Genomic DNA, 280065 nt, shown 5'->3' on the forward strand with positions numbered 1-280065 from the left:
AGATGCAATTCTAGAGAGATGTCTTTTAGCTCTTTATTGATCTGGGAATAGTCCACTGGATCAGCAGCAGAGCATTCTTGCCAAAGGCAGACTAAGAGTCATCTGATATTGTTCTGTTGGATGCACTGTAAGAAGATACTGGATATAGCTTTCAGTTTGAGTGGACTTTTTTGGTTGGTTGGGGTTTTTTTGGTTTGCTTTGGTTTGGTGGTGGTGGGGGGGGGTTGGTTTTTTGTTTGGGTTTTTTTATTACAAGAAACAGAACATCCTGTTTTGGAGCAAATCTCTGCTACTACCTTCTTACTGGCTGTTATCTCCTCACTCCACAGATTCTGGTCTCTACTTGTATCTCCTTTCCACTTTCGTCTCTCCCCTCCTGTGCCTTTTTTTCTTTTTCTCTGGCAGCACGTCAACAAAACCTAAACTGATTGACCTAATAAATCTTATTAATAATGTTCACTCAGTTCCTCAGTTCTAGCATCAACACAGAGTGCTTCAGAAGCAGAACGCGGTGGTTTTGCGTAGTCGTGCCGCTGCTGCATTCGCTCCCTGTGGAAATACGTTTAATTGTAAAGAGAAAGGGGTGTGTCCCGAGTGCAGCTGGGCCCTTTTTTTCCGGCAACAAATCGAAATAATGTATTAATCCATGAATTCAGGTGCAAACAGGGGCAGGGGCACAGTCCGGACTCACCCCGCGGGCAGGGCCGCTCCGCTCCGGTCATCCGCTCCGAGTTTTCCTTCCGCCTCCACAGCGCGCGGCCGGGGCGCGCGGAGCCCCGCGCCACAGCGCCCCCCGGCGGCCAAGGCGGGCTGCGCCGCCCCCGCTCTGGCCGCGCCCCGCCGGGCCGGGCCGGGCCGCTCCGTGCTCTCCGCTCCGCTCCGGCGGGGCCGGCGGGGCCATGGCCACCCTGCGCCGGGATGGCCGGGTCACCGCCCTGCAGCGCCTGGGCTGCGCCGGGCTGGCGGGCGCGCTGAGCCTCAGCCTGACGGCGCCGCTGGAGCTGCTGACGGTGCTGGCGCAGGTGGGCACCTGGCACTGCCGGCGGGGGCTGCGCGACGCCGGGCGCAGCCTGTGCCGCACCGAGGGCGTGCGGGCCCTCTGGAAGGGGAACCTCACGGCCTGCCTGCGCCTCTGCCCCTACAGCGCCCTGCAGCTCGCCGCCTCCCGCCGGTAAGCGACCGGCCCCGCCGGGGCTCCGGGGGCTCCAGGGACCTGCGCTCCCGCGCCGGCCTTCGCGCGGAGGGGAGCGGATGGAAAGTGCCGAGTTTAGTCTAATGTCTCTGTCTCTGCCGGGTGGTTAACTGGGTGTGCGCCCCTTCTCCCCAAACATGCGGACCCTTGCTTATAATTTTATTTTTTAATTTATTCAGCGCGTAGCGATTGTTAGGGCCTGGTGATATGCCAGCAATGGCTTATAAAATCATAGGTATTCTTCAAATGATGAAGGGTCGATAGTCTGTTAAAATTCTTTTGTTCACGTTCCTTTAGAAATGAAGTTACAGTGCAACCTGCAGGTGTGGCTGTCACATCTCTTCTTTGCAACTAATTTGTTTAATTAATTTATACGCTTTCAGGTATTTATGTTGTTTGTGTCAACGAAAATAACAAAATCACAAGTCAAATATTTTACTCTGTCATGCAGGAGTTGTTAAGCAAATTTGATCGGTTTTGACATTGATAGGTGACATTATTTGTTTTAAGATCTTGTTTTTGATAATACACAGATACTAAACTAACGTAAGTACTGGAAGGACTGCAGCAGGATGAATGTGGAGCAGTGCTGATGGTCTGCCGACCGTGCTGTTTCCTAGGATTCCCTTCTGCTGCCAGTATCTCTCGGCCTTTGCAGGGAGTGCCTGATTGTTTGCCCACACCAGCATGTTTTGCCACTCTGGGGGCTGGGCTTCATTTTTCTTTTTTTTTTTATTGCAGTCAGCTGTTCATGGTAGTACGTGACATTTCCGCCCAGCTGGGCAATGGGTTGTTCTGTTCTGGGCAGCAGCAGTGCAGCCTCGCAGGCACTGCCAACCCGCTGGGTTTGTCACTCATCTGCCCCAGCAAGTCACCTGCCCATCACTGCCTGCGCCCTTCAGGAGACCACAAATGCAGTGACTCTAAAAGTGGGCAGCTTTTTTGTGCCATAACAGACACAGTGGTCAAACAAAGAGTGAGGTAATGTGAGTGGGAAGGCACAAACAGTAATTTAAATGTAATTTGAAGTTTACAGAAAAGGCAGTGTGTTGCACCAACATAAACCAGTTGATTTTGAGCAAAATGACTACTTTGTTTGTTCACCTTGAAACAGTGTATTCCCTTTGCAAGGCTAAAGTTTGTGTCTAGTTTGCACAGGATGTTCTGAATTGCAGGTGGAATTAGGCTACCAGGAAATTAAACACAAGTTGCCTGTGCTTAATCCTTTATACACTATTTGAGGATTTTTGAAAGTCTTTTCTACTGGAAGAGTGGTGTGTATAAAGGCAAGAAACACAAAAAGAAATGTTATTGGGCAGCCTGGGTAAACAGTCCCAGGAGGAGCAGGACTGAGCACAGTCAGCACCCTGGGGATGGTGACTCCCTTTGCGTGGACTCTTGTCTTTCCATGGTAGCTTGAAATGTTATCAGGTAGTGCCTAGAGGTCCCCCACCACCTTCCCCATGCATTTATGCACACACAGGAAAATTAGGCTGTGTGGGTTTAGGGACTGTATAAGACACACAGGAAAAATGGTTTATACCCTTTAGCTTCTGCTTGGCTGGGCTTTCTGCCCTGGGCCCTCCCAGGGCTTGAGACAAGTAGATGCAAGGATTTGTCATGCAGTAGAAAATGCACATTCATGTGAAAAAACATCAACTGAGCAAGCAGTGACTTGTAAATATTTGCAAATTATTTTGTTCTGCATGTGGTTACACCATGTGGGTTAAATGTAGATATGCTGTTTAGATGTTTTAGTTAATGCTTCCAAAATAGAATAATACATTTCTTTACCTCCAGCTAAAACTCTCAAGTGTTTTTACTTGCTTCTTGCTGCCTCCAGGACATTTCTCCCTTATGTAGAAGTTTCCTGTCATAGAAAAGTCCTTCAGTACACCACAAATGCATGATTTGTGTGTAGCTTTTGAAACTGCTTCAATTTCAAATTTTCAAATTGCGACTTAAACTCCTGAGAATAATAGTGCTTGGACATAAGTCTTCTCTAGAGAAATGTCCTTGTGGACCTTCCTGTCCCAACATAAGTAAAAGGTTCTGTTGCTCTCAGAAGGCCTATGATGGCATTATCTACGTATTTCCTGTTACGTGATAACCTTAACTGGCAGGTTTAACCAATGTCTTTAACTGATGATCAGATAATTTCTTGCAGATGTGTTTTAACTCATTGTAATTTTCATCCTGTAGATGGAAATATAAAAGATTTTCATCCTGTAGATGGATGCTTCTGTGGTGTTATGTATAATAAGATCTTGGATGAATCACGTTAAAGTTTCAATTCCTGCTGCTGAAGGGGCTTGTGGACAGAAGAACATTTGCATCAAGAATCATCTGCCTTAATTTTTCATGTGTTTTGTTCATAGTGCCATTAATAGTACTTCTTTTATGTGTTTGCTTTAGACTTGTTACCCTTTTCACGGATGAGCTGGGCCATATCTCCCACTGGAGAGCCATCATGGCAGGAAGCCTGGCTGGCATGGTTGCCACCATTGTGACGTACCCCACTGACGTGATTAAAACACGGCTCATTGTGCAGAACCGGCTGGCACCATCTTACGAAGGAATTTTTCATGCTTTTTACAAGATTTATCATCAAGAAGGACTCCGTGCACTCTACTGTGGTGTTTCACCAGCAATATTAGGTAAAACAATAATGGGGTGAAATCACCTCAGGCCTGGTTTTTGTTGCAGCTGTGTAGTGTGTTCATTTGCTCACTTGATTTCAAAAGCCAACAGGAATGTTTTCTTGTAGAAGATGTGGAGATTTGCAAGGCACTGCAATACTGATAACCTTTGCTGCAGCTTTATTACTTCAAATTAGGACCAAGTGTGTAACATTTTATATATGATTAAGCGTTCAGCAAAATACTCTTTTCTTCTTTTATAGATGATCTAGTTGTGCTTGGATGCACAATTTTCACCATTAAACTCTTACAGAACATTTATATACACACACACAGAATGTTTGTAACTCCTGTCAAGGCATCAGGGTGTCTCCTGAACTGTTCAGTGAAACCAGTGTGAGCTGTAGCGTATAGTAGGTGTGAAAAGTAAAGATTAATTATATTCTCTCTTTACTTGAAATTACTTTTTAATTATTTATTTACTCTCCATAGCCTTTAAAAATGCCATTTAACTGAGTCCACTTTTTCACAACATGACGTTACATAAAATGTGTAACAATAACAATAGTAATAAATGTATAATTCCACTATAAAACTGATGAGAGCATGAAACAAGCAGAAGAGGCCAGAAGTATCCCTCATGAGCCTGACTGAAGACATAGCTCTGTTTACCAACAGAGCAGGTGCTAGAGTTGGGTTGGACTGAGAAAGAGCTTGTCACAAGAGAGAACCTGGAGAAACACCTGAGCTGTCATGAGACTATAGCATTTAATAATTCTGACAGTGTGCACATTTTAATATGTAGATGTATGCCCCTGTCGCTGTTGTACCAGGGACGGCGAAAAAAGCGGCAGAACTCCAGTCCAGAAGAAGGGCGATCTTTTATGAATCATTTATGTGTCCTGGTTCGCTTGAATGGCATAAGGTTATTGGTCCTTTGACCATCCACCTCTTAGAATGATTGGTTAAACCCTACAACACCCATTTCAAAATATTTCTCCAGTCAGTAACATAACAAGCTGCATAACAAACTACTGGAGGCAAGATAAAAATATTAGTTTACAAAAACCTCTCACTGTTTACAGCTAGCATGCGTGTGAAAGCAAGACTTTCACATAGATACTGGCAGAAAGCCGGAAAATTTCTCTACATCAAGATTTCAGCATCCACATGCCCCTATCAGCACATCTAGATGCTACAATATTGGTGTTTGGTGGTAAACCTGAGACTAAAGAGTAAAGTTCTTCAAAATCAGGATTGGGTTTGTGGAACATGAGGTGTAAATTGGCAGCAGCTCCTCCTATCTTTCTAGTTATGTGATGAGCAGCTCTCTTCTCTTAGTGTACAGTGTGTTGATATAATCCTGTCTGGTTTGCTTTCTAGGTGCTGTCCCATTTTCTGCAGGCTCATTCTTTGTTTACATCAGTCTGGACAAAATCTGGCAAGAACCCATAGTTCATTTCACTCCTCTTCAGAACTTCATAAATGGCTGTGTAGCAGCTGCTGTGGCACAGACACTTTCTTTCCCCTTTGAGACTGTCAAGAGGAAGATGCAGGTACAGAACGTTCATGTTACCAGTACTTTGTCGTAGGTGCTTGGTGCAAGACCTTGGGACAAGACTAGCCAGGTGATCATGGGTGCCACTTTATTTCTCTTACCAGTAGGCTACAGAGACTTTGGTTTTGTTGGGTTTTTTGCTCGTTTGGGGGTTTTGTTTTGTTTTTAAAGTCTGGAAATTATTGCTACAAATGGGTTGCTATACCTTTTATGTGAGTTCAAGTACTATCATGGGATATGTGTATGCTCTCAGACTCCATCTCTGTAGCTTTATTTCTTTTCTTTTTCATAGCAGTTTCATCAAATTCTCAAAATTCAGAATTGGCATACCTTCAGTGAAATACAGGCTGAAAGTTTGCCAGATGAAGAAGTTCAGTTGGTGGTAGGCAGGATGAATGAGATCCATGTAATTTTCAGAGCCTGTGTGTCTGCCATTTATGCCTCACCACAAAACAAACAAACTCGCTCAGTATTAAGTCTGAAGGATCATAATTGTCCTTGTTCCTATTTCTGACTCCTCTGGTTAACAAGTGACTTACCAGCTGCGGGTGCTGCAGTTCTCCTGGAGCATCAGCAACATGAGAATTACTATATCTTCTGGATACTTTCTCCTAGAATTTTAACAGTAATGATGTAAAAAATACTCAAACCACACAAAACAACCCCTATCCCACAGCTTCCATCTCACTGGCATAATTCACTTGCTGATGTTGACTTTTCATTAGAACTTCATCCGTAGAGAGACAGTGGCTAGCTTTCACCCTATGGTCGTTCTCTGGCAGGGGGATATGAGTGTGGGTTTTCAGCCTAGTTCATGGGAATGCAGATTTATGGGAAGCTTTTGTGATCTTATTAGAAAAACAGTCATTTGTTGTGGCAGCCTTATATAGGTCCTTGCCCCCTTCATCAAGTGGTAGCCTGGTTGGCAAGTCACAAGGTAGCAAAAGGTCAGTGAAACTGTGAATTTCCCTCTCCTGCTCCACGAGTTCCCCTTTTCAGGGCTCAGATGCTGTGTCACAGAAGCCTTCACTGCCCTCTCTCCATCTCGTAGCAGAGAACCTCAGCAAGAGGAATAAGGACTTTTATCAGACCAGCTCATGTAGCTGGTGTGTCCAGAAGTCAAGGTTTAAACTGAGCCCTTTCATCAGGTATCTTAAAAAATATTTCAGACAAGAAAGAGATTCTGAGCATGAAAACTTGATCCTTTTATCCAGCTGTACCAATAGGTCTAAGAAAAGCAAATACTCCTTACAAGCCTTCTTTTACTTTATATCCTTAGGCTCACAACAATACCGTTGCCCTAAAGTAAAGGCATTTACTGTGCTGTTTTCCTTTTAATATTTTATGTTGATGCAACAGTTACTTGAACATTCAGCTTTTGTAATCAGTTCAAAAGTAGGTTTTGGCTCTAACTGGTGCAATATTTTGTGTCAGGCTGTGTTGTGACAGGCATATGAAGAAGTGGGACAGGCCCGTGTTTCATTTTCCTGCCACTAGGCTGTGCTCTTCCACCAAAGGGACGCTTAAGTCATCGGCAGTTCCAGCAATAAGGGAACTGGATTTATTGACTAAATATGTAGGAAGTGGAGAGGCTAAAAATACTTTGCATGACAAAAAAAAGGCTCATCAACAGAGAAGGTTTCTTCCTCATAAGTGCATTGCAACACTGAATAGTGATTTTCTGAGCTTAGAGAAACACCTCCTGTTCAGTGATTTATTCTGAAGACATGGGAGAAGGCAAAGGTATTTAAAAAGAACGAGCTGCTTGGGTGCAAAATCCTGTAATTTTTTGGAAATTACTTAATTCATGGAGGGTTGTCCAGAAAAGAGACCTGTTGAAAATTGCAACCCACGCTGATACCAAGAGCTCACTGGAACTCCTGCAAGGTTATCCAAGAAGTTTGGGTTTTCCAGTTAGCTAGGTATGGCCTAGCTTTGCAGGGATCAGCTCTGTTTTGTGCTTTCTGGTCTGTGCAGTTTGTAGGGTGCTGGTCAAAAGAGAAAAATGCCTAGTACAGTGCCAGGAAAAGTATCATGCAAAGGGATGGATCTAGAAAGGGAGAGAATAAAGAAGGAGGAAAAGAACTTCAAGACATTTCAGAGTTCTGTAGAAAATGGGGGAGCAGATACTTCTGATCACAGTTTTTCTCAGACATCTTATTCAGTGATTCAGCTTTCTGGCTGATAGAAAGAGGGAGGGTACCAAAGCCTTCAGCTACCCCTGGGCCTGGTGTGTGCTCTGCAGTGCACACAGAGAAGTGCTAGGGTTTTTTGAGGCAGTGAATGCTGGGTTTGTGTATGAAGAGGAACCCAGCACACTGTGGAAGTCAGATTCCCTTTCCCTCCCTTTTGTCCCAGTCTGACAGATGGAGGGAGTATGTTGCTAAAGGAGACTTTTCCAATGAAGCTGCTGGTGATGGGGAGCCAGGGAGTTGTAAGACAATCTTAGGAGCTTCAAAAACTGAGAATCTAGGACACAAGGCTGTCTCCATTGATTCTGCAGTGAAGTACAAGCATGGGACCAGGACACCGAGTTCAGATCTTTACCTGATATGCTAGGCAGTCTTAGAAGAGTTAGCTCCATGCATCTCCTCATCTGGACAATGCTTGAATTGTTTGCATAGACTAGGAAATGAATTCTGCTATGGGAGGAAGGATAAGGTGCTATTTTTGATCTCCATTGTAATAATCTTGCTTCATCCTTTCTAACTTTACATATCTGAACTGAATCCTACACTTCTGACGTTGGCTGCTTCTGTCACTGACAACTGTGGGAGTAGGAGCTGACTGTCAGCAAATAATTCTTGAGGAAGAATTGTGTTTTGGTGATGCTTTGTGATGTCAGATTTGCTCTGTAATCATGGCTTCTTCAACCTTTGCTGTTAAGAATTAAGATGCTGTGTTTGCTATATATACCTGAATGTTTTTCTTAAAAGAAATGTTAATTAATATGAGTGAGTCTTACTGAATATTTGAGTCCTCTATGTTGTGCTTATCCTAATTTTATTCCTTTGTCTTCCTTTTTTCACTTTGCTTCTGATTGGCATGTTAGAGAATTCAGAGGTACTGTATGCATGTTTCAGCATGGAATTATGGCTTTTGTTGTGCATCTGTAGAAGGGGATTTGTGAAGGAGAGGGTTATTCAAAGGCATGTTCTATATTAAGTGTTTTCCTGACTTTTATGATGTATCAGTTTCTGAACAAAAACTTACTGATTTTTATATCCTTCTGACTGTTATTCTTGGCTTTCCTTCCTTACCTCACAATATAGTGTTCTTTGTTAAATCCAGGTTCTAAGCCATATTAAATTACTGCCCTTTTTACCTTGCAGACTTGCATACAAGAACACTTTTTTCTTTTTCAATTTTTTTCCCTACCTTTAGCAGGGAAATTTTCCTTTGAATGAGTCTGGGTGTAAAGAAGCATTGGTAATGTTTCTACATTCCTACATCATCTTTTTGCCTATGATAACCTTCATAAGTGCCTATTGGACAGAGCTGTGGCATTTCAGTAAGGGAAGATGAATTTAAAGCTGTTACAGTCTGTACAGAAGATTATTATTAGAATGGCATTCCTCCACGCAAATGGTCAATGCAAACCCAATAGCCAAGTTTGGCACTTCTCTCTGCACTCATGACGTGCAGAGGTAGGCTCAGACACCCCTGAGTGGCACTTCTCAGCCTCCGTCCCAGACTGACCTGTGACTTTGGGAGTTTCTTAAGCAAAATGCACAAAGATGTCCTTAAAGCTTTGTAGATACTCCACAGTTACTCCTCACCTGCTTACGTGAACAAACTTTGCATGGTTTTCAGAAGCTCAGCCCTGTCTCCATATTTTAGTATCTGTGACTAAAACCTGTCTTAAACTTTCCTTCACATGTAAATGCTACTCAAGTATCAAACCTTTGTAATACAGAATAAATCATACTGTTAGCAAAGTGCAGGATTCAGCACATTTTTGATGTTGACTGCACTGCATCCTCAAGCTGTGAGGACATCTCTGTGGGGAAAGCATTGCTCAGTGCTGATCTTTCTGTTTCAAAATGCAGGCTTTGACTTCACTCCTGCAAACAAACAGGTTTACTGGTTTTGGTTAGTGTAGATTGTTGCCATGCATCACCCAAGAAGTGGCCTCTTTACAGTGACAAAATTGAATCAGTTTGGCCTTGGCTGCCTATAAATCTGCAATGTGTTTTGGGGTTTTGTTGGATTTTTTTTGTTCTTTGGAACACAAGATGCTCTACAAATGTGAAATCTGTTGTAAGTTACATAAATGCTATGAGTTAGTAACCTGAAGAAAACTAAGCAGTCATTTCCTTTGTGAAGTACCCTGTTTAAAGTAAAAACCTCTCTTTTAAAAGGAATACTGTTATTTAAGTATTTATTTAAAAACAGTCCCCTTGCTTGGTAAAAGTCAGTCTAGCAAGAACCCAGTGGCTGGGTTATAAAGAGTTTTGAAAAAGAGAATGATAAATGTTCCTTCTCTCTGCTGAGATGAGAAGTTCTCCTGCTTTGCTTAAGCATGAGTGACTTGCAAAGAGTTCTCTGTCATTGAGCACAGTCACTGGGCTGGCGTGCAGCCTCTGGAAGCTCACAAGCTGTAGTGTCACTGCTGGTGGTGAGCTCTGTGTTCTTGTCAGCTGGGAATATGAAAGTAATTGGAGTCATGACCTGATTTAAAATGAAGAAATCCTTTTTGGGTCATGTGGTTCACACGACATCTGCAAAGCATACGTGCTCTGAGACTTTGTGCAGGGAGACCCTTTAATAGTGAACAGCATGGGAGCCTTGAAAGTTACAGAAATTGAGCCATTTGATCGCATAAATTCCATGGTGTGGAGAGCAAATAAGGAGCAGTATTACTATTTCTAATATGATTTCCTAAGTAAGGCTTATATAGTTGCTAGCTGTCTTTCCTTGTCCTTGCTCCCAATAACTTTTGGTCCTGCTGTCCAACTTCAAGTTAACTTGACAAAAGAGTGGAGATTTCAGAGATACTAACTTCCATCAAGTGTTGTGAAAAGAAGTGCACAGATAGGTGAAATATTTTAGAGTCTCATCTCTAAGGGGGAGGCTGCAGTGTGAGTTCTTACTTTTCTTGCTTCTCCCTATGATCTCATGCTTCCCTTCTTCTTGCTGCTGGGATTCAGGCATCAGCCAGGTTCCCATGCCCTGGGTGGTACTTGAATTTGGGACCAGCCTGGGTCCTCTGATTATCAGCAAATAGGTAATAGATGTCAGATTCTGGTTGTGGTAAAATCCCTTCCTACCTTCTCTTTTTAACTATATCTGAATACTTTGAGCTACCTGTGATTTTTATTGTTTCACTAATGTTGTTATAAAGATATTTTATACCACTTTCTGAAGCTGTTGCAGAATACTGCTCTGCTGCTTAGGGAACTATTTGGTCCAGTAAATGGTTGAGACAATGCCTGAAAAAAGCTATGGAGCATAACATAGGCTTTGCCTTCTGTAACAGCCTAGATCAGCTTTTATGAATCTGAACAAATGTTGGAAGAATTTCTCTTAGATCCCCAGACTTCCACAGGAGGAAAGCATGAAGACTGACTGACTGTCAAGTTGAAACACTGAACAGTGTTAATAGGAAAATTAAATAAGAGGAAGAAATTGTAGATCAAGAACTGGAAGCAGGACTGGGCTGCTTTAACAATGAGGTCTGCTTTGTCTCTAAACCTGTTCATCCAAGAATCTGTGGTGTGATAATTATGTAATACTCACCTTGAGGTTGTTCAGCATAGCACTGCAACACAGTGGCCTGCTGAAGAAAAGCAGGAAAATACATTGCACCAGTTTGAAATGCAGGAAGTCTGAGGGATGGCAGAATGCAATTCTCTCCAAATGATCTTCCCAGACACTGAAGTGGCCACCAGGCCCCCAATCTGAGATTTGGTAGTGCCAGCTGATCGTGTCTGCCAGCCTCTTACAGCTGCCTCAGCTCTGTGATCAGTGTGGTGTGAGAGCTCTTTAATCTGCTTTGGGACAGATCAAATGGGTTAACTCAGCCCACCTTTTTAAACTCCGTAAGCTCACCCAGCAGACAGGACCTGATATGGGCTGGGTTTGCTGCTGTTCACACACAGCTGTTAAAGACATAGCTTTCAGCCAGGAGACAATAATGTCTCTGGAGGTACAGCTATTACTGTTACCCCCAACGTGAGTACTTTTGCATCAGTTATACGGGACAGCCTTGTATCCATTTGTCTGTGCTTAGAGTGATGTGCCTATGACATGTGAGGTGACTAATTATGGAAAATACTCCATAAACAGGAGCTAAAACTTGATGGACACTCTCTTCTTTTATAGGTGATTTATTTTGATTTGGTGTAAATCCCTAACTCATCCACATCAGGCAAGTGAAAGGATGACCTGTGAAAAGTCCCAATCCTGTAAAAAATTAGTTTTCTCAGTTCCTAGATAGGCAGCAGGAGATGCAGGAACTAGCATTGCCATCCACTGTGTGAAGTGTGGGACCAAGCTAGACTGCCTAAGGGTTTGCATCATTAAATAAATTAGTGCTAATGTGCATGAAAATGGTGCACCCATTTGTATGGCTTGAGCTGAACCATCATGAGGCGTTTGGAAGCCACCCAGAGCTGCCCATGCAGGAGGGTTGCACTGCCTTGAGGAAAAAGACTTCTATAGTCTGTATTAAAGACTTTTTCACACCGCAGGTGTTAAAGCCGAGGAAGCTTAGGCTCAGCAACAAAGCAGGGATTCTGCAACAAACTGTGAAGCCTCAGGCTACAACAGGCCTGGTGATATGTGTTTAAAGCAAAGAGTCAAGCTTTTGACCAAGCATGAAGCTGTTTTGCTCCTCGGTGCCATTCTTCCCAGAAAGGCATGATTTGGCCCCAGTTCAGGTTACAGAGGAAGGGACAAGGTGTTCTTGGAGTGCAGGACGCTGGAGATCAGCTGTGCTGTGCTGCTCTGAACCGACTGTATCCTGATAGCTCGCCATGGTTTACCTTCCTGTGTTCCTGAATACCTTTGGGTGAATTTTAACCGGGGGTAAGTCAGCATTACCAAACCACTGATAGGGAATGACTGCCGAGTAAGGCTGACCTCGAGGAGGAAGGATTGATTAAGCCCAAGAGAATGATTTTTCCCCCCAAAATATTAATATGTATTTACGTTTAAATTATTTTTCATTGTAGTGGAATGAAACACTCTTTGAAGCATTCAGTCTTCACTTGAGTGAAATTTCTGTTGACTGGAGCGCTATTAACTTGAATGAAAACTGCGATCCTTGTCCTTCAGTTTCCTTTGAACTACAGCTGCACTTGCCTGTTGCATGTGCCCTTATTAACTTAAAGACTTCTTTTTTTAGCTTCCAGATTAAGAGTGTGAACTCTTGAGCTGTCTGTAAATTGTCTTCCTGTACTTTTTTTTTTAAAGCGATCAGAAGTGTAGGACACCTGAATCTGTTGAAAATATGTTAACAACAAGCAGTTTTACTCTATCCGCCATCAGAGTAGCATACCATTGATGACAGCTATTCGCTGCTAGTTATCTTTTATATTCTGTGCTAAGAGTGCTGCATACTCAAAAAACAAATAGTAAATATTTGTACCAACAAGCTTTATGAACAGGGAAGAGGGGGGAAGTACATGAATTAAATTTGTGGATTCACAGTCTCTGATACATGTGAATACAAATAATTGCAAACCAAAATGTCCCAAAAAAAACAAGTGAAAAGTTTGTATCTGCACGGGGGGGGGGGGGGTGGGGGGGGTGGTGTCATTGAAAAGGTCTGTGAGATCAGTTCCCAAAATGGGATTATGTTGTTCTGGCAGTCACCTCATAATGCAGACAATGGGAGAGACGGTGTCTGAAGAGTCTTCAGGTAATATTTAACTATAACTACCTGAGTTTTGTCATGACACTGCACCCTTACTTAAATATCTTGTTTATTTAAAAAAAGTATAAGTGCAGGTAGTTGGGCATTTTTTTGAACATGTTTCTCTTGGGTTTAGAGTGTTGCAGTAGAACAGTGGATGTGTTGCAGTGACACAGTAGACTTGGTGGTCTCTGGATATAAAAATGCTGTGTTTGTGAGAGAGCAGGTGGAGCCAATTCTGCATTTGATGTACTTTAATCACTTAGAGAACCCCTTGTCCATCAGAGGTAAAAAGATAAGCAACTTATCTACTCATAGTCATGCTACTACTACGAGCAACACCTTGGCACTGTTATCAGCACAGGAAGCTGTATCCCCAGCCTCCTGCAGTTTGAGACAGCTGTAACTGGGGGGAAGGAAGTCTTTGAGAGAGTTCGTAACAAACAGGTTTCCATGCAGCCGCCCATACTGTCAAGGGGTGTCAAAAGAAAGGAATTCCAGCTGCTTTGAAGTGCATGAAATTCTCTGTCATAAACCTGACCTTTTTGGAATGAGATTAGCTGTTTGATTGGTATGTCATGGTAGGTTTCTGCAAAAGAGGTAGAGAAACCAGTTTGATCTGTTTTGTTGCTTCCATTTAGGATGGTTGTGAGGATTGCAGTGTGGTGGACATGCTTAGATGGAGAACCACCAAAACCCACAGCTACTGTTTTTCATGGACGATAGTGCCAAATGAAATGCATTTGCAGTATTTTTCTTCTATTAATACATTTTAACTTAATTTAGCGGTGTTCCAAAATACTGAAGTTTTAACTACACACTGATACAGTTTTTAGTTTTCCTCTTGCAGAAGGTGATTCTGAGACTCTGTGGACAATTGTAATTTAAATACTGTGTATAGGGTCCTAGAAGCATACAGCTCCTGTAAAGCAGGAAGGCTGGCAACACATACTTCACAGACTGAAATCTTAGAAACAGCTCTATCTGTGGGGAATGGTACTATATATAATTTCAGTAAATCTCTTAAGAGGTCAGTATCTATGGGCAGATCAGAAATCTAGGGGTTTGACTTACCTGTTCCTTTTTAACTGCCTTCTGGAGGTGTTTACTGTGTTACTGAAACCTATACTGTGCTTGTCACTTCCTTTGGTGTTGCAGGCAAGAGTACTGTAATCAAAACCTTTGATCTGTGCCTTTGAAGTGGATACAGTAATGAAGGGGATTAAGTCAAACTCACGAAGCTAAATTCTCTCAGGCCATGCCCTGCCTACCACAAAGGGACTGAAAAAGGAAGGGAATCACACGTTAATAGCATTCTTTCATTCCTGAAACATTTCAGAAACCTGTCTTTCTTTACTGCTTGGCTGCTTATAACTTCATTTACAAAAAAAACACCTCACAGAACCTGACTGACAGTCCAGAAAGCAGAACAGGGTTTTGAATCCAGTTCTCCTATGAGTGCTATTGCATTTTTAGGGATACTTTCATCATTTTAGTTTTCTTCTAAGCATTGCTGGTGCTAATATCACCATTCTTATGGAACTGGTTTCTGAAGTCTCAGTTGGAACACTCAGCATCTTCTGCAGTACAGACATGAAAGCCTTTGTGCAGAAGGTTTTTACCTGTTACCCGCCATAAGAGGTATTTCACTTGCATTTCAATCAGGCAGAAAAAAAAACCAGAAAAAAATCATGATCTGTGATTTTTTTTCAGACAAAGGAGACTATGCCCTTAGTGTGGTAGGTAATCAGGGGCTTTTTGCCAGCCTTTAAATTTTAACAGTAGATTTGCCAGTAATGCAAGGGAATGCAACAACATTTAAACTATTTGATTAGCAATTTCTCTTATACCTAGAGCATCAGTTTTGATATGTTTGCATTTCCAGCATCTCAGTTGCAAGGTACTTGAAATGCTATAGCTAAGGCTTCTAGAAAATGTCATCACCACTTGTCAGTTTCTGAGAGGCTTGTCATAGGCTTAGCAGCTCTGAGAAGCTACAGGTTAGTCTGGACAAGGAGTGAAAAATCACTACACTGTATGGGGTTTCACATCAATGTGGGGATCATGATACCCATATTCATCAATCAATTAACTGTACAAGCCCAATTTTTATCAAACTTCTAGCTTAAGTTAAGTTTGCAAGTCATCAAGCTGTGTCCTGGGGTTCCCTGACACCGAAGTGTCACTTGCCATGTGTTTGAGAGAAACTCTGGTTTGTCAATGCAAAAAAAATCCATGCCTGCATGTGCACAGATGGATGAGGATGGGATTATTCAAGGTCAGGTTATCCTGTCTGTGCTAATGCAGTAGGAGATTAATGAAGAAAGGATTTAGCTGTTAAAAATGACCAACTACACTTCTTTCATGTGAACAGACACTGTACTGCAGTTGGAAGTTCAGCTGCCACCCAACAGGATTCTCCCCAGCTAACTTCTAACTAGTCCCTGTCAGCTGAACACACTGATATGGGAGCATGGGCACCAACTGCTCACCTGCAGCCCTTGGTGGGCCTGAACAGCCTGGGCTGAAATCCCCATCCTTCCATTTCTGCCGTGCTGCTGCTCCTCAGCCTGTAGCACGGTTCATGCTTCTCACAGCAGTGCAGACAGCTTCAGCAGCCAGAAACAAGTCAGCTGGTTCAATCAGAGTTACAGGAGGGCAGTGTGGCTTTGGGGACCAGCTCCAAGCTTCCCTCTCATAGTGTTCCACTGACAGGGATGTGAAATATCTCTACCTGGACCTGAGCAGTTGGCATGGGGCTGATGGGATTTGTGGCTCTGGTTAAGCAGTTTGCTCTCACAAGGGTGGGATTTATTTCTAGTAGTGACATGGCACAAAAGGAAGTGCTGTGTGAAATTACTGTTCACTTTCTTACCTATCAAAGAGTGAGTTCTTTCCCTTTTTAATTGTATTTTAATGCAAATTAGCGGATACTTTTGGGAAGAATCCAGATCAGTCTGTTGAAACCTGGTGTTGACTGTTCCATATATACCAGAATGGAGAAAATAATTAATTTACTTTGGTTTTCTCTGTTTGTTCTAAGTCCCTCTGGGTGTCTCTTGACAGGCCCAGAGTCCTTGGCTTCCCCACTATGGAGGAGTTGACGTCCATTTTACTGGCATGGCTGACTGCTTCCGGCAAACTGTGAAGAACAAAGGTGTGCTTGGACTTTGGAGTGGACTCACACCCAGTCTGCTCAAGGTGAGGTTTTGCTTTCCTCCCAGTCAAATACTATCCTGAAGGAATCAAGACAGTTTTGGACAGTTGGGGATAGAAAGCTTATGACATACCTTTGTACTTAGTAGCTTACAGATGACAGAATCGGTGACAAAACAGGTTATAAACCAGCTTTGGAACTTGGTTTGGTTGTATTTCCTCAAATGCAAGCTTGGCTTCTAGATATCACCACTTGAAAGTTCATTTCAACATCTTTAAAGAACGGAGTGCTCCTAACACACAAGGTGTGGAATGGATGGGGGATTGCAAACAATCCACTTAGGACAGCTAAACAAGTTCTTCTTCTGACCTGAGCTTCTGTAATTTGACATGTTGCAGTGAGCTGTAAAGAAAAGTGTGCTTGTATAAGCCAGTTGCCCAGAAGTCCAAAGCAATGCTTTCAGCCAGCTATTTAATGCATATGTATCAGCTACTGCAGCCCTTGCTGAGTTGAAAGCATGAAATAAAGCATGGTAGCTTAAACAGAAGGTAATTTAATTTACATAAATACGTTTTATAGTGCTGTGATGAGGATTACCTACATAGAGTACTACAGGTCAGCTAATGAGTGCTAATTGAGTGACAGTGTGATTGTGATGGCCTGCCTTACCTTGGCTGATACAAAGCCAGTGGCGCTGGAGCTGCTGGTTCTGCATGGGGCAAAAGAAGAAAATTGTGTAGTCACTCCAGTGTATGTAGAATAAATTCCACATTTCCTACTGGGATTTGCTGAGATTGCTTAGGATGTGCTTGGGTATTTGACAAGTTCTGGTAATCTATAGGCTAACATAGGCCTTCTTCCTCACAATATTGTTATAATTAGTTATGTAACAACAATAAACTCCTACTGTTAGCATGCTGCAGCTGCCAGCCTAGTTTGAGATGAGACTCTGATTTTACACAAATGAGGACAGGTCTATTAGCAGATCAGATCTGAAGTCCTAGAAGTTCCCTTTTTTTAAAACATCTAAGCTATGGATGCTACTAGTGAGTCTAATTTTTTTTTCTTATATTGCTTTTTTTATCAGATTGTGCCATACTTCGGTGTTATGTTTAGCACCTTTGAATTCTGCAAGAGAGTTTGTCTCTACAGAAACGGTTATATTGAATCTCCTTTAAATTACAAGCTAACACCTGGTGTTGACCAGAGCTTACACCCACAAGAACTGAGAGAATTAAAGCTCCTCCGAAGGGAAAATTTTGAGCCAAGGAAATCAGCACTTGAAAACTGACATCAGAGTGTCCACTGCAGATATACAGGTATCTTTCTTAAGGAACTTTGCAAGAAAGCCATGCTGAGCTACAGGTACTGACATTTCATTGGATTGCATGGTTCTTGTAGTGAGACACCTGTGACAGGAAAGAATAAATCTGTACTGCATTTGCTGAATGGACTTGCAAGCACATAGTGAAGAGCAAAGATGCAACTAGTTTGAAAACTCTATACTACTGGAACTTGAAATGACATTATTTTAGGTGCTTTTTAATACTGAATAGCTGTTTGAGATTAAACCAATTGCAGAGAGGCAAGAGAACAGAGATGAGAGTATAAATTGTCTTTGAAGACATTAAGAAAATGGATTTTTTAAAGCAATCTGAGATACCAAGTCAGCTAAAAATAATAAAACAGAATAAAATACATGCAAGAATTTCTACAGAAATCTCCAGGTTTTTAGTGATACTGTTGGACATGGCATTCTACAGAGTAAGAATTAGTCTTAGTTCAGTCACACTCCTAAATCCACTCCTCAGTTTTTGAGACATACTTGAGAATAATAATTTTGTCTGAATTTCCAGCATAAAATGAAAGTATGCTGCTGCAACTGTGCTTTTGCTAAGACAGAGCTGTAATGTGCAAAATGGATTGTAATACACTGGAATGACAATCTTGCAAACTTAAGTGCGTACTCAGAAATATTCCTCCCTTTCTCGTGCATTGTTACTACATGTATGTGAATTACTTCACACTTTGAAAAATAGTTTTCCTGAAGTTCCGTAACTGGAATATTTCCTGGAAAATGCAGTTCTTAAATGTGTTAGATATTTGAGAGCCACAAACTTTGTCATGATGTTTAGGTACTTTTAAAGCTTTATTTTTTTATTAGACCACTTTTTAGTTCCAGAGCACAGACCTAAGGCTACTATGCTGCTCTGAACTTGCCAACAGAATAGCACTATGCACACCACCTGCGATTGATCCACTTGAACTGCTGTGCTCCAGGGGCTGCAGACAGGTCCTGTAGGTAGGAATCTCTCTGCAAGAGCACCAAGTTACTGCCAGTGCCACTGCAACTGATGGGCTTCTTGGTAGCTGTTGGACAACAAAAGATCATCTCGTGTTACACCTGAGGAACCATGGTGTTGCTCCAGTTCCTTTGTAGAAATTCAGCTATGGAACAGCCCCATCCCAGTCCCTTCTGATAGAAAACCAAAACCCCATGTCCATGGGGGAAAGGTGGCTGTGCCCCTGGCAGCATGGGAATCACAGCAGCTCAGGAAGGTGTGTGCACACTGGCTCCAGCCCAAGCTGCAGCAGCCTGGGCTCAGCACAGCATTTGCTGCTTTACACAGCTCCTCGTCTGTGTTTTTGCACTGTTTATAACCCCTGATGAGTGAAAATAAGTAAGTCTCAGAAACTGCTTGGTTAGTACATGTCACAGCAGGATGAGGCATTGCCAAATCCATGCAGGAACAGTCTGTAACTGTGGACAGAAACTTGCAGAAAGATTTGGGATAACTGTAAGGCCTGCATTGCACCTAGAACTCATTGCTGATGTATCTTACAGCTGAAGTCTTGCATTATCTCTCTTAATGGACTCACTCTGTTCTGCTGCAGTGGTGCTTCATACTGATTTTTTTCTCAGAGAAGAAATGCAAGCATTGATAACAAAAAATTAAGGTGGTAGAGAGCAGATCTGGTGGCTCATGCATCACACTGAGGCTGTAAGTGCTTTTGGTTCTAATCAACCTGCCCAGTGACCGTGTTTCTCTGTGCCTCAGTTTTCCCATGGGCACAGGGCAGGTAATAATACCGAGACTTACTGGACAGGTATGGATATGGAGATGTGAATTGTAAACATGTTGAGGAGGATTAGATTTCTTGCTTTGTCCAAGCATACCTGTATGTTTTTTACTAACACTGTATTTCTAAATAGATTTTAAAGATTGAATGGGTGCATATGAATGTCTGATCAGCTCTTCAAACCTCCTAAGAGTCAAGTGAGTCAAAAAGTTATCTCTAACTTGTTTCTGATGTGCTACTACCACCTTTGTATCATAGTGCACTCCTACGACCTATCAAGCACTAACTCTTTTATCAACCAAGCCTGTCCTTTGTAATGACAAATACGCATGATAAATCCCCCAATAGGCAGCACTAAAATATTTAAGTTGTCACTGAAAGAAAGCGCTTCATCAGTGGATCACTAACATGTGAAATGGTGTATGACCATGAAGAACCAGGCAATAGCATCGCTAAATTCTTGGATAGGTGTAGTTCTACTCGAGTGACATTTGGATGCAGCTGTGTGATTGGGGGGGCGGGTGGTACCTGGTGGGGTGTGTGCCTATCTGAGCATCTCAGCTGAGCTCTGCACTGTGACTACTGAAGGAATCCATACACGAGCTGGAGCTCGGTCACTCCTAGAGCCCTGTGTGTGTAGGGTGACAGTATCTTGAGAGGTGTCTGAGCGAGGGTCTCGGCTACGCGTGAGAGAGACAGGGGCCTGTACATGTCTGTAGATGAGGCAGCCTCAGAGCCCGCCCCGTTCCAGCCTGCGCCGCGGCTGTGCTGTGCCCGGCCGCTCTCGCCATAGCATTGGGATGACGCAGAGGAGCCGAAGGGTCGTGGTCACGGATGGCCCCGTCACCGCCAAGTGGTGTGCCCGGGGCAGGGATAGGCGGTGTGACCGGGCCGGGGCCACATAAATATAAGACTGTCTCGCCCGCCGTGCTGGTGGGGCCCTTCATGCCGGGACGCCCCGTCCCGCGATGCTTTATCCCGGGATCTCCCATTCCGCGGTACCCCGTCCCGGTGTGCTCCGTCCCGGTGTGCTCCGTCCCGGTGTGCTCCGTCCCGGTGTGCTCCGTCCCGGTGTGCTCCGTCCCGGTGTGCTCCGTCCCGGGCTCCCCCGTGCCGCGCTACCCCAGCCCGTCACCGCGGCCATGTGCCCCCCACCGGTTCCAACGGCGGCCCCGTCCCCCTGCGGCGGCCACGCCCCCTGCCGCAGCCAATCGGCGAGCGGGAGGCGCGCCCCGCCCACGCTCGCGCCGCAGCCCCTATATTAACGGCCATTGCGGCGCCCCCCTCAGCGCCGCCTCCCGCCTCCTCCGCCCGGCATCGCCTCCCGCTCGCGCCGCTCCCGCCATGACCGATGCGGCCGTGTCCTTCGCCAAGGATTTCCTTGCTGGCGGGGTGGCGGCCGCCATCTCCAAGACCGCTGTCGCCCCCATCGAGAGGGTCAAGCTGCTGCTGCAGGTGAGCGCCGGGGGCCGGGGCCGTCCCAAGGTCGCCGCAAGGAGAGGGGGGGGCGGCGGCGGTGGGCCGGGGGCGCGCGGGGGAGCGGCGCTGACAGCGGCATCTCGGCCCCTGCAGGTGCAGCACGCCAGCAAGCAGATCTCCGCTGACAGGCAGTACAAGGGCATCATCGACTGCGTGGTGCGCATCCCGCGGGAGCAGGGCGTCCTCTCCTTCTGGCGCGGCAATCTGGCCAATGTGATCCGGTACTTCCCCACCCAGGCCCTCAACTTCGCCTTCAAGGATAAGTACAAGCAGATCTTCCTGGGCGGCGTGGACAAGCGAACGCAGTTCTGGCGGTACTTCGCCGGTAACCTGGCATCCGGGGGTGCCGCCGGCGCGACCTCCCTCTGCTTCGTCTACCCCCTTGACTTTGCCCGAACCCGCCTGGCAGCGGATGTGGGTAAAGCCGGGGCCGACCGGGAGTTCAGTGGGCTCGGTGACTGCCTGGTCAAAATCTTCCGCTCAGATGGCCTTGGGGGCCTGTACCAGGGCTTCAGTGTCTCTGTCCAGGGCATCATCATCTACAGAGCCGCCTACTTTGGCATCTATGACACCGCGAAGGGTAGGTTGACCGAAACAGCACTAGAAGGGACATGCTGGGCTGCGGCAGGCCTGTAGTGCATTTCGATAGTGCTGGTGGCTCACCTGCCATTCTCATCAAAGCCTCTCTCCTGCAGGCATGCTTCCAGACCCAAAGAACACCCACATTGTTGTCAGCTGGATGATTGCTCAGACCGTCACTGCTGTCGCTGGTTTGGTCTCCTACCCTTTTGATACGGTTCGTCGTCGCATGATGATGCAGTCTGGCCGTAAAGGAGGTAAGTTTCTACCTCACTGTATAAGAGTTATTGGGCATCCCTGGATCAATAGCTGGTGGTGGAGCTGAAGTGAAGGCAGAGTGGCTTGGCTTTCATCAGCCTGCGTAGATATCCTCTTCTCTTGTAAGCAGGGGTGTAGGAGGGGCTGCAGAAGCAAGTGACAGGAAGGGACACGAATGAGTTGGCCTGTGCAGCACAACTGTAAGGTGGCATGCACCAGTCAGGTATATGTCTGTAGGTAGGAACAGCAAAACTTGCCCAAGGATGTTGCAAGCCAGTGTCTCTGGGACAAGAAAAGGCAGCCTCCTTAGCAGGCACAGCCTGGCCAACTGTGCAATAACTTTTGGGTTTGGAAGTGTTGGTGTCAAAGCAATGAGTTGCTGCCTTCTGTTTGAACCAGTCCTTCCAGTGTCTCCCAGGGACAATGCAGAAGCAGCAGCAACATCTCTCCTGGGCAGTCTAGTCTTCTGATGTGCTAGTATTGGAGAAAGTCAGCCAAGAAATGGAATGCACTTGAGGTTTTAAAGCTAGCAGATACATGAGGCTGTTTCTGACCTGGATGTTGGGGGTCACAGGCATCCACTTCCTAAAGCTGTCTGTCTCCTGCAGCTGACATAATGTACTCTGGCACTCTTGACTGCTGGCGGAAGATTGCCCGGGATGAGGGCTCCAAGGCCTTTTTCAAAGGTGCATGGTCGAATGTACTCCGAGGAATGGGTGGTGCTTTTGTCTTAGTCCTGTATGATGAAATCAAGAAGTATACATAAGTTGTTTCCTGTTGTGAACTGGCATGTTGTTCTATGTAGTCTATGACCGTTCATGGACTTGTTTGAAAACCATCTAGTTACTAAACAGTGGTGGCTGATGTTTATACAGGTTGGCATGGGGCAGGGGTGACTGCCTGCCCTGTCTTTATCAAATTATTCCCCCTGATGGGACTCATGATGATTTCTATTTCAGTCACTCCTGCTTAAAGACTACAGAGAAATAAAAATCCAAAACCAATTTTCTTCATGTCATGTTTGTTCTTACAGCAGTTGAAGTATGAGGGGGTTGGGGGTCTCAGCAGTTGTAGAGAAAGAGGAAGATGAACCATCTCCATCCTGCAAGCCTCACTACTTGCTAAGTACTGGCAGGTAAATACAGTGCAGGCTGCCACAGAAGCTAGGTAGTGTTTCCTCCCCAGGGGAAGCCAGTAGTGTAGGCTGGAATGGGGACTGAAGGGCTCACCCAGTGGACCTCCCTGAGACTCCACTAACCAGAGATGATGGACTGTGTGCTACAGTCGTGCCTCTAGCCTGTCTGCTCCTTGGAGCTCGGGAAACCTGATTTTGACAATGCCAAGTGCCTAAACTGTGTGTAAAACACAGCACTCCCCATGGCACTGAATGCGTGGGAGGCTGGAGGAATGTCTTAAGGGAGTGTTTGCTGCTCTCTGGAGGAGCAGAGCTTGTCATCATGTTCTCTGCCTTAGAAACTGAGCTACCTACTTGGGCATGTTAAAACGCAGTCAGAGGACCCAAGTGCTGCTGGTCTGTATCTTCCCTGGCTAGCCTTGCCCTCACAGAGGGTGCTGTGCTGTGGGGATGCAGTAGCTGAGCAGAGACAGCTTCTGTACCAGCTATGCTTGCTAGGCAGGGAGCTGCATTCCCAGGCACTTCCCTTACCCCTGGAACTTAAGGTTCAAAATTCCAGGGGAAGGGGAAAATTCCTTCATGCTGCTGGGACAATTTGGGGAAAACTGCAAGATTGAGCAATGTGTGTGGTGTGGCCTTTACCCAGATATCTCTCTAGGTCTGTGAGTCACCCCAATGAAGCTGCCTGGTTTCTGCCTGGGGATCTGGAGTGGTGAGTGGATGCTCTCCTGGTCTTCTGCCCTTCAGATCAGTGAGTCTCCTCACTTCCCCCATGCCTTTGGTCCTTTCTGGCTGCCCGGGCCTCCTCAAAGCAGTTGATTTCAATCACTGAAACCAATCTCAACCACTGCCCAAGGCAACTAAACAAGTCCTTGTGTTGCAAAGGGTGAGAGTTGTTTTTATTGCTGGAATCTAAGCAGGGCAGCCAGGCATGAGAGCGCAGCACCTTCTCTGCTGCAGGTGGTGTTGGCTTGCTGGGGTCTCTGTAAGTGGGCACATGCATTCCTGATGGGAGACAGTCTTGTGCCTCACAGTTGAGCCAACTGTCCTTGCTGATGCTTTTCAACTGCCCCTGGGCTGCTGCAGTATGAGATCCCCCACTGCCTGCTATGGAAATGAAATGGGCTGTAAAGGTGAGATGTGAAGCAATGCCACAAGCAGTGGGCAGTGCTGGGGGCACAGGCAGCAGCCTAGCAGGGGACTGTGCCATGGGGCAGCTTTACCAGGGAGCCCTTTCCTGTTGTGCAAGTGCAAGCTTACTAATTAAGGGCTCTCAGCCTCCTGCTGCTAAGCTCACCTGGATTTCAAGGGCTGCTCTGAAATGCTGCTGATTGCTGAGCATGGGGCATCCCTTTCCTGTCCTTTCCTCCACAGGGAAATGACCAGGCCATTGGCACAAGGTAAGTGCATCATTTCTTCTTGAACACAGTGGTGGGTGACTGAGGCACTGACCTGGGCTGTTAGGCCAGGCTGCAAAGGAGCTGAGCTGGGGAATCCCTAAGTGCTTAGACGTACAAATTGTGCACTGGACTTGGGGTGCAGGGCTGGCACTGAGTGAAATGGGTTTTAGCTACCTGCCCTATCAACTGCCTTGGGGATTCAGGAAACAAGAATGTGTTTCATGGCTCTTTTTAGCTCTGGCAGGTGGGAGATGTGGGGCAGAGCCCACAAGGGTTTTTCCCTGCAGTCCACTCTTGGGTAGCACAGGCTGGTAGGCCTTCTGGGGTTTTAACCTCCTTCTCCTGGCAGCTCCCTGGGAGCAGCTTTATCTGAGGACCAGGCTGGGGGGTTTAGCTGCTGCTGTTGCCTGCCACAGGAGCACACTGCACAGGGATTAAGGGCTTTGTTCTTGTGGCAAAATTGAGGCATGGGAAAGGGACTGGGGCCAGCCAGTGGCAAGGCAGCAAGCTGAGTGCAGTCCCTCCAACACAGCATTGGGCTGTGCTGCCCCAAGGATGGCATGGATGGGGGTGGATTTTCCTTTTAAACATAATTCTCCTGTGGGAAGGGCTGAACATCACACACATCATTATTTCCTCCACAGGAGCTGTGTCCAGCCTGGTGTATCGTCTCCTTTGCTGGTGGGAAGGGATGGGTAAATGCCTGTAGTGCTGCTTTTGTCTCAGCCCCTCGCTCAGCAGCCATAAATCCCAGGCTTAGGAGGTGTTGACACAGCACAGCTGTGCAGGGGATTGTGTGACACATTTGTCAGTGGCTGGGGCAGGTGGCAAGTGGTGCAGGATGGTTGGAATGGCTCAGTGTGCACCAGCCTGCCCCAACTGGGCTGTGCCTGACTCTGTGCTGAGTCTTGCAGTGGAGAGCATCCCATCCCAAGGATGTTAAAGACCAGCAAAGTGCCAGCTCATCCACTCCACTGTCCCCTTCAGCAACCATTGTGTCACTCCAGGCTGTGTCTCTGGGCTCTGGATGGAGCCAGGAGTGCCCCTGCTTCTATGTCCTTGTCACCCTTGGCAGGCATTGCCCCAGTGTCTTTCATGTGCTGCCTGCATGACTGGCAGCATCTGGTGCAGAGGGGCAGGGGAAGAGGCAATACTTTGGGTCATGCAGGGTAAAATCAGTTGTTCTGAGCGGGGATTGATCCTGTGACTGCCCAGCCATGCAAGGTGGCCCCGTCAGCTGCCCAAAGCACATGTGTGGGTTGGGCTGTAGGTACGGAGCTAAGCTCACATGCCTGCAGGGACACAGCCCCAGTTCTGCGCACCCCAGAGCCATACCGAGCTGCCGGGGGGTAGTGTTTTTGGGAACAATGAGCCCTCAGGACCTGCCAAGACCCCACACCAAGACTGGCAGTGTCAGGGAGGTTCTGGGAGGTGTCATCCCACCAGTGGTTTGCTGGTTGTTGCTTTCTGATCCTGCTGGGATTGACAGGAATTACAGCCCTGGCTGCAGGCATGGGATGGAGTTTTTCTGGCTGACAACAAAAGAGATTGGCCACTCGTGCCTTGAAATCTACCCAAAACCCCAGTATGCTGTGGCCATCTCGCTTCTTAAGGACCCCTCAGCAGGAATTACAAGGCTTCCATTCCATCCTTGGAGCCCAGCCCTCCAGCCTTTTAAACAAGCCCATCATTTTATACTTTTAAAATGCCTGGATGTGGCAAAGCCCTGTGGGCTCTTTAGGATAGCACCCGCAAAAGCTGAGACTAGTTTGATTCAGGCTGATCAGTTAGTGCTGCTCCCAAGCTGATCGCTTTGTCATACACACTGTTATTGTGCATCTATCAATGCAACAGTCCAGGGAGTCAGAGTGGGCCATCTGCATGCACATAGGTCAGTAAGTAAAACAGCACAAACATGGAACGCAAGGAGAGATGTAAGGGTTGGCCAGAAACATCCCCTCAGGGGGTAGGCAAGGAGGACTCCATGCTGCTCCCCAGGCACAGCTGTGATTAACAGGGAGGAGGTTGGATTCACTGTTACCACTTCTCTTCAGCGTTTACAAATTGTATGGAGGTTTTGTACAAGTTATGGGTACCCAGGCAGCATCGTTACATCCAGAGCTGTTCTGACATGGTAAATCAGACTAGAGTCTTGTGAAGGTGCCTGGAAACTGGTCTGGACTAAGTCATGAAACATGGTAAGGTAAGTCTGGCCATGTGTGCCATTACTTTTGGAACAGATCCCCTCCTTCACTTTTATTTCACATTTTGTGATACCTCTGTATCTGGACAAGTTCTTACATACAATATGGTGCTCAGTTAAACAAACAAATATATCACTTACCTGTATCTACAGATTTATAAAAACAAATGTTGACTTTTACAGAAACATGAAATTTGATTTTTCTTTGGTCTGAACTCTGCTGCAGATTACCCATTTGCTACCAGGGTATCGGAAACCCTGCAGGATGGCTGGTTTCATCTATTATAAAAGGACATTTCATCAATTGTTTGAACTAGGTGACCCTGCTTCCTGTTCCTACAGTCAGCTAATATATTTCAATTCATTTAGATCTAGAAATGAAAAACCTCATTTGATTTACACTAGCTCCAGTTGAAGTAAGAAATGTATAATAATGTATTAGATCAGATTCTCTGTGGAGTTGTTTCAGCCATGGACTGCATAACTAGAGTGTATCAAAAGCACCTCAGAAGAAATAAAATACTCCCCTTTCTGAATCAAAAGCACCTCAGAAGAAATAAAGTACTCCCCTTTCTGACTGGGTCCATGCACACATCCTGAGCCAAAGTAGGCAGATTTCCAATGACAAGAACAACAAACTGACTGAACATGGACTGGCCTTCCAGAAGTCTGTGCTGTGCTGTCTCAAGGCTCCAGGTGGCAGCTGAGGAAGTTGATGGCAGTTGATAACAGCTACTTTTGACAACTTGTGCTGAGCTGGGCACTCAGCAGATTTTCTTTGTGCCTCACCAACCTGCAAAGATGGTCCTATCCCCACCTGGCAGCCCCTTCACAGCCCGTCCTCAGCTGAAGCCTTTTGTCACTCCCAGCCTTAACCCTGACAATGAATCACACCATCCCCAAGTTAGCTTGTTGTTCTGGTGTCACTTGAAGCAAGACCACACTTCATCCTTGGACAACTGGAGACTCAGCGTCTGCATCCCAGCACCTCTCACATGCTTCAAAACCTATTTTCAGATGTCCAAGTCTTTTACTCTTGCTCGGGAAAAAAAATTCTGAATTTTTATAGAGAGCGACCTGCAGTTACCCCGGGCTTGGATCGCTCTCAGAGGAACCCTGGGGCCCTCGCCTGGCTGGACTGTGCTACCACACTGGGAAAGGGGTTTGCGTACCCACGCATGCCTCCTGCCCTTCCCAAGTATCGCAGACCGCCGAGGGCCTCTGGCCACAGGCTTCTGGAAATAGGCTTCAGATTAGCAGGTGATCAGCAGGGGCCAAGATCAGCACTGTGTGAGTCAACCTGAACACCTGCTTACCAGCCTGGCATTAAATTGTCACAGGATCTGCAGACCCATCTCTGTTAGCTCTGGGCCGAGTTCACTCCCTCTTTTACACCTTGTTTTCCCAAGAAAGGAAGGACAGATCCTTAGGTAAGCACAACTGAGTTTTCCCAGTCAGGATTATAAAGCCAGATGGAAAATCTTTATTGATTATAGGAAGTTTTCCATAGTAATTGTGGGTGATGGAAGGATTTTGTTCATTGGTCACGTTTTATGATATTTGGTAGAGTAAGAACATCCCAGGAAAGGTATTTTGGTTCAAGTCTGTAATATGGTATTTCATCCCAAGTAGAGCAACAAAGACATGGGCTAGAGCGCACTGTTATTACATCACACAAGAGGCATGAAGTACTATTACCCAAACAAGGTACTTTAAAAACTGGTGTGTAATGTCTATTCAAGTCCTTAGTGGTCAATACATTCAAAACAATTTTTCCTTCACATTTCACAACTCCAAATACTGATACTGTTTTGCCCAATGGGCTAGTTCAGATGTACAGTTGTATTCTTTAATGATCACTGGCTGTATCAGTAACTTCCAACCATGTATTTGAACTCATTAGCAGCAGTTTTTATTTACAGTAGTTTAAAATAGGGTTGGATTTTATATTCCGTTGTCTGTCCGCTGTGACAGTTTAATTCTGTACAACTGCAGCCTTGTGATGTTCAGCAGGGGCTGAGACTGCAGTGCTGCTGCCCAGTCTGTGCTGGCTGCCTCTGGCAGGTCAGGGTGAGCAGCAGCAGCACCATGCCCAAGCATTGCATCCCAGTCGTTCCAGACTCTGTTGGAATGGCATGGTTCAGGCTGCTGCACCTTTTGGACACATTTCAAGTAACAAAATGAACAACAGGCATAGAGCTTACTTTTATAAGGATTTCTTTGTTGTATAGTTACTTAGCGTTCTAATATATTCAGGGAAACACATTTGAAAACTACAAAATAAAAAGACAGGTATCTAAAGGCGAACTCAGGAAGGCACCCAGCAAAGATTTTCTTGAAAGTAAATATTCTACGTAGAACAGCCTGCTCATAACACTGGGTCTGTAGAGAACTGCAGTTGGAGCAAAGTCTCCGGTGCCATTGAAGTTAAGACTGGTACCCAGAGTATCACTTAATACAGAGGGATACAGAGAGGTTCTCATCCTCCAAGCTGGCTGCAGCACAGTGCAACTCTTGAACATTGTCTGTTACTTCTGCTTCGTTGACAGAACTGTGATAGCTCTTGGTAGCTTTCTCCTGTCTCCAAATATCCAGCAGATACACAGCATTTCATTTGAACTGGTTATCAATCAGGGTTCCCTTCATCTTGGCTTTCTTGGCTTCCAACTCAGCCTGAATAGGAAAAGTAAGGCAGAATTAAATAATGTCTGGATACTTTTCCCTTCAGTGCACCAATGAGGTTTGCGCTTCTTGTCTGACCAATGCAAACTTTTCAGTTCCAAAACCAGGAGCAAGAGCAGCTCAAGTGCTTTGCTGACTTCCTCCTCCACTGACATACAAAACGAGGACCATCTTTAAAATCATAAAAAGCCCAAGACCAACTGCCCAGGAGACAATTTCATACTTTCTATCCTCAGGTGGAAGCTGCACATTTCCTCCTCCTTCCATCTACTACCCTCCTGTCACAGCAAGTAAGATCAGTTGAGATGTTCTTGCCATTTATTCTTCGAGTGCCCCTTGCAGTAGCAGCTGAGCTGCAGATCCTCCACAAGAGCCTTGCTTTGCCCTTATGTCTCATGGCAATGACCTGCTCTGCCAAGCAGGCATGAGAGCACAGGCTGGCAAAGCCATGGCCTGATTTCTCCTTCCCTTGTTCCTCGTCCAACAGGTCACAGAAAGCCTCCCTGCAGGCACTCTGCTGGCTGCTCTTCAGTTACCTGTCCAGGTAATGGCATGCAAATTTAAGTTCAGGGGGATGAGAAGAACATCTCTATAAAACTTGTAAAGGAAATTTCATCCTCACAAAGCTGCAAGTTGCCTGTGACTGTACCAGGACCTCTCTATACTTGCAGTCTAATCTGCAAGATAGCTTTTGTGTACAAAGCTAACACATCTCAGAGCTTTGTGTTCAACACCAAAGAAAACACTCACCAACTCTTGTAGCCTTTTCTTGCTCATGCCTTTGCGTTCCAGCTGTTTCTCAATCACTTTTGCATTTTGTGCGTACGAGTCTGCAATCTCCCTCTGAAACACACACGTCACTTTGCAACAGCAAACCCCAGAGTAACAACATCTCATCCAAACAGTGAGACCATCACTGGCTCTGACCAGCTGAGATGTGGCTGCCACTAAGGGCATCCAAAACTTACTGCTTCAATCTCCTCCTCCTCTTCATCAATTGTGGAGACTGTGACAGAACTGAACTTGCCCATGTCTTTGGTCCGTTTGGTCATCATCACCTGGGTGAAAAACAAGAATATTTTGTTAAACCTTGGCAACAGTTGTACCAGTAGGGATTGCTTCCTCCTTCCAAAGCTTTTAAGGCTTCTTACACAAGTCATCAAGATTACCTGAACTCTGTGGGTGCCAAAGGGGAAGTATGCTTAGTGATTTCTGGGCTTAGAGGTGTCACTACCAGAAGCAAGCTCACTGACATAACAATAGATGAGCCAGACTTCGAGAACCACTGTGCAGACTACCAACCTGACCTACTTACAACTGAAAACTTTCTGTTAACTGAGCCTAAACATCAGGCACAGTCTGGATTTCCAAGGCTATTTTGCTCTCCTTTAGTGCTAGGACTCCAAGCTGCAGTGACCTCTGTCAAGGAAAACTTAAGGGAGACATAGAAAAGACACCAATTTGAGTTATTGTTCAGAGGTCCTTTTTTCTTTTCTCTCCCCTCTGCCCTCATCATTAAGTTATTTTATACACAACACCTTTAGAAAAGCAAAGATATCCTTCTTCTCTAAAGCCAATTACCTTTTTGGGAGGTTCTTGTTTCTGAGTATATATGTTTGTTTTCCCAAAACCTTGGCCAAATTTGACCACAGCACCATCAACAATGAATGTCACAGGAGCATTTTTCTGTTGGTGTTGATAAAAGAGCAGCAGTCCACACCTGGAAACAGAAATATGCATAGCTGAGAGGAAACCCAGATTCTGGATTCCTATGGTTTCCTTATAAAAAAATGTAAAAGTCACTCAAAAGACTAAAGAACGTCACTTACTTGCCACATTTCTTCCTGAACTGCCGCTCTATGCCTTCGGGTCTGGGGGAGAGAGGCAGCACTTGAGCAAAGCATATGGACACAGCGTCTCCGTGCCTGGCGGCTCCCAGCTGGGCGGGGAGGGCAGCCCCTTCCCCGGGCCTGGGGCTCAGGGGGTGCAGAGCCGGGCTCACCTGCGCAGGAAGACGCTCTCCTCCTCCTCGGCGTTGCAGAACTTGTGGGCGTGCTTGGCCGCGTCCATCACCCGGGCGCGGTCCCGCGGCCGCATCGGCAGCTTCTCCAGCTGGCAATCTGCGGGGAGCGGCGGGGCCGGGCTGGCGGCGGGGCCGGGCGGGCACCGGCGCCGGGAACCCGGAATCCGCACCCTCACTCCGCACCCACACCCCGCCGCCGCCTTCCCGGGCCCTCTGCGCCACCGGGCCGTGGCCTGACCCTCCCCGGGCCGCGGCCTGCCCCTCCCCGGGCCGCGGCCTGCCCCGGCTCACCGAGCACCAGCACCATCTGCCCGCACAGGCAGTAGTAGACGTGCAGCGGCTTCTCCCCATCGTCGTACTCCTCGCGGTCGCGGGTGTCGGAGCACACGACGGAACGCGACACCACCTTGGGCATGGCGGCGGCGAGCTCGGAGCCGCCTGGCCCGGCCCCCGCGCGCCCGGCCCCGCCCGCCGGGGCGGCTCCGCGGGGCGCCGAGGGAACGCGCACAGAGCCGGGCGGGTCCCGGCAGCTCCTGTGCCTCTGAAGGTCGAAGGTCGGACACTGGACAACGCTCTTCCTGACAAACACCCAGAGCTCACATGGTTCTTATTGCACAGGCTGGTACAGCGGGAAAGGTCCGGAACAACAGGTTTGCAGTGCGGCCGTGAAAACAATTTTCTATTACTTTCTTTCAGTAGGTGTTCTCCTGTGTCTTTTCTGAAGCTGCCTTCCCACACAGCTGGATTATATGAAATTACAAGTGAGGATAAACTCAAAAAACAGAGCCCAGCCAGCCTGCTTTACACAATAGCAGAGAGATTCTTACTTCCAAAAGCTGTTAAAGAAACATAGACAATTGCTTATTTTCCCTTGGAAAACACTCTCTGGGGAAGAGGAAAATGCAGCGTAGCAGGTTGTGCTGATTTTGACAGTGATGGAGTTAACTTTCTTCACAGTAGTTGTTTTGAGACCATGGTTTGGATTTGTGCTGGAAAAAGTGCTGATAACTCAGAGATGTTTTTGTTACATGAGCAGGATTTACCCTGAGCCAAGGCCTTCTCTGCTCCTCACCCCACCCCAGCAGCGAGAGGCGGAGGGTGCCCAAGGAGCTGGGAGGGGACACAGCCAGGACAGCTGATCCCAGCTGACCCGAGGGATATCCCCAACCATATGGCCTCATCCTCAGCAATAAAGCTGGGGGAGAAGGAGGAGGGGGAGCATTTGGAGTGATGGTGTTTGTCTTCCCAAGTCACTGTTACGTGTGATGAAGCCCTACCTGCCTTGGGGAAGTGGGGAATGAACTCCTTGTTCCGGTTCGCTTGTGCGCCTGGTCTTTGCTTTCCCTATTGAACTGTTTTGACCCCAACCCGCAGCGCCGCCGCCGCTCCGCCTCCCGTGACGTCGCTGCTTACGTTGCCCCCCGCCCTCCGCCGCCGTTGGTACCGCCCCCTCCAGGCACCGCCCCCCGCCGCGGTGGTAGAGGCTGGGCCGGGGGCTCAGCCACATCCGGCTCCGCCCCCCTCTCCCCGCGCTGTTGGTACATCCCGGGACCGTCCGGCTGCCGGCGCAGGAGTCGGTGCAGCTCAGGCTCTCTCCCTTTCCGCGCCCACCGCAGTGGTAGAGGCTGTGATCGCTCCTGTCCGTCAGTGCTGCCGCCGCCTCAGTCGGAGATCGAACCTTAGCCGCGCCCGGCGCTCCCTCCGGCAGTGTATGCCTGAGCTATAACCCTCAGCCCGCCATGTCCACTCCGGCCCGTAGGCGCCTCATGCGGGACTTCAAGAGGTACCGAGGCCACGGGCCGAGGGTAAAGGGGCGGGAGGGAGGAGGACGAAGGGCCGAGCGCTGCCGGGGAGGAGGGGGCAGCACAACATGGCGGCGGGGCAAGGCGCGCTCCGCTGATTGCGTAGCGCGGGCGGCGCTGCCTGGCGCGGGTTACGCCGTTTGCGCAGGCGGCCGCTGCCGGCCCGGGTTACGCCGCTTGCGCAGCTTCGTCCCGGGTTACGCTGTTTGCGCGGCGCGGCCGCTGCCGGGCTGGGTTACGCCGTTTGCGCAGCGCGGGGGGCGCGGGCCGCGCTCACCGTCCCTGTGCCCTGCAGGCTGCAGGAGGATCCCCCGGCCGGGGTGAGCGGGGCCCCCTCCGAGAACAACATCATGGTGTGGAACGCCGTCATCTTCGGGTGAGTCGGCAGGGAAGGGGGCGGCAGGCCGCGGGGGCCGCTCAGCCGCCGGGGGTTGGAGCCGGGCTGCCAGTGGGGTAACGCTGTGCTTTGCTTTCCCTCCTCCAGGCCCGAGGGGACCCCTTTCGAGGACGGTAAGTGCGGCGTGCGGGGCTGGTGTTTGGCTTTCTCGGGGTAAACTGCTGCGTTTTGATACGGCCTTGGTGTCACTACTGTAGACCCTGCAACAAACAGGTGTGGGACTGGGAATGGTGGGGGGGCGTGGGTGCATGTTCACCTGACCACACACGTGTGCCTGATATATGTAGATATTATTTTTCTAATCCTACTCTCAGAAAGTGTTGTAGATTTAGATTGCTGTGTTGACTTACAGAAACATATAAATTAGCTTGTACAGTCTTGCTTGTAATCGCTATTACATCATTTTAAGGATCTCTGCAAACTTTTCTGTTGAACTCTGGATCACGTTTTATGGGACACTCATGTCTGGGTTAGCATTAAAAACTTGGTATAGAACTGTTGTGTTTTGTTTGAGTTCTGGTTTTTTTTCTGATGCTGGAAGTGTTTTGTGAGCAAGTTCCAACGTGAGTCGCTGAAGTAGGAAATGGGCTGAATATCTGAGGAAGTTCAGAACAGTGGCTTTTTCTTGTAATTTATTTCGCTCTGCTACAATTGGTATCATTCAGGGCTTAAGATTGAAAGGACTTTTTAAGTTTAAAAGATGACTAAATAGGTCCTGGTAACATACCTGTAGTTTCCATCTGGTCTTACTGACTTTGATAGGTTTACTGATGCAGTATGAGTACTTAAGCATCTTGTGAAAACCTGTTAGACATAAAATACTGTCTAACTAAAATCAGTGATATATAATTATATAGCCTACACTGAAAATATCTTAAAAAAATGTATCTTAGATCTCCATTACTCATGACGAAAGCATAGGAAAAATTCCTTAACTCTTCTTTGTTCTTGGCTGACTCCCTTGTCTTTGTTTATCCTTGGAGGTAGCACCTGTGGACATGCCTCTAAATTGCAGATTGTATTTCTCTGTGAAGATTTTGAAGATTTTAAATATTTCAAGCCTAAGAAAACTCTGAAGCCTTACTTCTTTTTAATGTATTTGATTAGTTAAGAAACTTGCTGGAGTAGCTGCTTCTGCAGTCTAATGTTTAGAACTTGGACTTAAAACATTGCATAATAGAACAGGTAGACAAAATGTATTTTGCTGTCTCATCTTGTAATCCTCAAAGAAGGGCTCTCTTAAGTTTTGTGGGGGTTTCTAGAGCTGCTTAGGCTTTGGAGCACTGCTGCTAATAGAGTGATTCACTGTTTGGAGCAGAAAGCTGTCTCCTTGCAGTGTGCTAAAATGCAGGTTGTTGCCATGCTCAGGCTCTTCCAGCTCAGCATGTGGTTAACAGATGCTGTAAGGGCTTTTTTCCATATATTTCCATTTAGTTGCAGAAGGTTGAAGACTGCTTTTGAGAGCCCTGACATATTGATTTCCTGTGTGCTTTCTGAAGCAGCATTATGTCTTTATCTTGGATACTGAGGACGTGTTGCAGTCACAGCAGTTTGAGGTTCAGACAGGTGCTTGAGGCTGCTGCTGCTGTCCTCCTGCTTTGGTTGATGTCATAATGTAATCTCCGGATGTGATGGATTGCTCTTTTCTTAGCAAAATGTGTGTTTTCACACTGTGTGCTCAGGAAAACAGATGTGTCTTGTGTTGCAGGATATCTGCTTCTCTCCTCTCCTCTGGATGTATCTTACCTTGCTAGATAACAAAGCACTAAGTGGTGCCTGGAGATAGGGCTTGTCGGTGCCTCAGCTGTGCTTTTCCATTCAGTGAGTGGAGTAGCACAGTTCAGATAATGGTAGTGCAGTCCAGATGCAGTTTAGCTTTATTTAGGTAAGAGTAAGAGAATTTTATTTTAACACTATGTTAGTTTGGGCTTGCTTTGCAACTGCACAGGCCCTTGTGACTCAAAGGTACGCTGAAACTCTATAATCTTTCCCATGAAGCCTTGCAGGTCAGTGTTCTTTTTCATTTTTAGGCTCTTTCACTCCATGGTGATACTGTAAAATTTCAGATAGCTTAGTTCTTGTGAAAGTAGGCTGTGAAATTTGGGGGGTTTTGTTATTCTAGGGGTATGATAATTCCAACATCATGAGAGCTACTGTTCTTTATCCTCATTCTGGTGAGGCCCTTCTCCAGTTGCAGCTTCTGAGGTGTTGTAGTTTGTCTGGGCTGCAAACCTGAAGTTGAATGCATTTGTTTACTTGCTGTGCAGCATTCTGCAGCTGACATCCCTCCTTCTCCACCCCCAGACTTTGGAGGGTGTTTTCACAACTCAGTGTGCAGGCTGGCTCAGCTTAGGAGCAACCACTAATTTAGATCAGCAGCATAACTTCCATCTTCTGGTTTAAGAGGATTCGATTGCAGGTGTCTGCAGTAGGACCCTGGGGATATTTATCCTGCCCTTCACCATATCTCTAAGAATTTTTATGTGTGTGGCATCTAAAGTGGTAATGCTGGCACAGCCATGGAAATCCAGGTTGTCCCAGTCCTTTAGACCTGTTTCTCTGAAACTGGATGATGATACTGTGGTTAGTGTAGGATTCCTGGCTTGGAGACATTTAAGTAGTTCAGCTATTGTAGTATCCTGCCTTGCTGTGGTTGTGCAGGAGGCTTGAACAGAGAACACAAGGCATTTGTCTTTTGTGCGGTTTGTGCCTTGCTTATGGAATATGGATCCTGTATCCTCGTGTGGGAGCAAAAGAGCTCGTCCCTGCTTTTTGGGCAGTGGAATGGAGGGGTTGCTGTCAGGGTCTGCAGGGAGGGGACCCTGCAGGGACACGGGCTCTGCTCTCTGGGGTTGCTGGGGCTGGTGCACAGGTCATGCAGAAGCCTCTCTTGGCTGTGTCAGGGTCTCAAATCCTGAGGTAGAAGTGATCAACAAGATAAGTAAAGGGCAGAAAAGAGAATGTTCTCCTAAGATTAGTGGTGATCCCAATATCAATAATGACAGTGAATATGATTATTTATGTTTTAAAAATGGCTGTCTAGGGTAAATTTTGAGAAATACCAGTTGAAAGTGCTAAAATTAGTGACAGGAGGGACTGGACACTGAAGACGTCATCCCCATCTGTGTGTTGTGATACCTGTTTGATTTTTGTGGGCTTTCAGTGTGAGTGACCCTTGGACTTCGGTGCATCAAATCTCTGGATTTGCCCTTTAATAAAGCTCAATAGGGAGGGTTTGTGTACTGTGGAGCATTTCAAAGAGCCACTGCCACTCTGGGCCCTGACTTGGAAATCTGAGTAGGTAGATACTCCAGCTGGATATTGCTCCAGATAAGCCCCTTGCTCAGATTTGTGTTAAAAGTAGCACTGTCCTGTCTCTGGTGGGACAATAGCTTCCCTTTCTTTCAGTAGTTTTAAATGGATTCTAAGACCAAACTGCTCCTGTTGCTGTCAAACCTGTGTGATGGTTTGTGCTCGGTTTTCATCCTACTGCTTGCTTAGTCACTCCTTCCTCAGGAGGAGGCTACTGAGAACCAGAAATGGGGCAGGGAGAGCTGAGAATATCTAGAGTCAAATCTCTAAGCATTTGGTTCTAAGGGGCAGATGTTTGCAGCTGGTAGAAGTAGTTACTAACTTCCCAGTCCTGGCTTTCAAGCTGATCTCACACCTGGCTCTGTGCCTCTGGACTAAACTGGAGTAAATTTGAAAACCCCACTGCAGATTTCCACTAATTTGAACAATCCTAACTCTACTGTTCTGGCTCGTTTGTTTCACAGTGAGATAGCATAGCGTTGGCTCTCTGCTCCTACATTGTTAGGCTGCTAATAAAAAAACCAAACATGCATAAACTTATTTTTAGGGTGTTGAGATTTCCCACTGCTGTAGGGAAAGTGCTAAAGCATCTATGCTGTCTCTTCATTTGCAAACTGGAATGTCAAAGCAATGACCTTCGTTTCTTGCAACTCAGTGTTACAGTTTATCTCCTTATAAAGGAAGGAGTCCCTGGGAAATCATGCAGATCCTTGCTGATCTGGAAAAAAAAAAAAGAAAAAACAAAAACCCAAACCAAAAATCTGTTCTCTGGTTTACCAGTTGTTGGCATATGTTTGCCAGCCAAACAAAGGAATAACTTCATTATATTGGTGCTGGAAAACTCCTTCACAGTAGGAAGCAAGGACACTGAACGTGGAGAGGACAGGGGGAACCCGACTCATCAGTGATACATAGGGATGACCTTTCAAAAAAGGTAATATGCCCCACCAGCAGCTTGCTCCAGCTGTTACTGTCAGGCGCAGTCCTGCTACAGGAGAGCGGTATATTTATATGAAGGTGCTTCAGATATTTCTCTCTGGGCATACCCAGGATCATCCTGGGCTGCCTCCAGGGCTGGTTGCTCTCAGTGGTAGCGTGTTTGGGAGGAGCTCGCATGGTCTGCAGGTAGAGTTCCTTAGTTACCGAGCTGAATCAGGAGCAGTCCTTAATCCCCTAAACCCATGTGTGCAGCTTAGTTGACAGACTTCTTATTCTCAGATTGTCATAGCCTGAGGAGAAGGGTTAAAATAACTTGCATTGGTGCAGGCTGTTAAAATGGTTGGATTGAGACTCAGCTACAGTTTTCTGTTTCTGCTTAATCAGCCTTTCTCTAAGGAAGACTAGTTAGTGTAAAGTAAATGGTCAGGTTTATATTTTAAAGTGTCAGATTTGGATGCTGCATTCAATACTACTTTTCTGCAAGACCTGATTACCTTACAGTTGTTGAGAAACATGACCTTTTTTTTTTTTTTTAATTTAGAGGAAATAACTTACAAGGTCCTTGCTATGACAGCATATTCCATAGATAGGACTCACCAAATGACGTTGTGTTACACAGATAGTTCTACACCCACTGCTGTTGTTTGTACAGTGTACTGGGATTAGGCTCTCTGGAAGAAAACCCCAAGGGCAGATTTATTTCCTTACGTAAACCTTTTGACTGGTTCTGGCAATAAAAGTAAGTCACAGGAAAATACTCTTGTACCGGTACTGTCTGGGACTCCAGCGTTAATTATTAGCTCCATGAGAGTAAAGGAATAGCTGTGGGATTGCACAATGTGTGTTCCATATCCAGCATGCCTGTGTGAGCACAATAGTGTGAGTGTGTATCACAGGGGGATGCTACTTACTCATCCCTTGTGTAAATTCATGCTGTATAAAGGTTGCTTATCTCTCTTTCAACTCCAGGAACTTTCAAACTTACAATAGAATTCACAGAAGAATACCCGAATAAGCCACCTACTGTTAGATTTGTCTCTAAAATGTTTCATCCAAATGGTAAGTACTTACACAATGCCTGGGTTTACTTTTGCTGTTTTGTTGGAGGTTTGGTGGGGGGAAGAGAGGGCTGGGGTGTTTTTTATTACAGCTTGCTGTATAAAAAAATCTACCTATAATAAAAGTTTTCACTATCTAATAAGGCAGCAAAATTCCAGTGTGGTTGTGTAGTTTTGGTGAGGATGGATATGTGAGCAGTGCTTAGGCTTGAAAAGAAAGGGGCAATAAAAGGAGCCTCTTACCTTTCAGGTGTTACAGCACAGTACTGATGAGACACTCAACTGCCTGTTAAGCCTTACAGAAGAATATTTTGTACTTAAATAGCAGTGCTTTGGACTTCTGTCTGTATGTATTGTAGACACAGCATAGTGACACTGGTGAATGCAGCTGTCTTCTATCACTTTTCTTCCCCAAAATGCCTGTAAGAATGAAATGTAGTGTTAGGGTCCAGCTATAGCCAGTGACAGTAAGAGTATTTAATGTTATCCCCTTCCTTGGTAACTAAAGGCTGGAGAGGTATTCCTTGCCTCCAAACAAATACTAGCTTTGTGCAGAAATACTAGAAACCTTCCAACATGGCAAGTGTGGGTACAGTGAAGGGAGAGAAGGTTCTCCTGTAGCTGCTCTGAGGAAGGTGACTGGACTCTAGAGACTTCATGGGGAAACCTCAAGTGTGTGTGTTTGTGGGTCTTCTTTGTTTGGTTCACTTCTGGGTAGCTAAAATTTTTTTTCCTTAAAATCTGTTTGTGGTTTTCCATAGTGGTAGTTGCAGTGACACAGAGAAGTTAGTGAGAGAATAAGCAGGGGTTGAGTTTAAATACTTGAGGCTTCAGTTGGTGAGGAGCTTCACTGCTTCCTACCTACAGGCCTGTTCGCAGGATTTCAGCCTGTCAGACACTATGGACTGTTGCAGTGTGTCTGTACATAGGTTTTCAGGATCGGGCAATGTGGGAGAAAAGCCAGGAGCTGTACAAGTTGTGTTTTAAGCTGGTTTTTTTGACCCTTTCCAGTCTATGCAGATGGTAGTATATGTCTGGATATCCTTCAGAATCGCTGGAGCCCCACTTATGATGTCTCCTCCATCTTAACATCCATACAGGTAAAAAAAGAACTCTGCATGAAGAGACAGAATGACATTAGGATGCTTTGACAAAAACAGCTCAGGAAAGTTTTTTCCCCCCTCTCCTAAGAGCCAGTGTAGCAGCTATACCTTGATATTGGCAAAATGGGAATCCTTTCCAGGTGTAAACTGGCCAGGCAGTGACACAGGTGGTCACTGCAGGGCCCACCAGCATGTATTGCTTGGCTGTCACAGAAAGTCACCTGCACTGTGCAGGGGTGATGCTGGTGGCCAAAGCCTCTAAAGCCTTCCAGCTGCAGGAATGCAGTGTGCTGCACCTGGACTAATGTCTCTGCTCTGACTAGTATGGATAGTTTACAGAACAGTTGGAAAACTGTACTTGGCAGTGCCTAAGGATCTTTTTCTTTTTGCACAGTCCCTATTGGATGAGCCAAATCCGAACAGTCCAGCAAACAGCCAGGCAGCTCAGCTATACCAAGAGAATAAGCGGGAATATGAAAAACGGGTTTCTGCAATAGTAGAACAGAGCTGGCGTGACTGTTGACCCAGGATGATGCAAACGAACACTCTGTTGATGAGGAAAATAAAGTGTCCGAGTCATCTTTTTCCTCCTAGCATTTACTTTGCAAGCAAAATAGCTGTTGTGCTGTTGCCACCCTCCCTTGCTGAAGCTTCTCCTTGGACATCAGAACGCACCCACTTTGAAGTCAAACGTTCTGTACTTGGGTTACTTGCAAAAGAGTTACTGATGCTGAGTTCATTTTCTGTGGTCCCTCTCCAGTCTTAGGGCAGTATTGTGCATTTCTGTAGTGTACACTAAGCTTTTAATTGTAATTGTGTTATACACAGTGATGCTTATGTGTAGCTTGATAAAAGGGATGTTTATATACATACACATTTTTTAACTGATATTAACTAAAGTGCTGATGTGTCCAGGCTGGTCACTTACCCCTACTATTGGTTTAGACCCCACTGCATTTGTAAGGACTGGGTGAAGAAATCACCTTTTGTTTCCCTTTTGTATTGGTTTATCAACTCCTTCACTTACGTTAAAAAAAATCAGCTCTTCAATTGATTCCAATTCAAAGATTTAGTAAAACCCTGGAATGCTTGTTACTTCTGCACTTCACATGCAAGATTTATGTACAGATCTACATAAATCACTACAGCTGTGGTACTTGGATCTTTGCTGAGGGTGAGAAACAAGCCCTTTTATTTTTTTAATTACTATTTTAAAGGACATGCCTACAGAAACTGTCAGTAGGTTTCTATAGTCCTGTCACCAAGGCATTACTGGACAAAACCAGGTAGAGTTGTGGTTCTCAGCGAAAGGCCTTCCACATGAAAGAAGAGGTAAAACCTGACCTGTTCTAGCGATGGAATTACTCTCCTTTGGTGTCTTTCTCCTGCCCCTTATCTTTAGCTGAGAAAGATAAGTTGTGTTTCGGAATTAACTTTGTCTTTTGGAAAGTTTGAATTAAGTCCAGGGTAGGCACTCAAGTCTCTGCAGTTTCTGCTCTTCGTAGATGACCGTGTGGTTTGTGTAAGCTACTGCTGCATGCTTGAGTTTGTTCCCTTCAGTTTTATGAAAGTATTTTTTCAATTCTGAAAAACATTTGTAAGTCCAGTCACTTTTTTTGTAAGGCGAGTTTGTACCTTTGGATACAGAACCTTAAGCAGCAGTGTGGGATAGAACCTGCAATTGTGTTGTCCACTGTTCCAGTGTCTTTTGTGTGCACATTGGTCTGTTAGTTGAAAAGTATAACTTTGCACAAGTAACCCATGTAAGAAACTGTACATTTTTCAAAAGTTGTAAATAAAGTGTAACCTTAGTGCTTATTGTATAAATAGGCAAGAAGTGTATAACTGTGCTTCTTTAACTGGGCTGCCAGGAGTTGGGTGTGGGGGTCAAGCTCCAGCACTGTGCACGACTTCTGCTATGGGCAGCATTTGGGAGAGAGGTGTGCCAGGGGTAGTGTAGGATGATAAATTCGACTCTAGAGCCAGGAGGAGGAGAGACAGGGCTGGCTGCACCTGCAGAAGATCAGGGTGTGGACTGGGCTGTGGATAAAAAGGAGCATATGATTCTGAGTTAGTTAGCTACAGCAACTTGGTGAGCTCAGCTGATACAGGAATCACATTTACTTTCCTCCTGTCTTAGCAGGTGGAGAACAGGATTTATGATGAGTGGCAGATAACAAAAGCTGGTTCAATTACAAGTGCATGGGCTCTTTCAAAAAACGTAATACAGATTTGTACCTGCAGTGACAACAGCTTGTACCCTTGAACAGCCTTGTGCCTTACATGGAGCAGCCGTAATGCCTGCTGCAAGCACAACCCTTTCTGAGGGGGCCAACTGCCTCTAAGGCCACAGAGGCCCTTGTAGCAGTCCCACTATTCTTGTGTTTATTTCACTAGTTAAAAAAACCCAAACCAATGGATTGGACTCTTAAGGCAGCCAGAAAGGAGCAGCACTGAGGTGCAAAAGAATCCCACCATCACACCTTGCTCAGGCAAGGCCTTTATCTACTGACTCCATCATAGCCCCTATGGTGTCTCTCCTGAAGGCTGAGGCTCCACAGCCTCCCTGGGGGCAGCGACGCTGCCGTTCTCCGCTCCCGCATAAGGCCCCGGCAGCCAAACCCAGAGCCTCGCACCAGGTCCTGAACAGACACCGTGACAGCAGAGGGGCCGCAGCCCCTGACCCAGGACAGGAAAGGCGGCGTCCTGCAGAGACTGCCCGGGCCAGCTGCCCCTGCTGCGGTACAGTGACTACAGCTAGGCCCCATCTCTCCCAAAAGAGCCATTTTTAATCTCGAATACCAGTGGTGCTCTTACTGCTTTCCTTGGCATCACCAAGCTCTAACACCCTGCTGCATACCCAAGTTAGGAAGGAGGAGCTTCACTTCTTTGCCTAGAAAGTACCAGGCTTCTTCCACTCCTACAGCACCATCTGCTAGAGCCCAGTGTTCTTGAGAGCAGAATTCAGACACAGAAGAAATAATGAACAAAAACCAACCCCAAACAAAACGGAAAAAAACCTACTTCCAGAATTAACTGCCACAATATTTTTTCACAGCAGTAGCAAGTTGTTATTCAGCAGTCCAAGCAGGCAGAAGCTGTGCTGCAGCCAGGCAGAGAGGATGCTTGCTCTCTGCTTCCTGAGTGAGTCTCTCCTGCCAGGGCAGCCTCTCCTCTTCCTCATCACCCTGCAGGGATGAAAATCCCTCTAACTGCTCATCACCGGGACATTCTGAGGTTAAGCATCCTCACCTCAGTGCTGAGAGCATTTAAATACGAAACAGAACAAGATGGGGGAAAAAAGATACAGGAGGGTATAAAGAGATGGAGAGGCAAATGTAAGCAGCAGAAAACTGAAGGTGATGGCTGAGGAACGGCAACAGGAGACCAGACAAAAACACTGCCTTAGGACTGGCTTCATGGTACAGAAGCATCTCAGACCCCACTGCTGACAGAATTATCAGCAGCTCTAGGCATGCCTCACTCCTGGTTCCTCCAAGGTCAATCCCTATGCTTTAAGCTTCCCAAGCATGAAGTGAGTGTTCTCCAAGGCTCACAGAGCACTGTGTCCTGTAATCCTGCCAGTGAAGCAGCGCAGATGGAGCTCAGAGGCTGCTTCCCTCTAAAGGAGGGAAACACTCCGGCCTCCCGGTGGCATAAGCCAGCCCTGGAGAGCTCCCACACTCACACATGGTCAGAGCAAGGCCAGGAGTTTCCTGGGAATCGCCCTCACCAGACACAAGCACCGGTACAGGAATGGAGCGGAGAAATAACCAGGCACAGATTCAGTTTGGTTCAGGATTAAAGAGCTGATATTCCAAGTAAAAAAATAAGTTATATAACAGTCCCCACAAGCTACATGAGCATCTTTGAGCGTGGGCTCTGCATTTACCTCCAGTTTTTATATTTCACACTTCACCATGGTTATTTCCACATGTCAACTGTTCTCCAAGGTAGAAACACGCTGGAATTCTCTCAGTCCCATTCGCTGGCGATGAAGGTGACTTCAGTGATTCTCAGAATGGGAGATGCAAGGTAGAAATCTATGAATAACACTACCACTAAACTGATTAAGGTTTACATACTGTACATACACACACAGCAGAGACAAGACCTCAATATATGTATTTCTCAACAATAATCAAGTTTTCACACTTTTTTTTATACAAAGTGTGACAAAATCTTTTTTTTTTTTTTTCCAGAAATAAAACTTTATTTTTGTAGTCATTAATACCAATTTTACATACAGGTTTATGCCCCCAGACTGCATTTTCTTTGCTTGTTAATTTTTTTAAAGGTTTTTTTTTTCCTTCTTTGCTCAAAAAGAATAAGGGACCTATAATTTTAAATGATGTCAAATTCCTTCTCATTGGACATATGTGATTGCTATTACAAAACTATTAAAATGTGAAGGAACAAGTAATATCAAAGACACATACAGTAACAGCACTACTGCTTTTGCGTTGTGCTAATGCTCTTGAACAGAACTCGGTCGGTCCTAAACACCTAACAACATTTTAGAAATTATATTGCCAAAGTAAAAGACTTTAATGTCATTATTACCCACAAGAAAAATGCAGCATCTCTTTCTTTAGTCGAGTGCCCAGAAAACTCAGTCTCTGGTCAAAGGGGACACCTCACCTCAGTTTGCTTGGGGCATGATAAGCTCATAATGCCCAACCTGGCCTTCCTGCTTCAGCTGATCTAACAGATCTTCCTTGCGCCGCTTCCTGCTCACCACCAAGTATCTGTTGTGTCCTTGCCCATGGGATTTACTTTTAAGACCATATTTTTGAGCAATTTGATGTATCTGCTTCCGCTCGTCCATGGTCAGTTCTCTAGAGAAAGTCAAGTCAATGTGACTGTCTGAGCGTGCATAGTTTCGAATGATCTCTTCAATATCTCTCTTAGCGATTCTGTTCACCCTTTCTACATCAAGCCCCAGTCCTTCCCTTTTGAACTGCTCCTTTACTGAAATAGGCTCCCTAATTCCTTCACCATCTTTCCCTAGGCCACCACCTGTCCAGCCCATCTTTCTTAAAATTTGGTTCCCAATGTTGTCTTCTTTGATTTTCTGTTTGAAAGCCTCTTCTGCTGATCGACCCCGAATCTCATTTCTGGAGATGACATCTTCGACGGTGCCTTTCTTCAGGTTATTAACTACAGTTGGCTGAGTCTTTTTGAGGATTTTCACAGCTTCCTCTGCTGCCTCATGCTTGACAGATTTCTTCACTCCAACTGCTTCTGCAATGAATTCATCTTCAAACATCACCTTGCATTTCCATCGCATGCCTGTCATCCTCTCAAAGACATACTCCACCGTCATCTTGTTGAACTGGGCAGTGTCGTTCAGGGTACACACCGGGTTACTGGAGTTCTCATAGATCACCAGGTCCTTCAGGTCCTTCTTCCTCCCAGAGCCCCGTGACGAGCAGCCCACTTTCTGCACCTGGGTCACTTTGAGGGATGCTATATTTGACTGCATCTTCTGCAGGATTTTCAGTGCCTCCTCAGCTGCTGCATGCTTGCTCGTCTTTTTTGTGCCAAATCCCTCGGCCAGGCAGTGATCTTGGAGATACACCTGACAACGCCACGAGCGGTTGGGCATTAATTCATACTTGTATTCAACAGACATCTTGTTATATGAGGCAGAATTGTTAAGTATTCCTATTGCATCGCTGGCATTCTCTGTGAGGACAAAACTAGTCCAGTGTTTGTTGGTATTCGTGGAACCTTTTATGGATTCAGTACCAGGCTGCATCGGGACACAGTCCCTGTTGGCAACTACAAACTCCTCATGAGGTTTGAGAGCAGGAGGGAAATCTGGGCGACACACACCTGCCTCACAAACCACCAGGTCCTCGTGGTAGGTGTGCTTGAACTTCCGCTGAACAACTCGAACTTCCACAGATTTCTTCAGCAGCTTCACTGCCTGCTCCGCAGCTCGATCCCGGGATCCGTTTTTGCTGCCGGCATAGCCGGTGGCCAGGTAGACGTTCTGACATCGCACCTCACAAGCAAAGCCATCTGTCAGGAGCTTCTTGCTCTTGGGGAGGTCAGCAGGGGCGATCTCTTTCAGAGGAACATAAATATATTCAGGGTTTGTCTTGCATGCCTGAATTGAACGTGTCAAAAGATACGTGAAGTTAATTTTATCTGTCCCAGTGTTTGCATCTGGATTAGTAAGATTTTTCCAGACAGCTGCTGACAGTTTCTCCATAAAGCTCTGCTTCAGCATTATTGCTGACGGAGGGAAAGTCTCTGATGCAGACGGGGCAGTTGAAGGGGAAACAGAAACCTGCAAGGCGCTGCTTGTGGTAGAGTCCACACTATTCACAGCCTTCTTGACTGTGGCTGCTGGGCCTGCAAAGCCAAGCCCAGCTGTGCTGGAGAGCTGGGGATCCACCTCTCGTGCATTCACAAAAGAATTTGTACAGTTTTCAGCTGGCTGTGCCATGCTGTTTGTATTTGCCTCCTGGTTCACCTCCTGCGTTTGGTTATCCAGAGAACCGTCCTTCTTGCCATCCTTCTCAGCGCTGGTGACAAAGTGTATGGGCTCAAAGCGTGGTCGCACTCGGAACCTGGGGACTACCTTTTTGGGTGGCTCAGGAATCTCTTCTGGCTCTGGACCTATGAGATGGAAGAAAATTACAGAATTACCAATATGGGCTATGACAGGGAGACAGTCTTTTCAGAAAGTGATTTTTAAGAGGAGCCTGCAGGCTCTGAACATAGGATTTGCACTCCTTAGTCAAAACCCAAAAGGTTTCCTTCCAAAAGACATTCACAATTCATCCAAGACAACCAGTCAATCTTGTGCAGGTCACTACAGTGGTATTTCCACCTTCACAACTACCACACAAAAATCTCTACATATTTAGTTACATGATGCTGCCTTCCAGCATTGCCCACTGACCTACCTGGTCATTTCTGAAGTTAATCCCTTTAAATCTACTAAAATAAGTAAAACTATGGCCAACAAGACAGAACACCAGAGCAGGACTAGAGACTCAGCTCTGACTCTGCTGCAGGGTTGCAGGATCATGTCAGATAAACTACTATATCTTCAAGTCTTCTCATGTGAGGTGGAACACAGTGATACCGAACCCTCCTTTCCAAAACACACAGGGCTGTTACTGACTTAACAGAAGCACATTTTCTCTCAGTGTAATTGCTTTGGGCTAAAGGGCAGCAAACATGAAGAAATCTGCCTGAGCCTCAAGGGACAGCTGCAGTGACTGGGGGCCCCATTACTGACAGACCTCTTGTTTCTTCACCAGAAGAAATGCAAATGAGACAGACTATCCTGACGTGCACACCTACTGCAGAAAGGGAGAATCAAACAGCTGACAAGCAAATATGTTACATCCAAGAGATGGTTACACAAGACTTCTCCTGTGGAAAATTCAGCACCCACATGCTGCAGTGGTACATATGTGTAATTTCATCGGAGGAGCAGAAGGCCAGCTCAGTGCCAGGAACTGCTGCTTAATCCAGTGCCAACATGTGCGGCCCTGCTGTAGGTCAGGCAGTACAACTGTCTAGACATCAACCACCACAGCACAGGTATCACCACCCAGCTCGCTGCAGGTGAAAACACCACCTGCACACAGTATAAATAGCCCTTCCTTTGTACTGAAATCAGGTGACAAAGCTCTTGCGCATTAAATGCTTTGCCCATCAGTTTTCATGAATTACAGCAAGATTTGCATTTCTTCCTCTGTTTGTATTTTGATGGTTGCACTGCAGCAGCACCTAAAGGCTCTTGCCAGCAGAACAGCTCACTATGCTGTCTGTGCAACAAGTCCTAGAGAACTCTCAGGGCTGTTGCCTGTGACAGACAAATCATGGGACAAGAGCAGTATCTCCTCACTTTTGCAGCTGGCCCATGTAAGCACAGAAAGATTCCTGGCTATCAAAGTAAGGCAAGCAACTTTGGCAGAGCTAGAGATTATATCCAAGCCCAGAGGAGTCCCGTGCTGTCTGACCATTTGTGCCTCACACAGCCACAATGCTGACTGACACAGGGGCCTGCCCGCACCCGGGCACAATTCTCGCCCCTCTCCAGAGGGAGGGCAGGCAGCTCTGAAGGTGCCATGGAGAAGCCAGCAGATGGAGCAATCGAACCGCCATCCCTCTCTGCCTGCTGCATTTCCTCCACTGGAAAAGCTACAGCTGGAACACTGATCCCTGAGACCATGGGACTGGGCTGACATATACAGGACTCTTCCAGGCCCAGCAGGGAGGAAAAAAAACCCAGAACAACACATCATGTCTGCTCCCCATCCCCTCAAAGCTCCAAGCAGGTTGTAACTCAAAGTCAATGAGCTGAACTCCACATCTCTATGTACAAGTACAATCCTTCCCTGGGTCAGAACATCATCCCTCACCACAGCGGACAAAGCCAGATGGGTATTCGATTCCAGACAACATCCCCAGGAGAAACCAATTACCCGATAACTGAAATGAAAAATGGTATTTTCTTAAGCAAAGATAGAACTCTGAGTGAATCGCGCACACGGCGGAGGAGGGGGAACTGCTCTGCAGTCCAACAGAACACACCATGGGCACTTATCCCCAGTCTGCCGTGCCAGCTGTCCTGGAGGCAGCCCCGTGGCACACTGGTGTCCCCACACTCCCAGTGATGTCCATCAGACAGGGAAGGGGTCATTATCTCTAACACGGGCAGATGTACTCACTGTCCGATGGAGAGCGGTATCTCTTTAGCTTCCTGTTGGGGACCAACTCGTATGACCTCGTGTCCCCAGTGTCGATGCCTTCAGCCATCTTGAGAACCTTCTCCATGACCTGCATGCCGTATCTGTGTGGGTTCAACAGCAAAACACCTCAGAGCCGGCCCCACCGGGCAGCACGCATGCACACACAAGCTTTTGTTATGAAAAACAAGAACTAAAGCTACCTGAGACACAGCAGCTTGTGCAAAGGAGATGCTCCGCTGATTCTACTAGAGCAGAGCACAGCACTGACCACTGTCCCCACACCACAGCTGGTCCGGCATGGGCACACGGCCGCACACCAGCTGACCTGGCTCTGCATGAACCCACTTGTGGATAAACCATGCAGCCACCACACCGACAGTGTTCTAAACTGAAATTTAAATATCTGACAAAATACAGTATTTGGCAGAGCTGCCAGGAGCACTAATGAACACTGGGGTGTGAAGGAGGAGCAGCAGCTTCAATGAACCAAACACAGGAGCTCAGACTGGCACTGGAGTCCTGTGCCAGAGCCTGCACTGGAGTCCTGTGCCAGAGCCTGCACGTCACCAACACTGCAACTGCCATGTCAGGTGACAAAGGCACTACTCAGCCTTCATTGACCACTCGTTAAAAAGCCAAACTAAATCCTACCTGGGTGCTGTAACCGAAATGTTTTGAGGTTCCTGAACCATGAGAGAGGTGAGGTGGCTGTGACAAGCTCTGAGCAAACCCTGACCCTGCTGCAGCATCCACAGTTCCACATAGGCAGGACATGCATGGCACAGCCCCATCCCATCCCTCTCGGCCTTACATCTCCCACCAGCTCAGTTCTCCATTGCTCTGGGGATCCGTCACATGATTTCGAGCCATTTGTATGCCGAGGCTGAACAAGGAAACCCAAACCTTTCTATCCAAGGAGAGCCTACAAACACAGCCTGACACCAGCCTCTGACAGTTTCACACCATGGTTCAGAATGGAGGAAGAGCAATGCTGAACCTGTTCCATGGTATGCTCACCTTCCAAAGTCAGAAGGCATCGGAGCACCGCCCACAGACAGGAGTCCACTACTGTCCCAACAGCCAGGGCTGCAGTAATTTGCACCAGCTTCTAAATACTGCTGTTCAAGGGCTCTGGAAATCTACTCAACCTCCACTCAAGAAAGACTCTTCCTGCTCCTGATTTAGAGGGCCAGGCAGAAAGTAGATCCGTATAAATTCCTGGGTGAGAACTGAGCACAGACTACTGCAGTATCTGCTTCACCATTACAGCTCAGCCCTCAGCAGAGGCAGTAAAACCGGGAATGGGAAGAAAACGCCAGGAGGGATCAAAAGGAGGTGAGATAGTGGTGATACTCTGTTGGGGGTTAGGATTTTTCCTCTTGTATCTTTTGCTCATGGAATTTTGTCCCATCTGTTGCTAAGAGACAATAATGACCGGTACTTAAGAGAGACAAAAGAAAGGGCCAAGGTGGAGGAAGTATGCTGCTGGCTACTCTCTTACCTGGCGGGTTTTCTCTTGGGAAGGGCAAAGATACCGTGAGATTTTGGCTGGGCAAGGAGAGGCTGGAGTCAGCTCCTCTCGCTCTCTGCATCGGAGGACGGTCGAGCTGTTGCTTACTGCGGAGAGAATTCACTGCCACTGCAGGAGCCCAGCCCTGTACTGCTTCTCCTGCTGTGGGTGGGCCTTTGCTCGTAAGAGCAGCCATTGAACTGGGACCTTATTCCTCGGGGGAAAAAAAAACCGGGACTCCGACAGCCTCCTTCTTCCCGGAGGGTGCGTTTCCCCGGCTACGGAGAAGCCCGGCTGCCGCTGCCCAGCCCTGCTGTTTTCTGCCGCTACCTCTACCTTTTTCGCTACAGTCTAATCCAGCACTCCGTGTCCACCCAAGCCCTACAGCTCCTGCTAAGGCTGGGGAGTTTTCTGTTACATTTTGTTCGCCACCCCGGGGGTGGTGCCCGCCCCTGCCGTCCCAGCCGCCGCTCCGAGGTTCCTGCTGCAGCCCATTCCGCCATCCAGCCCGCCCGCCATCACCACCTGAGGGTACCGAGCTCGCGGCACAGCGCCCCCTGCAGGCGCGGGGGAACCATCGCAGCCGCCCTGCCCGGCCGGGAGCCGCCAGCGCCCCTGCCGGCTGCGAGCGGAACTGCACCCGAGGGGAAGGTGCCGGCAGCCGAGAGAGGCTGGGACTGGGTTCTGGCTCTGGTTGTTGTTGCTGCCGGTGTTGTTGTTTGTTTGCCTTGTTATACATGTACATACTGGTAAAGAACTGTTACTACTTTTCCCATATCTTTGCCTGAAAGCCCCTTAACTTCAAAATTATAATAATTCGGAGGGAAGGGGGTCATATTTTTCTGTTCCAAGGGAGGTTCCCGCCTTCCTTGGCAGAAGCCTGTCTTTCAAACCAAGACGTACCCTCATTCTCTTGCAAAGGAGAGAGGAGTGGGAATCTGTTCCTCTCTCTGGCTTACAGGGACAAGATGACATTACTTGTGATGGACAATGTCCCTTTCCAGCGGGGTGCAAGAACAGTGTAAAATTTGACACCTGTCGTTCTTCACAAAGGATGGAGACCTTTGGGGCTCGTATTTCTGCTGGGGGCGGGGAGGAGATCAACCAGTCCCAACATGTGTTTGTCTAATCTGGCCAGAGGAACCCAGTGCCTCCAGTACCTAACTGAAGTCTGTCTGCTGTGACTTTAATAGGTTATCCCTTACCCTGATCCCTGTAGCTCTGGAGCATAACACTTTCCTGCACTACTGCCCCCATTCTCAACCACCTTTAACAGATCTGGGCACAGGAGCACCTTCTCTCATCCACACCTAAACTAAACAAAGCCTTTTACTTAACCCCTTCCTCACAGACCATGTTTTCTGGACACTCTCCACATCATCTCCCAGCAGAACACTCAGTCAGATTTCATAGCAAAGCCTCTGATCTGTTCTTCACAGAACCACAGAATAGTCTGAGTTGGAAGGGACCCACAAGGATCATCGAGTCCAAGTCTTGAGTGAATGGCCCATACAGGGATTGAACCCACAACATTGTCATTTATCAGCACTCTGCTCTAACCAGCTGAGCTACACTGACAAACAGATTGTCTTCACCTGGCAAGAAATGAGTGTTAGGAAAACAAAACCCTAACACGAACCCAAACCAAAAACCAGCCAACAAACTTAAGAGAAAACAACAAAAATCTCTCAAACTTTGAAGCTATTCACTTGACAACAACTCTTCCCAAACAGCAAAAGGCAGTTCCAGGGAACACTGCAGGTCCCTTCCTTCCCTAGGCAACTGTAAGTAAAGCTAGAATTGTTTTAACAGCACAGTGTGCTCCTGTGCAGTGCTTCCAGCCAGGCACACCGGCTCTGGGGAAACAGCCTCAGTGATAATAGCTCTAGACTGCATCCGGCCCAAATCTCATCTCTCCTGAGAGCTGCAGGTGAAAGAGTCCATCACAGAAAGTATGTGCACTGACAGGCTTAAACTGCATCAGTTTTTGGGATTTGGAACCTTCCCACACAGTTGTTCACTTCTATTACCAGCACCCTGTAACTGCTTATTGCACCATTCCCAAAATCCCTGGCACAAAGAAGGTCCCCCATCAAGACAGCATACAAACACATTAAGGTGGACCACACAGACTGTATACGAAGAAGACATTCTCAATTTTAACATATTGCTCAAGCTTTGGAATTGGAAACTATTTTAAATCTATGTCAAATTTTGGTGCTTGCAGAGCAGAACAGTTTAGTACCTGACCCCGGAAAAAAAAAAAAAAAAGGAAACAGGCAGATCTGTATTTAAAGATATTAATTTTGCTCTGTAGAGACGACACATAGTATTTCCCCACAAGGCTACGGGATGGAACATGAATAAAAGTCCATCTGTGTGCTGTCAATGCTCACGACTTCCTCTGTCACTGCACAGTTTACAGAATTTGGTCATTAAGCAACTGCTTCTGTCCTTCCGTCCATTTAAAAACAATCACACCATCAAAGGTGTCAGTGGAACGTGGGTAACGTTTCTGCAAATCTCCACGACCTGGCTATGGACAGCATGGCTGGATGAAAGGAAACCCCTTCCATTCTCCCCGCCTATTTCTCTCAGAAAAGCTGAGCGTTCAGAAGACTGTACAGGCTGCTTTGTGCTTAGGTGAACTCTCTCCTCATTTAAATGACACAGCACAGCACCACAAGCTTAACGAGTCCTGGGGGCGGGACATCAGGAACTACTTTCAAAACACACATAAACTTTTCCAGTGGCTTGCTCCCCTCCAACATACAAACACCGGCATATTCGAGCAAACAAAACTGGCCAGGGACAGAAGTTCTCTTGCACCAGCCCCTTTCATCCCAGATCTTCTGCAGCTACTTTCTAAAACGCATCTGGGGCCGAGATTCAGCCACGAAAGGAACCCGCGCCCCTTCTCCGCGCGGGGGCTTCCGTCCCGGTTTCAAACTTCCACCCTGAGTCTTGCCCGCAGCACGGGTCGTCCCACAGAGCCCCCCGACCCCCGCCGTCCTGGGGGGTACCCCCGGCTGACAGCAAGCGCCGGGCCCGGCGAGCCGAGAGACCGCCCGCCGCCCCGCGTGTCCCGCGGGCCTCACCTGCAGCCCATGAAGATGTGGTTGGTCCAGAGCACGGAGAGCGCCAGCAGCTGGTCGATGGCGGCGCCGGGGTACGCGGGGAGGTGGCGGAGAATGAAGCGGCGGCGCAGCGCCCATTGCCGGTCGGTCTCGTTGTACTGCCGCCACTGCTCCAACACCGGCTCGGGCACCGCCTCCGGCTGCGGCTCTGCCGGCGGCGGCATGCTGGGCAAAGACCGCGGGGCCGAACCCCGCCGGGGGCGCGGACCCACCGGGAGCGTACGGCGGGACCAGGCCCCACGTGTAGACCAGGCCGCGGCTCGCTGCGGGCCACCGGAAAGCGCCGGCCCGGCCCGGCCTCAGCCCCTCCCCGTCAGCTGCCCTCCCCCCGGCCCCGTTCCCTGGCGGCCCCGCCCCGCAGGTGCCGTCGTGGTGCCGGTTCCGCTCCCGGTTCCGCTCCCGTCACTCGCGCGGGGCCGAACAGCGCGGCCCGGCCGGCGCCGCGTCACGTGGCCGCGCGTCATGACCGCGCGAGACGCCGCGAGAAACAACCGCCTGGCGGCGGCCGCCACGATCCGGAGCGGGAGGGGCGGGGCCGGACGGGGGCGGGGCCGGAGCGGCCCCCGAGGAAGCCGCGATGCTGATGGTCCTGCTCCCCTCCTGCCCTCCCCGGGGCCCGGGGGTCTATCCGCGGGGTCCGACCCTGTCCCAGGCCTTGCCGAACAGCCGCGGTTGCCGCAAGGGCAGCCCTGCCCGCGGCGATGCGCTGCCCGGCGCCGGGAACCGCCATCCTCAGTTCGGCTTCCCCGTGACCGTCCGGAGCTGTCCGGACCGCCGGGCCCAGCGCCGCCGGCCCCGCGAGCAGCACACACACACCACAGCAGCCGCGCTGGCTTTTCGTATTTTTTATTTAAAATTTACATGAAAGTTAGAAAGGTAACAGGCAGAACAGTGCTGGTTCCTTCATGTTTGCCGTGTAAATACAGAATGCGGTGCCGTTTTCACGCACTCCCATTTGTAAAAAGGAAACGAGACCGGCACGGGACGGTGGCGCGGGGAGCATGCGGGGCGCGGGGAGGGCAGCGCGGAGGGGCGAGCAGTGCCCGGGCGGCTCCAGCACCGCCGAGACACTGCACCCCGCTCACGGCGGGCATGGAATTTATTCTTACACCACCCCCAGCATCGCCTCTCCCTGGCACTGCCAACTTCTCCTAACTTTAAAGAACAAGAGGAGGTGGAGTTAGGAAAAAGAAAGTACCACTTGACTCACGTCCACCAACCAATGGGGCTCTTTTAACAGGGTGGTGAGACACAAGAGGACACTAGTGAGAACACACAGTTCTTACTTTACTTCTTTGATAAAATTAAATATTTCGTGGCTGCCAACAGAGCAAGTTGCACCATATTTGTATTTCCTCTGACTCTGAATTCTGAATGCACGGTTTCCAAAACCAATCAAACAGCATATTGAAAATATTCCTTAGGCTTCACACTTCAGGGAAGCCCATGACATTTAGATTATTAAAGACAACATTAGAAAAAACATATGCCCATAACAACATTTGAAAATGTATTCGCTACATCATTAGTCCCAACATCACATTTCTGTTGCTCCTCAAAATTCCAGGTAATCAGTTCCCCCCGCATCACCCTGTCTTGTCACACAAATTACAAGACACTTCAATTTTAGGTATCATGCAAGTCAGTAAAAGAGCTTCTTTCCAAGACACTAACACTGAAGATTTGTTCCCCCCTCCCCAGACAAAAGACCCTTAAACTCTTCTAGAAGTGGCAGTCTTCTCCCTCAGACACAGTGCAGCTGGCGAAGACAGATTAAAAAAAGCTACAGAGAGAGAAAAGGGGAAAAAAGAAAAAACAGAAGATTAGCAAAAAAGAGAAAGACATTCAAAAAGCAAGAAAAAGAGATGCAACATGGAAACAGCTGACAGAGGAGAGATGGAACCTCCTTGTGGTACCTCAAGTTCTTCATGAAATCGCACAAGTAAAAACCTTTTTTTCTTTAAAGACTTTAAAAAGATTTCACATAACTTTAAATAACATTCTAATAAGGCAAATGGTCAGGAAGAAACGACAGTGACCTGCAGTATGGTAAAAAAAGCCACATTCAATTGTCCTTTCAGCAGATAATCTAGAAATCATTGTCAGATTAATACTGACTGGTTTTGGGAGCAGGGTAGCATTCAAAAGTAGAGGAAGAAGAAAACATTCAAATTATTTTAACTTGCTGAAAAAAAATCCCAAACAAACCACAAAGCAATCAAAGAGTTCTATGGGAAATGAAATTGTATTTATGGTGAAACAGAATACCTGAGAAAATACATTGCAGTCAAGAGTTTAGACTGCCCTCACTGCTGGGAACAGAGGCCAGGCCACGGTTTGATCTGGGGCTGCTGCTATGAGTAGGAGCCAGGCTGACCCTGTGCTGAAACTGCTCCTGAGCCTGTGGCATCACCCAGAGCACTGCTTGGGTAAAACTCCACTAAAAACTGCACTAAACAGCATCATCTATCAGGGCTAGCCCTGAGGTGTGCTTATCTTCCAAAACCCCAGGATCTGGAGGGATTTTGTGGAGGCTGTCTTGCAGCATGCATCTGATCTTTCAGCAGGGGCAGGACGTGTGGATTCACCACATACAGAGCACTGAGCCTGCCCACAGCACAACTGAGGGATCAGGGCCACAACAAGCAAGTCTGAAATGGAAATGAGGATTTACATGCTAGTCTTCAGATAGCATGAATTAGCAAAGGAAAAAATAAAAGCAAATGAAAAAAGACAGATGATGTCATGAAAATGACATCAAATATAATGAGAAAAAAGTGTTTTATCTCTAAACTACGTGATAATCAAACTAAGATGGTATTGTCATTTTAATGTCATCAATAAATATATTTAAACTGTGTTGTTATTTTGCCAGCAAAAATAACTCGCAGAACTTATTTCCATATCCCTTATTTAGCTGGGTGGAATGAGACCAGAAAAATGAGGAATCCATTAATTGTAGGGAAAAAAAAAATATGGCAGGATTTAAAGTGGTAGCATCCATAACCTTGTTATGACTAATTTTACATTGTTTAATAAAAGCAAAAACCACCAGTACATACTAAAGACAGAATCACAACGAGGACATAGGAGAGAGCAAGGGTAACACCCTGGAAAGGTCACAGCTGAAATGCTGTCATGTTTTATTAGACCCTATGATTTAACAAGTAAATGAAGGTCCATTCCAGGCCATTGTATTCAGGGGTAATTACTCAGTACAGAGCCATGGGTTACTGTAAAAGAAGGGCAAAGAAAACAAAAAACAGAAGAAGTAAATGTTAACCAGAATTCACTGTCCGATGAACTCTTTATTTAAAAACAAAACTCAAGTCAGAAATACACAGAAAAGATACTAGCAGGCAAACCACAGCTGCACTTGGCCAGAGTGAACTCCTGGCCCAGTGAGCAAAACGCCCTCCTTTTCAGTGCAAATCTTACAGTAAAAACAAGGCTTTTGCTGAATAGAAAATATGAGAAGAAACCTGTCAACATCTGTACAGTTCTAAAGAGATGCCAGATTAAAAAAATAAAGGTAGTATTTTTTTGCATTAAAACCAGAAATTGTTGGAATCACTGAGAAGGAAGTCAAAGAAACAGCATCATCTTTCTTCAGAAACACTGGTATGTACAGCAAGGTGACCAGTTTTCCCTGAGATTGGATCCAGGATGTGCATCCAGGCCAGCATACTGAGAGGGAGACAAGGCAAGAGATCCTTCATGACCCCTGCAGCATTCAGAGAACACTTAGTTGCAAACCATGGATCCAAATTGGTGATTTCCTCAAGCCTGGGAACTAGAGGTGTGGACTCAGGCCCAAGCCTGTGAGGATGTCAAGTTTTGCAAAAAGTCCTTGAAAGTTATTTGAGTCACACATGGCAGCACAGGGGGTATGAGGGCTTAGGAGCATAAAATTAGCATGGGGAGAGGGCAGCCAGTCTCTGGAGGCAGTACATCCCCACCCCCCATGGCAGCACTGGGCTGAACCCACAGCAGGAGCTAAATGCACCCCCCAGGCAGCTCTCACATAGCATGGAGTGGGGGAAAAGCTGAGCAATGGGAGAGGGGACACTTGCCCTGGAGCACTGGGCATCCTGCTGCTGCCCAAGGGGCAGGAGGAACCTGGTATGAGCACCTCTGGCCAGCAGGGTTCCCCACAAGAACAACCCCAGCAGACAAGAGCTCTGGTTAAACCCTCAGTGGTGAGCGCGGGAGGGGAGCAATGGGAAAGGTGAGCAAACAGGCACAATGGCACAGCCAAGAGTGGGGCATTCGCCTCTGGTGCCAAGGGAAAGGTTCTACAGGAAACCCGAACTGAAAATGAAAGAAAAAGGCAGGTTAATGCTTTTATGGATTAATGACAAAAAACAAAATAAAAATACAAATGTTTCCTAATGTGTGCACACATAAAAAAGAAAACATTGCTAAGTGTTAATAAGGTTTAATCTGACTAAAAAACATGCTTTATGCAGACACACACACACACTCAGCAGTGGGATGAACCAAATTTATTTTCTAAAACAATCCTATCACAGTTTTGCAAGCTACAGGACTCATCAACTGTGACTTGTTTGTATCCTTGCAAAACAGTGAAGCCCTGCAACACTTTATGGATCAATATGGAGAGTGTTTTTCTAAATCCTGGAAAAGTACCACATATACATATTTAATTTAGCAATGACAAATGCCCATTGAAAAAGGCACTGTCTGCAATTGTGTAGTGGGAACAAAGAACTTCATTTGATTCAAAGCCCAGCACACAACAGTGTACAGTTATGAGGACTGCCAAAAGCAATCCAAAACCAACAAAAATCAGTAATGTTCACTCTAACTGCACTTTAGCCGTGCCTTTGTACTCAGCACCAGAATGAACACTGTTATTCTTTAAGCTTATTTTTCTACATTCCGAGCCCGTTAAGCAGAGAATTGTTCTTTTCATTGTTCTACAGTTAACATTGGCAGCAGAGACATTCATTCAACTGGACAGCTCAAGACAACTGCAAGTGCCAGTTTGAGTCAGTGCAAGACCCTTCTGAAGCTCTTCTGTTAAGTGGAAGGTCCCATTTAAATTACATTCAAATGCCTCTCATTGACAGCATGATGTTTACTTGCTTTTCCATTTCCCTTGTGGAGCCAAGAGGGAAAGAATCCTGGAATCAGCTTCTACCAGTTTAAGGACAGACCATAATTAATTTGGACTATCCAGGAGAGAATGTAAGTTTTAGCTTTGTCTGCAGGTAAGGGTGGACTCAAGGATGAGTTTTTAGGGTGTTTTATAGTTTAGTTCCAACAGGTCCCTTCTCTGAGAGGCCTGTGCACCTCAGTCTGGGGCACTGTCATGCTTGCCTTGGATAATGAGTATTGCTGCTCTGTCAAGAAGCAAGACATTCCTGTGGGAGCTTTCTTCCTCTCACCAGAGAATCATCAGCAAATTAAAAATGCTCAATTTTTTGTAATTAGCTGTAAGTAGACCACTGTCAAATGATGACAGAAACTAGTCTCGCATCTACCTTCACTGTAACCACAAGTTTACGTTACAACTTGGAGGAGTGGGAGGGAAGGAGGAGAAAGGAAAGAGAGAGACATTTTCATGGCTAGCTGGGCTGTATCATCAGCACCACATCTCCATAGCAATTGTTGCCATAGTATCAATCTGTGTGATTAAAGAATATAATTTATTTCTAAGAGAGACGGAATAAAGACAACAGAGCCAAAGAGGTGCTGGGAAGATTTAAAAGGAAGAGGATGTAATCCTCATTTTTCTATGTTCCATATCCTAATACTGATTCTCTGAATTTAACTTTGCAGAATCTTTAAAGACAATTACATCCTTTTTCTACAACTGCACATGTAGAGAGAGACTGATAGAGCACATATAGTAGGGGTGAAAGCAGAAGAAGACAGAGATAATACTTATAGCTTCAGGACTTGTACACGTCTGCTTTTTTAGGAAAGGTAACTGATCCCACTGTGAGGCTCTATTAGTTAATGACGCTTACCAGGACAATGTGCCTCATGCACCATGCAGCCAAACAGCAGCTAACTGTAAAACAGCACATATGTAAGAGCTAATAATGATGATAATGATGTAACAACAACAACAAAAAAAATCAACTGAGTCATGATTAGTGCAAATTACAGAGCTTGGGTTTAAACGAGTCACCTGTGAAAGAAAAAGGCTATTGTACTGCCAGCCAGTAGTAAACAAGCTACAAGTAAGCTTCAGCTTGCAAAATTCATGGATTGTTAAGAAAAATTTATGATCTAAATACTGAAATTCATTATTAAGGACAATCAGAGAAGTTACAGAGCAAAGAAAGCAGCACCATTTCTTGCACAGCAATTTTCCCGGAGGCGAGAGAGGCTTCCTATTATCTTCCCAATCCTTACCGAAGCACTGACCTATCCCTGTCACGGAGTTTTCTGTGCCCTTAACTGACAAGGACAGTACCAAAGCTTTTCCATATCAACATGCTTGGTGTCAAGGAGATGTTTTGAGATGAGAACCACTTCAAAGACCAAGAGTGTGACTTGGGCCACAGCAACTAATTGCTGATACTATCGGGCTGTTGGCTCCCTTTTCTGCATTCCTGACCCTGACTGATCTCAAGGCTGAAGTCTGCAGTCCTGAGTGAGCAGATACCTATGGGCTCTAAGCATGAAAGAGCTCAGTTGGATATTCCTCACACAGTCCAGGCTGGGCAGAGAAGTCTGTTCCTGGTCAGTCTCAGACTCCTCAGTATGAAAATATATTAAAACCCCCTGAAGGTAATTCAGATGAACAAATCAAAATAGGCAGTGGAAAAAGTAATGGGTGAGTGAGAAAAGGGCAGCACTAATTGCTCAGCAGCTTCAGCTCTAAACTAAGAGACTAAACCAGGATCTCATTCTTGTAATTGGGTCTTTCCTCCTCTGTCTCTTTTGATCCCAAGCTTAACAGTCACAGGCTTTTTCCCTGACAAACAGTGCTGTCAGCACTTCGGACACACCCCATATTGTCCAATTTAACAGCACTTCTTCATGTACTTAAGACTGCATAGTGCAGGCAAGGATCGCCCCAGGGCTGTGCAGAGGGGGGATTATGCCAGTGGTACAAAACCAGACCCCTGTTTGTCTGCACACCACTCTCTGCACACAGGCACAGGTGGCACAGCACTCCATTTGGGAAATGTACCATAGTGAGAAGGAAGGGAACTGCTCAGTGCTGGGAGAAGCAGGAGATCTGTTTCACTGTACAGCTGGTTGCCCTTGAGCAACTGCAGAGCTTCAGGAGCCTGGCACAAGCCCTGCAGACAGCCCAGATCCCAGACCCTGACGAGGGGCTGGATCCTGTCACACCAGTCCCTGGCATGGGGAACCCCAGCTACAGCCATTCAGTATATCCCACTGTTTCTGTGGAGGGCAAAAAGCTGATTTAGGACAGGAGAAGAGTACTAGTGCTAACAAGGTGCTATGACCTGTCCCCTCATTTTGCAGTCTTACATTCTGCAGATTCTGGAATTCAAGACTGTTAGTCTCCCTGAATAATTTCCACAATCTTCTCAACCTAAACAAGTAAGAACATGAGCAAGAACGTGCTCCTCTCTGAGGGTAATGGGACATCCCTGCTACCCACACCCTAGCCTTGGCAGCTAGTATGGTTCCACTTCTTTACATGCACTGAGAGACCAAGGGAGGAGCAGGGAATCTTGGGGAATAAAAACAAGTTCATCCTCTCCCATGCTGTCAGAAGGCAAAGAGGGAGGATAGCACTGCTCCCTGATCTCCAGGATGACAGCAAATGTTAAAAAGGCTTCCAGCTACCGCTCAGCCTTACAAGGGATTAAATCTATCTGCAAACCTTCCCCGATAAGGACTGGCTATGTTGGGAGGGAGATATGAACATGCAGAAAATTAGTAAAGGAGAACCATTACCAAAAAGCAAGTATCTCTGAGTTAGCAACTTACTTTTTCCTTTCCTTATCCCTTTTAAGAGTTTGCGATCCTCCAGCCTGCTGAGCCTGTGACTGAAGCAATTCAGCTGCTGTCTTCCTTTGTTTAAATGCATTTACTTCATCATCCAGAGACTTCTTCTTATCCTCTAGCTTCTTTTTTTCATCCTGATGCAATTTCTTCAGGCGATCAAACTTTTCATGCAGCTAAAGGGAAAGGAGAGAGGTGAGCAGGACATGGCACTACCAGGTATTCTGTTCAGAGGAAAAGAGGAAGATGAAAGGATCCCTTGAGATCTGGGCCTGTGAGTCTCCATTGGTCTCCACATCATTTCTAGCTACTGAGCTGCCAGTGCCCAGACAAAGGGCAGGGAACAGCCTCCTTCCACAACAACTTACAGGCAGGCAGTGTTCTAGTAATGCATCATTGTGCAGACTAAGAACAGAGGATTGGGAGAGCATAAGGGTAAAAAAAAAACCTAATTATTTCCAGGGGTCCCTGCCTTACTCCTCTTTAAAGGTCAGTAATTTAATGGATTTTTCACAGAACTAAGAAAGTTGTATGGGTGTATTTTTTGCAAAACAAGTTCATCTCAAGGGCTGCTTCTCTCCTTGACTTTTACAACACTGCACCTCTCCATCAGAATCAAGACTCTGGCCCTTTCCTGGTGCAGTAAGCTGTACACAACAAGCACTGTGATTCAGTTTTGTCCTACAGACTGAACACCTTAACATCCCCATCCAAGTTAAACTTTACACTTCTTGGTAAGAAAGTCCTAAACCACACTCTGCAGAAAGTGCTTCGGCAGCAACTACCTAATTGGGAGTGAATCTATCACTCAACCATGAAGACACAAATACTGCAGTCTTTACCTCTTTTTCAGCCTCCTTCAGCTCTGCTTCTTTTTCCTTGACCCTCTGGACAAACATCTGCCTCATTGCCTCTTCCTTTTTCTGCAGTTCTCCCAAAAACTCATTTCTTTTGGCTTCGTAAGTTTCTTGTAAGCTAAAAAGGAAAGGAAGTCCAGTGATAAGACTTGGGACAAACTGCTTTCCCTGACCCTTTGAAATCAGGCCATCACCATGACTATTGCTTTGCACACAACATATTTGCTACTCACCCACGTGTGCCCAAGGTCTTCTTTATCCAATGATTTTTGGCACTTTTCTGTACGTTGAATGTTGGGCAATTCAAAGAGACCAGCTGGCAACAAACACTAGTTCAGAGGAACACTGCTGTCTCTCTGCAGCACAGACATTTCTACTCCCATACCTGCAGATTCACAGACAGTCCTGCACAACCTCCCTGTATTTTCACCTTCTCTCAGTCAGACCTTTGCTGAAGTCTGGATTTATCTGACCTGGCAGTTTTTCTTGCTGCATTGGTTCTTTCCATGCTCCCCCAAGGACACACACACACACAAGCACACAGCGCATCCAAAAATGCCTCTCTCAAGCTCTCCTGTCTCCTCCAGGGATCTCACCTGAAGGGTTTGCTGTCTGGATCAGTGTCTTTGAAACCCATCTCTTCCAGTTTACATCGCCTGTAGAGCTCATAGTGGCGTGTGTGGGTCTGCTCACGAAGGTCTTCCATGTTCACACGGATCAGCATCTCCCGCAGCTTCATGAAGTCACAGTGAGCTTCATTCTCCACTGTAAGAAGACATGGTAAGGAGGAAAATGGGGACAGAACCTAAGATCTCTTCCCGCATTCCCCACTTGTCTACTCCTCCAACAGGTTTAACAGCCCTTCCAAGCAAAGAAAACTGGCACTATAGGCCTGACACAAGGATTTAACACAGGATAATTCCCCATGGATAATCAAGTCCAGCAGGCCCTTGCTCCTTTTAAGAAAGCCCACTGCCTCCTTGCACAAGTGTCACCATTCATGCCATGAAAATCCCAGGGCTCAACTCACCCTGCACTGTGCCCCAAGGGTACTGACGAGCTTTCATCATTTTGTTTCCTATTTTCAGCTCCTCCGTACTCCCGATCACTGCAAATGGCAAGTGGGCCTGAAACACATTTAATGATATCCACGTTAGCCCTTCTCAGACCTGGGACCCACCAGCACACAGAGATTAGCACAGCCACTGAGCTAGACAGTCATTATGCACACGCTAATCTCAGGGAGTCTAGTCACTGGCCACTAGCCCAAGACAAGGGGTAGCAGGATGGGTCCTTTTTTGGAAACCTTGTTAGTGCTACCACTCTATATCCTCTACCTGGCTGATCCTCCCAGCCACAGAGTCTCAGGTGAGATGAGCCAGTGCAAGACTGGCATCAGAATGACAGCTGGAACAGCGTGCTGCGGCTTGGACTGCGGTGCTGTCCCAGGGCTTGCCATGCCTGAGGAGAACATCTGCACAAGCACAGAAGCAGTGTGAGGTCTTGGAGCCTTCTTGATTTCATCCCCCCACCACTCCTTTAGCTCATGTTGGAGCACTCGACACCTTGCTCCATCAGATCATGAGATGGAAGTCCATCCCTCACCCCCAGAGTAACAGCTCCTTCCTCCCTGCTTGCTTCCACCCTGGTGAGGAAGGGCTGAACATGTCCCGGGCCACTGTGTCCGGTGTGACCCAAGGTCACACTCTTCAAGCTGAGATATGCACTCCACATTACATGAAGGCTGACTAAGAACAAGAGGGATTTGCTTTTCAGAAACTCAGAAATCAGAAATAGTCACTTCTTAGTTAAGAAGATGGTCTCTCTGCAGAAGGCAAAAAGAGACTTGCCCAGTGCAAGCTCAGCAAAATTGGAACCGAAACCCTCCCAACACCTATCTAAACTCTGAAGATCTCACCATATAGTCCTCTCATTTCCAAAACTCAGGTAGCCAAGCAAAACCCCCAGACATTGACATTGTACTTTGCTGCATTTTTCTGTGAGATTTCTGCCCACCTCCACTTGTTCCTGGGAACTACAGTGCATTCTGCCAAGCTGCAAGGAAGTCAAGTACAAAGTTTCAGCACTTTGAGTTCCCAGCTCCTTGCACCAACCCCTTCTGCTGAGTTTTGTGAAGTAACATTTGTCAGGCAAAGCTTTTAAAGTGCACCAAATTCTGGGCAACTGAAAGGGCCTCAGGAAGCCAACTACATGGAAGACCAGTGACCCTGGACTGCTCTCAAGAGCAGATAGTGAATTCCACAGGTTATCTAAAAACTTGGACAAGTCCATGACAGCTGGTACAAGCAAAAGATTTCAGAGATGATGTTTTTGCTTTCTGAGTGTGGCTCATACAGTCAAACTGCAAACAAAGCAAAACTGCCAGCAAGCACTCACAGATATGGGCTCTTCCCCTGTATTCCTTAGCCCCCAGCTCTCGCATGGGACACACACAGAGTAAGAGTAACATTTGTCTTATGTTTCTAATAAAATCGGTATTTGGATACAAGTTTTCCAGATCTGCAAAATTGCTTGGTCAAATTCCGGCCTGCTTAGTCCCCATAAACCTGGTAATTCTGACTGCAATAGAGGATTAAAGAGTTGATTTGTCTGTGCATCAACTGATACAACCCAGAACGTCTGCAACCCAAGACAGCAATTCCCTCCCAGGAGACAAGTAAATGGCTGAAAGACAAGCAGAGGTTCACTTCCACCCTCAGAAGGGCTAACACAGAACTGCTCTGACCAGGAAACCATCACTGACAGCTCTTACATCAGGACAAACTTTATGTTTCTTTCAGGCCTCTCCAGAAAACTGTACAACTATTAATACTAGATCAGGAGGTGGCACAAACGCACATCAGCTAGGCCTCTACTACATCCACAGCACTGAAGCAAGCAACTTCCCCTACTTGATTTCCTGTGAAAAGCCTTCTGGAAAATGGGACCATGGTCAGGATGTGCTGCCAGAAAGGCCAAGGGACAGATTGTTTCATCCTCAGGGAGCCACAGACAGGCACCCATGATGCTGGGAAGGCCAGACCCAGAATGGGCACCTGCAGGCACCTCAAAGCATGTCTGGCCCAAGTTGTGTACTGCTTTTCACGCATTGCTGGCTAAGCTGTGTAAGTCCTTGCCACATGATCCTGGAAGTTTACTGGTGGGAGGCCATCAGGTGATGCATAGGACAGAAATAATGACAAACCCTCGAGCTGAAAAGGGTTAAACACTGATTTCCCTCAACAGACATGCACATGGACAAGGAGAGTATTAAAAGTCTGTTTTCTGACTAGAAAAGCCCACCAGAGAGGCAGTAGCCTACCACAAAGCTCTCCTAGCCTAGGATGACACTACAAAGACAAGATTCTTGTGAAACCCTCTGTTTTTAAGACACAAAATAAAAGGGAAAGCAGATTTAAGAAACATCCCAGTATGGGCCATCAACCTCTACACTGACAGTGCTGTTCTGGGAGAGGAGGAAGAACCAAGTCACTTACATTCATTGTCCCATTTATTTCTGCCACTGATTCATCATCTGTTGGAAACTGATAGATCTGCACCCCATTACTGACCAGTTCACTTGTGATTTTAATTTTAAACTTGGTCAGCTCACTCTTGGAAATGGCATCAGATTTGGCAATGATGGGAATGATGTTCACCTAGAAAAAAACAGAGGCATGAAGTAATCAATTTTGCTCCTGGGATTTTCTCCAAGTCTGCAATATGACCTTCAAGAACTTGTAAGTGCTCAATAAATCTACAAAATTATCTGCCAACTCAGTCATTTCCACCAGAAGGGCTATTCAGGGTGGGTAGATCCTCCGGAAAAGCAGCAGCCTTTCCACTATGCAAACAGTAAATCTGCCCAGTAAGAGTTAAGCGTGCCAACCTTGCTGTCGAGCTTCTTCATTGTTACCAAGTCCAGAGATTTCAGGGAATGGCCTGTCGGAGCAATGAAGTACAGGCAAGCGTGGATCCGGGTATCATGGTAGTTGTGCAAGACCCTTTTTATCTTCAGTTCTTCTTGCAGGTAGGCTTCAAACTGAGCATCAATGAACTCAACGATGGGCTTATAGCTTTGGAGAAAGGAAAAAAAAAGCTATACATCTCACAGTCAGAGAGCTAAACAGACAGGACAATGCTCCTTTGCTTGCTTTTAAGAAACAAGCTGTTGATAGATTTCACTTTCTGAGACCAATTCTCTCCACCTCCCTTGCTCCTCACCTGTTAGAAATTTTTAAGTTGCACTGCTGACAAGGAGACATGGTCCTACATCAGACTCTGGCAGCCTGTTTGTCAAAACACAGTATCAGCATTCAGCAGATACACCATAATCTCCAGGGAAGGCAGACCCTCATATTTTGAAATGTGAGGCATCACCTTGATGCCTTAAGGGTGAGAGACTCCTAAAGCAAGGCTAATGGAGACTCATTTGCAGCAGTGTGTAACCCTTGCTTGCACTCAGGGAGTGAATGGCTTGCTGCTCTCACAGCCGCACATGCTGCTGGTGGAAGACACAGCTTCATTCAGTACTACCTTTGCCCAGTGCTCTGGTGCACAAAATTCTTGCAACTCCCTTGCAAGGCCTTCTGAAATACAGAGCCTAACAGACTCATAATGTAAAGGACATCACTGCATTTTAAACAAACTTAAAAAAAAAAAATCTAACAGACCCACAAAAAACCAAATCCCATCAGCAATGTCTCTGCAGAGATGCACGTTGGAGACTGTCTAGTGTAACTGCGCATCCCTTAACCAACACACTCCAGCCACGCTGGGATGTGAGCTGCCAGAGACACTTCCCCAAGGTATCTCACTGCACATTTATCGTGCTTCCTTTGGCTCTTCCCATGGAAGCGCCCTGCCAGAACTGGATATTAAGCCAAGCAGACACTAAACCACACAAGTGGTTTGGTCAGCAGCTTGAGGTCAGCACAAACCAAAACAAGCCCAGATGCCCTGGAGCATTTCAGTCTCCCCACCAGAAGAATTTGGGCAGAAGGTTTCCAGCCGGGCAGATATTGCTTTGATAGCATGAAAAAAGCTGCTTTATAGCTGAAGTAATGCTGACACTCCAGAGCCTCTGTCCTCTCCTCTACCTGTCCCATCCCAAAGAGGGGACAAGGACAACTCCTAAGAAGCAAGCAGGAGAACACTGCAGTGCAGTCAGGCTCAACTAGGGCACAGGGAGAATGAAAAGCCACATCACAATATAGCCTCTCTCCCCCATACTCACCTGTCCTCTTTGTTGATCTGATCCCCAAAGCCCACTGTGCTCACAATAGTCAGCTTGAGGTTGACATTGCTCTCCTGCAGGTCATAGGTACTGGATTTCAGCTGGACCCCAGGCTGTGAGTGAGATGCTGGATCACCTTCAAACTTGGTGTTGAAAAGGGTGTCCATGAGGGTGGACTTACCAAGGCCAGTTTCCCCTATTGGAGAAAAAGAGAGTTGAAATGTTCTGTTGAATATTAATATGGGTTGGCCTTTCAGCTTCCAAACGTTAACAGGGGTGAAATTGTAGCAGATGAAAGCAGATCTCATGCTCCCAAGGGAGCGTCTGGTAAACAAAAAGCCATGAACAATGGGAGGTCTGTATTCTGGGCAAATTACATTTCACAGTCTAATGGCCATTAATGTCATTAGAAAATAGAGATGAAAAGAAGAGGTGAAAAGGCAAAGGGGAAAGCAATGTTCAGATCCTGCTTAAACCCACAACTACACTACAGAAGATGCTGTTTTCATTAAAAAGTGGGAGAGGAAATGGGGCTCATTGCCATTTCCAAAAAAAGCTACTCCAGATCAATGTCTCTAATAAGCAGCCACAGAAATAGCTTCCTTCCGTGCAGAAACCCTGAGAGCTGGTTCGAGTCTGACAGCAAGTTGTGCAATTGGTTTCTCATAACAAGTTGGAGAATCAGCCTTCTACACTGGCACGGGGCATTTTCTGTAATATCTGGTTTTGTACCTAAGGGGCTACACAAGCTGCACAATATTGCAAAATCTGCTTCCAAAAGTTCTGCTAGTATTGTCAGTATTCTGCTAGTATTCTATCAGTATTGAACTGTTTTTGATTCCATTTATCAACAGGCAACTATTTCCTTGTCTGGAAGAAGAGACAAATCCCAGAGACCAGTCTTGAATTTGTTTTAGATACATACCAGGAAGAATAAAACAAATCCCTCTGTGCACACATTCCACAGGGCAGCCTTCCTTACCAGGCTCTGACAACAGAGCCAGCTCTCTGAGCTCAAAAGACCTGACTTCCTACGCAGTCTGGTCTGTTGCCTTGTGAGGGCTGTTGTGTTTTGGGGAAACAGCAATTTCTGAGCTGCCCAGCTGGCTTTTGGAGAAGCTTCAGGAGCAGCTGAACCCCACCCTCTGCGACGGCTGCTCCTCCAGCCTGCTGTGGGACCACAGAGAGATTGTGTCTGGCTGCAAGAGCACTCCCCTCCTTTCCCCAGCCCTCAGCTCCCAAACAAAACAACTTCACCATTTTCCCACTCTGCTCAGAATAAAAGAGCTTCTTATTTTTGCAGGTTTAGAGCTCTGTAGCAGATCCAAACTTGCATGAAATGCCCAATTCAAGAAGGGGAAACTCCTCCCCATCCTCTCCCATCCAAATGTCCAAATCTCCAAGCCTTACCCCTGCAAGCAGGCAAATTCCTCTTCTGGCCTCAAAAGGGATTTTCCTCACTCAGGGCTGAAGTACATGGCAGGGCAAGGCAAACATAGAATCATAAAACAATAGAATGATTTGGGTTGGAAGGGACCTTAAAGATTGTCTAGTTCCAACCCCCAAATCCCCTGCTCTGGGAACTGAGCAGTCCCTGATTGCCAGGATCACATATCCAGTATCTTTCCAGAGGCAGCAAGATCCATTAACATTTCAAAGTCAAGGTACACCTTGAGCTGCAGAACTGCTGGGGAACCAGCTGAAAGCTTGTGCTCCATCACCAACCAACACCAACTACAGCCAAAACAGTCACCAGTGCAGTTGCTCTTTGCATCAATCTGGTTTTCAATCCAAAGGGGAGAAGAAGGAGTCAGCACCAGGAGCTGGCGTGGCTGCAGACCCTTGCACTACCCCAATGCATCAGCTGTACCTACAACAGCAATGGCCAGAGCAAGGGAGGGGGGCTCAGCAAAGCACAAGGTTACCTCTGTTGCTGGAAGAATAAACTGGTCCAACAAGCCCTTCATTGACTTGGAATCTCACTGTCTAGACTTGTCAGGGAGCATTTGCCCCCAAAACAGAGCAGATGCACAAATCAGACCAAAGCATTGTCATGGTTTGGAGAGGGATTTTGAGAGTTAACAGCAAACAGCCTGTATAACCTCCCAGGCCGTTCTCAGGGATTCCAGGAAAACAGCAGTGTAAAAAAAGACAAAAATCTAAACAGCCTGAGAAGGCTGCAGCATTTCCAAAGCCCCTGCCAAGGGATGGGTCAGACAGAGCAGCTAGCTGGCTGCTCGCCTGTGAATGCCAGGAACCCTGATGGGACATCTCAGGATAGGGGAGTCCCTCAGCCCTGGGGTGCAGGAGCGTCACCCACACACAGTCCTGCAAACCGTTCTCCTGTGCCACTGCCCCACAGTCTGGCAGGCCCCGGAGCAGCTCCAAGGCCACAGGACAGGGTGACAGGGGAGCAGCAGCAGTGACCAGGGCAAGGGAGCTGCTCTCTGCAGTGGATACACAAGGTCATGTGTAAACCACACTGGCTTCCGAACAGACAACACCCTGTAAGTCACCTCTCTTTTCTGCCTCCCTCCTTCTTTTGAGTGAAAGATGTTCATATGAGGCCAACACTTGTTGAAGCACATCCCGAACCTGTCAATTATTGCCTACTTTAAATCCATCTAAAGCGTTTTTTTCCAGCAGGAGTGACTTTAACTGTCAGAGGGGCTAGGAGAAGTGTTTAGGAGATGCAGAACATGCTTCTACACTCCACCTTATGCCAGCTACACAGGGCCAGCAAAGGGAACTTTAAACTCAAACACTGAGTTTTTCCTTTTGGAAGGGGAAGATCGGAACGGTAGCATTTTTCCACAGGGGGGAGTCGCCCATCCAAATGACTTCATGATTAAAACAAACACCCAGGCACTAACATGGCATCTCAAATATCAAGTCTGCACTGCCAAATTTACATTGAGCCAGCAGATACCCCTGACCCTGTACTGTGTAATCCCACTGACTTGACACAGAATTAAAACCCAACAGGGAAGATGGAGAAGAGAGGAAAGACTGTCTCAGCTGAAAGAATGTTAAACACCGACAGAGTGACTTGAAATGGTAAAAGACTGAAGACACTAATAAAGTATTTTGCTATGTTAATTATGAGCAGAGATAGGGAGCAGTGCTATTTTGAAGGCCAAAATGACAGAAGGAAGAATTTCTGAATCTTCTGGGAGTTTCTGCCCCACACAGAGGCAACTTTTTGCTGGCTGGAAGATGTGAATGGTGCCAACTGCTTCTTGTAAGGACAGGAGTCCAGATGGAACAGACGGTCTGATAAAAAGGACAAGTGGTCTGTGCCTGTTCCAGCCAAAGGCACTAGAATCTTCCCCAAAAACCAGAAATTATGAACAGGGATTAAAAGGCAGAATTATTTTGAAAAAAGCAGCAGTGTATGCAAACCGAGTGAGAGGCATCCCTGGCAGGGAGATTATTTCCTGATGCCAGGCTTAGGGACACATGTGATTTGATCTCCAAAACTGTACTTAGGGATTATATAACTTGACAGTGGCTGACAAAGCTCTGTGGGGAGGACAGGGCAGGGAGAGCGACCTTTACTGGCAGAGTTCTGGACCAGGAAGCTGTGACAGCAACGGAAAAGCTTGAGTGTTGTACCTTTCATCATGGGATGGAGTCTTGCTGTTAAGTCCGACACATTTTCAAGGACATTTTAAAAAAAAAAAAAAGGCAAGAGCCACCACAGCAGGTTCTGGACACACAGCAGTCCTACATCAGTGCTCAGAAAGCACCATCCACTCTTAATGCCCAACAGCTTGGCTGAGCTGGGCTCCCCACACATCCTCTCGTTCTCCTGAGACATGTTCCCTACTCCAATTGCATGTGCACATGATATCTTCACTGCTCTACGGAAGCGCTTCATCAAATTTAACATTGATGGAACAGTGGTGGCACTACTTACAAAACTACAGCTGGGACAAGCTCCTACCTTTCCAAACCAAGACAGACATCTTTGTGCTAAATGAACTTTCATGGCTTCTTTTCACAGAACTTTTAGCATCCTAAGCACCTGCAACAGTGAGCTGATTTATACACCACAAATGCTGTACCTCCTCTTTTTGTGCCTGGGAATTTAATTTGCTTTTCCCTAGCAATGTGCTAAGTGAAACAAGAAACTGCTCACTGGCCCTCTTTCCCACAACACTCAGAATTTAAGAAGCTCCAATCATATCATCCTCAATCGACTCTGTGGGAGGACAGAGGAGTCCTTGGAGTATTTCCCTGTTCAAAGGCAGGGAGCAGCTTTCACAAGAGTGCCCTTTCATGAGAGAGCAGCACCTGTCCTTCACAAGATTAACAGCCGTGGCTCCACATATCAAATAATTCAATTTTAAAGAAAATGTAACTGCATGCACAGCCTTTTCATGTGGAGAAAGGGAAGCTAATCCAATGTAGCAGGCTTGTTGAGACAGGCCCTGAGGCAACTCAGACGGGTAAGGCCATCTCTCAAGGAGAGACTGAAAAATAATTTGTTTCATCTGACAGGTGTGTGGAGACACCACACAGTTCCCCACTGCCAGGCAAAGGCTGGACTGTGGGGGCAAGGAGGGCAACAAGGGCTCACAAAAGACACTGAAACACCACCTCAGAGGAGCACCCGGCTCCCAGCGTCTACCCCAGGGGACCAGCGGCACAGGGCAAGAGAAGGCTGAGGAGACAGATGGCTTTTTGATTAGAGAAACTGCTCTCTCCTCAGCTGGTTGCACCAGTGACCACAAAAACAACCACTGGGCAACTTCCAGGCTGTACAGCTCATCACCCCAGAGAGCTGCCTGCTGGAAAGCACCAGGAATCCTGTGCAAATCCCTACCTCCCCCAAGGTGAGAGCTCCTGCACACCATGGGCTCACTTCTTTGGAGTGAGAGACCTCAAACAGTCTTGGTACAATCCCAGGGGAAAGTGAAGTATTTCTGCCACAAAACAGCCTTTCTCATTGCACTGAATAGGCCAGTTAGAACAAATTCCCTGCAAACCCTGGGGGAGAGGAAGGGGGAAAATCCTGCTTAAATTGGGATACTAGTTTAATGCAACTACAATCTACCCTGGTAAAAATTGAGAAACTTTACATCAAAAACCAGCAGCCTGTTCCTCCTCTTTTCCCCCTATCTCACTGAGAAATACAGTCAGCACAGAAAGTCTCAGCCATTAAACACTTCTCCAGCCTTTGCACAGAACTAAAGAGGCATGTAAAAATTTATCACGGAAGGTTTAGGAAGAAAATGGTTGTGCTGAGAAATAAAAAAATCAGAGAAACCATCTGCAACCCCTAACTTCTAATGAGAGGTTTTCTCATTTATTCTAGCTTTGGCTCTAGTCTCACAGGAGAGACAGCTTTCAGCATGAGAAGAGCTAAAAACTGCTCCACTCTGGACGTGCTGCTGAGAGTCATTTCTGAAGCTTTCCTTGGCTTCCCCACCAGGAGCTGGAGGAATCGGTGGCTCAGATCCAGTATGATGCAGAGAAGAATGCCACACACAGCTGAAAAATGGGAGGTAATGAAGTGCCTTTCTGTCATGCTTAGTGGGCTGTCTATGGGATCCTCATCCAATCCTCATTTGTTCCCTTGTTCTTTCAATTTTTCACCCTAAACTGTGCTGTACAAGTGAGATCCAACAGAATAAATGACAGATGAACTCTGGGAATTTTTGTTTTCTTTCTCCAGGATGTTTAAGTGTGGGGGCAAAGATTTTTAGATCTTTTTCTAATGAAGTTTATTATATTTTTCTATAAAGTTTCTTTATTTCAAGATTGTGTTATTACTGTTCATAAAAAACTGACATGAGTGACTAATGTACATTGATCTTGGTGAGTCCTTGTTGTTCACATCAAAAAGTGATTAATGCATTCCATTTCTGCCCTGCAAAGAGGAAAGCACAGGCATTCAGCTCCTCCCCACACATCAAAGTGAACATATAACTACAGGAGGCACCCACTGCTACACCTAGAACTTTAAAAAAAACCACTACAGTTCAGAAAGTGAAAAAGGAAACATTTTTAGACTTCAGTCTTGGGAACAGGAGTTTCCTTAGGTCATATCACATTCATGTACTGTGGAAATCACCTAGATTGTCAGCCTGACAGTGACCTCCACTTGTCAGCAAAGTTTATCATCTCACAGGAATGCGGTTGTAAAGAAAACTGTCTTCTCAGCTCCATTTAATAGAGCTCAGCTCTCCTCTCCTTGCTCTACTACTCTTGCTTCAGACTTAACCCTGCTCTGGGCAAACACCAGGTCCATACCATGAGCTGCATCTCTCATGGCAGGGAACAGAAAACCTCTGCGTGGATGCACAGCTGACCACCAGCTGAGTCCCCAGGAGGTATCCACAGCTGCTGCTCTCCCCTCTGCCACACCAGGCCCTGCTGGGATCATCTGCAGACAGGGCTCAGTCCAAGCAGCCATGGCCATCCAATAACCTCCTGCTCCCAGATGCAGGGCACGGGCAGCAGCAAACCCATGAGACAATTATTAATTCTCTATTTTTAATTTCCTAATTCACCTTACCAAACTATGGTACCAAAGCCATACAGGGTTTTACTCCTGTTACCTAAGAGGAGAGATATTTGGGATCCCAACCCTGGGGAAGACCTGTGAGATGGGCTGCAGGGACAGACACCAAGTCCTGCTACAGTGCCAGGCCCCAGCTGTGATCCACACCACATGGCAGCTTGGATAACTGTCTGAACAGTTAAGGCTTGGCCAGACACTCTCTTAATTCAAGTATGCACAGAAAAGAGGAGAAAAAAATAGCTTTTAGTGATTTAAGAGGAACATGACTAGTATTTTGTTATAATAATAATAATAATTCAATACTTAACCAAACAAGACAAACAAAGTACTCTGGCATGAGTACCTATTTTCTTTCAAAAATGTGAAAGTCAAACATATGAGGAAAAGAAAGATCATAATAACAGCCTGTGATTTTAGGCATTTTATTTCACTGCTTGGTAAAAAGCCATACTGCAGAACCCCAGTGGGGACTTCCCAGAGCACCAGTAAATCTTGTTACTGAAAATAGAACAGTCGGGGAAATTTAAATCAAAGCTACCTTGTTACTGCTGTAACCTACAAGCTACATCCAGCTGCAGAAAACTTTTCAGCAAGAGAACTTCCCAAAATGGAAATACTCACCCACACACAGGATGTTGAAACAAAACCCATGATTAACTGACTTATTAACCAGCTGGTCAGGCAAACTATCAAATCCTACATGTCCGGAAAGCGGGACAGTACGACAGCCTTCGCCCTGAAATACAATGAAATAGTTGTGTCATTTTCAAGCAAAATATACTTCTCTGTATAAACCCTTAAGACCTCCCAAGTGGAATCAACTGCACAGTCCAAGCAGAGATTTGCACAGATACTGTCAATCATGTCAGCATGCTTCACTCTTCTCCAAAACAATTCCAGAAGGCAAAAATAGAACATTTCATTTGCCACACATTTGAAGGTAGCCGTGACAGAAAAATACTAAAATGTGCAAAACATGTACACAAACACAGCTGCTGAAATGAAGAGGCGACAAAACACTTGTTTCTTGTGAAGATATGCAGAAACTCAAGTCTCACCTTATACTGAAAACAAAAAGAATCCTCTGTGCAAAGCAATGTATTAATGACACCTCCTCCTACAAGCCTATTACCATTCACTTTATGTGAATTGGAACTCATATGTAATTCTCATTCACAGCTGCAATTATAGAAACTAGCTAGAAACAGTAAGGAAAACTGTACCTGCAGGAAAACAAAGCAGAGAAAAAGTGTCCAGAACTGAACTGCTCATAACCCCACAGGCCCATTAGAAGGAGCGTGCCACGAGGGTTTGGGAGTGGAGATACCCAAACCTCCTGCTGGGGAGCAAGGGCTGCTCCTGCCCAGCCACCTGAAGGACTTCTTGAGAAGCTGCTCATGCACCCTGCTCTCTCTTGCGCCCAACACCACTGATCTGGTCTCCCCAGCCAAGCAGAATATGTGGTGCTCCATGCTCAGAACAGCCACAAACTTCAGGAGGGGGGGTCAGAAATTTTCACCTGGCCAGTCTCTGCCAAGGCACCCTGGGTCCCAACCCTGCCCAGTCAACAGTAAAACACGACACGCGGAGGCTCAGCCTCAGAAATGGCACCAGGCAAAATGCAAAGTCAGTGCTGCACCCCTGTATTGGTACGTACTGGAAAGCTGTCCTCCTGCAGTCCCAAAAAGGTATTTCCCTCTCTGAAACACAGGCTCTTCTTAAAAACGTATTTTGGTGTGAAAATCAGAAAATTCCCCTCTAGCCTTCCATCAGTTTGCAAAAAATATTACAGCCAAAAGGCAGTAGTTTATAGGGTGTGATTTTGAATTTCTTCCTTCAGAATCATGCTTTCACATATCTTGAAAGCCTGTTTATAGGGACAGGCATACTGGTTTTCCCTCTTCTGCTAATGGCACTGGTATTTTAGGCTAGGAAAAAATCCCCAAGGAGTGCACTTACTACAGTAGCCTGTCAGCATGATTGATTACTTGCCTTGTTACTGGTCTGCTGTTGTGGGTTTGGGTTGGTTTGGTTTTTTTTTTTCAGATATGAGGCTCCAAATACACTTCAACCATTAACCATATTTACCAGTCTGTGATGTATAAATATGTTTCCCCTTAGCCATATTTTGTGTACTAGTCTGACTCTTCCTGACAAGATGTTCACCAAATACGGCGCTTCATTAATTCCTGAGCACCTTCCCTCCTAATGACATGTTCATGAGGAAAGCACTCAGGCTCCCCAACAGATTCTGCTTTTGCCTACTGACAATGCAGCTGTGAGGTCCAGTAATGCAGAATCAGCTAAAGCAGAAAAAGTGAGACCATCAGACACACAGATTTTGTGACAACACACTCAAACTCCCCTAAACTGCATTCACCAAAACAAAACCCCAGCACTGGGGAACCTCATGGCAGTGTTGGATCTGCAGCGACAGCCCCACGGTCCTGGTGAAGAACAGATGGGGGGGACAGAGCCCACAAAGGTGCAAGAGAGAACCACGGGCAGACGGCTCCCGGGGAAGGAGAAATATCAAGTGTATTTTTAATACTCAGCCTTAAAACCACACCACTGGCAGACTGCTTGAACACTACTCTCCCCAGGAAGCGTGGGCAGGAGTGTAGGTTCTCATTAAGAACAAATCATCCCCTCATCCCTAAATATAAGTGTTATCGAGACGGAACAAAATAAATGGTAGAAGTTAAGCCACTCTCAGCTAAGAGGAGGCATTTACCATCACACAGAATTCAGCCTCCAAGTCATTTCCTGCAGGTTCTTTTTCTCGTCACCTGTGGTTTTACAATGCAGTTAAACCACACTTCACATCTGGTACAGGCCAGGAAACAACTACTGCAAAATGTGATTTCCAGTCACAGCAGCTGAGCCTCCATGTTAAGTACGCAACCATAAGGTATATTGTGCTACTCTGCCTAAAAATCTACAGCCTCCCTGGCCAAGGCATCAAGAGATTGGATGCAGTGGAAAAAAAAAAAAGAAATAATGTTTTAAGATCAGACTGGTTTTTACACATATCAGAAAGCTGACAGCAATTACCAAACCAGTGGAGAGAAAAGAAACATCTTCTGTCCGATCCACCAAGAAACAGCACACGTCACCAGTCTTCAGGCACCAAATGGTGTCTCTGTACCAGAGCACTGCTATATATAAACAGCACCATCATAAACAACATACGAACACACTGATTAGTCATCCTGGGTATATATTAAATGTAGGTTTGGATCCTCTTGTTCAACACTGAAGGAGAATACATTAAGCTCATAAGCTTTTTGCTGATAAGGTGTTCAAGACTGTCTTCCATTATTCATCTTCAAAACCAGATCAAATTTAAAACATATAGAGAGGTACCAACAAGGTAAGCAAAGTTTAACTACTGTATGCAGGAAGACTTTTTCCAGGAGCATCAGTGAGCACTGGATGGCTGAGAGTCCTTTGTACTCTCTATTTTAAGGTTACATCTTCTTGGAATGAAGACAAAGATGGAATCTCTGGAAAGCCAGTGTGAACACTGGCACCACACCAACATACCAGATGCCTTTTTTTTCCCCCATATACTGAGTGACCCCCTGCCTAGACAGAATGGGCTGTTGCTGCTTGGGAGGAAGTGAAGTGTGTTTGTCACAAACAAGATTAAAAGAACAAAAAGAGCAACACACTCTCTTGCTGTATCAGGCAGGGCTACTGCAGACTGAAAGTAAGGAACAGCCACTTGGAGAAGCTATTTTACTTTTTCCTTTCTTAGAAGGATTTACATAGCCTTTTGTTAGGGCTTCTCCATGCCACAGAGACCATCACTACCTACTCTAACTCTTACAGAAACTATCCCAATCATACGGAAAATACAAAGATGTCATAATGAATGACCTCAAGCCTGAAAGCACCACACATTAACTATTAGTTTACATAAAAGGGGTAAGATTTAGTCTCTAGGTGTTTGAATCACTCCAGGGTTCTTGGGATGAAAAAACAATTAGAAAAAAATCTTGCTGAATGCACATCTGTGCCCTGATCTACTTTACAGGACAAGCAGGTACAGTACTGTCACCTCCCGATGTCCTCGGAGCCCTGAGAGGCCGTTGCCTCTCTGCGGAGATAAAGCAGAACACACGCAATGGTGCTGCTCATTGCAAATGTCAACACTGCATATTCGGGACTATTTCTGTGGCCAGGTCTGAAGGAATGATGAGAAAAGATACCATGGCAAAGGCAAAGCCTCCACTTTGTGACATTCAGGCAGAGCACAGCAAGTAAAGAATGTTACAGCTCTGAACCCAAGGGACCCAGTGTCCAAACGAGGCCCACACAGCACAAAACTGCTCTCAAAGGCTGCAGTACAATACTTCATCCAGTTGAGTGTTTCTGTTCAGGACACTGACAGCTGACACTTAGTACTTCTGGCACAATTTCTCATCTCTTCCCAAATGAGAATCACTTCAAACCCTGAGGCCTTGCAGACTCCCTTAGGAAGATTTCCAAACAGCTGCAACAAACACAACAGAACTAACCTGCAACAAAACCAAATCAAGCAACACTCATAGAGCTCCACCACCGCTGCCAGTGCTCACAGCAGCCACCTCCTGCCCCTCTGCTGCCCTTAATGCTGAGCCCTGGGGGCTTAACCCCCAAACCTGAGACAACTCTTGCACAAGAAGTCAAATGTCAAATGGCAAAGCAAGGCAGAACCTGACTCAGGTTTCCACACCAAAGTTTTTCACATCGTCTTTAAGCCAGAACAACATCAGATCCCTTCTTGTGACCTTGGTGTTACGGTATTCACTTCCCCAGACTGCATTTGGCTCTGATTAAACAGCAAATTAGAGCAACACTTGTATCAATTATTTCTCACTTGTACAAGTATGTAGTTCTCCTATGTAATGAAAGAATTATCCAGCAGACAGTATAAATATCCTCCAGGAGATAAATGTAAATCAGGAATGTAAAGTCTAGATAAAGAGTTTGTATTATTTTTCCTTGCTCAGCTGATAAAAGATCATCAAGAATATAAAAGAAAAACACCAGAAAAGTGGGAGGGAAATAGTTTTGAAACAGGCCCCATGGAAAGCAAGAAGTGTCTCACCAAAGGTCCTGACCATCAACCACCCTCTCCAGACGCACTGCATCACTCAGCCATTCAACATTCACAAACAGTCAAGTGCTTCCAAAATCTCAAATTCTGACAGCTCTTAAGATTATACTTCTTTAGGCCCCTGAAAAAAGCCTGCAGAAATGCCATGCAATTTGGATACATTCCCAGGAGAAGTCTCCTCCAGCATATTAAAAGATACATATCACTATCAGCAGTCGCAATGATTTTTCTGACCTCTACTAGAGACTGAGAGTTGGACAGTGTCTGGCAAGCTGGTCCTCTGCACCCATCCTCCCCACTGGCAGAGGACAGGAGAAGGGGCTCGCTCAGCTTGGTGGTGATGAGGCCACCCTGCCCACCTGGGGAGAAGGGGGTTTCACCGACCATCCCTGCAATAAGTGTGGGCTTGATCAAGGGTTTTCTGGGACAATAGCAGGGTGGTAACCCCAACTCCCCCACAAACCCAGCCCCAGCTCTCACACCTTTAACCCTGTTGGCACACACAGAGCCCTCTGCACCACCAGGACATTACAGCTGACTGCTCCACAAACCATGGCCATGACCAAATGCCCAAGACCTTGGCTGACAAGTCATCTGCCCGTAAAAGGACATTTTTAATTTGCAGCACACTAATTTCAAGACTGTCTCACAGCCAGCTTTCCCAGCAAGGCTGTGCGGTATCATAAATTCATTCCAGGCCGCAAGCAGATGTCTCAAACTCCTGTACATTATCTTAGGAAAGCATAACACTCAATTTCTTTAAAAGACAGGGGAGCAACTGAGTCACTTCACATATTTTGGCAGTCACATACAAGGCAATGGCTATGTCCAGGAGGAAATAACATCACAAACTGGCAAGGAATGGGTACATCTACCCGTTCAACAAGAATGGGTCCATGCTAAACCATATTGCTTTGAAGACGAAATGGCAAGCATTCACCTCAAGTATTACTTCTGTATTAACACATGGACATGAAAGTTGGAAGCCCATCAAACCACAGACAAAACTTTTCCACATGCAAACGCGTTACAGATGCCTCCTTAGCATTTCTCTGACAAACGCAGAGGTGGCTCAACTCCCTCTGCTCCTCTTCTGGATAATTCTCCGCAAACACACAGGGATCTTGTGCCGCACTAGGCAGGCAGGCGAGCACGGCGGCGGCCGGTGGCCCGCGGGGACATCACCGCGGACCCTCGGGGACAAAGCACAGCGGGGACACGGTGCCGGCTTTTGGCTCCCACAGCTCCTCCGCGGCACACGGTGCCGGACTGGAGACCTTCCTTCCCCGCATCACGCACGACCTAGCAAGGCGTGATGGTTTCTTTGGGAGGAGAGCAGCATCCCCGGAGAGATAGCGATGCCATTGCCGTGCCCTGGCCCGGCGAGGGGCCCCCAGACCTGGGTAAGGGATGCGGGGCCAGGCCTCCCTAGCGCTGCAGCCCGGCCAGCCCCGGGCAGCGCGGCAGGTCCGGCCGTGGCCGGGCCCAGGCCCCGGGGCACCGGCAGGGCGGGACCCCCGGCCCGCCGCGGTGCTGGCAGCCCAAGGTCGCCGGGCCGAGTTGCAGCGGGGGGGACCCCAACATCCTCTACTCCAGGTAACCCCAGTTCCCCTCGGGTCGGTCCCCAAAGCCCGACCCTCCGGGAGCCGCCGCCGCTCCGAACCGAGTCTCGGAACCCGCGGGAGGCCCCAGGCCGGTGTCCTCGCAGCCCTCAGCCCGCCCGGCGCCCCCTGATCCAGCCCCGCCGCCCGGGCCGTGCCCGGCTCTCCCGCCCGTCGCCCCGGCGCTGCCCGTTCCCGGCCCCCCGCCCCGCTGCCGCCCAGCCCCCGCGATGCGGCGGCCCCGCGCCCGCCCGCACCTGCCGCGCCACCTCGGCCGCCGCCATCGCTGCCCGCCCGCCGCACGTTCCGCCCCGGCCTGCGGGCGGCTCCGGGCGCGCCCACCGCGGCACCGCGCGGGGGGGCCCCGCCGCGGCCCCCGAGTCCGCCCTGCCCGCGCTTCCTGCCCCGCCCCGTCCCCCCCCCCCCCGCCGCCCTACTCGGTCCCACCGGTCCCGCCGGTCCCGCTGCCGTCGCCGCTGCGTTCTGTGAGGTGCGGGGCCGCCGGTCCCTCCCCGCGGCAGCCCACGATGGTGCAGCCCGGGCTGCGGGCGGGGCGGGCGGAGGTTCAGGGCGGCGGCGAGAGGGGCCAGGCGAAAGGGGAGCTCCGGCCAGCGGGTCCCCAGCCCCGCGTGCTGCCCGGCTCCTCCGCGGCCCCCCGGCCCCTGCCCGCTCCCAGCTCGGGGAAGGGTTCCCTGCGCCGACTCCTTAGGAAGGCCCAGGGGGACCCGTCCCAATGCCCTGCGGCCCCTCCGGTAACAGGGGCCGGGCCGGGGCGGAGCCGTGCAGCCCCGAGGCTGGGCTGGGATTCGCGGTTTGGGTCCATTCAGGTCCCCCAGCCTCAGGAGATGAGTTGCTATTTCAAGCAGAATGTCCGTGCAGTTCGCGCACTTGCCCTGTCCCAGGTCCGCTGGACGGTTCAGGACTGCCCGGACACCCGGCTGAGTGCAGCTGTGCCGAATTTGTTCCTAGGGGCACCACAGCTCCGTCCTGGCCCAGCTTGTCTCGGCGGTGCAGCCTCAGCTCCCGGCCTATCATGAGCATATCTGCAGCTTCGAGGGTGTAGCTGGTGCCGTTTGGGTTTCCCTTCATTTGATGGCAGCACAAGCACCAAACAAGGCTGAGAGAGAGGAAAGTCAGTCCTTATTCAAAGTGACTTTCCCGGCCCCTAGACTCCCGAGTTAAGTCCCCAAGGTTGTCACCCTGGTTTTATCATGGTCAGCGCTCACCAAGAGTGTCCAGTCCCTAATGCAGGCATGACCACAATAGCCCTAAATAGGAGGTTTGCTTTGGACCATTAGTGCCTTCATTCCCCAAGAGCAGCTTCTTATTTCCCTCCTTGTTTTCCCCAGATGCCACCCAAGTGTTTTCAACTGTTCACCAGGATCCCATGGCTGTGTGGCTCAAGTGTTCTGCCTCCCTGAGCCCACAGAAGCCAACAAAACCCAGTGACAAAACCAGGCAGCTCCAGAAAGGGAGCAAGGGGACAATTACGCTTTCATCACCAGTTGTTTGGGGTTTGAGATTATGCCAACTCCCCACACATCCCAGAAAAACTGGTCCAAGTGGTTGGAAAAAGGCAAAGGCCCTCAAGGGCTGATGACCAGCTCAGGGCAAATCAGAATAGGGCTAAAGCTTGGGGAAGGCAAAGAAAAAAAGGTTCAAGGGGCTGGTGTGGCTTTTAGCTGCCTGACCAGCTGCAAAACCACCTGGTGACAGTTCAGCCACAGGTGTCAGAGCAGTCATGGATAAGAAACCTCTGGAGAGAAAGAGGACTGGGGGCTTTTGGGGCAGAAGAATTTGTCCCGATTTCTAACAAAATTAGGGTACAGACTGCTGGTGGCTGCCGCTGCCAGCAACACCAGGCATAGACTGTGCTACAAAGGGAATCACGGCAAGAGAGGAAGGCCAAATTCCCCGTGGGATAAAACACTGGGTGGCAAGGACCCAAACACAGACTGTGTCTCCCTGACATCAGAGAGACCCACCAGCCACTGGGAACATGGCCTCTTGGGGCAGTAACCTAGGCTTTCCAGAGCACAGTATCAAGGAGAAGCATTGCAGTCATGGGGAACTGTTTCAGGGGAGCTGTAAGGCAAGTGCCTCAGTAAGACAACCTTGGGATGCTGCTGGGGTCAGAGGAAGTGTCCTGGGGAACAGCGTCATGGATTTGCACATGCCAGACAATGTAACAGGGTCTGACCCTGCCAAGAATGCTGAGTTCAAGTGAATATTTCCAATGAGTCTTTTGTTAGTTCTTTGGTTACAGCTCAAGCTGGTGCTTCCAGAGAGGAACCCCTACCCCAATTCACACCTCTCAGTTATACCCCTGACACTCATCACTCAATCCAACTCAATCACTAAATTCTGGTTGGCAGTATCTTGATTTCTTTCTGGGTTTCACAGGATCTGGGCTGGCTGCCTTCTGATGTTACTTGATTCTCCTGGGATTGTCTCCTTGGTCCTTATCATCTCCATTCTGCTCATATCTTCTGAATTCCGAGAGTGCTTTGTTAGCCGCATCGTTTTATCAAAAGTTTATGTTTGGTCAACTCTTATGGCCTAAGGCTTTGGCTGCTTCAGGTGCTAATGATGAGCCAGCAGTGCTAAACGAGACTGTTCAGACAGGAGAATACAGTTCATCAATTTCTGTTGTAGCTGCCCAGGACCCCCGTGCCTCCGCCCGGTCCCACGGTTCTGCATGCTCCCTGTATTCCCGCACGTTCCTATATTCCCACACCCTCCTGTATTCCCGCACTCTCTGCATTCCCGCACCCTCCTGTGTTCCTGGCCGCGCTCCCTCTGTGTCGCCGCAGGCGAGTGGGGCCGGGGGGGCAGAGCCAGCCCGTGTTTGAGGCCGTGCCCGGCACCGGCGGCAGCCATGGACACAACGTGACCAAAGGTCACCTGCACCGCCCCGGCAGCGCCGTGGCTCCGCCGCCATGGCCTCCCGCCGTGCGGAATCGGTTCCTCCTTCGCCCAACGCCGGGAGGGGAAGCGCGGAGTGAGAGCTGGGGAGAGTGAGCTGCGCCCTGCTGGGGACAGCCCTGCGAGAGGCACCGCCATGGCCCGGCAGGAGCGGGAGAAGAGCGTGGCAGAGCAGAAGGTAGCTGGCATCTCCCGGAGGTTCTCCTTCCTGGATGCCGCCCAGCCCCGAGCAGGCAGTCTGGCCCGTAGTTCCCATCTCTGGTCAGCCACCCTGGAGAGCAGGGAGCGTTTCCGTACACTGCAGAAGATGGACACCAACAAAAGCATCAACTGGAGCAGGCACAGCCTGGGGAGCTGGGGTAGGACTTCAGGCAGGTCCTCCACTAGCCCCAGCAGTACCCGGAGGAAGGAGCTGAAGGAAATCCTCCTGCAGAGCAACAGCCCTGGCAGCACCATGTGGTTTGCCACTGCTCAGAAGACCTCCAACACCAGCAGTCTTCCTGCAGGACTGCACCAAGAGCAGAAGCCTGAGCAGAGCCCTGATCTGCTGCCCCTTGTCCTTGATCCCCTGGAGCACGCATGGCTGCTGACGGTGGCTGAGGGTGATGCGGACAGCATCATCAAACTGCTGGACCTGGATCCCAGCCTGCTGACCAGGAGAGACTTTGTGACAGGTTTCACCGCCCTCCACTGGCTTGCCAAGCATGGTCTCCACGAGAGCTTCATCCAGGTCATCTCTCATGCCCAGAAGAAAGGCTACCCTGTCAACATGAACATCCCCACAGCCAGCGGCGGGCTCACCCCCTTGCACCTGGCTGCCTTGCAGGGACACGAGGTGCTCATCAAGGTGCTGGTGGGAGCTTACGGGGCAGACACCACCTGCAGGGACCACAACGGGCGCAAGGCTTGGCAGTACCTGCCAGCAGACACCTCCAGGGACCTGAAGGAGCTGGCAGGGGCCTTGGAGGAGGACTTGGTCCAGCTGCACTCTCACAACACCAACAACAACTGTAAGTCATCCAAAGAGGCTGGGGCAGGGCAGGACTCTGTGGACTCTGGGGCCGAGGGAAAAGCCCAGCACTCCTGGAGCCTGTCGACTCTCCGAGGCTTTGTTAGACAGGCATTTGCTTTCTTTCACGAGCGCTGAAGCTCTCCTGGCCCCATTCACCTGTAAACCCATGTTGGATAGCAGCCAGAAAAGCCTGCAGGGAGCTGGGAACTTGGGTGCTCAAAATCCTGGCCAAGTGAGGGTTAAACCATGGCACCATGGCCACCCTGGCTCTTGTGGTCTTTTGGGGCTGTTCTAGTGTGTGTGTAGAGCACTATGGCCGCTGGGAGCACTACCTTGGGACAGCCCTTCCAAAAAAACTGCCGGTCTGCATAGGGGATTTTGCCCTGTGCCCCTGTGGATGGGGACTCCGTGCTGCATCCCAGCAGATCTCCATGGCAGGGGCTCACACGTCAGCTCTGCTGTGGGCAGCTGCTTCCCCAACACCCCGCATGCCCACAGGAGGATGCTGACCCACCATGTGTGGATCCCATGCTGCAAATGCTTTCCAGCTCTCTGTGAGATCTCTTGATCCCTGCCATATGCACCTTCTCTGGGTTGATGTTTGTTTATGACAGCTGATTATAAAGCTGATTCTCAGTAGAGTAAGAGCTAAGGGCCCTGTTTGTGAGAGGAGTCCAGGCCAAGAGAAGCCTTTCAAAGTGCAAAACAACTCACACTGGCAGCCCTTCCCTGGAGATCCCCATCCCAGGAAACCTGAAATGCTCAACCCCATTAGGAATGAGGGCCAGAGTTAAGGAGGCAGGAACAACACCAGTGGGGCAGCATGTGGTGGCTCCTGTGCGGATTAGAGTTCAGGAACAGCTCTGGAAAGATGATTCATTCTTGGAAACTGTGGAAAAGGTATGGGAAGGCTGTGAGATTGAGATTATTTTTATTGATACTGAGGTCATACTCAAAAATGAAACTCTGATGAACATCACTGCAGCAGCGTAACACTGCATGTACGTCTCGGTCACTGCATTAAAAGGGCAAAACCTCTGCTTGTCTCTTTGTGTTTTGTTCACCAACTGGAGCTCTGCCCTGATGATTTCAACTTTTTACATTCTCAAAGGCCAGGACTGCTTCAAAATATCTTCAGAAAAACAACAGCCCCTTCCTCTTTTTCATCAGCATGAGACTATTCCTATGCCCCGAAATAGCAGTCCCGTTTGAGAAGTGTTTCTCAGACAGGAACTGGGGAGTTTCTGTTCCCCAGGGCAGCCCTTGCAGGGACACCTTCTTTGGGAGGGCAGTTGTGGTTTCTTTCCAGCTGCCTTTCAGGGGGTCTGCAGGGGTGACCGAGGGACTCAAGGTGATCCGGCCTGGCTACACAGGTGAATTTGCAGCTTGATGCAGAAAAGATACACAAAGACACACAGATAATTTCCTCTGGGGAACTAGAGCCTGAGGGTTCCACAGATCCTGAGCTAAGTTATATTCAGATCCAGTTATATTCCAACTGTGTTTTGAAATGCTGCTTGGACACCAAAATAATCCAGTCTGCAGTAATGACATGTGGAAGAGCGACCTCCACATGAGTGAACAGGGATCCAGTGACTGGATAATGCCCAGTCCAGGTGCCTGGGTGGACATATAGGTGTGTATGGACATCTTTTTAATCCCTGAGGTCAGCAGCACATACATAAAAAACACAGTAGGACTAGATTTAATGCCTGATCTACAACAGTTCTGTAATGCCTAATTCAGTTCAGTCAGTTCAGTCAGTTCTGTAATCTCTAATAGATTGAAGAAGTTGGCAACACAGCTCCTTCTGGAACTGCTGTGGCCACGTCCATGCCATGGGAGAGCAGGCTGACTTCTCACAGGTCTGCTCACGCCAGCACAAACTCCATGAACAGTACTGATGTCAAGTTCTGGTAACCAAAGTGCTGTTGGTAAGACAGATAAGACTGACAAAATACTTTTGACCTATTAGTCTTCTGTCACCCTTTTGCAGCTGTCAGGGAAGGGGCACAGGATGGCTCTTACATCCTCCTCTGAGTAAGGCACAGAGTAAACAGTGGAATTAATGAGAATTTCCTTGAAGGAGCCATTTCCTTGGAAATAGTACCTGTGGCTTAGTCACACTCCACCTGGAAACATGGACTTAAATGTTCCACTTGAAAGTAAAATTTCGCTGACAAATGCTGTACTTAAATATGGCAAAATGCTTTTCAGTAATTGCCTCCTCTTGACAGATAACCAAAGCCCTCTAAAGACAACTTTCCTCCCCATCTTTTGGTCATGGGTTTGACCCTGTATTCTGTGCTGAGACAAATTAGGTGGGGACTTCAGAAACAGCAGGACCAGAACTCTGCTTCTCTATATGTGTTACAACATACTCACCATTGCCACCCCCTGCCCTGGCTGGGTTCCTTTCCACTGAGCAAAAAAAAAAAAAAAGTCTTCTTCCAGTGACCCTCCCCTTTGTTTCACTCGGTTCATTTTCATACCTACAGAAAGGCAGTTGATTTGGATATAGAGACATGTTTAAAAAATATTCCTCAAGTATACAATCAGCTCTAACTTCACTTTTCACTCAGAAAACAAAACATATCCACCAAAATCAACGGACTAGAATATCCAAATCTTTTTTCTTTAAAGCTTCTGTTGATGTCTCAGTTATCCTGTGCTAGCCCAGTTCTGCAGATTCTTGATCCCCTCTCACAGGGAGGCAAGGGCAAAGAGAGCTGCCACAGACAACAGAAAACTTTCAGACCCAGACATATTTATTTGGTTAAGGTTCTGCAGAAGATTAAGTTTAACCCAAGTTTAATTTGTACTAAATTTACTTCGTGCTATCCCTCAATATCCAGTTTGAAAAGCAGATTCAGTCAAACAGGGAAAATAATACAACGGCTTATTTTCCAAAACAGTTTCTTAGTAGAAGCTACTTTCATCTAATAAAAATATCATAGTCATGATAGTAATAGGGAGACTTTCTAATAAATAGTAATAAATTGTTCAATCCATTGCTCAGGAAAGTTTCCCCACAAATGCCATAGAAAAAACTGTCTTTCCCTTCTCAAGTCCATAAAATCAGTTTTCCTCCACAGACACAATTAGAGAGAAACTCTATGAGCAGTTTTGCCTGCCAGCAGTGATGTGGAGAGGCTGGGGGAGGTTCACTGGGCTCCAAGGCATAATTCCAATCCTCAGCAGTGCTGTTATTTCCTGAACGCTCCCTTTAAAGAAAAGAGCGCAGAAGAGATTTAAAAATCATTGGGGTTAAAGTGGCTGCAGCACGTGAGCCTCTGTTCAAACATCTCTGGTAATGCTGTTTGCTGCTTTCCTCTTGCAGTGACTTACTGCTTCCCCCTGATGATGAACTAGAGTCCAGACTCTTACCAGACAGGGTAAGAAGCTAGAGGATACCCCTGACGTATCCTGAAGTTGGTAAAAATACCAGCCTTGCCCAACTGACAGAACCCTGCAGCACACCTTAGGAGGGAGAGACCTCATGACCTGAGTGAGATGTGCATTTCTTAGCATTTACTTGTTTGGCACATGCTGTGCCCAGCGTTATTTGTTCTGAGTTGCAATACAAAGGAGATAGATCTATTTACCTTCAATGTGAAAAGCAGCAACACAGAAGGTGTGGCAGCCTGAAGCTTCCTCAGGAAGCTGCCTCTCAGGAATGGACCCACCACGACAGGCTGAATCCAGGACTGAACCCACACACCTTGGCACCCTCAGTGCTGCAGCTGAGAACAGGCTCACAGCAACAGGGACCTTCCTGCTGACCAGAGCAGCTATTGCAGCGCAGCACTGCAGAACGGAAAGGACTGGGTGCAGAGCCACAGCCTCCTCCGCTTCCCTGCAGTAAATTGGTTTCACACGCCCCAGCAGAGAATACCAGCACGGAGGAGCCAAGTGCCAACTATCCAGAGACCTTGAATTCCCTTTTTCCTCTCCTTTTTTAAATTGCTGCAAACTCTCCCTTTAAGCATCTTAAATTTCTACCTGTCTGCTGAGAATGTTTTATACTAAGCTGCACCTGTGGTTGGCATTGACTTATCAAACCAACACCGACTTCTGAACAAAACTCAGGTTATTTAATATGCTAGGGAATACACAGACATTATGTGCTACACTCTACAGTACTGCATTTTGTAAGAGATTTTCTTCAGTTCTGATTTTCACTTTTTTTTTTAATTGGTACTTTGCCCCTGAAGGTTTACAGTCAGTGAAAAGGAACAGCCTTCTCTACCTGAAGAGAAAAGAGCTGCCAAGGTTCCTCATACTAAGTGAGAATGTAAGTAACATTACTGTGAATTTTATTGTTACAATCTCACCACATATGTATGAAATAACTTCAACAAAGTCATTCAGGTCCATATTTATTAGTAAGCCTGTGCACTGTCAATGCTCATGGTGATGCCTGAAAGAACACTAATAGAACACAGTCTGCATGTTTCAGATACAAAGATTTTCCCAGTTAACATCAACATCTCCCAGACCAGCTTATAAAAACCCCACACTGGGGACTGCAGTCCAGCACCACAGAAGGAGTGACTTGAGGGTGTTATCGATCTGACACAGAAAGACCAGTGTTCATTAGAGCTCCCGGTACACCTTCTCTTACAAGCCCAGTTTAGTCCTCCTCCAGTGTCTCCTTTTGGAGTTGTACCTAAGACAAAAGCAGAGTCAATTAGCAAAATGCACACACACATTTGTGAAACATGAAAGCAAAACAGCACATGATGAAGTCTCTTCCAGGAGAGCACATTAACTTGTGAGCATGTACTTGTCCGTGTTAAGAACAAATGCTTTCACCAGGGTGTGGGTGAAACCACAGACAGTATTAACAGAGTTGCTCTCAGCAGGAAAATGGCAGCACTCCCACAGCAGGAAGCACTGCAATTGCAGCCTGCTTTAACACAAAGCTTGGACAGAACTGATGACCCAGCTACTCAAATGCCAGGAGACAAAAATCTGTGATTTTGCCCGACGGTCAAGTATTTCAAAATACTGCAATTTAGCTAGAACAGAACCCAGCTGTAACCTGGCACGTGGAAGACAAGGATCCAGCTGAGTGCACACACCACTCATCCTGCCTAGAAACAAGTTGAGAGCAGCTACAAGAACAGAATCTAACAATGTTGTGCTGTGTCACTGCGTGAGCCAGCCAGTGCTGCTGTTGCTCTCCTCACTGCTTAGAACAAAGAGAGAAAAAGGAATTCTATTGCCTTAAAAAACTCAGATGAAGGAGTGTACGAGATAAAAAGCTCTCTGACTGCCTGAGTGATCGAACTATGCTGCAGCTTTCAGCTAGAGGCATCGGACAGGCACCACCCTGTGCATGCCCCATGCGCACCCAGTGTGTCACAGCACTCAGCATTTCCCTAAGCACAATGCTTGAGAACAAACACAACAGGAAAGCAAGGAACTATGGCAAATTAATTCCGCAGTCAGGTGCCAAGCATCTCCTACTATCAGTCTGATTTCCCATACATCCAATAAGTCCTTTCCTCCCTTACACACCATCCCCTGAACCTGAGAGCTCCCATGCTCAGGAACTGTTCCTTGAGAATGAAGGAGCCCAGAGGAGCAGCTATGAGAAAAGACAGGTATTGGGAACGGGAATATCAGGAATAGAGAAGCTACCAATGTACAAAATCTGGAATAAATCATTCACACATACAGTTCAAGTTTTCAGGTTACATGTACTATCACTGAACGTCTGTGGACGCTTGCAGAGAACTGGTACAAAACCACTACAGCAGAGAATGGCATGGAAGCCCCACGCTGCCTCAAGAGGCCTCACCTGCATGGCCCTCACGACCACAAAGCTGCGCTTTTGCTGGCATACACGCCATCAGCTCCCGCCTTCGGCCCGTACGGCCCAGGCCGCCTGACTAAGCCTGCGCGGCCGCAGCTCCTCAGAAGGCACCAGCCGAGCTCATTACCTGATCTTATTGCCGGTTTTCATGCGAATCCACTGCGGGATAGGCCGGTTCTGCTTCTGCTTCTTGGCGAGGAAGCGTTTGATCTTGAACGTCTTATGCGACGACTGCAAGAGAGCGCAGCGGTCAGTCCCTCACACAGCCCCGGCCCCGCCAGGCCTCGGCGAGCCGGGAATGCTGTAACCCGGCTCCCTCCCGCTCCCTCGCGGCCGCCCCGCCCCGCCGGCCCGCTCGCCGGGACCCCCGAACGCGCCGGCTTCGGGGAGAGGGCTCGGGGCGCGGCGGGAGGGCACGGATGGCCGCGGATGTCTCACCATGGCGCGGAGCGGCGCGGCGTCCCGGCGATGGCGGCGTCCGAGAAGGCGGAAAGGAGGGGGCGGAGCGGCGAGGGCAGCGCGCGGCGCAGCGCCCCCTGCCGGCCCGGCGGTCCCGCACGCAGTGAGGGACGGCGGCGGCTGAGCGAGTTTGTGCGAGTTTATTTGGGTTCAGTACAAAAAAAAAGCTATGGCTAAAATTCGCTATCTTGGGAGGAGCTGCTACTGGCGAAGTCTCGTTCTGGGCTGTAAAACAATACTTTAAGTTATGAGGGAAGAGGAAGCAGTTCTGAGAGGGCAGGAGTTCAGAAGTGTTTCAGACTTGAGAGAAGGGAAGATGCTGGGAAAGAACAGGATGCCCAAACCAGCTACATTTGATTAAAAATAAGCATGTCAATGTAGGGAGACTTTACATGAGAATTTATCAAGACATATTCAACTATTAAGCCAGCTTATTCATACACTCCAACTTAAGTTACTTTATCCAGAGAACCAATGAAGAGGACAGTCTCTCCCTCCCTAACACGGTTACTGCACTGCCAGATGTTCTGCTTATGTGCCGAAAGGCTCCTGTCAACTGGTACCTCAACAACCCCAGCCTGTATATGTACCTCAGTGCTAGACTGACACACTTTAGCTTTCACTGCCTCAGGTAGGAGCATCACACAACACAGCAACACCTGTGTTAACTCCAGGCAAGTTCAAGCTTCCTCTGCTTAAGTGCATCCAACACTGGCTCCAATTGCCTTACAGTAGAGCTCTGGCTTTTCATCCAGGTTTCATCCCCTCCTGACCACAACTCATTTATTATCAAACTTAAGGCCATAAAGTCTTTCTATTTCGCAAAGATTCTCTTCTCTGTTGTAGTTAGATGCTGGGAAAATAAGTTCAAATAACTGAAAATATTACAATGAGAACACATTTCAAATTCCAAATCTACACTGAGGTTCTTTAACCAGAAACATCCAACAGCACCATGCCCCCTTTTCTTCCTTTGTTCCTTCTTCGCTCCGAAGGCACTTCTGGATTGCGTAGGACATGCTCTTTGGCTGCACAGACAGTCAGAACACATAAGGCTTGCACATCAGTCACTCCTCTTCTTTCGTGTGACTGGTCTCACCCTCTTGTTTCTTATCCACTCCCTGATCTGGGGGCTTTGCAGCACTGTCTTCATACTGACACAATCTGCTCCGGCTTCGGGCTCCGGGCTGGTACAGCTGCATTGCTGGGCGATCCTGAAATAAATCAAAACTATTTAGACTCTTTCATAGCTTCCTGCTCTCAGGGTTATTATGGCATTTCTATGGAATTAGAAATGGCTCAAATTCAAACTTTTCAGGCTAAGTTTAATTATTCCACAGTGATGGCAATGTAACTTCAATTGTCCCAAATCAAGGCTGTCTCTGTTGTAAAGCAACATCCCTGTTCAAGCCACAAAGAACACTGCTCATAGTTAAGGTTATTTGTGACAAGTTTCCTGTTGAGTTCAGCTTACACTCTCTCAGAAGAGAGGCCAACTTCAAAGTTTCAAAACCCCGAGTTTCATTTGTACCTGATAGTGTCTTAAGTGATACAGAAAACAAGCACAGTGATGCTGCAAAACCAGATTCTGTACAGTAGATAAAACTGCACTCAAGACATTATTTCTTGAGCCTACATGACATGTCAAATTCTGCAAGTTGCAGTTCCCTATTTCAAGGAACCTGTTCAATCACACTCCCACTTTGAGATGCATTTTCAAGCACCTACATCATCAGCAGACACAGGCACATTACTGATACTCTACCAACACCTTAAAGAGACAGCCTATGGCACAAGTCAGCAAATGAAAAGGGATCAATGTCTTACAATTTAACCCATGTTTTTTTGGCTTAATTCTTACACAGTGACAAGAAATACCACTGTTAAGCAAAGTTTAGTGGACATTTCCAGCAATGGCAGAGTTTATTGCTAGAGAAGGGAGAAGTTCCAACAGAGAAACCACATGGTTCTTTCCTTGAAGTGCTTTTATCCTAAAAATCACAAACTGATCCCTATGAATCAACACATGAATTTAAAGAAATCCAGCACCTTGTTTCTGATACGATCCCTCTTAATTGTATCCTCTTTTTTATCATCTTTGGTTACTTTCTCAGATTTGTCCATGCTGCTGGTAAAGTCTGTAAGATCACTTTTCTTTCCCTTTTCTCTGAGTAAGTCTCTCTCCTTTTTCACCTCTTCCTCTTTTCTTCTAAAAACCTTCTCTTTCTCATAGCGCTCTTTCTGCCTCCGACGCTCCTCTTCTTGGCGTCTCAGTTTCTCTCTCTGTGCTCTCTCATATTCTCTGTCTCTGTCAAAATCTCTATCTCGGTCCCTGTAGTCCTTTACACACTCATCTTCTGATCTGTATGAAAACAAAACTGAAAATTAAGCTCAAAAGATTCATCAAACAGAGCTGGGAGATCAATGTAACAGCGGTGTAAATGTGCAATAAGAAGACGACACACTGGCAGGTTCTAGGGAGCTCTTGGGAGACTGTGATAGCCCAGGTCATGCATGACAGCCAGAGAGGACACTGCCCACTAGAGTTTCCCAGCCTCCTACTTGCATAGCTGGCTGAGTCTCTTCTGGCTTTGAAAAAACATCTGAATTTGTCTGTCTTATCTGTATTTCTCACATGGCAGAACTGAACCTCGAACAGATCACGGAGCTGTTGAGAATTACATTTTCCATTTTGACTTTTTACAACACTTAGTGGGACTTGTAACTGGAGAACACCTCTCCTCTTGCCATGGTTATAATAATTATCTCATTGCAAGGACAGTGCTCACAGCCTGCTGCAGTTACCTACATATGGGCTTCTTTAGTGGAGTTCCTATAATGAGTTGTAAAAATATTAAAAACTGTCCATTAATGAAGAATTTTCAGGTAATTCACACAGCTTTCTGTAATCATGGGGATGTGCACTGCCACAGAGAACACAGCCCATGCCTTATATCAGAAAAAACGTTTGAAAGGAATTTCAAAACATGGTCATGGCAGAGCAACCTAAGCCTCAGTACAATCAGGAAACAAGTTATAGATACATATATATTTATAGCAAGTACTAGAATACTTTTTTGCCTTCTCTTCTTTTGTCTCCCCATCAGATCGTTTGGCAGATGCACTACTCGCATTTTTTTCCTCCCTCAGAGTCTCTTTTTCCAGTTTCTTGGATTTTTCTTTTCTCTCCAAGTCTTTTTCATCTTTTTCAGGCTTCTTAAGTAGCTACAAAGAAAACAGAAGTCTCAACTAAAAAGCTCACTCTAATACATATTGTCTGGCACAACATCGAAATTGCATCAAAGGAACCACAGTCTGGTAAGAAGTAAACATTAAAGAAATATTACTGCAAATCACAGTATTTCTAAAAGCTGGAGTGTATGAGTAAGCATTATTCACACAGCAGACTAGGATTTTTCTCCTAAACCAGGCTGTTTTAGAAAGCTTAAAAACAGTCTCCATTCCATAGTGAATTTACAATCCTGTTTACCGCAGCATGTACAACAGTCACATGACAAAAAATGTAAATACTACTATGAAACATTACAGCATGTAAACCTTTACAATGCCTGCTATTGAATATTACAAAAAATTGGTCATTTACTAACACCAAACTCATGTGATTCTTCACACAATACCCAAAGCACATTTTGAGACTGATATACAAATAATAGGGGAAAGGGAGTGTAACAGTTTATAATAAAGAACTGTTCTAGACCTTAATCTTTGGTTCTTCTTTTGATCTGTCTCTTTCTTTTTCTGGGCATCTGTCTACTTTCTTCAGTTTTTCTGCTTCTTTTCTCTTCCTTCTCTCCTCCTCCTTCCATTTTCTTCTTTCTTCTTCTCTTTGTCTTTTTCTTTCTAATTCTCTCCTCCTTCTCTCCTCTCTTTTTTCTTCTCTCAGTCTCTGTGTATGTAAAAGCAAAGAGAAATAGTGTCTCTCCACACCAGAAAATATCTCTTTTAACCTCAAAGCTGCCTCTGTTACCAAAGAAAAAAAAAAGCCTTGTCATCTCTGTTGTTGTGAACCTGAATATGTTGCAGCAGTATTTTTTTTACTCACTTAATTTGTATTGTCTTAAAAAACCCAAACACAACACTGGCCTCAGCCTTTATCATTTGAATTGTAATTAAATCTGCCCCACCTCTGATTTTCTCCATTGCTAGAAGTTAAAATAACGTTATGTGCTAGAAGAAGGATATCTACAAGGACCTCAGCCATAACTGCACTAAAAATGGAAGCACTAAAACGGAATCTGTTTTGTCAGTGCAACAAGAGGCGTTTTACTGTAACCAGAATGTACACAAAGCACCACCATTCCTACAGGCACAAAGCACCACCATTCTAACACTCTAGTCCTTCAAAATATATGAACCAGAAGTAGACAAGCTGGGTCAAAAGCTCCTTCTTCAAAAGAAAGAGCAGAAATGCATCAATATACAATGAGCAAGACATAGAATGAGCAAATGGTACTTGCAAACAACAAGCAAATTCTGGAGGTAAGTTTTACCTGTTTATTTTTCAAGAAGTTCAATAGAGGAGTAGTCTTTTTAGCTGGAGAATAGACAAAACAAATGTAAATATTTTGTCTTATCCAATAGTGCAATACTTACAACAAAGCTGTATATGAAGGGAAGCAGCCTTACACATTCCCCCGCCTGTCTCCTCTCACATACAGTAATACAGCAGTGAAACAAGTATTCCAAACCTATCTCCAAACAGTGGCAACTATTAGGATTCTATAAACTACTTTAGCATACTAATAGGATATCCATTACACCTATCTCTACATTCAGTCTGCAATAGGCTTTTCCCAGACTCTCTCATTTTTAAAGAGATCCCTGCAACATACTTAAAAAGAGCAACCTGGTCATTTTTTAGTGGTATTTTACCCAACCACACTATATCTTAACTTTTGCCTGCATGGAACATCACTGATCACAGCACTGTGCATTAAACATCACTGCATCTCACTGAAATGCAGCCACTTCACAGCCTGGTCTGGCTAACAACATCTGCAACAGGAAGGAACTTTGTTATCTAAAACTTATACCTACAGAAGAATTTAGAGCATGGGAACGAAACAAAAAACACTGAGTAATATTAGCCTAAAGGTTCAACAAATACTAAGCAGGCACACAAAAGAATTCAGTCTCCTCCAGGTTGAGCTTCAAATTACAAACCATGTATGTTTCTTCGTGATCTAGGAAAATGTAACTACAGTACACAGATTTCCATACCTATTAGCTCTTTGTTTCTTGCCTCTATTTCCTCCAACAAAGTTTCAGGAGTGGAGGTTAGTTTTTCATCATCTGCACTGTAACTTTCCAAAAACTTCTTGTATTCTGGATCTACACAGAAGAGACGGAAAAAAAAAGGGGAAAAAAAAAAAAAAAAAAAGAAGAGATACTGTTGCATGAAAAGTATTTGCATTGTGCACTGCTGAGTTACATTTACTTGAGTTGGGTTGTTTATATGCCACCTTTTCATAAGTTAGCAGCTCTCAAATGAGCTGCTGTATTATGTTTGTCTGGAACAATCATATTTAATAGATTTCTAGCTGACAAAGCAGTACTCATAAACTTCACATATAATTAAGCAAACATCCTATTGGTGGAACTATAGTGTCACAGCAAAAACATTACATCAAATTACTGCTAAGGGTTTCAACTCTACACGTGCAAAACAAACTAGCTAACAAAGATGTTATACCATCTTCGATAGTTCCAGTTTTGGCATCCTTTTTCTTACTCTTCTTTTTTGCAGCTTTTTGGAAAGGTGCAAACTCAACTATGGCAGCATATTCCTGACCTGTTAAGAGGAGAGGAAAGAATACATTAAAATAAAAATGAAACAAATATAAAATAGAGTATATTGTCCACATGTAAAGCAGGAAGGTAAGTCTCACAAGAAATATGCAATACTAGAAGAGACTACTTACACAGCATTAAAAAATTATTGTATTTGGAAAGCCATTTAATAAAAAAACCCCACTTTACAGACAGTAGAATTCATGACCTTAATACTCTCACTATACTAAAAAAACAGCAAATCCACAGACTGACAAGGACATACTAGATTAATGACTGCCCATGACTATCAGTTCAGCCAACTCAGTGGCACCACACCACATTATGGCCTCATCCTACAGACTCTGTGTTCGTTGTGCAAGAAAGAATATTTCAAGTTACTGCAACTGAGGCAAATCTTAATTTTTGACAAAATACAGTAGAATGCAACACATTACAAGCAGGCTTTAAAGCTTTATCTTCTGACAAGAACACTACATTTACGGCTGCACAAATTCAGGTGAGTATGGCAAACACAGTTTGTTTGCTGTTACACTGCAAACCGGCTCATTTAAAGGACCTAGATATTATTGGAACTATATATGTATGCATTTCTAGATGTGTTGGAAATGTTATTTGAGGCACTAAACCCAAAGAAGTCAGACGTGGGTGCTCACACCCACCCCTCCAAAATTCAACCAGCACACGGCACAGACAGCAGGAAAGCAGCAACATCCATCGAGTGCCGTTCACTTGCCTTTGTGATCGACAAAAACATAGCCGTCGAAGCGATCCCTGAAGAGGACTATGTCTTCCTGGTTCTTGAAGTTGATGTAGGCTCTCGAGAACATGTGCGGGTATAAGCTGCAGAGACACAAACCGAGAGCGCTCGGCTGACGAGGCGGCGACGCCACTGGAGCCCGGCTGGTGGCAGCGACGGCTCCCGGGAGCGCCCGGGCTGGGCCGGCGGCCGTACCTGGAGTCGTTCGCGAAGAACTCGAAGTAGTCGTGCTCGGGCAGAGGCTGCAGGTGCTCCTCCAGCTGCTCCTTCGTCAGGCTGGGCGGCAGCCGGCGGATCACCACCTGCGGCACGGCAGGACCGGCGCTCAGGGCGGCGGCAGCACCGGGGACGAGTCATTACCGCGCCTCCCCCGACAAGTCCCGTCCCAGGAGGCCCCCGCAAGGGCCCGTTAGCAGGGCAAGGTCCCGTTACAGAAGGGGAGCCCTGTTACCGGAGGGAGGAGGGGCCCGTTACAGAGGGTGAGCCCCGTTACCGGGAAGGGCGTCGTTCCCGGCGGCGCGCAGGCCCCACCTTGCTGAGCGTCTCCTTCTTGTCCTTGGGCCGCTCCAGGCGATCGAGCTCGGCGGCACCGGCTCTGCCGTCCGTGCCGGCGGCGGGGCCCGTGCCCGACCCTGCGGCCAGCAGAACCCCCGGCCCGGCGGAGGCCCCGCGCCGCTCCTTGGGCCTGGCGTTCTCCTTGTCCTCCTTCATCCCGATCCTGATTCCGGGCCCGGGCAGCGCCGCGCGCACCCAGTGACCGCCGCCTCTCGCGAGACTGCGTCTTAAAGGGGCCGCGGCCTCCGCTGGACTACGATTCCCAGCGTGCACCGCGCCCGCCACCTCCGATCCCGGTGGGGTCAGCGACCGGGACCGGGACCGGGATCGGTATCGTGCGAACTGGGACGCAGGCACGGCCTCATTCCTTGCCAAGGGACTGTTCCTCGACAGCGCTGTCGCTCCCGCCGCCCGCTCGGGCCCGCTGGGCTGTGAGGGGGCGCGGGGCAGGCCGGGAAAGGCGCGGGGCAGGCCGGGAGTGCCCCGGCACTCGGCGCAGGGGCAGCGGCACCGATACCAGCACCAGCACCGGCGGGATGTGGTACGAGATCCTGCCCGGCATGGCCATCATGGGCGTCTGCCTCAGCGTCCCCGGCATCGCCACCGTCTTTATGCACCGCGTGTGCCACGGCGGCAAGGTCAGCGCGGGGCGGGGCGGCACCCCCCGGCATTCGGGACCCTGAGGCTCCACTTCCCCAGCGGAGCCGCCCTTATCCCCCAGTCCCCTGCATCCCTCTGGTATCCCTTTCCTCCCGAGGCTCCCCTTCCCCCGCGCCCCGCCTTCCCTCGGGAGCCTCTGCCCGAGGCCTATAACAGGCAGCTCTGTGCCTGCAGGAGAAGAGGATCGCCCGCTATCCCTACGAGTGGACCCTGCTGGAAAGGGACCGGCGGCTGTCGGGGGTCAACAAGCACTATGTGCCCAAGGCAGGTTTTGGGGGCGCTGGGCAGGTACCGCCGGGGGGAAGCGGGACCCAGGCGCTGCTCCCCCATCCCCGAGCTCAGGGACGGCCGATGAGGTGGACACTGGTCGCTCTTGGGGCTGTCAGATCTCACTCTATGCCTGCAGCTGGCCTGCCTCTGGGGATGTGCATTTTAATTTTGTTCTAATTAAGGCTTGGGTAATTAAATATAGTTTGAAAATCTGCATTTTCAGATATGCTTTGTTGCACATTAGTGGCAAGAATGACACAAATATAGCTGTTATTTTTTCTTTTCCAGGGTCTGGAGAACATAGACTAAGGTGGCAACGCTTTGAAAAATCCATGTATCTATAGAAAATGATCTAACTCTTAAATAAAGCTATACATGTGTTCAGCCCTTGTATCTGTGTTGCTGTGGCGGGGTGACCCTTGCTGGACACCAGGTGCCCACCAAACCCACTTTATCACTCCTGTCCTCAGCTGGACAGGGGAGAGAAAGAAAGGCTCATGAGCTGAGACGAGGACAGGGAGAGACCATTCATCAGTTACTGTCACAGGCAAATGAGATTCGACTCAGAGAAATTCCTTTAATGTATTGACAAATAAGAGCAGGGCAATGAGAAATTAAATAATAAAACACCTTCCCCCCACTCCTCTCTTCTTCCTGGGTTCAGCTTCGCTCATGATATTCTCTACCTCCTCCCTGCTGAGCTGCACAGGGTGATGGGGAATGGGGGCTGTGGTAAATGCCATCCCATGTCTCTGCTGCTCCTTCCTCCTCAGGGGAGGACTCCTTACACTCTTCCCCTGCTCCAGCATGGGGTCCCTCCCATGGGAGACTTCTTCACTAACTTCTCCAGTGTGAGTGCTTCCCATGGGCTGCAGTTCTTCATTAACTGCTCCAGCATGGGTCCCACAGATAAGATGCAGTCCTTCAGGAATCAGCTGCTCCAGCAGGGTGACAAGTCCTGCTGACCTGCAAACCTGCTCCAGTGTGGGCTCCTCTCTCCATGGGCACGGAGGTCCTGCCAGGAGCCTATTTCAGCATGAGCTTCCCACGGGATCGCAGCCTGGATACATCCACCTGCTCCAGCAGAGGGGTTGGTCCTGGGGTGCAGGTTGATCTCTGCTCCATCATGGACCCGCAGGGGCACAGCTGCCTTACCATGGTCTTGCACCACGGGCTGCAGGGGAATCTCTGCTCCAGCACGTGGAGCACCTCCTGCCCCCTGCCCCAAGGCCTCTTGTCATCCTGGAAGAGCAGCTGCTGGAAATTCAGTACCCTGAATCTGCTAAAACATTTCTGGCTTCTCATACAGTACCCGTGGTCCTTTCCCTCTGAAGAGCTGTGTGTTGCAAGTGTTGGTGTTCAGAGCCTGCAGCACCTCAGTGCACCGGGCTGGACAGTCTCTGCCTGGCAGAGCACAGACTGGAGGCTGCTTTAGCTCCCGAATTGTCCAGAACGGCAAAAATATGACAAGCAGAGAATCTGCCTGGATCCCACAGCTGTTTTCTTGCTCATACCGTCTTTCCTTCCCGGGAGGCTGCGGTGCTGGGGAGGCGTTTTCGGGGGCCGCGGGGCTGGCAGGGCAGGGCAGGAAATGCCGCGGGGTTGCCGGGAGCGGCACGGCCTCGCCATGGTGACGGCACGCTGCTCGTGCCCGCGGGGCCCCGCACAGCGGCAGGCGCAGCGCCGGGCCCGGGCACAGCTCCCCGGGGCCGGAGATCCCGCCCGGGACCGGAGAGCCCCGAGCGGCCCCCGCCGCGCCTCGGGACCCCCGGCCTGGCCGGGGCAGCGGGGGAGCAGCAGCCGCCGCCCAGGGAGCCCCAAGCGGGGTGAGCAGGGCCGAGGTACGAACCAGGGACAGTGAGGGACTGCCCGCTGATCCCCATGTTCCTCAGACGGGGCCTGCAGCTCTCAGACCGGTGCTCTCTCAGCGTTTGTGCGTGTATCTCTCTAAAGGTGAAGCCAATGGACAAGGAAGAGGAAAAAGCTGCCAGTGAGGAGAAAGATCACATCCCCCCAGAAAATGAGAGAAGCGGTACAGACAAATGCCTTCCAGAGGCCAAGGAAAAAGAGAAAGGTATCTAGTGTTTCCTCTACTAGAATGTGTTGGGGTCTTTCCAGGAGGATTTGTCAGCATTTTATCTGCTTTAGAAACCAAGCATTTCATCAGAAATATCCTGTGGACCACAGCCAAGAACTTCACAGTGGAGAGAGGATGGCAGCAAATTGAAGAACTCATTTCTGTGAGTCACAATTCCATCCACTCAGGAAGGCCACACCTTCCCACTGTTAAGAAGTACGAAAAATTAAAGGAGAGCACCTCTGTTCCTTTTTAGCACCACTCTCAAATCAGCTCTACTAGACAGAGGGAGTCTCAGTGTGATGCATTTATTCAACAGACATGGGACATTCACGAGAGCTGGCTTCACCACTCAGAATTTCTCAAGGAAGAAGAACTGAAGGACAGCAAGAGGTACCATTACAGAGCTTGCTGGGGCATCCCAACACGCAGAAAACCCATCCCACAAGCAACAGCTAGTGTCTACTTTGTTATAGTGATCTCCAAATTCAGACCTGACGTAAGTACTCAGAAATGGTGTAGATGGACCAGTCCTTTAAGGGACAAGAGTACAGTGGCATTTCTGAGGCAGGGAAATGCCAGGACAGTGGAGAGACTGGCAAGGAGCCAGCAGTTCTCATGAAGATGCTGACAAGGTCTGGACATTGCTGGAGCAATGGCAGGAGATTTGGACATGGCCTAAAAGAAACATGCCCTCAATTAGCAAGGGGAGCAAGGCACAGAGCAGGAGGCTGGGTTAGTTCCCAAATCATTGACTGACAGAATGTGACAAACAGAATCTGGCAGGATCCTACATCTGCCTTCCTGCTCTTACCATCTTCCCCTTCCAAGCAACAATTGTTCTGGGTAGCTGTAAAAAGGGCTGCGTAGAGGTGAGTTACAGAATGAGGGGTCAGTAGAGAGGGAGTGACACTTCACTCTTCAAGCTGTCTCAGAATCCCTTTCCTGATCAGCCTGCAGTTTGCACCTGTACAGTAAGCTCTTGCAGCTCAGGAGAAAAAAATGAAATAAATTGCACTGAGTAGACTTCTTTCCTCCAGGCTTAGTCATACTCGACCTTAGTGTTTCTACTTAATAGTTATGGATCCCCAAACAGTAGTCCGTGGTTTAACGCCAGCTGGCAACTAAGCATCACAGAGCTGCTCACTCACTCCTTCCCCACCACCATGGAATGGGGGAGAGAATTGAAAGTGTAAAAAAAAAGTGTAATAATGTAAGAAAAATAAATAGAATAATAGTAATAAATTGGAAAAAAAACCAAACTGAGAAAAAAATGCCATGAAAGACACGTGATGCAAATGAAAACAATTACCACTTGCCAACCAATGCCCAGCCACTCCCTGAGCACCATCTTCCCTCCTGCCCCAACCAAATATCCGGGTTATTTTTGAAGTAAATAGTAGCTCTCACTTAAGTACAATGTCTGCTTTTTGAGGGGCTGTACATGGCCTCTGTCCTGTCTCTGCTCTCTTGTAGACCGCACCTGTGGAGGTCTTCTACAGGCTGGAGTCCAGCAGGCTGATACGGAGGTAAATATTACTCTTCTGTTTTAGCAAGCTTTTCCATTCTAAAACCAAACCGGGAGCTCGATGTAAGTAAGTTTGCAGTAATAGCAGAGAAGTGGAAGTTGTAAAAATCTTGCTATGAAATGACCCTGCTTATCACTAGCTTCACACCCCTAGAGGCATGAATAGCCACCCTGTGGGCATATGCCTTCTCCAGAAATTTGTCCTGCTTTACACGGGTCTAGGTGGGGGTCTTTATTGCAGCCTTACGTGGTGAATAAAGGCCAGCTCTCAGCTGGCCAAACTTGGATTCAGTATTATGCTTAGAATTTACTTTGTTTTTATTTCATTCTCCAGGCCAGAACAGTGTCAGTTTAGAGAAAAGTGGCTTAAGGACATAATTGAAAATAAAATAGCGTGCACAGAAAGACTTGCTTTCCGATGAACAGCTCCAATTCACCATCACCAATACTCTGTTGTGGAGAACCAAATAAACACAATGAAGAAAGAAAGGCTCTTTCTTAGAAGCATTTCTACTTTGTGGATACATAAAAAGCATTGAACCTGTGCAAAATCAGCTATGCCCTGACATGGCAGCTGGCTGTGTGTGACAGTCCCTGGCAGGTATGGGTGGGGACAGCACAATGGAACCAGGTTCCAGAATCTAAATGGGAAGAGGCAGCTGGGCAGGATTTGCTGTTTGGGAATGCCAGGTCTGTGGAACTCCAGGGAAAACATTATAGGACTTTAGGACTTTTATTTTCTTGATACAAATATACAAGACATGTCTGCTGCTAAACTTAGAGGAACCCAAAAAAAAAAAAAAAAGAAGGTAGGAGAACAAAAAAGAAACAACCCACCTCTCAAAACCATTTTGTTTTCAAAAACATTTGAGAAAAACAAGTTCCAGGGGTATGTCTGGAAATATGCAGTTGAATCAGAGATAATCACCAAATAAGCACTGCCTCATCAAGGCCTCCAAGCAGAGTTTAAAGCAAGCCATGTAGTACTGCTGAAACAGACCAAAGTAAAATACTACAGGAGTTAAAACAAGGGTTTAATCTAGAACATTTCATAAACAAAACCATTTCAAATAAATTGAAAGATGCATCCTTGTTACCACCTGCGTACATCCAGGGGTTCCAATCACTGCACCCAACTGCACTGATGCCTATGTATAACATAGGAGAAAAAGAAGCAAGCAACTTAGTTCTTCATCGTGCGTTTCAGTGGATTGAAGATCAGACCCTCCTATTACTGTTAATTTACACCCCAGTTGCAATCTGCTTCCTCTGAAGTAACTGAAGCCCATCTGTATTACAAACTCATTTACAAAATATTTACAAGTCTGGTTTGAACCACAAACTCAACTGTTTTGAGAAAAAACCTAAATCTAAAAGACTTGTGAAAAAATAGCGAAGTGGACAGTCCTAGATCTTAAAACAGGAACACAGGACCTCCTTCATTTTTGCTACTGGTGCTAATAGCTTGTTAAAGGTCTTTCCAAGCTAAATGATCCTATGATTAATCAAAATAAATGGAATAAAAAAAATCACACTTATTGGCATTAGGTAACAAAGCCTTCCCATGGGATTCTTTGGCTTGTCTGATTCAAAGTGAGCACAGAACATCGACACCTCTAATCTTCCCTGCCTGTTCCTGCCTTGTAGCCCTTCTCTTTACAGGGATTCCTTAGTCAACAAGCCATCCAAAAAATCTGATGAAAATAACTGTTTCCTTGACACAAGTAATACACTCCTGAGGTTTGGCTCTGCTGGGTGAAAGGTGCTGCAGCACCTGCAGCTTTTTTCAAATCACAACTGGACTGGGTTAGCTGCCACGTGGTGCAATCTATGGTGTACAGCTCAAACAAAGCATTATTTTTCCTCTTTGCCTTTAGTCTTTCTGTAGACCATCTCTCGAAAGCTTGCAAGGATCTTATTCTCTCGTTTCCTCCTCTCCTCCTGGTTGAAGGATGCCAGAGCTCTCTTCTCATCTGCGCTGTAGATCTGGTTCTCTTTACGCAGACGCACAGCTTCCATGCGGCGATGTCTGCGGGGGAGAACACAGGGCACATCAGCATGGGCAGAGGGGTGTCAGTGCCCTGCCACAGCTCGCATCCACTAACTGGCCTGAATGTCTTCAGGGGCTTTAAATAAAGATACTTAAGTACTAAGGCCTGAACAACAGGCTCTGAGCCAAAGCTGACCTCTAGATGAACCTTCCAACAAAATGTTATATTTGTATCCACTCATTAATGTAATATGCATACCATTAGTGAAATATGTAGTGTGATAAGAATATATTTATCTTTCTGCATTTAGAAGCCAGACAAAGGCATGAAATCAGACAACTAGCCTTGTTTGAAGGTATATGATCAAAGCCAACTTCTTTGGTTCCTCCTCGAGCCCTGGCCAGGCTTTGGGTGGAACCCAAGAGGAGGATGAAACCAGACATTTTTGCACTAGAAGTTGTGTAAGCTTGTTTATTCTACAGTCTAAAAGGTGGGCCCTCTCACAGCAAAGATGGAGGCCTCACCTACAGGTGGACACACCATGTAGGAATTCCCAGGAATGGTTCTCCAATCCTTTGCTGTGACTGGGGCTCCCTAGATGATGTGTAGATCTGCATCATGGTAAAGTAATAGTCTAACTGGTGATGTATCTTTCTTAATCACTCTAGGCAATCTTTTGCAGTAATGATTAGGTGCATTACTTAGCTTGTCCTTTGTAATTCTTTGCAGTTTTGCACTGTAGCAAATTACACTGACTCCTTGAAGTTGGTATCTGCATCTTTTGTGCTGACCTTGCCAACTGGCAAAACAGATACACCTATACTAGATAATCCAAACTGCACACTAACCTTCCCAAGAAGGAGCATGGCAGAGCAAGGAACTGATTTGTGGGGGTGTCTGCTCTCAGGCAGTCAGTCAGAAGCCTCCCCTACCCCCAGGGTGTCAGCCGCTGGCTCACCAAAATTTAAGTGAGATTCTTGTTGGTCATTGAGAAAAAAGTGCAGCCAACCTCTCACACATTGATTTATCTCCTGCTGAAGGGTCAGCACATTCCCAGGGCTGTCCACACAGACCACCTTTGAGCCACTTGACACAAGCACCTCCTCATATGAAATAATAAGAAGAGTATTGCCTGGAAAGAACTTTTGCTCTTGAGGAGAAAGTGTCCTTGAAAAACTCACTATCCATCTCTAGCAATGGGGTGTTTAGTGTAGATTATTGCAAGCACATAGAGCACCTTCTCCTCCATGCTTGCAAGTAAAGCTTGGAAGCAGTCTTCCGTTCAGCCAGCAGAGAAAACAGCTCTTAAAAATTCCACTGAACCATTGCCATCATGAAAACCATACCTGCTGCCACTCATGACATAACCAGAGCTCTCAAATGATGCAATCTCTTCACTCGTCAAGCCGATTTCACCTCTGCGGGGAATGCGTTTCCCTGCTTTTACGTACTCTGCCATGGCTGCACCTTCGCCAGGCAGGAGGGCATGTCCATAGCTAAAAAACCAAAAGTGGTCATTTCAACCAGTTTCAGATAGAGAGAGCCTGAGCTAAACATCCAACTTCCCTGTTCACTGTTATATACAGCTGCATTTTTAAACACTTCCTCATTCTTTCCCACATATTGGCCTGTTTCTTCCTTATGGCAACACTAGCAACAACATCTTAAATTATCAGCTGAGTTCATTCTGATGAGACTACAAAGTCACAATACTGCAGACCATTAGAATAAAGGCAGTTACAATTGATTTTCTAGGAATCAAGGCTAAAAAGCATAAATCAGACTTTTCTACCCAAATTCAGGCCAGGGGAAAGTCTAACACCACTAGCACTTCTGTCTGTGAGTTTCTGGCACAGCATTTCTCCCTCTGCATGCTTTATTGTTGCAACAGCCCTTTTGAGCAGTAACTTTCACACTTGATTTACTTGATTTGATCAAAGTACCATTAGAGCTGGCTACTCACTTCAAAGGCCTGTCATCCTGAGACGCATGAGTTTTGGGAGCCTCAGGTCCAATCAAACTATCAGCTTCAGTATTTTCTGCAACAATCAAATAATGAGGAAGATTAATCTTGTGCCCATTGTTCTTTGTTATCCGAAGTGTCAGCAACACCTAACAGAGAATTCACAAAAAGGACATCAAAAAGTTTCCACCCAAGTTTAAAGTCAGGTGAACCTACTTGACCTCTCAATCCAGAGATCATCCCCTTGAAGGACTTCATCATCGGAATCTTCGCTACTTGAATCACTGGATTCCTTCCTGCTCTTCTTAGCTTTCTTTTTCTTATACTTCTTCCTGTGACAAAGCCAGACAGACATGCTATTTACCAAAATTTAAGCTGAAAGAAGGTGCTTGGAATCATACTCAATTCGTTTCTCAAGGCAACTTCTGCCTATAGGAAGACTGGCTGTCTGCTATGCTTCATATAAAATACTTCACAGCAAAACCAAGACATATATATGTCCTGTTATGACTTTCATAGAGTGTTATAAAGTGGCTCTACAGGGAGTTGCTTGTGCTACACAATTGTGTAGATGTAAAGAAAATGCATCAAATTAGTATTATTTGCCAGCTCTTGCAAATCACCGAAGGTCCTCCGGCTCCCTCCCAAGGCCTGCAAAGAAAATTGAGTTGCTCTCCAGCCAAAAGCAGCCAGAATGACGCATAGCAACCACGACACTTACTTTTTGGTCTTCTTTTTCCTCTTCTTGCTTTTCTTTTTATCCTCATCTGAATAAAGAAAGCGTATCTGTTATCAAAAACAGATGATTAGCTATAACTAAGTAGTTTACTGCACTGTGAATAACATGGCATACCTTTTCCAGCCTCAGTATTCATGGAGATGTAGGCTCTTAGACTCTCTCAACCCTAACCCTAAGCCTAACCCCATCACCAGGGGTGGTGGTCAAGATCAGAAAGATGTAGGAGCAGCACTGTTGGGGCCTTGCCAGGATGGCCTTGGCATGCCTTTTCCAGCCCCAGTGTTCCTAGAGCTGTAGGCTCTTTGATTCTCTCAACCCTAATCCTAAGCCTAACCACTCCCCTAACCCTTCCACTAAGAATTACACTAACCACTACCCCTACCATTAACCTAACTACTACCCTAACCACTACCATAACAACTACCCTAACCCTAAGCCTATTCCCACCACTAACTGCCTCCACCAGAATGCCGGAGTACACACACGGATGGGACTTGTTTATACCGGGAAAGCGTTAGCAGAAAGCTCCCTGCAGTATTGGTCGATATGAGAACATATCAAACAGATCTCTGGCATGAGAGGCCCAGTGGATGCTGAATTCAGAAATCCCATTTCCTGAGGCCAGACTGCAAGCTGAAACCCTCTTATCTTACCACTGGAGTTCTGCTCAGACTCTGAGTCACTGTCGCTGTCCTCAGAATGTTTCCTGCGCTTTCTTTTGGACGCTTTACCTTTTTTCTTTTTTCTTTTCTTCTTTTTCTTCTTTTCCTCTGGAATGTTTTTAAAGATAACATTAGATAACTAAGAAAATCTAGTTCCATGTATTCCCTGATCTTCCCAAAGAAACGCTCTCCTTTGAGCTGGAGCCCACCCTACTCAATTCCACCCATCTAAGCCAGGGAACCTCCTGCAAGCACCAGCAGCAGCAGATTCTAGGCTACAGTAGCTTCCCATTTTCAAAAAAGCTGTGCAAGCCAAACAAAATACCTTCTGAGCTAGAATCTGAAGAACTACTCTTAGATTTTGCCTCTTCATCTTCTACTGGTGTGTGCTCATCGGAACTGAATAAAAAAAACAGTTTACTATTTAACATCTGTTTTGTTGTACTCAAGACCAAAGGTACACATATGACCATACACATTTTGAGTCAATCCTTGCAAGGGAGCAAAAAATTAAAGAGCTAATTTAGCCTGGGAACTGCTGTCAGAACCACAACACAAAAGTCACCTGATCTACAATAAATCACATATTGCATAATTGGTATATTGGAATTATTTGGTGAAAAAAAAAGTAGTAATCTCATGATGTTGTTTCAGAAAGGAACTGATACAATAAATATTGTGGCACCATGACTAGCGCAGGGATAAAGCATTTTTGTAAACTGAACTAACATGTAATCGGGATTATAAAAAATATGAAGAAAGAATATGGCTTACTCGGGGTCAGGAACTTTTGGGGACAGCCCCCAGACTTCAGGTGCCCCTAGTTCTCCAATTCTCTCTCTCTCATTGAGTCTCCTGTAAAGGAAAACACCACCACTGACGCCTAGTTTGCAACACCCAGTACACAAACATTTGAAGTCCTACACGTTAGTGTTTCTAATCGCCTAAAGCAGCTACAGTAAGGAAAAGAAACAGCCAGGAGCAAGGAGCAAGCTCGCAGGCCGGGAATCTGGCAGCAGAGCTCCGCACACTGCAGAGGATCGGCGGTAGCAGGTGTTAACCCCCTTACAGCGGAGCCCCGTCCCGTCCCCCCGGGGCGGCCCTGTCCGCGGGGAACGCACGGAGAGCCCGTGAACAGACCGTACAGAACTAGGCCTGGCCGTCCTCCCAACACCCCCAGGCCCCCGCCCGCCCCTCCCGGGAGCACCGTCCCTTCCGCGCAGAGCGGGACCCGGCAGGGCAGGCCCGACTCCACGCCGGCGCTCACCTCTGCCGCAGGATCTCCTCCTTCTCCTTCTCGTAGTACTCAGGCCAGCCCTTGCCGTGGTGGTGGTGCCCGTGGTGCGCGGAGGAGCGCGGCGCGCCGGGGCTCCGGGACCGGCTGCGGCTCCGTCGGTGGCTCAGGCGCCTCGGGCCATTGCGCTCGCGGGACCGGGACCGCGACCGGGACCGGGACCGCCACCGGCGGCCGCGGCGCTCGGGGCTGGCGGCGCTCGGGGAGCGGGAGCGGGACGCGGGCACCATGGCGGCGGTGCGGCGGAAGGGCGGCTTCCGGCGGCTTCCGGCGCCCTCCCGGCGGGGGGGGAGCGGGGCGGGAGCGGGGCGGCCCCGCCCGCGGGGTCACCGCCCCACCCGCCCGGCCGGCAACGCGGCGGCGGTCGCGGCGGCGGCGGCTCCCTTTGTGGCCCGCGGCAGCCGCCCGGCAGCGATGGACGCGTGCGCGGCGGCGGCGGAAGGTGAGGCGGCGGCGGCGGGGGGCGAGCAGCGGGCGGGGGGCGGTGGCGGCGCGGACCCGGCTCCGTCACGCTCTGCGGGCATCAGCGCGGGGCCGCGGCCCCGGGAGCTGTCCAGGGCGACCCGGGAACAGCACTGCCCCGCGGACAGTTCACCGTGCCCCGGTGGGGTTCCCCTTCCTTGCCCGGGCCCGGTGCCGCGTGACACGGCCCGGCCCGGGCAAGGCCCGGTTTCGAATGTTCAGCCGTCCGGCACCTCCCAGCGCGGCCTGACGCGGCGTTGGCCGCCGGTCCGGTGGCAGCGTGTCATGGCAAGACTGGCAGGACTAGAGGAAATGGCCCGAAGTTGGGTCAGGGGAGGTTTAGGTTGGGTATTAGGAAAATATTTTCATGGAAAGGGTTGTCAAGCACAGGAATAGGCTGCCCAAGGAAGCGGTGGAGTCACCATCCCTGGAAGTGTTAAAAAAACCTGTGGAGATGGCACTTAAAGACATGGTTTAATGGTGAACATGGTGATGGTGCTGGGTTCACGGTTGGAGTTGATGATCTTAAGTCTTTTCCAACCTTAACTTTTATCTATGAAGACGATACAAATGATATATTCAGATAAGATACCCACTCTCCCTCTTCTGTGAGTGCCCTTCCCCCTCAGGTTTGACCACGTTGCCATGGAGCTTAAAAAATCCCCGAGTTTCTGCTCAGCCCTGGGAAGTGCAGTGTAACATCGCTGGGTCGGGCCAGCTCTGTGTAAACTGGGCGTCTTGGACAGCTCCTCCACCCTGGGAAGCCCATGCTGGTTTATGCTGTCTAGAAATGATGTCAGGGTATGTCAGTCTCTTTTTCACAAATGAAACAGTATTTTAGATCTCAAACCTATCATAAGCAGCATAAAAAATCTGTAAGATGGAGGAAGCCTATTTAAATTGTGTATTTTTTTGAATGCAAGTAACCACGTGCAGAACTGGGAGGGAAAAGTTACCAGAGATTGCCCGTGTGTGTTGCTCGTGTCTGTGTGAGGACAGCCCAGTTTCTCCCTTCTTGGGGTGCTGTGCTTATTTTGGCAAATAGAGCTGAATAAATGATGACTAAAACATCTGCCTCGAGAGCACTCTGCACCTCTATTACCTAATAATATAAGGTGACTTGAAGTGCTTTTGTACACAAGTTATATAATGCCCATGCAGTACATAACAGCATCTACAGCAACTACTAATGTCAATAGAAAGGATTGCTGGACTCTTAATTCAGTTATTTGAGGCTTTATGTAATGGGATTGGCAGGAAAAATACTTTCAGAGAATTCTTCAAAGCACACGCAGTGGAAATTAGTATTTTAGAGTCTTTCAGAAGCAGTGATGTTTTATTTGAAATTCCCACAGTGGAAGAATATTTCTGTCTTTAAAGGTAGTCTTAGGATAACTATTGAATTTCAATTTTATTGAAAACCCTTAACTGTTCTGCTTATAACATTTAATTTATTTTAATGTAAAATACATGTTTTCATGATGGAGAATGTTACTTTGTCTCTCAAATTTCAGCTCTTTAAAAGAATTTTCTATTCTCACAAACTGGATTTTTAAAACAAAAGAGCTCCTCAAATTGCTTAATTGAAAACTCGTTACTGAATTGCATACTTTTTTGTCTTCTCACAAAAGCCTGCACATAAATTTCTTTAAATTTGTACTTCGTATTTTCAGAGCCTCCATCTCAGAGTTTTTTTGATCATTTTTATACATCAAAATAAAAGTTGCTATTGTGTGTCTTACTTATTTTTTCAGTTCCAAGAATACCAAGTTTAGTTCTATATCCTAGATGTTTCTTGTCAATATCTTAGATAAAATGGTTCTTTTATATTGTTATTTATATTGTAAGGTTTTTTGTGACTTGAATCACCAAACACTTTCTAGGCTTATCTTAAAATAAAAGTGGAAAAAACAGCCCCCAAACTAGGAGATGCATGCTGACAAAAAAATGCACATTGAAATTCAGCTTTCAGGTGCAGGAAGATGACGGCAGCTTCTGTCAAATTGGTTAAGCTGGGGAGAGCATTAGCTCTGTCCTGACTGTGGCAATGTGACAGTGGGGTTCAGATTTTATATCTGACAGAAGGAGTTGCCATAGAGAAAAGCTGCTGCAAAAAAGGTAAAAGTCAAGGAGATGGTGCAGCTCTCCCAGAGGCTTTTAAATCAGCCAGCATTTCTGTGCCTAAGAGTAAGTGGTTCAAACCTGATTTTTGACATCTGGTGACACCTCAGGAGCAGGGATCCTTCCAAGTCAGTGCTCATCTGTAGCTGTAAATTCTCCTGTTAGTTATTTAGTATTGGAAGAGGCAGTGAGGAGAAGAAAAGTCCTTAAAGCTGGAGGATGAAAGGCTAAGAAATTTTTAAATTTGGACCATCACACATTTATAACACACATTTTTGGAGGAAAAAAAAAGCACTGGATTAAGTATTAAAACAATTGCAGTATTTTTTAATTTAATATAGCCTCCTGTGTAAAAATTACTAAGAACCTGTATCAAAGGAGAAAAGAATTGACGGGTCATATGAGGAAGAAAAGCCTGCCTTTTCCCTGATGAGTGTTTTCTATTATTTATTCTCCTTCAATTGATTCTCTGGGAAAACCTATAAATAAACAAAAACTGGGTTTGTAACATTTAAAATCTGAAGGCTCACTTCAAAAAGGCACTTCTGTTACTAACTGTACAAATACAGGTGATTTTCTTGCTAGAAGAGCTCAAAAACCTGGGCAGGAGCATTTCATTGCTGATTTATGTAGTGAAGGAGTGCAGTAATTTCTGCCACTGACTGTGGCCTGTACATATTTTTGTTGAATTTGATAGGACATTTGTTCTTGTCAAAGTTTTTGAATCTTAAGAAAAAACAGGAACCCCTGTGGTTCAAGTCCACAGACTGCATAGGGGGGAAAAAAAGGAACAGATCAGTAACTGAAGATGAAAGATATCTTATATGAACTTGGTGTTCTTCGAGCATCCCTGAACAGCGACAGGTTCCAAGAGGCCACACTGTGGATGTGTCATTTTGATGGCCACATGTCGAATGTGCCGAGAGTCGCATTTTGTCAAACGTACTTTGTGCCAAAGCCGTGTACGTCTGTACAGCTGCTGGCAGAGTCTAACACGTGTCACTGAGGTGCAAAAAATTCCAAATAAATGCTCCTGCAGCAGGAGGAAGGGTGTTCAGGTTTGGGTTTCAGCTCCCCTCGGTGCTGGGCGGACGTGCCGGCTACGCCAGCGTTGGTAGGGCAGCGCCAAGTGCCCGCGGGAAGGAAATGATAGCGGGAAATAGCGTCTCCACGGCCTTGTCCACACGGTCAGCCGTAAGGCAGGTGTCAGGGGTTTACTGCCGCCTCCGCCCGGGACACGGAGCGCGGGGGAGCCGGGAGCCAGGCGGGAATTGCCAAGGCCGCAGCAAGGCCCGTGTGCGGTACCCGAGGCGTCCCAAGGCCTGCGGTGGAGCAGGGTCGGGGCCACACACTCGGCACCTCGGGGTCCGCAGCCGGCCTCCTGCAGGCGGAGGGCGGTGACGCAGGCGGAGCGTCCCAGCAGTGTCCGGGGCCCCCGGAGCGCCGAGCGCCGCAGCCGCGGGGGTGCCGGCGGCGGGAGAGCGCGGGGCGGGCCCGGCCCGGGGGCGGGAGCGGCGGGAGCGCGGCCCGGCCCCGCCCCGGCCCGAAGGTTCCCGAGGCCGCTCGGGTCAGAGCCGAGGGCAGCGCGGGCAGCGCCCCCCGGCGGCGGCGCGGCGGGTGCCGGCGGTGCGGGAGGCGGCGGGGCCGCGGCCGGAGCGCGGCGCAGGTAACGGGGGGAACGTGGGCCCGGGGGGCTCGGCTGTCCCTCCCGCCCCGCTGGGGACTCAGCACGGCTCGGCGAGCAGGGAGCGGCGGAGGGGCCGCCCGTTAGCCTGGGCCCGGTGCCGCTAGGCCGCTGCCCGGGCCCGCTGTCAGCGCCGCCGCTCCCGCTCGGCCTCCGGCCTCGGGCCGGCCGCTGCTACCCCGGCGGCGGCCCCGCTCGGAGCGCGCGTTCTCACGGTCAAGCCCCCCGGGGTCGCGGGGGGAGCCGGGCGGGACGCGCTCCCCGGGCTGGCGTGCGGCGGCCGCGGGGCTCCGGCCTCGGCGTCTCATCCGGCCCGGCCCGGCCTGCGGAAATAAAGTTTTACGGGTAAAATTAGAGCCCGTGACTCGCTGTTCTGTATTTTGATGTTGTTTTTTGCAGTTTATTGGGGGGGCTTGAATGGGCAGTGCTGACAGATGGGTTACTTTGACTTAGCAGATCTGTTTTGTTACGGTGCTTCAGTATCTCGGTTTGAAATACAAAGCCGTGCAAATATATGACGTGGGATCAAAATAAGTTTATTTTTTTGGGGAAGGAAGTGTACTATCCATAGCGTTTTCATTAACTCAGTTGACTGGTAATATACAGACACACAGGTTCTGCTGTCTGACCGTAAATAACTTCATGTTATTGGACTTTCTCATGACAATTTACAGAATATTTCACAATTAAAAAGAAATGACTAATAATGTTTAAAGCTGCTTGATGGACCCAAAACTTCCATCTTCTTGGTTTTATAATTAACCCTATTTGCTGTTGCATAAGGTAAGGTGGTGTTGCTCTGTTCCCCACCTTGTAAGAACAGAGGATATATTCAGAATTCCACTTACCTTGTGTAGAAGGTGAAAGGACAAACAACAATAAGAAATTTGCGGAGTGCAGTAGCACATAATCTTCTGAACAGTATCTCAGGTTTGTTTTTTTCTAAAGAAAGAATAGACAGTAAATATGTGAATGTTCTCATGCAGTTAAAACTGTAAATCTGCATTTTTACTAATTTGATATCTTTTGCTTTCCCTTTGTAGGAATGGAGGGGAAAAAACTTATTTCTGCAACAGACACGCAGTATTCTAGCGTGCTCCTTCAGTCTTTGAATGAGCAACGTGGCCATGGACTTTTTTGTGATGTTACAGTCATCGTGGAAGACCGGAAATTCCGAGCTCACAGAAACATTCTTTCAGCCTCAAGCACTTATTTTCACCAGCTTTTCTCAGTGGCTGGTCAAGTGGTTGAACTGAGCTTTGTAAGAGCAGAAATTTTTGCAGAAATTCTTAATTATATTTATAGTTCCAAAATAATCAGCATTCGATCTGATTTACTTGATGAACTGATTAAATCAGGGCAGCAGCTGGGTGTTAAATTCATAGCTGATCTGGGCATACCTCCGGCTGAAGGCAAAAATGTGCTAAGTGAGGTGAAAGACAGTGCTTCAGAAACTTCAGCTTCTAGTCCAAATCAAAGAGATGCTGAAACGCAGGTAACTGTAATCAGGCCAGATAGTCAAGAGGCAACAGATGGGATGCCAGTTATAACACAGTCATTCTCCTTACATGGCATAGAATATGAGACTACAAAAATTACAGTGAGTGATTCGGATGATGAGGATGATGATGTAATTTTTTGTTCTGAGATTGTTCCTCCAAAAGAATGTACTAAAGACAAAAATGCTGCAAGCCAGAACCAGCCTTGCTCAAGTCCAGCTGGAGCTTCTGACCAAAAATCCTGTGGCAGTGGTGGCTCTCCCCATTTGACAAATACCACAGCAGCTCAGAACCTCACTTTGTCTGCCAGTCAGCTAAGCCCAAACCAAACACAATCAGGTGCTGAATCACTTGTCTCGGCAACACCACAGCATTTTACTCCTAATATCATTGTGCTAAACAAGCCTCTGCTTAACTCATCACTTGGTGCCAGCTCCTTGCATCAAACACATGTGACTCCTACAATTAATTTACTTGAGGAGAACCAGCAGCCACCCAATAATGGCTCCGTAACTGAAGTGGAAGCAACTGCTGTTGATGATGAAGAGGTTGTTGAAGATGATGTTGATATCATTAGTTCCTCTAGTCCTGGTTCGGTCAGCAGCAGCTCTTTGGTTCAGCAACCTGCTGTTCTTAAGGCAGTGAGCACTGAAGGAACAGGTGTACAGAAAAAACAGGTTGTTACATTTTCACAAGAGCCTTCTGCTAAACCTGGAGAATTTAAAATAAAAATCTCAGATGTCCTTTCGGGAAACAACAAAGAATTAAGTTCGGGTCTAGCATCAAAGAATGTGGCAGATGGGCAGAAAATCATAACATTAGATACAGCAACTGAAATAGGAGGCTTATCCACAGGCTGTAAGGTTTATGCAAATATCGGTGAGGATACCTACGACATAGTCATCCCTGTGAAGGGTGATTCCGAGGAAGCGGAAGCCAAGCCTGATGACATGCCCACAAAGTCTGGTGATGAATCTCCAAAGGGGAAACGCATGAAAGTAAAGCATGATGACCACTATGAGCTCATAGTGGATGGCAGAGTCTACTACATTTGTATCGTGTGCAAGAGGTCATACGCATGTCTGACGAGCTTGCGGAGACATTTCAATGTCCACTCCTGGGAGAAGAAGTACCCGTGTCGCTACTGTGACAAAATTTTTGCTCTTGCAGAGTATCGTACCAAGCATGAACTTCACCACACTGGGGAGCGAAGGTACCAGTGCTTGACGTGTGGCAAATCTTTCATCAGCTACCAAATTACGGCCTCCCACATAAGATCAGTGCACAGCCAAGACCCTTCCGGAGACACCAAGCTGTACCGGCTGCACCCCTGCAGGTCCCTGCAGATCAGACAGTACGCCTACATTAGTGACCGCCCCAGCAGTGTCCCGGTGATAAATGAGGGGGGAATTGTCTATCGTGTTGGCTCAGGGAAGGATGGCACTGAAGGAACAACATCCAACCCTCCAGCTAAACAAATCACCTGGGATGACATTTTCGTTCCACAGGGAAATGAAACAATTTTTAAACAAAACCCATCAGAGGGAAGTACGGAATTTGAGTTCGTGATACCAGAATCTTACTGAAATGTTTTAAATGCTGGAAAAAGGATTCAGCGCAGGAGCATTGCAGCTGTTTTAACTGAACTGTTGAAATTGCTGTAAAATCAAAGGTTAAAGTCAAAACAAGTTAACTTGTTCTACCAAGTCACCAAATGGTAGCACTTAGATGGACCATGTTAACTGCAGTGATTTGTGGAAGCAATTAATCAGAAAATTTACGTGAATAGAAAGTAAGACATTTCTAAGGCACTGGCAGTGTTTTCTGGTATGTTAAATTTGGTCAAACCATGAGGATTTGTAGCTTGAAAATGTACAATTCCTTCTAAAGAGCTAGAAATATTTCTAAAATAATTGAGGTATTTCCTGTACCCATACTTACCATGTAAACCCTTTCTTTCATGTTAGCACTTTAATGCTGAATTCTGTTTAGATGTTAACCAAGAAAACAATAAGACTTTTTAGTCATAGTATCTTGGTCATGGAACCATTTAAAAAAAATAATCCCACAATTTGCATTTGTGAGCAAGGGGCCAAAATACATGATCCCCTACTACACTGGAGTAGTCTGTTTTTGAGCTAGCATCTTAATTCTGCTTTTATAAATGTTACATGTCTTCATGCAAACAGTCTGGTCAACAAGCAATACTCCATTAGGGCTAACTTGAACAAACTTTACTTACACTTGGCAGTATGGTGAGCAAAGTATTCAGTGTCCTGGACCACGATATTTTACTCTTTTTGCAAGGTAAAAACCAAACCCCACAAAGCTCCAAAGTGAAGAAGAGTAGAACACTTAGGAAGGAGATAATTTCACCTTCTTAAAGCGTGAGGAACATTGTTAGGTTTTCTTACTGCTGGAAAAAATTCCAGTAATTTGGTTGATAAAAAGTGCTGTTCCCTTTTTTTTCCCTTCAAGAAGAAGGGCTTCAGTCCGGAATTTTAAAATTTATGATAAAAAAATATATTTTTTTTTAGCTGAAGGCTTCTCACAACTATGAATTCATGTAAGTGCTGTACTGGTTTAGCACTGAGACTGCTGAGGATCTTGTATGCCTGTTTGGCTAGATCTTCAAGTGAAACAGGGATTTGGATTTCCCCCCCACACTTGCCCCCATATATACATTTTGGAAGATGAGGACTAAACCAACAACCAGAAAATACCCTTTATCCACCATGGCCCACTGTATAATTTCTCTGCAGCTGTCTAGTTGTCACCTGTTTCCAGGTTTGGGTTTATTATGTTGCCCTTTTAATCTCCTTGCAATTGGTGCCTGTTTAAGCACTTAGAAGATGAATTAGATATCCAACTTGGTCAGGAAATGGTAGATCTGAGAAAAACAGCTGTTTACTGGAGTCATAGTTTAGCATTTCAGAGTTAGTGACTTGTTGAATTTTTGTAAATGGTAATATGAAAACTCCTCAAGTTCTAGAGGTGACTGAGAAAAGACTGTGGTGCATAGTACTAGTTATGGAAACCTTTCATTGCTTAAATTGCAGTTACAGGTTTCTCTTTTCTTTTTCATGTTTTAAGTGAGCATCTTGATTTTATGATTTTCAAAGTTAGAGGTTTTAGACATAGAGTACTCTAGACAGAAAGGTGCTTAAATAGTGCTACAGAGAAGATACCAGAAATCCGTGTGAGCAATGATGGGAGGAGGATTTATATACCTGGTGCATGTAGTGTTCAGCACTTCTCTTTTGTCAGCCAAGAACATGATATACCTGATTATTTCCAGATCATACTGCAGATTCCTTTGAATACAATGTGTAATGCTTTAAATGTGGGATGTAACTGTGGTGGCATTTCTGCAGTCAAACATTATCCTCATGTGACATCAGTGTGGATTGCCTGTGTCGGCACAGGCAGCTCAGCCACAGCTGGCTGGTGCTATGGTGGGGCTTCCTGAACTTTGTGATGAAACAAATGCAATGTTATTTTTGTTATTGACATGACACATGTTTAATCACGGAATAGTCTTGAGTTGGAAGGGACCCACAAGGATCATAGAGTCCAACTCTTAAGTAAATGGCCCGTATGGGTTATCTGGAATTAAGCATACATTACAAAGTGCAAAATTAAACATAATGGCTATCACTATTTGCTGCTGATATATTTAAAACCTTAAATTAAACTGTGCCTAGTAAAGGTCTCTTTTTGGAGGAAAACTGGAAAATTAGGGCTTTGTAACTATTTTTGCTAGAAGACTCGTGCTTGCATGTGTCTCAGGGTCTTCAGTTTTCCTTGGAAGTGATTTTTGATATCCAAAGTCCAGAGGTATGTAAAGCATTTTTTAAATTTCACTTCCAGTATTTATTGGTTTGGAAACATTTAAAATCCATTCCTTTAAAACTTTTTATGGGGCCATGAGTAAGCTTTTATATTTAGATTTCTGGCTATTGCACTTATATTTGTGGTTTTGTTTGTTTTTGTAAGCAGTTAACTTCCAGTTTAACTTAATGAAAAAACTTATGTAAATATTAAGAAATTGGCTTTGGGATAATGGAAGAAAAAGGTTGAATCTGACAAAGCATTTATATAGAAATTAAACATTTCAACAGACTAAGGTAGCAAACCTCACAGTCATTTATTGTGCATATAAAACCATTAACAGATCTGCTGCAGAATATGGTAATGGTGGCTGCATCCTCACTGTCTGGTTTTCTTTGGGGATTCATACCATAACATTCCACTATGTGAACTAAATAAATATTGAAATAACATCTATTGCTTGTTTATTTTGTTCTGTTAAGGCATGCAGCTTATAAAAAGATGCAGAAGCTGACAACTATATACATTGAATTCTGAGTTCTACAGCTATTGCCTAGGAAATGTTCCGCGTGAATCATTCCTTGGTTTTTCCCGGTCTGTGATGTATATAGTTGTACAGTCTTTCCTTAACATACTTTTTAAAGTTGTGTTCCACTTTTCATTAATCAATACGTGATATTAGTTCTTAGAGCTTTCTATGGCAAAAATAAACAAGTTTAATTCTAAAGATGGGTGTAGTATGTTTCTTTTTGATGGCAACTCAGTTTCTATAGTCTTAACATGTTTGTAGCTTCCTTTTCCAGGTCTTTGGGTGTGGGAGCTTTGGTGGGTTGGACGGTCGGGACGGACGGAGACGAGAGATCTCTGAAGTCAGATCTTGGAACATGTGGTTTACTGCAAAGGGTGTGGGTACAGGGGCACTGCTTAGAGCTGCCAGCCGCAGCTCGGAGCAGGCCCAGGAGAGCAAGAGTGTAAAAGTAAGAGCAAGTAAGTAGAGTGGAGTGAGAGATAAGTAAGAGAGGAATGAGAGTGTGAGAGAGTAATGAGAATGGAATGGTGAAGTCCTGGTTACAATACAATAAATCATCTTCTGTACTGAATATTCTAATTGTCACTAACCAATCTAATACAAGATACAAATCCTATAGCATTTACCTACAGCCTGTAAGAGTTCTTATATTACCATAGAGTGTTACATCTTAACTTCTAAAAACTACTCTTTGGACCCCTTCTGCTGAGCTAGTAGGGTCTGCTCTGACCCTTGGACCTGCCTGCAAGCAGAGGGTATTGTTCAATCAAGAGGGGATTACCTTCAGTCGGCCATACCATTGTTTTCCAGTTGTTCAGTAACTAAGACTTGGTATCTCAAAGGTGGCTTTCATTTCGATGTCGCTTATAGTTTTCATATTCCCAAAATCTTTTGTCAGGCAATCATATTTATAAGGCTTTCCTGTTTCATCTTCCCCAACATTTGGGAATAGCAGGGAACCCACTGTTGGGGGGGAACAGGGAGAGGTGTTTTTATTTGGGCCTTAGTTTTGTTTCTTTGTTTTGATACTGTTTAATTGGTTTTGTTGAACACTTTCCAAGAAAGCAAATTAGCTCAGCAACTCCAGTGTGTTGTGAGCTGAATGCTGCGATAGATGGGATAGATGGGAACTCTCAGGACAGGCAGAGCTCCTGTGGAACAGTCTGACCAACTGCTGGCATAGCAAATGAGCTCAAAGTCAAAAAAACCATACCTAGTGACCAGTAAAACGTACATAGTGACCAGTGCAGTGCTTTCAGCTCACTCATGGTTTGGGCTCCTCTTCTTACCAGCTGCTGACTGGTTGATTTGTGAGAGTTCCATTGTTGGTGACCCGGGGCCAACAGGAAATAATTGCTTACTTTGTGTAGACTTCTTATTACATGTAAGGAATACAATTTAATAAGTAACATACTGAATTATGTTCTAGATGCCTTTATCTCCTTGGCATAGGGCTTCTACCTTGCTCTGCTGACACCAAAGAGCAGCTGACATCATCAGGACAGAATTAGGTCCAGAGTAAGCAAAGGAGACATCTAGACTCCACTGGTTGGATTATTCAGATCTGTGTTAAGTGAAAAATCAGCAGTAATAACTTTAGAGTGCTTGACGTCAGGGCACTATGTTATGTGGGTAGAACTGCAGAATTATCAAGTGTGGGGGCATGGCGGCCTTCGAAAACAGAACTTAAGGAGGTTTTGGCTAATCCTGGTAGAAATATGTCTCCAAGATAGTGAATAGAGATGGGAGGTTTTTTGTTTCTTGGGGTTTTTTTTGCTTTGTTTTTTTTTCAATGGAAATTTTACTAACTTTTTAAAACTAATCTTAAAGATGCTTGTAAAACAGGAAGGTTGCTAAAATGTAAAATAGAACTGGTAAATGTTTACAAAAGTCACACAATTTTATTTAACTTTGGCAAAGTAATAAAAGGGTACATATGAGTCACAAACTTGACATTCTCATAAGAAATGAAAAATACAGTGCAGAATGTTGTAGTTACATTAAATGCTTAGTTTTACTCAAGCAGAACGAAAAAGGTAATTCAACAGAAAATACCACCAGTAATTTTTTAAATGTGAAAATGTACTTGTCCTTTTATAGTGAATTTAAAGCAGCAACGTAATTTTTGCTTAAATATTCCTTAGAAAAAAAAGAGAATTCGGGTAATTTCCTAAGGTTAGTATTTTTCAACTCAAAACCAATGACACAATTTTCTCCTAATTGTTTCTCTGCCATTAGGTTATGTTCTCTTCAGGATGTTCAGTCCTGTCCTGTGGTGTCCCCTAGTCCTTCTAGCCCTATTTAGTTGACAGGCACAAATGGTACAGTGTTTGTCAGAAGTGGGACAGGACTGTTAGCTTTTATTTCAAAGATACAGCAATAAAATGTTTTCTGATGCTAAATTAACGTGCCCTTCTGATTCTAGTTTTGTGGGGAGTTTTGTCAAGATAAGTACTGTCGGTTTTGAAATTGCCCATGATCTCTTTATCAAGATTTAATTCAATAAAATGTAATATAAAATGGAGGATGCCCCAGTATATAAATTTATTTCCAGTATGCAAATTCATAGGAGCTGCACTTCAACATTCTATAGTAAAACAAAATGCCACCAGGATATGTTCTACATACACTACTGCTTTAAATCCCATGAGTTGCATTCCTTTCTCCAGCTGTTTATTTTCCCTTCTTACTGGAGAAAAGTCATGCTTGCTTCTGGATAAGGTGTCATCCTTTAATGAACTAATATACTGATTAGTATTTGACAGTGGAAATGATAAAATTAACACACAGTCTAGCCTAAAGGCTTTGCAAATGCATAGGATTAAAAACAGCATTATAAAGTGTGGGTGTACTTTGAAAAGTGAGATCAGAGACTTCAGTGTTTGTTTTCCATGTTGACAGCATTTTAATTTTTTTTTATAGATTAAAAGTAGATGCCACAGTTTAAAATCCAACTGTACTTTGCCCCAGCGCACCAGCATGTATTCCATTTTGATTCTGAAAGCCAGACTGAAGTTTTAGGTACCTTTTTGTCTGCATCAGTTGCAAGTAAAGGTAGGCAACTAAGGATTAGAGTCAACAAACTGATGCCAAGGAAACTGTATCTTTAGGAAATAAGGAGAAAAATGTCAATGTTGTTTTTATCCCTGAAATAAGCAGTTGAGAACATTCAGGTTGAGCAGCTCAGATCCAAACACTGTCATCTGAAATCACTTCTTGGAGTAGAACCACACTTTGGAGGTCAGTGTGTCACATATCAAAGCTGACCTTTTGTTGTGCAGGATGCATGCAAAATCTGCTGGAATCTAGATCAATCAGCACAGTCATCAGCTGAAGATTAAATGAAAGTCACAACAGTAATTGCAAATTCCTCAGTTTCATCCTATATTACAGGGTGTTGAATTTCATCCGTGTGAGACTTACATCTTGGAGAACTAGCAGTGGATATTCCTTATGTGCAGCCCATAATACAACTACTAAAACAGTGCTTATTCAGGGTGCTGATTCAGTCCATTAAAAAAGTTAAAAGTACAAGCTTAAAAAGAAATTCCTAACCAAAGAAAAAGTAAACAAACAAATAAATAACATTTTCACTGCACTGTTTCAGTGACTTGTAGACAGTTCCTGATGCTCTTTATAGGAATACAAGGACAGTTTAGGCAGTGCAACCACCCAAACTGTTTGACTTCAGCATTACTTACACAGAATTCAGAGAGAGACTACTCAATTTCATCTTTTATCTTAAGAAGCAACCTGAAATAAAAACAGCTTTCCCCCCCTCAAAAAAGCAATATTCTGATTATTTTGCTACACATACATGAGACTATCCTACGATGTTATCCTTTTCAATAGGGCTACATTTTGAGGCACTCTCATAGTTTCCCCCAAATTTTTTCCAGCGTGTTGGGCCAACTAGTGATGTGAGCTAGGTCCTGTGTCCTCCCACCCAAAATCCCAGCAGCTGGAGCCCAAAGGCCAAACAAAACCAGTGTCAAGTCATGCTGTCTGCAAGCACCCTCATCTCAAACAGATTGATAATCTCTAGCAACTATTGATCTTGGCTGCCCTTACTTCAGCTTGGCACAAGATGGAGTAAGGCAGACCAGAATCTGTCATTTGTGTTGGATCACTTTATTAAAAATCAAGGACTACATGAAGCAATGAGGGTGAAATTTAGGTCACCTGCTACTCACTGACTCATTACAACATCAGAAGTCTGTCCCCTTTGTCACAGACCATCATTAAACTTCTGAAATAAGTCTCGCAAGAAAGGACAGTCCAGTCTAATATTTCTATTTGCACTTATCTTCTGTATTCTCCTGCTCCCTCCCACAGTAAAATATAAATACAAAATGTTCACAATTATTTCAATGGCAAATATTTTTTTTTCTTCTTTCCCACATTCTTTATGGTGTGTAAGGTGGTGGCTTTTCAAAAGGTGGGAAATACGGCGGTGAATAACGAGGCGGCGCATTAGAGGCCCACATATAGCTGGGAGATGGGGACAGGGACTGGGGGTCATCGGAGAGGCCAGAAGGAGTGGAGGCTGGAAACACGCTGGAATGCTGCAGGGAGACAGCAAAGGCTGTAATGTAACCACTTCCTAATGGAAATACTTTATCAAAATGACATTTCATTACCAAATGTTTCAAAGTTAACATTTCAAGGTTCACCTCTGCGAATCATGTACATACAAATACCACTTCAGATAACTTGTTGCATTTAAGGCAAGCATAGCCTGTAAGTAACAGTGTTGCAAAATGAGGCTCCTTAGATCCAAAATTGAAGACATTTAAAAAAAATTCTCATCACTTCTGTGTGCCTGCTGCATTTCACAAAGACTGGATAACTGAAAACTGATGAGTTTCTCTCAAATCTTGGGTTTCACACACCAGCCAGCAGCAAAAATGAATGGGCTGCTCCAAAAACCAGAGAACTGGGTCTGCCATTTCAGGCTTGTGTGTGAAAGCCAGGTTTTTGCAAGGCCCCAGACTTCCCTAGGAATTCTGGTGTGTTGTTTTTCTCTTGTGAAAAATGTGTGGAATGAGTGGGAAGCATTCTTGCACCAGAGGGAGTGCATCCTTTGGAAGGGATTTGAGAGGTAAGGCTGGGCTTGCTCCGTGTGCTGTAGGATGGCATGGGAGAGGGGTCAGGGTGGTACAGTCACTGCTTGGAGTAGAGTAGGGCTCAAGGCAAGAGAGTCTCCACAGCCACAGGTTCAGCTAATGCTCCCATGCAGGCCCCAAGTTCCCTGGAAGATATGCAAGGCTCAGATTTGGAATTTCATTTGAAAGAGGGACTTGGCTATATTAAATTTAGATTACTTGAATTTATGCCCAGCTTTTGTGCCAGCTTTTGTGCCAGCTCCTAAGCCAACACCTGTGCTCACAGCAGTGAGACCTAGAGACTTTGATCCGTCCGGCTGAGCTCTAAGTGTTAGCAGAGCCCAGCAGTACTTCCAGTTAAAAAGCAGGGAAGTCACTCCTGCTGAGCTCTCTGCAGGTACTGGGGCTGCCACACTGACAAACCCTGGGTCAGACAGTGCTTAGAACCGCTGAAAAAAGGACTTTGCAGCAGACCTGGGTTTGGCATGCACTGAAGTGGGCATTTTTGTAACTGCAGGAAGTTACACAACACCAGTGACTGTCCCAGGTTTCATTAATCTCAAAAATGAGTCAAAAATCTGTATAAATACACCCTAGAAGTTCTGACATAAGTGTTCAATTATATTTAGGAGCCCTGACAACAGTATTGTCTAGTGGCACTAGCAGCAGATCCAGGAAAGTTTAGATTCATGTTACCTCTAATGTATGGCTCACATGAGGGACATGGTGTCTATTACAGAGCACACCCCTTAGTTGATGTCCAAGTTCTTAAACTCTCGTTAATAAAAAAAAGTCTCCAGTCCTGGTGGTTGTGCAATGTGTTCATTAACATCACCCCTGTGCTAACATTCACCTGACAGAAGAGCTGAGGAGGAAATGTCCTCATCTGCTTCAACAAGTGAAAGCTGATGTTGACAGCAAGGTTCACATGAAATCACCATTTCCAACAGCAGAGCTCTGTAGCTCAAAGAGGAAGGAATGCATTACAGCAGAGGTGATATTTGCAGGGACCCCTCTTAGGCCAGCTGAAGCATGTGGAAAATAACCACAAAAAAATAGCTTTTCAGGCGTCATGTGTCTTCAAGAGCTCAAATAGCTTGTTTCCAAAAGCTCATCTATTTCTCTCAGACACAGTAGCTGGCCTAATAAAATCTAGGACCTGAACACCTGGCTTTGCCTCTCTCCTCAGAACACTGCAGTGCCAGAGGCAGTGCCTATTTTTAATATGATCTCTACTAGCAAGTGATGGGAAGGCAGGCAGGCAGCAGGTCCTCTTGCCTTCACTTCAAGGACAGCTTTCAGGAACATACTGCCTTAGTAAGAAAGAGTACTGCCAAGGACCAGTGCCTAGGAGGAAAAATGTGGTATTTTCTGCAGGAACAAGAAAATTAAACTGTGCGAATGACAGGAAGACAAGCCCCCAGAGTCCTCTAGACTGGCTGGATTTAATGTTGCTGCTAAACAAGAAAACAACCGGTAATGTTGCCCACCTGAAAGTCATAAGCGGAGTATGGAGGCAGGTGAGGAGTGCTGTGGTAGTAGGAGTTGTAAGATGTCACTTGTGGCCTGGAGTAGTAGGTCACTGAAGGGTGTGCATTTTCAACTGTGCAGTTCAGTGTAGGGAGGGAAGGAGTCTATCAAAACAAAAAGAAGAGTGTATGAGGCTGCAAATGCAGTCATGGAAAGCTGACAGCTGAATGAAAGCAGAAATGATTTAAAGGAGCACTGTGTGTCTTTAGACTTCAACTCTTTTGAATTAGCAACTGGCAATCCAGTTCCCTCTCAGGCAGCAGCTAAGTTCCAAGGTAATTTCATTCCACAGCCACTTATTGTTTCCTCTCAGATTCCATAGAACAAGCTGGCAGTAACCCAGTGCACACCAGTACTCACACAAAACAGATTTACATCTTCACAAGTAGAAGAAATTATTCAATAATTCCAATTACTCTGTTATTTGGTGCATGTTGTGAATTGCTGTTCATTTCTATACATTTTTGCAGAGGTTTACAGGCTCTCTGCTGTGGATCAAATCTCAAAGGGCTATGATGCACAGTTGGGAATGTGTCTCCTGTTTTATTTGTGAAGATATTGGTGAGTCTGAAAAGAGTTCAGAGTTCTGAAATAAGATACCCTTAGTGCAGGGCCCAAGATTTCTTTGTAAGAAAAACATATAGCCAGGACAACAAATGCTCTTTTCTGTGTGTCTCTTTTTTGTATTATTCCAAATGAGTCACAAGAGACTGAAAAAGGCCCAAATGTATCTGTTGAACATTCAGTTCTACCCATTCATTTGTGCCATTTAGAACAAAACTGTATGGAAGGTAACAGGCAGCCTGGTTAAGTGAGGGGTGTTTCAAAGCTCACATTGTTAGAACAGCATTTTCTTCATTATCTGAAGTTTGGTTTTGATCCCCAGTTCATCCTCTCAGGTTCTGCACCATGAAGAAATTAGATGGAGAGTTTCAGCCTAACACAGCTGCTTAAACAGTCTGTAAAGCTCAGACTGCTACTATAAAATCAACAATTAATGAGCAACCACCACACATTTCCTTGTAGAATGTGAACGTTATGAAAAGGAAGATCAATTTTCAAGAAAGAGCTTATTTTTAATCATTCTGGCATTGCCAATGCCTCTGTGAAGGTTCCTTTTGAAAATACAATCTTCCAATCCTGTTAATCTTTTCTAACTGTGCTCAGCTGATGACAACAAGATCAGAAAAGCGAATCACTTCCGCTTTTTCATTCTCGTTATTTCTTGCCCTTCTTTCCACCCTGACTGAAGTAATGCATAGATCATTTGCATTGAAATACCAATAGTTCTCATGATTATTTTTAAAGGCAATTTACCTGATTTGTTTTCTTTAATGCATAGAGAAATTGATATCCTCTTACCATGTCTTTAAAGCCTCCAAGTATTGCTGCTGTAATGATCCCTAGGAATAGCCCGACTATGTTCAGAATTGTTGCCGACCAGAGCAAGTGGTAAAGGTGGATAATGTCCTGGCAGCTGCTGACATCAATGTATTCATAGTAACCTCCAGAAATCTCTACTCTGCTAGATTAGGAAAAAAACAACAGTAATGATAAAAAAAATGCACTACATATCATAAAACCTAAGCAGTTTTTACTGCTGGACAGTAAAATGCATTCTGCAATTCAGTGATAACCTGGACCTTACTACTGAGGGAGTGGGGATAAAGCCTCCTGATTCCATGCTTGTGGCATCCAAGATCTCCCTGCACGAAGGGCTTGCTGTGTTCTGAAACAAATGACTTGGTGTCTGAACCTGCCAGTTATTTCTTTCATCTGAAATCTCCACAGAGGTCCTGGAAGCTTACCAAGGACAAACCGGTCTTGGAATTACTCTGGGAAATCAGTCTGTGCCGGAGGATCAGCAGCTGCCCCCAGGCAGTGCTGGCTGCTCCTCACAGCCACAGAGCAGCCGGGTGGGATGGGCACAGGACAGCACAGCTCCTGCCTGGCTCCGCAGCGTACGGCCACAAAGCAGGTCCAGCTCCATGCCCTGCTCCAGCTGCCGGCCCCTCACAGCTCTACAGCGGCCTGGGCTGCCTGGAACCCTGGCACCTCGTCTTTCTGCTCACATTTTGAACCTTTTCCACATGCAGAAAAGAGACAGAGAAAACTCGGTCAAATCTGGTTAGGTCATTATTTTGTAAAAGGAAAAGCAACTCCTGCAACATGTGGGCTGAAGTCTTGCAGCAGAATTCTCCAGGAATGACTTCTCTCTGACTGCTGGGTGGGGAACAGGCTGGCCTTCAGCACAACTTACCAGATGTAGTGGCCTATAGCAAATACCCCTTCAGAAAACATATTTATCAGGGACAAACAGTACCAAGAGCTTATGAATGACTTAGCTCATACACAGGGTTAGGCTCAAAGTGCATGAGAGCTTTGAGGAAAGCGGGAAGAAGCAGCTCATATTTAAGGTCAAGAAGCAGGAGATCCAGGTTCAGCTCCCCAGCAGACTCCACAAGGCCTGCAGGAAACTGCCCCCTTTCACAAGAGTCACCCTTCTTTGCTCATTACTCAATTTCACCTTCTTTACCCTTTTATTCCCACATTTCATTTTAGCAGGCTACTGCAGGAGACATTGCAACGAGAAGATGGGGATTTCAAGCAGAATCGAGGCAGAGCATAACCACAGGTTACAAAAACCTGTGCGTTGGCTGGCACGACCTCTGTGTAACCTGAGCTCTCACTGTGACCCTCTAACAATAAAACCTGTATGTGCTGTTTGTAAGTGCTCGTTCCTATGGAGATGTGTGAGAGCACAGCTCTCTCAGTGACCCTTGGTGCACCATAGAGAACATCCCACGTAGTTCAGAATGTCCTTATCAACGGGAAGGGGCTTGCCCCATGCTGCCAAAGCCAGGGTTCCCAGCATCAGGAGGAACGCAAGATTGCTGTCACTTTTTCCATGATTTCCATCCTTTACGTGTGCAGTAACCGGTCTTGAGTGTCCATGCCTCTTTTACTGAGATACCAAAAGAACCAGCACCTCCTCAGTGCAGGATGTTTTCGTGGTACTAAGCAAGATTAAAATAGCAACAACTGATATCTTTTATCAGAGAGGAGAAAACGGGTCAGGGGCAGGTCCCAGAACCAGGACTGGGGAAAAAAAACCCAAAAAACCAACAAAAGCAGAAGAAAAATTAGTACAGAAAAGTTTCAAGCTTTTGTATTCCAATCAGTTCTCTGTGTCCTGCTCTCTTCAGCTAGTAAAAAGGGACTATGTTCTGTGAACTGCTCAAGGAAACCATGAGCTTCACCCCTCTGTCACACACACAAAGTCCTACAGAGACCAGGGATCACACTTTCCAGCACAGGGAAACACCCACCCTCTCCCAACAGCAGCTTTCCTCAGCCACAGTCAGTGATTTAAGTGGGGGCCAGCCCAACTAAGTACTGTGAGAAACGCTAAGCCTGAAACAGCCCTAGGCAAGAGCCAGCAGTAAAAAAATCAATTTATTAATTGCTTGCTGACACACATTGGACACTCCACAAAGTATAAGCAGTGCATGCTGTAAATTAAGCTGGCTTAGGCACAGTAGCCAGATCTCAGTGGTGTGATCACTCTGCAGTGGTTCTCGGTTAGTAACCACCTGACTCACTGCACAGTGCTGGTTCACCTTCCAAGCCTGTGTGACCATGAAAGACATTCACTGGGCAGAGAGGACACTGGTTTATGAACACACAGACGGCACCAGCCTGTGAACTCTCCTCCCTGTCAGCAGGGTGGGGAATGGAATGGTGGTAAGGTGAGGAAGAACAGTGTCCCAGTTTTTTGCATCTTCAATATTCTAAAAGAAAAAAAAAAAACAACCAGTGGCAACAGAGAAGAAAGGTGTTAAGACAAGCAACACTCAATAGGTGGAAAACCTGAGGAGGACACCAAGCATGAAAGTAATGGAAACTCCTGTGCTCTTCATTTTTCCAGCTGGGCTGGCCCAGAGCATGCTCACCCATAGCTGGAATAGCCTTGCTGCATTTCACACCCACCTTTACTTGGTTAGCTTTTGTCTGGGACTCCTTGTTGCTAACAAACACAGCTTAAGGTGCCTTCCCACAACAACTGTCATTAACCAATACTATCCTGCAAACAAGCTGCAAGCTATTGCACACGAGCATGACCACTGCTCGCCCTTCCCATGGCCAGGAGTGGCATTTTTGGCTTACTTCCCACAGTTGTACAGGTCACAGCAGAAGCAGGTATTGGTTTTTATTTTCGGTGTGCAGGGGGCACGGCGCTGTGGGTGACAGACCGCCTGTGTGAATACAGAAAAAAATTACATAAAGCACAGAATGACACTGTTATAAACATATATTATAATACTGGCTTCTTGCAAAGTATAAAGGTAGATATTATATAATGTTAGAAATGCTTTTTGCTGTGTGGATGTAGTTTTCTCTCTTTTTAGCAAGAACGTTAGCAAGTGTGAGCAAGTAAGATAACCTCCAAGCGAGCAGAGGATGAGGCCCAAGGAGCTGCTAATCAACACTTTGTCCGGGGAACAAAAGGGCCCAAAGGCTGCTCTGCCCGGAGAACGGGCGGCCAGGAGGGTCCGAGAGCCGCTATCACCGCTCTGCCCAGGAGGCAAAGAGGCCCAAAGCTGCAATCAGCCCTGACTGTCTGGAGAATTAAGAGATCCACCCCACCATCGACTCTTACCTAGCGGGCCCAACCCCAAGAATCAAAAGAAGTAAAACCACAAGGCCGAAGACTACGCACGCTCTAAAAAGGAGGAACCAAGGAGTGGCCATGCAGAACAGCTCCGGGAAAAGTTTTAATAGGAATAGAGAACAGACAGTAAAAATGGTACAAAAAGGACTCACCTCGAGCATCAGGTGTGCTCTTGGCAGAGCGCCACGGCACCCGGCCGTTACCCCTTTGTTTTATTTTATGTGTCTCTTATTGTCTTTATATTAAACCCTTTAAATTCTCACAGGAGAGTGAACCTCGTTTTTCACAGACACAATCCCCAAACACAGTTTCTGCTGCTGTTTGGCCTGCTCTACATGTAGATTTCTCAGTGATCTCCACATTAGCCTCAGGCAGATTTTTCTTTCCTTATCTTGCTCCTACAAAGTCCTCCATTACTGGAACAGAGATGGACTAGTCTAGAACAGACCAGTGTTTCCTTTCACTGTGGGGAACTCACAGACAAGCACATGCCTGCAGAGGAAGGAGGTTTTGCAACTCTCACAAACAGCCAGGGCATTGTTGAACTAATGCACCTCATTCCATAGCAAGAGAGAGCAGAGAGTTGTCAATAGCATGATTCAAACTGAGTCAAGATTCCCACAGTGGTGCAGAACTGACCAAAGTGGTTAATTGTCTGCCTGTGGGTGGTAACACATATGGAAAGTCTTTGGCCTGCAAAGAGAGTGGACCACATCCATGCTCCTGTGCAGTACCTTGCACCCTCAAGCAGGCATTCTAATTTGGTATATAGTGGTTATTCAAAATTACCTAGGGACTTGTGAGGAAAGCTCTGAGAGCCAATCAGTGCTCAGCAAAGGCAGACAAAGATGTCCATACACACTACCAGTATGTGGTAGGATCATCCATCCCCAAGAGGCTTCTCTTTGGAGAAGACAATAAGAGAGGTGCAGAGGCTGGTACTTGTTGCTCATGTACACAGAAATTACCACTTTCTGAAATCTTAACCCACCACCCTGCTCCTATAATGAATGCACAGCTGAAGGTATAGAGAAACTGGTGAATTTTCCTGTCCTAGGTCCCCTTCTCTCCATCTGTTCCTTCACTAATGAGGCAGTACGTGGAGGAACTCACCTCCCAAGTCCTGTTCCACTCAGCATCCTGTTCCCACCCCAGACCCAGCCTCCCACCCCCTCTTCACTTTGCAGACCTCTGGGATACTGGAGCAGCCACCTGGCAGCAGGTTCCTCCACCTGCACCAAGAAGCTGGTCCCTTCACAGGACACAGCAGAACCTGCTCTCACCTCGGGTGGGGTCGTACTCTTGGAGTAGTACTGACATCGCCCTGCGTACAGCGGCCTCAGATCCTGCCAGAGAAAAAGCACCAGGCTTAGCCCTGCAGCAAAGCCAAAATCACCCAAAGGGTCTGGGGAAACGGACCAGGCTTTAGAGAGACCCTTATCTCACACCAGCACCTCAAGACAGCAACGGCTCTGCAGCCCCCACCCCAGCCCCCTGAGCCCTGGGTGATGTTTAACCCTGGTTCTTGGAGGCATGAAATTGTTACAGCCAGCATGGGAGGTGCAGTCTCTTAAGCTGGGCTCTTTGGATGATGGTGGCCATCCTGAACTGAAGGATTTATTCCTCATCCTGCGAGACACATCCCAGATCTGCCTGACCTGTTTCTGAGGGCTCTTCTTGCTGAATCATAGCAATTTTTCGTTAATTGTTGGCAAATTTGTCTTTGCTGTGCTCTTCTGTGTCTTGTGGGAAAGCTCTGGAGGATCATCAACGTTCCAGCCTGCAAATATGCATTAATGCCTCCCTTTGGGGCAGCTTGATCTCCAAGGCAAAACCTCAGGGAAAGCAATGCCAGAGGTGTATCCACATCCGTGAGCCCTTCCCAGGAGCAGCCAGACTGGCTCTCCAGGTGTCTGATCCAAAGCTCGGGGTGGCACAGCAGTGGCAGCAGCTCGCACCAGGAAGAATGCTATGTGCTGGTGTGGCAGAAGCACATCTCCAGCAAGCTGATGACATTTTTGGACAGTCAGGTGGTAAAGAGAGGCCAAAAGCCCATCTGTTCACCAAGAAGCAGAAACCAAAGCCTTTGTCATCACAACTGCTCAGCTCTGGTTGCCTCAGACACGCAGGCACCCCAGGAGCCAGCCGGGAGGAGTTGCCAGCTCATGCCACAACCCAACCCATGAGGTCACACCCTTGCAAAAGGGGTCAGAGATGGCCCAGACTTGCTGGTTTTGTCCAGACAGATGGACGGACACCCATCACACAACTGAGCAGAGCTGATCTTTGCTCTGTCAGCAAATCCTGTCATCCAGCCACCTTTCCGCCTCTGGAATACTCAGGGGCAGGAAAGAAGAGCCAGCTTCACAAGGAGCATAACTAGCCAGCTGACACAGGGAGTTTCCATTTCATGGGTAATTCTGACCTTCTGAAATTCCTTTCTGTTCTGATAAAAATGAACTCTAAATCTATCTTTTTAATCCATTTTTGCCAAAAATTTCAAAAAAAGTCATCAAACTGCAGAGTTGGAGGACAGAAAATCTGTTTTCAGTTAGAAATTTCAATCAAAAAGCTGAAATGGAATTGTGTCTTTTTACTTCTCTACTAATAACTAAAGCTTCTGCACATCCCACTGTACTAGTGATTGGTCATGACAGCAGTAGCTCATAATTTTTTTAAGTCACCAAATAGAAACAGAACCTACTGCAAATGTTTCCTGTTTTTACTGTAATGCTGCAGTGAGCTTTGTATCAAATTGCTTCATTCTACTACAGCATCCAGTGATTCACTCTGCATTAAGAACTACCTCTGCCTACATTTAAAACAAAATAGACATTACTGCTCATATTTTGTCCCTTGGCAATAGTTGTAATTCACATTACATCTTAAGTGTTCTGATACTCAGTAAACACATAGAGCCAAAAAAAAAAACCCAAAGCAAAGCTTTAAGATCTTAGTGCTTTTCACTAATTTAAAAATATTTTTTTAAAAAATGATAACATTTTTCTAAAGCTTATGATTAAAAGCAGCATTCAGCACATGATATATATTTACAGGGTTTGATGCGGCCTGATACAGGACTGCAGACACCATCACTGGTTTTCTTAGAGCAAAAGCATTGCAGGACCTTTGTTTTCCTGGAAGCACTTACTATGTGTCTGGCAGCAAAGACACCGTCTACTATGGCACAGCAGAATGCAGCGATGACACCAAAGCTGATGAAGACGATCGATGCAACCAGCTGAGAAAGGAAAACAAAGCAAAATATCATCTGCCTCTCCACAACCAAGTGATTAGTGCCCTCTCCACAAGGATACATAAACCACAGTCAAAAAGCCCTCAAGCGATCAATGACCCGAATGTTTGCCCAGGCTGCACAGACTGGTCTCGCTGAAGGCAGTGGGGCTGTGTGTCCGCTCTGGCAGAGTGGCAGGAGTAGGAGCATTGTGCCAGACTGGTTCTCTGGGGACTTGATACAGTAATGCAGGTTTTTCCATGACTCCAATAGGCTAAACTTGGGCTGAGAATACACCTCCTCTTCTGGCTGCTGCTGTCTGTAACTCTCCCCTGGAGAGAAAGGAGAGAATTTCTTCTCTCCTCACCCCAGAGTGCTGTGGGGAGCTGCTCCTGTGGACACTTACTGAGCTGTGAGGATGCAGGAGACTGCAATATGTGAACCTCTCTGCTGGGACTGCGTCTTCAGGGAACAACACTTGGATGTACGCACAAGCACAAAGCCATGAGACCAGAAGGCAGCTGACCAGCCGATGCCATCGATGCTGTACACCCTCACGGCAGCCTGGATGGGCTCCTCGGTGCCAGGCTGTGGCAAGCACAGTCCATCCAGCCTCCCACTGGCTTGGGGGAGCTGCAAGGAGAGAGATTTCCCTCCACCTGCAGCTTGAGAAGGGCAGTCAGACAGGTGTGATCCTCTTCTACTGGCCCCATCCTGCCCACTCTTAAAATTAGGGTGAAAGCATTCAGCAGGTAAACCAGAAATAACCTCTGATCCAGGTATGAGAAACAGTGTCTATTCCCACTATGCCACTTCAAACACCACCTCTGCCAAAGAGCCAGTGCTGACACAGCCCCTCTCACACCTGAACTCAGCTCAGCTGCTGCCAGTGGGCTCCTGACCAGCTCCTCACACACAGAGCTCCCAACACTGATCCCAATCTCCTTGGCCAAAGCACACTGGAGATATCAGCACGGCTGCAGAGGGAGGGCAAGTGCAGCATTCAGACACATTGACAAAAGGCAGCTTGGGGAACAGCTTTCGATATTACTTCAAATATACTGACATACATTATTTCAGTATGTTTACAGTGTTTCAGTGTAAAGAACTGGAAGCTCCCTGGTGGTTTTCCAACTCTGGTGATCACAACCTTCAAGTGTCAGTTGCTGGCAGCTGTTAAAAACTGTTTCTCCACAAGTACAAAGGTGACTCTGGTCATGGGGGAGCTGTGAGCAGTAGTAAAAATCACTACAGCACAAATACAAAATGAACAGTTAGCCCAGCCAGCACTGACAGGTGTCTCAGTTCTCCTGACATGGGGATGTTTGTTTTAAAGATCCAGGTACTAAGTTTGCTTGAAAACCTTGGTTCCTGCCACTGCACAAGGCTCCAGTTTTCAGAAATACAAGCCAAACCCCTTGACAAATACAATCCAGAAGGATCCTATGTGTGTTTTTAAAGTACCTGAGGATTTTTAGGTTAATCACACTGGTGTTATCTACATCTCTCTAAGCGAAAACAGACTTTGTTCCAGTAACCTCCATGTACAGACCAGATCAGCTTGAACAATGACTGGAGATGCCAGAGGGCTCACCTGGGACAGTGGAAATGGCCCCTGTACAATTGCTTACTTAAAAATGAGAGAAAATAAAATGGATTTCTAGATGAGGCAAGTATTCAAGGCATAGACATTAAACCTGCAGCAGCAAAGACAGCAGGCTGTGAAATGATCCCAGTGACCACATGAACATGTTATGATCACAACAAGCTGTTACTGGAATATTAGATGCTGCGCCACAAAGTACTTGCAGATGGCAGCAGGTTACAAGTTTTCCTGGACCAGATCCTACACTGACCCTGTTTCTGTCAGCTGTAAACTCCTGCATTTCTTCCCCACTCAGCCCCACCCTTTCCATGTCTGGGTCCCAACTCACACTATCCACTACAAAGTCACACTGTCTCACTACCAAACCAGTGAAACCACACAAGGGGAGAAAAGCCCAGTCTTGGTGAAAGAAACGGGATTTATGGGTTAGGTAATTTTGTAGCAAGTTTAGTTTTTCTCAGTACTGTCCTTTGTTTCATACAACCTGAAAGAGGATATTCTCCCTAAATAGCATGAGCCTTAGAGATGGGAAGTAAGCCAAACACTAAATATATACAATTAGGGAATTTGTCGGTCATCTCTGCTTGCAGATAGGAGCTGCTAATATGGTGGTTTAAAATAAACACAAGGTTAATGATACTTTCCTAACAGCTCTACCAAGAAATAAGTATCTGATGCTAGAAATGGGTTTGCTCACTTTATTTACATAGTTTTCTCCCTCTCAGATGTAGAAAGAAAAGCCTGGAAACCAAACACTGAGAATTTATGATAGAGAAAAAAAAATCAAACACCAAATAGAAACATACAAATTAATTTTAAAAATCCCAGTTTTCAACTTGCCAACAAGATTTTTGATTTGGCGTTGATAATACTGTTACTGTAGCAAGCAGAAGTCCCTCTCTAGAGCTGTGTGATATTATTGATTGACCTTCACTCACGTAACTCCAGATGAAGTCATTCACACTGAGTAGCATTCGGACAACAAAAGACAAACTGGGTTTGGATAGCGCAGGAGTGTCCTGGGCTGAAGTTCCCTTTAGGTGATGTACAGCCCCACATGGGCTGTGAAGCTGCTGGTTCTTACTTTTCCATGGCATAAATGACTGTCATAAAGGCATGTAAACTGCTGACTCCTCACCTGGAAGCTGCTGAGTGGGCAGCAGCGTGTGTGCCAGAGCTGCCTGCAGTGTGGGCAGCATTGCTGGGGAGCACGGCTGGGCAGCACTGCTGGGCAGCTGGCTCTCCCTGTGGGCACAAAAGCTCTCCCTTCCCTTGTAGAGGCACAGCGTGGAAGTCAATACACTTGGGTTGGAAAAACCAGAGAGGTCTGCTCCTCTCTGAGAGGGGAAGTGAGAAGTGCTCCTTCAGGTTAGCTCTCCCCATCAGCCACACCGGCTCGTTCTACTCTTCACACTCCCCAGTCACGTTACAGACAGAAAAATGCACAAGAACACAGCTGCACAAGTTGCTCTTGGCTTTTTCTGCCCTCAGCCACACAACAAGCCACACCAAAGCTGCCTTTTAGCAAACTAGGATACAGGGGAAGTTCAGAGAAGATGAAAAAAATAAATCCTCCACGGCCAGCAGTATTACAGAAACATGCGATGGACAAAGCTGCCACTGTAAAGCGCTCCTGGGTAAGGAGGACAGGTGACTAAAGCACAGGGACAATAAGTGACAGCTACTGCATGTCCTCTCTGCGGTCAGAGTGGAGACACGCTCGCTGCCAGCCCAGGCAACAGTGATGCAATCCCTGCAAAGCTGGGTCATGGCTGTTTTTTAGGACACAAAATGATGGAGAGATGAAAAGAATTAGCACAGGCTACCCAGAGCTCTTCAGAATAATCAAACAAGTCAGAGCCACATTGTCACTTGTGGGCACTCCTGTGAAGAGTCCAGGACTGGCACAATATGGTCATCGCTCAACCAGACACTGACATGCTGCTAATATATGATGAGCAAGAGGCTGAAACTCTGCTAGGACAGAAAGAACAGGATATGTTGCTTTTGCAGAGCCAGGGTGAAAACTACAAAAAATATCCACTGGGAAACTCACCTCCCCTGCACCCTGTCTGACTGTGGGAAAGGCAAATGTCATCTCTTGCAGCATCTGCCTCACCTTCTCCTCCTGCTCTGCAGGGAGCATGCTATTTGCAAAGCAAAGGCAGCACAAAGGCAGACTGTGGATTTGGACAGGCAAGAATTTCTCCCATTTGCCTTTGCAGAACCTGCCTTAGCCTTGGTCACGAGTGCACATGGCTAATCTGATCCCTGAGCCCCTCCATCCCTGCCAAAGCAGGCAGCAGCCCAGCGGGACAGGCTGCAGGGACAGCATGACCTCCCTCAGCCCTCTGCAACCTCTCACGAGCAAGGCTGGAGGGATCTCGCTGCCAGAGCTTGGGGCAACCACCGGTGAGGGGGATTGCAGCTGCTCTCCTGAGTGAGCCGACTGGAGGCAGGAGGCAGAGTGCCCACTGGGTGCTGCTCCTAGGCTGCCAGAAACCATCTCCAGTTCTCAAGAGGTATGCAACACTACCCTGGAAGAGTTAGGAAAACCTAAAATAATACTCTTTATACACAATATTTGAGTTACTGTCGTTTTTTTAGAGAAGTTTTTATGAAGAACTTACCATTTGCCTTTTGTTTTCTATCAAGTTTGATCCGATTATTCCAAGGAACGACCCAAAACCAAGCTGAAAAACAATGTATTGTTAGCATTTAGATCAGGATGATACCCAACATATTTTACAAACAGATAGAACACAATTAAATCCAGAAGCAGCAAAAGAATATTCTGCTGATGTGTGAGCAACTCTTTCTTCAGCAAGAAATCAGTGGAGTCTCTCGCTAGCAGGAACTATCAGGTGTATCCCACATATGACACTAAAAGCGTGGGTAGAAACCAAAAGGATGAGTTCTGAATTCCATCCCACCCAGTGATGTTGAAAAATGGCTGGTGGATGAGGATATGCATTGCTGTCTTGGAACAACCCTACAAACACTCAGGAGCCTCCAGATGCAAACCTAGCAGGACTACAGCACTAAAACCTCCAGGACCAGGTTTCTGTGATCTCACTGAGAATGTGAGCAACCACCTCAGTTTTCAACTCAGAGAGTTTCTCAATGTGAAGTATGAAATAAGGGAGATTTATACTTTGGAAGATTTAGCCGTTTTCTGTCTTCTCTTACTCCTCCCTCATCTCCAGGGGTGAGGATGCATCAACCAGGGTGTTCTACCAGAAGAGTTCACACTGGCCTGGCCAACAGAATAAGCTACCACAGCAAAATCATCTTTTCTTGCTGCTATAACTGACAACACTCATTTCAGCTCAGTGAAGTCATCCAGGAGAGCAATTTCCCACCTCCTTCCTCCACAACCTTAAGCTACACTATGAAAAAGTTTCTAAGACAGAGCACACTTCAGCCAGGACAGAAACAGGGACTTCAAGCAGGAACCATGGACTAAGAGGGGAGATGCAAAAACAGTATTGTGTCACACTGAGAAAGGTCTTTGGTTGGTGTAGAGCATATCCAACCCCACTTCCATGGGTTGGCAAAATGAGAAATGCTGGAAAAGTCCTACAGTTGGATCTGTCATATTAAGGAGGCGCAAATCCAGGCAACAGGCCAGGGGCCAGTGAAGATCCGTGTGAGAATGCCCAATAACTGGCCAACTGCCCAGGAAGAAGAACAAGGCATGAGACAAGCTGTAGTGACTCAAAAATGAGTCAACTAACCTGGAATCGATACTTTAAGATCCAGGAAGAGAAAACAAAGGTTTAATGAATCCAGTACTAACAGGCAGAGGCATGTGTAGAGATTAGCAGATGCAAATATGATGTAAACTTGGGCTTCAATCTTCCCTTGCCCTGCTTAAGCCCAGCAACCCTTGGTGCAGTGCTGCAGGCAGGGAGGGCATCTGGCTCAAACAGCAGGTGATCAGGCTGCTGCTTCCCCACTGCCTGGCTTGCACTCCAAGCTCATGGAGACCACTGTCCCCATGTCAGGGACAAACTGCCATGGTGGGAAGCAAAGCAATGAAGCCAGGGGCTGCTTACCACTGAGGTGGCAGACAGGCAGGGCAGAGACCCAGGGCACTGCCCCACACTGACCTGCCAGTACTTCTGGGCTTATTATTTTGCTCAGCTTGAGCAAGCAACACCCCCACCTTCCTAAAGTAACTGGAGATGTATAGTTCAAGCCCGAGCAAAAAATTTGGAAGGTCCAGGGATTAACAGTGATTTGGATCCAGGCGTAATTTTCAGTCTGGTGATATTTAGCAGAAGGAACCTATGTGGCAACACATACCTAAGGCAAATAGTCAAGAAAAATGTTTTGTGTCCTTTGAGCTTTAAGGGAAATATCCACATGGTGTTTCAGAGCAGCCTCAAACCAAAAGGTGAAATGCTTTAGATAATTTAAGATAATTCAAAAAGAAGAAATTAGAGCAAGTCTGTACATCCAGCAGGTGAAGACCAAACAAATTGGTGAATTCTCATTAACAGGAATTCTCATTGCACTAATGGAAAAACTACTCATTCTTCTATGGATGGGACAAAGAGATCTTAGTAATGTTCCTCAGTTGCATCATTTATTTGCTGGTGGATGTGCTCCCCTGGGATGTCTGTCTGAAAGGAGGACAGGACACAAAGTGAATGTGCTTTTCCAGAGTAAAGGCCCAAGCCAACGTCCTTGGCAAGAAGAGGTGTGCCAGTGAAAGCCTAAGAAAGGTCAGTCATTTACACAGATTCTGGCAGCTGTTATAACTTGGAGACAATACACGTATCTCCCAGTCTCACTTCCACAGGGGTACTTGTCTTCTGCACCTGACCATTACTCTTGTCTGCTGAACATCACTGTTTTACTCTGGGCTTCCCTGTCCCAGGTCAGTCATCCAGCCACAGGTGAGGACATTTCCCACGGAGACACAGCTAAGGTGTTCACTGATGTAGTTGCAAACGAGTGGGTGGTCATGGAGAAGGGTGAAGGCAGCCTGGCTACAGGATGTCATGGAACCCTCTGCTTCAGCTTCTCAGTTTTATCAATAAGGAACTGAGCTGCTTGGGAAAAAAAAAACCCTCAAACCTTCAAAAAAACCAACTAAACAAAATCCTACTGATGTGTGGAAGGTCTCCAGTGCCCAGTTCTGTCCTTCCTTGGAAGTAGAGGCCTGGGAAAATAATTCCCTGCATTGAAGCATACATCTTTGCATGCTTCCTCCTCGCACAAGAGGTGTTTGCCCAAGAAACACAAGCTGAAGGAGGAAAGAAGGGTGGTTTAGGTATGGCAGCGATGAGACATCTGATGTCTGAGTTCAAGAAGAATTTGGACAATGCTCTCAAGCACATGGTGTGATTCTTGGGGTTGTCCTGGAATTGGACTTGAAGATTCTGATGAATGTGTTCCAACTAGGAATATCCTCTAATTTTATGATTCTATGTTCCATAAGATGATTCCAGCCATGAAACTGGTCCACACACAGAGAAGTCACCCAGCATACAAAGAGACTTCTGGCTCTATCTGCTTGAGAACAATCACCAAATACTCATTCACTGCAGCCAGCCCTTTTTCCCCAGTAAAGGGAGAAATCCCAGCTTGTTATGAAACATCAGCTATTTTAAGCACCTTCTGAAGCATCCAGCAGCACACTGAAATGTTTTCCTGTGCTGCGAGACAAGTGAGGTCATCACACATTTCTACAGAGCAGATTAATTAACCTAGATGGGGAATTTGGTGACAAACACAAATCGCCTGGGTGCCTCTGAATAAAGTAGCTTAATGCCCTTCCCAAGTCCAGGAATTCATTAATTCCTTGAGTAGACTAAGTCTTAAAAAAGCATAAGTGATGCTGACGTTCCCGGACCATAAATAGCTTGGGAGATGTCAAGAGGATGTGAACAGCAGACTCTGCCCATTTGCATCAGTCTGCAGGACCTGCTCTGAAGCACGAGGTTCAATTCAGGCTGGCACAGTGCAGGGTAAGTGTGGAGAGTCCGAAGCCAGCCTGTCACCTTTCTCAACACCTTCCTTCTATACTTCTCTTTAAAAAAGATCAGGCCTAAATGCAGGAGATACTAGGACAAGCCAGAAAACCTAAACCAAAGAGTCCCAACAATGTTCCACACTCTAATGGCTGTAAAGGGGCTTTCTTCAGCCATAGAAGAACTTGGGCACAGAAAAGTATAAAGCTCCCTGAGATCAGCAACACATGGCAAATAAATCAAACAGCAATAAGGCAAGAACAAGTTTCCACCTGGTTATCTGGAATGGTTTCAAGCCTCCAAATTCAAGGCTCCAAACCAAATGTGCAGCATTCTACAGCTGTTACACCAGGAGCCTCTAGCTGGGGCTACTGGCTGCATTTACTCTACTGAGACACCCAATTTGATTGCAGTTCAGTGCTTCTTTTTCAGCATGTCTTAGACATGCACAGGAACAGAACAGGACTTGCTTTCCAGCTTGTGTTAGACCTCTGCTCATGCTGGGAGGGTCGTGATGCACTTGCCCCTCATGCTTCTATAGGAGAGTATACATCTAATGGCAGGGAGGCTGGACACCAGTGGTCTTCTCTAAATTAAACCATTTGAAGCCACAAGGTTGTTCTTTCCCATTTTCAGCTGCTGATAAAAAAAGAAGAAATGGATGTGCTCGTGGCTTTGATATACATGCTCCCCTGGCAAGCTGCCACAGCTCCTCATCCAGGGACTCCAATTTGCTAAACACTCTGCAAGTGAACTTTATGACCACAAGTTCATGTTACCAGTATTTCAAGACCTGGTCTCTCAACTGCTTTTGGCAGTATGGTCCTTCTTTGCCTTACTTCTGCCTGGGCTTAGTGTGATCTATATAAACAAAGAAATTATAAAGTTGCTTCGACTGACATAAAATCTATTTATCTGTCTTACCACTAGCTCAAAAGCATATCATTACCTAAGCTCAGAGGAAGCTGCCATTTGGATGGGATTTCTGCATGGGAATGTGCAGCAGGTGCAAAATAATAAAACAAATAAATCAAATGGTAATGAAGTAGCTGAGCAAAATATTCAGGACAAGATCACCCTTTATAACATTTTCAGCATTACAAGGGACTTTGCACGCAATACGTTTTCTAGACCTACCTAGGAGTTCTATACTTACAATAACCCCTGGGTAATAACCTCCAACAGTCACATTTTGGGTTCTTGTTGTAGCAGCTAGGCCCACCGTTAGAATTAATACTGACACAATGAGGAGAGTCACAGTTACGTAGAGGGAATTTCTTTTTCTTCTATTGAACGACCCTAAAAACACACACACACAACAGAATTTGCTGATTCCATCTGGGGAGAGTCACAGCACCACAAATTTCTCCTCCCACCACCAAAAACACCATGGTGAATTTCCTTTCTTCTGACTTGAGAATATTTTTGGGTTTGGCTGTCACTTTTCACCTTCACTAACATGCTTTATCAAGCGTTACTAGGGCATCTGAATCCAGTGTCACTTATCATTGCTCTGACGTAGATGAAGAGAGCCTTAAGAACTGCAACTCTGCAAAGCTCATTTAGATACATTGGAGTCTCCCAGCCCCTCTGGCCTGGGGCAATTGAGCTAATGAAAAATATTCACATTAGACATTTATATACTCTCTGATCTGCCTACTTACATCAAGCTAAATAACCCCACTGCATGCTGCTTGTTTTGAGGGGGGAAATTTGACTGTAATCATAAGGCATCCACAGTTTTCCATACAAATGAGATATCACCAGTAACAGCCACTTCTCCCTCTCCTGTAGTATCATCCTCTACTTTCAGCAAGGACCAGGTATTTTTAGACACTTGAATAATGAATTTGGGGATTAGTAAAACTCATCTACAGCTGCCTGATGATGAGGGTTTTTTTTTCTTTTCTATATTTATAAATCTCCAAAATGAGCATAAACATAAAAGAGTGATTCCACCAGCCAGGAGGAAAGCTGGCTGCAACACTACACTCAGCAACATCTTTAGGGGTGTGTGTGGTCTGCATGTGCTTTGCCATCTTTGTGTCACTTTGTGGAACAATCCTTTTGATCATATTTCATATATTATGTAGATACAACACAGCACCTGCAAGAATGGCTGGTAGGATAATGGACTATAGGGACCCCTGCCACACTCCCTGTGGGCTGCTGGGGCCACTGTGAATCCCATTCCCACAGCCTGGGGCTCTCCAACAGGACCTGGGAGCAGGTAAGGATATTCTCACCTCAGAGGCTCCCAGCACTTCTCTGGGTGTTTCAGAGAAGGGCAGGAACATGTCCCAAGGGCAAGGAGGAGCTTTTATCTTTGCTGAGTGTACTCCCTAAAGCAAACCACCTTGGGAATCCCCAATTGTTCAGGGGCTCCCTGGCAGCCTATGCACAGCGAGATAAAACACCTGCAGAAAGGCCATGAGGGAAGACTTGGCCAAGCCAAAAAACAACCTCCTTGTCCAAGTTCTCCAGAAAGAGGAGCACACCAGACCCTGCTGGGCAGCTTTCTGTCCCAAAGATGCACGCCCCAGGTGCCCAGAGGCCCTTCTGTAGGGTCTGTGTATATATGCGGAGCAGATAAAGAGAACCTTTCACCCCAATAGCTACACTGATGCAGCCATACCAACTGACACACGCTGCTACAAAGATCCCCCTTCCTCCACATGGACAGCTCTCCACAGGGAAAAGCACAGCAGCTCCCCACTGCTCCTCCACACCCACTCCAGCCTGACCCAGAAGCTGTGCTGCTGGCAGGAGTGCTCCCTCTCCATGCTCTGGGCTGGCACAGCTGCCATGGGCATGGGGCTGGATTTCACCCACAGCAACCAGATAAGCTTGAAATCACAGACAAGGGCTAAACTTGGGGCTTAAATGCCCAACAGAAGGAGATCATAAAATCACAGAAGGGTAAGGTTGAAAAGACCACTGGAGGTCATCTAGTCCAACCTCCCTGCCCTACATGAAGGGCAAGAGAGGTTTATTAAAAAAAGCACTATCCTTTCTGACTGACTTTCTGTCTCTGGAAGGAAAGCTCTTCACCCACAAACCTTCTGCTCATGTTCCAGAGCTCAGGTCTGACTGCACCACTGGGACATTACTGGCCCTAAGAGCAACAAGCCTGACAATTGGTTAGTCCTCAGCTGGAAAAAATAGCTAGAGAGTTGCTAATTAAAAAAAAAAAATTAAATAACTGATAGAGAACCCCAAGATTCAGGCTGGATATTTTACCAGTGATCCTCAGTCTTTCAAGCCATGTTTTACAGGCTGGAGATAAAGGTACCTGACTGTTTGCTGCAGGTCGCATTTGGGGTTATTCTCCTAAACCTACCAAATAAGTTAACAATATAATATCTAGTCTTCTAAATCATTCAAAAATCATTAAGATATTAAGCCATTCTGTATGTGTTGCCTCACAAATACTATCATTGTATAACCATTTAAATGCAAGTGTCCCATAAATGTCTTAAAAAATCCATAGCAGTGGGACCAAAACTGGATAAAATTTGCCACTTCTTACATAGTTTAGTTCTGAAACGAGAGAAAGGATGAATCCATCTTGCTTCCACGGAATTACCAAACTTCCAATTACTGCTACAGTTTGGCTGGCAAATGAGCAGAGGGTAAATAAGCCCAGCCATGTGCTCCTTACACAGCTCCCAGTGTGCACGGTCAGGCTGTGGGGGTGCAGATGTTTGCAGGGCATGGCGGGGTGGGTGCTGTGGGCACACGAGGATAGCACTTACACACCCAAACCAGGGCTCCTGCACTGCCATCACAAATGCTGCAAAAAGTTACAATGAAGACCACTCTAAAGAAAGCATCTTGAAACACCATTGATAGATGCTGTATTTGTTTCAGCACCATCATGATTTTCACTCTTAATTTCTATGTTGTTTCCCAGTTCAGGACTGGCACACATCAACATTCAATAGAAAAGAGAAACAAGGTTTAGACTGGAAAATTTCTCAAAGCTTTTCAATATTTGTCATAAGATTAAAAAAAAAATTAGTAGTTTTTATTTCAAGTACTGACAAAACCAGCCATAATCTTCTAACTTGATATTGAAGAGAGATGTGAAACTGAAGAGATAATGTGACTACCTTCACTTCAGCTCTGTATTGGGATATTAATTACATTTTTTCCTTCTCTGAAAACACTTTGCAATGCATGTAGAGAAAATGTGGTTTTGTACTTCTGTAAGGATGACTGCAGCTGCTTCAGCATACATGGACTCATACCCAGTATCTTTGTAATAGCTGCTGAAGGGCTGCTCTGACAAAATTCACTCCCTCAACATTAATTTCTGCTGAAAGTATTCCCCATCAGATCATGTTCCTGAGCTTGGTATAGCTCTATGCACAGAAGCTGAGGTACGGCAGCTTTGCTATCTCTGCTTTTAAGAGACACTAATAGCCTTTTCTCTGTGATTTATCCCAAACAGATACCCCAAAACCTGCAGTGCTTACCACAACATAAGTAGACAAGGTGATCCAAAACACTGTGCTTAACTCTGTTAGGAAGCTGTAAAGAAATTAATGCCATCCATAGCCTGGCTATTGCTTTTGCTAAAATGGCACTCCAAACGGGCACTGGTTTTAGAATGATCATTTTTCTTTTAAGCATCAGAAACATCCTCTTGTTATAGTTGCCCTATATAAGCCACTCTAAAGACAAGGCTGTAGCAGGTTTTTCCAGATTACTTTAAAAGTTTGCAATAATGCGTATCTTTGAACTGCCCTTGATTCACTTTTTTTTTTTCCCCCGATTATTAGAAGAAAATGGACAAGATGGCACAGAAACAGGACTGACTTCTCCATCTTGTTCTTTGGGGGAAAAGCCAGAAGCAAAGACTAGGCACAGAGTAGCTCAAGGAAGAAGCCAGCTCTAACTTTTAACCCGGGAGAACCGGAGGCAGATAGCACCGAGCCTCTCTCTTCCCAGCCCCTCTCCTTTCGTCCCATTTTTCTGCTGAAAACGCGTCACCGTGCGAGCTGTGACCCCACGGCTCCGACTGCGGGCCCGGCAGCGCACGGGCGGGGGGCTGCGGGGCTCATGCCCGGCTGCGGCGGTGGAAGGGAGGGGAAATCGCGATTAAGTACGAGGGGTCCCCGACCTCACTGGGGGATGCGGGAGGGCAGAGGCCGCGCTCCTCCCCGCTCCAAAGGATGCTGCCGCCGCCGCGGGGCCGCAGCCGCCTCCGCCCGGGATGAGCCGCCCGCGGGGGTCCCGCCGCAGCGGTCCCGTGTGCTGCGGGGACACACGGCCGAACCCGCGCTCGGCCGGCGGCGGGGCGGGCGGGGAGAACGGCGGGGGCGGCCCGGCCGCCGCAGCCCCAGCGGGGTCCCCGGGACCCAGCGCCCCGCACGGCCCCGCGGCCAGCCCCGCGGCGCGTCCCCCGGGCCGGCGGGATCCCCCCCGGTCCGGCACTCACCCACGGAGTCGGGCAGGGCCACGCCGGCCGGGCGCTGCTGAGTCAGGGACTGCCGCATGCTGCCGCCGCTCCCGCCGCAGCCCGCCGGGCCACGGCGGCGGCACAGCCCCGGCACCGGCCCCGCCGCGCCTGCGCCTCCGCTCCGCTCCGCCCGCGGCTGCCCCGGCTCCGTGGGAGGGAGCGGCGATGTGCAGCTCTGTCCAAAGTGGCTGTTTGGCGCCGGGGCCATCTCGCTGGAACCAGCGCAGAGGCCTTTCCCCAAGGGGGCTTGGGGAGGGGGGGACGGAGCTCCCGCCCCGTCTCCAGAGAGGACAGAGCTACTGTCCCGCCTCTGCGAGGTCTCGGCGCACTCACCGGCAGCTCGGCCAGAGGGGTTCCCCTCCTCTCTCCCCATATTTCTCCATCCCTTTGCCTTCAGCAGCTCCCACCTTCCTCCAGTCCAGCTGCTCCAGGACATTCTGTCCTTCGCCAAAATCTCCCTGGCACCTCTCTGTTGCCCCGTTCTCCCCATTTCCCTCCTCCCTGAGGTGCAGGTGACAGTCCCGGGCAGCCACCCCGTCACGGCCACCGGCCCAGTGTTTTATTTCTCAGCGCTCTGAGATCTCCGCTCCGGTGGCAATGCCTGTTGCTGCCTGTGCCCTGTTCCATGGAGACAGCAATCTCCGTGTCCATGGCCAAGGAGCAAGAACAGGCCCTCAACCTCTGTTTTCCTCATCCTGTCTGCAAAATGGGAATAAAAGCATCTTCCCAGCAGGCTTCATAATTGCTTATAAATCACTCTAATGCTCTCGGCTGAGAGATGCTAAGTACAAATCATGTAATTATTTCAAGCATATTTTATCAAGTTAAAAGAAACTAATCCTATCTCTGCTTTTAAAACCCCACACTTCTACTGTATAAGAGCCTAATGACCAGCTTCTCCCAGGAGAAAAGGGAAAGTGTACACCGACAGCAATGCAAGAGGCAAGTTACAAATGCCCAGATCAATTAATGACAAAGAACACATCACCTCCAGAGAAAAAAACAGTTATTTACCGCGGATGAACTAGAGGAGCCCTGAGCTCACTGCCTGTGACAGAGGGGCTGACACTGGTCCCCTCCTGCTCAGTTGCCCCCACCCTGTGCTAGTGATGGAGGAGACAGGTCTCAGCTCCCTCCTCCGTCCCGTGCCAGAGCTGGGCTGTGCAGCAGCACAGGGCACATGTGCTCCCGAGGAGGTGTTGGTGCCCTACAATTGCCCATGCCATGTTAAATCCCTGTATCCCATCCCAGCTCCCGAGCTTCTGCAAGACATCCCTTGCCCCACGGCGCCAGCCTGGCCCGGTGATCCAGCTGTGGGCACAGCTGCCGGCGTGCCCTCCTGCCGGCGGGCTGGCTGCGGGCAGGCACAGGCACCGGCACCGAGCAGCAGGCGAGCGGCAGCCCCGGCCAAGTCTGAGCAGCCCGGGGCAGCTGCCAGACCTCTTCGTTTCCCGCTGCGCCCATTTATTAGCACAGCCGGTGAGCGGCTTTCAGCCATGCTCTGGAGAGGAAAGGGAGGAATGGTGCTTTGCCTGCTGGGACGGCACCGTGCAGCCCTGCGGGAGCCTGGGACAGATGTCCGTGTGCCTTCGGGCAAAGTCCCAGCCTGGGGCAAGGCAGCCTTTCCCCACCCTTGAGCAGGGTCTGGCTCTCTTGCGAAAGGAAGGGTCACTGGTCCCACTGGAAACGGGCCAAGAGAATGAGCAGGTGGATCGTGCCGCACTCCTGCTGGGACAGACGTGTAAAACGAGCCCCACTGTTCCTCGAGAGCTGCGTGGACACAGCCAGGGATGGGCAGCCCCGCACGCCGCCATCACACCGCTGGAGCTGTTCCAGCAGCAGGATTCCAGCACGCACCCCGGATGCCCCAGTGCATCATCTCGTGCCTGTAATTTACTGATGGAGGAAAATCTGACATTCCCCAGCCCCTGTCTGCAGGGTGTCACGACAAGGTGTGCCTCTGGATTTTGTCTGAAAGGCTGTGGGTAGCTCTTAAACCTGGGACAAGGAAACCGATGCTGTGAACTCCTGGCTGCTGTCTCCGTTCGAGGGGATAAATATAGACCTCCCTGCGCCTCTCACTACCCCTTTCACTGCAAAAGAGATTTTGCAACCATTAACCCTGGCCCCGCTGTGACTGACAAGCACACATTGACCGACACTTCTGGCCATCGGAAACCCCAGCGATTTGTTAATGTTTATTAACAGCTACACGGTCTCCTGGGGGAAGAGCCTGGCTTCCCCATGTAGGGCGTTGGCTGGCAGTGATGGGTTCTCAAGTATGAGGCAGGATGCAGTGAGGGTGCTGCAAAGGGCACCAGATGCCAGAGGACTCGAGGTAGGATCCTGTTGCGTTGAGCTCATCTCCTTTAGGACAGCAAGTTATTTTTTGATCCACTCCTGAACAGCAAGGTTCGGCAGGGTAGGGAGGGAAAGCAGTGTTGTTCCCCACAGTCTTGGCATAGCTGCTGTTTTAGGGGGTGCTATAGGGCTGGCGAGCTGCGCTGGGGAGGGGGCTATTGTCTGTGAGTCTCTGAGAGCCAGGATGACATGGGGCCAGTGCTGCTGTGCTAACACTCACATTTTTCTGTGTTTCCCACCCAAGAATGGACACCAGCACCAGGGGCATGGAGAACCAACTCAGGAGCCCCAACCAGAAGGTGGTGAGTGTTTTGGGGGGCTGCTAGCCTCATTCCACAAGGTGAGGTGGGAGCTGCTGCAAAGACCTGCTTTGTGGCTGATAAATTTATAACTACTTTGCTTTAGGAAATGCTGCTTTGTCCTTTAGGCAAAGCACTTTGTACAGGGAGGGGGGAAAGGGCAGTGGCAGGTCTGGCCAGTGGTGCTGGGTGGTGAGGGGGACTAAAAGGGACAGGAACACCTGGGCAGGGTGACCCTCTGTATACCTGGATTTCAGCAGGAGGAATCCAACATTGAGAGCTGACCTGGTCTGATGTGAGAATGGGGGAAAGCTCCTGGCCTCCCCCAGGACACCCACAAGTCAGCACAGAATGATTTTGCCAGAGATGAATCCCAGATTTGCTTCCCAAGCTGTCACAGCAGGCAGCGACTCAGGGCTGTCCAGTGATCCAACACATCCTTACATGGCTCTGTCTTCTCCCTGCCCCACTGCACTCCTGCCCCAGCTCATGCTGCTCCTTCTGCCCCTAGTCCAGGTGCAAGGGACTGTTCCAAGATCATCTCTGTCCTGGGCTGCAAAGATAAACCACCTGTGCTTCATTCCAGACCTGACCTAGCTCCCTAGCTGAGATACATCTGCCAGGGACCTGGTAGTGGGATCATCCCATCCTGCCCAGCTGCCCCACAGAGACCCATGGGGTGAGCTTGGGGCTTCCTCAGCCTCCCCAGGCTGACATGGAGCTCTCGTGGCCTTTCCCAGTCAGCAGGACAGGACCCTTCACCAAGTGAAGGGTCACAGAGCATAGAGCCAGGAGAGCTGGAAACTTCCCTCCTTGCAAAAGCCTCCTTCAGGGCAGAGCTGTGGAGTTCCCAGGGTGAGAGCCCGTGGTGGGGGAGGCTGTCCCCATGTCCCCCCACAGCTCTAAGCATTGGCAGCAGCTTCTGAGTGTGGGCTCTTACTGCCTGCAGTAGAAGCTTGTATGAAATCCAAGGGGCTTTCCCCAATGCAGCACTAAGCATCATTGTGGATCTGGGCAGTCCCCCCTACTCGGGCAGCCTGAGGAAATGTGTCCAGAACAGCTGCAGCTGGCTCTTTTATTTAATGGGGAGAGGGGGAAGAACACCTCCTCTTCCCCCTTTTTGTCGGTCACTTGCTCCCTCGTGAGTGTCCTGGCAGTGTAGATCCCCCACACCTCCCCTCCCATGTCCCTGCTGGTGACTCGTGCTGGGGCTGCAGTTTCCCCGCTCCAAAATCCGCTGCTTTCATCAGCCCTGTACCCTGTGTGCCCTGTACCCTGTGTACCCTGTACCTCAGACCGTGCAGGAGCTGGCTCAGGAAGGGCTCCAGCCTGGGGTGTGGGACCTGCGCCAAACACTGCCTTGGCTGTACAGGCAGCTGTGGGCATTTTCTGGCAGCAGGGCTCTGAGGCAGGAGTGCTCCCAGAAGAGCCTCACCGGGGATCTTCAGAGCCCATCAGGGCAGTCAGTGGGATGGGGATGGCTTACAACCCCCGCGGGTCTGCCTAGGCTCCCCGAGGGACACGTTCAGGCTTCGGAATCAGTGTTCTCCCCCCCCATTCTCACTGTTTTGCAGTACTTGCGTGTCTGAGCAGAGTTTAATTTCTCGGCCCCAGTTCAAAGGAGTTTCCAAGCAAGGCTTTCGCCAAGCTGTCGGCCACGGCCCCGCTCGCCCGGGGCAACCTACGGGTTGCAAATATCTTGTCTGTGGGTCCTGGCTCCAACAGGTGCCCGCGGCTGGCAGATTTCCACCACCCTCAGCGGAGACATGCAGGGACGATCCTGCAGTGCAGCTGCTGTGGATCCACACCTGGAGCAGGCACAGCAGCCTCGGGCGAGCGTGGCTCTGACCCAGCTCGGAGCGGCTGAGCCCTGCAGCAGCGTTTGCATTAAAATGCGGGGAGGTGATGAATCCATCCGGATCACAGCATCGCCTTTCTCCCCGGTGGTGCCTGGCCCAGCCCTGCCCCGAGCTGAAAGCAAGGTCAGCACCTTCTCCTACCAGCCTGTTTTTGGAGACCTGCCCGGATTCAAGGGGAATTAAGGACGGCCCCCGTGTCTCAAGTGACTCTTGCCTAGGCACAGGTACAGATAGATTTGTGTTCCTCAGTTCTGGACAAACAAGTTTTCACCCCTTGGGCAAAATACAAACTCGTGCAACCTGGGGAGATGCTTTTCCCTGGAACTCAGTGTAATTAAAAAAAGTAACAACACAGGGATTTCTTCAAAGACTAAACACTTGCTCACACGCCAAGAAAAACAAGCTGGTTGATCTCTTAAATACTGCTGCCTTCTATCATCTGTGGCAGCACAGAGAATGTGCACTTGAGCTCAGAGATGTTGCAGAACCGTGGGAACAGTCCCAGCCTTCCCAGATCACAGGTTTTCTTTGGTCATGTTCACCCAGGTGGAAAAAGATGAGTTTCTGTAAATGCCAGCACAAGGAGACAAGTACCCAGTGTGACAGCAGTGAAGTGCATGTCATGGAAAAATGGTTGCTGGGTTCTAAGCAATCTTAAGTTAGAACAGCCAAAACTACCTCTCTTTAACTCAAGAGTGATGATGGGAAAATGGAAATTTGAAACATTTCCAGATATTAAGTGCTTTTGCATTTATTTTTGGCCAATGAGAAGTTCAGCTTGCCTGTGGGGGTTGTGTTCTGTAACTCTTCCAGGAAAATAAGCATGAGGAGAAGGTCCAGGATCCTGACAGAGAGAAGGACCAGCCTAAGGCAGACATGGGAAGCAAAACCTGGGCAGACCTGGCTGGGGAGATGAAGATATTCCTGTGGAACCCAGAGGAGAGAACATGCCTGGGGAGAACAGCCAAGAGCTGGGGTAGGTCCTTGCTCAAGCTCCACTTTAGGGGATTGTTGCCTTTTCTGCTTCACAACATACTCACTTGCCTGTGAACGTCCTTGATAGCTTGGACTGACCACCCCTGCCCATTTTTTTAGTGTTGTGTTTCTAACCAGAGCAATAACTAGTGAGGAGGACAAGCAGAAAACCATGTAAAAGTTATGCTTGGTCTGGATGTTAATGTTGACTGAGAATGTGAAAGCAAAGATTCAGGCTGCCCAGATCATGTCTCGCAAAGAAGTTTAGAGCCTGAGCAAGCATGGGAGCTGCAGGTCAGTCTGCTGCAGTTGTGCACCCTTGCTGCCACCAGCAATCCTGCTCCTGCCTGTGTAAGTCAGGGGCTCCTGGGACAGTGGCTTTGGGGTCATCAGGTTGGTGGGGGAAGAGTGCCCAGGCTGCGGGGCAGGCGTTTAGTGGAGGATGCACCCCATGGGGCACAGCAGCCCTCCCTGCCTGGATGAGCTCTGGCTCTAGAAAGGGAAAGGAAGGCCTGGTTGTCACTGTCACCCTACAGCTTCCCAGGCAGTGACCAGGTGCCCACAGCAGAACCCACAGTGCTGTCAGAGCTGGTGGACTGGGATGTGCCACCTTTGGCAGTTCTGAGTGCCCTGTATTCTTTATCCACATCCATGTGGCCTTCAAAATTTATTGCTGAGTCTGGAGGCCCCAGGTGGTTGAGAGCAGCCTGTGGGGTGAGCACTGCTGCAGGCTTGGTCCAAAATCAAGGTGCCACTGCACACATGGTGCCAGCCACCTTTGCAGCTCTGTTCTGCCAGCACACAGCCCCCTTGGCAGAGTGAAAATCCCAGCCTGATCCAGAGATGCCTGCACATCCATCAGTGTAAGGCTGTGAAATACTAGGGGCTGCTGCTCGGTGTTTGCAGCCCTTGGCTGGCACTGGCAATGTGCCACAAGCCCCACAGCCCTCCCATGCCCCTGCCAAGAGCTCTGCATCTCCTGCAAAAGCCTGTGGTTACAGCTGGGAGAAACAAAGGAAGCTGCCCACCAGCACGAGAGGAGTCTGAAAACCTGTAAGCATGAGTCTGGGACAGACCTTGACATTCATGTTTGCTCTCTTGTGCCCTTTGCTGACCACAGAGGTAGACCAGTTTTTCTGCTTCTTTGCTGGATGGGAAGGCATAGACCGAAGTGTGGGAGCAGTAAGGTGACAGTCCTTAGTGATGTGGGTTTGGTTTTCTGGAGGCTCTTCCGGGTCCTGAGAAGATCCTTGTGAGAGGATTTGCTCAGTCTGGTGTGGATGTGACCCCAGCAGGCTACTGCTGGCAGTGCTAGCAGCACTGGGGCGGGTGCAGCATCCTCCTGTTCCCTGGGATCACCGTGCTCTGCTATATGACCCCCCTGCCCATGAACCTACGTGCCCGTGATGCACACACATGTGCTCACATGTCTCTACAGGGGGGCAGGAGAAGCTACTATGAAAATCAAAATTTATTTTAAAGTGAGAGCATTGGGAGATGAGTGGAGCTGAACTTTCCCACTCTCATCTCATGGGTGAGGAGGAGGGAATTTGCCCAGCCTAGGGCTGCTCCCCTGTGCTGGCTCTAAAGGTGTCCCCTGGGATGGGGGCCTCAGGGGACTTGCACTCACAAAATGCAGGGAGACAACTGGCCACAGGGTCATCACGGGAGGCCCCAGCTCCTGGGAAAGGCTGCATCCCCCTCTCTGCTGGTGACAACACTCCCTGCTGCACTGCAGGAAACATAAAAATGGAGCGGTAGCAGGAAGATGTCCCAACAAGCATCAACTTGATGCTCCAGCAGCAGCTCCAGCTCTGCTAGGCTGAGGCAAAGGCACCATCCAGCATCACTCTGGCAGGGCTGGACATTGTCCCTTCTGTGCCACCAACAGTAGTGGTGGTCCCATCTGCCCTGGCTTAGCCCTCAGTAGGACACAGTCCCACAGTGGTTCCCAGCATGGTGGCCCTGGCAGAAGCACGGCAGGAGTGCACATCTGTGTTCCCAGGGCTCCCTCCAAGCTGCCGGGACGTTTCTCCTGGGAAATATTTGGGTTAGGACTTCACTTTGCTTTCTGAGCTGCTGCATTTTATTCATAGGCTGTGGCCTCTTGAGACATCCTCAGCCATCAGCCTGGTCCAGAGGAAAAACAAACCCATTCCCTGAATGTCTGGGCTATGGAACAGACAGTGGTGCTGCAGCCCTGAGTGATGCTGCTTGCTCAGTCCCAGCCCCAGGGGACAAGAATTAGGGCAGGAGCATCACCCCACAGCCCCATCAGAAGTTTGGCTGAAGACACCGGGTACCTTTGCATGTTACCATGCCAGGAGGGAGTGGGAAGGGCAAGAGGGAATGTTGGGTCCATCTGTCAGAGAGAGCTGAGGCAGGTGGACACACAGACCTGGTCCTGACACAGCTCTGGGAAGGGCCATGCAGCAAAAGGGATACAGAACCAAACAGCAGCTACCCTGGCCCCGGAGCAGCTGACAGTCCTGCACCCAGAAACACCAGGGTCTGTGTGCAGGGCGGGGGGTGCAAGCTCCCACCTCCACCATGGACTCGGAGCTGCAGAGGACGCCGTGCTGAGCACGTCTGTGCATCCCTGTGGGACACATCCCACGGGATGTGCTCTGGTTGCCTTAACAGTGACATGCCTGTCTCTTTTGCAGGCTTGATCTTACTGTTTTACTTCATTTTCTACACGTGCCTGGCGGGAATGTTTGCCTTTTGCCTGTACGTGATGCTACTCACGCTGAGCCCCTACACGCCCAGGTTCCGGGACCGTGTGTCTCCGCCAGGTATGTACCCCAGCCAGCCTGGCCTTGGGCACCTCTGCCCATCAGTGTCCTACCAAAATGGCATGTCTAGGACCTCAGGCAAAGCCCTGCTGGAGCTGTGCACTCCTACAGTCACTCAGCCCTCCCTAACACAGGGTGTTCTCATCTCGGGGCACTGGCAGAGCTGCAGGTTCTCTGCAGAGGATCAGATGTCTTAAAAAGCCCCATGGGAAGCATTCACCCTGATGATACTAATTGTTATTCTAATTGCACTGTTTACTGTTATCATTATTCTCAAGGTAAAAATCCAAGTTTAGGCATTTCGTAGGTGATGCTGATGCATTTCAGCTGCTGGTCCTTTATACTTCATGCCTTCAAAATAAAATGCAAATCAAGAGTAGCTTTTATGCATTACTATTTGGGGGAGTTCTGGCAAGGGAATGTTCAGAAAATCCTTTCCCTATGTCAGATGCAGCATTTTCCCCATGTTTTTGTGTTGGTGGGGAACACAAGGGCCCCTTGCCCTGCTCCCTGTCTGGAACTGGCCACACAGCTGGGAACACAGGGGACCTGCAGCCACTCTATGCAACCCCAAGCCCATCACTAACCCACATCACTGAGACTCTCCATATCTCCAGTGTTTCCTGGGATGTTTTGATGTGTATGGTGTTCTCCAGGGGTGAAATGAAGGTGAGGGATCAGTAGGTTGAGGAGAGAGTTGATTTGTGAGCTGGTGCTGCCTCTCTCATGCCTATGCCTGGCCCCAAGTCCAGTTGCGGTGCACCAGCCCCTGCAACACACAGCCCAAGCCCACGGCTGGTCCACCTACATTTGCTTTATCAGGGTCTGTCTCCTTCTTCAGGAGTGATGATCAGACCGCACTTGAATGGGTTCACCATTGCCTTCAATGTCTCCCAGCCCAACACGTGGCAGCCCTACGTGGACAACATGCACCACTTCCTAGCAGGTGAGCTCTTTGTCACCCTGGGAATCATGGTGAAGTTGTTTTTATCCATGGATACATGCATGCGGTGCAGGGGTCTCCTCCTGGGCATCTCACAAGCCACATCTGGAAAGGGAGGCTCACAAGGTCATGGGAGCTTCTGTGGGAGGGAGCTTTGCCTTTCCAGATATGACTTCCTAACGTGGATGTCCTCTGAGAATTTGGATCTGTGCAGGTCTTGGGGGATTTTAACATGTCTCTTGGTCCCCACCAGCTTATGATGACAAAGTTCAGGAGGAGAAGAATATTGAGTGTGTCCCGGGACAGTACTTCATCCAAGGGGGAAATGACAGTGAGGAGAAGAAGGCCTGCCAGTTCAAGCGCTCGCTGCTGCAGAACTGCTCTGGCATCGAGGACCCAACATTTGGCTACTCTAAAGGCCAGCCCTGCATCTTGCTGAAGATGAACCGGGTACAGAGAAACCTGCTTGTTTTAATTCCTTCCTTTAGGGCATCCCAGTGTGATGAAGACCACACAGGGACTGAAACTCCTTCACTTCACAGGCCCAGGGAAAAAGGGAACTAGAATCCCCAAACCTGCTGGCCATATCTATTAGAAAACATAAAAAAGAAACACTATAAAACTTGCTCCATTTGATTTGCTGAGGCATTAGTGCTCAGAGGGTCTTCTGCCAGGCCCTTCTTCATGAGGAACTGAGCTTTAGGGGAACACCCCAGATCCCAGCTGCTTTACAATGGGAGTTTTCTTAGAATTTAATTTATTTGAAGTCTAATAGCGTGGTGGTTCAGTGCTCACTGCTGGGAAAATAAGCATGGAGGGGATGTGAACTGTGTGGGGAAGAGACTCTGGTCACTCCAGGAGTCTGGACTCTGTGTATTCTCTGTTCTGCCCCTGCTCTCAGGCAGCAAACTGGCACTCAGCCATGGGCAGGTTGCACTGTGTGGGGTGGCAGACCCTGCTGCAGGGACACATAGTTCCTGTCTTGAGCAATGTGACTGGCACCCAGAAAGGTTTAAGCCCTGGAGAAGGGAGGCAGCACGTGCTTGGCACTTAGTTTCATGCAAGCATGGATGTTTTTTGCTTTTGCAGATCATAGGCTACCGCCCTGGTGCTGGGGTCCCCGTGAGTGTGGACTGCAAAGTGCAGGTACTGCTTTCCTCTGTGCTCGGCAGCGTGGTGGGTACAAGGCCAAATGTCTCCTCCTGATGGACCTCACAGCTGGCACAATTTGTCCTCATTTTAGCCCCAAACACTCACAGGACCCAGCACTGCCCATGTGTCTGGGCACAACTGGAGGCCAGACTGCTGAGAGGGACAGAGGTCACCCGTCTCCTGCTACCCACGGTGCTCCTGCAGCCTCACGGGCACCACCCTGGGGCAGCCTGTGGAGCTGGGTGCCAGGTCCCAGCTAGAGCCTGGAGCTCAGTGGGAAGATGTAGGAACAGGGCTAACATATCCATCTCCAGTAGCTCCACAGCACCCTCAGGCCTTGGGGGCACCCTGAAAGCCAACAGCAATGGGGTGAAGGAAGGGCTCCCACTGCTCAGGCAGCTGCTGGATCACACCCTTAGAGAGCAAAGGCACAGTAGGGAATCAACAGGCAGCACACTGTAATCCTGCCCATGCCTCCATAGCTCCACTTTTCTCTAGCTGGAAGCAGGGCAGTGACTGGTCCACTGCAAACACAGCACAGCTGAGCTCAGCCGGGGGCTGGCAAGGGACATTTGCTCTGAGACAAGCTCTGAAGGGAGCTATATTTTGTGTCCATGTCCTATGTGTGTGTGCGCATGTGCCTCTGGTTTTTTTCTGATCACAGAAAGGCAACGAGAGTCACCTCAGGTCAGTGGACTTCTACCCTGGGAACGGGACGTTTGACCTCATGTATTATCCCTACTACGGCAAGTTCACCCATGTAAGTAAGGGTCTGGAATCTCTGTTATGCCTCCTTGGGAATGAGAGGGCAGGAGCTGCTGCACAGGGTCCAGATGTGCTTTCGGGCTATTTTGGGCAGATGCGGGCAGGGACAGAGGCCACGGACACTGGGATTACTGTGCTCTGTTTCTGTGTCTGACAAACTGTGTGTGTGTGTGTGAGTGTGTAACTGTGTGTGTAAGAGTGTGTGTAACTCCGTGTGTGTGTGTGAGTGTGTGTGGCTTTTAGGACAGCAAAAAGCATTTGAGAGTCCCATTGTCTGGTGTTGTCGTGGACAATGACCCCAAGAGGCAATGTGTAGTGATCCCATCTTGCTAAGGCACAGACACAGAAAGGCTCAGCTGCAGAAAGGCTCAGCTGCAGCATCCTGAGGGACCCTGATGGACATCAGGCAGACACTCTCAGATGCCTGGAACCATGACCCATTTACGAATTATTTTACTGAACATAAAAGCCCTGCATTCTTTTCTGCTCCCTCAACAATTACACTTAAATCCCCCTCCTTTCCAGGTCAACTACACCTCCCCACTGGTGGCTATGCACTTTATAGATGTGCAGAAGAATTACTTGGTCCCCATTCAGTGCAGTCTGAATGGGGAAGGAATTATCAACGACCTGAACAGTGACCGCTTCCTGGGCCGAATCATCTTCACACTCAGCATTGGGAAGTAGCTCCTGCCAACAGCGGGCACTTAGGTTAAGTCAATCAGAGGCTTTTTCCTTTTTAAAGCATCAAGCCAGCGTTTTTTTATGCTAGGAAAAACAGGCACATGGAGATTATTGTTAATTTATTTTTGTTCATAGTTAGGAAACCAATGAGATACAATGGCGTGTGGGTCCACATTATTAATCTTCTGATGTAAACATTATTAGTAAAAATTAAAAAGTTTTCCCCTGGGGAGAGACCCTGCAGAAGATTTCATTTTTGATTGAAACCTCTGGTATCCAAATGCTATTTTCATAAGGTCTTTTATGAGTGATCCCTGTGGAATGCATCTTTCCTGGCTTTAAATTTTAATTTTTAGCATAGTTTTATGTGCATTTCTCAGGCAAAAGCTAAAAAGGAGGTAGTTTATTAGCACTATTCTTGTTAAAATAATAAACAGCAAAAATTCTGGATTATGTGTGCATTAACAGAGTTGAAAAGTGAAAATGGCAGCTCTCAAAATGCTTTCTAGGATCTCCAGCCCCAGAAGTACCTTTACTGCAGTAGCTTGTTCAGCACACCCAAGATGTTGAGCAAGGGCCACATAGAAAATCATTTGCCCTTGAACCTTTCCAGCTGCTCCTTTCTAAAGTGGGAAGATTATTGCATTTCTCCCTCCCTCCTCCTCACTCCAGTACTTTTCTCTGCCCCAGGAATCCTCACCCAGTCTCTTGGACAGGGATGAGTGAGAGGAGCTCTTCTCGCCTGTCACGGTTCACAGGTGGCTCCTGATCAGGCACAGAAGCGCTCAAAGTTCCAAAGAGGTCACAGCTATAATGCTGCAGGAAAATGCAGGGAAATGCTCAGTCCTTTTATGGTTAAGGGGTCAATGTTGGTGTGAGTGAAGGCATCAGTTTATCACCCCCAAAGGTGAAACACACCCATCCTAGTCTGAGCAGAGTGTGCTGTCCTGAGCAGCCCGAGCCTCCCTCGGATGTGACAGAGACCAGCTGCATTCTGCTTGTTGGGGCTATGAGAACATAGCAGGACAGGACACCTCGGGATAATGTATTACTTGGAAAGCACACTTACTAAAATTACTGACTGAACAGGGGCATTATGGTATGTTTGTCCTACATCCATAGTCTGGGTACTTTATCTGCTGTCATTTCCTGGTCTATACCAGTCTCTAAGAAGTGATTTTTTGTATACTGGTGTTAAGGGATGCAGGTTTTGCTGCAAGTTAGGGACTGAATTTCCAAGCAGCATGTAACAATATCCTGCAATTCTGAGCACTTGATAAACTTCCCCAGGCCAAAGAGTTCAGGAGCCCAGTGCAGTAAGACTCACTCTTCACCAAGTATCACAACCAACCATCTGGCAGAAACTATTTATTAAGAACTGTTAAATACCTGAAACAGAGGTAGTTTAGGAAGTAATTCTGCTCAGTTGCCATTATTCAGATGGCACTGATAGAACCAGGGCAACATATTCATTCTGCCTGCACAATTTATCTGCAAGTGCATCTTCTGACCAACACAAACTGGCTTCTGCCAAGGAGGATGCTGCTGGGGGAGTGGCTCTTCTTTTGACATCGGAAGTAAGTTAAACCCACAAGCATTTCTCTGTCTGCCAATTGCTTTAGCTCTTTTAAAGCATTTATATTTGTGGGGTCTTGAAAGGAAACCAAACTCGTGTTTCATGCCATCAAATTAACAGCCTTCACATTAGCAACAAGATAAAACTTTATTTAATATCTATTCCCTATCTGTCTGTTGGAAGGATTCTGTTGGAAGAGGAGGTCCTTTAGCAGATACTGGACCCATGCTTTGACCAAATCAACACAAAAATCAACTGATTTGGATGTATATGCGTGAATAGCTTAGAACCAAAAGCTTCTGTTTCCCCACAAACATCCAGATCCAAGCACATTGACAAACACTTTAGAAAAGCTCTCAGAAACGGCATTAATGTCTACTTACAGTGAAACAAAGCTTTATAAACACAATAATTAACTTTGTTTTCCATACATATATTTTGTTTTCAGCATATTTGTACAGTTACTTCAAGATCTGGAAAATTGTACACACCACTCTTCATGCTGCAACAACCTTAAAGTGCTGGATCAATTTTTGACTTCTGTTGAAGCTCAAAATAGTACTTTCTATGTATTTACAATATACATATATGTGTATGTGTTTGCATCTAGGAAATGACCACATTTTACTAAGATAGCCTAGCAAAAGTGATATTAAATACTTGTCTGCAATCTCAGCATGAAAACATAGCTGTGATCCACCTGCTGGCAGCAGAGAAGCACCACACTGATAAGGGGGTGTACTCATAAAATGCCACCTGAAATAATTCCATTTAACACTGGCAGGGAAATCAAGTATTGCGAGAGCAAAGGTACAATACAAGAGACCAAGACATCCAAACCTGAAGCACACAGTCCAACTCAGCAGCATTTAACTACATTCCTAAAAAAAAAAGACAACTTGGTCCAAGAGCCCATTTGTACTGCGGAATCACTTTTGTCAGAATCACGTAGAGTGTATCTTTGGTCACTGTGAGGACAAGAAGAATTGAATGTACAGGTATTTCTCAAACATCAAAACTAACGCTTTGGAAAACTCCCTTCCCTGAATACACAGCTATTGTGAGTTGCTTAAACATCAGTGTTGACTGTTACCTTTGTGTATGTGAATTACTGAAGGGGCTTTTCCCACAACATGGATACAGGGTCAATGCACAAAGAGATTAAATATTGAAGCAGCTTTAGTAAACACTTGCTGCAGAGGACAGAACTTTGTGTGCCCTCAGGAAGCTCTCTGCAGACCTGACAGCTCTTGAGCTGGAAATCAGGGTTTATTGGCTGCAAAAGGCTTTTGCCAAAGATGGACCAAAAAGGTTTCAAGAGCCAGAGGCTTCTTTCACTCCATCAACAGGAACCTGATGGGAATGAAGCAGAACACAACCACAAATTCCTAACTTCGATTTTGGTACAGTTTAGATATGGAATACAGAATTGCAAAGGTATGGCATTAATAATAAAGGCATCTTCAAACAGGGAAGATGCTCTCATTCCTTTGGAAGTCACTTTCTTCAGTATACATATATTAATTTCTGCTTTATGATCAGCATTCTTCATGCTAGAAATTGTGTGCTCTTACACTGAGACAGCAATAATGAGGAAGTTAAAAGCAGATTAATTCTATCAAACCCAAAAGGTTTTACATTTCCACTTGCATTCAGAGATCACAGCTTTTCAGTGATCCCGTTAACCTATGAAAGCTGTCCAAAGGAACTGCAGGAATTGCTGAGCAATCCGTGTTCTCAGTCAGTCTGAGTGCTCTCAAAATACTTTCGAGCCTCACATGGACCAACACTGTGTAGCTTCTTTTATGTTCAGAATCAAAGCTGAGAGAAACTGCAGCCAGTGAAATTCCAGCCTCCCACCCTCATTTCACAATTGAGCTCAGAACAAAAGGAAAAATGCAGTTCAACGAAATAGCATAGGAGACATTTCCTTCAGCAGGCTGTTGCCTTTTCTGAGTAGCCAAAGTTCTCCAGACCTGAGCCTTATCTTGGCAAATTAGACACCATGCTAGTGCAAAGCTACTCAACTTATATTAGCAGTCAGCTTCTCCATGTGATATTAAACAAATTAATTAATCAGATGTTCTTCTCACATTATGTCAGGGTATTAGTGAGATCAGGTACTACTTTACATTCAGAAGCAGGAAATTCAGGCTGATTCACAAGAACAGCCATATGCCAAGTTGCCAGTAAAAGTCTGTTGAGAGCTGGGTATTCATTTTCCCACTGCATGTACAGTCCTTTTGACACAGCATTCACACTTTTAATTATAGTTTTAGCTTTAGCATTAACCAAGACAAGCTGTAGGCATCTAGAAATCTTCTTGTATAAAAAGATTAAATGACAGAAAGCTTTGTAGATGTCTTCTTTACTAAAAATAATCACATTTCCCACAGGGACACACATCAATGGTCCTCAGAACACCTACTTTCTCTAAAGTCATACAGTAGCTTCTGCAACTCATCTTCAGACTCATGGCATGTTATTCTGTCATGAAGTGAATTTAATTTTTTAAAATAAAGAAACCATGAATTAGTTTTTCTTTTTTTTTTTAAAGGAGCAGATCAGGGAGACTGGGAAAGGGAAAAGAACAGGGAAGGTGGGCAAGAGAGATGGAATTAAGAGATTATACAGACTGATAGCCAGTACGACTTTTTCTTCTTCCAATGATGTAAGATATAAAGACAAGAATGATAAGGAATCCAAGTGCCACACCCACTGCGATGGGAATAAGAAAGTTCAGGTCAGAATCAGCAATGCATTCTTCAGCTGCAGAAAGAAGGAAAAAAAAAGCAAGGGAGAATAAATTAGTAAGGGAAATCAAGCATTAGAAACCAAAGCAAGCAAGGAGCAAATTTTTGAGAAATTACATTGTATTAGATACAATAATATATGTAAAGTAAAATCAGTATTGAGTAAAGAATTGATGGAAGGATTGATTTCTTTGAACACATTTACTACACACATCCTTTATACTGGTAATATACTTACGATTTGTACATTTAATTTCAGCTTCCTCTAGCAAGCAGAAGATAGATTAGAGAGATGTGAGGACAAACTGGCAGTCTGAGTGTGCATTAGCTGATCACACCTCAGATTTAGCAGCAAAGCAACAAAAACCCCATACTGATGTATTACTGCCTCACCCAGGGGTCTTCCCAACCCTCGAGTTGCCACCACTCCTCTGGGCTCTAGACATGAATACATAAGGGACAATCCAAGTAACAAAGCAGAAACTTACTACGAGCTACAAGAGACAGCCAAGATAAACGTGCTGCAGTCACTGCATGGCCTGGAAAACACTGAAAAGACTCTCTTGGGGTGGGTAAATTTATTTTCCATACAAAAGGGGAAAGAGAACTACATAGACCTCTCTGAAATCCACATCAGAGGGAAAAATAGAACAGATAGCTATAATGCTACAGTGGTTTTTAATATACAGGTTTTAAAACACGTGGGGAGCTCCTTGCTGGCGAAAGCACTCATTGGTGATTTGCAACCCATGCTGGGAACTGGTTTCAAAATCGGGGGCAGGGCTTGGCATCACAACCTGTTTGTAAGGAGAGCAGAGCTCCACCTGCCTGTGCCAGGAGAGGTTTGGTAAGGCAGGAGGCCGTGCCTGGGTTCTCCAGCACTGGAACAGTGCCTGACTTACATGTGTTTCATAAAGCAGCACTCCTCATAAAACTATTTTGAGTTTTTAATTAGGACAGAGCATGACACACAGAGTCGATGCTTCCTCAAAAGCTGGCTGCTGTTTTTCATCGAATCAGCATTACTTATGGAAATGTATTGTCTTGCTTTAGCATATCACAGTCCAGCATACACTTGCCATAGCCCCCTTCCCGAAATACTATACAGAGCCTTTGACTAAGGGCAAGAACAACACGTGGAGGCTCAACAGCTGAAAATACTGAACTCAGATTATCTGAAGGCACCTACTGCGAAGTAGAGCAACACCTGGAAGGGAAAAAAACCCCCAAAACACCAAGAGGAAAAGAATTATGCACCTTATACAGCTATTTCAAAATATTCTGAGAAAATATTTAAACATCTTAAAGAGAGACATGCATTTGATGTTTAGTCATCTTTGTTCACTAAATACCAACACAGACAATTTGCTAGATGCTGGGTAATGGGTCACTAAACACTAACACTAAACATGAATGGATTTGCTAAGGATGAAGGGTGCCCAGCAGGCAGTGACAGAAATTCCCTCTCTTCTTCAAAGGAAGGAGATGGCTGCAGTACACATCACACTATGGCACTGTTACAGGGAATTCCCAGGGTGAAAAAGGGGTTAAGGTTTCATACCAGGAACATTCCATCATTGCTGGCACACATCTATCCAGGTATGGCTACTGTACAGTGGTTAGAAGCTTCAGAGAGATGTCTTCAAGTGCAGAGTTGGTAACTACAGCCCAACACACAGACTCTGCATTCGGGCCAGCAGGAACAGCTTTTTCAACTGACGTGGCTGAATGTGTCTCCATTGAAAAGAGTCAGAAATTTTGGCCCAAAACTTTTTTAGCCCCAGTATAAAAGCTGCCTTCCCTTTTAATTTCAATCATTAAATTCAACCAATAGCCCCAAAGTTTGTGTTTTATTAACAATGAATAGAGAACACTGTAGTAAATTTAAAAAAATTAAAAACCAGCCAAACAAAAAACCAAAACAAGGAACAAATGAACAAACAAAATGCCCCTTCCAAAACCCAAATCCCATCATTCACTGGCTAGAAATGCTTCTTTTGAGGACTACAGCATGACATCTTTAACCTAAAATATCAGAAATCTTGATATTTTATAATACAATAGTTAGTAAACTGTGTATAAGGCACTAAACCAACCACACTCTATAATAGGTTATACACATTAATATTCCACATCCACAGGTGTTAAATACATCCACATGTTAAATGCTGTTTCCACAGACCAGAACAAAACCAGCTATGTAACAGAATCTCAGATATAGGCTGATTAGAGTTCACCTTACTCATTGAGTTTATTTTCTTCAAAAAAAGACAATACAAGACACCTGTTTTCAAATCAGTTAAAAAATGTGAACAAGTTTCCTTAAGAAATAGAACAATCTTTATTTTTTAGAGCACAGGTTGAACAGATTGACAGTTCCCTATGGAGCAATACATACAGGAAAACTAGTGGTTTTATAACAACAGAAGTCAGGTGAAACTGATGTTTTTTGAACCAGTTACCTGCACATCAGTGTAGGAGTACTTAAAACTCAGAGCCAATATACTTACAGGTTTTTGCAATGGTATTTCTAGTGTTGATTTTAGAAAGCAGTTTGCATGAGTCTTCTATATTGTCACTTGGAAACTGTGCACCATTCAAAAATTTGCAAGGTCAGAAGAATAGTGTGATGATTATTCTTTAACAGAAATGCATGTTTAACTGGTGCCACTGAACATCACTCACAAAAAAAAAAAAAGCTAAAAAAAAAATCTATATGAACTTCTGCATTTGAGGATATATTAATATGAACGATCCATTTTTAAAATTAAAATGGTAAGTCTTGAAGCTTGTTTCATGATTAAACTTATAGCAGTTCCCCACTTTCATTAAAATGCATTTCAGTAACTGATGCAAAATTCAAGCTGTAGACTACAAGCCATAGTAAGCATTATCCACCCATACGTGCTTCCTTCACTAGTGTCAAGAGTAAACTGTCTTTAAAAAAAAAAAAAAACCAAACCCAAACCATTATTGAAAGAAGTGTATTTTATGATTTGTATACAAACATGCCACAGACATCTCTATAACCCTAGAGAACGCTAATAAAACACTAGAGCAGCTTTGATGCAGGCTAAACTCATTCTAAAGGGGGAAACAATGTTATGTTCATTAAATAACCAGTTTAGGCAGCTCATGTTATGACATATGCAAAAAAGCCACACTTATCTAAAAGACTTCTTTTTTTCCATGCAGTAAGAATATGTATTACAGCACAAGGAGCCCAGAGAAAAGTTGTGCATCAAGGGTTAGTCTCTACAGAGCTGCAGTTTAAGAACAGTCCAGTTGCACTGCACTTTTTTAACCTAGTTATTCTTTCCATACAGCAAGAAAAAACAGGTGTTGTGGGTCTATCTCAGACTTGTTTGGCTTTTGCATTCTTAACATTAATAAATGCTACACTGCAAACAATCCAACACAAAGTACATTAAACATTCAGAGTGCCAATGGCGGGCAATTATAATGTGAATTTTGACTGGCAGAGAACTATTCAAGATGAAGATTTAAAAACAGCTCAAGCTGCAACAACAGATACTGGCTCATTAAAAGAAAGCATCTTTAAACAATGGTCATTCAAAGCAACAAGACAGACCAGTTCTGTGCAGAGTATGGCATGAAGTTAAGTGCACTTTAAAGTTCTGGAATATTTAGAAAGGTTATTCCCTTTAAATAGATGCCAGCAAAAAAAGCTTGCATTAATTTTAGCAGAAGTCTGCCTTAGGTATTTTAGATGATTGCCAAGGTATAATAAAGAATAAAGAATTCAGTGCCTAACAGGTTTTTTTTGAAACCATCTGGAAATGGCACTGAAGTCTTCCCATATATTCACCATTTGGCAAGTTACTTTTGTTTGTACAGTCATGGTATAGGAATGATTCCTGAAATTACACCAAGGCAGGAGTAAATTACTCAGATCCTAACAAAGGCAAGTAAGTTACTGCTGCCACTTCAAGAGATCACAATCACCAGCCTGAAGTTCAATCCTATGGAAAACGAAGCTGCTATTGGGCATTAGACAATCCTTGTTAAATACTATACAAGTCAACAGAGTGACTAATGCTCCAGTTTAACCCACAATTACAACAACAACTAAGAAACGCAGAGGAGAGAAGCAAGTACAAATTCTGTGTTGTTCTGGGAGATGCCCAATGCACATCAGTTCAGAATGTGTTTCTGTTTCAGGCTACTATTTGTAAAAGGCAGAAATATCCCAAACGCTTTAGGATTTTTTGCAAGATAAAATCCTTAGTCTAGCAATTCATCCAGTATTTGACATCTTCGAAACAGCTATGAAACCCACATCGTCTTCTTAGGGCAGGAAAACAAAAGTGTAGTTCTGCTTCATCTGAGATAAACATTCTCCCTTTGTTTCTCAACTCCAATTAGCTGTGGCTAGTAATTACTCCTAAGTTTTGGGTCTTTTTTGGACTTCAGAACTTGCACTTGCTTTTTTTAGAGTGAAATCAGAACAGGAATCACACTTAGATTTACAAAGTTTGATATCCAGCATAGCTTTTTCTTCTGCCAATTATGTAAGCAACCACTATAATGGCAATCAAGACAGCAAGTGCAGCACCAACTACAATTGGGATTAGAATGCTGTCATCATCCAGCGAACACTCCTGGGCTGTAGATGAGAAAAAGGTTGCAATAAGGAATAAATAAAGACAGAATACTTGCCAAGCGTGGTATAAAAATCTGTTTTCCTTAATATGAAGGTGTTAAAAAAAATCAAGTATTATTCAAACGAAGAGAGAAAGAACTGCAGAGGTCTCATCGATACATTTAGCATATTTAAGCACTTTAATCATGTGGTGTGTTTGATAACCTATAGCAAGCTAAGGGTGTTCGAGTTTGCCTTTGCACAAGATCTGCACTAGGCAAGGGAACAGCCATTCTTCTACATTCAAGAACCAGGCTTATCTGTTTCATACTAAAAGGCAAGTCTGGTTGGTGCCTTCACTCATTAAGGATAAAAACTGACCTAGATTTGGTGTCAAGAATCTAAGCAGAATGAAGACATGTTACACAGATAAAATAACTATAATTAAAAGAAAGCTAGCTGCAACTTTAACTACAGAGTGAAATGGGTCCCTAAATCTTTTGAGCCTGTTTACCCTACACACATCTGGAGAGTTATCTTACTTCTGTCTAAAAGCAGAACTCTTCAATCTATGCATCTACACATCAGTCTAGTCCACTAAGACTGTGCTGCAAGTATTATCATTAAGCACAATGACCAGTTTGCACTAAATATTAAGAGGTAATTTAAAACATTTCAGTTTTCTCCAGACAAGATCAAGATAATGCAGCAAACAAACATTTTAGAATCTCTTTTTAGTTCTGGATATTCAAGACTGCCTCTGAAGGAAGCTCTGACAGTTCATTCTTTCTCAACACTCCTATTCCTCAGGCTGACAGGTAAAAAGAAACAAAACACCTAACAGTATTCCCAAAGTTCACTTCTGCAAAAGTTCTGTCCAATTTTCTTACATATCTGAGCTACAAAAAGCTGTATGTCAAGATGTTGTCAGGTAACTTCTAACCTATTCTGCATGGCAATACTTAAGTCCCCCTTCAGCATCTCTAGTTCATTCAAGTTTTGTGAAGGAGAACCACACACTTAGTAGACATTTTTTAAGTGAGAACAAATCTTTGCTTGAACTTGAATGTCAGTCTCAGAGCTTCTCTTCATTCCATGTATATATAAACATATTTTTAAAAATTGGAACAAGAGCTTCTGAGATAAAGTGCTTGTACCTAATGCTGGTGCTTTTTAGCAAGTAAGAATTTTGTAAGCATTAAAAACAAAAACATAACTCTTACCTGTAGCAAACTTATTTGCCTCCACAAGGAATGGCTGAATCCATAGATTAAAAGTATGTACTTGAACATCTTCATTAATCTGAAGAGTTTGCTCTTTTCGGCACATGTAAGAGCTACCAAGGAAAGCATCCCACTTGCTGAAATTGCTGTTATCTGCACTTGAAATGACTAAACAAAGAGGGGGAAAGAAGAAAGGGAATTTGCATGTTCACTTAAAATGCAAGACAGTTCCTAATACAGTAAGACTGAGAAGCTGAATCTAGAGGGGCCAACACTTCAACACTGACTAGTCTGAAAAACAAAGGAGTACAAAGTGGGATTGATCTGCTTAACCAGAAATCAGAGACTGAAGTTATTAGAGTACTTTGCAATAACCTCTCTTGCATACATACATGACATCAGGCTTTCCTTGTACCTCCACTCATCTCAGTGTTGCAGAGCTGCAAGTGTTTTAGCTTTAGTGCTCTTTAATTGCTGTAGCTATGACAAGCAATTAAAAAAAAGAAAACATATGTTTGTTGGGAAAAAAGTATGCTTTAGTTTCTGATGGACTGATCTCTTTTCCCAGTAAGAGTTAAGTACAAGTGTTTGATTGAAGATGCTGCTGTATCTTCCAACCAAGACAACAGCTAGTTTAGGAAAAAAGCTTCAAAGTTGGTACAATCGTATTTCACACCGCAAAAAATTACATTACTGAAAATAGTTTTAAAGAAGCCCTCTTAATTTACAGAGACTCCATCAGCAGAAGTTTCAGGAATCATGGAGTAGTCCCACACTGCTGTTTAAAGTAACTCTTACAGCCATTTCTGCTCATTATTTTTGTTCATACCAACTTCTAGACATACAGTAGGAGCTACCAGTAAGCATGAACAACACTGAAAAAAAAGTCAGATGTATTTGACGCAGACATCGAGTAAAATATTACACTTGTTTAAGGCAGATACTGTTTCTTACCAGAACCATTCAGACGGCTAAGCAGCGTAACATTCACCTCTCTCAGATAAAACTTTTGTACACTTGCACTTGTATTTTTCTGTTCAAGAAACAAGAACCGAGTGTCAGTGCGCAATTCTGCATTTGTAACTTTAAGGACACATGCTTTACAAAAGCCAACACATTTACCAGTCTTACATTTTCTACAACTTTAACCCAGTTCTCCATTAGTCTTGAGGCACTCAGCTGGCCATTTCCACCTCCCATATGGGAACAACCTACCACCAGCAAGCAACAGGAGGATTTTACTATGAGTGATCACCATGCAATGCTGTTAAATAAAGACTTAGTTTAAAATAAAAGAAGTTACTTACAACAGCAAATGTGAAACCAATCAGTGTGCTATTTCCATCATTCAGTTTCAGAGTAGCTGTTGTGTTACCACAGGCACCATCTGCGACAGTTGTCTTTGGATTGATGTTGATCAGGAGAGGCTGAAATACAGACAAAGCACATCAAAGACATTCCGCTGCCTTTGGAATACATTGTCTCAGTCAGGAACAGTCTTGGGTTAGAGAGCTTGTCATAAACATGACAGCAGGAAGAGCTGAGCTTGGCTGCTATGGAACCAAGGCTGTTTGAGTTATATTTACATACTGGCAATATTGAAGCAAACAAATTGCTTGAGAAGTCTTACTCTTCCCTAACACAACAGGCTACCCTCTGAGGGGAAAGACAGTATCTGCAGGGAACAGCCAAGAAAGTTCCAGACTTTTAATCATGTTAGAAGTATTCCCCATAACAAATTCTGTTGAATCCACGTAAGATTTTTTTGAAGACAGGTATTATGCGACAAAACTATTCTGATGTCAGAGAGGTGCTACATACGGTACTTAGAAGCAGTTCTGGACAGCTAGCAGTGTACAAAGCAAATACTCTGCATTCAGATTTCACACCAAATAACTACAGCAACTTTTGCTCTTCAAAAGAAAAAAGAAGCACCTTGTCTTGGGAAACATTCAGTTGCAGCCCCACAGTAGCCAGGAAACAAGTTTTATTTCCACTTTTAAGAGAATAGTTTCCTGTGTCTGGATTCTCCACGGGTTTGGGAGCAGTTGTTGGAGCAGGAGCCAAAGTAGTGGTAAATGCAGTAGTTACGTTGGCAATAGTAGGTGGAACAGTAGGTGCAGAAGTAGGTGTATCAGCAGGACATCTAGACTCTGAAAAGACAATTTAATCACCGTTTCATTGCTAAAAGTTTATTGAAGTCTTATTAATCAGAGGTCAGTTCAATACAGATACCAATTCCTTTGCTGAAATATAGGCTCACTAGGAGTCTGCTAATCACCAAGACAGAAGTACCAAACTTGGCACTCTGGCACAGTATTCCAAACAAAGTACAGCTTCCATTATTCTCAGAAATTGTGTAATGCTCACATTTAAATCCACACTCAGTACAACTTGCCTCTGACACACGGAGGCAAAACACACAAAGATAATTAAGTTGTTGTAGAAGTGTGACATGTATTTGCTGTAGACCAAGCAAGTGACCCTAATATGCTGTATGCAGCAGGATGATGCACTCATCTCTTTTCTGAGCTATGAGATGAGACAACAGGCTATGGACTATTCAAATGCCAACAGCAGAGGCCACCACTGGAAGTGGAAGGCAGTCAGCTAAAACCTGTCAAACTCAAATGATCTACTCAGCAACAGTAGTTCTGAAGTGCTTATTCTTAATACCCCAATTACTGGAATACACACTTGAGTAGACTCCCACCTTGGCACACAAACAATCAACATTACAGCACACTACTAAATCTGTTCTCCTAATCTTTTTTTCCAGGAACAAGGGAAGAAGTACTAGAGGATATTTACATGAATATTATTAAACACAACACATCTTAGAATTGGTGGATTTTTTATTATGGGACTTTGCTCCCTGCACCAAGGTGCAATACAAAAAAGCTCTTTCACAAACAGAAATGCTCACCTTTTTTACTGACTGTGCCATTCTGAACAAAAGCCTGCATAGTAACATTCCAGAAAATCTGCGTTATATTTTCTGCTTCAATAAAGTAGGAATTATGACACACAAAGACAGTGTTCAGTTGAACTGGATGCAAAGGATCCTTCACAAGAACAGTAACTGGTCCTACAAATAAGCACACGTTTTAATGCCTTATGAAGCACAAGAACTTAGAGGTAGTGTTATGTTTTATATAATTCCCTAAGACAAAGACATAATTAACAATCCTAAGCTCTCTTGAATGTTTTCCCTATGTGTCCTAACCGAAAGTGCTGGGTAATGCAGGAGTAACCAAACTTGCAGAACTAGACAACCTATTAGAAAGGTGAACCCTTTTACTTAAGTTTTTAAGGAGAAAAAAATTCTATTATTAGTAGGCATTAGTACACAGACAGCCTAACACTGTATTGCTTGGCAAGGTAGTGCGCCAAGCAGCGCACACTAAAATTAATCTTCCATGTGCCTGCTGTCTACCAGCACTGATCAAAGCTGTTTATCCTTCCCGTCCTCTTCCACTTACAAGAATTACACATCCAGTGAAGCCATTTGGCCTGCACTGTTACCCAGCCAGCAGGTATAAGAAACAGCAGTTGGCAGCACGTGGTACAGAACTCTCTACATTCATTACTAACTCCTATATTCCTCCTAACTTCGAAAAAACCAAGCGGGGTCAGGTACATGAGGTCTGACACTTCTGGCTGAGACTGCTTTGCAAGTCAGATTCTGCACTGAATGTTACCTTTTCTTTTAGCATCAGGAAATACAGCTGTGTCATTGGTGTTGTAGGTCAGTGTGATGAAGTCTCCCTGGTAAGTTTCATTGTTTTTTGTGATGTTAATGCTCCAAGAATGACCTTCTCCAAACTGCACTGCCACAAGTGCAGCTTGTGTGTCATTGCCACAGACGCTTCCATTGTGTGTCACACTTGATGACAAATTCAGGGTTGTGGTTTTCTAGAAGAAAAGGGTAATTTTAAATGCATTCACATGCAGTTCTTCCCCATAACATTATAGACTTGCTGGAGTCAGCTGAAACCTTGCACAAGATAAGTTGAGATTATTTTAGGTTATTCTAGAAAATTATGATAAAGGCTCCCTGGCACATGCCTGAGAAAGGAGCCATATCAGATTCAAGTACAAAAGTACAGCTCTAACTTGGCTGTAAATCTTGATCATGTTGAGCTGCAATTACATTTACTGCTTGGGCTAAGAACATATCTACACTGATACTGGTTAGACTTGGTGAGTTTTGTGTATGGCATTTAAGTAAGAGCAACAGGGTACTTTCAGTCATTTGTATGACTGGGAACTTATTCTTTATTTTATAAGGACTATATATGAATATTCTTCTCAACTGATTTAGTAAAAAAAAGTAAGAAATCAAACACCCTAGGTAAAAGAGCTTAAACTTTTATCCAAGTCAAAATCCAGTTGTCAGCAAGAGTTACCCCCAAATACGTACATAATCACCATTGTTTGATTCATATGTTATCAAGAACCTCATCATCCAATCTGCATACAGGCAAGTAGCATTAGAGGCATCCTTTATATCTACTTCCACTGCATAGGACTGGAAAAAACCTGTAAGATATGATTATTAGCTATTAAGATATTGTTTTTCCTTCATTTTCTAGAACAACTTAAGAGGACAGCTCATCACAAAGCAGTAAATTATGTCAGGACCATATTCAATTTACCAGACACTGAAAGAATAGCTAGATTTCTAAAAAGTATCAAAAATAGGAAGCATGCCATGAAATTATCAGAGCTGGCAAAGATTGAGAGAATGTTTTATAGTCTGTTTACCTGACATAGACTAATAACCTCAAAGCGTTGACTGCCCAACACTGGACACTTTTAAGAATTGGCTGGAAAGGGTGCTGGGCCATCTTGTCTAGACTGTGCTTTTGCCAAGAAAGGCTGGACCAGCTAATCTTTAAGGTCCCTTCCAACCTGGAATTCTGACTCTCTGAAATAAGCATCAGCTTTCTGGTGACACACTGTGTAAACCAAAGGGCATGAACACAGCACTTGAACAATGTGCTGCTTGTAGACCATGGGTCCATGATTTTATGTGTTGTATCAGTGATTACGACTTAAGCTGACCCCTAAGAGATGGGATCGGCGTGCCTTCATTGTTTCCACGATTCCAAGCTCGAAAGACACTGGTGTTAAATTCCCTTTGCGTATTAAGAAAACTTTTCCCAGCTGTTGTACTCTTAAGGCGGTGAATCCCGGCACAGCCGTTGCCGTGCCCGCGGCCCCACGCCGAGGAGCGCTGACAGAACGGCCTGGCCGGGCCGCGCGGGTGGGCCCGCGGTCTCGACTGCCGGGCCACGGCCCTCGGCTGAAGCACCCCGAGGTTCCCGGCCTCCCCGGCACGGCGCTGCTCCGTCCGCCGGGCCCGCGCGTCGCGGGCCCGCGGCCCCGCCGCTGTCCCCTCCCCTCCCGTGGGTGGCAGCGCGGGGTGGCGGCAGCAGCGGCGCCTCCGCCCCGGGGCCGTCCCCTGAAGACGCCGCGGGGCCGAGGCCGCCCCGGGACCCCCCCGGGACCCGCGGTGCCCGCGCGCCGCGTCACGTGCGGGACGGGGCGAGGTGGGGAGAGCGGCACGAGCCCGCGGGGACATCCGACACCCACTCCCATCCCCCGGGCCCCGGCGCTGCCCCGCTCACCGGAGACGCCGAGCAGCAGCAGCGGCAGGAGGAAGCGGCGGCACGAGGAAGCGGCGGAGCGGCTTGGGCCCATGGCGGTGGTGCGGCTGCCGCTGCCGGCGGTGGGGACACCGGAGGACGGCGAGCGGGCGCGACAAAAACCTCGCCAGCGGTCATGTGAGGGGCAGGGCGGGGCCGCCCGCGCGCCGCCAATCGCCGCTCAGCGCCGCCGCTCGATTCCATGGATCGCGGACGGGCCGCTCGTCGCGCGGCGCCTCGGGCGGGCGGGTTTGGTCTGCTCTCGTCCCAGTCCCCGTCCGGCGGCAGCACCGGCCGCGGCGATAGCTGCGGCCGCCGAACCGGGGCTGTGCCGCGGTGGCCTCTGCAGGTGCAGCCTAGCGGCGGCTTGTTCTGGCCCTCGGCAGTGTTAGCGGTTTGCACCGGGGCTGCTCTAGTCTGGGAAGGTATAGCTTAGAAGAGATGCGCATCCAGAGAAGTTTAATATAGAGACTTTCACTGAGAAAAAAAATAAAGAATAAAGATATTGCCCGTGTTTGCAATAAATACAAAGGGGGAGCAATGGGTTAGTTTGCTCTCAGTGCACCTCCCCTGATATGGCTGTCGGTGCTGTCCGTCCATCCTCCCACCAGGGACGGTCCCGGGTTCTCCGGGGACTGGGCAGAAACCCCTCCAGGCACGGCCTCTGCGGCGGGGAGGAGATTGACACCAGCACCCGGAGCTGTAATGCGCTTTTTGCTGGTGCTGAAAGGCAGAAAGTGGGGCAGAAAACGGTGGGAGAACACAGGAGCTTGGTGCAAATGAGGGAGAAAAGAGCCTGCGGTGTGAAGCAGGGAGAAGACGGGTGGACAAAAAACTTGGTGGATTTGGGTCTGAAAGGAGGTATAAAATGTGATGGATGTTGGATTGCACCCTGGACACTGTTGATTAGGGGGGAGAAATCCCAGAAACCCCACACCCAAACAAAACAAGTCAGAAAGGGTGGCTTGGCAGAGAAAGGGGAAATGCGGAAGAAGACATTGAGGCTGGAAGACAGCAAGGAAAATGGCCTGAAGAAACAGGACCTATGCACTCTGCAAGGAAGGGCCTTCTGGAATGACATATTCCAGTTTCTGATGCTGTGGGAGAACTGAGGATTTTGAATGATCAGGCTCTAAGAGACATCCCCATGCATGGAGGAAGAAAATGAAGTCTGAAGAAGACAGTAAAACACATTGACCTGATATTTTGGATAGATGGTGTTGATAGAAAAGTAGTAATGCAGTCTTGAGGAAGTGGAAATAATGCAATTTGTTATCAAAGGGCAGTTAATTTCTCTCAGTTGTGTGCTTGCAATCCTGTACTTTCCCATCGAAAGTTTGGTTTTGTGACCAAAACCAAAACAGCCATGTCAGGGCCACCATGGAAACCGGGGCATCAAACAAATGAGAGTCCCACACATGAGGGCTTTTGTGGTCAGATGAGTTCACGGCTTCTTTGCATTTCTTTTTGTGCTTAATAACCACACCTAGAAGCCACTCACCATGCATGTTACATACCAGCACAGCCATTTATCTAAACCTGGTTGCATGTGACTCTCAAAATTCATGTAATTTCAAAACACTTAAATTTATATTTATCCTTTGGGCTTAATTATTAAAAAAAAATATTTAAAGAAATAAACTTGATATTTAATAACTGACTTGCTGTAGGCTGTGGGAAATGTCAGTAAAAGCTGCACTGACGAAACCACGAATTCTGAAAGCAATGAGTCTTTCTCAGCTCCACCACAAAGAATGGGGCTAGGGAGAGTCCTTCTCTGGGGCTTTTGTATTTCCTTAGGCTTCACTGCTTTAGTGCAAAGTCCTGTTCTTAAAAAGCGATCTTACAAGGAGTTAGGAGCAATTATATTAGAAGGATTTGACTATTAGGAAGCAGACGTTGAATTAAGCTTTAATTAATTGGAAGAGGAGAAAATGATTGGTCTTTTCAGGTAGTTCATGCAGTGGAATGGCACCTTTTGTATCTGCTGGAATATTTACTTCCGGACTTATGGACAAACATTGGTATGTTCCAACACTCCCTTGTTCTGAGTGAAGAATCCTGAATATCTGGATCTCTTGCTTACACATAGGAAATGGGGCTCTGAACCAAGTGGATGTTCTGCAGACATAACGGGAAGACTGATTAACTTGCTTCCTTTATGCCAATTTAGTGAAGCTTGAAATGAAATCTAATGGTAGCAATCATAACAAGCAAATCCTTTTCTGTTTAATAACACAAGAAAAATAGCAACCGGTGTGGGATTAAAAGAACGGTATAGTTTATATCATTTGGCAGAATGGAAAATATCCTGCTTTGCACCAGAAATATCATCATTAATACCAGAAGACCGATTATTCTTTCTCTGTTTGCATCTGGTTACTTCACCCTCCCTGTACTTCATCCTTGCCCTTCATCCCTGCCATATAATAACCTGTCACAGGCATGTGGTGGTGTGATGTCCTTTTACACAATCTCAGTGGACTGAGCTGGTGGTTTATTGTTATTGTCACACAGCCACAGAGGGACTGATGCACCTGCAGGTGCAGGAAGCGATGGGACAACCACAAAGGCTGCCCAAGGGGTTTCTGCCCTTGCATGGAATCCTTGGGGAGACCAAAGGATCAAATTCCATCTCTAAGGAGTTGATACAAACACCTCGTGTTCATGTACAGGAAGAGGTTTGTCCAACAAAGCTCATACGCTCCAGCCACCTGGATGTGATAAAAGGTTGTTACAAGCAATGTACTCTTGCGTTTTCACAGAGTGATATTCTCCTCTTGCCTAGCCAACTGACAGAAGCTTGATTTTGGCACTGTTCTCCCTAAACAGAGAATTTTTCGGCAGTTCCCAAAGCCTATCTCTTTGTAGCTCTGGAGGGAGCAGAATGAAGCTCTGTTCCTCTCATGTTTAACAAATCCTTCAGGTGTCCTCAGAAAAAGGTTTAGTAGTTGGGGTCAGATGTCTGATTCCTCTTTAATCCCACAAGTTATTATATTCAGTACTTGTAGGATTCAACCTCTAACAAATATCCACTGCATATTATTTATCATGAGTAATTTCTTTATTGATTGTGGCAGTCTTAACAATAAAATTTATGTGATAGTTGGACTTCAGTAACATAAGCTCAAACTCACATTTTCGGCTGTTTTCCTTTAATGAGAGAAGAGTGAATGATTGTTACTATAATGCAGAGAAAATGCCTTACCCTCTTGCTAAGTAGAGAGAAATGATTTTGCAGTTGGCATGATTTTGGGAGCCACGGATGGATGGCAAGCTGATCTCAGTTTTCTAAGACATTCACATTCCTTATGTTTATTTCTGGATGTGAGAAGGAGGACTGTAATGTTTCTGTACAGCATTACAGTTTTACTGCATGTTATACTGTCTGACATCAGTTGTTTTAAGAAGGTATTGACATGTACTGAGAGCAAATATGCAAAACCTTATAATTTATTTTTAAAGCTTTAGTTCATTAAGGAATATAATTTCATGCCTAATTTCATTTGCATAATATGCTTAATCCTTCATTAATCCTTTAGCAGTTTCAGCAGTTTAGATACTATATCTGCAATCAAACTTTTCTTAGCCCTGGGACTTGCCAAAATTGATGGATGTGTGTGGTCAGAAACAAAGTGTCCACTCTTTACTGAAGCACTGAATAACTTAATGTTTCTGATTCCTGGTGCAGAAGAGTAGAGGTTGTGATAAAAAGAAGAAAGAGATAATCCCTAGGACATGCAGTAATCGTGACTTTATTCTCATGTGTTTTTATTTATTCGTTTAGATGTCTCTAAACAAAAGGGCAATTCGTGTATTTTTTCCAGGGAAAATATTATGGCAGAATCGATTATTCCTTCCCAGGAGGCAGAGGAAAGATTTGGTTCCATTTCATGTGGAAGGGGTAGAAAGAGGAATGTATTAATGCTGGCCAGAGAGGTCCCAGATTCACCTGGCAGAGGGGGATGAACCACAGGGACCTTCTTGGGACTGTGCCAGCATCTGAGAGTTACAGCTATTCACGAGTTTTCCTTCTCACGCAGCCCCAGTTTGTAGGCTGTGGACTGAGGATTTGGCATCCGGACACCGCAATGAAGACCACGGACTGTCCAGCGCAGAGTGACATCTGCAGTGCCTCAGCCGCGTGTGTGAGTCTGCTCGGTGGCACGGCAGGGCGGCCTCCCGGAAGCTCTGCGCTGATAGCTCCGAAAAACCACTTCTTATCTCGTCCCTGCGAGGGCTCCGAGCAGATGGCAGCGTTTCTGAGCTGTCGGGTTTCTGGGGGAGGTGGTGGTAGGAAACCAAACCAATAAACGCTGCTGCGAGAAACTGCTGAGTCAAGACTGGGAAATCACGTGAAAAGCCAAAAAAAGAAGGCTTGGTGGGGAGGTGAAGGGATCAGAGAGCAGGTTGCAGCAGGGAGTTGCGAAACTTCCTGTAAAACCGTTCGTGTCGTGACACAGCTGGAAAAACACATTCGCAGCGCAGGCGGCCGGAGCAGAGGCAGCGGCATTTCATCACAGCCTGTTATACAAACACAGCTCGCACACAGCTCGGGTGAATCGTGTGCTGGAGGCTCGGGGGTGAAAGCAAAGCAGGGGCTGGGCCTCGACACGGTGCTGGGGCAGCAGCTGCCCCTTTGCTGTCCCACTGCTGCCCCTCGGTGCTGCTGGCTGCAGGGTGAGGCGTGCCGGTGGTGTTGGGATGCCCCGTGCTGCTCAGAAGCATTTCCAGCTGCTGCTGGATGTGGTGTGTGCTACAGCACTCAGCAGCTGGGTTAACATGTGGCAGCAGATGAGATTTATGCATTTTGTGCGTCAGACCAACTGCTTCTAGATGTAGCTCTGTTTAATGTGAAAAGAACTTGTTTGACTGACAACATGTTCTTTGGGCTTGTTACAGCAAAGTAGAGAAGTGTCAATACTCTCGCTTTTGTGGTTTGATTGACATACATTGCTAACTTGCTGGAGATACATCTGTCAGCTTCAGAGCAGAAATTATTGCGTGAAAATGGCTCTGCACAGGAGGCACCTCCCACTTCCAGCTCTTATGAAAGATGTGTTGGCTGTAACATTTTCTGAGAGATTTCAGCAGGAAAAGAAGTTACCATCTAAAATACAGGGCTTGGAGGGAAACTGGATATTTTACAGTCATTTTCATAACTGGATATTTTAACTTCAGGACTTCAGTGCTTCAGGATCCCTTGTGCCCTAGAATAACATTGCATCCCTTTTACAGAGAACATAATGATATTTGTAGTTAGTCTATAGTTTCCAGCTCTGACAGAGATCAGAAACCAGGTCTGGCAAACACCAGACTAATGCCTGTTCAGTGCATTGTCCTGAAACAGAGCTCTTTGGGGGAATGATCTCTTTCCAGTTTGAGGTTGCGTGTTTGCTTCATGCTTTTGGAGCTAGGATTTGAAGCAGCAACTGCTGCTGTAGGAGTAAAAAGGGAGAAACTGAAGAGATACACACACGGTGTCAGTTCTGCAAGTGACAGAATCACCGCCCTGTGGTTGCAGAACCAGTTCTGACCTAGTCCCCAGCCACATCCTACAAACAAGCTTTACCTGTGCAGTGATAAGGTTTCAGCTCACCTCTGCAGAGGCTGTGTTTTGTAATTTTTGTTCCTATCTCATGCCTGAAAGCTGCACCTTCTCCCCAGCATGCATGTGGCAGAACTTGGCCTGTGCAGTGCCCTGCCCAGCCTTCACCGAAAATTAATAAAGCAGCTTTGCCTTGAATCTCAAACTAGCACCAGCTGAAGGACTTTGTGGATATAATTAAGGGCCTGCTTTTGACAAAGGTATCTGGTTTTGGCCATGGTAATGAATTTTTTTCAGCTATACCTCAAGCTTCAGAGACTACGCAAGGGTAAAACAGAACAGACACTGTGATAATTTCATAGGAAGTTCAGTCCAGAAGGGGAAAATAAAGCTATATATTAAGTGAACATGTTGCTAATAATCCAGCACTGGTATTTCACACTGTATTAAAGCTACTTACTGCTCCAAATAGTTACAAGCAATCTATTCCATATAATTTCAGATGCAATTTACTTGCATGCTAGCCCCTCTCTGCAAAGTCATAGTGACTAAGCTTTGCAAAGAAGCATAGGAGCCCCTGAGCCCTGCAATGGCCTGAGCAGTGACCCTCTGCATTCCTTAATTGCATAACACATCTAAAAGCTGGATCTACTGGAAAGCAGTTACTGCAACTTCCTTGTTACTGCAAATATCATTAGATGGAACAGAATCTATAGACTTACTTTTTTGAAAAGACAAAGTTTCATAGCAAGTTATGATTCTCAGGCATTTTAACACAGAAGTACCTAGTGACATCCCTGTTTTCCTCCAGCTCTAAAATAGAGGTGTTGCAAGCTGACAAGTGATTGTTTTAAGGAGTAAGATAAAGAACTATCAACACTTGTAGAGAAAATTAGGTTAACTGTATTCTCCTGTCTGAATAGTCTTGTTAGGCTGCAAGAGCTGACCAAACTTTTGATGTAACAAATATAACAATGCTGGTAACAAAACAACTCTTGGAATTCAGCAGATACAAGCAGAAGGGAAATGATAAGGATCAAGGAGACAATTCCAAGAGAAGAAGTAACATCAGAAGGCAGCCAGCCCAGCAACAGTGCAACCCAGCAAGAAATCAAGAGTCCACCAAACAGAATTTAGTGATTGAGTTGGATTGGGTGATGAGTGTCAGGGGTATAACTGAGAGGTGTGAATTGGGGTAGGGGTTCCTCTCCAGAGGCACCAGTTTGAGCTGTAACCAAAGAACTAAAAAAAGACTCATTGGAAACATTCACTTGGACTTGGCATTCTTAGTGGGGTCCTAGGGTCAGATACAGTTACTGTGGCTGGTCTGTGTAAATCTCTAGCAATCTATAAAAATTTAGTATTTGCTGGATGCGAGCTACTTTTTTTCCAGCTTAAGGGGTTTATTTGCAGTGCTGCAACATCCTACTGATTTTAGAAAATTCACTTTCAAAGTTAATTTTTTTTTCATTTATATCCTAATGCTAATTTTCCATAAGCAGCAGCAAGACAAGCTTGACAATGGGGCACTTGAAAGGTGACCTTGTACCAGGAAACAATTACTTAACCAGAAGCAAAACCTGCTCCTTTGTAGGTTAACCAACATGCATTGTTTCTCTTCCCAGTTAACTCCATGTATTACAAGATACCCTTTGCACAAAGTTCAATGTCTCTCAACCACTCCAGTAAGTTTTGAGGTGTTCATTGTTTAAATGCCACAGTATGTCTGCCAGCCCTGGCCTCTTTAAGGGAGAAAAAAAAAAAGGCAGATCCAAAGCTACCATCTTAAATTTGATTTGTCATCAGTTTTTCTCAATCAGGAGAAAGAACAGCGGCATATATTACACTTCACACAGAAAAAGGAATGAAAGAATTTACTGCTGGTTTTTTTCTCAGAGTAGACAGATAATCTATCAGTCTCCAAACAGTCATCTGTTTCTGTAGTACTTTTTTTATTTTTTTTTTTTTTTGGTGAAGAATGTAGGAAATATTCTCTTTAAGGAGAAAGTCTCAGTGGAAAAACCATTCCATGCATTTAGATGCCTCCAAGCTGTAAGACAGGAAGGCAGCACCTGAGCAGGATTTGTGGCAGACGCTTCCCAGACCTGTCTAAGCCCACCTGCCCCAGGACTGTTGTGTGGTTCCAGCAGTGCAGGGTCAGCCCCGCTGCAGCCCATGCAAGCCTTCCACGGAGCAGTTCACAGGATCAGCATGTGCTCTGCTACAGCTATCCCGTTTCCAGAATTCAAAAAGGAAATTCAAAACACTCCATCTCCCCCCTCCACCAAGTCCTCAGTGTTCCTGCACTGGAAAGGGCCAGGCTGGACAGAGTCCTTCTGCTCAGATTTAATCCAGCAGTTTAGCGTGAGGAAGAAAAATCAAGAAATGGCCAGTTGGCCATTCTTAATAAGAGAAGCAAATTCCCTGTCCAGCTCTGTCCTTCATACTTCAATAATCATTCCAGTGTCATTAAAAAAATGAGAAACTGGGAGACAAGGAATATTCATACAGCAGGAGAGGTGCCTCCTCTAGGAGCAACAAACCACCACCTCCAGTATTTTTGTGTATTTCTGCCACTTGTACACATTCTAATCCCGATTCAGAGTCTGTAAGGATGCTTATTTCCTTCCCCTCCAAGAACCATAGAAGACTTAGCAAAAAACCCAAAACAATAAAAATTCAGGAATGGAAGCCACTTAGAAAACTCAAGGGATTTTAATGACTGAATGAATAAGGAACTACTTATTATATTTAAGTAGCAAACAAGTATTTTGCTATCAGAGCACAAGCTAAAGAATTTAAAGAAGCCATAAACATTAGTAAGCCCAACATACAGAACTTGGAGTAAGAAGGCATTTTACGCACAAGAGTTTATCAACACAAAACTGTTTAATATTTATTAAATGACACAAAATACCTAGATAACAGACTCACTCTCTGAAAGGACATGTATTTACATTATTTACCAACTTAAGAAAGACTCTCTGTACCCATATCAGACTTATGAAACATAAAAAAGGTTTTGCTGCTTTTTGCATCGAAGGATGCAATGGTGATACATGCCCTGTTTGCAAGTCTGCATAAACGATAAGTTTTTGATGCTGTGAAAAAGCACAATTTCATATTCTGGTAGCTGAGGGAAGAGGCTTCTGGAAAGTAACAGGGTTAATTTTTTCCCCCCAACTCCAGACACACTCTCAAGACTGTTATACAAAAAGTATATTACATTTTTGAATGCTGCTGTACTCTTACAATTTTAGTGTAACGTTTCAAAGAAAATGTTCTTCCTACTATATGAGAGCACTAAAAAAAAAAGTGGTATTTGAACTTTTTTTTAGATGCACTTTTTTTTTTGTTTTAAAAGAAAACATTAGGGCAAATGATACGTCTAGGGAAAAATGAAAGGCCAACAGAAAAAAAAAAAAAAAAAAAAAAAGCTGAGACCAAAATATGAAGAACAGCTAAAGCAACTTAACAATTTGCTAGGGTTTGTTTTTTTTTTTTATTAACTATTTACTTTGGCACCTTTGTGTAAACTATAGAACAAAACAACGTTTACAACACATTTGCAATTACAGCATTTAAACAAAATGGTCACTTTTGAAACCAGCCAAGACAAAAAAATAGTCCATTTATGGGTATAAAGATTAAAAACCCTAAAATATATATTTCTAAGAATAAACTGCAATTTCTTATGAACAAGGTGCTATAAACTGCATGCAAGAGTCAAGATTAAAAATGTGTGGCCAAACAGACAAGCTGTGTTCTAGCCAGATGAGTTGTGGTCCAAGCCCACTTCAGTTTTTTCTTACAGAGATATATATGGCTCAATAAGCAGGCACATGATCCCAGCAAGAATTTGCGGAGTTGTACGACGACAAATCTTGGCTGCAGCTTTGTCATTAACCAGGAATGAGCGAGACCTTAGCAGAAGAGATGAACAAGTTCTTGGGGAAAACCCATGAAGCTACAAGGAGAAGCCTTCTCCCCTCCCCTTGCTCACCCCTCTCCTGGCCTAGCCAGGGTTCTCAAAGTCCATTCTTTGGGTTGCTTTAACTAGATTGCGCTTAGGGTCTGCCTCAGATTGTGAATTCTGATCAGATTTGAGGACATTTTCTGTATAATTTTCTGCATTTAAGTTACTGAAATAGACAGGATAAAAATGAAATAAACCTACAGACCTTTGCAATTCATTTGACTGAATGTGACACTTGTGTAAAGAGGGAGGGTTTTGCCACAACAGGTGTTCACACATGTAGTGGTGTTAGATTTATATGCTACAACAGACTGAATGGAACCAGCTCAATATATCATCTCCTGTCTCCCAAAGAGTTAAGTCTTATGCTTCTTCTCCAATTCTCTTTAAAAGGAATCTTTTATTGGCTGAAGATACAAAACACATACAAGAAAAAGGAACACTGAATGCAAAACATAGAAGTCTTTTGTTTTTTTATGGTGGGGGGCATTCTTTCCTCCCCAGTAAATCTCTATTTGAACTAATACTTGAAGATTTGCAGGAGGAGTCTTCAAGGTTCTCACCACATAACTCTACTGTCAGTATTTGTCTCACAGAGGCAGGGGTGGCCCTGGATGTCTACCAGTGGTTATGCTGCAATAGTGTCAAGGGGCAAGGTGGATTTTCTGCAGATCACAAAGAGCTGTATGACAGTTAGTTGAGGATGACTGCAAATAATTTAGCAGGGAAAAAAACCACCCACATTTGCTTCATGTGTCAGCTGAGAACTGCATACAAAAGAGCTTGAGAGAAAACACGGCTGGAGCATATATGGAATTAAACAGTAGATTAAAAAAAGCACTAAGATGGGATGTATCAGATAGAAAACACACACACACTCTCACACATGCGCACCCCTGAATGAGGGATCACAGTGATAGAAGTTATAGGTCATAGAGAGCTAAGTTACACTGCCATTAAACAAAAGTAACATCTTGCTTTCAAGAGATATCTGGTATTCCCCAGGACTATCAGTGCCTGAAAGAGGATGAGGTTTTTCATTGTGCTCTGCAACACAGCTGATCGTAGGTCTAAAGCCTGGCTGGGTAAGGAAGAACTGGTACGTGGAGGAGTTCCTTTTCTGCTGACACCTTTTTTTTCCCATATATTCCTGGCACATGCTGCTATAAGCAATAAAAAATGTATTTTGTTGAAACAAAGCTCTACATTCAAGTGACTTACTCTCCCATGTCTTATAAAGATGCAAAGAATGCTCTCTGGTCATCTAAGAAAATATATTTTAGATGCCTTGTAGCAATACTTAACTTACTATATGAGAGGTAGGCTTCTGGGTTCTAGGAGGCCTGCTAGGCTCTAGGGCTGAGTTCTTAAAGCTTTAAGTTAAAGCAATCCAAAGCAGGGCAGTCTTAGAAGAACTGCCCTGTCTAAACCTTGAGGTTAGTTCAAGTTTAGAATGTTGCAAAGCAAAACAAGTATTAAAATCCATTTGCAATTTTTGTTCTTACAGCTTTACCACAAAAACAGTGTGGCTTTTCATCTGTAAATAGATTCTCTTTATTCTAGAGTATTGCTGCCAAGAGGTGAAGGCCTCCTACCCATGACTAGTAAAAACTGTCACTTCTTCCATTATGGCTGTTTTATGCTTAAAATTCCCAAAGGTGAACACCAAGTCTCACAGGCAAGCCATATAAATCTAATCTGAACTTGTTTTGTTGTAGCAGTTATTTAAGAATGGTGTTTGTATATACAGTATACATGCCCACACTGCAAACTTTGTACATCATTTTATACTGGTACCATTTTGTCTTAATTGCAACCAAGAATATTTTCCATTAGATCAGCAATAAGCATAGCTTGGCTTATTCCCCATTTCCCCCCTCAAGAGAAAAAAATCCAAGTGTGGGCATCAACCAAACCAATGGTATGTATAACTGAAATGCATTCTGTACATTAAATTAAAAGTTTGCATGCAGTTTAAGCATTTTAAAGGCTATTTTCTTATATTAATTAACCTTCTGTTTCCATTTAAAGATATGAAAGATATCTGTCATATATCAAGTGACTCCTCTTCAGACCCAGAGACAAATGGAATCAGAAAGACCAGGTACTTTCTTTCAGCTTTCTGCACATCTTACTAAATAACATGCAAAGAGTTCAACAGCATTCTTCTTAAAATGTAAATAGTACTCTTTAAATGGGCATGTTAACCACTGAAAGAAGTCCACTCTACTATACTTTTCCATTACACTGCTTTCATTCAATCATCGGTAGTATAAAAAGTCAATTAACGGGATCAACAGGCTAGTTTATCCACTGGCAACTGTGTAGGACACCAAGTGTGCAGTAAAACAAAGGCCAACATATGTTTATGCAATATAGTTGTACTGATTCGGGTTTTCTTTATCTCTTTCCATGTAGTCCCTGTCAATTAAGGATTCTATTCTCTTCTTAAGGTCAGCAGGCTGCAAAATAAAGCACATGTCAGCATTATTACTTTGCAGTCAATGCTTCTTGGTTCTTTCTTTCCAGTTGAGCCAAATATCTATATTGTTCAAGATGGCTGAGGAAACAGAATTCCCAGTTTAAAAAAAATCCTTTAAAGTATCAGAGCTTCTAAAGTCTGCAATGTATAACTGATGGAAGAGAGAGTTACAAATCTGGCTCATCACCTGCAGCTAAACAGACTTTTTACAAAAAGGAAAGATATTTGCTGTTGTTTGAACTGAACTCTAAAGAAGTGCAGTTTGTGCATCACATACCAAAGTGTTTCTATTTCTGACATTTAGCCAGTAAAAGATGGTTTCATTTCCTCTTGAAGCAAATGAGTTTTGCAACAGTTTGGGTGCCCTGTGATTTTGCTGGGTGAAGAACTTTATAAAAATGCCTCATGATAACGGGTGAGGAAAATTATTTAAATAATCTGCTATAATCTTACAAAGCCCAACTGCAGTTTATGCAATACTTACAGGCGGGCAGGCACTCAATGTGGTAATACAATGGAATGAGATAGAAGGACCTTTTATTTTACATTTCCATTGATAGAAAGCACCACATATTTGAATTCCAACAATGCACCGCTGTCTGTTTGAAAACCCATTTCCATTTGTACACAATGAGCCAGTGTGGTGGCCGATTGGCCTGTGGCACAAGGGACAGAGAGAGCTCTTGGTAAGACAGTCTCTGGTGCTAAAGACTTACCAGTCAGGGTTAGGGTGACCAGAAAGGCTTCTCTCAAGATGCCTGTTCTGTTATGTTAATCTACTCCGTTTAGCTCCCCCGGTTGGCTGTCAGCCTCGTCACTCCCCCAGAGCTTCCCCATTGGTCCCCATTCCCTAGTCCTGCCTTTTCCCCACTCCTGGATAAAACCTAGAGTTTGCCATTGCTCTCACCTTTGCCTCTGTAACCTTCCACAGTGTAGAAGCAATAAATGCTCTTGTTGGAATACACGCAAAGACCCTTCTCATCTCTTTGTCACCAACTTTATACTGAAGCCAGCCGTGCATTTGTGCATGCACAAATGTGAGCCACAAAGCCGGACAGAGACAGTAATAAGCCAGTCATTTTATATTGCAACTGTGGGCTTCTTCAGCTTTGAGACATTCACCAATATTTTATTTTTATTCCTATTTGTGTGTGTATATATATTAACCAGTATAATCCATCTAGAAAAACCACTGTACTTCAGAAGTATCAACCAAGTTCAGATTGTAACGAAGAATTGGTTTTGAGATTTGAAGCATTTTCTCCTTTGCCCAAGAATGCCTTGCCAGAACACTGCAAACAGTGGAACAGCAGCATACAAGGAGAGCCAGCTGCTCCCTTACTGCTAACAAACTCCAGGGCTGAAATCCTTTGGAAATAGGTTTCAGTAACAACTGGCACTTTATAAATTCCTGAAAGTGAGTATTTGCCCTTTCTAATACCAAAAAGATGCATATTTTAGACAGAAGCGCTGTTTAACTGAGGGCAGGCCAGGGAAGATAAAAAGAACTAATAAAGTTTTAGAAGTAGAAGAATCAGTACGCCACCTTGACTGGGAACTTCAGCTGGTTGTAGACCTCTGACACAAGCAGGTTATGACTCAGCGTCTTGCGCATCTTCATGATCCGCACAATGGCAGCGTCGATCTGGTACTGCCGGTCCTGGAATACTCTCTCTGTAGTGCTTGCCTGCTCCTCCACCTGAAGGATCCATTCAGAAAAGTTTTAATGAGAATACCAGCACTGTCAAAACAATTCTTTCTATCTCTATAACAATTCTCAGTGTAAGACAGTGAAATGCCTGTTGTCAAATATCTGACATAAACCCTTTACAAATACGAAGGCTGATTGTCTATTAAAAAACCCACTCGTACAAAGAATTAAAACCTTTGCACCGATTTTACATTGGATGGCTGTCAGAGAAACAAGTCCACAGTGAGTTTTCCATGTTCACAGTCAGTAAAGCTCCATGGAATGATAAAGGACGAAAAGAGCATTTCATAATTGGAACTTCTCTTAACCTTATAGAGAAATCCAGCATCACTGGTGTCTTAGTACAGAGACACACATTTAAATCACCACTGTTAGGTATGTGCTGTCATCCAAATTACACATGTAACTCTGACAGAGATACCACTATGTACATGACAACCAGGAGGAAAAAAGCTTGTAAAAGGGCAGGCAACAAGGTTCTTAACCCAAGGATCTAAACCCCAGAGGATTAAAAAAAATATACCGTTTCTTTCATCTGAATTTGGTTGATTTTTATCCTGAAGAGCTTATGTCTGAAATCATCATTACATGTGAATTTATCACCATCTTCCACATCTTTGCCTTTGGGGCTTTTAGTCAGTACTCTAGCTTTGCCACAAGCCAGAGATTGAAGTGTCCTTCTCAGCTCTCCATCCTCTAAAGCAGAAACAAGTTGTTTAGGTTTTTTCAGTAAGAACACTTGGAAGTACTCATTTGTTTTTGATACCAACCTATCCCAGTGGCTTGCTTTATCTCCTCTAAACTGAACTCCTCTCCTTCATTAAACATGAGCAGCACCAGTGTCTGGAACAAGGAGACCTGAAGTTCTTTTTTGCCCTGTAACACGGGAAATAAACAGACATCACCAGGCTGTTTTTTCTGGGGGGGAAAGGGATGAGGGGAACATGAGAAACAACTCACTCTTGCATGTCAATTATGTCAGTAACAGGATATTATTTTATAGTATCTTGAGAATATGAAAGAAGTTACTGGTCCCTTGTGTTTACTATGAAATGCAGCACAAGCTTGAGGCCACAAAGCTGGACTATTTTATCCAGTGACAAACCTCACCCAAGACATGCATCAGATTACTCCAGACAAGTCTCAAACCACGGAGTGCTTAAAATTACAGTTTGGAAGACCTTTAAATCAAAATCTTACACAAACATTAGTTTAAGGAACACAGCATAAAGAACCATAGAATCTTTGAAACAATCAAGTTTGATAATAGTTGTTTTACCATTAACATTTTTCTGAAAATTGAAGTGGTAAGCATTCCTATTTAATGAGAAAATTTTGTGAAGAAATGGTGAAGGGGAATAACTGGAAACCCTTTTAAAACAATTGCGTTCTTGTACAATCCAGAATTTTTCTTTATTTCAGTAGTGAAAAGCTTACTGTAAAGATGCTTGATGCTATCAGATGAAGTAAGGCCATTGAAGAAACATGGCTCCTTTTTTTTCCTCCCCACTATAAAAATGAGGGCCATTTTTAATCTGGAGGTAAACCCACTGGATATTTTCCCCAACAGGCTTTTCTTTCCCCACCAATACAGAAACTGGGTGCATGTTCTTAGACATTAACACATCTGTTTCAGAAACTACCAACTCTGGAAAAGATAGCAGGAGATCAAAAGTAATTGCAAAAACAGTGTTAAGTTTTCTATCACAGCACAAAAAAGCTTCCCCATATATCCCTAAGGTACAACCCAGACTTGGAATTGACAAAACAACAGGAGTAATAGAAACAATAGACTCACCTCTTTAAATTCTGCTTTTAGTACACAGTGTCCTAGTGTTGACTGCCACTGAAGTTTCCTACCACTGTGCTTTCCTAAATAAAAGGTCTTGAAAATCTCCTGCAGTTTTACCATCTAAAGGAAGAAAAATTCCAAAACACTAAAACACAATTTCAACTTTAAAAGCATCCTTCCCTCCTCCACAATCAATTAAGCCTTAAATCAAGGCTTAGAATGATAAAAGGATTGCAAGAAAACAAATTTCATTTAAAAAAAAGATAGTTCTGCATTTCTTTCCCTATGCATATTGAAAACCAAGTGTCAGTGGATCCCAAGATGCATTTCTGATAGGCCAATACTTGTATAACCCATGATGTTCATTACCTCTGGGGGCAGGTGGACCTCCATAGGCACATAGGTTGGCCAATAACCCATAGTCAGAATATTCACTGTTAGTTCAATGTTGCCAGGGACATTCTGATTTTGCATATACTGCAAAGAGAAACAAAATAAATTAAAATAGAGCTATGTTTATTATACATAGTTCAGGTAGAACTGAAAAGTTAGAACAGGCATTGTGAGAGCTGAGAAGACAAGTGACCACATGATGTGTTTGTTGTATAAACTGCAAGTTACACGAAAGAAAATTAAGGAAAGAAAAAGCACTTTTCTGAAGTTCAAAAGGCACTGCCATACAGGAAGAAAACAGCAAAAGTAGTGTTTTAGCAGGCTGAGGTGAAGATCTAATTAAGTGTGAATGGAGGAAAGAATGTTAAAAATTGTTTATAATCAAAACATTACAAAATCATCAGAACTAAATGTGCAAAAACTTCCAAGCCAGGCATCAGAATATAGTGGTGTTAAAAATGTCTTAGAGCTGGTGTTAAAATGTTTTGTAAGTTTAGAATTCTCTTATTGCTGTGGGTGATGTTTTGTTTGTTTGAAGAAGCTTGTCTCAGTTTTTCTGCAGTGTTGCTCAGGAAAAACCTTTAATAAATTTAGTAAAATTTTCAAAAGCACAGACAGGACAGACAGCAGACTTTCCCTCAGTACCTGTTTGAATTGTATCATTATGTCTTTTGAAAGCTCCATATCTTTAAACATTCCTTCAAGTTTGCTGGTGAAAGCAGCTCCACATTCTATAAAATAAAAAATGTAAGTATTAGAAGTTTGTGTGTTTATTTTCAACATCTCAGAGTAGTTATTCTAAGCGTCAGAATGTACTTTTACGCAAGACCTTTTTCAGCAGATTTTCTTACATAAAGACCTGGCTTCTAATTAAGGTACAGAATAAGGTTATAAACAAGAAAGAGGAAAATGTTTTAATGTGGTAGCTATTTCGCAACCCAGTTGTTTTTCCATGTGGACCTGACTGTTCATCCGTTGACTATGGTGGCCATCGGTCACTCAGATGACAATTCTAATCCCTATCAGCTGCCTTACAAACTGTGTCCTGATGGCAGAAAAGAGGTCAAACTCTAAAAACCTTACCCTTGCCACCCAAAGGCTACATCCAATGAAACAATGAAGACCAGACTAGAGAACCACTAGCTGACAGTGAGTAACAAGTGGAAGTCATCCTTAAGTTCTCTGAGCACATCCCTGATTTACTCAGTGGGGAACCTCAACTCTATCCTACAGACCAAGATATACTTTAAGTTCCTGTGTTTTTGCCTTTCCTGTTATAATTACAAAACTAAAAGCAAAGGAATCTCCTCAAAACCCACCAGTCATTCAGGACTTGCACAGAGGCTTTTGCCCTCATGGAAAGGGGAAATATCAACAGCACTTCTGTGAAGGCCTGTTAAAACAACTACTTTTAAAAGAAAGCTGATAGATCGAAATGATAGATAGGCCAACAGATATTTACTTACCATGTTTGAGTTTGGAAAGCATAGATTTTTCAGCATCTACTGATGCACTCTTCCCAACTAATAGTCTCTTTGCTAGATCTTTTTTATAAAAGGCCTCAAAGACATCTTTTCCTGTAAGAGATGAGATTTGAAAGAGATCACAAAGCACTGTTGGTTTTAAACAAACATTACCAACAAGAGGCCCAATTCAAAGCTCAGGAAAGCAAAAAGGGCCTTCATATGAAGATTTCCACAGGTTTTGTTATTTGCAATTTGACAGGCAAAGTAGTTAAACAGCACTACACCAACAAACCACATCCACAGAGAACAAACACCTGAAAATGTAGCCAGACTGCAAAAATAATTTCAAAGTACCTTTATGTTACTGGTTAAACAACTCCACAAAAAACCCCCCAATACTTACCATATATGAATCTAAATATGATCATAATTTTATCCAGCATTTTTTCAAGTTCTTCATCAGTAGCTTCTTTGTTGCCTGCACGAAGCTTTGAATCTACATATTTAGCTAAAAGAGTGATGAAGAATGAAGTTTAGCACATGCTTACTATCACAGTGAAACAAAAATTTCTAAATCTAGTATTATGAAATCTTGAAAATGTAAAAGATCCTGAAATCACTTTCTATCAACCTTGTAACAGCTACCTTGATACATTTTCATAAGGCTATGAAGTTATAAAAATATTATAGCCTAGCATCCTTTTTTGGATAAGCAACGACTGCATCTTAATTATCATATACAATGTTAAAAACATTTTGCCTATGAAAAAAAAATCTTGGTTTATGTTGTGATCTCAAAGTAAAAAGTCACTGCTGTTGCAGACTGACATGGCTGTAATAGAAGCAAAAAGATAAGAAAAATATGTAAATCAGTTACTTAAATGTGTTGACTATACTGCTGAATTTCTCTAGCAGATCACTATTTTGTTTTAATTTCTAGTTTCAATCAAACTAGATTGTTTGTTTTCATTTCAGATGGTCTGGTAAGCACATTACCGTTAGGGAATTAATGCAAAAAAAGGAGGGCAGACACTCCACAAGCCTAACAGCACAACCAATTGCAAACCAGGTAGTATTCACTGTGTGGGGAAATGGTTCAAAAGTGCAGAGTACCAGGCATGTAATGCACAAATCTGTAAATAATGTTCTTTGCAAACCAGAAACTATCCACACCATAGAGGTTCAGTGCATCCTCAGCTCTCTTCACTTTCACATATTAAACCATAGATATCTCTGTATAACCCCAACAGCTCTGTGCATATGTGCTGGTGGCAGAGTTATGGAAGCTTCTGAAAAAATCGAATTATTAGCAGTATTCTCATGTGTAGACACCAGCCAATTGCTGGAATGCCCATACTCTGATGTTCTGCACTTTCCTATAGCCTAGCCAGTAAAGTGATGAACAGTTTGCTTTTAATGTTTGATGTTACCCTCCCAAACAATTCCCTTGCATCAGGCGGCACAGCAGATCCGCAGTTTGATGTGCACTGTGCACATACTAACACACAATCCCAGCATATCCCATCTATAAGTGCATCAGCAACTCAGCACCCGAATTCTCACATGAAAGAAATTGAAGAAAAATACCTATGAGTTCAGCTGGCTTATTTGGTCTTTTGTTAATGAATGTTTCAAAGGCTTCTTTCATGGCATTTACAAACTTCTCATTCTTGAGAAAGCAAACATCAATAATATGGTCAACTTTGTCTTTAAAATCAAGAAGTTCTTGGACCATGGTTTTGTCTTTTTCAGGATTAATCACTATGGTGCTACCAAATGCCTGCAAAATAAAACATATCTTACAATTAGCCTGAATAATTAATTTAAATGACAAGACTTGTAAAACCTTAAGTTACCTTTGTAATGTGTTGTTTCTGGCACTCACATTAGTTCCACTAATAACAAAAGTATTCCTTTATTATGTATTCCTGTATTATGAAGTATTTACTATATAATCATCCCTAGGCCTTGCATATTGATTCAAAACCTACTGATGAAAAAGTGAACAGATTCAGAACTTCTGTCTAAAGAAACAGAGTTTTGCATGACAAAATTAACACACCCTTTTCAATCATCTATATCCTCAGGTTTTACACAGGTAATGTTCTCACTAAACTCAGTTTTATTTAACAGTACTCCTGTGCCATTCCAAAGCCTTCTTTCACAACAACCATATTTTCTGTGACATTTTCACCAAGAAATAAAATGAATCATCCTAACTGATATTCAAGTGCTTTTTGAACTTCAACTGGTTGGTAACTTAAACGACCACTCATTCTCACAGGAAATTTTATCAGAAAGAAGACAAACATTCTGCCCTTACTAAAATAACTACTGAAGAAATATAGTTGTCCCCCCAACTAACTATAAGCAAGATTATAAATTCCAAATTTATTTGGAGTTCAGTAATTCAACTGAATATTCAATGTTTTCTTCAACAGGGCTAGAACAGTTACTATACCTTTCCTGGGATGTTTCAAAAGCTGTCTATTAAATACATGTTTATAAGCAAGTATCTTCAATTTTTAGAAAAATGCAATAGGTTACAGAGATGGCTCAAGTATCTGTGTATAAACCCCACTGATACAACAGTGGTATCTGTTCCAGAGCTCTACGAACAGTACCTTTATGTATTCAATCCAGTGCTGCAAGAGAACCTGTACTCCACCTCTCACACGGCTGAATAACTGATATAGAAGAGACAGGTCTTGAATTCGGTTTTCATCAAGAAGGTGATTTAAACCTGAAAATGTGAGAATTTCAATAGAAATTAAAACCAGAGTAACCCAAAGAAAGCACAGCTTACTAATACAGTAAGATGCCTCTTCAAAACAAGTATTTTTTAATCAAACTATTAGTGGTGCTATTTTTTGTTGTTTTTTTAATTTTAAGGTGCCTAATTTAACAGTGAAACACAAAATATCTGCCTGAACTGGCTGAAACCTTAAAAATCTTATTATTGCACATGATTTTATTGCACTTAGGCTACATGTACTTTACATAACAACCTTATCACAACATCTTTGCTTACTTCTGCTTTACTATTCCCTAAAGATTTGAAAAGTTTACATTGTACTGATCTGTAAGAAAAGTTCCTTGGCAAGACAGCTCTGACTCTCAACTCCAGCTGTAAAATAAAATTTACAGATGCTTGAAGGCAAGCAGCTTCAAGAAATATCTTCACCATCACTTTTTAACTTTCTGGAGAAGGCCTGATGCTCTACAACAAGGTTCTAAGAAAGTGGATGGGTAAAGTCTGATACTCCCCTCAAGGAAGAGTTTGTTACAGATGTGCAGGAAGATGCTCACATACCTGTTTCATTCAGAATCAGGCTATTAAGGACTTGATTGCTGTATTATTAAACTCTTGCTGCACCCGTTTCTATTTCCAGATTATCTCTCAGATCAACAGAAGGTTACTTGACCCCACAGAGACCATTGTAGAACTGAGGCAATGTATTGCATAGCTCAAATTACACCACATTTTAAAAACAAGCTGCTTTTTGTTAGCAGCAAGTACTCAGTATCTCCCTTTTCTGTTACAGCAATAATTCAAAGGCTACTCCTTTCTTTACCTCCAAGTCTTCAAAATGTCACTTAACATACTGAACTTGAGCCCCCTGTTCTAATTTTCCTTTTGCTTTGCTGTGTATCAGAAGACAGCACAGTGTCCCCTTATCTCCAACAAGGAGAATAGTCAGTGCTATTTTGGGAACTGAGGAGCAAAGGGAGTTAAAGAATGATGTAGCTTGTCCTCCCCCAGCACCCAAATCCATCGCTTTCTTTCAGCACAGGAACTGAAAGCCCCAAAGCAGTAATTAGAAACACTTCTATAAAGAAGAAAGATTACCTTTCTGAAGAATGGCTGTTAAATGTTCACCTAGAAGTTGCTTTTCTACAGTAGCAATTAGTGGCTTCCTACAGAAGAAATGTTTAGAATTATTTTCCTTTTTCCATTACTGACAGTTTTAAATCCTTCTTTTGTGATTATGTTAATTACATTATCATTGGGAGTGCTCTAATTATCTGTGGCCAAGGACCTAAAATGATTAGACACATATTTATCCTTTTTCTCCCCAGTAAACAATCTTTTTTTTTCTGCTTGCTGACTGATGATTTTAATTCACACAATAAGCCTGTTGTACATGACCTGTAGGCAGCTGGACAATTATTCCATCAGTGAAGAAGTTGGGGAGAATTCATCAAGTAATATGCCTAATCCTGTGCTGTGGGAGGGCATTCATGTCTTGGGAAACAAAACAAGGAAAAATGAAAACAGACCTCAAGTCAAGAGGTATTAAAACAAAATAGAGAATTGGTCCCTAATGCTGGCACGGAAGAAGGAAGCCACTAAACAAGCTAAACACTTTTAACAGCTGAGAGACGAAGGAAATCAAAACGTATGACAGTAGCAGTAGAACACCTCTCTCTCAGAAAGGTCTTGATATTAGTGACCTACATTTTCTCTCAGACCCAACAGCTGTAGCTTTATGTTAGAAGACCTCCACCTGACTGTGTTGGAAGAAATCCTGCCTCTAAGTAGAAAAGATTGAAGAATGACATTATTCAATAATTTCCCAGACTCCACATGCAAATATTTTTTGTAAATATTCAGAATATTTAGCTTTAGAATTTTCTATGCCGAGTCCTATCTTTTTCAGGTAGGACAACACTTGATTAATTACATTTCAGCAGGAAAGAGACATCTGGGCTGGGAGTGGCAGCCTATTTTTCTTCAAGCAAATACTTAACAACATTTATGCCAAAATAACTAGTGATTTAAAAGAAAAGGCTATTAGCTGTGTGAGCCAAGACAATGCTTCATTGTAAACATGGAACCGTGGGAAGTGAAAAGCATTTGATGGTCAGTCAGTAACAGAAATAAATTGCAGCTACTTAAATGGCCCTCAACAGAAGAGGGCCCGAACAGCTCATACCACCAGGCGAAGAGAGATTACACTTACTGTGTGCTCTGATCTAAGTAAGTGATTATTCTGTCTGCTTCTTCTTCCAAGCGCTTGTTGACATGGTGAAGATATTCTGGAACCTGAAAATGCCGGAGTAGTTTTGTATGTTAAAAAACAACAAGAAGAGAAAAAGAGACACAATACTGGTCTGACAGAAGTAGCAGCTCCAGTTTTAAGCAGAAATCATTAGCACTGTGACTGAAGGCAACTGCACGTGCATTTCCTTTTTCAGAATACTATAAAACAAAGGTCACATTATTGCCTTATACACTAAGGCAGCAGAATATTTCTACTCCCTGACACACGCTTTGACATTAGGCACAACAAATACTGTTAAACATCTGAAATACCTCTCGTTCCTGCATAAGCCTCTGTCCCTCTGCTGCATACAGGCGATTAGTCTCTTCCAAGAATCTATGTTCGAAAGAGTCCTGATAAATCTGGGGAAACAGTATGACAGCAATCCAGGGTAAAGCTTACTGAGCACTAAATAAGAATTTGAGCTATTTAGTGGTTTAAAGGTGAAACAAGTTTACTCACCTGCAAGTCAGAAAGCATGCTCAGAAGGCTTCGCAGTAAACTCCTGTCAATAGCCTCACCATTTCTTTCCCTCTCGATCAGCAGAAGAATGCCATCAATAGTTTTGTTCTGAACCTTCTGATCACTGATTATATGAGTTCTGAACAATTCTAGCCCCATATCCCTAAAAAGAAAACAAAGACTGCTCAATAAACTGTTTAAGAATAAATCCCAGACATATCTTATTACAACATGATCTAGATCCAATAAAGAGGCCAATACTAGCATTCTTCCAATTCCTCATTCCTCTGCCTCCACATCACTCAAGCTGAACAAATAGATGAACACTGAAATAAACCATGACACTGCACCAACATGAAGCTACAGATTTTAAACACCAATGCAGGTATATTTTCCTAAATAACCACGTAACTTTCGCAACATCTTTATTTTTCAGTTGGTCGACAGGATGTTGGAACACCAACCTTCATGAGAAAAGAAAAATATCATCCTGGGTTCCAATTCCATGGTTATGGTGTTGGACAATATTTCTATTTTGTCCATCACTTACTAATCTCTAATTCTTAGGCACGGCTTAGAAGAACTCAGTGATGTGAACGACAAGGATCTCTGCTTTGACTGTCCCAGTTAAAACCTTCCATGAATTTTAAACTATGGGTATGGTCACTCTTAGGAAAAGTCAGGCCCTCCATCAATCTCTGGCAAAGTAATTCAGGTACCAAAGAACAGTAGGGCATATACTAATTATTAATACAAGGAGCAGAAGTTGAAGTCCAAAAAAGCATATCTTGCTTTTAAGTAATCCTTTCCTTCAAAGTACTTACAGAACTTGAAATACTGTGCATGCTAAGGTAGTAACTGGGCACCCCAAACCCTTGCACTTCAGTTGCTGACCAGGCCCCTTCCTTTAACTGTGTAAACTGGAGGCTGATATCTACTTCACTGAGATTTGAGATCACAGCTATTCTAGAACAATCCTATAACTTATGGCAAATAAATTGTAAGTCTCCCTTTGCAAAAAGCATTCGTGCATTCACCGTGTAATTTACAGGTCACTAGGAGGTTTATATTAAAAAAGCCACCTGAAAATCAGCAAGGTACAAGCAATAGTTTGAAATGCACCCCCAAATAATTTCTTTGTGCCCTTACCAAATAGATGGCAGCATTGAATTCTGAAGTACGTAAGTTCGATCCAAGAACAAAAAGATACTTCTAATCATAATCTGTCACGAGAAGGAATAAAACAGCCACAATCATTTTACTCTTAAAACTGAAGAGCAACACCAACTATGCTCAACAACAACAAGAAATTCCACCAATGGGTTTCAGGCAGTGCTTTCTTGGACACCGCTGATTTATTTAACATCTTCTGCCAATCCCTGCAAGGTGATCAATGTGACACTTTGCATATTTCTGTGTAACAGAACAGCTCCTTTAATAAAGGAGAAAGGCTTGCATAAAACTGACAATGAGGAGTTAGGGGTGTGTGTGTGTCCAAGATCAGACCCATATGCTAAGAAACACACTACTGGCAAGTATTCATTTCTAACAAACCAGATACAGCTGTATATCACAAAGAAACCTCACATAAATTTAAGACGTTTCAGAAGTTTGAAAAGGAACAAAGTTAAGCAAAACAGGCTGACAAAGCAACTGGTTTTCCTTAAAAAGATAAACTTACCATTTGTCTGCAGTGATCTTGCCAACATTTGTCTATTTTCTTTAGAAAAAGGACACTATCCAATGAATCCATGAAGAAATCATTAAGAAAATCATGATTAATAGGTGGTGTAAGCAATTAAATCAACCAACTTTATTATTTTTTAAAGACACTTAACAGAAAGCACAACAAACTCAACCTACTCTCAGAATGAACCAGTTAATTTCTTGCAACACATTTATTTTTACTTTTTAATGAGGGCCTTTGTGTTAATAATGAGAAATCAAAATTATCTGAACAAATTTTAAAAAACTATCTAAATAGTTTTGAATGTTTTGTTTAATCTGCCATCCCTGGGGAATGGAACAAACGTACATATCCCCATACCTCAAAAACCAACAATACCCAATACATGTAAGAGCTCACAACTACACTGTAATTTCAGTTAACCTTAAGAAATAAACTTTGTCCTTCAAATTTATCTTTTATTCAGCTCACTGCATATCTTTTATTCAGCTCTGGAACTAATTAACATCCACTTAACAGGATCTCAGCCTGATGCAATCCCAAACTTCTGAAAATAAAACATTTTGATCCTCAGAACCTGACATGCTGCCAGACCACCATTACTTTTCCAAAAAAACCCAAAAGCTACTTGTTGGAAGACTCTTCACTTTATCGAAGCTTGGAAAGTTCAATATAAAAAACCCTGACATGATACAGTCAATAAAGGCTTTTTAAACCTTGCTGCAAATCTAACACGAGTTTCTGTAAGATGTCAAAGTATTTTACAAATACCAGTGAAACTTTCTCAAACTTTTCAATGGTTACAGACATAAAGGAACAAGTAGTGTTCTCCTAGGTCCCACAAAGAAATTAACACAAAACCAATTACACAAATCCTAGGAATTCAGATTACCATGGCCTAATGTCATGAACTAGTCAAAGAAATCCATCACCATATACTTGCAGGTAAAACAATTTTGGCTTGTCAACAGCTAAAGAAAGGATATTCTCTGAATTGGTGAATTTGTGCTTTAATGTGGTCTTCACAGATCTGCCTCAATTGTTTGTACAAATTTGCAGAGATCTTGTAGGAGCAGAGATTTTCAACAGCCTGAAGTAAAGAGAAAGAGAAACAATAACTAAAAAATCTTGCTATATTTTTACATGCGGTTTTACAAGAAAGGGGGACATCCCCTCCCAGACAAGAATTCTGCTTCTCACAGCTTTTAACACAGTTAACTGCTCCATGAAAAACACCAGACAGACATGACTCTGCAATGGTAACAGGAGACAAAGGCAGGCTGTGCCCTGAACAGCTCACAGATTATCAATTTAGCTGGAGTGTCGATCTTTCACGTGGAACTGCAGGACTGGCATCTCTGAAACCAAAGATGGTATTTTAATATGTTCCAGTATCTTGCTAGGCTTCATACCTCAAAGCAGTCACTTAAGGTCTTAATTTTATTAACTGCTGTGCTCTGCAAGTCACACTGATGTTAATGGAAAAGCACTGCCAGCTTAGTTTCCTTTTGAAGACCTTTCCTCGTCCCCAAAAGTACACATATATACACGTATGTAATCTATCTTATCTATCCATCCACCAACTCCATGCCTGAATAAGTTTAATTACAATCCTGAATATTAGTAGCATGACTACATTCCAGATGTTTACAATGACAATCCCAGATTTCTAAATCTCATCAATTATTAGAAGAATTATTGCTGTGCTCACAGTAAGAAGTGAAAAGAAGTTGAATGGGGCCACATCTTAGAGACCTATCAAGCAAACAGTCATTCTTAAGTCCATTAGTGTATCTCAAGACTTCTAAAATTCATACCCATGTCCAGAATTTGAAAGCAACTAAACAACTTTGCAGGCTGGTGAAAGACGCAGTAAGCGATTATCCTGTAAAATACCTGGAGAAGCTAGAGGAGAGGCATATATGATTTTCAATTAATGATTTGTGCTATTATTTACTTATTGGAAAAGACTTCAGTTGCTAGCATGACCAACTCTTTGGAAAAAACATAAAGGACTGGAAGGTAAAGTTTGTTCCCTAGCACCTGCAGGCAACCATGGAGGGACTGCAGAGTTCAGAAGTGCACAGAGCAGATCTATGCTATTACACTGAAATTCCCCCAGAATATTTCCCAACAGTCCAAATAGAAGCAGACAGTGAGCAGTCACCACTAAAAGCACAGCAACAACCAAAATAGCTAAACAAGAGTTCCTTGGTTCATCCCAGGATATCAACAGGAACCATTCTGAGTGCAAGTGCACTACATCTAATACTGGCTCTAGCACACAAAGGAGTTAAAAAAACTCCAACCAAACACAAACCAAACCTCCATGAAAACCAAAACCCCGCAACAAAACCATCCCACACAACAATAACCACAAAAACCCCCAAACCTCCAGGAGCTTAGTGTCAGAAGTAAACAGGTATAGCAAGAGAGTGAATGTGCCAGTTAAGACCAAAACAGGTCTGAATGAAGACTGTAAGGAAAGCCAAAATTATCACCCAAGTATACATATCCTTATGTTTGGAAATAGCAACAGGTTTAACTCTCAGCCTCAACACTTAAGAAACACCAAACAAATACAATAAAGTAATAGGAAAATGTATTCTATAGTTCACTGTTCAGAGCAGATTATGGGCACTGTTCAACTCTATTCTGCTATTGTACAATCAGGTTCAGGCAGCAAACCAGGATATAACCCCATACTTGATTCAGAAGAACAAGGGGATGGAAAACACTGAGCTTGAAGAGCCTGATCAGAACTTCAGCAAATGCAATCTTCCTAGGTTTCTTAATTTCTTCCACTTTGGAGAAGCCAACTGAGAGCTGGGAAGACGAATGTTTTGGATGGAACTTGCCTGTCACCTACAGAACCACCGTTACTCTGGCTTCAACCCACCAGCCCAGGACACCAGCAGCCTCTTTCCTGGACTTCTGATCACCTCATCCCAACATTGTTACAACTGCTGTCTATCAAACAAGTACTCTTTAACCATGCTGCTCTAAATCCTTAAAAGAATTAACCTCTGCATTGTAGATGGACAAATGCACACAATTAACTTTCAGTGAAATAAAGGCACATGTATGAATATACACCTACTTTTATGGAGTGTTCATATAAAGCTGAGCTTTTACATTTGTCTATCAGAAATGCCAAAAGTGTTTAACATGTCTACTAGGATTGAGGGTTTGAACATAAAGTACAAAACTTCTGCATCTTTGTTGATGATGACATGCACAGAAATGCTTTAATTTTGTGAACTTTGCTTATTTTTAAGAGATTAACTCCCTACTACAATATTACGCTTCGCTTAATTACTAGTGCTAGACAATGCTGATTGTATCTAAAATGTATCAACATTAATACACGTAAAAACTTTAGGGCCTTCAGTTCACAAAATTATCATGTTCTGAATTAGTGAAAAACATGTTTCTGATCAGGGAATCTGTGCCCTAATGATGGTCAGAAAATCCAAAGAAGAGCCCTATTTCCTTTGTGTAACATATATATTAGTTGGATGTGGTTTTCTGTTTGTTTTGATTTTTTTTTTTTTTAACTACAGCATCTGGGTTTTAACCTGGGTTTGCGTAGTAAGGAAAAAGAACTGAACACAACTCTGACAAGAGAAAATCGGAACTTTCCGGAAGTACTTATATCTGATTTAAAAAAAATAGCTATGTATCAGGTACCGAAGATCTAGATCTCTACTTTCAGGTACTAATGTAAGGAGAATTACTCTATGAAAGAAGCATTCAATTCTGTAGCACTTCAGCTACTCAAGGATAGGAACCATTTTGCTTGCTGAGGAGGAACAAAGCAAGTACGAAGCCTGGGTCTCTCAAAGAAATAAAGCTTCAAAATGTTTTCCCGGTGGGATTTTTCCAACACAGACAAGAGTTAAACCAAATGCAAGAAGCTTAAATCAATTTAAAAAAGAATTATCTTCTTTGGAGGTGTGCAGGAGAACTTTTGCAGACTCTTTTGTAATTCCCCTCTATGTTGGATAATGGTGTCTGCCAAGCCATATTTGGGATCAGATCCATTACCAAGCAGCTGTTCAGAAATGACATTAGTTTAGTTAGCATCTAAAAACACTAGTGGATTCCTATTACTATTTTTAAATCAAGACATTTATTTTTAGATTTATATTAAAATAACCATACTTGATTGTACTCTGTTTCATTGAGAAGTATCTAAGTAATAACAACGTTGAATCACTGAGATTTAAAACAAAAAAAGCTTATTTTTTGTTTTCTGACCACAAGCAACATTAAATTAAGCTTGTGGTAAGACAGCAGAAATTTAAGCAACACTGTTAAACAGAAGCAAGGATTTCAACAGAACTTTGTATTTTTTAACAATTTTGGATAGCCTTCAAGCATTTAATTAACAGTTATTTGCACTGTTACTCTGTCTAGAGTAAGTAATTTACAGTATCAGCCAGTACAGTTGGTTGTAATTTGCTATCACTTTCACCAAGTTTTGCAAAAATAACAATACTATCATTATTCTGACAAACTGTTAAAAAAGCAGTATTTTTAGTTAATTAATTGAACATTATAAAAGATTAAAGTGATCTTAAGAATGCCCTGGACTGAGGAGCAGCAATTTATTCTTCCTTAAATCTGTTCCCAAGCCTTGTACAAATAGGATTTTTTTTTCCCCATATACAAATGCAGCTTTTGTTGAAAAGGGGAGGGCAGGGGAAGAAGAGACACTAAAAAGAGATGGTGAGAAGGCTATATACACATACAGAGGAACCAATTAAACAACTAACCAGGTAATAGAGGCTTTAAAAGTAGAGTAAAAAGTTCAAGTGCTTCTTAATACCCAGCTAAAGCAGCACTGTTGCTATGCTGCTAAAACCACAAGTGACGTTAGTAGGGAAAAGGTAAGCAGGGGGAAATCTCTCCAACACATTCAGCTGAAAAAGCAGAAGTGGAGTTTATAAAAAAAGCATTAGGAAATGCAGTTCAATCTGATCACTTCCTAAAGTATTTAAGAAAAAAAAAATCAGAGCTGTTGTTGGCAATAAAGTTTGATTCTCAGTTGTTAGAATAGAGAGAATGCTGCAATGCCCGAAAATTACAATCAAACAAAAATAACACAATTCATCAAGGAAAAATGGTGTTCTACTTACCTATAAGAAGTCAATAAAAAGTTTCAGTTTTTAAGTGATTTGTGATACTTGGTCATGAACAGATACTTTCTTCAGAAAATAAATGACATTTTAATATAAATCATCTTTTTCTTACCTAAACACCAATATTTGAGGATTCCACATTTCTCCTTTAGCAGATAAACACCACAACCCCCTAAACAGAAAAGGGAATATAGCTCCTTGCCTTATTTAATTCTCATCAACTGCCACAAGGGAAACCATACCTTGGATTTTGTTGTGGCAAGTAAAAGAATAATATATGAGTTCAATGCTAGGTCTTGTGAAATTTTTACTCATTTTTTTAAAATGAAGAAACTATTTGGTGACAAGTTTTTCAATCACAAAAGCTGCTATCAAGCAAAATGCCATATTCTTACCACCGTATCAAGAGTTTTAAGCAAAAACATCTGAGAACAAAACAAAAAAGCCCTACCCCATTGCTTTTACTTAATGCACTTACCTGATAGAGCTCTTCTAAATTGTACTTAATTGAAGTACTGTTCTGGATAGCTTCTACAGCTTCTTTCAGTTTTTGCCAGGTTTCATCTGTGTAGTTTTCAGGCAATTTGGGTTTATCTTTAAAAGAAATTATATAAAGTTTGAGAAAATATTTAGATAAAGCAGAATCTTTTACAGAAATGAAAAGAATGTAGCTTTGAGGGAAAAGAGGTATGGGTTGATGGTCCAGCTTTTAATTTATACTTACATGAAAAGAAAGCATTTGTGCAAAAGCAGTATCTTATTTACATTTGAAAGAGTAACACATTGTAGTAATTCAGCATTGCTCTTCACATACACATCACAGCACCTGTAGCCCAAAGTGTATGTGTGTTTTACAAAAATCACAATTCTGTGCCTGAGCAGCTGAAGAAGGGCTAAAACCAGCAAGAGTGATCTACACCTTCATTACAATCTTTCATTACCAGGACAGCAGAGCCAAAAGAAAGGGAACGTAAAAGGCGAAAATGATGGATTAAAAGATACACAGTTGTGTGTATCTTAGTTTTTAATTTACTGCTCATTAATTCAACTCTGTATTAACCATTGGAAAGAACTCCTCAAGAAACACTCATGGAAAAACTGTAATTATTACACAGGCTTTATGTTCCCAAGGAAAACCTTCCAATTTTAAAGGAATACCTTTATGTCTTTCTTGGGTTTGACCAGTGGATATTTTTTAGAGTTAAGCCTCTTTTAATGTTCAAATAGCTCCAGCTTCCCAGATCTGACCATTATTTTTTCTGGCTCTTTTCTAGAGATGTCCCTGCTCTGCAGCACCTTCAACAAGACTAAAGCATTTACAACATGCTATGATATTCCCCAAGTCACATCCTCAGAATATAAGAACTATTTTAAGATTTTATATTCTCATAACTACCTAAAGTGACCATTTTTGTTCTAATAAGCACATTCCCAAATGGAGAAGAAAGGAGAAGAAAATCTGGGGAAGATGATGACACATGCACATTCATGCTATCAACAGGTGAAACTGCCCCAGAGTTTATACTCCATTAAAATTGACTTTTACACACCTAAAAGTAAAAAACAGATTTTAAAGCTCTATGGTTTCCTTAGAAATGACTAACAGAGAGAAGTAATTATTTTGTTCTTTCAAGCACTTCCCTACAATATTGGGAATATCCCAACATCAGCTGCATCATACGGATCTAGGGAGACAACTGACTATGGACTTGCCCATTTTCACCAGCAACTCCCGAGTATGCTGCTCAGCAGTTAACACCACGGTTATGGATTTTAGGAAGTTATTTAAGTTGTAAAGGATGTTACTGCTATCACAATAAGATAAAAACAATAATCTTAAGATTATTATTCAGTTTAGCATCTGAGAGTAAATAAAAAGCAAGGCTGTCACAATCCCAAGACATCCTTTCTAAGGAAGTGGTTCAAATACCAATTCATAAGCAATGATGATCACAGCACCATGCAATCCATGACATTTGACAGGTATTTTAAATGCGAAAAGTTAACTTCCCTTAAAGATAACAGTGCACAAGCAACTGAAGAGCAGCCTATGATGCGTCATAGGTTTGTATTTTAAAATAATCAGTCAAATTAAATGATGATGCTGGGATGTGTGGAGAACATTTTTGAGAATTGGAACCTTAAAGCAAATAGTTACAGTGTGATCATGAATTCCTGCAAAACATTACAGTGTGTCAAATAATCCTAATCCTTACCTGATGCAATAACTCTACAGAACATTTGTATCAATTATGTATTTAGAAATTAATTTTAGTGTTGGTAATATCTTTTATCCCTCCCCAAACCCAAACACATAAGGAGAAAGAAACAACCCAAGAAAGCAAAGTGGACTATTTTGGAAGACAGCAAGAGGCAGGAAATAAAAAAAGCCCGTGATTTCCTCATCTTTATAGGGAAAAAATGGCAGCATTTTAGCTATGCTTTCTGCCTACCCTATTTGTATTTTTGTTTACTAGAAAATGAAGCAGCATCACATCAGAAAAGTTTAATTTCTCTACTTCACCTTTGTCTCTAGTAACATTACTCAAAAATTTCAAACATATGATTTGAGAGAATTTATAAAATAATGTAAACTTGTAAACTAAGAGCAAGCTAAGACAGAGAAAAGATACTACAGTTAAAAATTACAGTGAGGCTATTACAAGGAAAAATCTCTGCAAAAATCTGAAGTACCTACTTTAAAGGCAAGTGGGAAAACCAGAAAGGAAATCCACCATAATAGCCAGATAATCACCTTAGTTTCAACATTTAAAACTAAGCACAGGCAGATTATCCTATAAACAGACAACACGGATAGAGGCAAGGCATGTAAATTCAAGGCCAGTTTAAAAAAACACATTTTGTGCAAAGACATATCATAAACTGGGCTAAAATATACACTAAGCCCTGAATCAGGATTACTAGAAAAGAGGTATCAAATGTTAAAAGTTTAAACAAAGGCGGTTTACACAGGTAGTAAAACCTTACACCTAACATACAAATTAAGGCCTTCTCAAGAGACAGAGTGAAGGGAGTCCAAAAAATAATTCCAAGCAGCAAAGTGCAACTCAGGATGTGCACATGACCAGGCAAGCACACATCAGAAATCACTATTCCCCTTTACAAAAGTGAAGAAATGTTCACCACAGAAAAGCAATTCCTGCAAAACCTGGAGCTATTTAAAAGGAACCGGTTTTCAAGCTGAAAACAAAACACAAAGTCGAGTGTCAGCTCCCCACAGGTTGTGACAAATTATTGCCTGTTACCTTTAAAGTTCTTGATCACTAATTTCTTGGCAGAACCAGGCTTACTGTTGGCGAAGCTGGAAACAGTAGAGGAGGCAGCTTTGGTCAGGCCATTTGCATGGTGCCCCACAGCCACTGACGAAATTAAAAGGCTTTTATTTTTGAGCTGTTGTTGGTGCTGCTGCTGAGAAGAGGCAGCAGGAGAGGAGGAGGAAGAAGACTCTTCAGCCATCTTCACATCGAGTCCAATAAAATCCACGGAGTCCTCAAAGCGCAGCTTCTTCTGGAGGTGATGGTTGGAGGAAGCGACCCCTGAGGAGGAGCACGAGGAAGTGGTGATGACAGAGGAAGATGACGAGGAGGTGTTTTTGGAAGGAGAAGAGGTGCAGGAGGAAATGGAATCAAATTCTTCTTTTTCGGAATTGCTGTTGTTATTTAACTTTCTCTTCTTGCAGGAGGAGCTGCTGCTAGTGTTACCATCAGTGGCAGGTCTGACCTCCTGGGCTGCAGCTGGGGGGTTAGAGGAAGAGAAACCTGTGGGAAACATGAACACACAGAAGTGAACAGGCTGAGGGGCATCAAATCCTTGTGGTGTGACAAAAAGAGGGGTAGAGTTTTAAAGTCAGTCTCTGCTGTCTCTCGGGGGGGTCTTTCAACTCCTCCTTCTCATCAGTGGAGTCCTTCCGTATTTCCTCTCCTTCGCGTTCTTCTTTATCGGAGGAATCACTTTATCTCCTCTTCCCCTTTTCTTTATTACTTTGGTTCTTCTCGTAGTTTATCTCTGCCTTTCTGCTTTTACTCCTTTCCCAGCGGAGCGTCTCCGTTCCTGCCTCTCGCCACCCACCAGCTCCTTTCAACTCTCCTCTCCAGCAGCAGAATTCCCCACGGCTGCCCGCTCCCCCGGCTTTTTCTTGCGCTCCCCTCCTGCTCCGGCCGCCTCGTCTCCGCCGAGCAGCAGCGGGGAGGGCTGAGCGCGGCTCTCTCTCGCCTCGGCTCCAGCCCCTCGCCCCACACACCTCCCGCTCTGCCCCGCGGCCGCTCCGCTCGGGCCCCGCTCCCCCCTCTCCGCCTGTGCCCGCGCTCGCTGAGGGGGGACGGCCCGGCCGGGTTGTTATTGTCACTGCACAGCAGAGGGAGCGCAAAAATGGCGGCGCATCCGCCCGCCGTGCATGACGGGGCGCGGCGCACGGAAGCGCGGCCGGGAGGCGGTGGGACCGCCCCGGGGTCCTCCCCAGGACCCGCCCCCAGCCCCGCTGGCGCTGTCGGCCCCGCCGGAACTGATCATGGCGCGGTGTCCCCCCCCCCCCCCCCCGTGGCGGGAGTGCGGGGTCGGGGAGTTCCGTACTGGGGTTCCGTACTGGGGCTCCGCCTTGCCTCACCCGGCCCGTCCCCGCCTCGGGCTCGCCGCAGGTTCCGGCCGCGGTCAGTGCGGTGCGCGGTGGGGTTCGCGGGAGCTCGGCCCCCCGGAGCCTGCGGCCGAGGCCTGTTGCCTTGGTTTGGAAATGATTTTTCTTACACTTATTTATAAACAATCGCTTAGCGTCAGCTTTTTGATATGATTTTAACACATACGGACTTGCACTGGGCTACAGTCTATGGTTTGCTTTTGGTTTTTTTTGTTTTTTTTTTGTAACTTCAGGAAGCAAAAACAGAAGTCGGAGGCCTTTAGAATCTCTTTTTTGATGTTGGTGGATCTGTTACCAAAGAGACTGTAAACTCCCCAGGAATGTTAGGATTCAAACACTGTTGAGAAATGGCTGTGGAAAAAGTAACAAACCAAGTGATGAGGTTTTGTTCCAGGAGGTTCTCCATGGTCTTCAGCCAAGAGTGCACACCTGGCTGCCTGACAGCAGAGCTCCTCAGGGGAAGTCTAGTGGCACTTGTATGTTTGATAGGAAAAGACAGACTAACTTGTCTTGACAGAAACTGTGGTACATAGAGATAGGAATGTAATGTTACTGAGGCTCTTCTGGAGAATGTTTTGTGACTGAGTCATCATGATACAACTCCTGAGGCCTGGAACATCGTGCTTGTGATGTGTAGAGAAGTACTTTTTCCAGTTTAAAATAAACCCCAGAAAAACAAATCTTCAGTCTGGTTTTGACTGGCTTTAGAACAGGTTGTATGGTTCCCAAGGCTACTAAATTACATTCCAAGTCAGACGTAACAGAAATAAACAGGTTTGCTAAGGAAATAAAACTTACATGAGTAGGCTGTAAAGTTTTCCTCTGTTCCCAGTAACTGTCATGTTCACTTAAGCCAAATTAGATAAGAGGTATAGAGATGTAAGAGATGCCAAATTTCTACACATTCTTGGTTCATTGAAAGGATTTGATTTATAAAAAAGACATGAGTAAGTGTCCCCTTTCCTGAAGTTGCTGTCTGTGCAATCATTCAGGGGTAGAACAGTCAATGACTTTGTCCCATCAGTTAGAATATTCAGCTTTTGGATATGAGAGAGCAGGTGGAAACAAGGTGAAGTTCTGGGGATCCGGGAAGAAGCCAGGTGTGATGGATTTTCGCCTTTTTCTACGGAAACTTATGGGGCGTGAAACCCTAAGTCCTATTTAGCATGTGGCCCTGAGGGGTGGTTTCTGTCAGGGCTGTAGAGGTTGTAATGGCAGTTGCTGGATGTGCCTCTTGCTTTGTCAGTCTTGTCCAGGTACTATGCTTTTAAATTTTTGGTACTTGAAAGTGACCCTGCAACCAGAGCAAGTGTCTCCAGCTTTTTGATGGTGAGGCTGAACAGTAACACAAAACTGTGTTAACAAAGTCCAGCCTAGGTCCTTGGAGCCTCTGTACAAGCATGTTTAGATTGGCTCAGCAGTTAACTGGCCCTGAAGTCTGCAGCTACCCCAGCAAAAACCATTTGGAAGAGAAGATGGAGAAGTTGAGATGAGACTCAAGGTTAGCTCAGCCCTGAAGGGAACCAGTGGTCCAACTGCTTTAAGCTAGTAGAGGTAAAGAGGTAAGATGTTCCTTGTGGCAAAGGCAATTTTTGAAAATTCAGGCCTAATCTCGCTGTTTTTGGCAGGCATGAAACCAGTGGCTCAGGTGGCTTCAGTGAGATGTGCTGTCTTTCTCAAGAAGTGTAGAAGTTTACCTTGTGTTTCTATCATTTGAGGTAGAATATGATGAATTTTTCATTACAGTTTTTAAAAACATGGTTGTTTGCATGGTGAAGTATTATTTGATGAAAGTTTTTCTGAGGAGCACCAGAATGTATGGAATACTTTGTCAGTGTGATAAACTCCCATTCTCACTTTCTAATCTGGGCATGAGCAGTGTCACTGTGTTTCAGTTAAAATTGATTTCTTGATTATAACTCAGTATTTTTAGTGATGCTACAAAGTAGGTGAAGGTGGTGTGCATGAGTGAAATGCTTGACTATTTATGTAATGCCAGTGTTCATTCCTATCCTTTAAAAAAGTCATTTGTGTGTATTAGTACAGTTCCTGACACTGTACTGGACTATTTGAATGATACCATATATAAAGCTTGATTTTATTTTTTTGACTGATGTAACTTTTAAGTATTAGGTTTTAAGTATTTGTTATAGTATCAAAGGTGATTAAATTGTTTTGTATGGAAAAAAAGAACTTCGTTGTTAGCATAATGATAACCTGGTCTTTTATGTCCTCTTCTCCCTCCCCCTTATGCCAGTGGTAGCGTTTCCATGACTCTAGAAAGAAACTGGGTGGTCACCTGTATGGCTGTTTATATAGCAGCTACCAGCCTACAGAACAAACACAGGTCTACTTCTCAAAGAGTGAAAAAGCAGTGTGGTAAATTCTGTCTGCCTACGGTTTTCTATTCACAAGTGCTACAGCCATCACCAAGCAAAACCTAATTTGATTCTAATAAACACTATGGATGGTCCTCTCCACCAGAATCCATCTCTCTGCCTGGCAGCCGAGATCTTCTCTGCAAGCCAGGCTTCTTCTTCTCCCTTCCCACCTTGAAGGATGTGGCACTGTCAGTTGGGACTGATTCCCTGGCCGGCTCCAGTATCTGCTGTTTGACAAGAATCCCATTTCCCCCCCCCCCCCCAGAATGCTATTGACAGGATCTTGTGTCCTGCGCTGAAGCTGGCGCGAGGATAGCTTCTGCTCTGCTAGTTTGAAGATGTTTGTGTTTTTTCCTGTTAAACGTATTTTGTGTTTAAATGATGACAGTAGCTATTACCACTTTGCTCTTCTTACTTTACCGAAAAGCGATATATTGCCTGGGAAAACAGTGCCGTGGCACCTGGTTGTTGTGAAAGCCTAATAACGCCGCTGTTGTGTACGGAGCAGCGGGTGGGCAGGAGAGGATGCCAAAGCTACTGGCACAGGCACCGCCTTGCCGCACGGTGTGCTGCCGGGTGGCCCCGCCCGTTCCGCGGTGATGGAACGGCGCTTCCGGCGGGCGCGGAGGGAGGGACGGCCCGGCCGGAGCCGCGTGTGAGCAGCGCCGAGGCTGTGGGTGCCCGCCCGCCGGCCCTGGCCCGCCGGCCCGGCGCTCCCCGCACGCAGGATGTTCAAGAAGTGAGTGTGGCCGGGCTGGGGGTGGTGGGAGGCGCGGGGAAAGGGAAGGGGCCGGGCGGGCCCGGCGCCCCCTCAGCCCCGGGCTCGGCGCTGCGCTGGCGGGAGCGGCACCGCGGCAGCGCCGCCCGCAGCCCTCGGCTTTGCCTTGGGCACTCGCTCGTTAAGTGGAGCTGAGTCATTAACTTGCCCGAACTTCGGGTGGTAGAAAGCGCCGTTCGTACTTACGTGGTGGAGGTGAAGGATTCGCATCGGAACAGGACTGTGGGTGTTTGTGTTACCAGCAAAGTAGTCTTGGCGCTCAGTGAAATAGCGTTGTGTGCCGGGGCTTATCTGTAAGACTAAACACGTGTTTTGTGGCCATACAAAAAGTTTAAGGATGAAGACAGGCTACTAAGGGGGGACCCCCTGCCTTCCCCCACCCCAGTGTTCCCAGGGGACAAATTTAAGCCTCATGAAATCCTGCATTTGAAAGTTGGACAGTCGGTCTGCTGTTAAACTTTTATAGTGAATTTATAAGCATTTCTGAAGACAGCTGCTGAGAAATCCATATTTTGTACATCAAATTGTGCATTTCTAAAATACTGTCGCTGCCTTGACAGATTTGATGAAAAGGAGAATGTATCAAACTGCATTCAGCTGAAGACTTCAGTTATTAAAGGTATCAAGAATCAACTGATAGACCAATTTCCTGTTATTGAACCATGGCTAAACCAAATCATGCCAAAGAAAGACCCAGTCAAAATAGTAAGATGGTAAGTATCTTTTCTCTTAAACTTTGCTTTCAAGGTGCTAGGATTGCTTCCTTTGTGCATTTACTTTGTACAGTAGATAAACCTACCACTTTTGAAAGGCATCTGTCATTTCTTAATAGCTGATGGTCCATGTTATGGCCAAACTAGAAAGTTGGCATGTGCTCATTGTGCTTTAAAGGCACGTGCTAGTAGGATGCATGAGGAACTTAAAAATGCTGCCTAGTAGTTAATGTGCAGTCTATTCAGGGTCTCTCCAAGGATCAGCCTGTTGTTGAAGGGAAGCATTCAGCTTTATGGACATGGAAGCTCACAATTGTTTCGATTCCCGTCAGTAACATTTTGTATTGGTTTTGGGCTTCCATACATTATCTTGAGTATCTTCTCTTTTTCTAAATAGAGGGTAGTACATTTTTGCTGAGTTCTTCTCCTCATTCACTCTTTGTATTGCATTCAAAAAGCAACACTGAAGAAATGCAGTTTGTGTATTTTGTCTGTTGGTTTCTTTTTTATCAAAGGGGAAAGAAGTGAACAGGAGAACACTGCTGAAGAACAACTCATACAAAAAGATAATATTTTTAGTTTTAAATTTTGTTGCTAATTGACTTTTTATTCTCAGGTGCTAAAACAGACTAGACTCCATAAAGTAAAATATTGTATTTAAATTATAGAAGGGTTAAGTAGCTCTTGCAATTTTTTTTTTTAATCTTGCAGTCATGAACATATAGAAATTCTCACTGTGAATGGGGAGTTGCTGTTCTTCAGGCAAAGAGAAGGGATTTTTTACCCGACGCTAAGGTTGCTTCACAAATGTAAGTTTCCTGAGGGTGGTAGTGCTGAGAAGAGAAGGGTGACAGTGTGATTCCACAGGATGTCTGTAGAACTAAATGAAAAAGAGCTTCCATTGCATGTATTCTATGCATATGTATATTCCAGAATAGGTCTTAAAGATACAGCGTACTTTCTTAACTGGAATTTATTAATTTTCTATTTCACATGTCTGTGTGAACTGTGTCCATTCTATATGTTAAGCAATCTGAACTTGGATAAGTAAGAATGAAACTGTGCAAAGCTCTTTAAAAAAATCTTGAGAGGTTCCCCTAGGACAGAGATACAAATTTGCTATTGTTGGTCCCTATCTTTTTTATTTCAAGTCTCGTTGTTATATGAATACTTGTAAGTTCTTACTAGAAAAATATTCTGTCTTCCTGAGTTTAATGATGTAATGTATATCTGTCTCCTGTAGGAACTTATGCTGCATGCTTTTTACTTTTTACAATTTGCTCTTGCATTTTTTTTCTTGCTGTTCTGCTTGATTGTGTCACTCTGTTTTGGATCCCAAAAAACATTATTCAGTCAGATCTCAGTGTTGGAAATACTTCAAGAGGGTGTCTGCACTTGAAGGATGGCTTGGAGAGCTGACAGCTTTCATGAATTTTGTCCGTGTTTGCCTTTTTTTGTTCTGTTAATGTTAAACTGTTTTTCCTTCATTTGGAGTAATTTGTAAGAGTACATGGAGTTTGAAGGGATTTAAGACCCCTTGGTTTTACGATCACTTGGGTGGTTGTTTTCCCTAGGGGAAAATTGTTGCTCAGTCTATGGGTCTTTGAGTGTGCAGGAGTCATTGCCTGAAGTGCTGGATTACCTTTGGTTCTCAAATAAAAGATGTAGTCTGGGAGGACGGTACCTTTTGGGTCAGTATTTGTGTCCTTTTAGGGTGGTACCGCCCAGCAGGAACTCTGGTAATTGTTTCTCAAACTTCCTACCCTTGCAGCACACTCTATATCTTATTGCCCCATTTAAACTGACTTGATAATGAGCTATTCATGTTGTCATGGTGCTGTATTAATTGCAATGCTGTATCTTTCCCCTCCTAGACCCATTTATTCTCCCGCATCAGCAGGTTGATAAAGGTGCCATTAAATTTGTCCTGAGTGGAGCTAATATAATGTGCCCTGGCCTGACGTCTCCTGGAGCAAAGCTTTACCCTGCTGCTGTTGACACTGTCGTTGTATCCTTCTTAACTATGAATTATTGCTTACTGTGAGATGAGTTAAATTTCCGTTCTTGTGTTCTCAGTTGATCATTATCTGTATTACTTTGGATTTTAATTGGATTTCATGAAATGACTAGTAATCAGAAAGGAGCTGCAGAGGTTTAGATATTGCTTGGCAAGGTTAAAATTGTTCATATTTTTTCACTTACTGTATGTTCCAAACCAAATAACTATTCCTGCTGTACTGTTGGGTGGGCTGCTGTTCCATTAATCTCATTGGTAAGTGGAGCTCCTTAGTGATTTTATGCAGAGTGGTAAAAGTAGATGAGGTGCAGTGTAATTTGTCCCCTGCCTCCTTAGTCAATCTTGTATTCCCTTTAGTTAAAGAATAATTCTCCCCTGTTCCTAGGGAATTAGGGAAGATGCTTAGGATCAGCTTTACAGCAGTAAGGGCTTGCTCTATGTGTCTAACAAGTTAGCATATGTAAAATGAGGAATGTTTGATAATTCACTCATTATATTACTGAGAAAAGAACTCTGAACAAATACGGCATTTATAACACCAAGCTGTGCTAATTTTGTTGTTAGTTAGATGCTATCGGAAAAGATCAGCAGTTAACATCATGTGTTGCTAAGCTCTGAAAAGGACACATCTGATTTCAGTACTTGTGGTTTTTAAATTGGTGTCTCAGTTCTTCTGTGCCTTGGAATCTAAAATGGCCCCACAAACATGTGCTGTTTTGTTCCAGAAAGGGAGAGACTGTCATCTCTGTGTTAGGCACAAAGGAAGAAATGGAGTATAGCACTGGGAGATTTTTTTCTGTAATTGCTGTTCCAAGTTCATAAATACATGCTTTGTTCTACACACTGTGATTCAATTGTTAAATTCAGTGCATTGTTTTGCTTATCTTTAAGAGCTGGAGCTCTAGAATTACTAAAAGGTTAAAAGTTCAACACTGGCTTTTCAAAGTGTTTTTGGAAGTAATTTCTTCATATTGCTTTTACTCTTCTGAAATAGTTCAAAAAGAAATCTGTTTTCCTTAGCAGTAATTTGTAGGCAATAATGGCAGAGGGAAAACAACATGCATTATGTGTGGGAGTAATGAAGATGTCAGCTGAGGACATGTAAGTGTTTTAAATATTGAAGTATAGCCTGTCCCATGTTATTATTCTTATGTTAGTTTGAAGTATAAGCACCACTGTCAAGGTTACTGCATTGCTGTTGCAGCATGTGTTGTTCAAGCACGGAGTTTTGTAAGATTTCATTTTGTTGATGGGTATTCAGGGAAAGATGAGGCAGGGGATGTCGTCCATCTTTATTGGCATTCAAAATAGTTCTTTTCATGTGAATATGGATTTTAAGACACAAAATATTAGTACTACTACTGAATGTTAGTATTTCTAGTGCTCTGATCATACTTTCGGAAAGATCTTGTTGAACAAAAAAATAATTCTATCAAGTACTTACTACCTGGGCTAGGCAAGAGGTGTAATTTGGATTTGAGAAGATTGAAAACATTGAAGAGATTTTTGTCTGCAGAGATTCAAGTCCTGCTGGAGCTTGGTTGCCTGTCTAGTGTTTTTTTTCTCTGTGGCCTACTCTTTTTCTTCAGGGTGTACCCACATGCAGCATTACTGCTTGATGTGCTGACTAACTTAGCTGAGTCTCTTGTGAAATTTAGAGGTTTGCTCAGGGGATAAATGGAAAACTATTTGAGAAGGCAAAGAGATACAGAAAATGGAAATGGATGTTAGTTGTTCCTGGCTTTCAGATAGTGTTAAATTACAGGTAGCTAAATCACTTTGTCATTTTAAGTTCTATTAACATCTTGCAGGATGTGAGGTGCACCCAGCAGGTTTGGGCTGTGTTGGTTCCAGCCCCATCTGTGACTTGTGGCAGTGAGGAAGCTGTTTTGCTGAAAACAAATCACTCTTTTTTGTGTGGTAAATTCTCAGCAGGATCATCTCTTGTACTGGGTGACTGCTGTCCTAAGCTGTAATAGTAGCACGAGGCAGAGGGGTGGGAATGTGTTAGAGGACAGGGATGGATTGGGACTGCAGAAACCTGGATTTGGACCTGCTGTAGCTGTTGAGGAATTATATTCCTCAGGATTCTTTGTGGTGCTTCAAAAGACTCCAAGAGTAAGTGGAAAGAAAAGCCACTTCTGTCCCTGTTCTAAGTGTGCAGTGATATGCTGTGACCATTGCAAACCATGGTTCCCTGTATTCCCAACTTCAAATCCACCAGCAGCCTTGCAGCTGAATATCCTGTTCGTGTGAGAAGCAACATGAACTGGAGAGGAAAATGAAATGATACTGCTGTCAGCAGCCTGTTAGCTGCTTTTTTGTGTGACATTGTTCCACAATTTTCTGGTTTAGCCAATGGGATTTCAATCTCTTGCCGTGATTACTACACATAATGTGTTAATATTGTGTTAGTAGCATTTTCCTTCCTGGTTACTTTTGGACAAGTTGTGTAAGTAATAGAACACTTGGTGTAAATAGAGTAAACTATATTCCCCAGGGGAATGAAACTTGTTCTCACACCAAGAAAGAGATTTGTCTTGTTTATTGTGGCAAAACTATTTTTTTTTTTTTACTGGAAAATAACCACATACAATGCAGACACAAACCAGTAATTTTTAAAAGATGACATGACTGAAAAGATAGTCAATACTTTAGAGGATAGCATGTCTGTAATAGGCTGCAAGTCCTTGGCACATAAATTTAGCATTTTTAATTCTTTATTAAGTAGGTAGATGACCTGCAACTAGAAGTGAGGCAGCTCACCTGCATTTGATTGTATCAGTGGCACACTTGGAACCAGAACTTGTTAGATTCCACATTCTAGTTGTCTTTTACCACCTCCTGTGCTGGGAGGGGAAGGCTCACAACTGCTGTGCTACTTTGATAGAGAAATGGTAAAATTAAGAAAAGTAGCAAAGTAGCAGAAGTGTTGCAGAAGTTCAGCAGCAGTGTCTGAAGAACTGTGTCCCACAAAGAAGTAGTAAAAATACTGTGGAAAGCTGTTGAAAAAATGTGGAAGGCAAATATTGTCCTCTTATCAGTCAGTAATGTGGGCACATGTGATGACAAATACTGTTTCCTGTCCACCTGCTATGGAAGATGATGACTTTGTGGTTGATAGCTTACCCCTTCCAGTTGACAAATGTTGCAGTTTCTACTTGAAATAATATATTGTGTAGTGCTCGCCTATTTAACCTAGCTAATACTTCTGTACGTTTTTCTTCCTGCAGTGAGAAGGTCAACAAAGGGATTGGTATTGAAAATATCCACTATTTAAATGATGGCCTTTGGCATATGAAGACATACAAGTGAAACAACAGGAACTGTTACTCCAAAGGAATGCACTTAGATTAAATGTGGACTGCTTTGTAATTCCTTGTTTTTAATGTGACTGAATGTACAAATTATTTTGTTCTGTGGCTATGCTAAATAAATCAATTGAATGCAAAAGTACTGTTAGGCTACAATAGTTTTCTAGATTTCTTTTTATTACAGTTACTTTGTTTTGTCTTAAACCTGAGTTCAGTGACTGAAGATACTTCAGATACTGAAGATTCTGCATAGACCGTGAGTAGACTATTTCAAATGGAAAGGAGGAAAAAGCCAAGAAATGTTTACATTTTTATGCTCTTCCAAAAGAGTAATATAAAGTGTGTGTGAAATATAAATATGGTTTATAAAACCTCTGAAACATTTTTTCTTCTGATTGACATCTTGTTAGTCTACCTGTTTCTTGAATGTGGAGAAATCAGGTTTTTTGACATTATTTTTTAACTTATTAACAGCATTAACTTCATTTTACTTAAGGATTTTCTCTTTTAATATGCATTTATCTGTATAGGATTGATGAACTCAGACTGATATGTGGATTAGAAATTCTTTTATGCTGACTCATATCTGAAGACTGTACATATGTTCAGATTTCTACCTGCCAACACTTTGATATTGCTCTCCTTCTAGTGGAGTTATAGCAATGGTGGGCACACTCCCAGTGAAGTGTGTGCCACCCTGGTGCCTGACGCTCTCTACTCCCTGTGTGCCGCCTTATTTTAGGAGCAGAAACAAAATCACTGTTAAATAAAGGCATCATAGCAAAACGTGTTTTTCAGCGTAGCCAGGAGCAACTTTTTCAGGTGGAACTTCAAAGAGCTCTCAGCTTGTGCACACTGCCACACGTCCGCACAGCTACAGAATGGGTTCAGGAGCACTGTGTGTCTGGCTAACCCAATCATTTGTTCAGCATACCCAAAGCTATGCCTATGGAAAAATGGAATAATGTAATAAATTAAAGAAACTTTTAAGGTCTACCACTCATAACTGTGTCTGGAAGCATTTATTAATATTTCAAGTCTTTATTCTAACACATGCATTTTACAACAGCAGAATGTAGCTTCATGTGCCAGTGCCTTGTCCTGATGCTGTTCTGCAGGCTTGGTTTCCCCACCCTGGGACCTTTACAGAAGACAGTAGGCAAGGTGTTCTCCATCTAAATCTAAAGCCAAGTTAAGACATGTATTGCCTAATACATACTGATTTTAAAATTCTGTAAAATTATTTACAAGACTGTACTTCTGAAAATGACAGGGTAAATCTGAAACTATCAATGTAGGAAGACAAAATTTAAGCAGCGTTGCAGAAAAAGTTCTGATCAAACCTCACACCTTCAGAATGCTGGTGAGCATTTCTGTGCATCTTAAAGATTTCATTATAAATGTACTGATTTCTAGTTAGTACTATGGGAAATCAGTTTATGCTTCAGTGTTGGGGGGTTTTTTTTGTGTAAAATGAGCTAATCTTGCATTTTGTGGTTTGCTTTTTTACCCTTCCATCTTACCTCCTCCTGCTGTCCTACAGTACCTCAAATCTGTGACAAATGAGGTTTTTTCTCATCGGAATTGTTCACTCTCATTCTTTCTCCTATGACTGCTGTTCCTGCAGGGGTGTCAGAACTGTTTTTAATAATCAGAAGCACTGAAATCAAAGTTTTTTACTTTCTTTATCTGGTTTTGTCAAAAGTTTTCCCAGCTGTATTATTCTGTAAGAAGATACAAGTCAAATCAGGCCTAATTTATATACCAGTTTAGCAAAACATCAAAAGTACAAGTTTTACCTAGGTTTTGGCAGCAATCATGTAGATGTTTGTCTTGCTGTCAGCTGAGCCCTGACTGACCAGGAGGACAAGAAGGTGCACTTGTCCCACCTTTCAGAAAACAGCTGAGCTGTGGGAGCTTGTATGGGGGTCTGAGCAGTTGTCCTACCTTTCTGGGTCAAAAATGATGCTTAAAACCCAAGATGTGGATATTCTCATCAGCTCTGAACCAGCTTCCCCCCCTGCCCCCTTGCAGATCAGGGTAGGGTGTTATGGTTGGTTAAAGGTGAGGTAACACAGTCTGCTCCCATGTTTTATGAGTATCGTAGTACCAACAAAGCCTGTGATAGTCCTAGATGTAACGGATGTACCTTAAGTCTTGAAACACCCATGTCAGGTCAGTGAATTCTAAATGGAGCAAATACTGAAGTGCTGTTTGTTTGCATATGCTGTGAGTGGATGGGAGTGTGACCCAGGAACAATTGTACTGACAACTAACCAACTTCTCCCTTGTAAACACTATTAGCACCCACTAACAGGAGTAAAAATAATACTGAACCCTTATTCTAACATGCTTATAGATGAAGTGAAATTTTAAATGAGCAATTAATCTTGTGCTAACAGACTCCCTGACCATGTTAATACCTATTCAAATACAATTTTTCTTTTGTCTGCTTAGAAACAGTAGTCCAAAGGGCACTTGATATTACTCTGCTGCAACTTCCTAAAAGATTTCTTGTTATTGTGCTTCCTGCTCATTCCTTACTGTTAGAAGGCTGTACGTGAAGTGGCAGGTGCTGTATAAACTCAAGCTATTGTGTAGTTCACTGTAAAAGAAACAGCTTACAGTTACAGTCTTTGAGACTGAATCTGTAGTCAGTTTTATTGGTACATCTTAGAAAGATATAAAGACATTCTAGAAATGCCTGGAAGAACTGAAATAGTCAAAGTCTTGCAAAAATATATTTGTAAGATTAGACTAAAATTAATTTTGAGTTTTCATTAATAAATATTTACATGTACAAACCCCCCCTATAAACTTAATTTCCTTTTATAATAAACATTACAACTTCTTATCATTTCATTCCAGCACTGTCAAAAGCCAGAAACATTCCTCTAAAAAAGATGTAGAAAAAAATTATTCTTCCACTTTTAAAATTAAGAGCTTTAGCAACCCTCCATGTGCAAAAAAACCTGTACACCAGAACCAGAATGTGTCAGTACAACTGTGTGTTGTGAGAAGAGCCAACTCCACAGTTCCAGGCCTTCCCTGAGGACACATCAGTCATTGTCCGAGCCCAGTGGGGGCAGGAAGACCAGGGCATCACTGTATGAGTGGCCGTAGGGCCTGAGCCTGTACACCCCGTACATCATCACGTGCATGTGGTTGGGGGCCAGCCCACTGAAGGTGATGGCCATGTCGGAGCAGCAGCCGTCCACCACCTGCTGCGGGTGAGTGGACATGGCCTCCTTAATGAGGGCTCCGACGGACTTAGTGTTAAAGACGTCTTTTCCTTCTGAATCTTCGGCGTTTTCAGCAAACACGCCGGTGTACTTCAGGCAGATTGCCAGCTGTTTGTCCTCTGCGAGTTTCCAAATCATACCTCCCTGCTCTGGACACTTGTCAGGGTCTTCAAGAACATGGGCGAGTCGTCTTAGTGACTCAATGCTTAAGACGATTCCTCCCTCGCCATCTACATACTCAAGGTCACCAGATTTCACAGTGTGGCCTATGTAAAAAGGCTGCGAAGGGTCTTTTTTCAGTAAGAAATACTTGAGATTTTCAATTATAGCAAATGTTGTTGGATATGCAAGGAAGAACCAGCTGAATTCATCCTTATAATGTTCGTATGTTATCTTGTAAGCTTTTCGCATCATCACCCACATATCATTTGTGTTGAGGGCTACAGAATCGAACACTTTGACATTTTCTGAGCTGTAGAATTCAGCCTTGTCGCAGTGCTTGCTCCAGGTCTCCCTTGCTGCAGCCCAGTGCCCCAGATCTTTTGGTTTGACAAGGATGATACAATAAACACGGATGCTTTTACTAAACTCCACACGTTCACCTTCTGAAAGGTTTAAGACATCTTCCTTGTTGGGAGCCTGGATGTGATGATGCTCGTGGTGATGTGCTTTGGTCCCGTGGCCCACCTTAATGTGTCCGAGGAGCGTAACCAACATGCAGAAGGCTCCTCCAAGCACCACCCCCTTCACGAAGGAGCTGCTTTCAGAAATCATTTTTCCTAGAGAAGAGACGCACTGTAAGAACTTAAAGGAATAAGTGCACTACCGCGGGTTCCGTATGGTTCTAATGCAGTCCTAAAATTCTAAAGCCAGATGCAGTTCCCTGATCTCCCGCACCAGGACAAGGCTGGTGAAAGCGCTGGCAACACCCAGGTTCTCGGTCGCGGCTCACGGCAACGATACGACACGAGCCTTGTGCCCCGGCCCCTCTCCGCCGCTGTGACCACACGGCCCCGGCCCCGCCGCCTCCTCGCCCGCAGCACCGAGAGGCCGCGGGACCGGCTCGGGCGCTGACGCGGCCACATCGCGGCTCGCGCGCGGCGGCGTTTCCCGGGGAGCCCTCCCGGAGCCCAGACCCCGCCTGCCCCGCTCCCCGGCGCTCGGTGCCGCCGCAGATCCCCGAGCTCCCCGAGCCGCGGAGCCCGGCGGAGCCGCCGCTCACCGCAGTCACGCGCACCGCCCCTTCCTGCACCGCCGGAAGTGCCGCGCGGCCGCGCCGGGCTCCGCGCGCTCGGTGGGTCGGGGGCGCCGCCTGGCGGCGAGCGCGCGGCCCCGCCACCCTCACGGCCCCGCCGGCCCCGCGGACTCCCGTCAGGGGACCCCGGTGCCTCCGCGCCGGTCCTGAGCCGCTCTCAGAGGGCTGCGGGGATAGCCGCGGGGATGCCTTGCTGTGCCAGCGCAGTTGTCAAAGAACCTACCCAGTCTGACCGTTCACGAGACTCTTGCTAGTCATGCTGCCACCGCCAGAGACAGTCACTGCGGGGATAGAAGCCTCTTCACGGCAGCTCCAGTGACACGACGGGTCCCTCGCTTGGCTCCCCACACACCCCACTCACACAGTCAGACCAGGTTTCCTCTCCGGTTCTATCCCAGGTTTCCCATAGCTGAGTCTCAGATGTTTCGTCCCATAAAGGGATTTATTCCGGCACAGCAACACAGAAACAGCTCGAGCTAGTGCCTCCGAGGAGGCTCCCAACTAAGGAACCCCATGGCTTTTATCCCCTCACAGTGTCCCGTCCCACAAGTCTCACTCTCCCTCCTCAGTCCTCTGCTCCTGTCCCCTTCTCTTTGTCCACCCACCTCACTGGCACCCGTCTTCGTCTCCTTTGTTACCAAAAAAGGTCGGCAGTTCCCAGCTCCTGCTATTGTCTCTTGTTTCCATTCACCTGGCTTGCATCACCCATCTTTGTGCCCTTATCCCAAAGGTTGGCAGTTCAGGCCTCACCTTGGGCTCAATCTGCATCTCAACCTGTATCTTGCAAGAAAAGTTCAAGTTTTCAGCACAAACTCTGTTTTTAAATGAGAAGGTATACGAATGGGGACAGAATAGTAAAGGAAAGGCAGAACTGGCCTTAAACCGAATCTAGGATCAAATAAAATATATCCAAGTATATCGAGGATCAAATATATATCAAGTATATCAATATCTTGAGTACATCCAGGGTCAAATCCTGGATATACTGCCATAAATTTCCTAACCAATGCAATAGACTGGGCTTGGAGGATGGTGCATTTCACTTGTTCCCCTGCCTCCCTGGCAGAGAGCACAACACACACAAAGTTAGCTGAACTAGAATAAATGAAAACCAGTATTTTCAACTAATATAACTTTTTCTTTCCTTCAGTGATAATTGTTCTCATCTCCAGATTGACAGAATCTCTTTCTATATATCACCTCTCAAGAACTTGGAGTTGACACCTAATTTGAAGGAGCATCATAGAACAACAATTTGCTCCCTTTTTCCACCTGCCTCTTGGAAAAAAAAAAAGTTTTACATGTTTTGTCTCTTTATTAGCTGATGAAACTGTACCCTTAGGCCAACACAGTGATTAGGATAAAGTCCTATATAGGTTTTCCCTGTATTGTAAGGTATGTCCTGGTTGGATGGATTTAGCTGGTTTTATATTAGTCAATTTACAACTGAGGTGCTCTGGATTTTATGGCATCTGACTGGGTGCCTCAGATGCCTCAGTTATTCAGTAACTTTTGGGTTTTTTTTAGGCTCCTGGCTGTACTGTAGATTTCAAGGCTCAACAATGTTATATTTGGCAAAAAGACCTGTAAGACCATTGATTGCTTAGCTCTTCTGGGCCCTGGGGAACCACTGGTTGAAGTTCAGGTAAAATGTTACAAAATAATTACTTTGGTTGGGTCAGTGCATGTCCAAAATGGCTCCATTCAGTGGAATGAAATGCCAGTTACACACAGTGATGGAAGAGTACTGTTAGCTTGTACGGGTAGTTCTGTTGCTGCACTAGGGGAATATCATTCATCCTGTATTTTCCCACCCGACTGCTTTAAAGGAATAAATATGTGGACAGTCAGATTGTTATTACATACCAGAGACTGGAGGTGAGTTCAAAGCTTGTTTTAGTATCTCCTGTTTGTAAAATCATTTGTGGCTTTCAGGGCTTCAGCAGTTGCTTGATCATGTACTTCAGAGAGATTTGAATGAGTTGCGACTCACTGCTTCAGCTGATGCTTCAACAAATTGTTTTCCTGCTTAACTTCTGTGAGGTTCTTTTCAGGTCTCTGACAGAATGACTAATGTAGCTACAGATCTTGACTGTTGCTTTAATGTCTTTTCAACATTGCTTTTATCCAGCAGCAGATCAATGAAGAGAAAGTCTAAGCAGTATGTAAAGCATGCTATAAACCCAGAGAGACTCTCTGGCTTCTGAAATTGTTGCTTGGTGTTAAAAGACTAAAATGGCATCGTAATGCATAAGGTCTCATGTAGGTAACGGCGGGACGGATGGTGACGGAGACGAGAGATCTCTATAGGCAGGTCTTGGGACACAGGCGGTTTATTGCAAAGGGCGTGGGTATAGGGGCACTGCTCAGAGCTGCCAGACTCAGCTCTGAGCAGGCCCAAGAGAGCAAGAGAGTAAGCGTGTAAGAGAGAGAGAGAGAGAGTGTAAGAGCAAGAGTGGAAGTGTCTGAAGTCCTGGTTACAATACAATAAATCATCTTCTGTACTGAATATTCTAATTGTCACTAACCAATCTAATACAAGATACAAATCCTATAGCATTTACATACAGCCTATAAGAGTTCTTATATTACCATAGAGTGTTACATCTTAACTTCTAAAAACTACTCTTTGGACCCCTTCTGCTGAGCTAGTAGGGTCTGCTCTGACCCTTGGACCTGTTTGCAAGCAGAGGGTATTGTTCCATCAAGAGGGGATTACCTTCAGTCGGCCATACCATTGTTTTCCAGTTGTTCAGTAACTAAGACTTCGTATTTCAAAAGTGGCTTTCATTTCGATGTTGCCTGTGGTTTTCATATTCCCAAAATCTTTTGTCAAGCAATCATATTTATAAGGCTTTCCTGTTTCATCTTCCCCAACAGTCTCACAACAGTGATTGTTAAGTATTTTGTAGCTCATTTAGACACACATGTACTCATGTAAACTATCCATCTCAAATTACTACAAGAAACTGTTATTAAGATCTTCAGGGGATAAGTATTTGAAGTCATTCTGCCGTCACCTGGGAACTGACCAAATCTTGTAACCAAGAAAGGGCCAGCCCTAAGATGGAAGTTAAGTGAGGAAAGTCAAGGGAAATGCTCAGTCACATGGTAGGAATGAACCAGGAGAACTGACTCCTCCGAGATCACTGCAAATGGCTTTCCATTAGTTTTGTATTAAAACATGCACTCATGTATTCATATATTGCCAGATATATTCATGTATTCATACTCATGTGTAGGTACAAAAATGCTGTTAGTGAGGATATTCTTGTTATTTTTCTAAGTCCGTGAGAGACTTTTCTCTCTCACAGAAGAGGTAGCAGGGAATGTAAACAACCAAGCCACCTGCAACCTTGGAAAGTCTTGTTTATGGTATAGTAGAAAATATTTTGATAATGGATGTTTTAGGATTTTGGCCAATCACCCCCAAGGGGTGGCTGGTCCTTTGTCCAATTAGACTATGAAGAAAAAAGTCTATAAAAGAGTTTGTAAAATAATTAAATAAACCAATCTTGCTGCACAATTCCTGCCTGCTGGATCTTCTTCTCCTCCTCCTCCCTATAGCTGCGGGACACGGTGATATACCGTAGGAACCAGGCCTGCGGTAATATTTGGTGCTGCCCGACGTGATTTGCACTCTCTGACGTGTCCTGCTGCTGCGAGCCAAGCCGAATTCCTGTAGAGGTACGCTGTTCCTTTTACCCCCCCCAGGACCGGGAGGTCCGACAGAACTGAGAAATGGCGAACAGCGGCTCACAGGATGACGCTGTCGTACTGGTCTGGAAAGGTGTGTTTAGCATATTGCAAACCTCCAGTCCTGAAAACTCAGTTCGGGAATTATTAGACTGGGCTACTTTAAAAGGGATTTCCATGGACAGAGATACTGCCCTGGACTTTGCCTTATGGCAGGAACTCGGCTCTGCTGTCCGACACGAGCTCCCGACTGGGGAGCCGGCAGCGTTAGGATTATACAAAACCTGGCGTTCATTATTTTTTCTGCTGACAGCCCTTGACTGTGATAGCAGGGCTGGATCGCCTGTCTCGGTGATGAGTGACGGAGGAATGTCCGAGGGGGGCCCCGCTGACTGGGCTTCTGGGGCAAGTGATGGTGGATTTGGAATAACCCCCCCGGCTCCACAGGCAGAGCCTATGCCGGCTCACCCTGCACAATCGCAGGACTCCGCAGCCCCCAGGGACCCCGCGCCACCAGAGGCGGGGGGGTCAGGGCAGAGGCAGGGTGCACAGCCTGCCTTGCCGTTCAGCTGGACAGCAGCCACGGCTTATCCAGGGCCGCAGATCAGCGGCTTAGCCAACTGGACGCCCAGAGAGCGTCCTAGTTCGGTTCCGTATGCACCTGGATCTAACTTAGCGGGCGTAGCGCCGGGCGTGCCCCCCCCGGAACTGCCTGGCTGTACTCCGCTGCCCTCCCTGGCGCTGGACTGTTCTGCGCAGTCGCAAAACCGAGCCATGGACCCTTTTATGCAGCATTTGCCCTTTCTGGCAGAGCTGCGAAACCTATCCCGAAGGATGGGGGACTTGCTCAGCCTGTTAGAGCGGCGGATGCCCGAGCCCGCGCCGCAAGCGGCGCCAGCGTCGGCCGTGCCGCCCGCGCCGCCCGCGGCCCCCCCGCCAGAAGCGGGAGCCGCAGCTCCGAGCCGAGAAACGGCGCAGCCGGCGGCGAAACCGGGAACAGCGCTGCCGCGGGAAAACGCGGAAGCGGCGGCGGCTGCTGAGCGGCGGGCAGAAGCGGCGGCGCCGGGAGCGCCCGCAGAGAACGGACCGGCAGCGGCGCCGGGCGCGTCCGCAGAGCGCCGGCCAGAGACGGCGGCGCCGAGCGCGCCCGGGGAGCGCGAAACAGCGGCGGAAGCGGCAACCGCGCCGAACGTGGCTGCTGTGCGGGAGACGAGCGCGGCGCCGACCGCGGCGCCGGGCGCAGCCGTAGTTCCAGAGTCGGCTGCAGCTTCAGTACCGGCTCGGTCGGATCTGGCCGAGACGGCCTCCCGTAAAGAGACTGCTGTACAAACTGCCGCGCAGCCAGCTGCAGTCTGTCCTGTCTGTTCTGGCTCTGGCGGACTTAGCCAAAGTGCCTCACCTCCCCATACATTTCTGTTCCCTCCCAGCACCCCAAAGTTGCCTTTGCCTGATGATTCCTCGTCAGGCAGTGAGGCAGATGAGGTTCTGGCCTCAGGTCGTCAGGCGGCTGTAGCCGCGCGGCGAAGAAAAAGGCTGCGCGGGTCTCGCCCTTGGACCTTTCCGGACTGCACGGTAACAGTGCGTCCGACGCATCATAATCGCTTCCTAGAGTCTCTTAAGGTGCAAGCATTGGGGGAGGGTGACTGGAGGTTATTAGAAATCCTTGGACTGCCAAATAGATCTGAGGATTCTGGGGGTAACCGGGGAGCTGTTACACTCCATCCGCAGGCTGTGCCCGACGTTCAGGATGGTACTGGTTCCCCAAAAGAGATCTGAGCTTTCCCAGTGTATAAGGCTCTCCCAGATTCAGGGGAGCATGACAAGCATGAGGTAATTGCTTGGAAAGTTGCCCAGGACCTCCAATCCAAGGTGGCACAATATGGGCTAGGTTCTGCTGAGGTTATGCAAATAATAAGGGTGATAAATACAGATTTGCTTTCTCCATTTGATATCAGACACTTAGGTCAAATTCTATTTCAACCTGTACAATTTACAGTTTTTGAAACAACCTGGAGAAAGCTGGCCAAGAAGACTGCATTAGCAAATTTGCAGCTCCCTGCTGCTGATCCTAGACGGACAGCAGGAGTGGATGCTTTGATGGGGACTGGTCCCTTCTCTGATCCCAGCCTACAGGGTAACTTGCCCTCTAGCATCCTGCAGCAAGCACAACAGGTCGGCATGGCTGCCCTGTTGAAAACCATAGAGTTGTCAGCACCCAGAAAGCGATATACTGAAATAGTTCAAGGGAAATCAGAGTCATTCCTTTCTTTTGTAGAGAAAGTTGCTGCTTCTCTCGAGAAGCAGGTTGAAGATGACGGGTTAAGACAGTTGTTGTTAAGGCAGTTAGTGAGAGATAACGCAAACGAGGAGTGCAGAAAAATCATAGATGCCTTACCAGGGGATCCTGAGGTAACAGACATGGTCGAAGCCTGCGCTAAGGTGGGATCTGGGAACCAGAGAAGGTCTGCTTTGGCTGCGTTCCTGCAGCCTGTTCGCGCATCTTCTGGTCGTGAACCAAAGCAACCAAAACAGGTGAAGAAACGGAAGCGGCCTAAGCCTAGCCAAAAAGAGAACACACCGATCCCCCAGTGCAAAAGGTGTGGCAGGCCAGGGCATTGCACGGGCTACTGTAGATCCCGGACTCATGCCAATGGTCAGCCTTTGTCGGGAAACTTCCGCCGGGGTGCAAGGAGGGGGAATTGCTCTCCGATGCAGTCACTCCCCCAGAGAGTGGCACAGGTACAGGCACAGGCCTACCCAGCCACCCTAGAGACAGCACCCGGGGATCAGACGGCACCCACGGATCAGACGGGTTTGACGTCCACACCACAGCTGCAGTCGTCTTAGACTCCAGCGGTATTTACAAGGTTCCCTTGGATGCATATGAACCCTTAGCCCAGGGATCCAGTGCGATGCTGGTGGGAAAACCTGATGTTGCCCATCAAGGAATCTTAGTGCACTCAGGAGTTATTGATGCTGACTTTAAAGGTCAGATTTGCGCTATGGTCTCCACGCAAAAACCCCCTGTAACTATTCCTGAAAAGACCTGCCTTGCTAAATTGGTGCCTTTTAAGTCCTGTGTCCCCAGGATAGAGCAACAAACTCACGAAGATAACGGCAGTGGATCTACGGGACTTCCGCAGGCCTTCTGGACTGCAGACATCTCTGACCAAAGGCCACAGATGACATGTACCCTGATCCTGCCGAACGCCCATCTGCCCCGGATTCAGCTTCGAGGTTTGATTGATACGGGTGCGGATGTAACTATCATCTCCTTCTCTGCGTGGCCTCCCTCATGGCCTTTAGCCCCGGTGGGATCGGCCATCGCAGGATTAGGAGGATCCACACAGAGCTATCTAAGCGAACGGCCTGTGGTGGTGAAGGACTCAGAGGGGCACACAGCTACAATCAGGCCTTATGTTGCTACCACTTCCCTTAACCTTTGGGGGCGGGATGTGTTGGCAGCTTGGGGTGTACGGATTGGGACAAATTTTTAGCAGGGGTCACTGTGTGTAAGGGCGCACAGCATCCTACACTGCCTTTGCGGTGGTTGACTGACACACCAGTCTTTGAGCCGCAGTGGCCCCTACCAAAAGAGAAGTTAGACGCCCTTCATCAGCTGGTTCAGGAACAGTTGCAACAGGGGCACCTTGAACCTTCTACTAGCCCCTGGAACACTCTTGTTTTCGTAATTAAGAAGAAATCAGGGAAATGGAGGTTATTGCAGGACCTCTGGAAAGTTAATGCAGTAATGGAAGGTATGGGGGCATTGCAACCTGGCATGCCCTCTCCCACCATGATTCCTACGGGGTGGGACATCCTGATCATTGATTTAAAGGATTGTTTTTTCACAATTCCTTTGCATCCTGATGACAAACCAAAATTTGCCTTTACTGTGCCTGCCATTAACAATGCTGAACCTGCTAAGAGATACCAATGGAAGGTCCTCCCTCAGGGGATGAGGAACAGCCCAATTATCTGTCAGTGGTATGTCGCCCAAGCGTTAGCCGGAGTTCGCAAGCAGTTTCCTGATGCACGCTGCTACCATTACATGGATGATATCCTGGTGGCAGCGTCCACTCGGGACGAGCTGCTGGGAATACAGCCTCAGCTGCTCGCTGCTCTGCATGCCTATGGATTAGAGGTAGCTCCGGAGAAAGTTCAACAGCATCCTCCTTGGAAATATTTAGGAGTGAAAATTTTGGACCAAATTATCCAACGCCAAGAGGTGCAATTCCCGGATTCAATTAAAACCTTGAATGATGCTCAAAAGCTGTTGGGTGTCATCAATTGGTTACGACCTTATTTAGGTCTAACTGCAGAGCAGCTTTCCCCTCTTTTTAATTTATTAAAAGGGGACCCTGGTCTGAATTCACCTCGGGAGTTGACTCCGGAAGCGCGGCAAGCGCTGCAGGAGGTCCAACGGGCTGTTTCTGCTCGTCAGGTTTATCGAGTGGATCCCTCCATTGCTATCACTGTTTACATTACTATTCCAGACCTCCATCCTACAGATATCATTGGCCAGTGGAATGCACAATGGCCTGATCCTTTGCATATCCTAGAATGGGTCTTTTTGCCTCACCAGCCAAAAAGGACGGTGACCACAGTGTTTGAATTGGTCGCTTCTCTGATAATCAAATGCCGTCAATGGTGTTTGCAACTGATGGCTGCGGATCCTGCAGTAATTGTCATTCCGATCTCAAAGGAATACTTTGAGTGGAGCCTCATCCATAGTGCTCCTTTGCAAAGCGCGCTGCAAAACTTTTCAGGGCAGATCACTTACCATCTGCCCAGCCATAAATTACTGCAGCTGGCAAAATCGACCGTACTTTCCTTGCAGCCGAGAAATAGCCGAGTGCCGGTGCAAGGACCCACCGTCTTTACGGATGGTTCAGGGAAAACTGGGAAAGCCATTGTTACCTGGAAGGAGGGATCGGAATGGCAGGTGCTGAAGGAACACGAGTCAGGCTCTGCTCAGTTAGTTGAATTAAGGGCTGTTACCATGGCTTTTCAGCGATTCTCACAGGAACCTTTGAATTTGGTTACTGACTCTGCTTATGTAGCAGATATAACTCAACGCTTAGATTGTTCACTTCTGAAGGAGGTGAACAATGCGGCTCTGTTTTCACTGTTGCAAACCTTGTGGTCTGCGATTCAGGCTCGAGTGCATCCGTATTACATTCTGCACATTCGAAGCCACACCAATTTACCAGGGTTCCTAACAGAAGGCAATGCCAGGGCTGACATGCTGGCCAACCCTGCGTGGGTAGGGCCTCAGCCTGACAAAATTGCACAAGCCAAGGCATCGCACGGTTTCTTCCATCAAAGTGCACATACCCTGCAGAAGCAGTTCCATTTAACGCCAACCGAGGCGCGCGACATTGTCAGCGCTTGTGCTGACTGTCATGGACTCGCTGCGCCTTTGCCAGCGGGGGTAAACCCCAGAGGGCTAAAAGCCTTGCAGATTTGGCAAACGGATGTAACTCACATCCCAGAATTTGGTCGGCTGAAATATGTGCACGTGTCTATTGACACTTTCTCCTCGGCTATGTGGGCTACTGCTCACACTAGAGAGAAGGGCCGTGATGTCATTGCCCATTGGAAATTGGCTTTCTCAGTCCTGGGCGTGCCAGCTTCTGTGAAAACCGATAATGGTCCTGCCTACGCCTCGGAGAAGACGCGGCAGTTTTTACACCTATGGGGTGTAGACCATACCTTTGGTATCCCACATTCTCCTACTGGCCAAGCCATTGTCGAACGCGCTCATGGTACCTTGAAGCGTGTTTTGGACAAACAGAAAAGGGGAATGCATGGAGAAACCCCACAGAGCCGACTAGCAAAAGCTTTGTATACAATTAATCACCTTACAGTACCACAAAATTCAAATAATCCTGTTATTCTGAATCATTTTCTCTCATTGCAGTCTGCAGGCGACAGACAGCTGCACCGGGCAAAAGTCTGGGTACGGAATTTACTCACTAACCAATGGGAAGGCCCACATGAGCTTATCGTTTGGGGTCATGGGTATGCTTGCGTTTCCACAGATACTGGAGTACAGTGGCTACCTTCAAAATGCGTTCGCCCTGACCTGCGGCACCAGAGGCAGAACAGGCAACCTCCAAATGATGACCAGAACGCCAACCATCCAAATGGCGATCAGAATGTAGATCATCAGCCTAATGACTCTTCTGATGATGACCAGGATGTCAACCATCAGGCAGATGGTCCTTCTACAAGCAGAGACTGGGATGGTCCTTCCACAAGCAGAGACTGAATTTTGAATTTCTTGTTATGGAGTCAGATAGTTAAAGCCTTAAGGACATTTTTAGAATTAATAACTGATGTAGATTTCTATTTAGGATTAATAGTAGGGTTGTTATCTTATAAAACAAAAAGGGGGAATTGTAGGTACAAAAATGCTGTTAGTGAGGATATTCTTGTTATTTTTCTAAGTCCATGAGAGACTTTTCTCTCTCACAGAAGAGGTAGCAGGGAATGTAAACAACCAAGCCACCTGCAACCTTGGAAAGTCTTGTTTATGGTATAGTAGAAAATATTTTGATAATGGATGTTTTAGGATTTTGGCCAATCACCCCCAAGGGGTGGCTGGTCCTTTGTCCAATTAGACTATGAAGAAAAAAGTCTATAAAAGAGTTTGTAAAATAATTAAATAAACCAATCTTGCTGCACAATTCCTGCCTGCTGGATCTTCTTCTCCTCCTCCTCCCTATAGCTGCGGGACACGGTGATATACCGTAGGAACCAGGCCTGCGGTAATGCTCATGTATTCATAATATTGCCAGATTTCAGCTTTGAGTACTGACTCGCTGTCCATGGAGATGTTCGTAGCTGCATCTTTATCCCCTACTTCTACTGATCCTTTGCAGTGTCTGTCTCTGCCACCCTCTGGAACAACGGCAGCCTTTCGAACCTACAGACCTGTGTCAGGACGTACACTGCTGACAGAGCTGAAAAGCTCCATGGTTTGTTGCTTGTCTCCACAGACAGAACTGTTTCTCTGCTATTTTCTGCTTGTCTTTCTTCACTGGCTGTAGCTAGCTGCATTTGCCTTCTGGCTCTCTTTCTTGCCTCCAAGGAAAGATGTCAAACATTATGTTCTCACTGTGTGGCGCAAAATATCCTTGAGAGATTGGCTATTATCAAAATATATTTGATAGGAACCTTGTTCCAATTAATGTGAAATGTTTCAGCTGACGCATGAGTTGTCATCTTTTACAGGCACTGCTTGTTAATGATCAAAAATGAGTGTCCACTCTCTTGGAAGCAGACCCATCTGTCTCGCTGTCATGTATGTGTGCATACATATGCTCTGGGCTGGAGCCTGCAGTTGCACTCAGAACAGGTAACTGAAGCCAGGGGAGAGCTATTGCAGGTGTTTCTGAGCAGTTAAAACACCAGCTGAGCTACACGTCATATAGAAAGAGCCCCTAATTAGGAGATCCTGTTGGAATTAAAAGAAATGCAAACATGAGGTTGAACTGGGACAGCTGACTTTGTTGTCACATCATCCATGTATTTGTAATGCTGAAGCTACTGGAAAATGCACAAATTCTACCTGTCCATTTGACTGCATCAGAAGAGGGGGGGGTTGTTACAAATGAGAGGGGAGAGCTTAGACAAGTCCCTGCCTTTGTTCAGGTCTCTGGCAGTAGGCAGTAGCTTTATTGAGGCAGCCAGCACCCCAAAATCCACCCTTGCTCTCAAGTCCTTAACAATGACCAATCCGGCCTATTACAACATGAATTATTTATTGAATAGACACAAGGAAAATAGACATAAGACTTTAACAGGCTTACTTACTATACAGGATAAATAGAAGAACTACGAGTAAATAAAAATAGAGTGCACAATAATAAAAGTACCTATGCTACAGCTAGTGAAGCAATAATTTCAATTAGGAGCCAATGTCCCTTACCAATGAATGATGAATCCTAATTCTGCTCAATCCCAGGGAAGTATCTCGATGTGAATGTCTCCATGTCGAGGAGAACTCTCTACACACTCAGAGAGTGTATAAGAGATTTCTGATTTCATGAAAGTCATGGTGGTCTTTTATAGTTGTAAGAAGTGCTTGTCTGTCAGTGTATTAGGTTGACCCTGAGTTGATGGACAGTCTTTAAGACCAATTACGCTTCTCACAATTTACATATTTAAACCGCACAGAAAGGCGGGACTTCCCTTTTTGTCGGAGGTCGCCAGCTAGAAGGTGGGGGGGCTCCGAGCCTCCTGGCCCCGCCGGGCCGGGCCGGGGCCACTGCCCCTTTCTCCCTTTCCCAACGCTGCAGCACGGACCCTGGGTCGCTGCGGGGGAACTGTCCCAGAGCCGCAGGCAGCTAAAACCAGCCATGGACTGCCACAGCTAAACCCATCCAGCGCGGCTTCTGGGGACAGGCGGGTCCCTCTCCTCTCCATGCGGAGCCGGCGGAGCCAGCGGGAGCCGGCAGAGCCTCCTGTCTGCAGCCAGCACACTTCGTGCTGAACTGAAGAGGACACCATGCAGCCAGCAGCACAGAGGGAGTGAGGCTTTCTCCACCGTAAAGCCTGAACAAGAACACTCTTCAACATGGAGGCTTCAGAGTCAGAGAGAAAGAGAAGTGAGTCACGTGGGACGGAGCTGAGCATGGTGACGGGAGAAAAGAGGGCGGTGCCGCGATTCTGGCGCACAGCTTGAAAAAAAACCTTCTTGCATGCCGTGGTAAGAAACTGTAATACCACAAACTGTTTGTCTCTTTAATCCATTTGAAGAACATGGGGGGATGGAGTATCTTCGTGTGCCTGTGAAGATTGTGAAGAATGCCTATGCCAGGCTATATAGAAGTAGTAAGAGGCTGTTAAGAGACTTGTGGCGAAGAAAAGCCTTTGTGTGCAGGCCAAAAGAACTTATCCTTAAAAAGATGAATAACCCCATGTGATGGCCTATGTTTTGCAGTGTGAAGGAACTGTGAGATTTTTCATGGGAGAGATGTTCTACACACAGCAGATTGTTTGTTTCCGGGCGGATCTGCTGTTGGTGGCAGTTTGGGAACCACGTGCAACTGAAGGAAAACCCTTTTTTCCTTAAGCATAAGAGAGAGACTTTTCAAGAACTGGAACACTGACTAACATCCCATGTTCTGTTATCCCTTGTGTGAGCTGGGTAAAAGGAGAGAAGCGCTGGAGGGGGGGGGGATTTGCTTTAATTTTGTTTTGTTATTTTCTCTTTACTTTTAATTCTATTAGTAATAAAACTCTTTTCATTGTACTGCAACTGTTTAAGGTTTGTGCCTGCTTTGCTTTTCTCCTAATTTTTATCTCACAGAAGGAAAATAAGTAAGTAATGAATGTTTTGAACCAAAACCACTACATTTAATTGGTGTTTCTGCCCGGTTTCGAACTCAACCCGCTACAGTCAGTCATTTCTGGCTTATCCTTTCCCACCATTCAAGGAAGGATGTTTATTGCTGGCTAAGGTTGTTTTCAGCTGAGATAATTCATCACAAGACAAACCATTCTGGCCTAGCATAGCCATGGGGGAAGTAGAGATAAGCTTTTGCTGTATTAGGGGGTGAAAGGTCCTGTCATAGGGGTCAAGTGTGATTATGGTCTGAAGGTTGCAAACTCACCTTGAATAGCTGAACACTAATTTGAGCCAATAGAGATGGTGCAGGAAAAGGGCTGTTAAAGGCCAACTATGTTCTGTTACGGTATGGTCCTTCCATTTGTTTCAGGCAGCCCATAAAGTGTATAATTGAACAAACATATCTGCTGAGGTCTTCAGTCCTATTGTTGAAAAGTTTGAGAATCCCTGTTCTGAAGTCATAAAATAGTGAGGTGGAGATTCTAGTTTGCAGGAAAATAAAGCCATATTTCTTCATTCAGTTCACATGCACCTGCTCAGCTCAGCATTTCCTTTGGAGGCAAATGGATTTCTGAGCCAAACTTTAGCCACCTCTTCTGAAAATATTGCCCTGCATTCTCTTCTTCACTTTAGTTTTACATTCAAGAATCTGGACTCTGAAAAGACATGAACTCTTTGTAGGTCATGTGCATCTTGAGTCACATACAACACCAAAACCTCACAGGGGTATGGACTAGACAAGGGAAGAAAGTTTTAAAGCCATCAAGTGTTATATTTTTAATACTTATTTCAGAACTCAGATTGAAGTATTTACCTTTGAAAAAGTGTTCTCTCCAATTGTTGGACAAAATGTGGAAATTACAGGTGAAATTCTCCTATATTTATAGGAAGTAATGCATAATATGATCTTTTAGCCTTGAAATCTGTTAAATTGATGAACTATATTAAACAATAGTTTAAAATCACTTTCTCTTTCTTCCATGAGCGCTGTCAAGGAAGGGCTTGGCATTGAAATGGCCATTATTTAGATGGTGCCCTCAAGCACAGGAAGATATGTGAGAAGGAAAAGATATGTGACTCCAAAAGAACTTTGGGCTGCTTTATAATTTCTTCAGTTTTTCATGTGTGTCACTGAATACAAAACCCATCTCATTCTCTGAGTATGCTAAATCAGTCAAGTGAATGCTAATGTCCTGCTGGCTCCAGCAATTCAGCTGGAATTGAACTATCAGAGACAATGCCTAGAGCTGAGCCGACATCATTGTGAATAGTTCCAATGCACAAATACAACAGAAAGAGAATAGAAACTAGACATTTTAATGTCAACTCTCTTAGAAGCACAGGAAAAAAGAATCATCATTGGTCAAATAGAAACAGACAAGAAAAAAAAAGGCAGAGATAGGAAAATCCTATTTTCAAGATCCCACAGGAAAAAAAAGTTGAGATGAAAATAGCATTCTACTAGAAAGAATGGGTTCTTAACAGGCCTTTAAAATAAAATGCATGAAACAGTGATGAAGTGATTTTGCTGCATCTTTAAGGAGCTTGGTTTTATCAGTCTGGGAATATTTGAAAAAGGCCCTCTGCAGAAATTTATGGTCCCAAATTATGATTTTGCAGGCTCAGATTGCATAGGTAGAGAAGCACCATTGTGAGCAGCAGTGATGTAGGCAGAGAAGCCAGAAGGGGAAGCTTGCTCTTCTGGAGCTGCCTTGATGTGATTTATGGACAGTTTATGGAGCCTGAGCACAGGACTGGGCTTGTGTTTTGGTTAACATGGATTCTGTTCAGTGTCTGAGAAAATCTATTTTAGACATTGTCTTGGTTGGCTACCTGCAATCTGGAGAGACACAAAAGCTTCTGGCATAGTATTTTTTGTAACAGGGCTTATGGTGAGTAAGTGGCTATTGTTACTAGATGGAAAGACCTGTGAATTTATGTTGACATTAACCCACTAAGGGAAGAGAAGAAAGAGGAAGGAAGGATGGATATAGAACATATGACAGGCCTGAATGTCAGTAGTTTCCACAAGATGTTTTCAAGAAAAATATTGATATCTCTTAATTTTGCTTAGGAAATCACGGCTTTGAAGTATCAGATTCTCCAAGCAGACATTTGCTTTCTTATAGCAGTGTTGAAATAGGAGACTCCTGATCTGTATGTGCAGAGGCGGAAATGTCTGCTAGATATGTGTTTGCAACAAACTGGAACTACTAATGATGTTAGAGCAGAATTCAGAGCCCTGTGCTGCAATTGTAGATCTGTAATGGAGAGGAGACAGACCGTGGACATTAAATGCCTGGTCCTGAGGTGTGGGAGTGTAGAGGGATTCCTTATGGAACAAGGGCATATGATACCCCTGGAAAGATTGGACAACCCAGGGTTGCTGAGGAAAAGTCCCTGAACAGGCCCCTGGCTGCAGGCAGGCCTGGAAAGCACCTGAGAGTCCTTGGCAAAGTTATACACTGGTCGGCTCCCCCCTGGATTAGAGGCTGTCTAGAGGGACTGGGTGTGAATCTTTGCAAAAGTAGATATAAGCTTGCATAGTTGAATAATAAAGGGAGAACGACGCTTAATCATATCGGTGTACGTGTTGTTTATCTGGCCAGCTCTCTGGACTCAGTCCCTAACATAGGAGGAACTGTTTCATCTTTCCCTGCCAGGTGATGACCTGTGAAAGAGAGAGCTTGTTCCATGTAAGAGGGGATGCTGTCACTCTGGCGCTGTGATCAGATGTAGAAGCTGTTCAGTTTCTGGGGAAGCAGGGGTGTAAGCAGTGCCAATAGCAGGCACATGGGAGCAGGGAGTGGCACAGACAGAGCAAAGAGTGGACAAGGTCTGAGTTTACTGTGTCTGAGATCAGCAATGTGTCAAATTTCAGCCTATTTATCTTTAAAACAGGTGTTGACAATGCTGTGTTGCCTCACAAGGGCTCAGCCTGGCCGGGCCAAGCCTGCTGCCTGGTTTCTTTCAGTTTGGTTTGGAAACAGTGGGCTGTATTTAGACTTGTCACTTGCACAGCTGCTGTGCTGCAGATTTTTGCAGAAGCTGTGCTGTTGATAACTAAACCACAGCGCTCCTGTGCTCTGCCTTTTACTGGCCTTTACGGAGTCCTTTAGCAAATATATCAAAATGCAAAGATGCCACTGCTCCTTAGCTTGATGGTAGTATCTACAGTGTGACAGAGGGACAATTGTATGGGAGGGGGCGCCAAGAGAAAGGCACCTGGAGATCCCTGAGCCTACAGTACTCAGTACTGCTCCTGGCTCCCTGCAGGGCTGGCACCAAGGATGGCAGTGGTGGGAAGTGAATTTTGGTTTGTTCACACCAGCAGCACCTCCCAGCAGTCCTGGCACCAAGGATGGCAGTGGTGGGAAGTGAATTTTGGTTTGTTTACACCAGCAGCACCTCCCAGCAGTCCTGTGAGGGCAGGCAGCAAGCCATTGCCAGTGCTGCATGGGGCTGCTGGTACAAATGTGTCACACTTCCTAATTCCCAGGAAAAAGAGGTCCCAAGGCAGTAAATAGAGGGTTGTTTGAGAGGCAAGGGAGGGATGTTACGTGCTGCATAGTCTTCTCTCTTCTCCCCTAATTTCTACAGAGCTTCCATATGCTTTATACTCTCTATGTGGGACTTTTGTTTTCAATATGTGCAATATCTAATGTACTCATAATTTGGAGAGTACGCTCATGGTTTAAGAGGCTGATATGCTGGTACATGGGTAATTGCGCCATAGTTCCTGTTCATATCTAAACATCTATCTTAAGGTAAATAAAGGAGTAGCTGATTGCTACACCTCTGGGTTTAAATTTGCTATGTCATTAATCTGAGGAATTTTTCTTGAGGAAAAAATCATACATGCTTGGATCAATTATATCAGTACAAGAGGAGGTGAAGCTGCTATGACGGAACAGAAAAATCTCTTTAGGAATGTGAATTGTCAGTGATGTACAGTATCTATTCACAAGCTAAAAGAGTGAATTAAAAGTGATAATTATGTGCTGTTTTTGCTGCTTAAGTAGTTTAATGCCATTATGCCTGTGCTACTTAATGGAAAAGCTTTGAATCAGACTAGCACAGGAATACAAAAAATTTTAATGGATTTCTGTGCAAGTCATTCTTTATATTATGAAAAAACCCCACCAAATATATATAACTAAGTCTTTGGATTCAATTATCAATCCTCTCTCCTAATTTGAAGAGCAGAATTATCACTTAACAGCAGTTCTCTGAAATAGGATTTTAATGATTCTAGTCATCTCATAGCTGAACAAGTTTTTTCCTGATCAGTACAAAGTTAGAAGATTCTCAGTGCTGAATCAGTTTTAATTATTCAATCTCAACCATAGAAAAAATATAGTGTCAACAGCATGTCTTGAGCATCTGTCAAAGAAGCTGTCAGAAATATTCTCTGTGGGTTGTCATGTGTTACCTGGCTTCTCTGCATGAGGAAAAGGCTTTGGTACATGGTATTGGAATGAGACTGTAGATATAATGCATAGGAAGAGAAATATGCCATATACCTGGAGGGATTCTTTTGGCCTGATCCCAGCATTTTATAGTTCTGAAACAAATTTCATGGGCTTCATCATAATGTGATCCTGTCTCCCTAAGGAAATTTGCAGTAGTTTAGGCCAAATGCTTGTTTTATCTTGGAAGGAAGAAAAGAAAGCAAGTAGCAGACTGAACAGTTGTGCATCATCCTTTTACAGTTGGTACTAAAGCAAATGGATTGAAGTACTGAGGTGGTGTAACTTGTGCTCCTTGGATGTGTATTCATGGTTTATAGGGAGGTGTTATTGGTGACAACTGCTGTTGCAAATTCAAAATCAGAAATAATCTCTTGCAGAAGCTCTGCTAAACTTTTCTAGGAGGAATACAGATAAAGGTGGAAGACCAAGTTCAAAAACCCTTCTGTTTTTATTATTAGCCACATATTTTCATCTGTTCATGCATCTGGTTATTCCCTGGGATTTTTTTACATCCCCTTTGAAGACTCTATAACTCAGGGGAGAATCTCCTCCTTGGTGTTAACTACCAAAGCTGCTTTGTTCCCAGTGTCTCATGGCAACTATCTGTGCTTTTTGATTCTGATGCTAGAGAACTAAAGTTAGCATTTATTCTACAGGGTGCATGTTATTTGACACAACAGTAATTTACCATCAGCAACTTCCTGGCACATCTGAAAATCAAGTCACCTCTTTAGGCCAGTAAGATGTCAGTCCTTCCTCACTGCTGGTGTTTTGGTATTTTATACAATGTAAGTCAAGTTGGGACTGACCAAGCTGTTTGTTCGGCCTGTTAGTAGTAAACTTCTGGGCATTCTACAGAGAATACCCAGTGTTACAGTTTGCCAGTCTGTTTAGATTATTACATACTTTTCCTTTTCCATGTATTTGTATTTTGTTTTGGCTCTTTCCATACTTTAATAATAAAAAAGGTGTAATAGATTCATATTGTGTGTTCCCAAGGTCTTTCTGATGGAAGTGTTGGGACTTCTTTACAGTTGTACTCAGTTTTGCTGACTTACATCAGGAAAACAGAGCAGTTTTACAGCAATGGAAAAATATTGTGAGGTTAAATTTATTTCCTTTTGAAAACAAGAAATTGATATGAGTTGGCAGAAACACTCATATGCAAACAAGAGTCTTGAAAGGCTTACTCTGAGGTTCTCTCATGCTATTGGTGTCAACAGAAATATTGCTGCTTCATTTTCTGCTGTGGTCCCAAATTGTCTGTCTGCAGTAGCTAGGCTAATTGTGGGAGTTTTCTTTTCTGGTGATTTTTCTGGATGGATGTCCATCAGGAATGACACCATGATCTGAAACATAGATTTAGAGGAAACATAACGATTTTAGTCACAGGCTTGGGATTTCAGTTGTCGGCTTGGGCCCAGTGAGGGTTAATCAAAATAGTTAGGAGATCTGGACTTGAAATAGAGTTTTAGATGTTAGTAACTGATTACCAAGTAACTGATGATCTGTCATTAGCATGTTTTTTAGCTGTGCTTAGAATAAGGAGCAGAAACATTGATAAGTTGGTGTAGGGAACAAGGACAATTACCAGTTTCCTCCCTTTGTGGGAGCCCATCCAAAAGTCGTGCAAGAGGAAACTTAGAGGTCACTAAAGTAATTAGAATTGTTAAAGCTCAGAGAAGCAAAAAGGTCAAAATGAGGAAGATGAGTTACTTCATCTTCCTTAGGACCACTGACCCAATTCAAGACCACCGACTCAATTCAGGACACACACTATGCATGCTTAATGACATTTAAGCTCATTTCCATACGAAGCGGAGAATGGGAGGTGCTAACACTATGAATATGCATTTGTATTTTAGATATTCATAATATTTGTAAATAAAAGGTATCGTGTTTGCTTGAATCGGGGCCCTGCGTCTTAGGGAGCTATCCCACGCAGTGCCTGGTGCCAAATAAAACACACACTTTCTAACTCTAAACTGTTAGAGAGTTTTTGTCCGTCTCAGTTGGATATCGATACTAGATCGATATTCATATTTTGGTAAATCAGATCAACATTAATATAGGTCTTAATACCATTCTCCCTCCTCAGCTTGAAGTGAAAGGGAACTGGGAGTGTAGGATCAAGTCCTTAATTTGTTACTTACACTTGATATGAGGCTTATTGTCCAAGGTCAAGCTAAAAGGGTAACGGAATAACTCAGGCCTGTGAACAACTCATCATGTTAGACAGAAAGCAATTGGGTCCAAGGCACAGCATGTTGGAACTTTGCCACTTCCTTTCTCTTTCAGTACTGTTCTGCCTTCTCAGTCCTGTAAACAGTCTCTTCATCCCTTTCTGTGGGTAACTGGGCTTCCTTCCTGAAACCTTCCCAAATTCAAACTGCATTTGGCAATAATTTCGTGTTTGTGCTTGATACAGAAGTTTTCAAAGGAGCTTCACAGACACTAATCAGGGTAAAAATGCAAAAAATAAAATCTTTCTTATTCTGAAGTTTCCTTTGGAAACCATTTAATTTCTTACAAGCACACTTTGGCAGATGATGTGGCCCTTATAGTAATAAATCACAGGAACATGAGACACTTCACTGCAGCTGTGACATGGCTAGTTAGGATCCTATTCAAGAAAAAGGCTTAGGCGATGTATTTTCTTTCCTATACTTTGGTGTACCATTTCTCCCCCATATAGTTCAAATGAAAAGACTCTCAGAATGCTCTTATAATTGTCTCCTTAGAGTTATAATCTGCAAATGCTTTTTTCTAAAAGATAAAAATACCCACATCTTAATGGAGCCTTTTTAAATGGCACATCAGTAACTCTCCAACCTCCTTCATGGTTTTGTAAATCTCTTTAATAAGGGTGAGAAGCAGCTTACAGAGGTCTCTCTGATTAAAGGTTTGACCTGGAATTACTTTGAATTTGTATTATGGAGTCAGCAGGTTTACAGTGGTAAGTCTTAACAGAGAATCTTTTGAAGTGCTTTGCAGGTAGAGCTGTAAAGACAGTAAGTATTCTATAAAACTTACTAAAACCACAACAGAACCAGTTAAGCATCAGGGCACTATGTTGGAAAGCCATATCCACAGAGCACAGGGAACCGGATGCCTTGGTAGTTTAAAATCTGGGTTGGCAAGTCTTCTGAGTGGGATTATATGGCACTATTTCAAGAAAAGGAGGCTGGATTCAGTCATCCATGAGGTTCCTTCCACCCTATGGCCAGAGCTCCTGCAAGATTATAATCACTAGAAGAATAATAGTTCTAAGAAATTATTCAAATCAGTAAGAAATATAGCCAGGACAGTGAGTTTCATGGAAATTTGACACTCAGTGCTTAATCTCCATGCATGACTTGGCTCAAAGGAAGCAATCAAGGACACAAAAGCCTGTGAGGCCTTTTAACCCCACTAATTTTGAGTTTTATGTCTATAAGTTCCTTAGAAGGTGATGTTCTCCTGAAGGTCACCTAACTCTCTGCTAACAGATTTGTTTTATTTGTCTGTGGTGGTCCTATAATTCTGCTGAATAGAAATACTTCACTGTAGGATGGGTGGCCTCTAAGGCTTGGGCAAAACTTTCAGTATGGGGCAGTTTTATTGCACAATATTTAATGGTTGACTTCAGGTGTATTTAGGAGCAGAGCTATCCAACATCTACAGTACTCATCAGTCTCAAAAAGATCAGACTTTCACTGGCAGTGTCCTTTTTCTTTAATTTTTTGCTTTTGTGGTTGGACTTTTTGGCATGAATATACTGACAGCATTCCTGTAACTACCAGCCAAGGACAGGAAATTGCAGCTTACAGAAGTCAGCTTGCAGTATTGGTGGTGTTTGCTTTGGAGAGTCTGTTTACTGGGTCTTTATGTCAAATATCATCCAAAGGCAACACCATCTCCCTAACAGTAATGATATTTTTCATCATTTTAGACAGGGTGTCAGAACCTTCCCTCCTTGCTGCACCCAGCTCCTGCTGCTCTGCTTTTTGCAAGGTGTCAGGATGTGCCCTTGGAGACCTGCCTTGTACTGGAGGCAAGCATGTGAAGTAGCCCGAGGGAGCCTGGTTCTCCTGTTATCTCTCTCCAAGGTCCAGGATGTGCCACCCAGAGCAGCTCTTCCCCAACATACACAGTCACTCCACACTGGCAGTTTTCTGGGCAGAGAGGGAAGCACTGCTGATGGGGAATGGGAAGAGATGAGATGAGAAGAGAGGAGCATGTTTTTCCTCTCCCAACTGCTTGAACAGAAAGGCTATTCAAAGGGGACCCAGATGTGGAGCAGAGAATCAGGGAGAACCCTCAGACAGAGTAGGCAGAACAGAGATGGTGGAAAACAGGACATGAAAGTGGCACAGCAGAAAGCTCTTTTAACTTTAAAGAAAAGTGAAAAGTTTTGCAGCTCATGAAGGAAAGCCTTTTCAGGGGCTGTGGGTAGGGTTTTTTACCAGTTTTCAGGCAATGTTAAAACCCCAGACTTCTGTTGCTCTGATAATTTTTTTTTTTTTTCAATGATAGCAGTAAAGACATTGTAAGTGAATTATTAGGCTCTTGTGTATGACACATGCACATCCTACCTTAGAACTTGGCTGAGTGTAGACAGAATTTTCTTCAAGATGATCAGTGGTTTTAATCCAGTTTATCAGAAGCCCTTAGCATTCTCTTAGAATAAACCCTATTTCTACAGACTTGGGGGAAACTGAATGTGGATCTGTTTAGTCTGACTAGGTGACAGCAAGGCTGAAATACTGTTGAGGAAGGTATTGCTGCTGCAGAGTTGATTGAACAAGAAAACTATCGAAGGTGATCCCAGAAGTTGCTGGTGTTCACAGTACAGCTCAGGTGAGTACATGCAAGATGTCTGACGGGACAGGGTAGAGGACAAAAAGCACTAACACGGCTGCATTCAGACAGCAGTGGCAGGTGCACTGTAGGCTTCCTGAATGCCTTACAGCTTTTGGGTATTTAAGTTTTCTTACTGTTCTTTTTGAAGAAAGACTGTAAATATAAATTCCTTAAAGAGCAGTAGTACAGTTCCTGCCTCCATATGTGGCCAAATAGGATGGTTCAACAGTGAGCTGAACAAAGTAAAGCATTTCACTCGTTCTGCTGTACTGGGATGCAATTTCCTTTATGACTCCCCAGCAATCTGCATACATTCTCCTGGAGAGAGAGGAGTGATCATTCCTGCCTGTGACGGCCTAGGCTTTTTTGGAAATGATACTGCAGTATTTAAGCTTACTCAAATGCTGGATTAACAGCAGCCAGGACAAAACCTTAGTCTCTGTTCAGTCCTGGTGCAATTGGTGGGCTGGTCTGATGGTAATAAGATGAAAGGTCTCCAGGTTACTGCTGCCCTTTGTGTCAGTAGAGAATACTGTTCTTATCCTGGGTTTGACCCAGCTCCAATTAATATGATACAAAAACGCCCCAAAACTTTTCTATTATATTAGTTTCAAAACAGTAGCAGATTATGAGGCAAGTCCAGCTGCCTTTCAGGTTAAGCGGATTAACCAACCCTTCCCTGTTTTAGACATGTAATCCTTTAGTCCTCTGACCACCTATGTTGGAAACACCCCTTTCTTTCACCTTGTATACTTCTGGGGGGAACACAAGCCCCTATATTTAGATACTGTGTTGAAAACCAAAGCAGGCTCTGTGTGTGCGCCTTCATGCACAGAAAGCTGGAACAGGAAAAACAGAGATGCTACTTTCTGTTCTTTGTAACTCTGACATCTGTTTTCTATTCTCTGATTTTCATACTATGCCATTTCCTCATCTATTCTACTGGGTGCATAGGAGCCTTTATTGCTTCCAGCATTCAGACAGAATGAAACTATTGCTTAAATGAATAGCTCCTGAAATTGTTTCCTTGCTGGGAATTGCTAATATGCCATGTGGATTCAACTCATGTATCCAAAATAATATTGCACCCCAAATTGCTAAAGTTGCTGTTTCTTTTGAGTCCTTAGACCTTTACTGGATAGGAAAGGATGATTTTTTTTCTTTTAGTAGCCAAGGTTTCAAATATATATATGCTGCAGTCATCTACGATGTCACATTTAGGCATGTCCTCCTTTTCCCTTACCAAGGATCTTGAAGTGTTTTGCAAAGTTATTATCAATCCAGATGTGATGAAAAGGAGGCATAGGAAATGTCAAAATGTCTCTGGCAGATCTGAGGATAGAGCTGCCCTCTGGCTTCCTAGGACACCAGGCAAGCCTCTTCACTCTCCAGTGCTGGTGGTCCAAAAGCCTCTATTGCTCAGGAACACATCTCTGTCCAGCACTCAGAGGCCAGTGGGGAATTCAGCAGCAACTGGCTGGAGTAGCAAGTGTTGGGAGAGTTGGAAAAGGCTGAAATGAAAATGCAGAGTAAGGACAAGAGATTGCAATTGATAGAGATTTGAAGGTAAGTGGTCGAGAGTGCCTCCTGCAAATGCAGAATTAAGCATACTGCCTTTAATCACCCTCCTCAAGCCTTTCTGATGTTTTCCTGCTACACTCAAGGAAATAGTAACCTGGCTCAGCTGACAAATGGTAGTTCATTAGGATATGGTAATTTGATTGCTTTGGATTATCTTTCTCTGCTCTTAGTATCTGAGAAAGAAGAGTATTCTAAATTGTAAGGGAAATAATTAGTTCTGATTTATGCCACCAAAAAGAAAAAGCCCAGAGGAAGATTAATTCCAAGGAACAAAAATGTCTATTAACATAAATGACTCTTATCCATAGTGAGCATTAAACTTAAACTATCTATTCTCTCCATGTGGCACCAGTGTTTTTAGCATAGAGGCTTGAGTGCTACATGAAGTGAAAGAGGAATAGTGGAAGGTTGATAGCTCAACTAGGCATTGAATTGGTACCACTTCAGAAAGCTTGACAGATGAGACAGTCTTGAGAAAAACAGGTGAATCAAAGCTGTAGTTAGAAAACCAACTCAGTCCTAATACATCTGTTTCTCCTGTGCTTTAGTAACCATACCTCTGTTGATTAACTTGCCTCACCTTGTCTCAGGAGATGAGGTCTGTAGCAATGATAGAGAACTCTCTTTTGAACTTAGGTAAATTCACTCTGCAAAAGGATTAAAATTGGATTTCAGCTTAGTAGCTCTGATGTTGTCTAGCATCAGGAAGTGCATTGCTAACAGGAGAGCTACCTTGCCTGGTGCCTGTTGAGTAATGTGCTACATAGATGCTTTCCATTTTTAGGGCAGGGCTGCTCAGACTGCCACATGGAGGCCTGTTGTGGCTTAGACTCTCCCTCTGTGAGCTGTCCTCAGACCAAGCGGGCTGTGCTGGTACCAGCCTGCCCCTGGCTCTCTGCCTTTGCAGTGTCACCCTGCCATCTCTGCTGTGCATTTGCAGTCACCATTCTATGTGCTGGCAGGCATCCACAGGATTTGCAGCTGTCTGCACTTCTTCATCTCTAGAGCAAACCCAGCACATTTTCCTCAGCTGAAGAAGCTGCTGTTCTGCACTTGCAGAACAAAGCACATTTGCTCAGGAGGTGTCAGGGTTGTGTGTACACAGTCAGCTGAGCATGGTGGGAGATGTCACTGCGCTCTCTGACCCTTCCCAGGATGAAACTGGGGAACTGACCCAGCTAACCAAAGACAGGGTACTTGTGTCCATGCTGCATGGTGAGGCAGTCTTGCAAAGAGCCTTTGCATGCTGAGCTCTGATCCCTCCATTTACATTGCTCCAGAATATTGTGCTCAGGCTGGGTTGAGGAGTACTCAGAGTCAGGAATTGGGGAACGTCCTCACGAGTGTGGCAGTACGGAAAGCAGAAAAGGTCTTGGCTCTGTGTAAGCCCTGCTCAGCAATAACAAAAGCATCTCTATATTATCAGCCCTGTGTTCAGCAAATCCAAAACACAGCCCTGTACCAGCCACTGTGAAGAAAATGAACTCTACCCCAGGAAAAACCAGCACATCTTCCTTCAGGATTAACTTTGTGGAGGCAAGTTTCTACTGGATCTTCTTTTACATAGACTTAGAAACTGAACAAAATGAAACTTTTCTGGGACATTGTCACTAAAGCTAAGTTGCTTTCCATCTGCCACGCAGTCAGTGGACTGTTGTCTTGATTGCATTTGTTTTTAAGCAAATATCTTCATAAGGCAGAAAGTAAATAACAGCCAGCCAGCTTCACCTCAGTGAAAAGAGTGCTGCCCTTTCCCAACCAGCACCATCTCTGTTGTGAGCCACCCCCAAGGGCTGGATTAGTACGCTGTTAGAAGCCTTTATAACAGAGGCAAAGCAGACCCCAGAGGAGCTGACTGTATTTGGGGAGAGAAAGAACTGTCTGAAAGCTTCATGCTTGGTTAAGGTTAGTCTACTGCCTGTCATATTTTAACTCCAGTTGCCTTTCAAGTACACATCTAAACTCTTGCCAGTAAGAGATGTTGTAAGCCATTTTGTTCTGCTTGATATCTGCAATTGAAAGACTGGTGATAAAATACCATACATTAAATTACAGTGGAAAACTAGCAGCATGATACAGAATGACCTGCAGTGTTGCATACATAAGACTCTTGGCACAGTATTAGTCTTGGTCTGTGAGGAGGATTCCCACAAAGTAAATTTAAAAAATTGCACAACAATTCCTTATTCAAAGCACTTAATTCTACCTGTCAGCTCTGCAGTGTCTTCTAAAAGACTTCAAAGCAGATCTGCACATGGCACAGCTGAACAAAAGCAACTTGGGTGAGACCTCTTGTTAATGAACAAACTGGCTATTGCTTTAAAGTCTTTGCTTTAGAGCTTGACTGCAGAATAGATAAAAGATTTGGGAGTAACAGGAGAATTGATGTTTTCCCATTTTTCTGCTTTTTTGTGTATGATCAGTGGAGGTAAAAGTGTGTGCTGGATCCACCTCAGCACAGTAAGGCAAATAGGTGACTGCTAACTCCTAGTTAGTGCCTCTGTGTCTTCTGAAGGAGAAGATGACAGTACTGCTGTACTGCAGGAAGGGACGGACTCCTCCTGCTCTGAAGGACTGGTGCTACTCCTCCCATTTCCTAGCCATGCAATTAGAAAGATCTAATATTTGACTACAGTCCCTGAGCCTGACTTCTGCATCTTAAAATAATGTCTTGAAAGTAGAAAGGACCAGGCCTGACTTTCTTGCTGTAAAACATTTCTCTTAACTTGAGAAGCTGAGTTGCAAGTTGCATGGATAGAGGGGCTGTGAATGACAAAAGATGACTGTGTTGGTGGGGCTGTACAGGAGTTTGGTAGGCAGTTCCTACAGCAATTAACCCAAGGCTCTGCTGGCTCCCACTGGTCTGGTTTGCTCTGGGTGGGTGGTGGAAATTATCTCGACTCAGAATACACAGTGGAGCACAGTAGCCTATTTCAAGAACAAAAGTCAAATTTTTGTAAGCACAGCTAATGGACTGAATGTTGGATGTAGAGCCCACACAGGTCACTCAGTGAAGCTGAAATAGCACCATGAACCTTACACCCTGACAGCTTCCTGGTTCAATAGTGGCCCTAGAAATAAAAATCAGTTTTTTTGAGTTCTGGTGAGTGCCAGGCTGCAAGCTGACTGTGCTCTTTGACAATGAGATGAGGTGTTAGGCAGTGAAAAGGATGGGCAGGAAAGATCTCTTGGCCCTTCCTTCCTTTCTGCTTGCCAGATCAAACAAGTGACCCTGAGGCTTGAGAACACTGTACAGAATATAGCAGGTGTATATGGGTCAAGCCTAACTATTCTAGATGGAGTAGGGACTAACCTGTTTGACTCAATTTTTTTGTTTTTCTCTTTTTTTTTCTTCCTACAGATGGGTTATTTTGTTTCTACTTCAGTTATATTCACATCTGTTTCTCAACAGAAATGTTTGTTTTTATACTTGGGAGCTGAGGCTTTTTGTAGACGATGAGTTATAAAGCACTTAATTGGAAGGATGGAGAGCAGCTTGAAATGAAACCTACACCTTCCAGTGAGAGTGACATTGTACTTCTCAGCTGTACAGGCTGTATTGATTAATTCATGCTGCTTTGAAATGCTACTGTGCTACTTAACCTTAGCTCTAGCAAATGGTGTTTTTATAATGAAGTGGAAAGGGTATGAAATAATGAGGCACAAAAATGATCTCTCTGCTGGAGCAATAGAAAACTCTGTCTTCTTAAAAAATGTAAAGTGGTCAGCACAATGGCAGAGTAGCACATCACAGAGACTCCTGTGCTTTCTTCCATCTGAGATGATGGGGAAGGCAATGTCTGAAATGAAAATGAGAACACAATGAGGGTACTTAAAGCATTCCAGACTCCTTGGTCAATGTGCTGAGTAAACTTAGACAAGGAGCAGTATATCAGAAAACCATATCAATTATGCTCTGCTTGAAAAGGAGTGAGAAGGGACCTCTTCCTCATTCCCCCCAAACCCACCAAAACCAAGCCCCCAAACAGTCAGGCTATTTCTTGACTATTTTGAAAGCAAACAGTCTTTTTTTCATCTAGCTCTAATCAGCTGGTTTTTGAGATAAAGGAAACCAAATTTCTTAATATTATTGGAATAGTGCCATGGGTATCTGTCTTGTGGCATATTCATTGTAGGAAGAAACTGGAGGGGGAGAGGAGAAAGAGAAAGGAGACTCTTGTCAATATTCTCATTGTCTATATAAAATAAGTTGGAAAATATTTATTTGAACAGAGGGGATCACACCCTTTGAATAAAGGGGATGAAGAAAGGGTGTGTAGGTACAAAGATTTCATTGCCTTTGAAATAGTATTTTCTAGCAGCAGCAATTGTCAGCCACTAGCCAGAATTCTTAATTTCTTTTACATAAAAACAGACAAAACATCTAAAACCAAAGCCCACTTTCATGGTTTTCAAGTTTTATATATCATTCTCTATGTCATACCCACAAAGTAATTCTACAAGCTCCAAGTGACTTCAGCTGGCAAAAAAGTAGCTAGTAATATTTGCCCCTTACAAATGGGAGGGTCTCAAGCTCAGTTAATTTTGAATTGTAATCATCAGAGCTGTTGCCTTCTTACATTCCAGTTGAAGACAAGGGTAGCTGGAGAAGCTTCTTGTAAGAGAGGATTCAGCTGAGTTAGGTTGGGTATGGTGCTGTGCTGACACAAGTAACCCAGCTGAGCACAGGAATAGGAGACTTTGCCTCTGTCTGCACCTACATTTCTCAGAAAGCCCTAAATGAGCTTCTAGGAATAGCAACCAGATCTTTGCTGTGGTAATGATGTTTCTGTTCTCTGCATGTATTTTTGAGATGAACATATGTTAAAACTTACCTAGTAGCCATAAAAATCAGTAAAAATTACTTTTTTGAAATAAAAATGTCAGCCCCACTTGTGGTTATTTAAAAGGAAATAGTCACCATGTGCTGCGTTAGTGATGAGGCCTGTGCAGCCGAGAGTTTTAGGGGATTCTCTGTATTCTCAGGCCAACACTGATTGCTACTCTGGAGCACAGTGATTTAAAATAATAGTTACACTTGATTAAACTGTAAGTTTCTTCCATACAAAATATAGTCTAGAGAGAAGGTTTTTTTAGTATACTCTTAAGAAGTCAACAGTCCATCGCTTCGTGATGTATATCAACTGTGGAGACAAATGGTGCTATAACTACTCTGAGTCCCATCCTTGCTCAAAGTGGCAAAGTATCTCTCTAATTTAAAAAAATTGGGATTATTTGTCTGAATTTTTCTGTGCAACCTGAATTTGAGAACTGTGAATTTGGGTCCCAATGTAATATGGATGCAATTGCAAAAATCAATGCATAAAACAGAGCCCAGAAGAGGATTATATTTAAGAGGAGACAGAAAATCAAAACAGATTCCAAACAAATTAGAAATCAAGACTGCAGCAGCTTGAGAGCTGAGTCTGCTTTATAGGAAAAGCTTATTAATGTAACTAAGGTGATTTTTTTTTTTTCCAAAACTCCCCATCAGTACTATTTGCCCATGTCACATATCTGTTCTGTGACTTAATACAGTGATATATGTAGCAGATCAACAATGGTAAAATGGCAAGAAGATAATTAAAGCTTTACAACATGCTGGAACTTTAAAGATATTGGAAGGTGCTAATACAAATTCTGAGCACCTGAGCTGTACCAATATCACCCAACAGAAGGAATATAGCTTTTAGTCTAGAGAAATATCCTGTATTTCCCAGATCTAATAAAGTATATTGGATCCTTAATTTGTTTTAGAAAATGATCCAAGTGTTTTCCATTTGTTTAACCTAATCCAATCTTAACCATTGGTAAAATGAAAGTGCTTTGTCTTACATGTCACACAGAGAAAGATCTACTGAATATGTGACTTTTGGAAGAGAATGGTCACCTGTGGTTACAATGGAGTTTGGAAGTAAAGAAACAACAGAGGGACTGTTTCTCTATTTCCCAATGTAAACATAGTTGAAAATAATGAGAGTTAGAATGCTGACTTATGATGCTGAAAAATGATAATTGGAAAGATAAACCTGTTCTAATTAAAAAAAAACAAAAAAAAAGAAGAAGAAAAATAAATTAATTCAGCATATTGCAGCACATTATGAAGTTGTGTGCCTATGCTATGGTAAGAGCAGGAATATCTTCAATGTTACAGACTGAGAGTGGAATATATTTTAGCCTGACTTTAAATGGATTCCAACACAGATTCAGGTGTTTCCCCAGTGCTTTCCTTCAGGTAACCTGTGTTGTAGTGGCAAATGTTTTATGTACTTCTCTGTTTCTATGCCCAGTTCTTCTGCTTGTCTTCCTGATCCCATCCCATTCCTTTGTGCTAGCATTGATTACTCAGCTGCATGTGGTTTTTTATCTTTACTGGCTGAGATTTTTTTCTGTCTGAAGCAGGTGAAGGAGCTTGCAGAAGGTCAGCTGGTTGTTTACAGCTATCCAACAGTCCAATAAATGTCTGCTCTGGGTACATGAGATCTGTGGGTCCATTTGGATGGACAGCTTAGAATGTATTTAGTGCATTTAAGCACCATGGCTCCTTTTCTCCCTTGAGTTACTGCACAATTTTCTCTTATTTTTTAAATTAATTTTGAAAAAGAAAATGTTTAATGAGCACCACTTGTGATTTTCCAACTGTTTGGCTTAAAACTGTAATTTCCAAAAGGATATATTAATGGTGGTGTTATCTCTTGATCATGTATATGCTGTTTCTGCCTCATTTCCACATAATTACAAGGCTGCATTTGGCAAATGAGGGTATGTTTGCTTTCTTGATTAAGAAGGTTCTAAGAAATCTTTGTATGCTTGGTAAGACATAACTTACGAAAAGAGCTGGTTTAGAAGAGAAGCCCAGCAGTGAAGATTCTTAACATTTCCCTAATATTTTCCTCTGCTGGGAAGAAAGAAGTTTGTGAATGCTAATGAAATCAGCTTTGCATTACCCCAGTGAAGCAGCTGTGCATTATTCCTATGAGGAAATGGAGGCACAGCATGATTAAGTTATTTGTCTTGATTCATATGGCTTCTGGGATTGCAGCATTTACTCAGGTGTTGGCTTTCAGCACTAGGTCCAAGGACCAATCTGGGACACAGTACAGGCTTAGTAAAGTCTTTTTTTCTTTCTTCTGGAAGCTACTATTTTGTGTCCTAAAAGCTATGCTCTTGTTTAAATTAAATGTCTCTGCTCTTTATGGCTTGGAAGTTAATATCCAAATCATGATGTGCATGTAATAAATGCCTTATTTCTGAGATAAATATTAGAGAGGATTGGACTGAAGGTGTTTCTCCCATGATGGACTGGTTCAAAATGTTTTCATGAAACCTTGGATGGTGCCTATGAAATGCTTCTCCTCCAGTCAAATGAGGCAAGAAAAGAGCAGGGTGGGCACATTAATGGCTAGAAGAGACGTACCCATCACATCTCCTCCATCAGAGGGAATGGATATTGGTTGTATGCCAATTTCCATTTCTTTCCATGCTGATCCTTGCCTGGGTCACAAAGGGAAAAGCTGTCTCTTGCAGCTGATCAGTGGTGCCCCGTCATTCAGTCACCTGGTGGAGGCCATGATTTAATGATATTTTTTTTCAATGAGCCTTCCAATGTCCCCTAGTAGCTCTGGCTGTGTCAGGATTGCATGTTTCAGATTGGCTTCTTCTACGATAACATTTGAAAGAAGCACTCTTACTATGTTCTCGCTTGTTGTATACTGCTGATTATGTCTTAGGAAGTTTGTTTGAGTAGCTATTGTAGTTTTGCTTTGGTACTATTATAATAATATTTGTCTGTATGGTCTTCAGAATTTTCAAAGTTCTCTGAGGAACTGGGAAAGTTGAAAAGAGTTGGCTACAGAGGGCCTAAGCTCTTTCTTGATGTACTTATGCACTCCAATATTTAAACTGAAATGAAGTCAGTGAATCTGGTCAGGCAGATTTGTTGACATATGGGGATGGGAGTATGTACTGGGATCTGTTGGACAGGTCCATGTTCAGCTCAGGAAAGCTGCTGAGATCATCCACCGAGTGACACAGAGCCACGCTCTTGGAATCAGTGGTGCTGCAGCTGCTTTAGCAGTGCTGAGTCCCTGACACCTTCAGAGCTGATACTCCTTTATATGCTACCCTGCAGAGAATGGCAAAAATTAGAGCCCATGCAAGAAGGCAATAAACAGTTTCATTTAGTGGATGGTATGTACTGCTGATTTCTCTGACCCTTCCAGGATCTAATTCTCTAAGCACTTTAGTTGGTGAAATTACTATTAAACCTCAGTTCACTGGCAGTGTTGCTGCACCTGGTAACAAAGAGATACTTGTGATCTCAGGTATTTTTGGAGTGGACAGCAGCAATCAGGTGAACGAGAGGCTGGATTGTAATGCAAATTGTGTCTATTGTGTGCTAAGCCTGGTGTGAGAAATGAAAGCATACTTAAAAGAAGCAGGATGCCAGCAAGCAGCAACAGGAGTGCGTCCAGTGCTGGATGGCCTACTGTGGGAGGAGGAGACACCAGAGATCGTCTTTTTCATCTGATGCTGTTGTTTCCCGTATGACTGCAGGGTCCCTGCAACTAAAATCTGAAACAGTTAATTTCTGATGCTTTGGGAAGGATTTCTGTTTACCCAGAGAAGGGGAAAGTGAGTGACTTTTGTCAGAGTTAATAAAGGAGCTATCTGAGACCGCGGAACAGCAGCTGATGGGGTTGCCTGGGGAGTGATCTGCAGTTCCTTCCCTCTGGGTGGGAATGCAGGCTGTGATCAGAGCCTGCGACCCAGTGGCTGGCATGCCAGCTTCATCCCTCCTGGATCCTGGTTTTCCAGGCGTCTGCACACTCCTTCCACCTCATTAAATTCAGTACTTTTTTAAATTCAGACTGTGTTTATCTAAAACTGGTATTAGCAGGTAGACCTGTGCATGTGCCCATGTACGTGCTGGGAACTGGATAGTAAAGAGTCTAACACCAGTTTTAGATTTAGGCTTTGTGGACAAAAAGCTTCCATAAAATGTGCTTTTTGTGACAGATAAGCAGTGAGATGCACTTCTATGGCAACTATTATGGTACATGATGCAGGCTGGGGCAGTACTAAATTTTTTCCTTGAAAGACAGCAAGCTCTAAGTTGCACAGAAAGAGCTGGGAAACTTGTCAATAATCTTTTGTGGATGTGAGTTTGTTTGTGGCATAAACCTCTCCTTGTATTGCCTAGTCTGCTGACCCTAAAATTTTCGTTCATATTTTGAAGCCTCAATAACATGTGCACATGCAAGAATTTGACATAAAGTGGGTCATGTCCTGTCAGTCTTCTCACTATTGCGAAAAATACCTTAATACTAGTAGTGAAATTTAGCACTGCCTTTTTTTTTTTTTGGCAATGTACTTTGTTGTCTTAACAGCTTCATCCCTGGCAGAATCAGTTAAAATGGAAAGTTATGCCAGCATGAAGATCAGAGCAGACTCTGACAGAGTGCATCTGGTTCAAATCAGTCTTCATTAATCCATCACCTGTGACTGGTGGTGTAAAGTTGGCAAGGTCACTGCATACAGGACAGGGATGATGGTGGTTATTCCTTGAGGATCTGGGCTTTCACCCACATTCACACCAAGCCCTAAATGAATAATACTTAAAGGAAGGCAGTGGTGTCTAGCAAAGGCTTATTCCCTTCTTTCTAAATTTACTTGGGCTTAGATGTCAAGAAGGGAGTTATGAGACAAGATACTACTTTTGCAACCTGGAAGTCCAAAGTTAAAATCCTTACAACTATTAACCCTGGAGGAGATAATGTCTTCACGTGTATCTGGTTTTTGTTACTGAAGTGCCACAGGTACCCTATATTCTGCTGTTTGTCTCAGAGAGAGATCAATCCACCTCTGCTGGGTGCCTTTATTGGGGCCACTGATCTAATAGGTATTTGTCAGGGCCTGGGTAGAGGAATAGGTTCTCTGCTGCCCTGTAGAAAGGAAAAGTAGTATTAAGAGAGGATTAATGTTAATAAATTGACCCAGCTTGTGGGTAAGTGTTCTGAGTGCTGAACCACATCCCCTTTGGAGAAGGGAATAGATGGCTGCTGAAAGAAGTCAGAGTGAGTACAATGTTTCACTTTGGGATCTGGGCATATTGGGAGAGGGAGAACTGGGAACCTTAAGCTATATATAAAATAGAAATAAATTGAGGGAGTGAGGGAGGAAGGAAAGAAGGACTGCAATCCAAGTTTGTTCCCTCTGCTAGTATACTGTGGGTACTGTGTTCCTCTCTGGTCAGTGATTGCCTAACTACTCAACGTGAAGTAGATCTGCCTCAGTTTGTAAGAGAGAAAGCAATGCTTTTGCTTCTTTGCCCCAAGCAGCCTGTTGGTAAAACATCATCCTTGAAACAGTGTGCCTGAGTTTCCTCTGGCAAAGAAGAATCTGAACTTATGACTTTCTCTGTACTTGATCACAGGGTTAGTTGAGCTTCTTTATACCAGAGCTTAAAGTTCCCAATGACTCAGTAATTGCTCTTTTCTGGCCAGGTAAACAGCTTTTTGTGTGTTAGTAGAAAACACTGCAGGTTGCAATAATAGCTGGGGGAAAGGTGTTCAGAGAACAACCAAGAAGGGAGGAGTGGTGCTTCAAAAAAAGTTTCTTTTCGTTGAAGAAGTTAGTGAGACCTTTTGACTTATGTAGAAAGGTCCATGTCTGCACCTGAAAAAGAAAGCACTTTGGAGAAATGGGCTTTCTGTGCTCTTAGCCCTTCCGACTGCCAGCCTTAGGAAACTCCTGTTGTGCTCTTGGGAATTCCCATTACTAACCACAGGAGTCAGACTTGTAATGGTAGAGAACCCTGAACATCACAGATAACACGACCACTCACTCCCATGTTTCTCCTGCTGTGGTTTTTAGTTATTTTGCTTCTGGACTCTGTAGTGAGTGGTGGCCCTGGTCCTAGCGTGCATTACAACAATTGGGATATGCTTCAGCTGAAGCCTCACTAAGGGCTCTGTGTTCAGTGAGTGGGCTGTTGTTGTTCCCCTTCTGCAGGACACCAGGGTTTGTGTGGTATGTAGGGACCCTGGGAGTGTTGTTCAGGTGCCACATGCTCCTTCACAAAGCGAAACAACACTAAAATGAGGGGAAGTACAAAACTCTGTGGTGATGTTTCCTGGCTGCAGCTTTCATTTCTTTTGAATTGGTGCATTTTAATGGTGTGCTGAAAGAACACAGCATTGTAATTAGTTGAGCCTTATTTTTCTGATAACTGCTTAAGCCTTAATATCCTGCAAAGCATGGTATTTTTCTATCAAAAGGGAAGGTTTATGGTCTGTATTTCCATAGAACCTCATCCTTAAGGAGAAACAGTCCATTACATAAAATAAATTTCCTGAATGCTTCTCAACATTATTTGCTTAATAGAATCATTAGTACCACAATTATAAAGAAAAATGCCAACTAACCAGAAAAATGCTCTATGGGTCTCAGGTATAATGCTGCTATGTACTTATAAGCAAAGAGGTCCCTCTGTATTTATTTTGAAAACTGGTATCATGTTAATAAGCTGAAGGCTTCCTTAAAGCAAGGCTTTAGGACAGTCAAACCCTCCTGAACTTGTAATTGCTATTTGCTGGAAAGGTTAACAACTTTCAAATCTTAGTAGAATACTGAACGGTTGCAAACTATGCTATCCAAATACTGGTGCAAATATATCACCCTCTACCTCTGCTCCACCCACACATCACAAATAGCTACAGGAGGAAAACATCTACTGCTGAGCAAGAAGATTCCTAAATGATAGATATCAATAATTTAATCTATTATAATTTATTCCTTCATTACTCGTTGCCCTAGGGCTAAAATGAATGTTATTTTGCTTTGCTCTTTTCTAGCAGTATTACTGTAAGTAGAGGTTCCATTTTTTTTTTTTTTTTTATTCCTGCAGATTTAGTGCATCTACAGGTAACAATTTATCACACCAGCATGAGCCTAGTGTAGGCAAAGAATGGCAAGCTGAGAATTGCTCTGCTCACAAAACCCATGGGCAGGCAATCTCTAGAGCACTCAGGACCTGGAGAGGAAGGGGGAACATGTGCTTTTGGTTAGATAAGTAGTTACTTACACTGGCCATTAGAAGTTTTATTGTGCATTATTTTTCTTTATAATCTACAAGGTAGATGACCTAAGGTTTGTACCTCATTCTGAGGAGGATCTGTGTAGTTTGCATAACTTGCCCTGAAAGTGGCTGCTGAATGCAAAATGTGCCATTGTAAAAATTGCCAGCCAGGAGAGGCAACGTGGCTTGAGGGTGTCTGTACCCACTAGACAGCCTGCTCGTTGCAGCTTAGTGTTGAGTAAAATCTAATTTAGTTTGTGTCAGAAGCCAGATACTTCAACCAAAAGGAAGCCTGAAGATAGGGTGTTGCTCTGGATATCCAGGCTTCCATAACCCATTGTAATAATATTGCTTTATAGAGTATGCAAAAGCACAGGGCCTATCCAGTTGAGATTTAGGTATCTCCAAGAATAGAGCTTCCCTGCCCACTCTGTCCCCTGTTCTGGTGGGGAAAAAAAACCCAAAACAACCAAACATGCACATATCTGATCAGAATTTCAAGCACTGGTGTTAATTTGGTGTTGTCTGCAAACTTGTGGAGAGTGTTGTCTAGTTCATTTAGAAAAAGCCTTTAAATAGCATTGACTCTAATATCTGTCTCAGGAATGTTACCAGTGGCACCAGTTGGATGTGGTGCTGTTGATCACAGCGCTGGGGCTTTTCAGTTAGGCCAGCTTGATGTGTTTATAGGAATAAGGCAGTAGGTGATAACTTACATGTTTACTCTGTTGCGCGTAGTGTGCCTGGCGGCATTTCCTCCTCTTGTTGATGAACATCTGTTGGGGTCCCTCCCCCGCCGTGTAGCCCTGGGAGAGGGGCCCTGAGGGCACAGACACGGGGCTTCCCTGTCCCTGCTCAGCCTCGTTCCCATTGGTTGGTTTGTGTTCCCTGCGCGGGCAGAAGGACCCTTGGTCCCGTGACTGGAACAGTTCCTGAGCAGAGCCCCGGCCATGCGGCTGGAGAAATAAACATCTCTGAAACAGCTATCAAGAATCTGTCTGTCCGTATATATTTCCTTTCCACGGGACTCCTGGTTTGATATATGCGTGTTGCAGGATCCCCACTGCAACAAATGGTGGAGATTTGTGAGCAGAACGATCCCCGATCCCTAAGCGACTGATTTATGTGAGTAAACCCTGGAAACTTTGGATTCCTCTTCTTGGTTTTGCTTTGCTATTCCATATCTAAACTATGGAGGAACCGTGGGAAGACTCTTGGCTCTCAGAGCCGCATATGGACATTTATCTTAAACTTAAAATGATTCTTGAACAACGATTTGTAAATTTTAGCTTGATTCAAGCTCAAAAAGAACTGAAACACTTCCTGGCATGGTTGTTTAAGAACTTTTTCTATGTTTCTTGGGATTTAATTCTTACCAAGGGCTTTTGGAAAACCGTTTGGACACAGTTAATATTGGAGTCAAAATATATGCCGATGGAAGAATATTTTCGTGAATATTATTTAGTTACCGAGACTGTTGAGCAGTGTCAGCTGTGTCCTGGTGAAGGGAAGCCTGGCGCAGGGACCGTGCGGCCCAGGCCACGTGCACCGAGCGCTCTGAGAGCAGCAGCGAGGCAGTTCCCGCGCGCGGGCAGAGCCACGCGAGCCGCAGTGTCGGCGGCGGAGCGAGGCGCGGCGGGACCCGGCGGGACCCGCACGGCGCAGCACAGCGCGTGGTGGAGCGAGCCCCGGGAACGCCCGACCGAGAGGGGCGGCGCGCGGGCAGCGGCTGGCGGCGATGGCGGTGGAGCGGAGCCGCGCCCAGCCGAGACGCGCGCTGGAGCAGGGCGCGGGGGAGTCGTCGCTCGGGGGCCCGGCCGAGACGTGGGTGCAGCGCCCGGCAGCGGCAGCGAAGCTGCGACCAGAGGAGGCGACGCACGGAGAACTGAGCGGCACGGCCCGGCCCGGCCCGCGCAGCCCCGAACGCGACCCCGGGAAGAGCGCGCAGGCACCAGCAGCCCCGACAATTCCAACACGGGAGCGACCGAAAGAGACAGCAAAGACGCAGCGAGACAGAAAACAGCAGCCACTCGGAAAAAGGAAAAGATCATAGCAACTAAGACCTTAGGGATAGTAAAATGGTATAATGTTAAGCAAAATTATGGTTTTATAACAAGGTGTGACAACCAGCAAGACATATTCGTGCATAGAACTGCTATTAAAAAGAATAACCCTGAAAAATGCATCCCAAGCTTGGGAGATGGAGAGGTGGTGGAATTTAATATTGTACTAGGGAGAAAAGGGTTACAAGCATCGCAGGTCACTGGGCCTGATGGTGTTCCTGTAAAAGGCAGTATATATGCAAAAAATCGTAGTCATGTTAGACAGTATCTCTATTGTAAGTCCCCCCTACAGTTTCCCTTTCCTAATCCCACCTTTCCCTTTTACCCTATGTCCTATTACCCCCAGTGTATTCCCAATCCGTTTTTTCACCCATGGTTTCCCTCACAAAACCATGCTTTTGCCAATTGTTTCCCCAAAAATCCCTTTCCAATGCCGAGTGGGGGATGAAAAGGGGGAGGGAAGAAGTTAAACCCTCTCCTGCCTCAGTTTCCCCACAAAGCATGCTCAGAGTTCTGTCTCCCTTCTGTCAGCCCTAAGATGTTCCAGAGAATCTGTTTGGACATTTAAAGACTCAGGAGGGTGGCTTGTTTTGTTTTGAAACTGTTCTTGTTATGTTTATCCAGTTGTTTTCATTCTCCTTTTATTAAAATAAAACGGGTGAGGTGTTGGGGTCCCTCCCCCGCCGTGTAGCCCTGGGAGAGGGGCCCTGAGGGCACAGACACGGGGCTTCCCTGCCCCTGCTCAGCCTCGTTCCCATTGGTTGGTTTGTGTTCCCTGCGCGGGCAGAAGGACCCTTGGTCCCGTGACTGGAACAGTTCCTCGGCAGAGCTCCGGCCATGCGGCTGGAGAAATAAACATCTCTGAAACAGCTATCAAGAATCTGTCTGTCCATATATATTTCCTTTCCACGGGACTCCTGGTTTGATATATGCACGTTGCAGGATCCCCACTGCAACAAACATCCACTGTGCCCTCCTCTCTGGAAAACAAAGCAAGTCGAGTCATGTGACCAGTGTGTCACCCTGTGAGCCACACAGTCATAACTGACATTGAGATATACCTTGGTGAGCAGCCTCTGGAGTCCAGCACTACTGGTCTGAGGGTCCCTTTTCCATTTTTTTTCCCCCTCCCACCTTCTTTTGCAGAGCGCCTATGAGAACAGACCATTCTGTGCATTGTATGGCTTGTAATTTGGGAGCAACAGATCCTCAGCAACTCCAGCTTTTATGGGTTTGGGAGCAAAATGTCAGTAGGCCAGTGCTTTGTGGTGTGTAGAGGACCAGTGGGTCAGGATGAGGGTTCGACAGATATGAGGAAGGTAACATGCCCAGAATATCAGCAGTAATATCCACCATAGCTCTCTTTGTTTGGACTCATTGCTTTGACTGTCTTGTGCCTGTGTTCAGTTATTGATGATGGCCTGAGGGTCAGGGTTAGTTACAGAGCAGGGTTTGGGAATGGTTTGCTTTGGCAGTAATGCAGTTTAGTACAAACAAATGGAGGTTACTTAGCTCCTGTTAATTGCTTTAGATACCAGGTGCTCTACCCCAGTGGTGGGTAAACAAGTGAGATGTCAGGGAGCAGTGAGGTCAGACTGCTCTGCAGGGGCAGGTGAGTTGGGGAGCCAAGGCTGATGCTGAGCCTGGCAGAGCAGTGACCTCCCAAACCAAGAGTGAGTGGCCCCAGCCAAGATCTCTCCTGTATCTTTTCCCCACGTGGCTTTTACCCTGAGATCTGGCTGCTGGGATCACTGTGCCAGGTCAGAGCAGGCCTTGAGTAGCCAAACTCTGCCAGGGAGAGGCTGCAGAACATTTTGGTGCTTTACATTACAGCAGCAGATGTGAATCTCTCTAACATCTGAAACTTTGTGGGTACAACTGAAGATTAACCGTAAGACTTGTTATTTTATCATGTGGAGTATTTTCTTATGGTTGAAAAAAGGGAATTAGGACTTGAAATTTAGTGTGTTTTATCTAGCAACTTAATCAGCTGTGAGACTGGCTGTGCAAAATAGATCATAGGCCATTAATGATGATTTCTCTGATATGTGTAAGACCTGAGGTATGTTCACAGCAGACAGAAATCAAAGGAAAATTTGTGTGTTTCAGCTACATACTTGACAGAAGGTGAATTTGAGAGCGGTAAACCCAGCTTGAGCATGATGTCTAGACTATATTATGGGAAACTTATTTCCAGATTAATATAATGCAAAAGAAAGGGGAAAGTGTTTACAGGTCAAGAGACCAAGTCTATAGCCTGGTCTCCCTGACTGAGCGCACCACCATCTATTTCTTGCCTAGTGTTTGCAAGTGTCAGCTTTTATTGCATTCCATCTTCCTTGCTGCTCAGGGAAAATTGCTTGCTAATTAACAAGAAAAATCTCCCAATATGTAGTAAACATTTTTAAAACTTTTCAGCTTTACTGAGAGGCGTCTGGTCTTCAGATATTACCAAATGATGGTACATCTCATAAATAGCTGTGTCCCGGTTTGAGACAAGTTAAGGGAAACGCTCTGGAAGGAACGTCTCCTCCAAAGAAGGCAGGTTTCAGCCGCCCCTCCCCCACAGGTTCGGGAAGAAATTCCTTGGAGGAAAGTGAAAAAGAAGTTATTTATTTAACAAGCAGAGTGCACGCAGGCACAGAAGAAGTATGATGCTAAATAATAAAACCTCTTGCTGTGGAGAGAACCTGGTGGAATTCAAAGTCCTTTGTAGGCGTGGCTCTGCTCTCTCTCCGGAGCTGGGGTTTGGCGTGGGCCCCTCCGGGCCATGGTGTAGGGCCTCCCAGTGATGTTCTGGTGTTCTGAACAGTCCAGAAGAGTAGAAGAAGAAGCCAAAGTCCCAGGAAAACCTCTTTCCTCAGGTAATGAATGAAAAGCTAGCTAAAAAGCAAGAGAATGCCACTCTTTTCCCTGCTGCAGAAGCCGAGAAGCGAGCAAAAAAGTTATCTGTGTTTTTGAACACAGCGCCAAAGGAATTCCACTGCCTCTCCCCGCCTCGGGTCTGCCTTAAAGACACAGAAAGGCAAAGAATTCATGTTGGCATAGAGCAGGCAATAGGGGATACAGCGTCATAAAGTCAACCCAAGACAAGCTGTCATGTCCACTGTGATCTGATCTATTCTGCTCAGGAAAATGGCAGCATATTTGGAAAACAGATGGCCTTAGTCATGGTTCTGCTACTCTGCTGGCCAAATGGCAAGGCATCTCTTGCTTTTACTGCTTTTGTGCTATTTTTCTTGCCATAATATTTTCATGCTTGTTAAAATAGTATGGTTTTGTTGCATTGTAAGTAGTTGTGTGTTCATACTTTCAATTCAAACTGGCTTCTCTTTGTTCTATGCAGTTACTATTCAGAAATTTAATATGCTACTTGTTTTTCCAGATGCTTCAGTAGAAATGTTATATAAAATAGAGTCTAATGTCAATCTTTGTGGAAGCACACTTTTAAATGCCATTCTTGCTCAAAACACTTGCGGCCCAATGTTACTCACTGCTTATGATTTCCAGTTAACTTTCCAGCCATCTGACAATGCTTCTGTCCAAATCAATTTGATTCAAGCAGTTTGTGAGGCACTGTAGTGAATGTTTGATGAAAGTCAAGATATTGCATCTCCTGCATTCCCTTCAGCTACTGTTTTTTTTTTGGTAATTTGATCACAAAAAGCACTCAATCTTCCTTGTCCCATATTGTTTTATTGGCCATTGTGCCACAGCAAGCAACAATGAATGTGGGATCTTCCTGGATTGAAGCAGGAAAGTTTCTGTGACGTTTACCAGAGTTGCTGTCATTTCTGCCTACACAGACAGACATTACTCTGCAGGTGATGAAGATGGAAAAGACCCAGAGATGACAAATACAGCAGTGCACTGTGTCAGGAGGAACAGTGCTGTGTTGGTTCTGTTCCAAGGTTGCTGTGTAGGTGATAAGGAGGTGGTAACAATGTAGCTTAGCTTGCGCCCTCAAACCCCCTCTTTGTTGAACTTGGCTGTATAGGCTTTTTACGACCATTTCTTTTCTGCGGGCATTTTGTATGCCGGTCTCTGGTCTCTGCAGACTCAATTCTAGCTGCTGCAGTAATGCATGTATTTTAAGCACTTTTCCTTGGTAAATGGGGCCATGGCGGCTCTTCAGGATTGTCTGAAGGAGCAGCACTTCTCTAACAGGAATTGCTCTGGCTGAAAACTAACAGCATAATGAACTAGTGACTAAAACACAAGATGCAGCAACTTTGGAAAACATAGTCAAGGGAGTTTGTTCTTCCTGGTTGGAATACAGTCAGAATTATAACAAACATTGGTAAACATAAATTCTCTAGTGCTCCTGCTCCTGGTCAGCACAGTAACCTACTGCAGTCAGCTCTGTACAGCAACAACTGACTCTGCTACTGCCCACGTAGCTTTGTATCTTCCCAACAAGCATGCCAGCCTCTTTTCAGAGGAACATGTAGCTCTGAAAGTGCCCCTTAGACCTGGTATGTGTTCTTTATGTCTACGTGCTTCAGTGTTAGCATGAGAGAATCAGACAAAATGGGTTTATAGTTATAGAAAAGTGCTCAGTTAAGAAAAGTTTTCATATATGGAAATACCACAAGAGGAAAACTTTCCAAGGTTATCTGCAGCTCCTGAACTGAGAAAGGGTGAGAGGGGAATGGGGTTGAGCCCAGCAGCCTTCTGCTGTGCAGTTAGAGTGTGCAAGGTATAGCTAATATCCAGTTGGCACTCTGTTCCACTATGATCTCTGCTTTGTTGGCAGAAATCCTCTACTAATCAGGTTTCCTTTAATGCCTCTGGTATTTGGAAATTTGTCAAAAAGTAGCTGTGTGGCAGTGCACATAGCTGCAGGCACCCTGACCCCTGAAGACCCAACACACGCCAAGCTGTGGTGGTCAGGCCCCAAAGTTTAATGCCTCACTCTATAGTTAGGGTGAGAGCTCATAATCCCCCAGTTCTGCAGTTTACATGTTTTGTATGATTGGTTCGTGTTTTCCCCTCCCTCTTTTATGTATAAGTTTGTTAATATTCATTTCTCCATAGTTAATAAGTATTAATTCTAGAAAGTTCTGGAGTACTCGACACCCCATTTGTTCTTTCCCTAAATCCCTCCTTTGTGTTATTTCCATTGGTTCCCTTGCCCTCAACCCTGTCTCCTGTCACGTATCCCATTGGCTGTATCCCTTATCCCCGCCTTTCCTATCCCCACTATAAAATCCCTGGACACCACACAGATCCTCGGCTCTTCGTCTCTTCCACCGTGGTTTCGCTTAAATAAACCTCCTGTGTGGAACTTACACGGAGAGTCCCTTCTCTCTCTCCTTCATCTCCACCTGCGTGCCTTCACACACAGCTCAGAGATGGCCCCCTCGGGTGAGGAGCTCGTCCCCTCCTGTGTGCTCTCTTTTTGCGTGGACCACCTAGGACCAGTCGGGTTCCGGCTAGACCTCCGCGCTCTCTTTGAGCTAGTACGCTGACCCTGACACAGTTGCTGTTGGAGCTGTTCATTGTGCAGCTTTGCAGGAGGAACTCTATGCATGTGTCTGAAAGGTTTCCTGCTGGGGCACAAAGTGAGCTGCTTTTAGTGGTGTCATGTCCTGACGTTGTGGGGAACCGTAGCACTGCTGAGGTGGTGTGCTAAAAGAGTATGTCTGTATTTTTTTTTCCCCCCAGTGTCTCTTGAAAGGTAGGAATTCCCGCCTGTATCTTGAGTCTGTGCTGCGCAACAAGCTGTCTGTCTGCAGCTGGCAATTTGCACAGGGCCTATATCCCATGCAGAATTCGTGAATGTGGTTGGGGAGGGTATTGATTTCATGCACTGTACATGAAATGTACACCATCTCTGGGTGTCAGGATCATTACATCTGTGTTGGGAGCATCTTATGTCTCTCCCCTGTACCTTAACTGGCTAAAACAACCCAATATGCAGATTTTTCTGGAAAACTTGGGAAGAAGAGTGGAAAAAAGAGGTTATAACTTAAATGAATGAAATGAGTAATGTTCTCCTGAGCAAATAGGATTTACAGTATTTCAGTATGCGTGTGTGTGGGGGAAAAATACCGACAAGTGTAATAAAAGAAATATTGGTGTTTTTTTCAAGCAATCACTGTGTAAAATATCGTCCTTGGGACAGAAAATTTACCTTGATGCTGAAATAATGCATTGGGCCTCTGCCTGTTAGCATTATATCAAAGACTCAGTACATTTTTCATTCCCCAGGCATTATTTTCCAGCTATTGTCCTCAGTACCAAGCTCCATTCATAACATATATTTATATCTGGAGATTTTTCATAATATATAAAAATGAGGAAGCTGCCACAAAATGGCTTTTGGTTTCCTCTGAGACTTGCAAAATAGATGTTAAAAACAAGTGATTTAAAACAGCAATTTTATTAAAACTGTATTACTGCTATTTGTAGCTTTCACAGCTATTCTCCAGAACTATCTCAGGCTTCCAAGGATGAAGTATGAAGCTTTGAATCTGCAGCTTTGTTTTTAGTTTATTTTAAACTTTGAGGCAACAAATCTGCTGGACCAAGTTTATGCCAAATAAATGTATGCCAGATATATGGCAGCAGAATTTCTGATTCAGTCTCCCTCATTTCAGTGGGAGACTGTCAAGACCGGGAAACTAAGGACTAGCTGTATTCAGATACTTAGTTATGCAGATCAATATGCACGTGGATTTACAAATGTCTAAGGAGGCTGTGTTTCCTTGCCATGGGCTTTGGAGTGACCTACCTGTCTGAAATCTGCAATAAGTACCTAGGTACCATTTTGGAAAATCAGCTATGGGCCAGATGCATTTTTCCAAATTACACAGAAGCTGGAGTGGAGCAGGAATTTCCACCTAGATTTCTGTGTTCTAGCTGGTGACTTCCTCCATTTGGAGGCCAGGCTGTGCCAGCTCTGGCTTGCTGATTTAGGGTCATAATGTGCATATTGATCAAAGTCTCTTTTAGCCTTTTATTTCCTTCCAAGCGATTAGCATATGTCAGGCTGTATTTCACTGGTCAGTCTGTTAAAATGGTAAAAGTGATGGTGTTTAATGAAGACTGATTACATAGGCCAAGTAATGTTGGCGAGTAAGATACCTAATTAAATATGAAGATCACAAATATCTGAAAGAAGTAGAAATCCACCCATTGTTATTGGTGAGAGGAATGGTCAGTACTCGTACTGGGAAGCTTCTGAAGTGGCAGGAGAAGACTGACTTTTAGGACAATACATTCCCATTTGTGATGTATGATACCTGGTAACTGGGATATATGAATAATAGTTTTGAAAATTTAAAGATGTCAGTGCTTTCTGTGTTCTGGTCCATGTGCACCTATGAATTACTTCATGCAGGCACTTTGTGAGCCAGAGATGAAACAGGCTGTTGTGATTGAGGAAGGATTTCCTTAGTGCAAAGACATAACATTGTGTCCTGCTTTTGCTGGACATGTGGGATTGGGGTGAAAATGTTGCTGCCCTGCACATCTCTCCTTTGCACAACAGCATGAAGAGAGCTGCTAGAGAATGTCATCTTTGAAGGTTCTAGAAGATGTTCCACCCCCCCCCCCCCCCCCCCCCCTCTCTCTTGTATTTGGCTTTATGTTGGTTTAGGTAGCTCATATGTTTTCTTGCTCTTCAATTGTTTGGAGAGGAAGGAAAAATAAGTGTAGAAAAGACTTCGACAGTTCAGTATAAGCTATTGAATAAATTGACATTCATGTCAGTAGAAGTGGGAGAAATTAATTTCAGCTTGGAGGTAATGTTTGTTCTGCATACCCTGCTTTGTGAGCCTATTTACTGAGAGAAGGCATTTCTTTTTATCTGAAGAAAGATATTTTCATGCTACATTGTCATCGAGAAATTATATCATAAATTGCTATTTTGTCATTAAAATTGTTACACATTTTTTTTGGAAACCTACACCTTCATAAACAAAACAAAATAGCAGCATTAAAGCAGACAGAGTATACTTCAAGGTAGTGACTAGATCCCTGATTTTTCATCTCCTGTTTTTATTACTCTTTGCTTCTGCTAATAGCTTCTTCAGGGGAGATTTTAAAAATGGATTGCCTATGATGTTCTTCAGTGTCAGATATAAATAAAAGAAAACTGCTGCATGTTATTTTGTTGGAAGCTTCTTGTAGAGCTATGTAATCAGGGCAATTAGAACTTTGCCTATAGTTTGTCTTGTGAGTTTGCTGTGCATACCAATTTAATCAGTCAAGAAGTAAACGTAAGTGCCTGGCCTCCTCATACATCTGGAGACTTGCTCAGAGAGTAATGGCTTCTAAGCTAACCCCTCTAGATCCTGCATCATTTTTGATAACAGTTTTTCTTGTCCCCTCAAAACTGTTTTGAGGGTGTTTTGCTTTTTTCATTTTTCTGCATTTCTCACTTCAGTGTATGGATCAGAGTCTGTGGTGAATGATGTAAAAAACCCAAAGCTATTGCTGTTACCGGAAGGAAATGAGAAGAAAGAGGCAGTAGAAGCTGGCTGGAAGAGAATAGCCCATCTCAAGAAGCTACAATGCTTCCAGGACTTCCTGGAAAAGCCAGTATTGCAGTAGAGTCAGACTGCTGGCTGCGTCCTTGTACTTGGATGGGGAGGAATGAGACTTGGTGTGTTCAGAGAGTAGTTTACTCTATCCAAACTGTTGACGGTGCTAGTTTTGTGAGTGTTCTCGCTATCCTCTAGATCTTGGCATAATGCTGTACTCTAGATCTTCCTTTGTGCATACAATACTGGTTCTCCTTTGGAAACATTTCCTTTTCAGTTCTAAGATTATGAATAATCTTATAATTCTATTTAGAATTTGAGCATTAATAAGGTCATATGTATGTTATGAGCTGTAGCCATAGCACTTGGCAAAAAAAAAAAAAAAAAAAATCATGTGTCGCAGGATTAACCTCTTGTGCTCATAGCTGATGGAAAGTAAAAATTGATGCAGCCTCAAAGATACCTTTTGACTATATGTAACAGTCAGGGTGGTGATAGTAATAGGGAGTATTATTGCCAAATGTGCCCGATTTGGTCTCTTAAATACACATATGAACCAGCAGATGGGTTTCCATTATGCCATTGGTTTACTGAAACTGTTTAATTGAGATAAAGAAGCTATATATGAGGATATATTAAAGAATAGGCTTTTTAATGGCACTGTGAAAAAAAAAAAAATTTAGTGCTAGGCTAAGTTACTATTCCAATGTCAGCAAAAATTTGGAGATTGTTGCTGCTTTTGGTGAGGTGAGCTCTAGCAGGTGTGGCTGTTGGTCAAGACTGGGGGGCTGTGCTGGGCAGCTCCACTGACCAGCCCTGGGCAGCTTTCCAGGGAGAGTGGGAGGGACTTGGGCATCTTTAGAGCTCCAGTAATCTCAGTGTTTGTACCTTCAGGAATTTCAGAAAAACAGCAATAGATACATTTTGTTTAAAACAATAAAAAGTACCCTATAGCACGCAGGCAAAGCTGTATTTTTTTTTTTTTTTTGTCATGGGTGTTGAGCTCTGTATTTAATAAATGCTATTAAAATAACAGTGGGATGTGAAATATACTGTTGTGTCCTAATAGAAGTGCTATCCATTTGCTGGCAGATCATAATGATGTGTTACTATGGTGGCTGGAATGGTTTTTGTCAGGTGTTGCAGGTTTGGCTGCACTGTTGTGACTGATGTAGCCTTCTGGGATTATATCCTGACTGCTGATTAGACCCTTTTGCTGGATTTACATGTTTCTAAAGTTAGGTGCGGGTAGAGAATGGTTCTCAGGCAGGTATCTTGAGCAAGACCCTACCTGGTAACCCTTCCTAGGACTTGTTTTTCGGATCAAATTTAATGTGTTTCCCCTAAAGCATTCCCAGTGATAATGGCTTTCCTGTGTGCCATGTCTGACCATGTAACCCCCAAGAGGGTACTCAAGGAAGCAATATGGAGAGGCTGATACAGAGGCTACAGCAATCACTGCCTGGCAAATTGTAGGAGATGCAAATATCTGGGCCAAATAATGCCAACTGCTGTGTGTGCAGCAAAGGTGAATACCTCCAAGTGTGTCCTGTCTGCATGTCAGCAGTCTGTGCTCTTGTAGTATCCCAGCAAGTAGCTTATTTGGCACATGCTGAGATGCTTGGCAATACAAGTCTTCAAATCAAATAGAAGTGTTAGTATTAATTTTTGTCAGTAATGTTGTGCCTCCTTTGTATGATCTGTGAAAGGATACTTGTTTTTCCTGCTCCTTTGACTACTTTTTGAGGTGATAAGGGAGGTATCTGTGGAGGGACACAGTGCTGGGCAGGCAAAAAACATGGGGATAGGAGGAAGCCTTGATAATGTTAAGAAATTAAGAAACAATAAACAGAGCTAGAAAACAATTGAGAGGGAAGATTTAGCTGTGATATAAGACTTGAAGGTCAAAGGCATGGACTTTGGTCAAGCTACAAATGCCACCCCCCAGTCAATTACTCCCACTCCTAAATCCTGACCTAATGGTCAAGTGAGTGGTGATGCCTGCAGAGCATCCTGGAGCATCTTTGGCTGTTAGAGATACTTAAAACAACTTTGTCAGCTACCAGAGTTTAGCAGAGGTGAACTTCTGAGATGCTTCTGTGATCCTTCCAGTGGTGTGCTGGAGTGACAAAGCAAGGAATGGTGAGCTGGCAATGGAGGGAAAATATGGCGTTGGGATGAATGCAGAGAGCCTGGGAATAACTGTTGCCCTGGACTTCTTAGAGCTTTATTTTTCCTTGATACTTTAAAAAACTGAGAGCTTGTTCTGTAGCAGTTAGAACAAAAGACATGCATCGAAGGACTTGTGCAGATCCAGGCATTTGGTCTCACCTGAGGAAAAGTCAAGGTCAAGCTAGTGTTAGTTATCTAATTTAAAGATACAATCTGGCTGTGAATGTTGTGTTTTCTTTTTTCAGCATGAAATATTGCCAAAATTGTACCTCTCATCCTGGTCTGTTTGTTGGCAGTATGGGGTTCTGCTACAATATAATTTATCAAATTGACTTTTTTTCTTTTTAATTGCAATTACTGGTCTAATTAATAGTATCATTAACCCCCCACACCCATTTGGAGCAGTAGAAACTGCAAGGTGTTTCCTCCTCTTGGTAGTGCCAGCACACAATGAACATCAGTTGAAATGATGGAAGTTCAAGCACTGAAAAACCAAGCCATGGGCCTGGCTTTAAGTTCCATGTGCTTTTCCTGCCTCCTGCGTGTGATGTTGTGCATGTCTGTCCTTTCACTCTTACTACAAACAGTAACAGTAGCAGGGCTGATGTCACAGTATGACCTTACCCTGTGCAGTGAGTTTCACACCAGGTGGTTATGAATGGGAGGCGCCTCCTGAGTGTGAGTACCGGCTGATGGTTTTGTTGGATCCTACTCCAGATCCTACTCTTTTTCCCAAGATACGACTGTAGATGTCAGTGTTTAACTAGCACAGTGCTACTGACTGCCCTGCTGAGAGAATTTCAGTCAGCATTTGATTCTGGCTTTTCACTGCAAGGGGAGAAATGTGCTTTCCAAAATGGGACTTGGTGTCTGAAAAGAGAGGTCTTGTATACTTCAGTGAAATAGTGCTTGATTTTATAGCCAGTTTTTCCTCATTCTTAATGAAATTCCCTCTCTGACCTTGTATCTTCCCACAAAAACCCCTCCAAATTCAATTACAGGCTTAGATTTGAAACTCTGGGTTTCGGGTTCTTTTTGACATGTGGCCATACTGTATTTCCAAATTGTATTCATGAGAAGCATATTCATCAGTTCTGCATGCTTTTAGTATTTCCTGAGTTTGGAAATAGTATTTTGACCAGGGACTTGTATGGTTCAATTAATGTTTCTTAATGGGATAACCGAAGCTCAGAGAAGGCTCCTGTTAATAGCTGAAGGCTGTAACTGTAGAACATGATGATTTTTGAGCAATAGATATATCTTTAATTGTATAATCTCATTAAGCCCTGATTTTTTTAAAAGTCTGATTTGAAGGGCACTGAGCATTCTAATTAGATTCTCTTTTGCCAGACCCAAAATATGTTTTGAATATGAAGGTGGGGTAAAATTATCAAGTTTGGGAGCATATGATCAGTTGTGGAGATGAATTCTTCTGTTATGTGAAGGCTGCTGGTTAAAATATATGTAACAAGTACATCCTATTTCCAAAATAGGTATGCTGCTAGTATTACAATGTGAAACACAGTTAATTTATACTTCTGTGTCTGATTTTTTCAATATAGCAGGCATTGCATTTTATACTGGACTTCCAGGCAACTGCAGTGAAATCTTTCAGTTAATAGAACAGGGTGCAAATAGGAGTTGAATGCAACATGGTCTGACTGCCAGTGCCTGAAGTAAAACCTTGCAGAGTGCTTGTTGTTGCATACTCACTTTTGTGTTTTTTTCAGCATTCTAGTTAAAATTTAAACACATCAATAATATTGCCAGTTGTAATTGAAAAAGATGAAGAATTCCAATAAAAAGAATTACAGGGAAGATGTCTTGTGAAAGAAATGTTGGTAATATTCCCCATAAGAAACCCTGAAAATGCTATAGGTGAGACTGGGCAGTCCTTTAACTTGTCTTGGTATTTCTATGCCTGGTGTGGGGGAAATGTAGAAAAACCAAATTCATCTGGTTGCAATTTTTATGTCAAGGTTCCTAGTTGGGGAAGATTTGTCCAAATTTGGCCAGACGATGCTCTCAAACACTGCAGAATTCCAGCTGGGATGGGACTTTACCACCTGTGTCCTAATATCCCTGACTATTGCAGAAGGGGGAATGTCAGAAGGGTATTGCCTTCCCTGAGATTCTCACTTTGCTCTCTGGAGACTTGTGCCTTGGGTGTGGAAATGGTGGCTGTGGGCTTTGCATCTGGGGGGATATGAGTGCAGAAAACGGGAATGGAGTGTCTACAAGAGACTGAGTTGTTGGAAGTTGCTTCCAGTGGAGAACATAAATGCTACTTAACAAGGACCTGAATTGATTTCTTCTGGAATGTTGCATACAAATCTGATGACCTGTGTCCAAGGAAAATAAACTGGTGCAAAGAAAGCTTGCTAATATGATAAGGAAAACAGACAGCTTACTTTATGAGAGGAGACTAGAAGACGTTGGCTTGTTTGCTTAGCGTAGTATTGTAGAGGCCAAGAGGGGGGGATATGTTTGCCTATAAATTTATCTAGGAGATAAATATCAGGCAGGGAGAAGGAAGGCTCTAGCTGCAGACCAGCTAAAGCTTAGTTCCTAGTAATGGCTTCTGCCTTTGCAGGGGTATAAAACTCCTGTTGTTTTGCTGGCTGTGAAAGCGAAAGCCCTGGTGTTGCTGTCAAAGGGCAGTGGTGGGACATGAACCACGTTGTTGAAGGTGGTGATCAATCAGTGAAGGACTGACAAATGAAGGGGCCTATGATCCTTTAGAGCAGGTTTCAGGGGAGGGGGGCAGACTAGCCCTTTGACCACATTGATTATGATGCACAAGGACCTTTCTGTCTCTGACAAATGGAATACACTTGTAGGGTCCTGCCTTGCTGTCTAACCTGGGCAGCTAAAGCATAAAGCAGATGCAGGTCTTTCAAAATGGACCATGGGAGAGCCCCTGTGTAGAGGCTGTTCTTTCCATGCTGCTAATTGCCAGTAATTTAAGTGGAGTGGCTTTGCCTTGTGAGGGTGTCTGCACACAGACCCTGAACTCTACCTAGGCCAAGATTCTGTCACCAGGAGCCCCTTTCAATTGAAAGCTGACTTAGAGATCTGTACAGAGCAACTCCCAGAGAAAATGCTTCACAACAAAGAGAAAAATAAAGAGAAAAGTCTCTCTGGAAAGAGTTTCTGGGTTATATCCAAGCTTTGGACCACTGTAGATCCTGTTCCCTGTAGGAAGGATGTGTCCAATTTTCCATGTTGAATTGAAATTTAATTTTAGCCTGAGGGTCATGTGTACTTCAGCACCTTATGGAATGATATTTTTGCTTTGCAAAGACACCGCTGAGTTAACTGTATTGCTTGAAGAGATATCTTGATCCCAAAACACTAATTGCATCCTGTTTGCATTGAAGAATTTGTTCTGCATTTGTGAATCATCTGTGAGAGCTGGTTGTGATTCAGTGCCTCCTACAATCACTCCTAGTCAGGCCTTCATTTGCACAGTCTCCACGGCTGTGATTCAGCTGAAACAGGATCTCATCTGCTGGATTCTTAGGGTTGCTGTAACATGGAAGAAATTTGCTAGGAGAGTCAAAACCTGTGCCTCCCAGGAGAACTTCGAGGCTCAAGAAGCCATTACCTCTCTACTTTTTTGCCTCTTGTAAGAATTGGTATCCAAAGGGCAGGTATGCTGCATATTTTGAAAGTGTTTGCTGCAGGAGAGCAAATGCTTTCTCTACACTAGCATTTTAAGCTTTAAGAGTGAATTTTAAAATTTTGTATGTAAGCTGTCCTTGGTTAGAGTACCTTTGTTTGCGTCATGGGACTGTCTTGGAACATATATCCTAGGTTTTTTTTATATTCTGCAGTTCAGTTTTGTCCAATCTAGAATTCCATTTAATATGCTCTGAACAACAATGGGCCTTTTTGTCAGTGGGACTAACAAGATTTGAGCTGAAGTGGAATCTCTCAGAAATGTGTATAATGCAATTATTTGGTCTTTAACACCATCTATTTAATCTGTAGATCTGTTCCCATTGTGCTTTGCTACTTGTCAGAGTAGGCATATTTCCTGAGCCCTTCAGAGCTGGTGGCAAAGAACCTCTCTTAGGCAGGAATTCTTTCAGTGCCAAGAAGATAATCCTATGGAATATATGAAGATTGTTGGTAGACAATCCATTGTTTTAAATATGTTAACTCTGAGGCATCTCTGTGGAAGGTTTGGTTGCACAGAACTTTTTCAAGGTTTCTTCAAAAAGGCTTTTCAGTGTTTAAGTATTCAGCACATCTAGAAATACATCTCGTCCTCAGGAATTGTGAAGGTTAGCAGTAGGATACTTGGCAAAACGCAACACTTCATCTTACAGGGTACCACCAAAGTGGAAATGGTAAGATCTCACCTTTCATTACTATGAACATCCTCACGACCGTGGGCAATTTCTGCTCCTGGCTTCTGTTTCTATTCCTATCTTTTCTGCTTTCCGTGTCAGCAGAGGGCGCTTTTCTGGAGAGAATGTTTTGTTCTACGGGCTCTAGTAGCAGGAGAGTGCCCATGGTTCGCACCTCTGGATGCTTCTGAAATGGAAGTGAATATAAAAGCTGTCACAGGGCAGGGTAATTATCTTTCCCATGTCCAGTTAGTTCTTTTGGAGTACGTTCAAGACAAGCCTCTGGAGCACCTGTCTGGAAATCTAGAAGAGTCAAAAAGGATTAAGGGGATAACCAGTGTACAGGACATAGAAGGGAATAAGACATTTTTTTAAGAATTAAATCAAGGAAAACCAGTGGTCTTTTCAGCTTATATGTTGTGAAGAGCAGATGGAATCGCTTTTTAAGCTTTACATGCTTTCTGGATGCATACCCACTTAAAATCAGGGCTAAATTTGGCCCTCTGTTAGACAGCAAAAGGTGATGATGGGTCTACAAGTGAATTGTGTGATGTTAATTCCTAGGAAGGAGATTTTAGTTTGAGAGCTCTTCTGGGCTTCATAGCTTTCCTGCTGTGTTACCTGGTAGTGATGGGCTTGCCTTGTGGGGGCATTGGGTTGCTTAATGGTTGTCAGGTTCTCCTCCACAAAAGATCCACGGACAAAAGGCAGTCTGAGTCTTCAGAATGGCTTCAGCCTTTTACAATTTGTACTGGGAGAACGTTGAATGAAAATCTGTGACTGATACTAGTGGAGTGCCCACAGGCAGTTATTTCTCATTACAAGCATTTTGACTTTTCCAATCATCTGCTGGAGTATAACCAGTCCCAAAGGCAGGCAGAAGAGCCTCTGGACTTGTTGTCCTCTTCTCCTTTTGTGTTCAGGTACTGTCTGTTGCAACAAGTACACTCAAATGTCTTGGCACATTTTGTGCCAGTGCTTAGGTGCTTCTGCAGTGAAAGGCTTCATCCTGAGCAGGTGACTGTAAGAGTGGCAGGCAGGCTGTCTGTTAAACCATTCTCTTCTAGGTGCCTCTGCCCTCTGGATAGCTCAATAGATGCTTGTTTTCGGGTAGTTTATCTGCAGTAAAGAAATGGTGCCCTTATTTGGGTTATCCTCACCCTGAAGATCTTGCTAGTGGGGGGAAGAACTTCTGGAATTATTCTCTCTGAATCCCAAGGACAGTTTTTCCTTATCAAGTGATAGGGACAGGCTTGAAATACAGCTGTAACCTGACTTATATTGCTGGGTCAACTCTCTGGTAAGCAGGACAGTATGATGCAAATCAGTGTTGACTTGACCTTACATAACATTTTTGTCTTGGCTAAGCCTGGACAAGTACTCTTGAAATACTTGCATACAATCTCACCACCTTGCTAAAATGCTGGAACAATAACTTTAAAATTTCAGCTAGTGGATAACTTCAGAGATATGATGCTGATTTTCATAAAAAGAATAGTTAGTTGCAGAAAAAAAAGTCTTGGTTTTACCCTGTAGACAAACATAGCAATTTCTTGTGGCTTGCTCCTAGCTACTTTAGACTTTTTTTCCTGTGTTGGATGTATATTTGATATAATATTATTAGACTTGCTTGCAGTAATCCTTAGGGATAGTCATTCTTTCCATTAGATCAATAACACTTTCCTACTGAAGTGCTTTTTTTGAAGGATAGTCATTCCAAATGTGGTATGCCCATTATAAAACACTGTAACTGTTAATTAAAACGGATTGAGGTTTGCACCTTCTGTTATATAGTCATATTTGGAATGATATAAAATGAGAAGTTCTGTACAGGAAAGCTTTTTGCTCAGATATTGCAAGTCTTGTCTCACCGTCTACTTATTTCCAAAGAGTGATAATATTACCTGTTTTCCTCTGAAGCTGTAGCTGGCAATAGATAGGGTATGTGTCAGAATGCATTAACATTCCAATGACTGCTGTTGTGACAGAGAATAAATGCTGATATAATCAGGGTGCAGGATGATGTGCATGCAGACCAGTCCAGTTTAGGCATGACTGAAGTGTTAATCAACATGGTGTGCAAGGGCAGGAGTTATGAACTCACCAGGTTACCAGCACAGTAATTCTCTCTAGAAATTCTCTGCTTTATTTGCCAGCCACAAGGAACAGTGTTTGGCAGCAGAGCATGAGGAATGGTTTGTTGGAGTCTTGGCCTTGAGAGAGGCAGCCTACAGTGCCAATCTCCAGCAAAAGCATTGTGAGTAACTGGAGTTCTGGAGGCTGAACAGAAGTGTAGAATTGTTTCACACTGAACTGAGATATGAGAGCTTTATTCCATGCCAAAGTGAAAATCCTGAACAACTGTCTTTCTAATGAATTGTCCCAGCAGTTTTCAGCTTTTTTGAGAATTTTTTTGAGAGTTTAAATGTTTTGATGTATTTATTTTTGCTGGTAAGTGGGGTTTGAAGCTAGGAGTTTACTGTGAAGCTGCAGAAAAGAAATAAGTATTTTTTTAATGTAACGTTCATATCCATCCTTAGCCCTTGGAAACCATCCCCAGACCTCAGAGGGTCACATGTGGCATAGGCAATTGAGAGCAGCTTTGTTGGTGCTTAACACCTCTGTCCTTAGCAGGTGCTAAGGTAAAAGCCTAATTTGTGGAGATTATGCACTTAAATATCAAAGGAATACATTACTAGTCTTAGCTGCTTGCATTTATTTGATGGTGAGCCCTTTCTTTTCAACCCTGCCTGTGGTGAGGGGTGGAAGGAGTTTGCAGTGTGGTTTTTACCGAGTGTCTGATGGTTCAGCTAGTCCTTCCCCTTCGGCTACAGCTTGTATGTGAGACCTGCATGCAGCTCCCTCTGTTTCATTTCCATTCAGAGCCTTCTCCAAGGCAGTTATTTTACCACTGAGTGAAAAATAAAGATGATGTTTACTGCACGTGCAGTTTGCCCAAAGTCATGTTTTACAGAACAATGTTATTAGCGTGTTCTTAAATGGTAAGAGCAGGGTTTATGTGACTGGTGCCCTGACTTTGCTACCTGAATTTTGGGAAGGAAAATGAAGCAAAATATTTTCACTTCTTCCGATACAACCACTTCAATCATGTCACAGACACTGTTTCATGTCACAGACACTGTTCAAGACAGGCGGACAGTGGCTAGCAGTATTTTGGTTTGTAAATGACAACTATTACTGGGCTTTGAGAAACATGGGCACCCAGAAGCCGTGGGGAACTGTGGTGTCTGTGAGCTGTGCTGGAAGGGTTTCATTCTATGCCTCTTGTTAAGTACCTGCAAGTCCAGTGCAAACTTGCCCTTCTGGCACCTGGGGGCTGTGCATACTTATTTTAGAGCAGAAATACAGCTTCCAACGAGCTACATTTTCATCGTCCAGTATACCTCCCTAAACTTTTGGGACAAACTCCTCTCTGCTGCAGATCTTGCATGCTGAGAAACTTGTGTGGGAATGACTCAGCGTGGGCATAATAAAAAGGTTAAAAAAGGGGGAAATGTTGTCAACTGTGGCTTCAGCTGTATTTTGACTTCTAACTTCAGGATGAAAGGCTGCCTGATGGAACACCACCTCCTGACTTGTTCCAGCATCCATCCTTGCGCTGGTTTCCTGTGCCCCATAGACACCGTATTGATTTTCTTCTGTGTCCAACGTATTTATCTGCTTAGTGCTCTGCAAGGTGCAGTGCTGCTGCTGTCCCCAGGAGTGGGCCAGTGCTGCACAGAGGAACTCTGTCTCCTCCAAGTGACACCACCAGTAACATAAGGATTTAAATCAGGGGCTCCCAGTGGGTTAGTGCTCAAACTGGGCATCTTCTGTTCCACCTTGCTGTGCCTTCAAATCTGGCTTTTGTCACACCACAGGCATTTAATTATTTCTTTGTCATTGCTGACCTCAGTAATTGTCTGGAAAATTCTGAAAGAAAAAAAGTATCTTTAAGCTTTTTAAAAAAAGTTCTTTGTTTAGTCTTATCCAAGCCTCTGGGACTTTGCTACCTCTTCGTTAGCGTGCTGGGGGAGAAGGCCATTTGTGAGTGTGTTTTTGGGACTATATCATCTTACAGGCGCTTGTGAACATCCTGGGTGTTGGCATGGGTAATGTTGCAAATGCGTAGTTTTTTGCATGAGTGTGCTATTTTTATGAAGAAAACATGATATTGAGAGTTTCTGGACCCTTCTTCATTTGATGATAATGGAGAGTAATTTGATTTCAGGGTGGTAGTAAAAGAGTTAAATGCCTTTTAGTGTAGTCATATCTCCTTAAAACACACATATATGCTGAGGGATGTTTTTGTCTATAATTAATACTAAATATTGTACTAGCTTAATATGCTGTTTTCCTGACCAAGTAAGCTCATAGTCTTTTAAACTTCCTGATTGTAACAGTGGGGAAATGTGTATGTATGTATACATTTTTTTTCCTCCTTTCTGAAAGAGTTTGCTGTGAGGCAGCTGTGATATTAAAAGTGGTAGGAAGGTTTTGAATGTCAT

General features: G+C 44.9%; 19 protein-coding genes and 1 non-coding gene across 32 annotated transcripts; 9 read left to right on the forward strand and 11 right to left on the reverse strand.

Moving 5' to 3' along the window:
• The first annotated feature begins 859 nt into the window (after positions 1-859).
• On the forward strand, positions 860-19783 carry SLC25A43 (solute carrier family 25 member 43). Its single transcript, XM_048319156.1, has 5 exons — positions 860-1171; positions 3608-3849; positions 5215-5387; positions 16314-16448; positions 17492-19783. Exons 1-5 carry the CDS (start codon positions 900-902, stop codon positions 17693-17695), a joined length of 1026 nt encoding a protein of 341 aa, XP_048175113.1. The 5' UTR covers positions 860-899; the 3' UTR covers positions 17696-19783.
• A 958-nt stretch (positions 19784-20741) lies between these two features.
• On the forward strand, positions 20742-22805 carry SLC25A5 (solute carrier family 25 member 5). Its single transcript, XM_048319155.1, is given in 5 exon segments — positions 20742-20940; positions 21058-21544; positions 21660-21800; positions 22410-22492; positions 22494-22805. Coding segments are annotated over 5 exon segments (864 nt in total). The 5' UTR covers positions 20742-20829; the 3' UTR covers positions 22536-22805.
• Positions 22806-28739: 5934 nt separating this feature from the next.
• STEEP1 (STING1 ER exit protein 1) lies at positions 28740-31718 on the reverse strand. Its single transcript, XM_048319158.1, has 7 exons — positions 31536-31718; positions 31224-31341; positions 31051-31092; positions 30803-30941; positions 30190-30279; positions 29972-30064; positions 28740-29212 (listed from the first exon to the last, which is right to left on the reverse strand). Exons 1-7 carry the CDS (start codon positions 31657-31659, stop codon positions 29150-29152), a joined length of 669 nt encoding a protein of 222 aa, XP_048175115.1. The 5' UTR covers positions 31660-31718; the 3' UTR covers positions 28740-29149.
• A 976-nt stretch (positions 31719-32694) lies between these two features.
• Positions 32695-41689, forward strand: UBE2A (ubiquitin conjugating enzyme E2 A). Its single transcript, XM_048319159.1, has 6 exons — positions 32695-33027; positions 33342-33422; positions 33531-33556; positions 38664-38753; positions 39764-39852; positions 40250-41689. Exons 1-6 carry the CDS (start codon positions 32984-32986, stop codon positions 40376-40378), a joined length of 459 nt encoding a protein of 152 aa, XP_048175116.1. The 5' UTR covers positions 32695-32983; the 3' UTR covers positions 40379-41689.
• A 1960-nt stretch (positions 41690-43649) lies between these two features.
• Positions 43650-53493, reverse strand: NKRF (NFKB repressing factor). Of its 2 annotated transcripts, none has more exons than XM_048319144.1 (3): positions 53184-53493; positions 48555-48676; positions 43650-46485 (listed from the first exon to the last, which is right to left on the reverse strand). In XM_048319144.1, the coding sequence occupies exons 1-3, from the start codon at positions 53384-53386 to the stop codon at positions 44498-44500; spliced, it is 2313 nt and encodes a 770-aa protein (XP_048175101.1). In that variant the 5' UTR covers positions 53387-53493; the 3' UTR covers positions 43650-44497. The 2 variants fall into 2 exon arrangements, with proteins under 2 accessions (XP_048175101.1, XP_048175102.1); XM_048319145.1 differs by lacking the exon at positions 53184-53493 and adding an exon at positions 50077-50599.
• A 559-nt stretch (positions 53494-54052) lies between these two features.
• On the reverse strand, positions 54053-80859 carry SEPTIN6 (septin 6). Of its 7 annotated transcripts, none has more exons than XM_048319151.1 (11): positions 74862-74987; positions 74425-74539; positions 67275-67470; positions 65928-66114; positions 65536-65697; positions 63069-63165; positions 62635-62803; positions 62024-62156; positions 61167-61357; positions 59219-59262; positions 54053-55005 (listed from the first exon to the last, which is right to left on the reverse strand). In XM_048319151.1, exons 1-10 carry the CDS (start codon positions 74961-74963, stop codon positions 59259-59261), a joined length of 1356 nt encoding a protein of 451 aa, XP_048175108.1. In that variant the 5' UTR covers positions 74964-74987; the 3' UTR covers positions 54053-55005; positions 59219-59258. The 7 variants fall into 7 exon arrangements, with proteins under 7 accessions (XP_048175108.1, XP_048175106.1, XP_048175110.1 ...); XM_048319153.1 differs by lacking the exon at positions 54053-55005 and adding an exon at positions 56336-56455; XM_048319150.1 differs by lacking the exon at positions 54053-55005 and adding an exon at positions 56511-57533.
• A 307-nt stretch (positions 80860-81166) lies between these two features.
• On the forward strand, positions 81167-85483 carry SOWAHD (sosondowah ankyrin repeat domain family member D). The gene has a single exon (XM_048319157.1). The coding sequence runs from the start codon at positions 83570-83572 to the stop codon at positions 84578-84580; it is 1011 nt and encodes a 336-aa protein (XP_048175114.1). The 5' UTR covers positions 81167-83569; the 3' UTR covers positions 84581-85483.
• A 3328-nt stretch (positions 85484-88811) lies between these two features.
• RPL39 (ribosomal protein L39) lies at positions 88812-90875 on the reverse strand (the record flags this gene model as incomplete). The annotated part of the gene is made up of 3 exons (XM_048319189.1): positions 88812-89114; positions 90394-90497; positions 90705-90875. Coding segments are annotated over 3 exons (324 nt in total), but the record flags the coding sequence as incomplete, so codon positions are not given.
• On the reverse strand, positions 89230-89361 carry LOC125333498. Its single transcript, XR_007206889.1, has one exon. It is a non-coding gene; the product is annotated as a small nucleolar RNA SNORA69 (small nucleolar RNA).
• UPF3B (UPF3B regulator of nonsense mediated mRNA decay) lies at positions 90851-98065 on the reverse strand. Its single transcript, XM_048319162.1, has 10 exons — positions 97828-98065; positions 97492-97598; positions 97273-97379; positions 96439-96537; positions 95967-96077; positions 95237-95280; positions 94444-94632; positions 93799-93950; positions 92775-93087; positions 90851-91939 (listed from the first exon to the last, which is right to left on the reverse strand). The coding sequence occupies exons 1-10, from the start codon at positions 98005-98007 to the stop codon at positions 91793-91795; spliced, it is 1449 nt and encodes a 482-aa protein (XP_048175119.1). The 5' UTR covers positions 98008-98065; the 3' UTR covers positions 90851-91792.
• A 191-nt stretch (positions 98066-98256) lies between these two features.
• On the forward strand, positions 98257-99165 carry NDUFA1 (NADH:ubiquinone oxidoreductase subunit A1). The gene is made up of 3 exons (XM_048319161.1): positions 98257-98489; positions 98686-98775; positions 99070-99165. The coding sequence occupies exons 1-3, from the start codon at positions 98388-98390 to the stop codon at positions 99088-99090; spliced, it is 213 nt and encodes a 70-aa protein (XP_048175118.1). The 5' UTR covers positions 98257-98387; the 3' UTR covers positions 99091-99165.
• Positions 99166-100468: 1303 nt separating this feature from the next.
• Positions 100469-103424, forward strand: AKAP14 (A-kinase anchoring protein 14). Its single transcript, XM_048319183.1, has 6 exons — positions 100469-100622; positions 100735-100855; positions 100930-101021; positions 101115-101357; positions 102335-102387; positions 102721-103424. Exons 2-6 carry the CDS (start codon positions 100744-100746, stop codon positions 102806-102808), a joined length of 588 nt encoding a protein of 195 aa, XP_048175140.1. The 5' UTR covers positions 100469-100622; positions 100735-100743; the 3' UTR covers positions 102809-103424.
• Positions 103425-104150: 726 nt separating this feature from the next.
• LOC125333321 (NFKB activating protein) lies at positions 104151-109265 on the reverse strand. The gene is made up of 9 exons (XM_048319182.1): positions 109009-109265; positions 108516-108596; positions 108067-108140; positions 107733-107849; positions 107062-107107; positions 106557-106672; positions 106341-106416; positions 105724-105873; positions 104151-104415 (listed from the first exon to the last, which is right to left on the reverse strand). The coding sequence occupies exons 1-9, from the start codon at positions 109263-109265 to the stop codon at positions 104241-104243; spliced, it is 1092 nt and encodes a 363-aa protein (XP_048175139.1). The 3' UTR covers positions 104151-104240.
• Positions 109266-109371: 106 nt separating this feature from the next.
• On the forward strand, positions 109372-119359 carry ZBTB33 (zinc finger and BTB domain containing 33). Of its 2 annotated transcripts, none has more exons than XM_048318950.1 (2): positions 109372-109477; positions 114346-119359. In XM_048318950.1, the coding sequence occupies exons 1-2, from the start codon at positions 109450-109452 to the stop codon at positions 116385-116387; spliced, it is 2070 nt and encodes a 689-aa protein (XP_048174907.1). In that variant the 5' UTR covers positions 109372-109449; the 3' UTR covers positions 116388-119359. The 2 variants fall into 2 exon arrangements, with proteins under 2 accessions (XP_048174907.1, XP_048174908.1); XM_048318951.1 differs by lacking the exon at positions 109372-109477 and adding an exon at positions 113234-113284.
• Positions 119360-121042: 1683 nt separating this feature from the next.
• Positions 121043-146855, reverse strand: TMEM255A (transmembrane protein 255A). Of its 2 annotated transcripts, none has more exons than XM_048318533.1 (9): positions 146734-146855; positions 142447-142589; positions 137940-138002; positions 133620-133709; positions 131752-131814; positions 129964-130052; positions 127159-127318; positions 125757-125900; positions 121043-123726 (listed from the first exon to the last, which is right to left on the reverse strand). In XM_048318533.1, the coding sequence occupies exons 1-9, from the start codon at positions 146789-146791 to the stop codon at positions 123568-123570; spliced, it is 969 nt and encodes a 322-aa protein (XP_048174490.1). In that variant the 5' UTR covers positions 146792-146855; the 3' UTR covers positions 121043-123567. The 2 variants fall into 2 exon arrangements, with proteins under 2 accessions (XP_048174490.1, XP_048174489.1); XM_048318532.1 differs by having other exon boundaries at positions 127159-127321; positions 146734-146854.
• On the forward strand, positions 146345-159040 carry ATP1B4 (ATPase Na+/K+ transporting family member beta 4). 3 transcript variants are annotated; one of them, XM_048318535.1, is made up of 9 exons: positions 146345-146397; positions 149360-149417; positions 152087-152249; positions 154915-155043; positions 155885-155989; positions 156240-156436; positions 157076-157132; positions 157803-157898; positions 158429-159040. In XM_048318535.1, exons 2-9 carry the CDS (start codon positions 149361-149363, stop codon positions 158588-158590), a joined length of 966 nt encoding a protein of 321 aa, XP_048174492.1. In that variant the 5' UTR covers positions 146345-146397; position 149360; the 3' UTR covers positions 158591-159040. The 3 variants fall into 3 exon arrangements, with proteins under 3 accessions (XP_048174492.1, XP_048174491.1, XP_048174493.1); XM_048318534.1 differs by lacking the exon at positions 146345-146397 and adding an exon at positions 148987-149092; XM_048318536.1 differs by lacking the exon at positions 146345-146397 and adding an exon at positions 149148-149166.
• Positions 159041-160291: 1251 nt separating this feature from the next.
• On the reverse strand, positions 160292-174601 carry LAMP2 (lysosomal associated membrane protein 2). The gene is given in 10 exon segments (XM_048318531.1): positions 160292-162932; positions 168743-168910; positions 169697-169775; positions 170050-170169; positions 170678-170895; positions 171669-171830; positions 172444-172657; positions 173166-173284; positions 174376-174480; positions 174483-174601. Coding segments are annotated over 10 exon segments (1443 nt in total). The 5' UTR covers positions 174598-174601; the 3' UTR covers positions 160292-162789.
• Positions 174602-182637: 8036 nt separating this feature from the next.
• Positions 182638-208515, reverse strand: CUL4B (cullin 4B). Its single transcript, XM_048318529.1, has 20 exons — positions 207366-208515; positions 204578-204693; positions 199942-200045; positions 198950-199019; positions 198418-198491; positions 197269-197431; positions 197079-197168; positions 196726-196808; positions 195612-195679; positions 194386-194504; positions 193349-193541; positions 192165-192269; positions 191762-191872; positions 190941-191026; positions 190272-190379; positions 189909-190022; positions 188881-188986; positions 188634-188806; positions 187946-188098; positions 182638-186379 (listed from the first exon to the last, which is right to left on the reverse strand). The coding sequence occupies exons 1-20, from the start codon at positions 207889-207891 to the stop codon at positions 186284-186286; spliced, it is 2658 nt and encodes an 885-aa protein (XP_048174486.1). The 5' UTR covers positions 207892-208515; the 3' UTR covers positions 182638-186283.
• A 3222-nt stretch (positions 208516-211737) lies between these two features.
• On the forward strand, positions 211738-218956 carry MCTS1 (MCTS1 re-initiation and release factor). Its single transcript, XM_048318943.1, has 6 exons — positions 211738-211870; positions 212470-212622; positions 213334-213431; positions 214497-214630; positions 215673-215740; positions 217873-218956. The coding sequence occupies exons 1-6, from the start codon at positions 211860-211862 to the stop codon at positions 217952-217954; spliced, it is 546 nt and encodes a 181-aa protein (XP_048174900.1). The 5' UTR covers positions 211738-211859; the 3' UTR covers positions 217955-218956.
• Positions 218957-220588: 1632 nt separating this feature from the next.
• C1GALT1C1 (C1GALT1 specific chaperone 1) lies at positions 220589-222467 on the reverse strand. Of its 2 annotated transcripts, none has more exons than XM_048318941.1 (2): positions 222418-222467; positions 220589-221974 (listed from the first exon to the last, which is right to left on the reverse strand). In XM_048318941.1, exon 2 carries the CDS (start codon positions 221967-221969, stop codon positions 221013-221015), a length of 957 nt encoding a protein of 318 aa, XP_048174898.1. In that variant the 5' UTR covers positions 221970-221974; positions 222418-222467; the 3' UTR covers positions 220589-221012. The 2 variants fall into 2 exon arrangements, with proteins under 2 accessions (XP_048174898.1, XP_048174899.1); XM_048318942.1 differs by lacking the exon at positions 222418-222467 and adding an exon at positions 222093-222292.
• Positions 222468-280065: the final 57598 nt, after the last annotated feature.

The sequence above is a fragment of the Corvus hawaiiensis genome, chromosome 14 (assembly GCF_020740725.1).
Source record: "Corvus hawaiiensis isolate bCorHaw1 chromosome 14, bCorHaw1.pri.cur, whole genome shotgun sequence".
Taxonomy (NCBI): Eukaryota; Metazoa; Chordata; class Aves; order Passeriformes; family Corvidae; genus Corvus; species Corvus hawaiiensis.

Excerpts from the sequence above, each read along its gene's own strand:
- SLC25A43 (XM_048319156.1), top strand. The coding sequence starts at position 900 with ATGGCCACCCTGCGCCGGGATGGCCGGGTCACCGCCCTGCAGCGCCTG. Across the intron at positions 5,388-16,313 it reads CTGTCAAGAGGAAGATGCAG|GCCCAGAGTCCTTGGCTTCC; the intron begins GTACAGAACGTT and ends GTCTCTTGACAG. Across the intron at positions 16,449-17,491 it reads TCACACCCAGTCTGCTCAAG|ATTGTGCCATACTTCGGTGT; the intron begins GTGAGGTTTTGC and ends TTTTTTTATCAG.
- STEEP1 (XM_048319158.1), bottom strand. The coding sequence starts at position 31,659 with ATGCCCAAGGTGGTGTCGCGTTCCGTCGTGTGCTCCGACACCCGCGAC. Across the intron at positions 31,093-31,223 it reads GAGAGCGTCTTCCTGCGCAG|ACCCGAAGGCATAGAGCGGC; the intron begins GTGAGCCCGGCT and ends TCTCTCCCCCAG. Across the intron at positions 29,213-29,971 it reads AGAAAAGGCTACAAGAGTTG|GCTGAGTTGGAAGCCAAGAA; the intron begins GTGAGTGTTTTC and ends TTTCCTATTCAG.
- UBE2A (XM_048319159.1), top strand. The coding sequence starts at position 32,984 with ATGTCCACTCCGGCCCGTAGGCGCCTCATGCGGGACTTCAAGAG. Across the intron at positions 33,557-38,663 it reads GGGGACCCCTTTCGAGGACG|GAACTTTCAAACTTACAATA; the intron begins GTAAGTGCGGCG and ends TTTCAACTCCAG. Across the intron at positions 38,754-39,763 it reads TAAAATGTTTCATCCAAATG|TCTATGCAGATGGTAGTATA; the intron begins GTAAGTACTTAC and ends GACCCTTTCCAG.
- NKRF (XM_048319144.1), bottom strand. The coding sequence starts at position 53,386 with ATGCCGCCGCCGGCAGAGCCGCAGCCGGAGGCGGTGCCCGAGCCGGTG. Across the intron at positions 48,677-53,183 it reads CACATCTTCATGGGCTGCAG|ATACGGCATGCAGGTCATGG; the intron begins GTGAGGCCCGCG and ends GAACCCACACAG. Across the intron at positions 46,486-48,554 it reads ATACCGCTCTCCATCGGACA|GTCCAGAGCCAGAAGAGATT; the intron begins GTGAGTACATCT and ends TCCATCTCATAG.
- SEPTIN6 (XM_048319147.1), bottom strand. The coding sequence starts at position 74,963 with ATGAGTTCCAATTCACATAAAGTGAATGGTAATAGGCTTGTAGGAGGA. Across the intron at positions 62,804-63,068 it reads CCCTTGGGGCACAGTGCAGG|TGGAGAATGAAGCTCACTGT; the intron begins GTGAGTTGAGCC and ends GTCTTCTTACAG. Across the intron at positions 56,456-61,166 it reads AGGGATAAGGAAAGGAAAAA|TAACCCATGGCTCTGTACTG; the intron begins GTAAGTTGCTAA and ends CTTCTTTTACAG.
- SOWAHD (XM_048319157.1), top strand. The coding sequence starts at position 83,570 with ATGGCCCGGCAGGAGCGGGAGAAGAGCGTGGCAGAGCAGAAGGTAGCT.
- UPF3B (XM_048319162.1), bottom strand. The coding sequence starts at position 98,007 with ATGAAGGAGGACAAGGAGAACGCCAGGCCCAAGGAGCGGCGCGGGGCC. Across the intron at positions 93,951-94,443 it reads AAGAAGAACCAAAGATTAAG|CTACTTAAGAAGCCTGAAAA; the intron begins GTCTAGAACAGT and ends TTTTCTTTGTAG. Across the intron at positions 93,088-93,798 it reads AAAGAAGAGAAGGCAAAAAA|ATCAGAAGATGAGTGTGTAA; the intron begins GTATTCTAGTAC and ends GTTTTCATACAG.
- NDUFA1 (XM_048319161.1), top strand. The coding sequence starts at position 98,388 with ATGTGGTACGAGATCCTGCCCGGCATGGCCATCATGGGCGTCTGCCTC. Across the intron at positions 98,490-98,685 it reads GCGTGTGCCACGGCGGCAAG|GAGAAGAGGATCGCCCGCTA; the intron begins GTCAGCGCGGGG and ends CTGTGCCTGCAG. Across the intron at positions 98,776-99,069 it reads ACAAGCACTATGTGCCCAAG|GGTCTGGAGAACATAGACTA; the intron begins GCAGGTTTTGGG and ends TTTCTTTTCCAG.
- AKAP14 (XM_048319183.1), top strand. The coding sequence starts at position 100,744 with ATGGACAAGGAAGAGGAAAAAGCTGCCAGTGAGGAGAAAGATCACATC. Across the intron at positions 101,022-101,114 it reads AAATTGAAGAACTCATTTCT|CACCACTCTCAAATCAGCTC; the intron begins GTGAGTCACAAT and ends GTTCCTTTTTAG. Across the intron at positions 102,388-102,720 it reads TCCAGCAGGCTGATACGGAG|GCCAGAACAGTGTCAGTTTA; the intron begins GTAAATATTACT and ends TTCATTCTCCAG.
- LOC125333321 (XM_048319182.1), bottom strand. The coding sequence starts at position 109,265 with ATGGTGCCCGCGTCCCGCTCCCGCTCCCCGAGCGCCGCCAGCCCCGAG. Across the intron at positions 107,850-108,066 it reads TTCAGATTCTAGCTCAGAAG|AGGAAAAGAAGAAAAAGAAG; the intron begins GTATTTTGTTTG and ends AAAACATTCCAG. Across the intron at positions 105,874-106,340 it reads CAGGATGACAGGCCTTTGAA|CTATGGACATGCCCTCCTGC; the intron begins GTGAGTAGCCAG and ends TTGGTTTTTTAG.
- ZBTB33 (XM_048318950.1), top strand. The coding sequence starts at position 109,450 with ATGGACGCGTGCGCGGCGGCGGCGGAAG. Across the intron at positions 109,478-114,345 it reads GTGCGCGGCGGCGGCGGAAG|GAATGGAGGGGAAAAAACTT; the intron begins GTGAGGCGGCGG and ends TTCCCTTTGTAG.
- TMEM255A (XM_048318532.1), bottom strand. The coding sequence starts at position 146,791 with ATGCGGCAGTCCCTGACTCAGCAGCGCCCGGCCGGCGTGGCCCTGCCC. Across the intron at positions 131,815-133,619 it reads TCTTTGCTGCCAGACACATA|GATCTGAGGCCGCTGTACGC; the intron begins GTAAGTGCTTCC and ends TTTCTCTGGCAG. Across the intron at positions 125,901-127,158 it reads TTGGAGGCTTTAAAGACATG|ACTCCTTCCCTCCCTACACT; the intron begins GTAAGAGGATAT and ends TTGTTTTGATAG.
- ATP1B4 (XM_048318534.1), top strand. Across the intron at positions 155,990-156,239 it reads CATGCACCACTTCCTAGCAG|CTTATGATGACAAAGTTCAG; the intron begins GTGAGCTCTTTG and ends GGTCCCCACCAG. Across the intron at positions 156,437-157,075 it reads TCTTGCTGAAGATGAACCGG|ATCATAGGCTACCGCCCTGG; the intron begins GTACAGAGAAAC and ends TTGCTTTTGCAG.
- CUL4B (XM_048318529.1), bottom strand. The coding sequence starts at position 207,891 with ATGTTTCCCACAGGTTTCTCTTCCTCTAACCCCCCAGCTGCAGCCCAG. Across the intron at positions 195,680-196,725 it reads TACTTAGATCAGAGCACACA|GAAGCCACTAATTGCTACTG; the intron begins GTAAGTGTAATC and ends TTTCTTCTGTAG. Across the intron at positions 193,542-194,385 it reads ACTGGATTGAATACATAAAG|GCATTTGGTAGCACCATAGT; the intron begins GTACTGTTCGTA and ends TTTATTTTGCAG.
- MCTS1 (XM_048318943.1), top strand. Across the intron at positions 213,432-214,496 it reads GCTAAGGTTGCTTCACAAAT|ACCCATTTATTCTCCCGCAT; the intron begins GTAAGTTTCCTG and ends TTCCCCTCCTAG. Across the intron at positions 215,741-217,872 it reads AAGATGTCAGCTGAGGACAT|TGAGAAGGTCAACAAAGGGA; the intron begins GTAAGTGTTTTA and ends TTCTTCCTGCAG.
- C1GALT1C1 (XM_048318941.1), bottom strand. The coding sequence starts at position 221,969 with ATGATTTCTGAAAGCAGCTCCTTCGTGAAGGGGGTGGTGCTTGGAGGA.